Source organism: Pangasianodon hypophthalmus, chromosome 6 (assembly GCF_027358585.1).
Source record: "Pangasianodon hypophthalmus isolate fPanHyp1 chromosome 6, fPanHyp1.pri, whole genome shotgun sequence".
Classification (NCBI taxonomy): domain Eukaryota; kingdom Metazoa; phylum Chordata; class Actinopteri; order Siluriformes; family Pangasiidae; genus Pangasianodon; species Pangasianodon hypophthalmus.
The window spans coordinates 26,416,605-26,656,185 of record NC_069715.1 but is presented as its reverse complement, the minus strand read 5'-3'; the positions used below and the strand labels follow the sequence as shown (position 1 = coordinate 26,656,185).

General features: G+C 38.1%; 2 protein-coding genes across 6 annotated transcripts; both read left to right on the top strand.

The window, feature by feature from the left end:
* The first annotated feature begins 20,609 nt into the window (after nucleotides 1-20,609).
* On the top strand, nucleotides 20,610-39,425 carry ube2q1 (ubiquitin-conjugating enzyme E2Q family member 1). 2 transcript variants are annotated; one of them, XM_026913357.3, is made up of 13 exons: nucleotides 20,610-21,236; nucleotides 24,722-24,826; nucleotides 26,841-26,963; nucleotides 27,047-27,103; nucleotides 28,140-28,295; nucleotides 30,945-31,029; nucleotides 31,109-31,169; nucleotides 31,278-31,368; nucleotides 32,784-32,842; nucleotides 33,153-33,201; nucleotides 33,444-33,539; nucleotides 34,144-34,210; nucleotides 35,870-39,425. In XM_026913357.3, exons 1-13 carry the CDS (start codon nucleotides 21,078-21,080, stop codon nucleotides 35,899-35,901), a joined length of 1,140 nt encoding a protein of 379 aa, XP_026769158.1. In that variant the 5' UTR covers nucleotides 20,610-21,077; the 3' UTR covers nucleotides 35,902-39,425. The 2 variants fall into 2 exon arrangements, with proteins under 2 accessions (XP_026769158.1, XP_026769159.1); XM_026913358.3 differs by having other exon boundaries at nucleotides 20,611-21,236; nucleotides 28,140-28,280.
* A 47,949-nt stretch (nucleotides 39,426-87,374) lies between these two features.
* On the top strand, nucleotides 87,375-233,088 carry zgc:158464 (uncharacterized protein LOC791139 homolog). Of its 4 annotated transcripts, none has more exons than XM_026913597.3 (7): nucleotides 87,375-88,168; nucleotides 127,347-127,479; nucleotides 191,486-191,692; nucleotides 200,592-200,750; nucleotides 216,917-217,091; nucleotides 218,561-218,680; nucleotides 228,012-233,088. In XM_026913597.3, the coding sequence occupies exons 1-7, from the start codon at nucleotides 87,704-87,706 to the stop codon at nucleotides 228,196-228,198; spliced, it is 1,446 nt and encodes a 481-aa protein (XP_026769398.3). In that variant the 5' UTR covers nucleotides 87,375-87,703; the 3' UTR covers nucleotides 228,199-233,088. The 4 variants fall into 4 exon arrangements, with proteins under 4 accessions (XP_026769398.3, XP_026769397.3, XP_026769401.3 ...); XM_026913596.3 differs by having other exon boundaries at nucleotides 87,376-88,168; nucleotides 200,589-200,750; XM_026913600.3 differs by lacking the exon at nucleotides 200,592-200,750 and adding an exon at nucleotides 192,475-192,561 and having other exon boundaries at nucleotides 87,377-88,168.
* The last annotated feature ends 6,493 nt before the right edge of the window (nucleotides 233,089-239,581 follow it).

Genomic DNA, 239,581 nt, shown 5'->3' with positions numbered 1-239,581 from the left:
CGTGATTACATTAGAATTTTGAACAAGCAAAAGCAAACTGGCTGAATCTCAAATACTAACCCAAACCCTACCCCTAACATACCCTTAGTTATATGAACTGTTATGTCGCAAGTGTTGTTAGATTAGTAAATATTGTATCTATTTCCTGATGAGTGTAAATGTACATTCACACTAGCAAGCGGCAAATGGCTTGTGGCTCTTACAGTTTGTCTCTTGTGGGTGTACAGTATACAGCATCTTTTAGGTGGCCTATGGGAAATTAGTTAATGTTTTTTCTTCCATTTCTGTGTCAAACAGTACATGTGAACCAGTTGCGGGTAGGAACTAAAGTTATGCTTGTGGAGCTGCAGAAATATCAGACCACACGTGCCATAGGATGGGTTCGAGGAATCATTTGAGCCAGTAGTTTGGATTTGTCACTTTATCACATCATACCTAATTTATATAGAACTAAAAATTTCAGTCCAAGTGATACTCATTGCACTGTCTCTTTGTTGCTTGTTGTTGAAATCACAGATCTGTGTTGCATATGTGTTTAGAAAATAAATGCAACTTGCAAGTGTGAACGTAGAGTAAGAGATAAGGTTAGTGTAAGTTATATTATTGGGTAATTTTTAAAACAATACTGTATAGAACATGAGCGTTAATTCAATATTCTTCTCAATACATGTCAAATTCTACTCAAACAGTGATGCTTCCTGTCCGTCCCTGACAACACAGCAACCCAGCTGATACTCTCCATGCCTCTACTCACATAATCACACCTAATTATCTCTTCTCTCCATCTCCATCTCCTGTTGCACTTCTCTGCTCCCCATTAGTTTCACCGTGTCCGTGTATGAGGCTGATAATTACTGATTTACACTTGGTCACTCCCATGGTTCAGCTTATAATGGATGAGGGTGCATTAGAGCCTTAAATAGCCAATGTTCAACCACATATGCGCTACAGGAGTCTCACAGAGACAGAGTTAGAAGGTATTTGGAAGGAGGATTTGCCATAAACCAGGATATAAGCATTTGCCTGAGCATTTCTGATAGATTTGACATTGTGGGATTTCATCTTGCTGGGAATATTTAAGTTGGTTTTACAAGATTTCATAGTGTTTTATTTGAAATTAAATCTCTGTTTGTGATTTATTTAATTTCATCATGCTGGCCTTGCCGAGTCACACCTCAAGCAGCATGATCTCTAAATCTCAGAGCCACTTTCTCTCAGCAGACATCCATCAACATTTATTTATTAACCACAGTGAAGTTTTCACTGGCCAACCTGAACTAAAACCCCTGCTAGTTTCACAGAAGTTTCATTAACACTGATTTTCTTTGTACTCACATGTATAGGTCGATAAATGACAATCACCCATAATTTCCCAAGTGTGCCCATGACACAGATGATTTATGTTTAGCAATGCCCATAAAACTCCATAGAAGGCAAAATGCTTACAGAGAGCTGAATATAACAAAATTATGACTAAATGGTGAAAGAGCACCTCCTAAGCATGGCGCATCCAATAATGCAGCTTAGCCATTGCAGTGCAACAGTTACCATAGACACACATTAACTCCTTTTGTCCTCCTTTTATAGGGTGCCAGTACATTTATCCTATTTGAATGGCTAGTCTTATTTGCCTTAATGTATGGATTTGTTTTGGATTGCTTTCTTTCAAGTCATTACTATGTAACCACTGAGTTTCACATCATTTTCATTTAATTTGTTGAAGTAAATAAGCAATTTAAACTTGACAGCGTAATTCGTATATAAATTTGAAGTAAATCATTGCCAATTATACGAGATGAAGCCTATCCACTGACGTTTACATTAGTAAGTTTCCTTATATGTAAATTTACACTAACTCAGGAGCTGTCATAGTATACGAACATTTTTTAGCACTAACTGGATTTTCGTGAATTTCTTGTAAAATGATTTATGCAAATGATTTATGAATAAATTTCATATGTTCATATCCAATTTGATTAATGAGCAAGAAATTCTCTTTTTTTCTAGTGTTTTACTGCAGTCGAAACCTCCATGGCCTTTGGTATTAACTCTTCAGTGCCTACACCATGCTTTCTCTTCCCACCTTTTATTGACACACAATTTAAAAACATACCCTGGAGCAAATCAGTGTGTGTCAATGGCACAGGTTAGACCTATACTCTCGGCTCTACATCATGACTCTCCAGTCATTAGAGTCATGTGTGCTCAGACTATAGAAGATCTGCAGAATCTGCAGAATGTGCACGTCTAACTTTTAAACTAAGACTTTGTAAAGTTCGAGATGAGACGAGCTGATGTTTAATTTAATTCACTACATATAGTATACTGTATATACTTCCCCAGGTAAGCAATGCACATGCAACCAGCCATCCATATGATGTAAAAGAAAATGTGACTCATCAGACCAGGCCACCTTCTTCCATTGCTCCATGGTCCAGTTCTGATGTTCACGTGCTCATTGTAGGCATTTCAGAGGTGGACAGGGGTCAGCATGGGCACTCTGACCAGTCTACAGCTACGCAGCCCCATACTCAGCAAGCTGTGATGCACTGTGTGTTCTGATACCTTTCTATCATAGCCAGCATTAACGTTTTCAGCAATTTGTACTACAGTAGCTCTTCTATGGGATCGGACTAGATGGGCTACCTTTCGCTCCCCACGCACGTCAATATGCCTTGGGCACCCGTAACCCTGTTGCCAGTTCACCAGTTGTCCTTCTTTGGACCACTTTTGGTAGGTACTAACCACTGCATACTGGGAATACCCCACAAGACCTGTCATTTTTGGAGATGCTCGTCTAGCCATCACAATTTGGCTTTTGTCAAAGTCGCTCAGATCCTTACGCTTGCCCATTTTTCCTGCTTCCAACACATCAACTTTATATATCCCACCCTTTGACAGGTGTCATTGTAACGAGATAATCAATGTTATTCACTTCGCCTCTCAGTGGTTTTAATGTTATGGCTGATCCATGTGTGCGTGTATATCACATATCGGTGTGTGTGTGTGTGTGTATATATATATTCTGATTTTTGACGTGAACTGTAATGGAAATTGACAGTGCAATGCGCTGTTGCCACATGATTGGCTGACTGGATAATTTCATTGTAATAAATTCATTGATAATTGAATGTGCAGGTGTAAGTTGTACCTGTGGTGGGTATAGGATTGCAGACTGTGAAGAAAAAGAAATCAAAGAATTGCTACTGTAGCAGCTCTGTAATTCCATGATGCTGTTCTAGGGGAGATATATCAGCCAGGCAGTTCATTAGCTCAAGTGCTTGGCTCTTACGGCAGAGAGGCAGCAGAGGTAGTGAGGTATTGATTGTTCCCTGAGTATCTGCAGAGTGAAGTGACCAGTGAAGGAAAAAGGGATGTTCAGATGCTTAACATGTGGCAGAAGTTACTGGCAGGTAAAGCCTTCAGTGTAACACAAAGCTAAATATTTTGCACATAAATGCTGAAAAGCATATCCCGGTTAGGGAAAAAGAGACAGAGAATTTGTGGGTGACTTACATAGGTAATTTTATCTGTCTGTAATATATCAGAGTAGTAGCAGTGAAACACTGAAGAAAAATAAGATTCTGACAAGAGGAGAACAATTTGGCTTGTTTGGCCATGATTATGTGCACAGTTAGTGGTTATGTTGTAAAAGATTTGCAAAAAATAATTGTGTGAAAGATGTCACATGCAATGTATAGGTAGAAAGAATCTGGAAATTAAATTCTTACTTATGTTGATTGTTTTTAATAACTGCAGCTAGTTCAGATCTAAAAGTGACTTACTAAAGAGTCAAAATGAAACTAAAATTCAAGCATAATGCTGACTCTAGGCACAGAAAAACTGTTCAAAATACAATGAAGCTACAGTAAGAGTGTAGGCATTCGTTTGTGGTCTGTGGGCTGTCAGCACCACCAAGATGCCACTGTTGGGCCCTATCATGGCTGACCCTGCTCTCTGACCCCAACTTTCTAACAAGCTTGGATATATGAAGAATTTCACTGTGCTGTAACGTATATATGACAAATAAAGACTTCTTCTAAATGATTTAACAACTGGATTCATTTTAAGATGAGTATATGATGATTCAGACATGTTTACATGTTGCTACACTTGTTGCTCCAGTGTAAAATTCCAAAGGAGCAAACTTTAGACACCAAAAAATTTTGACTGATTGACATTTCAGGTAAGGAGAGAGTGGTTGAAACAAATAGCCACAGTTTTATTTGGTTGTAAACATTGGAAACTTTTCACACGTGTATTAATCATACAAACCTTAATCTGTGTGAAGTTCTTAGTTCTGTAGATTCTGTAGATTTTTCTTTTCTTATTTTTAATGGTTGTAAGAGTCATACAGGCTGTAAAATTTGTTAACCTACTTTAATCTTCTGCACTTTTGGTTAAATGGATATTATACCTTATGAGGTTCATGATAATAAGGCATTGCCATCTCCAAATGATAATGAAAATCGTTGAGCTGAACACAGCGACTTTATGGAGGATTTTATTGCATAGCCTACTGATAAAAAATAGTAAAGACTTTGCTAAGCTTCTATGAAGCATTAAGGACTCATCTAGCAGGCATTTTAATTAAAACATTTCATTCATATTAGCAGTTAGAATTTCTAATTCTTACCATAAAAGTTTTATTTGTCCTTTAGAGTCATAAAAGATAGTTTGGTGTAGTGGCAATAAATGTGTCAAGTACACTTTTACAAGGCTTTTGGACGCAACTACAAAATGTAAAAGTCTATTTTACATTTGGGGTGTTGTTAGAGAAAACGAGTAGCTTCCTGCATGGAATCCAAACACAATAGTTCTGTATTTAAATCATAACATACTTTATGTGTTTACAGTCTAACTGTTAAAATTAGATGGACTCTTTAGTGTTCTCTGTAATTTTCCAAGAACTGGCCACTGGGAGCATTATTTGCAAAGGGTGCTTGGACCCCTCAGATTGACACTTTCATCTGTGTTTCATCATGTTTATCAAGCTCATGTTACAAGGTTGATTTTTGCAATGCTGAATGTAAGATATTTAATCTTTACTTCATTACAGTATCCACTTTGTCCTTTAAAAATTGTAGCCAGTAAATTAAATATTTTCACTTTATATTTAAACATGATAAGCTATTAGTTATAATGCATGGCAACTATAGAGATGTGTTAGAAATAATGGACCACCAGTGTGTAATGTAGGATACTGTTTCCAGTTTCGGTGAAGTTAAAATACCCACTTGGGGCTCAGTTTACAAGGCAATGAACAAATGCAATTACACCATATCTAGCATAACAGTAGGAAGGCCAGTCGATTTTTCCTTAACGGGGGATTGGTGGGTGGGGGGTGGGTTGTGGGGGGTTCCAGTCTAACACAGAAATTACTATAAATTACTCAGTAACTACAACAAAACATACAGGAAATGCATATAGTTATAAGAGTGAGAAAGGAAGTTTCTTTAATAGCTGCTGTTTCTGGAAATGTGCATTATGTGACCATTAATGTTAAGTGTCATTACCAAACTTTCTTTCCCAGGTGCTCCTAATACTATTCCTTGATGCAAGTCTCAGTTTTATATTAAGGCACTCATTCTAATCTAATAGTTTCTATAGCAACAAGTTACACAGGGATTTGTATGGTGGATGCCTATACCATAATCCAAGCTTAATAATAATGGATTTATAAAGATGTTGCTATTTAACAAAGAAAAATGTGTGGAAGGAGTCTCCAGTGTCAGAGCTTTGTAACACTCAGTAAGTCTTCAGGACAGAGGACCTTGTACTTTCTGGTTTCTCTGTAAAATGAAACTTTTTTTTTTTTGGTTGTTGTTTTTTCGTTATTAACTTTAAGGCTGGTGGGAGAATGAATGTTTACAGCAGCTATAACACTAGTGTTAAGAGGAACTAACTTGTTTCACTGATGTTCCACAACATATAAACTTATCTATAAATGCAATAAAAGTATGACATATCATCTTTAATTCATAAAAATGTTATTGCTTGTAAATTGCTGAGGTATAAGAAGAATAAAACACTTCAGGACATGCTCTTTGGGGTAGTGAGAGTAACTCCACTTCGTACTGGGCTGCATTACACTACCCCTTTGCTGATTATTTTCCTATAACAGCACACCCCGTAATGTTTTATTCCTTACTTAATAGTTGCATAGGTTTGGATAGGTTTGGCACAGAGACAAGATTTAATTATCTGGACGTTGTCCAATCACAGAATTCCTCTTCCTGGAATTACAAAAACCATTTGCCTGTGATACTTAATGAAATGAATATGCTGAATGCCAACTGCTGTAAAAAAAAAAAAAAAAAAAAAAAAAAAAAAGATCATAAATTTAATTCACTGATAAGTAACTGTGCTACAATTTTTAATTGATAGTTTCTACATTATGTCATTTAATATAGGGTATGCTCCAACTAGCTGAACAAACATGGTCTTATAACATTAAATTCATAGCAATTCCTTAGAACCAACTTTAGCAAAGTTACTAATGGTTACAGTTATTACCTGTCACTGCTTTTTCAGAGAATGTAATGAAATTCATAGAAATTGCTTGTGCGGCTTAAAAGTCCTGCAATTTATGTGAGATCATGCTAGGTTGTCCAATGTGAATTCAACTTTTTTATTACAAAATTGCTCTTAACCTTCATCCAAAACTGCAAGACATAACTTTTTTTGACTCTGTCCTGTCAGTTCTTGGTGGAGATCTTGGATCTTGCTGTCTCAGTTTTCCGTGATTTAAATCGGATTAGTCAGTCCACCCTTGGGACTCCAGATGGCCAAACCTGTGCAGTCTCATCCTCACTTATACAGCCTCCTCTTCACTCTCTACCTAAAGCAAAGGTGGCAAATACTCATACTGTGATTCTCAGTACAAACAACATATGTTTCTACACTTGTGTCATTGCTGAGGAAGAAAAACGTCCTTTCTTTCAGTATTTTCTACATTTTTTGGGCAAAGACAGTTTGAAAGAGAAATTAATGCCTTCAAGGCTATGATGATGCAGCAGTAAAAAGATTACCAAAATAGACTCAATCAAACTATTGACATCACATGTATCTTTACATTTACATGTGCAGAGATGTATGAAATCTATAACAGAGCAAGTTATGTTAAAATCCATTAAACATACGGTGACTTACAGACCATTTCATGGAGAGCTGCATTTTGTATTGGCTTACAAGTGATTCTGACCCCTGCTAATGTGGCAGAGGCACTGACCTTTTAAGACAAATAAAAGTAAAATACCAATTGGAAAGAGCTGATTTTACAGTCGATAATCTTAAAATTGGCAGCACACTTCACTCTCATGTGAACAACAGACAGTCCTGGGCCGCAAATCACAAAACTTTTAATCATCTGCCATTTTGCATCAGCAAATCACACTGCAACTGATGTTAATATCACATCCAAACCAATTTTACATAAAGTGTGGTCACTTTATTGGATCTCACTCTCCCCTGTTTCCTTCTTCTCTTATTCTCTCTCTCTCTCTCGTTCTCTCTCTCTGATTCATCTTCACAGCCCTTTGCCAATAATGCCACCTCTATCCTGACTAAGCACTAGAGCCATCCTCTCTCATCTCCCCTCGTCTGAACTGGCTCTGTAGCTGTGCGTGATTTAGGCTGCCTCTGTCCTCTTAGCTAATTGATTTAAGCCAGGCCTGCTTCCCTCATTGTCGGCTTGTCAGGACCCTTTCAGGCCCAATAAACTGCATTAGCTTCATAACTGATGGATTGGCAGAGGTGCTGGTAGCGTCAGAGCCACACATGCACACATTCACTCATATTAAACCCATAAAAACACACAAAGAAACTCTCTCACACACACAGTATGTAAACAGACACGCATCTGATGGCTATCGTCAACTGGTGAAGTAAATAGGGTCTGGCAGAGGATTTGATTAGGCCACTGTTTACTTGGTTAGAGAGGATGGAGAGAAACAGAACTCAGTGTCTCCTGCTGATGTACTGATAACCATTATCCAATTACGCAGGCCCAGCACAGTCCATTATTCTATTACACCCCAAGAGTCATCCAAAATACATGCAGCTCAACCTACATTATGCCGTAAATGATAACCCTCTAGTATAGAATGTAGGACATGCTAGTGAGATGTAAAAAGCATCTAACAGTCTTCATGCATAGACTTATTTGCTTCGTTTCAATAAGGGCCTGTTTGGCAGTGCATGAGTAAACAAGTGTATAAAATTTTCTATCCTATCTCTGAGGATATTCCCAAATGTTTTCCATGTGTAATATAAAATCCTGAAATTAAACAACATTGCAATCTGGTGTATAATGTGTTATTAATGTGTTTTGTTGTTGTTGTTGTTTTAAACATCTTGTATCATAAAATAAGAGAAGCTAAACAGATTGGAAAAAAAAAACTTTGCATGGTCTTTTTCTAATCTCCAGCTGCCTTTGCTCACAGTAGCCTGTAGGTGTACAGGTGTTCCTATTAAAGTGGCCACTGAGCATATATAATGAACTATAATGAACACATTGAGAGCATATTATAATGCATTACTTAAGGCATTATACACCAGCTAATGTGGTTAATCCTATACTGCTATAGAAGATGATATCTCATGAATAACATATCTCTTTCTCTTGAAATATGACATGATAAAACAGGATTGCATACTTTATAAAGAACATACTAGATATAAAGTAAAAAAAAAAAAAAAACGGCTAACACAAGGTCTAATCCTTCTGTGAATGTAGTCTTCTGTGAAGAATAGGTGTTGGCTTATTGTATTTTGAATCTTTAGTTATAATCAAATGAATTTTGCACACCATTTCACCCCTAGGCTAAATATTATGCTATGTTTAAATGGGGTTCACATGAAAATCCATATTAGTGACCCACTTTTCTGGTATTTCACTGCTTTAGAAGTCTAAAATTTCTGCCAGCACCATGTTCATGAGCTGTACCATATTGTTACTGTTTCTCACTATGGCAGAACCCATGGAATTAGGTTAGCAGTCGATGCTAAGTGTAACTACAATGTAATTTTAGTAATACAAAGTCTTTTCTCAGTAATTTACTAAACACTCTGAGGTAAATGTTGATATTTCTGGTGGTTTTGTCTAATTTCCACTAACACTGAGCCCCTTCAGTGTTTTATAAAAGACTTCTCAGCAACATGTGCTAGCTAAGTAAATACTTTTAGTTAGCATCAGTCATTAGCAAGCTCATGCTTGGCACCGTATTGCTAGGTGCCTAGCAGTGTTCTAATGATACTAATGAGTTGAAAGGCGAGTGTATTATGTGTTCACCAGCATTTTTTTCTGTTAGGCAACGGTTTCCACGGCCAGTAAACCCTGACTTAGTTAGGGTTCCAAAAAGTACATGTTTATTTCTAACACTCTGAAAAATGTATCATAGTCCTAGACTACAATGGTTTTCCATTCATCATGTAATCTTCTTGTAGACTTGGTTTAATCTGTATAAATGTGTCTTGTTACTGATGAACACAAATATGAATGTTACCACAGAAATTTCAACCTAGCATGCCATCTATAAAAGATTAATTAGGGGTCATTTACAAAACACTGAGCAATGGTAAAGATTATTAATGGTGTTGAAAACATAATTTCCGTGTATTTAAAAAAATAATAAAAAAATTCAAAACCTTTTAATGCAGTTATGATGTTTTTTTGAGACTGTAAAACACAATCACTGTCATCCATTTTGATAAGTAATGTAGAGTTCATAATATTTTTAGCAGTAAATCATAACCTATACAACAGAAAGTGTAATTTAGTGCAGTCTGGCACACAGGAAGCGTGTTCTTCTGAAGAGGGTCGTTTAGATTAAGGAACAGCCACTTCTTTAGAAAGCTCATATATATTTATTACAAGCACCAGGTTTGTTTGCTCAGGAGGGAGTCAAGAAGGATATATAGGCTTGTGGCTTTAAAATGAGGAGTGCATCAAAATGTTATGTTTAAAACAGGAGGAGCACTCTATCTCTCTCTTTCTCTCTCTCGCTCTCATTTGTTCTCACTTTATCTTTCTCTTCTGTCTGAGTTCTTCACATAATCAAGAAGGACCACACTGATGGTCAGTAATTAGACTGTAGTGTACACAATCAGATTGTTTCTTTCCTTTCACATGATAAATTTTACATATACACCATTTTCTTCTAAAGTTTCAAATTTAGACTTATCCAGGTGTGATATATATATATAGCAGCAGAATATATATATATATATATATATATATATATATATATATATATATATATATATATATATATATATTCTGCTGTTGTAGCTCATCCACCTCAAGGTTTGATGTTTCATGCATGCTGAGATGCTTTTCTGCTCACAACGGTTGCAAAGAATGCTTATTTGAGTTGCTATGTCCTTCCTGGCGGCTCAAACCAATCTGGCCATTTTCCACTGACTTCTCTCAACACAGAACTGTCACTCGCTCAATGTTTTTTTGTTTTTCACACCATGCTGTGTAAACACTGGAGACTGTTGTGTGTGAAATCAGGAGATTCCAGATCCCAGGAGATCAACGGTTTCTGAAATACTCAAACCAGCCCATCTGGCACCAACAACCATGCCATGGTTAAAGTCACAGAGATCACACTTTTCCCCATTCTGATGTTTGATGTGAACATTAACTGAAGCTCTCAAGGTTACATATGATATCTACAATATATTCCAGCCTCTATTAACTCTCACATATTAAACATTGTGATTATTGGAAATTATTTATAGTAGGACTGTAGGAGTCCATTCTCGAGACATTTTCTTTATTGACCTGGACTTTCTTGGATTTATTGGAATTTGTACTTGACTTTATCTCGGTCATGGTCATTGGTCTCGCTATATATGGTTTTTGTCTGGACTGAAAATTTGTGTTGTCTTTTCTTTTCGCATGCACAGAGTTTGACAATAAGTAATTCCTTCTTCTAGAATGCATAGCCTAGTCATTGGGGCAATGCACGAATGAAGCCAACTACTTGATGTAAGGCTTAATGATTTTGGATTTTATTATTTACAGTCTCGATTTTAACTCCCTCATGCTTCATTTGGAGTCAAACATAACTTGGCTTCGACCCACTTAAGACTGGATCTTGACTCAATCTTTACTATAGCTGGTCTTGGATTTGGTTTGGACAATGGTGGTTTTGACTACAGCTCTAATTTACAGATTCAATGACGTAGCACTATGTGAACAATAGACAGCACACATTTAGAGGAAGAAGCACAGCTACATGTTTATATACCAAATACAAGCAATGTCGTTTTCTCTGATCTGAATACATTCCTTCAGCTTGGATGTTTTTTTACTCATCACTGAAAGGAGATTGGATGGGATGTGGATGTGTAGCCGTGGAAGGATCCTGTCCCTGAATATAAACTGCTTTGGTATACATCAGCAAAGTCAGCAAGTTAAGACTAAGTGTTAAGCATTTACTTAACAATAAAGCATCTGATGCAGCGGTGAATCTATAACACCCAGGGAAAAGTTCATACCGCATGATAAAAAGCTGGCATGAATACCTCTTTCATTTTGAATGATGATGCAGATCGACTTTGTGTCAGACCAACAGCTTATATATGATATTTGGGGAGTGTAGGATATAGGATTACCTCTCCATTACTTTAAGCCTGTAGAGCTAATGACATTAGACTATAGCATGAAATCCCTGAACTATGCAGATCGCTGTGCAGCCAAGTCATTAGATGGTCATAATAGCTAGGCTATTATCCACAGACAGCGTTTTAATGACAGAGGACTGGTGAAGTGGTGAGAAATCGATAAGTGGTTTTAGCTTGCAGGTGGGAAAGAAAGTCATGCTTTCCCTTGCTAGAGTTGAAACACTTCCAAGGACTCGTTTGTTGAGCTATTTTTAAAACAACTAAGTGTGTAAAACCATTACCATCCACTTTATTAGGAACAACTGTACACCTGCACAGGTATACAAAATTCCACTTTATTAGGAATGCCAGTACATTGCACATTCATGCAATTATCCAATCAGCCAATCATGCGGCAGAAGTACAATGCATAAAATCATGTAGTTACAAGTCAAGAGCTTCAGTTAAGGTTCAAATCAAACATTAAAATGGGGAAAAAAAACTGATCTTAGTGACTTTGACTGTGGTTGCTATGGCCAAGCATTTGAGTATTTCAAAAACGGGCGATGCCCTGGTGATTTTCACATACAACATTCAACCACGCAAAAAAACAACAACAAATTTAAAAAAAACATCCAGTAAGCAGTGGTTCTGCAGGCAGACATGCCTTGTTGATGGCGTCAGTGGAAAATGGCCAGACTGGTAGGCTATGACAGTAAGGCTAAGGTATAGCTCAAATAACCACACTTTACAATTGTGGTGATCAGAAAAGCATCTCAGAACACACAACACATCCAACCTTGAGGCTGATGGGCTGCAACAGCAGACAACCACATAAGGTTACATTCCAATCAGACAAAAAAGGGATCTGAGACTACAGTGGGCATAAGCTTGTGTTTTTGTTGTGTTTTCTGATTTGCTTGTATGGGTTACTGTATGTTTTCTCTTCTGCATGACAACTAGTGTCCTATAAGAGACACTAAAATAGGTTTCTTTTTTGTAAAAAGAACACTAACATGCTGACGAATGGCTAGTACCACACTGACCAACAGGATACAAAAGCCATCTTTGCTAAAGAGCAAGGCCAATTATGATCGATTTTAACACCCAATCTCCTGACAATAGTGCAAATACTAAGACCACTGTGCCATTCTAGAGCTCTGAACAAACTTTGATTATGAGATGAAAAACAAAAGCAGCTATGTAAACACGAACATAATTTTCAAGCATGGATTCCTTCTGCATCATAAACCACAAAGCAGAACAGCAGGGGCTAAATGCAGACGCTTGATTTGCTTACGTAAGTATATGCTAGAGCTTCTCGGCTTCAATTATCTTCAGCAGCAGTACATACAGAGGACAACAGCCTCGGATAAATCATCAGTGGCAACCCCAATCTGGCTCTTTATTAGAGAGGACATGAACGCTGTCTGGTGACAAACTACGAGAGGCTACCACTGTCATAAAATACGACCCAGAAGACAATTGGGTTTAAAGTTCACACATTCGTTTTGGGATTGTCACTCAATCAGACAGGTTTAGTGTAGATGTGAATGAAGCCTGCTGTGATTTGCAGGGTGGATGTTGGCTTTTTATACACAACCCAAGGTTAACAATCAAGTTGTGATGCTATTTATCAGTGTACCAGACTAACAACTAATATAGTGCATGGAATCCATGAGCAAGATTATTATAGGGTTTTTTTTCACCAATATGCACCATGTATAGCTTCTCTAGCAATTCAGAAATACACATCAATGTTTTCAACTGCTAAAAACTTGTCCCTGATTTTCTGAAGTACAGTATCTGTTGTCAAAATGTCATATTTGCTCGGACAGTGAATGAGACAGAGGTACAGCTACCTTTAAATCAACCGATACAAGCTCCAACCGATATAAACACCAAACAGTGGCGTTACACCAATGTTAAACTCTTTCTTGAAAAAATAATCAAATTAACAGCAACTCATCACATCACATCATGCTGATGTTGATCATTTAATCATCAATCAAGTACATTTTACACTTTCATTAAAATCATATTACATGATACACGAATTTAATCCAAGAACTAGTCCACATCCTCCTATGTTAAATAATACTGTTTAAAAAAGATTACATTCTTCAGTGTTCTTTAATTATCTGAATTATAATCTGTACTGAATTACATTTTCTCAGTAATCCAGCCAGCACTGTTTCTTGCATTTCTTTAGATATTTATCTATTTAGACTTTATTAAGACTAACAGCAACTTAAGACGTTTTCAAATATAGGATTGAAGAAATCAGTGCTGTGGAATTTATTAAGTTAATCCAGAGATGTGGGATCCACAGAGAGACCAACGTGTCTGACTTCCCTCTTTTCCTTTTCTATTGTTGTCAGCCATTTTCAGTTCATTCCTATCACTCATTTTCATCATTTGAAAGAGTGGGAACATCTTTTCCAATCCACTGATCAAAGACAGGTTTAGAGATGCTTATTTCATCAAGAGAAATTGCAGAGCAGTGAGAAATATTCCCAGTGTCATAAAACGCAAGAGCGTTAATGAAAGATTCCTTGAGAAAACCAGTGAATCCATATTTTTTCATTCATAAACATATACGCTGCAAGACCTATTTCTCATTCCATTACAGGAAGCTGGTACAGCAGTCTGTAGGTGGACAGGTTGCCTTGACAACACATACACATGACCTTAAGAAGGTCACTGTATGTTTTTAGAGCTGTTATTGAATGTAAGTTAGTATGTAGTACATCATTTTTAATATCTTGAATATTAAGTTAGTATGTAGTACATCATTATCATATCTTGAATAAGTCAAAAGCTATTTAATATTTCACATTGTGATATTATTATATAACAAATATAAGACCATTAAACCTATTACTTGTTATATTTACTAATTTTATGCAGCCAAATATGAAGCTGAGATACTCTTACCATCCCAAGGTTGATTATTTTCTTACAGCAGAACTTGCTGAAGTGTTTTATTCCTCTTACACCACAGCATTTTGCCACAATTTCAATTGATTAAAAAAATGACATGTACTTTTTATTGATTTATAGTTACATTTAGTGTTGCAGAATACATGTAAAAGAAGTTAGTTCCTATCATCACTTATGGTATGTTATACACAGTCTTTTTTCACTCTCTTGAAGTTAATGAGACAAAACATGACAATATTTCATGTGTCGGAAAACTTAAAGTCACAGTGCTATCTTTGCCTGTTACAAAGTGCTGACACTGGAGACTCCTTCTAAAAAATACTAAATAAACACCTCTACAGAAAACGTCACCATGTCAACAATTACATGTTTTTTTAGTCTGTTTACATGGAGTGTCACATTTACAAGTTCCTGTTCACAGTTAATCATACATCTTTATTTTCTTCTCTAATACAGAAATAATTTACACCAAAAAAAAGTACAGTTTATATTTTATTATACTGGTTAAAATGACAAAGGATGAAGAATACACAGGATGTGGACACCTAGATGAAAAAATAAAGAAATAAATGGACGAGCTAGAGGAGGGGGAAATGAGGGAAACCCGAGGTAGATATTTAAGAGTTGAATCACTACATATAATTTTTCTATAAAGTTATGCATTGTTGAGATGTTTGTTCTGTAGAATGAGTATTCAGCCAGTAGTGATGATAAATAAACAGAATGCACTTCGCACTGAACTACTGCACTACAGAAGTAGAAGATGTGCTATACTGTCAGCTCCCCAAAACTATGGTTGCCATTTTCTACCATATTAAATAGATGCCACAAATCCAATAGGCTATATTTCTCTCCGACTGACCCACTCATGTGAACCTGCTCACTCAGAATTATTACGGCGGTGACACAACCAATACCCTGACCTCTTCCTGCCATTAATCTTGTACACTCCGATGCACCCTTGGCAGTAAGGGAAGGATTAAAGGAGGAGGGGAGACAGCAATAAAGGCCATATAGTTTTCACTCCTCCCATTTGGCTGTTTTTTTTTTTTTTTTCAAATGTATGTCTTTTACCTTACTCACAGTGAAAACAAATTACAACCAGGCAATAAGATGGAACTGTGGCCTTTTCCCTTCCAAACCTTTTGCTACTTTGTCTGTGGAGAAGTCGATTTAGAATAGCAGCAGTATTCAATTTATGAATAATTAAATAAAATCCAGGGTTCAATCCTGAGCATGGTTACTGTCGATGTGGATTTTTGCATGTTCTCCCCATGTCCACATGGGTTTCCTCTGGGTTCTCCAGTTTCCTCCCACCTCTCATAAATGCTAAATTGTCCCTTGGTGTGAATGAGTGAGTGAATGTGTGTGTATTCCATCCAAAATAATTGTACTAACAAATGATCCAATTTCTGGTTGCCATATCATGAAAAAGAACACATCATGAATATATCAACCAAAGGGAAAAAAAAAAAGTCCAGATCAAACCGAGAGCCTGAAGTGGCCTTCCTTGATTGCTTGACCATTTGTCTTGTTCCCTTCTGAGTTCGTCACTCCAGAATTGATCAAGGACAACCATGTGGCACCCTGTAGTGTTAATCAGGACATTAAGGCAGCCTTTCACCATGGGACACGCTTACTCATTAGTTTAATGTACAGAATAGAATAATCATTTTAGGAAATTGCCTTTTTAATCAGCCGAACCAAACCGGAGGGAGCTGTATGTAATGCAAGGCGTGACAGAAGGCTCTGCTTGCTTTCAGGGTGAATTATTCATGGACCCTGTCACCTTCACACAGTTCCCTCTGATAACCCTGTAGCCAGTTTCCCTGCCCTTACAATCAAGTGCACTGCATTTGGCCCCAATGATTTAATGTTTGATTCGAGTCACTACAAGCAGTGAAGTACATTAGAGAGGGGACACACAGGGTCAGCAACCGAGGGGTCATTTTGTAGGATTTACCAGATCACAAGTGTAATTAACCCTTACAGAAAAGTCACACACTTCACATGGTGAATAATCATATGATTCATATGTGAAATTTTGTTTCTTTTTAAACACGAACGTGTACACATTTCACACATTTACACATGTGGACTTATCACATGTAGCTTTTTTTTTTCTATGTTACTTTTTCACGATTCTTGTATTTTCTCAAGATTTTTTTCAGGCAATTCCTTCATTTTCACATTTGATTGCTTTTACGTGATTCATTTAGTTTTACGAGTGATTTTTTTTTCAAATGATTGATTTATTTTCACATGTGATTTTTGTTCCAAGGGATTCATTTATTTTCAGTTATGATTTTATTTCACACGATTCATTTATTTTCACATGTAATTTCACGATTCATTTACTTTCACATGAAATTTCACGAATCATTTACTTGTACATGTTACTTTTTTCACACAATTCATCTATTTCCCCCAGTGATTTTCACATGTGATTTGTTACATATGATTCACTGATTTTCATGTTTAATTTTTGGTTTTATTTATCACATATTGTTCACATGATGTCACGTGTTTACTTGAGTTCAAATATGTAATTTCAGGGCATAACACTCTTACATAACACATAACACTAATTGTGATTGTAAATGTGATTTGTCCATAAGAGGACACTCAGCATGTTGTATGTCTTTATGTGCAACAGATGTGTGTACAGTATTTGTCCAGAAAGGACATATGAAGTCCTGCTTTGATAGATGCTTCAGTGAGATTTATCAGCCTGTGAATGAGGCCTCAACATGGCTGTCATATAACCACATGCTTTTTCAGTACCATCCTTCAAACAGGAAAAGACATCACACTGTTTAGTAGCAGTAAGTCAAATCAACTGGACTTGTCTGTTCTTGAAGACATTTTGTCACTGATTAGAAGAGCTCCATCATTTCACCCAATTAGCAGAGCTGGCCCTTCGTATTAGGGGATGTCCTGGATGACTGAAAGATCTCAAATGACCTGTAAAAGCCTTCACAGGCTTCTTTACTAAAAAATACAAAACTCTACTCTGCTTGCTTTTGTAAAGACAGACATTCTGGATAAGGACCAGGACGTAAATGTTCCTATAGAATGCTTGTATCTCTTTAGGATATATTCCAATGCTGATTGTCTCAAATCAGCTTTACAGACATCATCAGTGCCTTAAACATGTGTGAACTAATCAAAGTAAGGCATGGGATTTTTTTCTTTGAAATATAAATTTAAATGTTACTAATAGTAATATCAATATATTAGTCATCCCTAAAATCTCTACATACAGGTTATATATACAGGTTTGTCTGAAACTGGAAAAAGACCAGGAGGTGCTTTTTTAATCCTCAACTGTCCTGTGCCCACTGTAGCCTCAGATTCCTGTTCTTGGTTGACAGGAGTGGAAGCCGATTTAGTCTTCTGCTGTTTTAGCCAATCTGCCTCAAGGTTCGAGATGCTCTGAGATGCTTTTCTGCTCACCACGGATGTACAGAGTGGTTATTTGAGTTAATAATGCCTTTCTGTCAGCTCTAACCAGCCTGGCCATTTTCCTCTGACCTCTCTCATCAACAAGACCTTTCCGCCCGCAGATCTGCCACTCACTGGATGTTTTTTTCCCCACATGATTCTGTGTAAACATTAGAGACTGTTGTGCATGAAAATCCCAGGAGATAAGCAGTTTCAGAAATACTCAAACCAGCTCATCATGCCACGATCAAGGTCACGGAGATCACATTTTTTCCCCATTCTGATGTTTGATGTGAACAGTAACTGAAGCTCTTGAACTGTATCTGCATGATTTTATGCCACATGATTGACTGGTTGGATAATTGCATGAATGAGCAGGTGTATAGGTGTACCTAATAAAGTGGAGCACTTATTTATTTGTTTTTTTTTTTATTCATTTCTACAATATCGGCCACTCATATCATATGAGATAATATGAAATGTGAGATATGAGAGAAAAAATAAGAGAAAAAGAAATGACAGAAAAAAGGGACTGACGGACCAAAGGCTATCATAGTGGTCTCTTACGCCATCTTGTGGATCTCATAGTGGCTCTCGAGGTGTAACAATTAACTGATGCTTAGAAATTTGTCCTTAGAGATGTTCAGAAGTTATTAATATCTGATTAGCTCTTTAAATAATTTGATCACATTATGACATTACTAATTAACATTAACTAATCACTTTTTTTTTTTTTTTACATCTGCTGATTAATCAACTGTAAGTGATATTATTATTATTATTATTATTATTATTGTTATTATTATTATTATAAGAGACAGAGAGTCATATCTCAGATCAGTTGCAGTTCCTCTGTGACCTGCCAACCCATTTCCACCTCCTCACTGTGTGTGAAATGTAGCTGACTCTCTGTTGCTTCTCTGGACTGCCGTCATGGCAAAATGCGGGCTGACAGGCCTGTATTGCGAGACACTCACACATGCATATCGGTATAGGGGTTAACTCCTCAGGGAGTGCTGGGATTGTTTACATTTTAAGTTTGCCATGCTTCAGCGAGCCTCCTCGCGCCTGTCTGCTTCCATTTCATCCCTTACTCATCTCCCTTTGGCCTGCTCCTGTGGCCTTCCAGCTCTCTAAATCCCCCAGCACTGAGATCATGCGTTTGAGCTTTTTATTGCCAGTTATGTTTCTACCTCTTTTCATTTTTGTTTAGAGGGTGATTCCATGATTGGGGTGCGATTTGTCCCTGTGATGGACAGGCAATCCCATCTAGGGTGTATTCCCGCATAACGCCCAGTGCTTCCAGGATAACGGATCCACCATAACCCTGACCAGGATAAAGTGGTTACTAAAGATGAATGAATAAAAGGTCCCTACATCAGGAGTTCTCAAACTTTTTGCATGTAAATGTATTTATTTAAATGTCAAATAAAATTCACAGACCATGTCAGTGAAGATTTATCCCTGAACTTTCCACTTCCAGAGCACATTACACCTAAGTTAATATTATTTATAGGCCCAACTTGTTTTTGGGTTATTAATGTTTGGATTAAACCCATTCAATTCAACAAACCAGTCAAACAGGTAACAACTATAACAACTCAACAATAAATATAATACCTTTGATAATGTCTAGTTCCATTACTGTAACAAAATAACAAAGAAACCACACAACTCCCTAGCTGTGATTCACAGACCCCCAGGGGACTATCTAGGGTAAATATAGCTTGTTTTGATCATCACAGTTTACACCACAATGTCTTTTAGAGGCTTTTGTCGTTTTTAGAGACAATATTGTATTGGCTTGTAGTCTGCTGAATTGCATTTTCTTTGTGTGTGTGTGTGTGTGTGTGGAGTAGATGAGAATGAACAAGTCACACACAAGTCACATTACAGAGTTATACAAGGTGTCCAAAAAGTCAGGAACCAATGGGAATATGTTAAGCAAATATGTCGATCTGAATACTTCGAACAAAATCCGCAAGGACATGATACAGTGGCTGAGAAACTGCGTACAGCGTACGGGTGAACGTGTAGAGAATATGTTGTAAAAAAAAAAAAAAAAGAAAAGAAAAAACATAACAAATGAAGTATGTGTAGTTTTACTCTCACTGGTTCCTGACTTTTCAGACACCCTGTACATTGTTCAGAGGGACATTAAATGTGGCCAGAGGTGCCACTGCAAGGAAAATAGTAGAAATGACTGCACAGGGCCCCTAGGAGCCAGGGGGCCTCAAGGGCCAGGACTAAAGATTTTCCAGTTTTTGAGAGTGCACTGGAAATTTATGGAGCGCCATGTAATTTTATTCTACAAATAATAATTTTTGTAAAAAGTTCATTTATTATATTTACTATTTATTATTCTTTCCAAACACAATATCAAAGTCATAAAGAAATTGAAACAGTCGCAATTCAGGGTGAATAAACCAGAATAACTCGCTCGACGCCACAGAATAGTGCAGGGTTGAATCCGTAATGGCTCCTTCCACCCTATGTGAGTGCACTACATGTGGTCTGAAATAATGGCTCCTACACCCTACGCAGTTCATTCTGTATCAACTAGGACGCGATTTGCGATGCGGCCTCCGCCTTGCTTCGCTATGGGCGCGCACAGTATGCTGGGAATGCGCGTTCACGAGACGAACGGTCATCTTTAAACCCCAGAAAGAATCTTCTTCCGTTTAGCGCCACGACTCACAGCGATAGATACACAGTTCCCTGTATTTAAGTCTATATTTTTTAGATAGTTTAGTCAACGGGGAGGTGAAGGACAGGCAATATTGATTAAATGACACATTATGGATGCGGTATAAGCAAAATTTGGTTGCTTGTTGGTCCTCTGACAGCAACAAAACACTGACGAAAAAAAAAAAAACCCGAACGAACCAAGTAAAGGAAGGCGTTGTTATTAGCCTGCTAGCTAAGTTAGCTATCATTAGCTCCCAAGCTAAAGGTTTGTCTTAATAACGTATATTTCTTTATTTGTTGCTCTCTTGCTCGCTTATCCACCTCGGACTCGACTATACGTGACTATATCGGGTCCCGTCTTGTGCTTTTTATCCGGAGATGAGCGCAAGATGTCGGTTTCGGGACTGAAGGCCGAGCTGAAGTTTCTCGAGTCCATTTTCGACACGAACCACGAACGCTTCAGGATCATCGACTGGAAGCCCGATGAGCTGAGCTGCCAGTTTAACGTGACTGGAGAGAAGCTGCTCATTATCCACTGCAACATCACGGTAAGAAACGGACGGCTGGCCGCCGCGGCGTTCGCGTATAAAAGAAAAGTTGGGTCGCATCCCAAATTGCTTCCGACTCCCTGCCTAGGCGCCCTATAATACCGCTGGAAATAATGTCTTGTGCTGCCTATTAAGTGCACTATGTGCGGAACAGGAAGCCATTTGTAGGTCGGCCTTTCAGGTTAGCAGCCTAGAAGCTAACCTTAGCTAAGACTTTATTGATCCCCGAAGGAAAATTGAAATATTAGTTAAACAGCAGATATAAAACAGGCTGTAATAGATTAGATTAAATAATTAAATTACATCACTGTGGGAAAAGCGAATACAGTAATATTGCAAACAGTTGCTTCGGAGTTGTTTCAAATAGCAACGTCGATACATAATGTAGTAAACAAATATTGTTAGCTGGCTAGCATGTACAGCGTATTAGCATGTAAACGTCGATTATATGTGAAAGTGATTTATTTAGCTGTTTGAAAAAGTAGCTAGGTAGTCGAATTGAGATATAAAACCCAATTAGCCGCGTGGCTAAATTCGCTAGTTATCGACGTTATTTGTTGTTGCTAGCAATAGCAACTTTGCTAACCTAGCTAGATGTTAGCTTTTTTTTGTGTGTTTTTGTTTTTTTAGTTAAAACAGTGCGTACAGGTCGAGTGGACTGACACATGCTAACAATGCTAATATTATAAATTTCGATATAAAAGACCACAGCGCTGTTGAATTCTCGATTCTGATTGGTCGAAAGGTGTTGAGTAATTTTCTCCTACAGCAGCTGGAAGTAGTTCCGGCTACAAGACAAATCACAGGACTGTATCAAAGCGCTCGTTCTAATACATTACTGTTTCTATAGTAACAGCGTGCGCAGGGGCTTGTACAGCGGACGTGCTTCGTAAACTGATTAACAAAAGAGTGCAGTCACTGATATGGCGAAGTTTTCTGTGAGCAGAGGATTAGCCTTTTTTTTGGAAGGAGTCTCCAGTGTCAGTGCTTTGTAACAGTCAGACGCTGTACAGCATGAGAAAGTCTTTGGGGCAGAGGGCTCTGAGGCTTTCAGTAAAAAGACAAGCTATGTTTTTGCCTTTATTAACTTTGAGAGGTTAAAAAAGAGGGAGAAGACAGAGAGGGAATGATTGTTTAATAGGAGAGTAACGATACACTCCAGTCACGATTTGATTTGATTACTGTCTCAGAAAATTGGAACAAAATTTGAAGGAAAATTATGACTGAAAAGATGTCTTTTCCTTTTTTCTGACTCATAAACAATACAAAATAATGTAAAACTGGTTTGCTATATCTGTACTACAGGTTCACCATATCTTAAAAATAAATGAACGAATTTATAAATTTTCCAAAATTCTGATGGAATAAAACAAAGTTTCTTATCTGGGGACTTTGCAAGTGATCAACTGAAACATAACGAGCTCTGTTGCAGAAATAGAGCTCCAAAGTCGGCTAAAATGTCCTATTTCTGCAGTCTCTTTCTCAGGCGCTGTAGATCATAGAGGAGTAGGGATGGTGTAGTTTAAACGCTACTCAAGAGCTCTTTTTAACCGTGTAATGTGGTCACATAATCGTATAAAGTATAACACGTGTTGGTGATTGTACTCTGGAGCTGTTGGGCTATCAGTCACTTCACAAGTGCAGATGATTCCTATTTTGATAATGAGACAGGAATCCCGCAGGCTTTCCACGAAATAAAATGGTCATGTGACCAGCGCGCTCTCTATATACAGTATATTTTAACTCTGTGGGTTGTGCAGATTGGAACCTCTGGTGTTCAGACAGTGCAATTGCCTTACATGCATAATTAATAGAACGCTGATTTTGCACATTTCCATGATGGACATCGTCACATAACTCGATGCATCGTGCCATGATGTATCGTTACCCCCCCTACTGCGTATAGCTGTTATAAAATAAATGATAAGAAGAACTAACTTGTTTTGGATGTTCCATAACATTATTGGAAAGTAATCAACTTCTGGGTGGTAACTGTAACTTCACACCAGCATTGATTATTTTCCTACACCAGCACACCTCGGGTGTTTTATTCTTACCACATAGCAGTAACAGACCTGTCACACAGGTTTGGTAATTTTTATTTTATTTTATTTTTTTTAAATTAATGGCTACTGAATAAATAATATAATGAAGAATAACAAATCAATCAGAAGAATTGTTATTTTTCTGTTAGACTCCTGACTTTGGATTTAGTCGGTGTTATAAAAGTACCGACGATTTCTGTTTGAAACGTGCACTGAGACTGAATTTTTCACCGTATCAATATTATATCCTTGTGTCACTCTGCCTGATTTATAATGAATTGTTAGTACAGTTAAGACGCTGCTGTAGACCATCTTAATATCAACCATGGACAAACTTTGCATCTTTTTTTCTCTGGTTTGTAGGTATAGGAGATCCGATTCTCATCAGCCCTAGTCATCAAGATTTAAAAAAAAAAAAACTTTTTGAGATAATTTATGCAAAAAAAATCACACACGTACGTGTTATATTTAACAGCGACCCACAAAAAAAGTTCACCCTTCCTGTCAGAGAAATTGCAAATCTTTATTCACAGCTTATTAAGTCAATCATGTGGTATCATATTTTAATCTTTTTTTGGAGTATGGCGTGAGATTTAGAATTTATTATTTTTTTTCTGTCTTACATAGACAGGATCTCAAAGACTCCATAAAGTAAAATAATGGTTAGTTCATGATATCAGTAGAATTTTGTACACAAATGCAACAATCAAAAAATAAAGAATATCAACAGGTGACATTATTGACATTTTGATGTTGTTTCTAGCTAGCTTGTGCTGCGTTCGTCTTAACTCGGACGTGGGAATCTGAACTCGGAATTATGTTCACGTAAATGCCTCCATGAAAGAGTGTGTAAAGCTAGCAGCAGGTTAGCCAACTAACATTAGTGATCATGAGTTTATAATGTATTTACTTTCTCAGAACCACGAACTGTACGGTAAGTGTTATAGATTTAACTGGCGAATGTGTCCATGATGGTTGATCTAAATTAAATACTACTATAAATTCATTTAAAGTTGAACGATATTTTATTTACTGATGGCAGTGTGAGCGGCCATGTTGCCAGGACATCGTATGCTGGAGACCTTCCTGACTTTCCGAGTAGGAATGCCAAGTTTTTTCCTAGTCGGAGGTCAGATATTTCTGAGTTACAGGTTTAGTTGAATGTAGCACTAGCTATCAGGGTGTGATTTTTCAGTTTGCAGTTTCTGAGCAAAGCTTTAAAAAGTACACACAGCTCTATTTTTGCTGCCTTTCAGGTTTCAAACAGTGTCCATATATTTATTTTATAGTGGATATATCATATGGGAATCATTGTTCGTTCAGTTACAATGCTTTAAAATGATTGGTTGTGAAACTGCGAGCGTATTGTTCTTGTTATTTCTTGTTTACTTTTTTTCTTGATAAATTTAATACATCAACAATCTCTTGTCTGTCTCTCAGGAATCCTATCCTTCAACGCCTCCATTATGGTTTGTGGACTCCGATGACCCAAGTCTGACCCAAATATTGGAACGCCTGGAGGATGTAAGAAAAGGCAATACGCTGGTAAGAGTCCTTATTTTATTGTCACATATACAAGTACAGAACAGAGAGATGCTTTTTTTTTTTTTTTTTTCTTTTCCTTCCCCCTGCCGTCCGAGCTCAAGGTCAGGCGTGAGATGATGTCCCCGCAGCAAAGAGGGTTAAAGGTTCCTGCTCAAGGGCCTGACAGTGGCGGCTTGGCGGGGCTGGGATTATTTGGAAACTTATTTTGACTATAAAAATTCGATGGCGTTTATCAACTCACAGCTTAAGTGACAGACTGATTCTCCTTCTGACTGAGACTCTCGCTGTTTCCTTCAAACTTTTGGCTCATGGCGGCGTAATGAAGTTTTTCAGCATTTTTCTCAGCCCATTGGTGCTGTGAGAAGCCGACGGTGGTGTGATAGACAAAAATATCCCATGCAAATATTGATTTCTTTTTAGCCCACTCTCGGGCTTTAATAGCACGGCAGGAACATTTTCGAACACCCCAGACCCCGATGCTGAAAATAGTAATGTGTGCCGCATAATGTGGTTACGCTGCAGTGAAGACTGTGTAATGCAGCTTTGTGTTGTCATCCATGGGGTCTTGAAACCATTAACAAACTGGATGCAAGTTAATTTAATCATAAATCATTCACAGGAGTGTTTACACAAAAAACGTGGTTAGGGATTATGTACACATGTACACATAGATGCCTTCATGAAAGAGTGTGTAATGTTAGCAACAAGCCAAGCATCTATCATTAGTGAGTTTATAGTGTATTTACTTTCTCAAAACCGTGAACTGTACAGTCAGTGTTAGAGTTAACCATTAGTTCGGAAAAAAACATTCATATCTGACAAGAACTTCTGAATTTGTATGAATTTATGTATAACGAGCCTCGATAGCCATGACAGATAAAACTAGCCTTCAATTAGGACAAATGTAATGTGTCCTATAAAGGACGGAAGCGGTAGTGTGTCTGTTGTAGCTGACGCGCTGCAGTGGCTGAGCTGCGTTACTGGAAGATTTTGTCCATGTCGTGTTTAGGAGCCGCCATTTTCTCATTTTCAGCTCTGTGAGCTTTGCCTTTATTGAGTTTTGTAGGCACCATTAATTGTAAATCAGCTGTGCTGTGAACACACTTGGGAAGTTACAGGTCAACACGTGCACGTGAGTACAAAGAAAATCAGCATTACTGAAACTTTGGTAAATCTGGCATGAATCTGTAGTTAGGAAAACATTTACACACAACTTTGGTACAATATTGAAAAATGAGCCCACTGTGAGTAGGTTTACAAATTAGCAGAGAGAGCAATGTGTTCTGCTTTTCTTCTTGATGCTTGTGCTGTAATTTGGGACACACTGGCTTTGAAAATAGGTATTTTCTAATAGTCTGTGCTTTTCTGATTAATTTGTGAACATCAGGACGAACCACAACACGACCTGGCACTGTGACTAACCACAAATTTGCTAACTTCTTCAGTACCGAGTTTCCTGAGGCTACACTCATAACACACAGCATGAAGGCAAGCTGTGAGAAATAGCGTGTGAAATAAACAAGACTAGAAGAAGATTACAGGAGTCTAAAAACTCTGATGTTGGGGCAAACGTTGCTGCAGTCGAACTCTTGTGCCATTTTAAAACCCCACTTTACAGTATGTTTTTTTGAGGGCCAAAAGACCGTTATTTCGACTGCTCCGGTTTTATTCCTGTTTGTGTTTGCCATGGACACCATTTCATGTTCTTGTGCGAGCTGGTGTGAGGTGCTCGGTGTGTCCTGGGGAAATTCTGCTTGCTGCTGCTGCTGTGATGGCATGACACGAGCTCCATTAACCTGCTAAGAATAATTTGTCCATGAGCTCAGAAAATGAATATCATTTAGCTGTGTTAAGACTTAAAAGGATTTAATGATGAGTTTTTTGTCTCTCATTTCCCAGAGACAGCTTGTGTTTTAGTAAATAAGGCATTTCAGTAAATATGGCGACTTTTTTTTTTTTTTTAAATAATGATCAAGGCGAAATGTGTTTTTCTTTTCTTTTTTTTGTCTGTCAGCTCCTGCAGCAGCTGAAGAGGCTGATCTGTGACCTGTGTAGGCTGTATAATCTACCTCAGCATCCCGATGTAGAGATGCTGGATCAGCCTCTCCCCGCTGGCCCTGTCAACCAAGAAAGAAAGGTACGCAGGCCTGACTAAACATCTGACAGATTAAAGTAGTTCTAGTTTGTCTTTGGTAATTGTATCCTTTTTTGTTTATGCAGCATGGTACTACAGATGAAGTAACTTCAGAGGAAGAAGAGGAAGAAGACATGGGAGAGGTGCAATTCTTTTTCCTTCTTTTTTTTTTTTCCTTGAAATATAATTTAAAAAGTTGAGTTAGTTGAATTTCTTTTTTTAAATTCCTTACTTGTACAAATAACCTGAAAGATATGTAGAACATGATAAAGTGGATGAGAAAACCCGTTTGGAAAACTGACTTTCAGTCTAGAAGGCTTGTTTGTGTTTGCATAGACTTCCTGTCATTTCACAGACACTCTACGAGCCATGGTAAATCATGTGGGCGGAGCTTCATGGACACGGGCGGGGAAACGTTCAAATGTCGAACCCTCCTAAGTGTTAGAGATCTAATCTTGGAAGAAGGAAAAAAAAGACTAATCCTACCTACCTTTAAGGCATTATAATAATCTGTGTTGAATAATATTATTATTGTTTATGAATAATTCCAAGATTACCCTCATCAAAATGCCAGGATATATTAATATAATTTATAAACTTGACATCAAAATTTCTGTGCCATTCTGTCATTCCAAATAGCTTGTCAGATAGCTAACTGTGAGTAAATTATCTCACATTTGTCACAGTTAAACACAAGCATGATTTGCATTGTCATATTCATTAGGATTTATTTAACAATATCCAATTCTGTCAAAATTCTTTTTTAATAAATTGACAAAACATTGGAAAACTTGTTTATGGTTTTTCCCTTGTGGAGTATTTGTTCTGAATGATGAGATAAAATGAATTTCTTAGTGTAAAGAAATGAGGAAAAGTCAGGGGCTCTGAATAGCTTTCGTTCATAACTTATGTTATTTAACTAGCTAGCTAGCATGAATTTTCTGTGAATACTGCGTCATCATCTGTTACACCACAGCACTGTTGAATTCTCGAATCTGATTGGTCAGCACTTTGTTACAGTCAGTAAGTTTTCTACCACAGAAGAGTCTTCAGGACATGTTTTTGATTTCATCTTTGAAGGCTTTGTTATGTACTGTTGTGGTTCCGTAACTGTTCCTGATAACTGAGCACTAATTTGTTGTGTGGGTGTGTATGTTCTGGTGTGTGTGTTTTCATCAGGACATAGAGGAGCTCGATCACTATGAGATGAAAGAGGAGGAGCCAGTAGATGGGAAGAAGTCTGAGGATGATGGCATCGAGAAAGAGAACCTGGCTATCCTCGAGAAGATCCGCAAGAACCAGAGGCAGGACCACTTGAACGTAAGTGCTCATTCGGTAAGGTGACCTTTCTTACGCTTTGCGGGTTCAAAGGGGATAGCAAGTACAATGACACTGATTCTGAGCCCGTGTCTGCCATGTCATATTGGTGGGGTAACGTTAAAGGTACGGTCACAGATGATAGCAGTAGCAGACATTGCAAACGTCTAGAATGGAATTTCCTTAATCATAATGTCCATTCTAGTAGATTTCCTTAGCACTTTTAGTTTTGTAACAGTATTGAGTTGTTTCCTTATTTAACAGTGCAGTCGTTTGCAGGCAGTGCCAAATGTTCAGTGAAACTGGAACACATGCCCTTTGTCATGCCTTTAAGGCTGTAAAACTGAGCAGACCATACAGCTTAAATATATATGTTGCAGTGCTAAATCATTTCTCTGAGATTATTAGTGTCCTTGTAATATTTGCAGGTTTATTAGCATTGATTAGGCCATGTATCTTGGCTGGGCGGCCAAGATGGGTAGTCAATGAAGCAAGCTAATAAAAATCCAGGTTTTTTTTTTTTTTTTTCTTTTAAAGAGCCTCATTTAATTCAACCAGATGGATCACACCAGACTCCGCTAACAAAATGAAGGTGTGATCCATTCCTGCAGTTTAGGCTATTCTGTAGTAATTGAGGCTCACACATGCAATATGTAAGCAGCTGTGACAATTGGGTGCAGAAGTAATCGCAAAGAAGCCGTTAAAAGGACGCACTTTTTTTTTTTCTCTTCTCCTGCCAAGCAAAAATTGCTAATTAAGTCTACAAAACAGAATTATGACAAAAGGAAAGTGATTGCATATTAATAAAGCCTTCGAAGCTGTCTGGCAGGCAATAGCTAACGGAATGTATAAGGGAAAAAATTATCTAAATAAATAATCTGAATAAAATATAATACAGTCCTTTCTTGAGCAGGCTATAACCAAGGAACGGAACCACGGGAGTTCTCTGAAATTAGACCAAATTCAAATATCAATTATATCAGTTACTCCACTGAATTTACGGGTTTAGAATGAACAGCTGGTGAATGTTAAATGTAAATATTTATATCACAATGGTAAGTGCAAACCTGTTTGAATATTTTTATGAAAGGAAAAAAATGCATAAACTAATTGCATTGTATATTTTAGCAACCACCATGAAGGAAGCAGGAAAAGTAATAAACAAGGATCCTTTTGAGTGCAAATCAAACTGCCTTACTGCTGAGCCTACAACATTTACAGTTTAACCGTAACATTTATGATTTCTGACTTCTTGCTGGAGTGATACATGAGAAAAATTACACTTTTCTTCTTTCTCAGCTAAGTTAGACCAAATGAAAATAAAATTCACCATGTGCACTGAAGTGGAAAGGATGACTTTGTCTAGGTGAAATTTGCCCTGTGAAATCATGAGCCTCTGTCTTGTGAGGCAGTCAAGTAAAGGTGGGTGGGACTGTGGTCTGTTTGGTCAGTGAAAGAAAATGGAGGAGCTGCTTATTATTACTAAGCAGCCATCGCACCACATGTTTGCCTTACTGTTTTCTTACTGTTGTGTCCACCATCATGTGCTAGGGGATTTTTTTTGTGGTACAGTTCTGGTTGGCAATGTTTCCACCTTTGTTTACTCAGAAAGAAATGCGCTAGTGGAAAAGAAGTGCAGAGAAATTCAGTTTGTGCGTCAAAAACCTAAAGGGAAATGGTCAGGGATTTGTAACGTCCCAAAGTCTGAATGCTCTATGCACTGTATGCACTCTTTCATACACTTGAATTATAATTCAAGTCTAGACATGTTGATCATACAATAACCTTTATTGTGGGCTACTGTTTTGGTCTACATTTTAGCTCATTTACATCACGACCAGTGACATTTCCTGCATAGTTGATTTTATCTTATCTATATCTATGTATTAGAAAGCTAAGAGAAAATGACATCTTAATTTATTATATGCAAGCCACTAGTTTTTAAAGATGCAGTAGTCAATATTTTTTGTTTTTCACTAGTATATATAATGTGGAAATTATGTACAAATTAGTACAAATTATGTAGAAGTGATGAAAACTAATAGTTTAAATCATTGTCTCAGAACAAGTGTATTACATAACTGAAAAAAAAAACAAACAAAAAAACAGCCTTCTGGTCTGGAATGTTTGTTGGTATTTGGATTGGCCTCTTGTTAGTCATTTTATAGACACGCCCCCAACGCCCTTCACCTGCTCATAAATCATTATGAGGAGAAGTTGCATGTTTATAGAGTTGTAACTTGGCTTTCAAGCAGTTGAATGTCTCAGTGCTCTTGAAAGTGATGTCATAACAGTCCTTGCTAATGATAACTGTAAAACTCACTGTATGTTTTGGGGGCGGAGCTTTCTAATGTAATAATAGGGGTGTGAGGTTTGCAGCAATTTGTTAGGCAGAACATTGGTGAACCATGATATCATGTGGCTTGTCTAGTAGATTTGATCAAGCTAACGTTCAACATTAGCCTTACCTGGAGCAGGTTTGTCCAAAAGCACATTGCTATAGTAACTCAGCGGAGCTTATGATTAGCTTCCATTTTAAAATAAGCCTGGTTTAGCTCTGAGTTAGCTCACTTCATACAATCCTCTCCTGCTAGTTTTAAATTGTGTGCTGTGAGCTGAGCTGTGGCTCTAACTCCGCTATCTTCGTGCCTGTGTTTTGTGTCGCAGGGAGCAGTGTCAGGCTCCGTCCAAGCCTCAGATCGTCTAATGAAGGAACTTCGTGAGATTTACAGATCTCAGAGTTATAAATCAGGCAAGTCCTTTATGATGCGTGTGTGTGTGTGTACGAATGAGTGAAGAACTACAGCTCATGTTTTGCTTTCCTCTTGCAGGTATCTATTCAGTGGAGCTTGTTAATGATAGCCTATACGAGTGGCACGTCAAGCTAAGAACGTAAGGATCTTTTCTGTACATTTGGAGTTCCTTTTTTGGCATGTTTTAGTATGATCTATACATGCTGTGAGAATGAAGCACCTTATTGTTGTGTTTTTATTCGAGCAGAGTTGATCCAGACAGCCCTCTGCACAGTGACCTTCAAGTGCTGAAAGAGAAGGAGGGCATGGATTACATCCTTCTCAATTTCTCCTACAAAGTGAGTCTTTTTTTGCCTCTGTACGCATCAAGAGTCACCAGTACACTGTCGGTTCTGAATGTGTGGAGAAAAGAAAGCACTAACAAAAACAGAACAACATGAAACTGCAAGGATTCCAACCCACTCACCATCTGATCCATTTCTCTGCTCTTTCTCTATTCGCTGTGGAACCAGTTATTATTCACTAATCTGAAGTAATTGAACCCCAAAGGCCATCAACACACACACACCAAAAAAAAATCTCTTATTGGTCACTTGTTTGTGCAGCCGATACTAAAAAAGCAATATTGCAACCGAAAGCGTTCATCTGTTCATCACCAGATTGCGAGTTCGATTCCCAACAGCGCCATAGCTGTTCATGGCCAGAAATCTAAAAGAGCAAAACTGGCTGTGGGTGGGAGGGGCCTACTCTCTCCCCTCTCTCCCCTCTCTCCCCTGTCAATCACAGCGACACTAGTCAGTCATGGGCTTCTGTGAACTCATGCATGCAGAAGGAGGCGGATAGCGCTTTCCTCCAATTGTGTTACGCCGCCCAGTGATGCAGCATGAGCAGCAGTTAGAAAAGATGCGGTAGGCTTGCTTCATGTGTCTCAGAAGAAGCATGTGATAGCCTTCACTCTAAAGGGATAAATAAAATTTAGATTAATAAATAAATACATTAAAAAGGAATAGAGACAGTAATAAAATAAGAAAATATATTATGATGAATTACTTCTCGTGTTTTAAATGATTGGAGTTTTTCAATTCATTATTTTTTCTTGATTCATTTATTAATTTGTTTTACACCACAGCACTGTTGAATTATCGATTCTGATTGGTCAGAAAGTATAAATTAATTTTCTATAACAGCAGCTCTGACAGTAGTGTAATGATAAATGGATAAAATAATTTATGCGGCAAACGTATGTAAACGTATGTAAATGTATGTAACTGTTGATATGATGAAGATTTCTGTAAGGAGACATTTATGTAATATTTTTGGAAGGAGTCTCCAGTGTCAGCCAGTGTTTTGTAACAGTCAGTGAGTTTTCCACCATGGGTATGTTCACAACAGTGGAGTTTGGGTTTAGCGGGGTTGGCTTTGTTTCCACCCCAGAGTACAGCATGCCCCATTGTTTTATTCCTTTCTCATTTAATCTTTTTTTTTTTTTTTTTAACCAAATAGTTTAATCATTTGTCTGTTTCCGTGTCCATCAGTTTGCAGCTTTATTGATTATTGAATCATCAGTTTGTCAAATCCCCAGTTAATTGCCCGTCGCTCCTGTCCTTTCTGACCTTTAGTTACAAACTGTGGCTGTTAGTTGTGTTTTTTTGCTGTTTCTTCTTTTTTTTTTTATTAAAATGATATAACAGTTCATAATGGTAGAAGTGATGGGAACAAAACAAGGAAATATATTTTGCTCTTTGTTCTACAGGACAACTTTCCCTTTGATCCGCCATTTGTACGAGTAGTTTCTCCTGTGCTGTCTGGCGGGTGAGTAACTAGAATTGTCTTTCAATTGCATAATCTTTAACTTGTGCTGGCATGGGTGTTGCTTTATAGTGTGTACAGTAGAGGAAAGGTGTGGTTTTCCTGTCTGATGAAAACCTATTAGATTGAAGCTTAAATCAAAATAGATACTTCTTATAAATTGTATGAGGTCACGTGCAGTGTCTAATATGTGGTAATTGTTTAATATGCACATTTGGAAACTGATTGTTAAACCAGGCATGAGTTTTTTTTTTTTTTTTTTTTTTTTTTTTAAACTGTCAAGCCTGAATGATTGTTTTGGTGTTTGCTTTAGTTATGTCCTTGGAGGAGGGGCCCTGTGCATGGAACTACTCACCAAGCAGGTGTGTTATCCCTTCAAGTTCCGGTGTCATTTGTCGTTGTTGCAAATAAAAAACAATTCATTTCCTTTACCTGACCTGAGTACATGTACGTCATCACACTGCATTCCTCACAGGCTTGTTCATTCACCTTTTTAATGTCTAGATTTACCTAACGATACAAGCACTTTGTTTAAGTCATCTGATAGTGTCGCCATGTCAACTGTGAACTGGATGTGCACTGATTGTTTGTTGCATGTCTACAGGGCTGGAGCAGTGCCTATTCCATCGAGTCTGTCATCATGCAGATTAACGCCACTTTAGTCAAAGGAAAAGCCAGAGTGCAATTTGGAGCCAATAAGGTAGCTAACCACACATTTTATTGGATACAGATACAGCTGGCCGTAGCTTATTGTTTATATATTGTTTCTAATTCAGCTGCTAATGTGACTAAGCTAAAGTAACAGTTGGATAGTGCTAATAACTTACCTGACAGTGACTGGGTCTCCAAGGCATGGAGTTGGGGATTTCAGTATGGTATCTGTCATTCAACTACTAGAAATTCCTCTTTGAAAGAGGAAAAAGCATCTTTTAGGAGCTCAGAGGACCAAAAGTGAAACGCGTTGATTCCTTATTCACGATTTCTAAACTGTCCCCATTGCTGTCTCGAGCTTTCCAAGTCTAACATGGTAAACAATCAACTTCAGGGCGGTAACAGTAACTCTGCTTCACGTGGGGCTGCATCACATTGTGAAACCACAGTGTTTAATTCCTTAGTAAAGCCTGAGATAAAATTTTGCCAAAAATCTAAAGCTCGCTAGTCCATTACAGAAAACCTTCTAGCCACAAAGAATATTTTGCAGTGTTTCTCTAGTTTTCTTGTTTTTTTTTTTTTTTGTTTTTTCCCCCTTCACCCCATCCCCCCCCGGTGATGTCCTTTTGATCTTTGTCTGTTTTTCGTCCTAGAACCAATACAATCTTGCCAGAGCACAGCAGTCATATAAATCACTGGTGCAGATCCACGAAAAGAATGGTAACTATTGTTTTTATGTTATTTGAATAAGATTTTCACCTGTCTGTTTCAGGTTAAAGTGAGTGTGTGATGTGTATTAGAATAAAAATGAGGTAATGTTAGCTGGAGTGGGATTTTCTTTATACTGTAAATCTCTAATTCCCCCCGAGTCTGTCTTTCTCTCTAATATGTCTATTAGATTGAGAATCTCTGTATTCGGTTATGCCAACTGCTCAAGGTTGTATTAGTTTCTTGTATGATTTCTGCCTTTACATTTTTAAGCAGTTGATAATTTAGTGTCATCCAGAGAAAACTGTATTTGCTTTGAATGAAATGCTTCATTCATTGTATTTCAGTGAGGTGATCATGGAACACAAAATTACTTCCCACATTACGAAAATATTATATTCCCCACAAAACTAAGAAGAAAACGAAATGCATGTATGGTCGGTAAACGTGCACTTTTTACCCTGCACATGGTATCTTAAACAGATTTACAGAGATTTTACTGACTGAACATGTTGCATCTACTAGGATGTAGGTGCAAGTTTTAAGTTAGCGGATGCATTGATACTGATACTTGCACCGGACATAGATCTGATACCATCCTCATTAATAACATTTGTGTTTTTAAAAATAAATAAATAAATAAATAAAAGCTCTGATATGACATGATACTATATTACATAAGCCTGGCCTGTTGATGCATTAATGAACAGACAACATGAAATGACAGCGATCTGTCATTAATTTCACAATTAATGACAACAATCAAAGCAAAGCAGACTGCAAACTGTGCTCTATGAAAGTATCTGTGAAACGTTCCAAGGAACCTGCTAAAACATCTTATAGTGTTTAAACAATATCTTTAATGAAGAACATGGTCAGTTAATGAGCACAAGGTGCTGTGAATTACACGCTTTTATGAGCTTGCGGAGAAACTTTCACATGTAAGGGCAGTGCAGTAGTGCGAGCACTGAGACACGCACACTTTGCTCACAAGTCAAGGTGCAATTCGCCTTTTTTTTAATGACAGCTCTGACTGATATTGCTCTCCACTCAAGCCAGAAACTCTGTATTAAAGATTCTGTTTAAGTGCCATGCCGTGATGTCTTAAACGTTGCTATCAGCACACAGAAGCAACCAGCATGAGCAGAATAAAATAAAATGTTCCATAACGTTCCTGATTGCTTAATCCTCAGTAGGTTACGTATTTCGGTATCAGTGTCCACAAGTACAAAAAAATACTCGTGCTCAGTCTATAAATGGTATCAGTGCACCCCTAGTTAAAACTTAGTGTAGCCATTTAGTAGTAGTAGTAGTAGTAGTAGCATTTTGAATGTAGTAGCAATTAACATTCAAACTCCTCTATATTACACTTTACTTTCTACTGGTGCTGAGTTTAATGGTTTCGCAGTCTAGCTGAGAGGAAATAATAACTGTGTGTAAGTAGAAGCCACGTGCATAGCGTTGGTTCAGGGTGTAGATTGGGCCTGTACTCTTGTCATGCAGGACTTTGAGCTCTTGCCAGATTTATTTATTTATTTATTTTTTTTTTTAGAGCATTGCAGAGAGCCCTTGTTTTGATGTAGATATGTTCTGATGTTTCTCTTTGTCATGAAAGTTTTCAGACCAGTTTGTATGGTTTCTCAATGTTGTGTATGACTTTGATCCTTGCAGGCTGGTACACACCACCCAAAGAAGATGGATAAGAAAAACGTCTCTTCATTCAAACAAGGACAGAATGTATTGGAGTCAACAGCTGTTCTTCTTTTAGATTTTTTTTTTTTTTTTTTTTTTTTTTTTTTTTTTTTTAAACCTCCTTTTTCTTTCCCCTCTCAACCGCCTCTCATCGTCTTGCTAGTTGGAGATTCACCATGTCTGGATTATAGACTTCTGAACTGAGTGGGCTTGGAGAGTTAACGGGTAAAACATATTCCTCTACCATGTTCTCTGTACTATGCGTCACTGCTCATTCCCTCCCACTAGTTCTCCGTTCTTCCTGCTTTCTCTTTGGCTGTTTGGTTGGCAGAGCGGAATTTAATACGGCAGATTTCTAGAGTGATTCCCGTGACCTCTCGCTTCATGGATGGACGTCCTGTGATCGGAGTCATAAGTCCTGCATAAATGCCAAGGTTCCTACACAATAACAGGCTTTTGGATATCAGCGCTTACCCGAGCCTCCCTTATTTCTCGAAGACTTAAAACGTGAACATTATGGAGAAAAAGAAAAGGGGAGAGACTAGGTTTGGGCGGAGGAGACTTAAGTGATCAACACTTGTAATGAAGAACCCACATTGTTTTGGTTTTTTTTGTTTGTTTTTTTTTTCTTTGTTGTTTCTTAGAGATGGAGGTTAAATGCCATCACCACTCCATCCTCTTGTTCTCTTTGGAGCTTTTTCCTGGTCACACTGAAAATCTGACCAGGCACGTTGGACTAGTTCACTGTAAAGTCATCGAAATGATTTCCGCCTGTAAGTAAACTTATAAAGATGTATCGCAGAGAGAACTTTTGCATTTCAGACAGGACTGGATCGCTTAAAAACATGCCTGCATAGCGCGGAACGTCCATCTGAAGATTTATCTTGCAAATAGAATAAGGATAAATTACTTAATGGATATCCTCATGTTGACAAAAGGAATATCTTAAACATGTTTTATGTACACATTATGACTACTGCTGTTTTTTTTTTTTTTTTTTTTTCTTTTTTCTTCCCCTTGTGAGAATGGAAGTGATGTGTGGCTTACGCTGTCATTAACTGCAATTGTGACCATTCCTCTTTAACCAGTGTGATTCCTGCTGTGTTTATTACATCACCGCTGTTATGTAAAACCTTTTTTTTGTTTCCTGTCAACTCGGGCACATAGCAAGGTTGAAGTATTAAGCAGTCAGTGAGATTATACAAAATTTATTAAGGAAAGCCACAAAATGATCAAAATTGTTTTTGTAAAGCTTATTTATGATGCCCTGTTCCATTCCTGTGGGGGGGAAATCTGTAACATGACCATTATTGCCTTAAAAAAAAAAAAATCCCTTTTTAATGTCACTGTCCACACTGCAGATGTACCTATTTTACGACTTCCCTCAAATCTTCAGCTTCCTAATCTACATACAATCAATTGGTTCATAACCCAAGTCTTCGTCAGGTGATGGGGGTGGGACCTGTCCATTTCTTTTGGGCGAAATTTTGCCGTCTTGTTGCGTCAGTACTCCTTTTACACATCCTGCAAACGTGTTTTGAGGGACATTACTTAAGACTTACATCTCTCCTTACCAGAAATCACCATGTGATCCACCTGGACATTTTTACCCCCTTCTCCATTTAAATGCCTTCCTCATTATTATTATTATTATTATTATTATTATTATTATTAGATTTGGTTTTGGTTTCATTTGCACCATTAAATAGCTCATTGTTACTGTTGATCGGTGGCTTATCTAATTTAAACCAAGGCATGGCTCATTTCCTGTTGTTATTTAAGGTGGCTTAAGGAGGCTAGGTCAGGAAGGGGATGCGATATTAATGATCTCTGCGGCATGGTGAAATAGCAATGGTGTAGTGTTTATTTATACCAAACCTTAAGGCATTAGCCTGTATTTAAGGGAAAATCCACCCTGAATGACTTTATAAAGAACATATGATCTTCAAAGGTGTCCAAGATTTATTTTAAGTTTAATCATCTTTCATTGACATGTCGGACTGTATTCACCTTGGTTAACAATTTCCGACCCACAATTCCATTCGACTGCCTGCTGATAGTGGTGCCGGAGGGATTTAGCCCTCGATTCATCTCTACCTTAAGAGAGCGATGCAGCAGCGCTTTAGTCTTTTAGTCTGTCCAGCTGTCTCACCTCCGCATCAGTACACTCTGCTCAAACGGATCAGATTCCAGAGCTTCAGCTTTGAAAGCCATGATTACCGTCATTTCGCAGATCAGTAATTATTCGAGCCGAGTCTCAGCATATAGCTGCATTGCATTCTGGACCTTCGTGTCCAACATGTGCACCAACGTCTCCACTATTTCTACACTGAGTTTCTCATTAATATGACTTTGAACTTCGCTGGAAAATGGTGAGTAAGAAAATGGACTGTTTTTGTTTTAAGGAGCTAATAGCAAAACCTGACCAACATCCTGTCATATGTTTGAGATTGTTGAATTTTTTTCTCATTTGTAACTCAACTAGCAATGACATCAGCACAGCAGACAACCACTGACAGGAATAACAACAATACGAGCACCTGAATCTTTACGTCTTTTAATCTAACCATGTTTAATGTGTTTCAGGGTGGAGTTTTCTTTTATGTCTTGCATGATTTTTAATATCTGGGAGAGTGACGACTGTTTACTTGATGTAGTAGCTGAAGATCTTTCATCCCATCCTATAATAATAGGCTTTGTTTCCTATTTTAAATCTGATTCTCTCCCAGCACTCTAGTGGTTTTATTGTAAGCATGCAGAAGTTCACCTCACACACTCGTATCCACTGAGTCAGTTTGACACTCGCGTTGTGAAGGATCTTGGGAAAAGCAGATACCTAGGCTGTGTTTAGCAAGCGAACGTTTTGTAGCTGTACACAGTGTTTTTAGTTGAATGGTGGATTGGATTGTAACGTCTCGCCACAGTCTCTCAGACATGTTTGCTCCTGTTCGCTGGGTGTGTCGGTGAGATCGAGAGCAGCAGGTGATGGGAAAATAATAAAACCTCAATACAACTCAAGCTGCTGGATTTTTGGTGGAGCTGACCTGTTTTTTTTTTTTTTTTTTTTTTTTTTTTTTTTTTTTATAAAACTCCTGTAACTCTTTTGTTTGCTTCAAAAACATGTTTAACTGTGCTACCACAGCCTGAGCTACATCTGTGCAGTCCAACATTTAAAAAAAAGTTCACGAGGGAATCACACAGTAGTGTGAACAGGGCATTTTATTACAGCAACATGTTATTTAACCATAATGGCTGAGTGTAACCCTGATCTCATTATGAATATATGGAGAAAGGTATACAAACGCCCAGAGAGATTGATTTACCTTTTGTTAAGTGTAAGTCGTGTAGTGATTTGAACCTTCGCTTAAACACTCTGAGCAGTTCTGATTGGTTTATGTTGGGGAATGAGGGGGTTATGCACTGTTAGCATGCATTGGTTTTATTTTGCTTTTTGTTTTCCATCGTGTAATTTTGACCTTGTACATACAATTTGTAAACTTGCATCAAGTTTATGAATAAAGAATTTTAAGAAATATTTTTTTTTCTTTCTCTAGATTGCATTTTTATTTATCCACTAGATGGCAGTAGGGTCTCATTTAAAAGAACTCTGGTTTGAAACACATTGGGTGCTTCTCATTTTCTACCTCATTGTTTCCTTTCCTTATGTCTTAGCTCCTCCATAAGAGGAAGTGAGGATAGGATGGAAGAAGAGGAAATGAGGATGGCGGGAATTGAACAAACATGTTTGCTAAATGAGACGTTCTTGCTCACTGAAGCGTTACTTTAAAGTGACTTTATTGAATTAGCAGCTGTATAACGCATCTGCTTATACATGACAGTGATTACACAAAACAATATTTCATGTCTACATCACATGCTTAAAAGTTGATGTTTTAGCCTAAACAAGATCTTGCTTATCACCGGACGTCCATTTTTAGGCATTTTAATTGACTTTTGTTTGTACATGTTGTTTATTTAATTAAGATGATACAATAATTCCTGTTATTGTATCATTTATTTATTTAGGAAAAAGAGGAGCAATCATACCACAGGCTTATGTCATGTGTAAAAATAATTAAATAAATAAAACTTCCAAGTAGGAAGCACCTGTATATCCTTGAATCCAAAAGCTTCCTCTCTCCTCGTTTCTTGATTCCTCTGAGCACATTTTAAGATTTGGTACTTCTTTAATGATGGGGGACTTTAATTGATTTTTGGATCACAGACTGAAGGATGCAGGATCAAGGGATCAAGGAGGCAGCAGTTAGAGGTTTCGGAAGCACCCACTAACTGAAATAGATGCAGCAAAATTCTAAATTAAAAAAAAAAAAAAAAAAAATTAGGACAGACCAATTATAGGGCAATTAATCCATTAAAACCAAAGTGAAGAAGGAATTTTAATTTCATTCTGCTGTTATATGATGTATTTCCTAATGAAACAGGATATTTGGCTGGTATATGATGCCTAGCTGGAATATGGTTTAATGGCAGGATTTGATTGAATTATAAATTAAAATTATATAATAATTTTTTATAAAATTAAAATTTAGTGGTACATCTGGTAGCGTTATCTACTTACAGCTCAAGAATTCCCAGGTCAATCCTGAGCTCAGGGCTGTGGATTTTTTCATATGTTCTCCCTGTGTTCATGTGGGTTTCCTCCTGGTTCTCCGGTTTCCTCCCACCTCCCAAAAACATGTCAGTAGGTGAACTGGTTTCACGAAATTGCCCCTAGGTGTGAATGTGTGTGCACGGTGCCCAGTGATGAACTGGCATCCCACCTCACGCCCAGCCTTCCCAGGGTAGGCTCTGGATCCACCATGACCCTGACCAAGATAAAACACTGAGTGAAGATAAATGAACGAGTACTTTTTTCTGCCTGCATGTTCATGGTGATGACAAAAATGAAAAGACTAGGAATTTAGCAGTGGGTAAAAGTACTTGCATTTTGGTAGAAAGATGCAAGGGAAGAGCTGTTCTCTCTTGCCCACTTCTAATTATTCCACAATAAGACCAAGGTTGAAAAATATTTAAAACATTTTTCATGCTCTTTACTTTCATTTCTTGTGAAGGAAGAATACACCAGACACCTATACAATGCTGTAAGACAGTGTCTAGATAGCAGCCGTTTTGTAGAATGTTGACATTTTAATTAAAATGTCTTTGAGCTTCTAGTGCAGAATCTCTGCTTGGGTTTAAGGGTAATTATGTAGTGTTTGATTAATTTTCATATATATTCAGTCCTCTCTGTTTCAGGGAACCAAGAGTAATTGGACAGGTTCATCAAATTTAAATTTACTATTTTGTTGCAAATAAACACATGGTCCACTTCCACTGGCAGCTTGCATTCCCATATTACCATGCTTCACACATGCTTCGGATCAGAAGTAGTTCCACATGTCACATTTCTTCTGCATGATTTAATGAACACACAGCTGGCCGAGAAACAACTGAGTAGCCAACTGTCCAACTTGTGCTCCGCTAAAAAAAGAAGGACGCTACAACACACTGTGATATCTTGGTAAACCCAAATGAACACAAATTTAGTTATATTACCCAGGCTGATGCAAAAATGCTAGTAAGTTCCTAGGGTACGAACTTATAGTGCTTTGCATAAGTATTCCCCCCCGTGAACCTTTCTCTATTTTGTACTGGAACTGACTCATGACTCAACACAAATAGCTCATACTATTGATGTGGTGTGGGGGGAAAACAATATAAATTTCAAATTTATTTTAATTTAAAATAAAAAACATAGTTGTGATTGCATAAGTGTTCACTCCTATTGCTGTAAAAAAAAAAAAGAAATCTGGAACCCTTGTAAGAGTTCTTTGGTTGTGACTATAAGGGAAACTATAAAGGTTCTATGTAGGACCTTAGAACAGTGTAGATCTCAATCAGAAGGTGTTCCAAACCAGAGCATTTTTTAGGGAGCAAAGAACCCTATGATGAATTCTAGTAACTTCTAGTAATCCTGATCAGGGTTGTGGTGAATCCAGAGCTGATCCCAGGAACGCCCTGAATGGGATGCCAGTTTACAGAACACACACATTTACACCAAGGGGCAGTTTAATGTAGCCAATGCACCTACTGGCATGTTTTTGGGAGGTGGGAGGGAACCGGAGAACCCAAAGGAAACCCACATGGACACTGGGAGTATACGTGTAACTCCACACGGATGGTAACCTGAGCTTAGGATCAAACGGGGGACCCTGGAGCTGTGAGGCTCTACCTGCTGCATCACCATGCTTCCAGATATAGTAACATTCTCAAGAATTTAACTTTTATATACAATGTATAATAAATAAAATTCTGGAAGTGCTTGATATACATTACCCGTGCTCTGGTTCCTTCTGGTTCGTTGTAATAGATGTGCTTGCATGTACAATTCACCTTCATGTGATATTACACTATTCTCATATACAACATTCTGTATGTTTTCATCCTCTGATCATTTTTGCATTTGGTTAACTGGGCAAACCCAGGAAAGATCGTCTTTTGCAAACGGTTTCCTGCACAACCACTTCCAAATCCAAACCCTTGAGGAACCCTTTTATGTAAGAGCGTATTGTTCACTCTTCCTCTGTATAACCCGAGTACTGTTACACTCTAATTCATCAAAATCCCACTATACAGTGGAAAGAGGATGATGGCTTCCCTTTTGAGTCTGATTCCTCTCGGGGTTTCTTCCTTATGCCAAATCTAGGAAGCTTTTCCTCACTATGGTTGCCTCTGGCTTGTTCAGTAGAGGTCTAGATCTGGATTTGTGTAGTAAAATAAGTGGAGCAGCGGGTAGTATTGCTGCCTCACAGATTCGGAGTCACCAGTTTAATCATGACCTCAAGTTACTGTCTACATGGTGTTTCACATTTTCTGTCCATGTCCAAATGGGTTTCCTCTATGTTCTCCAGTTTCCTCCCACCTCCCAAAAACATTACAATAATGTTGACTCTAAGTTACCCCTAGGTGTGAAGGAGTGCGTGAATGACCCATCTACAGTCTATTCCAGCCTCACACTCATTGTTCCCAAGATAGCCCCCGGATCCACTTCGACCCTGACCTGATAAGATAAAGCATTTTCTGAAGCTGAATGACAGAATGAATGAAATGCTTGATTCCAGTGAAACTGTACCACATAATGGAAAATCCTGGCAATCCTATTACTAATCCTATTACATCTACTTTTCCTATAGAACCAATATCAGGCTTTTATTACTTCTAGCCCTTATCCAGATTTTCCAACCAAGTATCTTTCCTTTCAGAAATCCCCTGTGTGTTTTGCACACATGTCGGATTGGAAAAAAAAAGTGCAAGCGGGAAAGCATCAGTCCCTCGGCAGACGCCGGAGGCTCAGTGGAGACAATGAAAGTACATTTGAGATCATAAAACATTGATCGTGCTAATTGTATTTCTGAGCCCCAAATCTTGTAAGCAAGGCAGACAGACATGGTGTATCGCCACTGTTGGGGGAGTGCAGTGAGTTTGGAGTGGCTCTCCGCAGAGCTGCATAAAGAGGTTAATTGCTAATTATCGAGATCAGCCTGGTCTATGGCCGAGACGGTTGTGCTGATGGCGGCCATTATTGACCACTGGCAGGAAAAGTAAAGAGTCTTCATTAAATGCCTGCGACTCATCTTAATTTCTAAGCATGTCTGGGGTTTTTATAATATAATCCTATTTGTGGGGGGACAAATAGGAGACCGAAGAGCTGAGCTTCACTGATGCCAGACTATTCTAGAAACAAAAATACAGAGGTTCATAATACGGAGATACGTTGCTCCACTGAGAATACCAGCTTCTGATTCTGCTGATCCATAAGTAATGAATAAAACACTTTGGGTTTATATGTTATAGGAAAATAATCAATGGCAGGATGGTGTGATATATACTGAAATGAAATGGAAATAATCAACCCTGAAGCTGATTGTTTTCCGTTATACCACAGCACTTTTGAAATCTCAAATCTGATGATTCAGAAGGTGTTGATTCATTTTCCATAACAGCAGCTCTGACAATAGTTCCGGCTATATTCAAATGACTCATTCACGGGAATGTGTATGGCAGAGGATCCACATTATCTTAGACTAATAGAAATCAGATTAAAAATGTGTTATTTAACAAAGAAAAAACGTATAATTGTTGATATGGTGAACTTTTCTTTAAGGAAACATTTATGAAACATTTATGGAAGGAGTCTCCAGTGTTAGTGCTTTGTAATGGCCAGTAAGTATTGTGATGGAAGAAAGTCTTCTGGCTTTTCAGTATCGTGACAACCCTCATTTTTTGTCTTATTAATTTCAAGACAAAAAAAAAGAACCTGGTGATGGAATAACTGTTTATAGCTGTTATAACGTAAGTGATCACAGGAAATAACTATAACTATACATATAAATATAAATAGCTTACAAGCACAATATTGTTCATTATTAAATTTAAAAATTGTAATCAATGGCAAATCTGTGTGGAAATCCATTTCCTGCTGGTAACAATAACTCAGATTCGCATCAGCCCGCATCACATCCCACCATCTTTCTAATATCAGCATGGCTTGAAGTGTTTTATTCCTCTTAAAAACATCAGTTTCCAAATGCTAATGTTTTCTATGTATTAAGAAAAGACATATCCCACTTTTTAACCATTTATAGTTCTGTTTAATGTTGTGGAGCATCTATGAAATAAGTTCCTGATCTCACTTACATTATAGCAGCCTCTTTTTTCTCTTCCCTCTCCTAAAGACTTTCCTGTGTTCGAAAACCTTAAGTTAGAGCTTTACCTCTGAGTTTCCAGAGTGCTGACTCGGGACACTCCTTCCAAAAAGTTAAATAAACATCTCCTCACTAAAAACTTTCAATTAAATTAAAGCAATGAAACAAGTTATTAAATCTGTTCATGTGGAGTGTCTATGATACATGTTCCTGTATAGGCTGTTACTTTACAAACAATAACATACTAGAATGAATGCATTGAAATAAACTTGTCAGAACTACTATCAGAGCTGCTGTTCTAGACAATTAATCAACACTTACTGACCAATCACGATGGAGAATTCAGCAGTGTTGTTGTACAAGCTCATTTGCTCCAACAGCACTGTTTAGTATCAGTGAGGTCGGTCGCAGTGATTGCATTATCACAGCAATGAGGACTTGATGGCTCAGACTGGGATGACTCAGATCCTGTTTGCTGTTTTGCTTTTGTGTATTGAATATCATCAAATTCAATTTGGGTGTGTGACACAAACTCGAATGGGAGCCAGCAGATTGTGCATCCTGTGCCATTAGCCTTTCCGCTCGTCCTGACCAGGTATATATATTTATCCAGACCTGCACTTCATCTCCTGTGGAGCAAACAAACCTTTGCTGCTCTGAATGACTGGGTACAGATTCATTACGAGTCTTATCAGGTTCGGGAAGTCCTAGGAGAATATTCAGTGTAGTCAGTAGACCGAAGCGAGAATCTGGAACTTTCCAAGTCATTGTAATGAGTTAGCAATGGCTGACTGCTGTAGAAGTAATGGATAAGACAGAGGTGAGAATTTTAGCAAATCAGTTCCTGCTTTTTCTCTTGCACCCATTCTCAGGATTTCAGGGTTAAACTGACCTCAACTTCTGGTGAGAATTCTGGTTCTAAATTTCAAGATAAATTTTCCTGACAGACTTAAAAAAATTCCAGAAAAAAATATAAAAGGCTTATAAAAAGCTTTCCATAATACATTTTAACAGTGTTGATTTTGTTGACAAATACTAAGACTATGAAGAAATAAAAATAAGAAATAAAAATTCACTCTTGTACTCCAAATCTCTGATGAAATGTAACGTCATTTTCCTGAATGAATATAAACACTCCACATAAACCGATTACAAAAATTGTTGATATGGTGAAGTTTTCTGGGAGAAGGCATTTATTTCGCATTTAAGGAAGGAGTCTCCAGTGTCAGTGCTTTGTAACAGTCAGAGGTAAAGCCGTAACTAAGTTCTCTGACATGGTGCTGAGGGTTTTATTGTGCTTTATTAACATCACAAGAGAGATAAAATGACTGTTAATAGATGTTATGACGTAAGTAATAACAGGAACTAACTCGTTTTGCGGATGTTCCGCAACATTAAATGTAACTATAAACTGATAAAAAAAAAAGTTTGCCATTTCATTCATTAATGAACAAAAATTGTAATCAGAGGCAAATTGCGGTGGCATAACAGGAATAAAACACTTACTGGCTTGCTGTTAATGCTGTTATTGGACAATAATCATTCAGAGTGGTACCAGTATCATAACACCTCATCATCTGGCTAGCTACAACTAGCATAACTGGTGGCAAAGTATAAAATGACTTTTTATCAAGTGTACGCCAAGTAATAAATGAGAAAAAGAAAAGGCTGCTGCACAGTACAGAACAGGTGTTACCCATATGGCATTTTATCCATGGAAGAACTTTCATTAAGCAAATGTACATCATTTATCTTCAGTAAACGCTTTATCCTGATCAAAGACACGGTGGATCTGCAGCCTATACTGGTAACACTAGGCACAAAGTGGGAGATTTCACCCCAGATGGGGCACCAGGGCACCGTGCACACACATATTCATACACTTATTCACTCCACTCATTCAATTTAGCATAGCCAGTCTGCCTAACTGAATGTTTTGGACAGTGGGAGGAAACCAGAAAACCTGAAAGAAACCCATTCAAAAACAGAGAACACAAAGAATATGCGAAACTCTGCACAGACAGTAAACAGAGCTAAGGGTCAAACCCAGGACCCATGAAACCCACTGCACCACCATGCCACACAACATGAAGCAGTGATGGCAAGGCACATTTGTGAAATGATTTGTAATGCCATTTAGGAGCAAATTAAAACTTGGGAAATTAGTGCTTTTGCTTTTTGGAAATTTATTAGGGAAATTTGAGAGGGAAAAAAACCCTAAAACCTTTTCACTGACTAAAACTGTTCAGTTTAAATGGACTAGAATCTAATTGCTGCAGTTTGTATCAACTAAATCAATTAAAAATATGAATATGTACAATATTACTAAAACTAAATCCAATTTAGCTGCCAAAGTGAACTCTGTGTTTTAGAGAAACAACAAGTCCTGTCTGGCTCATTGTGGCTAATTGCTACATTGTGCTCACTCACAAATAGTTAACTGCTTATTGAGGTTTTTAATACAAGTGGCTTTCCACAAAGGAACCTCATTTCGCTGCTGTACAAATACACAAATCATTGCTTCCACAGCCATGTAATTGCAGGATGCAGAGCTTACAGAATGACCTTCACGGTCATTTTAGTGTGTTGCTTTTTCATAAATTTGTTTTAAATGTATTCACGGCTCACCACCCCGAGCTCAGCATTGTCACGAGCAGAAGATAGGATGCATATATTACTGTAAAAGGCCAGGTTGGCAATTCAATTTCTCCAGCTTCACAGTCAGTGTAAATATTAATGGGGTTTCAATCTGTATTTCAATGCGTGTTTAGAGCACTGAGAAGTTTTAAGCAGATCTCTTACTCAAGTGGCTCTTCAGACGATGCCTGCAATTCTGACTGCTGTGATGGTTGATAAATATTAAAGATGTGGCTTAAACAATATGGTAAAGGATGACAGATACTATGGAAGATGACAAAAGAAATATTTACTACCTAACAGTAATATAGCTTTTTATCTGAATTCATTCTTTGCAAATCAGCGACTGTTATTGAACAGCACAAGGACACATTGCTGCACAAGCGCATTTATATGTTTCTTGTAGGATTACTCCTGGACCCTTTTTCTGAAATGAGCTTTGCCCCGTTCCATCATAATTTTACTGGTAATTGTGTTAATGGTGCCCATTTCATCTCCCTCATCTTCTTTCTCGTCTACCCAACCCCCCATTTATATGCCCTCTGTGTGGAAATCAAATATAGTTAATGGATGGAAGTGATGCGGTACAATTGTGATCAAATATTGATACGGAGTGTGTGTGTGTATCCTGCAAATTTAAAAAAAAAAAAAAACACAACCTGCTACTATGAAGGAAGTAGGTTGGATGGCACAGTTTGTGCTGTTATCACGACTCGAGAGACTTGGAAGAGGATCATGTTTTCATTTTACGACTGCTCACTACCCACAATGCATCTCTGGTTTCAGTGCAAATGGGCAGGAATCTGAGAGGCATTGGTGAGACTGAGACCACAGGATTACAACAAAGGGTGCAAAAACAAAAAGAGAGGGGGGCGGAGAAAGCGTAGAGGGCATGTGGGACATAGGACAGAAGTGCTCTGTGGATGAAATTATTTTATACCTCAGTGCTGTTGAATTCTTCAAGGTGCAATGGTCAGTTTTTTTAATTCCTTACCTGTACAAATAACTTGGAAGGTATGTAGAACATAATCAAAAAAGAAAACAAAACAAACAAAAAAAAACAATGGATTAAGCCATGGCCTTAGCAAAAGTGTTTTGAGTTGCTGGGAAAACCCATTTGGAAAACTGACGTCCGGTCCGGAATGCTTGTTTGTGTTTGGAAGCGCCTTCTGTCAATCATTTTATAGACACTCTACTCTACAGCCCTCCATAGATCGTGGAGGCAGAGCTTCGTGAACATGGCTGGGAATCATTCAAATGTCGAGCCCACCTTAAAAAAAAAACAAAAAAAAAAGACAGCTTTTATCTAATGCACCTTTAAATCTGATCTGTTCAGAAGTTGTTGATTAATTTTCTATAACAGCAGCTCTGTCAATAGTTATAGCTACAAAGTTTATATTAATGCACTCTTTCTATTGTTTCTATAGTTCCTATCTTTTTAGTCTGTTAGGATTAAAAACAGGAACTGACTTGTTTCACTGATGTTCCAACTTCAGGGTTGGGCCACATCAAACCACCACGTTGTTGATAATGCATTATTCCTTACTTAAAAATGCATTCCATTGCACATTACGAGATTTACACAGTCTGAGGCACGCTGATTACGTTCCCTTACTTTACACATTATATTAGCTATAGTTTTCATAGCCCAGTGACTACACCTTAAAGCACTTTATGTGAGTTACACCTACCATATAGATGCACTTTGTAGATAAAATTTGAAAATAGTTCATCCCTTGCTCTGCACCATCGACCCTGTCCCTCAATGGTAAGCACCCATTATATGACCACCACTGACTAGATATTATTTGAGTGGCGGCTCATTCTCAGTAGCATAAGTGAAAGTGAATCAGTCTCAGTAATGTTGCTGAGGTTTTTAAGGAAGTACTGTGCATTCTCGTCTCTTTATTTGACACACTTTCCTTGTTGGTCTACTTTGTAGGGGTAAAATTGAGACTATAGCTCTTTTTTCATGCACACTGTGTGTTAATCATCCTCCCTGCATCAGTATCAGTTTCTCGATCACAGGGCTGGCCTTAGCTGGAGCTCCACCAGCAACACATTCTACTTGATGCACTAGTACCAGCATCATGTCAGTGTCACTGATACAACTGTGCTGAAAACGGTCCATTAACCAAAGAATATCTTCTCAACAGTCCCAGATAGCATCTTCCAGGATGACCCCATCCCATTCACAGGTCACAAAAGCTCCCTGACTGGTTTAATCATGATGAAAATGATGTAAAGCATATACAATGGCCACCATCACCAGATCTCAACTCAAATGAACAGCAGTGAGAGATTTTGAAGCAGCGTTGTAGACAGCATTCTCTACCACCATAATCAAAACCCATGACAAACCCATTTGTCACCCATCTGTAGTTCATACAGTGAGTTCAGAAAGTATTAAGACTCCTTCAGTTTATTTTTTTCACATTTTCAGGGATATATGTCATTTAAAATGGAAATAAATATATTATAAAAATATTTTTTTTTACATCTGTTTAAATACAGTAACTGTAATGACAATTTTTTAGAAATTTTTGCAATTTTTTAAAAATCAAACACTAAAATTTCTCATTTAAATAAGTATTCAGACCCTCCAAACTGAGCTCAGGTGCATCCTCTCGAACTTGACTGGAGTCCAGCTGTTGCAAATTCAATGAATTGGATATGATTTAGAAAGGCACACACCCACAATTCACAGTGCATGTCAGCCCAAAACCCAAGCCATGAAATCCAAGGAATTCTCTGTAGAATTCCACAGAATCAAGGCTGTGTCAAGACACAGATCTGGGAAAGAGTATAAATCTATTTCTAAAGCTTTGAAAGTTTCCAGGAGCACATTGGGCTCAATCATTGTGAAATGGAAGAAGTTTAGTACCGCCAGCACTCTTTCTAAAGCTCAATGGCCACTCTAACAGAGCTTCAGAGGTCCTCTACAGAGATGGGAGAACCTACTGGAAAGACACCCATCTTAGAAAAACTCTATCAATCAGGCGTTCAGGGTAGAGTGGTTAGACAGAAGCCACTCCTGAGTAAAGGCATATGGCAGGCACTTAAAGGACTCTGAGAGCATGAGGAAAAAGATTCTCTGATCTGATAAGACAAAAATTCCTTTGGCTGAACTCCAAGTGCTATGTCTGGCAAAACCAGGTACTGCTCATCAACTGAAACTGAGGAAGGGATGAATGCAGCCAAATACAGTGAAGTCCTTGATGACAACCTCCTCCAGAGTGCACACAACATTAGGGTCGACGGTTCACCTTTCAGCACCACAACATACAGCATATCTGAAGCACACAGCCAAGACAATGCTGGAGTGGCTTTGGGACATGTCTCTGAATGGCCCAGCCAGAGCCCAGGCTTGAATCCCATAGAATTATGGACAAACCTGAAGATGGCAGTTCAAAGATACTCCCCATTTAATCTGATTGAGCTTGATAGGATCTGCCAGGAAGAATGGGAGAAACTGTCCAAATCCAGGTGTGGTAAGCTTGTAGACATTTACCCAAAAGACTTGAGGCTGCAACTGCTGTCAAAGGTTTTTCTAAAAAAATACTGAATACAGGGTCTGAATACTTGCCTATCTCAATGTAATGTTTAATTTTTTTTAAAAAATTTTACAAAAAACTAATTTTGTGTTAAAATGGAGTTAAAAGTCCAACAAGTGTCTTTTGCACTGTTGCTGTAATGGCAGTTGGCCTAATTGTATTTTATCTTCTAATTGTATTGTGTTCCATTAAATCCAAACGGTGGTAACATTAGAAGAAAACCAACCATGATGTAGGAAATGATAGCCATGATTCAGTGTGCACTCCAGCAATGATCTCTCTCTCTTTCTCTCTCAAATTCTCTGTCATATAAGACTCAGCTCCATCTCGTTCCCCTCATCATGAGAGAGCATTTGCACATTAACAATAAATAATGAGCAAATCCATTACAGTCTGTGCATATAGATAGCCTACTTAATAGTCCAATGGTCATTAGCATAACCTGCAGGGAATTGTGGGTAATTACAGAACTGTAGCAAGATGAGGGGGCGGCACTCTGACTTGTCCAGTGTTCGCATGCATTTCCAAACTCACTCATTCTTTGTCTTTCATGTTCTTTTCCTTGCACTTGGAGATATAAATCAGTCAAATCAGTTTCAGAAAGCATGAGTCTTCACACATCGCAAATGTGTCTCATATTTACACCCTCCATTCAGCGAGTGTTGAAAACTCAGCCAGGAGAAGTGAGACATGCCAACAAACTTGTCCTTAATGGAAAAATGATGAGGCTTAGAAGGCACATGAGTGAAGTCAGCAGAAATGGATGAGTAATTCACATAATGGTATGCAAAGCTGAAATGGGTAAAGGCAATGCATTAGTGCATGCATATCATTGTAAATGTATATAAATGTAAAATCTCATATCAGATTCATAGTTATTTGTGCACATGCTCTTGTGCAGAATGCATTGCTGATAGGTTCCTTGCTTATTCCCATTATACTTCATAACAACAGGAAGCTGTCACCGCTTAAAAAGCTGTGGTTTTTATGGTAAGGCAGCTCACAGACAGCACCTGAAATCAGTGCATGAGGTAAGTACTGTGGCAGCAGGAGTCATGGATCAGCCTGAGCTGAGTAAACCAGCACTCAGCTAATTATCCCAATCACCATGAGCTGCTCATAAAGTGTGAGATAAATTAAACAGTATGAAATAAATTAAAACACAAGGGATGTTTATGGTCTATCCATCATGGCCAATGAATTTTTCACTGACAGCAGATTCTATTTAAACCTATCTGCTGCTGCTGTAAGATCTGAACTGTAACATTCGCACAAGTTACAGCTGGAGATGTTCACATACAGACCAGAAGAATGTTGTTGGGTGTTGGGCTACAAAAAAATGTCAAATTTGCCAACTAAGAGTACCATCTAAAGAACCTTTTTGACCTCTTTGATTCTAAAATTTGGAAAATATAATTTTTAAATGCCATTTTTCTCTCAGTTTGCTTATTTTCCAGTTTTGACCCACTAGCTAGTTCTCCCCATCACATAACAGCTTATTAAGAACAAAAATAAATTCCTCCTTTCTTTAATGTCTGAAAATACAATGCTGATGACCAGAAATATGTGTACACCTGACCATCATGCACATATGTGCTTGTTGAACATCTCATTTCAAAACCATGGGCATTAATATAGTGTTGTCCCCCATTTGCTGATAATACATCCTCCAATCTTTAGTGAGGGCGTTAGTGCGGTCGGGCACTGGTGATGAACGAGAAGGCCTGGGGTGCAGTCTGCGTTCCAGTTCATCCCAGTTCATCCCAATGTTCAGTGGGATTGAGGGCAGGGCTCTGTGCAGGCCACTCAAGTTCTTCCACATCAACCTTGACCAACCATGTATTACAGACCTTGCTTTATATACAGGGGCATTGTCATGGGCCCTTTGGGTCTAGTGAAGGGAAATTGGAATGCTACAGCATACAAAGACGTTCTAGACAATTGTGTGTTTCCAAATTTGTGGCAATAGTCTGGGGAAGACCCACACATGGGTGTGATGGTCAGGTATCCACAAACTGTTGGCCATATAGTGTATGTCGTAGAAATTTGCTATTCTATGTCCTAGGTCCTGCTGCAAGCTATAATGTTTTTAGTCATATTTATACTTTTAGTGTGTTTTAATAATAATTATAATGTTTTTAGTCATATTTATACTTTTAGTGTGGTTCAATAATAATTCTGAAAAGCTTATTGAATAAGGCTTCAATGCAGTAGGGATGAAAAAAATTCCCAGATTTCCCCTTGAAGTTCAATAAAGTACATCTATTTATTTAAAATATTAAAATCCTATAAAGGGTTTTTCCTTTATATGGATGGCAATACCTCCTGGAAAATCACTGTCAGGCCCTTTTCCCAAATATGGCTTAAGGCTGTGATTGGACAGTGATTGCATTTCAGTGTGGCATGACTGCAACACATTGACAAAAGTGAAATGCAGTGGAATTCTTAATTCGTAATTCTTAAAACATGATGAAAAGCAATACCATCTGTGCATTATATTTCATCGGGCACAGAATTTTCTCTATACAGGGCAGCTGGACACACTCGGCGGAAAATGCCTTTTATCACATATTTGAGCTCATAGAACGCCATGATTGGCTAGTTTCACTGTGATTGACAAGGGAGACAGAGTATGCCATCCCTTGCACAAACAAAAACACACAAACACTGCCAGTTTTGCGCTTTTGGTTTCCTGGCCATAAATGGCTGTAGCATCATCAGAATTCAATCTCACGATGTCCAACTGCTTTTAGTTATACCACTCAGGATCATGTTTTGACACTATTATAAACTGCTGTTTGAAACTAAGAGATTTTATCCTGAAATTCTCTCTTTTGATTTATGTCAACTCAGTCTTGTAATTATTAATCCTGAATGATGATTAATGAAGTTGGTATTTTTAGAGAAATATAAAAGAGAGCTCTCTGTGCAGTCTGTTGTAAGGAGCTGTCATATCCACAAGCATGTTTTTACATTTTTTTTCTTAAAAGTTAACATGACCTTTAGATTGTTAAAAGTTGATTGTGACCTCAGGGACATTTTGCTAGACAGCAAGGAGACAATAAACACCAGGCCATTAGATTTAAATGCAAATTTCTTAACTGTCGACTGGATGGTGAGATATATATATTTTTTAATTTTTTAAGGTATAAAATTGTCCCTTTTTAAAGCTGAGACAGAGAAAGACACCCTGGGGGGCATTTTCTCATGCCAGGCTTCACTTGCTGAAGGTCACAGATGAGGTGTTTACACTTCTGAGGAGATAAAAGAGAGAAGAAGATGACAGACCTCAAAGATTAATTTACCTACTATTTCTTGTTGTGAGATTATGATCATTTTTTCCCCTAACTTCATGTTTTAAAATTGTCACATTTTAACTGGCAGATATACAGTACACAACAAAAGCATTTAAAAAAAACATTTCAAACTTGAAATAAAAAATCTTATATTTGTTTTAGCATAATCTCATGATGAGAAACATTAGATAAATTTGTCTATGTTCAATATATGTTCACTTGCTAAGATATTTTTTTCAGTGCAGATCAGAAGGATAACATTTTTTTACCATAAATTTTGTAATTCTTTTTCCTTTTTTCTTGTTTATTTTTTCTTATTTGTTTTTTTACTATGCATGATGAAAAAAACTGTTTTGTTAGAGGACTTTTTTAAAGGTATTTGTGAACTGACTATTTCTAGTTAATCCTAAAGATTCTTTAATTAACCCAAAAGATTTTACCAAAACCCAATGAGAATGCCAGCAAAAATGTCTTTTTACAAAGTTTCTTGTGTTTTTGAAAACTGGGAAGTTCAGAAAAGCATTCAGGAATCTCACTAATGTGACTCTAGAAAGGTTTAAATTCCTTATTTCAATTGTACGCATGAGTTTAATGAAAATTTTGTGAAAATTTTGTGAAAAAAGTCATTTCATATTAATGACTTAAAAGAAAGAAATCCATAAATTAAGATAAATAAGACTAGCCATTTAATTAGGACAAAAGAAATGCCACAATACTAAAGCAGGAAGAGGTAGAGCGTGTCTGTGTTAGCTGATGCTGCTGTGGCTGAGATGCATTACTGGACAATTTGATGCTTTTTCACTGTTTAGTTGTCGTTTTCAGCTCTCTGTGAACTTTGCCTTTTATGGTGTTTTGTGGGTGTCGCTAAATGTAAATCAGCTCTTCTGTGACCACGCTGGGTAATTTATGGGTGATTGGCATTTCTTAACATATGTATATGAGTAAGAAGAAAATTAGAGTTGGCAATCTGGCTGGAATCTGGCTGGAATTTTTTTGTTCAGTTCGGCAAAACCTTTACATACAACGTTACTAAAATACTGATACATGAGGCCCAATGTCTGCAATTTCAAAAATAGGACCTGAATTGAGAAAGACGTAGAGTAAAACTGTAATATATATGATTATCTTTGGATAAGTTAAGATGGCTGGAATGGATCCCTTCATATCTTGTTTATGTAGTCCGGTGCAGAATGTGTCTGTGGTCTCTTGCCAATAATGCAACCCTGGGATAACATACAAAGTAAAGACACAGGACAGAACCCTAGAGGACTCCATACTTAACTTTTTTCCTATCCTAATGATATAGAAAGTACTGTTTGCACTATGTGGCACTACGGTTCATAAGGTACAATATTTCATTCCACACTATACACAAATTGGATAACAATAAATATTGACTTGAATGCTTGTCAAAAGTGACTAAAACTTTTTTTTTATATAAGTAAAAGACACTCTTCTCATTCTTACATACCCATACACCCACTCACTACCTTCAGATCCATAACATAAAGTTGATGCTGTGTTTGTTAATTGTGTCAGCAGTGCATTGAATCTGCTGGTGCTTCTCCATTGTCATGCCTTTGTAAAAGCACGGTACATTAAAACCTCCTGCCCTTGAGGGCTTCTCTTTGACATATGCTTGTTGATGCTTGATGTTAAAATGAATGCTAAAAAAATATGTCAGCACAGAGGGTTGTAGGTGGAAATGACACAGTGCTGATCACTTATGCCCAATCAAGTGCCACTCTTACACACATTCCTTTAATGCAACCCTACTCCCACTTACTGAATTTCAATCTGTAGCACTGATGTGCTTGCATGATAAAAGGTGTTAACTTTTTAGCAAGGTTCACACATAAATGCATGCATAGAAATTTTAACACTGGCTGCAGGCAAAAGCAGAGAAGCTTCAGGAAAAAGCTGGCCTCAGATAGCTGAGAATGGAAATCTGTACTGTGCTGCTTTGCATTATCTGGTGCCTTCTTTTCATCTCATTCATTTTCTTTAGGATGCAGTGTGGTCTAATTTATCAATTATTCATGGTCTTCTTTGCAGTCTGCCTTTTATTATTATTACAAAGGTGTGCTTTGTTCAAATCACAATATATTACAGCATGCCATTCTGCCTGCCACAAGTTTATACCCAGATTATTGTGAGCCTCTCTGCTTTATGATGTGTCAAATCTTGTAAATACAGGATTAGGTGCAGTTTGCATAACATGACTTGCTGAGAAAAGCTTAATAAAACTAGTGTCATAGTGTACAAACATATATTATATGGCCAAAGGTTTGTGGACTCCTGACTATCACACTGGTATGTGCTTTTTGAACAACGCTTTGCTGTTATAATATCCTCCACTCTTCTGAGGAGGCTTTCTACTAGATTTTGGAGTGAGGCTGTGGGGAGTTTTCCATTCAGCCCCAAGAGCATTAGTGATGTTAGGCACTGATCTCAGACAAGGAGGCCTGGGGTGCAGTTGGTTTTCCAGTTCATCCCAAAGGTGTTTGTGCACAGGGATATTGTCATCCTGGAACAGGTTTGGGCCGCTTAGTTCCAGTGAAGGGAAATTGTAATGCTATAGCATACAAAGACATTCCTTACAATAGTGGCAACAGTCTTGGGAAGAACCACATATGGGTGTGATAGTCAGGTGTCCACAAACCTTTAGCCATATAGTTTATGTATTAGAGGTGTACTGCAGTGCCACAATTTGAATTTGTATCTGCTTACTGCTCCAAATATTCATATTTGTATCTGTATTTAGATTTAAATCCAAAGTGGGCATAGTCTAAACTGGAAGTGTTTTTTTCAATGAACCTATACCCCTAGAAACAATAATAATAAAAATAAAAAAAAAACTGAGGAAAAAAACAGTTGCAGAACAATCCCCCAAGATTAGCTACATCACTCCAGTTCATAACTGGTCTCAGTTAGAGATGTGTGTAGGACTGTTTTTTACTCCCACTCATACGAAATTATTTTTGTTTGTATCTGCCTATGATATTTTCTATTTTCTATTTCTGTTTCCTAAAGATTACTAGTTTAAACAGCACTGGCCCTGACCAGGCAGTTAGTAAAAACCAACACAATTTTATGTTCAGGAACGTGGTCTTGGTTTGTCCCGTGAGCTTCATAGTCACCCCCCTGAACATAAACACCTCCCAGTCCTAGTCCCTAGGACCTGTATTGTCACATTGATGCCCTTTCTGGCAAGCTTTAAAAAATACAGAATTGCACCTACTTTAGAACACATTATCTGCTCAATCTGAATAATGTATTCATACTCACTTACATCCCTAATATATATATGCATCCTGGAGATATGTGGTCGTCCAAGAACTTGCAGAGAACATGCCGCAGTTAAACATACAGCACTCTTTGCAAATCAGTTGTCTTGAATCAGCACCAAATTAGCACCAGTTACACACTACCCATATCATCAAGTCAAAGCCACTAACATGCCCCAGCACAGCATGACTTTTCCACCTCTCTCACTCTGTCTTTCCTTGGGCAGCCACTGGAGCATACACATGCCATCGACCCTACTGAAGATATATACCCTGTAGAGAGAGAAAGAGAGAAATAGCCTGCAGTGTCCCCTCCTGTGGAGAGATAGATAGCTTCTGTACTTCTTGCTGATGAACCCTATTGTAAAGGGGGGGGTCTATACTTAATAGGATCACTTCAATAGCAGGGACGATGCTCTATCAGCCATCCTCGGCCAAGGAGAAGGTCAGAAGGACTCCATTTGCGAGGCGAATGAAATTCCTGATTGATGATCTAAAGGCATACGGATCTCATTGTTCCCTGGATGTCTCCTGACAAGTCCATTTGGAGGCATAAAATTCATATGTATGTGGAAATTAGGTGTCAGTGTAAAAATAAATGCAAAATATGACATGACACATGAGGTACAAACAAAGACAAAGGCATGAGGAAAAAGGAAATAGAGGAACAATCTTCAAACAGGCTTAACCGAGCTTTTCAAGAAGTTATTGCTTTTCAAGAAAGGTGAGCTACTTTTGATGAAAGATCAGGAGGAGTGATGCACCAAGGTAAACAACATGTAAACAAGTAACACAAAACCATCAAGGCATGCGGAATGTGGTTGGGGAACATTCATTAATACATTCAACATGTGCTCAAAATGTGTACAAACATGCACATCTTTTCTGATAAGATGCTTCTATGACGTCTGTAGCCAGACCCTTTACAGTGGGGTGGCCAGGTTAGACCAAATGACTAATTAAAAGTTAATAATGTGTATCATAAAAGGCACACACATAAACATTTGTTTGTGCTCTAGCAAGCTACCAAAAATTCATAACTAACATAACATGAGGTTACATCTTATGATGTATGATGTAGTATTACAAATTCAGTATCATTAGCTAATGGTTATTAAACTCCACTTTAATATCATTAATGTAAAAAGGTTTGACCAAGGTTTGCCCACTGTTTTTTCATTGTGCTCAGTAGGGTCAGGATGTAGTTTGCTTCTGTGTTAATTAGCTAAACTTGCTTGTTCGTGCATGATATTGCCAATTGTCTTATTGGGGTGGCCAGAAAGGTGGCCATGCTTCATGCTAGGGTGGCACTAGCCACCCCTGGCCACCCCTTAGCTACCGTTCTTCATACATCGGTTAACAAATTCAAGACAAAATGATCTTTACAAGCATTACACCCATCAACAATCATCAACAATCCGAGCCAGCTAACTCAGTAATCCACATATTGAGGACAGGCCCCTGGAGTCTTATTGCTTAGCCCTGCTGTTAGCCCTTAGCCTTCACAATGGTCCTTCACAGCAAGACAAAGTTTGCTTTATTAGTTTTGGACTTGAGCCACAAGGCTAATGCAGCTATCAAGTAATATAAGTCAATCGTAGCCGCGATGTTTTCCCTAAATATCTACTTAGATGGTGTCAAACTACATTGTTAAGCAAACTTCCAGTTTTTTTTCTTCCACTTTTATACTGTTTTCATACTGTGTATTTATTTAACTCTGCCTTTCATGGTAAGAAAAAAATTGTGATTCTGGCCATCCAAGATGGCTGCCTCCATAAGCATTCAGCTGCACTGTGAGGTTTTGTTTACATGTAATGATTACAAGAAATCACACTGTGACCTAAAGCACGCCAGAAAGTCTGCAAGACATTACTGAAATACTGGACGTGATTTGAAGCAGATATTTACACAAAAGCTTCTGGGTAAGTCAAGCTTCCTATTACTTGTTAGCTACATTAGCCTTGTAGCTCTATTGCAGGACTAAAGAAGCAAACATTGGACACAGAGTCTGTGTAAAGTACAAGATTGTGAGAAGTTGATTTTTTTTGCTGAGCTATTCCTTTAATAAGAAGACAAATAAAGACTTTGCTTCTTGTGGGGCTTCTGAATCATAGAATGACTAAACCTAAAGCTAACGGGGCTAGACAGGATAAGCATGTAGCCTCCAGCTAAAATATTCCACATGGTAAAGTCATTTTCCAGACATACACTCACACGATTGCACTATTATTGTAGAAATCAAAGCTGTGCAGGTGTTTGTGTCCACTTTCCCTGAATCTCTCTCTCTCTTTCTCTCCCTCCCTCTCACTCTCGCTTCCTTCTATTGTTTCATTTTCTCAGAACCCAGGTTCCCCTGTCAGCAAAAGTGGACTTCATTAAGACAAATTAGGGCTCGTCCTCACCTTCTCCACTCCCACCTCTCATTTTTTGTTCCCTCAGCCCTTCATTACTGGATATGAGGGCACTTTCTCTCTTCCTTTCCTAATAATGGATCCTCAAATAGCCTCAATTTCTCTTTTTTCCCCTTTCCAGGTTCTTTCACCATGTCCTCCCCAAGCACTTCACCAGTTGCTGATCTGCTCATCACGTCATGTCTGTCTGTCCATCCGTTTCGCTTTTTCTCACTTTCTCTCACACACACACTTAATCTCGCCTGGTTTTATATTGACAGAAAAAATAGGCAAACATGAGCAGGGTGGTTTTCTTTTCATAGACAGCTTGAACAGATATCTAGGAGAAGTTGTATATTAAACATGTGCTACATTAATGTAGGGTTATGTTCACTGTTCAGAATTTTCTGATGTAAGTTCACAGGTTGTGATGCAATGTTGACATTCCTCAATATGTGCAACCCATGGAATTTAGGTTAGCAGTTGTTGCAAAGCATAAAATAAGTCTCATTTTAGCCATCTGGATGCTGTTCCTCATAAATTATCAACAGATCTGAGTGAAATGTTGATATTTCCAACAGCTTAGATTAATAGTTTGATAGTTTCCAATAGTTTATATAAGACTTAACAGCGACATGCTACTCGCTAGCTTTGTGCTCAATGTTTATATTTCCCTGTTACCTAGCAACAGTGTTCTCACAACTTTAACAAACAAGACTACCAGAAATATGGCTAATAATATGTTTAGTTTTATATTTTGAACTGGCCCATATTTTTTGTTTGGTATGTCAGGATAACTCATGTCACTGTTTCCACCTCTGTTTTTTCTTTCTCTCTATTTCATCTACAATCCATCATTTGTGCACTGTGAAATGCTAGTAAACAGGTCTGTGAAAACTTCTGGGAACCGCTGTCATTTCCTTAATATGTAAGTGTTTTCCGCTTACATTAGACCTGCAGAAAAACAATATCTCGCTCAAAATCATGTGGAAGTGGAAGGCGATCGATCCACAAGCACCTTCAGCCTTGTTGGGTGGAAATATCTTGGCTCAGGTCGTATAAGCTGGAGTTAACAGCGTGCTAAGAGCAGATTTGCTGTCGGGTGGGATTAGATGGCAGACCGCCTTTCAATTAGCTATGTTTCATATGCCACTTTACATCAGGGCCAGTGAAGCCAGTGTATTCGTAGTGCTTGAGTGAATTAAATAAATAACCACACAGGATCTGACAAACATGCAGAAACTCTCATACTGACAGAAGAACTGACACCGGTTCTGTGAGGGGCCTCAAGGGCATGGCAGGGTGCAAAATATACCTCAAACATACCCCTTTCCATGGGCGAGGGAACCAGTGAAGCCACTCAAATCTGATCAGTGCTATTTTCTTCTGCTCCAAAGTTGCAACATTTATTTTGTTTTGTTTTTTTCAGTAATAACTTCTCAAATCCCTACATGCTCCTACTTATTTTTTAAGCCTGTCATGAATGTAACCCATGTTGCTAGAGTTGTTACCAGTTCTTGCTTCTAAAGCACCATCATACTGGTACTGAAATCAAACCAATTTTGCTATCCAAGTGAAACATGTAATGTAATGTAAATGTAATTGACACATTAAGCTTAAATTCACATGTGCTGATCTTTGCAGACATGTAATGCACACACATTTATCTTTTAGTCACTAGTTAGTTATTTAACACGAGCAACATTAGCAAATGTAAAGCTCCATCTATTTCTGAGGTAAACTATACTGTTAATTACTGACAAACAGATTGTTCTTGATGGTTAAAAAAATATTTATTACATATGTTAAGAAAATGAAATATAACATTTATCATTAAAAAATTAAAAAGCACTTAAATTTAAGAGGTAGCAATGATACCACCTAGTGACTTGGGAATATAGTTAATTAAACTAGTTAGCTTATAGTTTTATTATCATTTCTACTAAATGACTGTGTTCATAGGGAAGTGAGCTATATGCAATGAGATTTTGTATTCCAACAACTTTGGGCAGCAGCAACTTTAAAAACTGACAATTTTATATGTGAAATTAATCCTGTCAGAATCTTCAGTCAGCTTTTTTACAGCATCAGCTATTTTCATCATATTGGCACTTTTGCAGTGGAAAAGTACAGAATGCTTCCATATCATAGGCACCAGCATCTTATTGGTATCTTATTGTAAGGACTAATGGAGAGTATAAATTGCATAACTTGTGGGTGGGTGTTTATGGGTTTTCGTATTTGTCTGTCACTTGTTTATTCTCATAGAGTATATGCATTGGCAAAAATGTTAGCTGATTGATTCTTTTAGTTCACATTATTTCACATGATCTCACATACACCCATTTTACTTACTCTTGAAAGCTGACACTATAGTAGGTGTGTGTTGGGACTGGAATCCCATGGTACCCAAAAAGGCAAAAAAAAAAAAAGATGTGGGAATGACTGTTTTTTTTACTTTCATGTAGGTTGGATCTGTCAGTCAGATATGAAAGTCATGCGGCAAAAGAAAGATTTCCAGTAATGGTCAGTACGGCTCCATTTAAAGTCTGAAACAAACAACAATGGACTTATATCAAGTATTTCAGGTTTGCAGTTAAAGCCATTTTTACACCAAAAGTTACCGTAATCGCATAGCAGCATGTGTTTGGTGTAAAAGGCCACTCTGATTCACAAGACAACAAGATTTTTCTTTCTTTCTTTTTCACAAATTGCTTCATCATGGTCAGGGGTGCTGCTTAAATTGCTTAATTGTTGTATATTTTGGGAAACAGAACTAACAAAAATATGGAGGATGGGTAAAATAAAAATAACTGTGGGAGTGGACGGGATTGGTCAGAATTTCTGCAGGAGCAAGCAGAATTGGTTAGAAATCTTCCGGGAATGGGTGGAAGTGGGATTATAAAACACACCCCTATCTGGCACTGACAGAGATGTGCCAGGAATGCAAAAAGATTTATTCTGGGATAGAAATGCTTTATTCCAGTAAGTATTATCTGATTATTACTAGTAAAAGTAAATGAAGGCAATAATAACGTCATACTGGTATAAGGCCATTTTGTCCTCTCCAGGCTCTAATGGCATCACGCTAGCTACTGATCTCTGCTTTGAGTGGGCTTTTATGTCAGATTAAAAACCCTGATGTCATGACTGTTTGGACAGGCGTTAACGTTAATAGGGCCCATATTACAGCAGTGAGGAATGAACAGTATCAGTCAGGCATCACACCTGCCAATGAATACATTACAGCATTTCTCTCCCTCTTTCTCTCACACACCATCTGTGGTAATAAAGCTTCTCCCTGGCTGATCAATAAATGCCCTTGGCTCCGCAGCTCAGCTTTGATAATGTATCCCTATTGTCTCTCTACACACGTCGCTGTGAATACACACGTCTATTTCTGTTTTTTTTTTTTCATTTCATACTTCAACTTTGATTATTGATAAGGATTAGCTTATTAGCAATGCAATAAACATGCTCAGACGACTGTGTTAGGTGTCATTTTTAATAAAGCCAGACATTAAGATCATAAAATACTAAACCATTTACATATTTCTATCGGGTGCTACAGTGTTCCATCTTATGTTTCGTTTTTGGGAAAAACTACTTCTCTGCCATCCCTCCATTTCTCCTTCGATCCCCTGAGAAGCTCCCGCTCTCGTAACTCTCAGAGCCCATCCTCCAGCCCAGGCTTCTAAAATCGATTACTCTCCTCGCAGTCTAATCTTAAAAGTCACTTTGGGATTAACAACACGGAGAGAGCAGGCAGCCCCAAACTCTAAATTGATTCTGAAAGTGTTACAGCGTGACTTTGCCATGTCTCTGAGGAGGGAGAAACGACAGAGCCAGTATATGATGACTTACACCAGGTTGGGAAGGTTTTCTAACTCTCTCTCTCTCTCTTTCTCTCTCCCCATCTTTGTCTCTATCATTCTCTTTCTCTTGAGGAGGAAAACATAGTTAGGAGAATTTAGAGCGCTGGACCGGACTGCCCAGCCTGAGGTCCTGTCTCACCTCATTGATTGTGCTGTTGACCTACTTAATGCTCCTGCTTACCTGCGTGTGCCTCCAGCAACCAAAACAGATGCAGGAGAAAGCCAGAGAGAGAGAGCGAAGAAAGAGTGACGGAAGGCACAGCTCTGAATTATAATGGGCAGACGGTGTGTGGAGCTGGGAATACTCGTGTGGATGGGGAAATTCTACAAAATTATATACAGCGTGTAACACAAATGGAGGTGAAGGTCCTGCCCTGGTGGCTAGAAGGTTGTGAGTCGAAATCCCTGATGTGTCAAAGAGCCAGAGTTGAAAACCTTGAGCAAGGCCCTTAACCCTGAACTGCTCTGCTACATGCTGGAATTGGATTCCTCCACACTTACAGATCATTCTACATGAAAATGGCTGCTGAGTAAATAAACTGAGTTATAAAATAACTAAGGTTTTGGAGAAAGATCACGTCTGCAGCTTCAGTTTCTTCCTAATTAAGAAACTGTTCCCATCTTTTTCTCCACTACTGACAACCAAAGTCCAAAGAGATGTTTCTTTTGCCACAGAAAAATAAAATATTGTTCTTTAAAATCCACCAGCAAAGCTAAAGAAGTATGGTAAGATAACTGCAAGTATGGTAAACTAGTTAGGTTTTGTAAATTAGCTCATTAAATTAGCTAGATAGTTAGATTTATAAAAAAAAATAGCTAGCTACTGAGGTTTTGTAAATTATCTTGTTAAAGTAGCTAGCTAGTTAAGTTTTTAAATTATTTTGTTAAATTAGCTAGCTAGTTAGGTATTGTAATTATTTTGTTAAAATAGCTAGCTAGTTGTTTTGTAAATTATTTTGTTAAATTAGCTAGCTTGTTAGGTTTTTTAAATTAGCTTTTTAAATTAGTTAGCTAGTTCAGTTTTGTAAATTAGCTTGTTGAATTAGTTAGCTAGTTCAGATTTGTAAATTAGCTTGTTGAATTAGTTAGCTAAGTTTTGTACATTAGTTTATTAAATTAGTTAGCTAGTTCAGTTTTGTAAATTAGTTACATTTTGTAAATTAGTTTGTTAAATTAGTTGAGATATGTATATTAGTTTAGTAATTTGCTAGCTTGTTAGGTTTTGTATATTATCTTGCTAAAGTAGCTATCTACTCAGATTTTGTAAATAAGCTTGTTAAATTAGCTAGCTAGTTAAGTTTATTTATTCTGTGATTTTGCTTGTGTGATTGTAAAATAATTGAATTTGAGTGGTAACGGTAACTCCGCTTTGTATCAGGTCACATCACACCACCCCGTCGTTGATTATTTTGCTGCCTTACTGTATGTTGTGGAATAGAAAACTCCTGCATCTACCTACAGAGTGTTTCAGCTCACAAACCCGTGGAAACACAGTGTGTACGGAGTTTATGGGTGTGTGGGTTTACTGGTAAGTGAAAGGCTTTTCTAATGGAGACGACTCTGTCAGCTCTACTTAGCTCCACACAGAGAAATTCCTGATTACACGTGTGATTGGGGAAACAGAACGGCTGCTGGTTCTCAATTCTTTCTCTCTCTCTTACACACACACACACACACACACACACACACATGCACACACACATTTTGTGCCCTGCTGCTCTGTATGCATTGTGGCTGACATTCCATTCCGCTGTTTAATCACGGTGTTATAGCCCCTCCAGCTGCCTAGATATGACTTCATAATCCTCTCTCTCTCTCTCTCACACACACACACACACACACACACATATTCATGTATGCACATGTCCTGTTCATACACACCGACTTTCCCTTCACATTCCATGCATAGTTTTCATCTCAGTCAGACCCAGTGACACTGCTAAGTAAACCAGCAGTTCTGTCCCCTCTCACTTGTTTATGACAGGCATATCCTGCTGGCACTGTGTGTGTAAATGTGTGTGTGTGTGTGTGTATGTGTGTGTTACCATCTGACAGCAGTCCCCCCTCCAGGTCCATCAGCCAATCAAACTGACAGACACTTACATTTCAATCACTCTTTATCCATTCCCTCATCGCTCTCTCTCTCTCTCTCTCTCTCTCCCTCTGTCTGTAGTCTGCAATCTCCCAATCCTCCATCATCTTGTTCCAAGGTGTGGAAATCAGCCGCTTCTCACCAAGGCAATGTCTTTGGCTGTCCTTGGCAGCACACACACACACACACACACACACACACACACACATACACAGAACACAAACAGTGAGAGAGGGAGGGGTGCTTCGACAGCCGTCAGGGCTTTTAGTTTCAGGGACGACCATTTGTATTCCTCTCACACTGATGTCTTTGTGTGTGTGTGTGTGTGTGTGTGTGTGTGTGTGTGTGTGTTTGGACATTTTAAAGGTGCTGACCTCAAAGGCAGAGCATTCCAGTCACTTTTATCAGTGACACTGAAGGAGAAATTGTGTGCGTGCTTTTGTGTGTGCGTGTGTGTGCGCGTGTGTGTGCTGTAGATTGCAGTGTGATGGTAAGATTGTGAGATGGAGAACACAATGAGCAAGCATGTTAAAAATTTTAGATTAATTAGATCTCCTAGACCAGTAGATCTGGTAGCATAAAGGAAATTACACACACCTCTACCGGAAGTACTGTGTGTGTGTGTGTGTGTGTGTGTGTGTGTGTAAAAGGTTTGTGTCTGTCAGTCTATTCCAGTGTAAGTCCACTCATTGAAGCATAGATGTGATAAAATCCCAGCTGTTTGCTGTCACTGTGTTTGCTTCCCCTCGGTTCCGCAAGCTGTCCTGCCGTGTATCCTGTATGTTCCTAAAAAGCCAGTATGGAGTCATTAACAGCAGCTAAATTGAGCAGAAGCACACAGGAGTGGAGCTGAGCTCCGGTACTATAATTTGATGGAAATGTTAATGATTTCTAATACAATCTTCATGAAATCCATTTAACCATTTGATGTAATAAATCACACGGACAAGGCAGAGTCACACCACACAGAGCAACAAGCTACACTAATGCCTCCAGTGCTTGCCTTCTAATGTCCATGATCATTTATATTCTGTCGTTTCTAGTGTTGACAATTTGCTTCAGTCATCAAACTGTTCCATAATAATAATAATAATAATAATAATAATAATAATAATAATAATAATTGTAAATAAATAAACTTTGTTTGGCATTGAATGTTTGTAATTTCCTCAATTTACTTCAGTCATCAAACTGCTATTTAAATTCAACAATAACAACAGCAACAATACTACTACTACTACTACTACTAATAATAATAATAGAAAATTAGCAGGAAAAAACATTCAGCACAGCATGTTTGTAGTTTAGTCAATTTACTACAGTAATCACACTGTTTTGTACATTTTTAATAACAAACAAACAAATAAATAAGACTAGACAAGCTTACTTTTGCTTGAATCAGTTGTTCACATCCATTTAGCATCACGCACTGCACTGATATAACAAAAGCCAGCCAATACCAATAGTTTGGTGGTTCTAATCACACGCACAAACACACACACACACACACACACACAGATATCATTAACATTTACCATGTCCTCACATTCCTGTAACTGAAATATATTATTCCTGGATTCTAATAATCATCAGTTTAAATTTCTATATCACAACTTTCTTATAACTCTTATAACTCTTCTCTTTCACAAATTAGAGTTAGAAGAGAGAAACAGTTTTAAAACATTTGAAAAAAAACATTTAGTCTCTTTAGTTACTGTAAACTGAGCACCGGTTGCTGCATGGTCGTGATAATATAGTTGATTCTAATTTCTTCACCATCCTGACTACGAATAACAGGAAAGAGACTTGCTATGACTAAGACTTGGGAATATAATGGTGGAAAATGCTTGCCACTGTGGGTTCATGGACACTGCAGGTATTTGGCCTGCGGTGTGTAAAAGGTAAAAGCAGGACAGCAGACCTGCTGCTATATCCTCAGGAGGACATCTGGCATGAAGGAGATGGAAAGGAAAGTGAAGGTGTTTGTGTGTGTGTGTGTGTGTGTGTGTGTGTGAGAGAGAGAGAGAGAGACAGAGAGGGTGTGAGAAGGTAAGAAGGAGAGCTATGTGAAGGAAAAGAAGGTGTGAGTAAGAGGAAGTGTTAGAATTTATATAACTCTAAATGCTGAATTCTACTTTGTTTTAACAGCACAAATGTAAGATGGCTGCCACACATATCCCATAGTCGTTTGGAGCATTATTTGTGCAGATCCTCAGAAATTACCGCTACACATCTGTGTGTTGCAATACCAACATATACTAGAGGGCTGTATCATGTGACACTGTATCCACAACTGACAAAACAAACTAGTGCTGTGTCTCAACTTGCATATTTCTGTACTATTCTAGACCATTACTGAGTACTAACACTGACCAGTTTACCTACTGCAGTTAGTGTTTGAATTTTAGAAACATCTCCTGTCACCTACAAACCTACTGAAAGGCCTGTTTTACATAGCAGTTTTCTGGATTTTTTATTAGACAAGTAAATACTTTTAAATACTTTTGAAATACTTTTAGTTTTCAATTTGAGACACAGATCATGACAGCGATCACAATGACAGCAGAAAGTTTTAAGAGAGACAGAGCTTGTCAGTGTGTTTACCATTGCTGTGCATGAAATCATCACACATACAGTTCAACATGGAAACCTGACGGTGTGTATGAATTTTCACCAAGTCATAGGACTATTAATGGCTAACTTTGTCTATACAGAGATAAAAGTGTACATGTCATTCTGGGAGAAAATGATAGTATTGAAGAGGACATTTCCAAAAAATGAATAAATAAATAGTCTTGGCAATGTCTGTGTGAGGCAGCCGAGAAAAAGTTGTCAGATATCGCTGTGGCTAAAATCCGAAAAAACAGCCAAAGTTGACCAAAAAAAATCTGGTTTTGAACAAAATTGAGTTTATATGCCTTAAGAAAACATAAGTATGGTTTTAATTAGGCACCATTCTAAAATGCCTTGGTGTTTGCCTGCAAAGTTCATGTTGTGTAAGGAGCCAGTTTAACAAAACAGCAGTAAAAACAGTCAGACTGCCTGAAGGTGCCTAAAACCTTGATAGCAGCTGTCAAGATGTCTGGGATGCTGCGCCATCACATCAACATCAAAACAGAGAAGAGTGCTTACACACTCCGTAAACGACAGCAGACAGTTTGAAATGTTTACATGACCTAAAAAAGACATTAATAAGAAATTTAACCAACAGAACAGAAGTGACAAATGGAAAAGCCAATTTACTGAAGGGGAAAGGATGCAGGATGTGAAAGACGTGTAGTGGTCAGGTAATGTTTTCTTTCCATTTCTCGCTGACTTTATATGAATTTGCAAACCTTAGTCTTGACCTCCCTAACACATGATGTGAATTTGGGGGAAGATCTGAGAAAGTCCAAATTTCATGCAAAAAAAATAAAAAATGGTAAGGGGTTATACATTTATGTTTTTTGGGTGAAAAATTTGACTTTCTCTAATTTTTCCCAAATTCTTCCCATGCATTAGGGAGGTGAAGATAAAACACAGGAGTGCAGGTTTGTTATTCCTGTCACACTCCAAAGCGGAGATCTGAGCCCTTTATTTCTGACATGTTTCAGTCAATAAAATATACAGATTTTAGACACTTTCATTTGTACAATTTTCTGACAGCAGTAGTGCATGATAAAATAACATGTATGATGAATGCTTTTACTTAAAGTAGGTAACACAGTTAAAATTTTGCAAGTAAAAATAAATTGTGTGATTTTTTTTTTTTTTTCTAGAAGATGCTGTTCATACAGAATTGTGTTCATACAGAGGTGTATTTTGGGAGTATGATATGATATGATGTGATTAAAAATATATTTGGAGTGTGTGTGTGTTTGTGTGTGTGTGTGTGTGTGAGTGTCTACCTGCATGTGGGCGAATGGCAAAAATGGGCCAAAATTAGAACATTTCTAAAGGGTATAAGAATATATATGATAGAATAGTCATTTTGCTCAAAAATAATAACTGCACGAGCAGAATTTTAAAAAATATTCCCACACACATTGCTTGTTTCCACCACGCTCACTTTGGGTTTAAATCCGAATACAGACACAGATGTTGTGCCATTGCGTTACATCCGTAGTTTGCACCTCTGATCTCATCACAGAAGCAGAGCCAAAGCTGCAGCCAGTTCTCATATGTTCATATGCCAATAGTGGCCAGTTGCTATGGGACAGGGTGGCAGGTTCTGACATGCCTTGCCTCCCGCCTCTCTAAAGTGCTTTTTTTGACCTTCCAAACAATTTGGAAGCTTGTTCAGAAAAAAGAGTAAAGAAGCATAAGTCTTTAGAACAGTCTATAACCTTCCTGGGAGTTTGTTGTCTAATCTAAAACCACTTTGTATGGTTGTGTTTATGTTCGAGGTGGAAAGTGGTGAGTGAGTATGAGTATACTTGCGGATTCTTGAGAGTTCTTAAACAGTCTTGTGTAGATAGAAGAATCCTAAAGTCATGGGCATTGCAGTGGAAGTGGTTTGGGCATTAATATATACAGGTGCTGTGTGACGGGAGCTGACAGGCCACCGGTCGGCATATTATTCCACTACTGCCCTTCACCCTGAAGGTCGTGACCTTTGCTATGGTTTGTCAGAAACAAAGCTCAGCAGATTTCACAATGACAGGTGAGTCGTGATCATGAAATAATTAGCATTTTCCTTTCTTCTCTCTCCTCCTATCTGGCCTTGTGATAGCTTGACTTTTTTTAACTCCACGACTACTGTCTGATTTATTTCTCCCTATAATTCAGTTCAATTAAATATATTGCGCCAGAACAAGTCTCCAAAGGCTTGTTTTATCACGGAGCACTAATTATGTTCATGCAAAAAGGATGAGGAGGAAGACCAGACCGTGACACTGCTGTCTCTCCCTCTGGACTGTAAAATGTAAGACACACACACGCACACACACACACAGAGATAGAGAGAGAGAGATTTTAGAGCCAAATGTGAAACTTCACTATTCCACATCATCAATTTTTGTATGTTGTAGATTGAAAGCCTTTCATCTCATAACCACTGCGAAGTGATTCAAACTCCATGACATATGTGAGAAATGATACCTAACTATCTGATACACATCTAGCAGTCCTTGCATGAAATCTTCATATTACATCCACCAGATCCAGCAATTGGGCATGTAATGCCTTGAAAGAAAATGAGATGCTCACAAGGATATTTAGCTGGAGGAAAGTTGCAGTTAAATCGAGCAGGCAGAGTGAAATCACCTATCATCCACGTGTGTCGTGAGATAAATAGTCAAGCCAATGTGCCTGGGTTAATGAGGCTGCCCCTTCGAGCGGGTCGGGGTGGTCTCGTCTCAGTAGTGTGCTGCCAGTTGGTACGAGGCCCAGATGCATCTCCGGTCGCGGAGTCTTCGCCTCCATCATCCATCATCTTCAACGTCTAATCATCCTTCCGACAGCAGCTCTTCCATGAAGTTGGCAGGATACGCTCTGTGCCTTGACAAGCCAGAGAGGAAATTACTTATTTATCATCCACGGGCTGTTGATTGTTGAAGAGTTGAAGAACTCTATTTGTCTGTCTCTGAACAACATAGAAGTCCTCTATTTCTGTCATCCGTTGTCATGGTAATTTCTCCTCTCAGCAGAGCTGTTGAGGGTGATTTTATTGTGTCTTGATTGGAGATGATGTTAGAGAGGCATGTGGGGAGATTGTCCTGATATCTTCAGTGCATTCATATGAGATTTCACTACATTTACCTCGAAACTTTTGTACTCGAGTAGTAAGGCAGATAGAAAGAAATGGGTAAAAAGGTTTTTTGATGACTTTCAGTATTTACTTATTGTATGCTCTAAGGCTTAATTTTTGTTCCTGCCTAACTGAAGATGTTTAAGAACATCATTAACTGAAGGTCTACATGTTCAGTGGTCAAGCTTGCAATGTGACTGGTGTTTTTCATTTTCTCACTAAGTGTCTGAACGAAAGAATTTTCTATAAAAGTTACAGAATCATAGTGCAATTGCATATCTACAGGTGCAAATGTTGGACACCAAACATGTCTTGGCTGATTGATTTGAGAAAAGAAACCAAGATGGTTGACATGGATGACATGCTTGAATGACTTAACCATACAAGAAGTCTCAGAGATGACTCAGAGATGAGGCAAAGCTGATGAGGCAAAGCTCTTTTGGTGTATATGTATCTATGCGCTAGAAGTGGCAAGTACCATCACTGCCAACGGCACATAAATTCAGGAGGGTTGGCTCAGTCCTAGTGCTCAACATTAATACCCTGGAGATGAGGATGGAGAGAGGAATGCTGGATAAGCTCTCAGCTATCATTAGTAACTCCTGCCATTCAGTCCATTCCCAGTGGAGCCTGCTCAGCAGCAGCCTGTTCTTGTCTCAATGCATGAGAGCACTTTCACAGGCTTCTCTTTTCTATATCTATCAGACTGTTTACTGCAGCCTTGAGCCTGAGCTTGTCCATCCATTCTGCCATTTGAATTACGAATCTAATCTATAGTCACCATTGCTCTCACCATTAAGGGCATTTGCCACCCTTTTAACTGAACAAGTGCCTTGTAGTATATTTGGAATTTGATACCTTCCTGGGCAGCTTTCCAGGGGTTCAGTGGGTAGTGTTGCTGTGTCATATTTGCATGTTCTCCCTGTGTCCATGTGGGTTTCTTCCGGGTCCTCTGGTTTCCTTCCACCCCTCAAAACATGTCTGAAGGTGAACTGGCTAGTCTTGTGTGAAGAAGTGTGTGCATGGTTGCCTGTGTTGTTCCCGTGACCCTGACCAGGATGAATTGGTTATGGAAGATGAAGAAATGATACCTTGCCATGCCACTGAGAAAAGAATGGAAAAAGAACAGAAAATCTGTTTACTCCAAACTCACTCGTCAACAGACTCACACTCTTGTTAGTACTCCTGTGTAGTAAGGGTGTACCACATCTGTATCTGTTTAGTCCGCCACATATTCATATCTGAATCTGTATTTGGATTTAATTCCTAAAGTGGGCATGGTCTAAATCCAAATGTTTTTTTTTCTTTTTACTAGTATCCTAATTTAAACCTTCATGACCCCGACCAGGCAGTTACCAGACCAGGCAATGAATGAATGGTGTAAATACATTGTTGTAAATGCATCATTCTCATTAAAGAATGTGGTCATTCATTGTCCTGTGACTTATCTGACCACTTTCTCACGCCCATGAGCTTCATATCTAACTGCTTGTCTGCATCAAAGTAAAAACCTCCTGCTTGCATGACTTTTTTGTTGTACACACCTCTGTTCTCATCCCGATGCTATGTGAAACATTTTGGCAAGCTTTCTGTAAAACAAAACAATAGTGTACTTCCTATTTGTAACTGTTTAGAACACATTATCTGTTCATTCAGAATAATGTATTCATATTCGGTTACATAGGTGCTGCGTCAGTGTTACTACTGTAACACACTCAGTATACATGTACATCTGTACAGTTGTGTATATTGATAGATTTCTGTAGAATGTTAATGCACACAATTCTGAGTGATGTTGTGTATCTATGTGTATTTGTATTTCATCTTATCTTCATTGATTTCAATCCAATCAAATCACTTTCCTGTCCAGTATCTTAATATCTTGTCTTAATTTGCATGAACAATAAACACATCATGTAACAGGTAATCTTATGGTGCTATCTTTAACTATTATTGTTACTGCCACTTGCATAGAAATAAATTCAGTCACATTGAGGCACCATATTGCTAGTAAATGCATCACTAACAGTAAAGACTTTAGGTCTTTACTTATAGACTTAGACTTAGTCTTAGTTTCGCAATCAAATAAAGAGCACTGATTTTAGGTATTCTACACAGTCGCAGCACACACATGGAAAAACAAATAAATATCAGCCTTAATAAATAGGAATCAATATGTAATTAAAAGACAAACAAGGTATTGATATTGCCTAAAGACTCCTGCAAGAACCAATCAGGCAATGCATTAAAACACATGCAAGGAGTCGATACATAATTAATATTACGTGACTTTAGATGAAATGTTCTCTGCTACATAACTTGAATCTTATGCTACTTTATGCTTCATTTCCATTTCATATGCAGGGGAAATTACTGATAAACAATCTGTGAAATTGGGAAATGCTAAGACGAAAAATGTGAAAAATTAGCATTAATTATCTTACGCTATGTGCTTACAGATTGAATTTTTAGAGGTGTGTGCAGTGTGATTTAAGTTTAAAAAATATATAAATTAAATGTATTTTCATAATTTATGATTGGTGAGGATTAGTCAGAAAGTGTCATACCTATTTAAAATTCTGAAGAAATACCTGAATAATAATGACTTAGTAATTTGAAGAAATAAAATGCACATGCAGGACTGCCTCATCACAATGCTGGAACAAATTCCCGAGAGGACTTGGCACTGCCAGGCACATCGGGCAGAGCCTGTGTCTGATAGCTACTGCAACTCATCCAGACGAGAGTGACAGCCAAATGTATTATTACCCCGAGGAAGAGGCCGAATGCCTCAGACTGAAACCCTGAATCACACAGCTTATCCCCAGCATTAGCACACCATGGCGGTTAAGCTGATTTTCTTAGGAATTAAGCTTTACCAAAACACATAGATAAACAAACCAGCATGTAATGATGTTTCTAGACTTGATTCTCTACTTTAGCAAAGCCCAAACACACCATATCCACACAAAATCCAATTCAGAAAATATATAACACCAATCATATTTAAATTCACCAGTTTTCTATGGTTTTATTAATATACATAATGATTTTATAATGATACACTATTATTTTACTAATGTACTCTATAGTGTTTTACTATAATATTATATGGTTTTACCTTGATACACTAATGTTTTACTATTATATGTTATGATTTTGTTGATGATACTTTATAGTTATACTATGAGGTACTATGGTTTTATCATGATACACTATGGCTATACTATGATACACTATGGCTAGGTTATGATGCATTATGTATATACTGTTCTTCACTGTGGTTTTACTATGATACTCTATGGTTTTATTATGGTGCACTATACAGTAGTTTTATGTGACACACTCTGGCTACATTTTGATACACTATGGTTTTACTGCAATGCACTATGGCTATACTATGATACACTACAGTTTTACTATGATGCACTATGGCTATACTATGAGATCTTTAGAACAAGAACCCTTCATAAGGCAAATAGTACACAGTAGTATATATATGGCTATATTTTAATACAATGGCTATACTATGATGTACTATTGTTTTAATATTACACTCTAGGGTTTTATTATACTACACTATGGTGTATTATAATGGTGTGTTTATTAAGATAAACTAATGATACTGTATGCAACGGATATTATCTACCTTGCACAATAAATAGTACACTTATCAAACATTTCTGCAAGAAATAAGTTTATAAATAAGCTTTTATAGTACTCTTATCAAACATTTCTGCAAGATAAGTGTGCTGAAGTTTCGTGGCAGAACCATGAGCCAATAGAGGAAGCAGTTGGACTACTCACTGGAATGAAAGATCTCCATGAAGGCATCGGGTTCGTCCTGTGTTCATGATGTTGTTGGGCTGTGGGTAGACGGAAACAGTGGGAGAACTACACTATGATATACTCCTGTTTTATTACAATACTCTACACAGAATGGTGTGAAAAACAACAAAAACTTCCTGTGAGCAGAGGGTCATCTTTTTGATGAGAGAGGTCAGAGGAAAATGGCCAGGAAGGACATAGTAAGTCAAATAATCACAATTTACAACTGTGGTGAGCTGAAAAGCATCTCAAACATGCACAAAACATCAAACCTTGAGGTGGATGGGGTAGCAGAAGACTACATCAGGTTCTGATTCTGTCAGCCAAGAAGAAAAATCTGAGGCTATCATGGGCATAGGCTCACCCAAACTGTGTAAAGACTAGAGACAGTTGTGTGTGAAAATCCCAGGAGATCAGCAGTTTCTGAAATACTTAAACCAGCCCATCTGGCACCAACAAACATGCTATGGTTAAAGTCACAGAGATCACATTTTTCCTCATTCTGATGTTTGCTGTGAACATTAGCTGAAGCTCTTGGCCTCTATCTGCATGAATTTATGCATTGTGCTGCTGCCACATGATTGGCTGATTGGATAACTGCATAAATGAGCAGATATACAGATGTTCCTATTAAAGTGGACAGTTAGTGTCTGTGCTATGGTTATCATATACTGCACCTTGCACAATAAGTAGGACTTTTATCAAACATTTCTGCAACTCACATCGTGCGTGATATGGACAAGAAATGTGATTAACGTCCTGAATGTTCGCCGCAGAGCCGTGAACCAAAAGAGGAAGCAGTCAGAATGCTCACTGTTGTCAAAGATCTCTATGAAGGCTTCTGGTTCGTCCTGGGTTTGTGATGTTGTTGGGGTGTGTGTGAAGTGGTCATAGCTGGAGAACTTCTCAGTACTCAGACTCACTTTGTGGTAATAATTGTGGTAAGCTGTAGGTTTACTTGTTATTTGGAACTTGTGCCAGCTCAGAGAGGTTTTATGTGATGATGGCATTATTTATTGCAAATACTGTGTCATACATCATTAGTTGACTTTGTTTAAAGAGCTCAGCAAGCATACAGACAAGCACAATGAGGTATTCATCACATATAACTGTATGTCAAAAAAAGGATAAATTGTAATACTAAAAAAAAACCCTCTTTATTTCACCTGCACTGTGTGTTATTGTAGGATTAGATTGTCAGAGAGGAGCATTTAAGGCAAACAGATCCTTGGAAATAGAGAGTGTGTCCTTTTTCTGGTCTCTTTGGCACTTTGATCAATATTGATCTACGTGCAGTTCACCTAGATAATTACCCTTCAGTATAATGAAACGCTGTATTAGCAAGAAGGAAAAGCCTGACAATCCAACTCTGTGAGCATTGCCTAGAGAGAAAACGAAGTATTGATGCTAATCATGGCTAAATGACATGTTAGTCATTGCTATATGACAGGTTCATATTTAAGCTTTAATATACCGTAACACGGTTTGAATGTTGCATGTTTCATCTTAGAGGCAAATAAGCAAAACGATCAAAAGCATGTTGATATTATAATGTTAGTATTTGGAAGAGATATCCAGAAATACCATTAATCTAATCTGTGGTCAAGGAGGTGAGAGGATCTGAGCCATTGTCATGATGTTGGAAAATGAGTTTTCAGAATTGGAAATCGTATTATCACAGTGCCATATGTGACACCTGAACCGGACAAATGTGTGAAGCTCACATGACAACATTAGAGGGAGAAAGAGGTGGAAGATGGGCTCTAGGCCCTCATTTGTCAGTGGCTATTGAGTGTGTCAGCCTGTGTGTGGAGGCTAAGCCATGGAGCGTGCTGCAGTCATCCATCTAAATCAAAAGACACACACATATACACCAGTTACAGAGCTGGAAGAGCCTCAAACCTACACCAATGTATTATGGATAAAAATAGCAGAATACAGGACAGGAGACATTTTAAGAATACTGGGTTATTTTAAAATAAATTAGGGTATAAAAAATGGATTACGATGTAGCACATAACCTTCATTGCAATCGTTTCAGCCTCCTTTGCTATGCCAACAATACACAAGTCAGACAATGTACTGTAAGCAATGATTTATATATTCCTTTATTAAAGTTCTCTTGACCTTTTGGATAGAAGACTCAAGCCAAAGATGTGAGACACAGAAGAATAATACTCTCCATTCTGTCATGACATAGTGTCAGATGTGTAAAGATGATGTGATTGAGCGAAACCTAAACAACACCATGTCAAACAGAAGAGAGACTGAGAAATGGAGTACCACTGAGAGAGAGAGAGACTGAGACTGAGACAGATAAAGAGGAAGAAAGAGAGAGAGATTCAGACACATTGACATGATAAAGTGAATCATATTGAGTGATTGTTGTAAAACCCTCGCGTGTGTTTCTCAAGCAGCTGAAGAAGATAGAGAGTTGGATATAAATATATTTCAGGTCATATCAGAAGTACTGCATCCAGCATTTGCCTTCTCATTCCATGTAATAATGTTTAAATTCATTTGTACCACAGCGCTGTTGAATTCTCGATTCTGATTGGTCAGAAGGTGTTGATTAATTTTCTGTAACAGCAGCTTTAATCACTTTGGAACAGATGTGGTTCTGGTAAGATTTTTGTCCTATTAACTTCAAGAGAGAGAAAGAGAGAGAGAGTGATGATTGTTTATAGCTGTTATAACGTAAGTGATAAGAGGAACTTGTTTCACCGACATTCGACAGCATTAAACTTAACTATAAAGGGATAAAAAGTATGATGTGTCATTCATTAATGACTAAAAGAAATGTAATTGTTGGCAAATTGCTGAGCTATAAGAGGAATAAAACACTTTGGCATGTGCTATAGGAAACTAATTAATCAAAAACCATTCTTTTAGATATCACCAGGGCTAAATTGGGGTGGGCATGCAAGAGATTTAAAGGTTAAAAGAATTATTCCTATTTAAGAAGTTTAGCCTATTAGAATCAGGAAGTTATGGTTCCTTGCATTTCCTGGGTCCACGGGTCCAGTTCTAGCAAATAAAATTTAATAGAATTGGACCACTGGACCCAGGAAATGCAAGGAACCATAACTTCCTGATTCTAATACATTGTCACAAAGCAGCTTTACAAAAATCCAGATGTAGATTTAGATCCCTAATGAGCAATCCATAGGTGACAGTGGAAAGAAAAACCTCCCTGAGATGACATGAGGAAGAATCCTGGAGAGACCCAGGCTCAAAATGGAACCCGTCCTCTTCTGGTTGATGTTAGATGGGTGGATTACAAATCATTACAGTATACAGGCGTAGAGGAGTAATGACAATCAGTACTAAGTGTGTTGAAATGATGTTGGATGAGTCCTGGGATGAGTCCTGGGCAAAGAGCAGTCTTTATGATTTCGGCAGCAGTTCCTTTCATCACGCAAATAAAGAAACCCAACTACAAATGAGTCGTCCTCATTCCCCCTTTAACAGAAGAAGAACTTCTATTGCTTTTTCACCCTGCACATCTGGTGTTAGGTGGTATTTACCCTCAGCCCTGTAGGGAACGTGGGCCAGCCCAGCAAGAAGCCCTTCCCGTAGCTCCCACATTTGGGTTCATCACATCAAATAATAAATAACAGAATAATTTCACAGTGTACTGCATCTGGGCTGCAAGATAAATGAGACAGGAAGCCCTAGTAGATAAACAGGAAAAATGAGAGGAAAATAACTGTGTCTCCATAGGGTGGAGTTTGTGGAAATAATTTAGCTTGTGAAATTATGTCTGACAGGAATAATCTCCGAAGGGTTTAAATTTACATGTTCATGTCTATTTCCTATACTGTCACACGTAGTCATATGTAATCACGTCTATCAGATATTGTCCTCACACTCACATCTCTCGCGTTTGCGGGCAGAAAACATTTCCAAAATACATACAGCACCATTTCAGTCTTACATTATTTATAAAAGTCCATAGGCATGATTTAAAAAAAATAAAATAAAATAAAAAAAACTGTACAATAGCAGACCATTGTAGATTTTTAATGTGGACCCATATAAAATAAATACAATTTTGAGATTTGGTTATAAATTAATATTATTAATATTCAAAAGTCTAAGTGATTATGTATTGTTTCCATGCAACATGTTATAATGACATCTCGGGTCATTTTATCAGACAGCAAGCGGATAATTCATGTCAAACCATCAGATAAAAATGCAAATTTAATGGTCCGAGGTGTAGCCTAATAGTTGAATATAGAAGCAGTGATTGGAATATATAAATAAATGTCAGATTTTTGGACAAGAGGACAGATGGAGGGAGAAGAGAGGATAAGAGTGAGTCCGAAGGTCATCTCTGTTGAGGTATTAGTTAGCATTTTTCTAAGCTGATGTAAGAAAAAGACAGAGCCTCAAGGCCAGTTTATGCCGGACGTGTTTCTTTAACCAGATCCACTTCCATTCTGCAATCCACACTGACTCTGGGAGAAATATGTGAGCATACATGTCCTGTTGCATTTGTCACACACTGTGTTCAATTTTTTTAAAATTCAAACTCCATTCAAATCCCACGCATCCACTTTCTATAGTGTGCTGCAATGACATTTCTTTACAAAATCGATCTGTTTTCCTGTCTCTGTTTAACTCTATACAAAAATGTCACCTGAAATGTTCATTCCAGATGTCATAATGCCCTTATAATTGTTATGTCTGAGTAAGTCATAAGGTCACAAACTTTACTCAGGTTTGTAACTCAAGAGGGTTCAAGTATGTGGAACCTAGACACTTCAAATTCTTTCCTAATCTGTTTGGTATCCACAGTGTTTTCACATGACCTCTGGATTTTCAGATAAGTGCAGAAATTATGGTTGGGAAGCAGAAGAGTAATTTTTCATGGTTTTTCAGTTCTTCAAGGGTTCTTTGGATAGTTATGGATGCTTAGCATCCTAAAATGCTTCTAAAACCCTCTGCTGAACACTGTTTTACTTCTAACCTTTAAGTGTTCCCCAAGAGCAGAGTTCATCAGCTGTCAGACCACATATGAACCCATTATTGTATTTTAACAGACACAGACTCAGACACAGAACTTGAAGGAAAAAAAAAATACTTGAACAGAGTCGATAAATGTAAAAAGTAAAAAAAAAAATATATATATATATATATATATATATATATATATATATATATATATATATATATATATATATATAAATATATAAAAAAATATATATATATAAAATATATATATATATATATATATATATATATATATAAAATGTCAGATATATATATATATATTTTGGACTGATCTATTTTTAGTAACAACTAATTCACAGAGATTTGATTGGCGGATAAAAAAGAACCTAATAGTTGATATAGTGACGTTTTCTGTTAGGAGATGTTTATTTAACATTTATGGAAGGAGTCTCCAGTGTCAGCATTTTGTAACAGTCAGTAATCTTTCACCACAGGAGAGTCTTCAGGAGAGAGGACTCAGTGCTTTCCTATTAACCTCAATACGGAAAAAAAAAACCAGAATGATGAGTGAATGACTGTTTACAGCTGTTATAACATACAAGTCATCTAACAACAGGATATGAGTTGTCTCATGGAAGTTCCATAACATTAACTGTAACTGTAATAGGATGTTAAAAAGCATGATTCATTAATAGTTTAAAATGTGTAATCTTTGGAAAATGGCTGTGTTATAAAATTAATAAAACACTTCAGGATATGCAGTTACAGGAAAATAATCCAGTATGGGGTGGAAACAGCATCACACCACCCCGTCGTGGTTTACCTTCCTATACCAGCATGCCCCATCTTGTTTATTCCTTACTTATTCTTATAAAAATTCTTATAAAATTTTTATTTTATTATATTTTATTCACACTATCAGATATTTCAGCTGGTTGAGGGTCACGTGAGGCTACTAAGGAGCAAATCAATAGGTTGCATCAGTTATTTTTAGCCTGCATATATACAGCAGATCATTAACTGGATCAGAGTGCATTCTCACAAACAATATTATTTTTCTTCTCGAAGCAAAGCACAGCTGAGACAGCGGAGGAGGGAAACCTGAAATCAGATGAATATATATTCACATTCATAGACACTTCTAAATGTCAGATAGACCATGCTGTTTGCTGCTGATCTCCTCTCCTGGCGTGCTGTAATGAATCGGTTCAGGTGGCTGTTGAACGTAATCTGGCTTTAATCAACAGGGTATATGCTTTGATAATCTTGCTGACAGGTGAAAAGAAAAAAAGGCTTTGGAATATAAGATTAGATTTGCACAGCATATTGAGATGATCTGAGATAATGCATTGAGTACTGTACTCATGTTAAATTTAGTCCCATAGAATTAAAACATCTACTTAACACCATATCACTTCATTGAATCTGGAAATATTATTAGTGACTTGGAAGCTTACTTGTGCACTCTGACTGAAATATTACAGAAACAAGTAGAGAGTGCTTCAAACAATACATGATTACACTGAGATGACTCCTTTCTAGCCCTTTAAGTCTTTATGGGCTTTTTTATAAGCCTGTTGGATTTGATATGCTGTAAAAGGAATGCAACTCTCCATTGCATCAGTTCAGCTTGTGATCTTTTTTCTAAAACCTAAATCACCAGCATGCCTAATAATCTACATTCCAGGCTCCTGTTTAAAATTTTTATAGGTTTGTAACTGTAAAAGTGATTAATATTTTTGCATGCTCTGACCAACCAACTCCCCAAACAACCAATGAAACAGCCAACCAACCAAACACCAAACAAAAAAACAAACAATTAAACAAACAACTCCCCCAATCAATGAAACTGCCAACCAAAAAACCAAACAAATAAACAAACAAAAGTTTGCACACCCTAAGAACAAGTTGAAGAATATAAAGAAATGTAATTTGTACCAATAAAATTTAATGTGTTAGGTTTCACAGATGTTGCTTTGTTATCACAACTAGCAAAAAATATAATAGTAATTCCCCTTGGCATATCTGTTATACCTCTGCCAGATTTCTTGGTCAATCCCAGTCCACTTTTCTTGGCATGTCTGTTACAACTCTTACTTTTTAAATTTAAATCAGGTCTGGATAGAGAGGGTTATGGCAAAACTTTAACTCTTTTGTTCTGTGTTGATTTTGCCACATGATATGGATTGTAAGTTTTTCGTGCTCTCTCTCGCAGACTCTGCAGAAACTTTTGCATTCAACTGTACCTAAAAAGTCTGACTTGTATCTCATTGGTTCTCATTCTTTTTTATTTTCAGTGATAGTGTGATATTGACTAACAAGGACAATTTGAAAGTACAACCTCAAATTATAGACTGAAAGGAAATTATTAATAAAAAAAAAACCCAGCAAATCCTTAATGTCAGCATGCCATTACCCACAGTTACTCCTTTACTGTTACTTATTCAAGAGCAAAATGCATCCTGTCAAAAAAGAAACCTTGTAGAAATATATTATGGTGTGAGATGGGTTAATACATTTTGAGCATTTTTTAATCTTAGAGTCAGTGTTGAGAAATGATTAAAAAAAAATCATTTTTAAGAGTGACGAAAGCTAAATGGCATTCTAAACATATGTGGCAATCACTCATAGTATATTTAGCTAGCAGCTTTGATGCACAACACAACCTGGATACACAATCAGAAAAGTTAATAGGGCTTCAACAATATTTTGTCATTTGTAAGCTGTTTTGCATTAAAACTGTACAGTAGTGAAGTTATGAAGTCTGGGAAAAAACAACCCTCAAAGGCTCATCAGGGTTAATCCACTCACTGTGTTCTGTGATCTTTGCTTAGAGGACATCGACCCATTAAAAAGAAATACAGCTTCATAAAAAGCCATAGTCCCTGCTTGACTATTGCCGTGTGTGTGTGTGTGTGTGTGTGTGTGGCATTTCTGTAAAGGGAAATGTCAGGCTCTGGATTATTAAGAGAGTGTGTACAGTATGCCACATGTCGTGGAGGCTGACAGCTCTTTGGATGACAGCTCTCTCCAGGGACAAGTTTTTCACTTGTTTAATTTCAGCATTTCTGAAAAGTTTCAGACGAGCTGTCAGATCACGCTGTAATGAGTTAAGGTGCGTTGGGGCTTTGCTGCAAGGATCCATAAATGAAGTACAGGTTTTCCTTCAAACCATAAAAACCCAATGTTGATTTAACAGCTGTGGTGTTTATATATGTCCGGTTGGACACAAATGGACACTGTAGGTGTTAATGCATCCCTAGAGGTTTCCTGGGTTAATCAAATGCTGCTTGCTGAAATTAAATGGTTGTACTGGTATTTTTTTATTCTTCTCAAAGGGAAAGACAAATCTTATTGCTTATAAAGGTGACACTCTAGCTTACTGCTCACACATGGGCCTACATTTTTAGCATGAAGCGTATACCATCTGATTGGTCCACACTTCACCTGTTCCTTTAGAGAGGCGGGTGCAAAAAATGTAAAAAAGGGACCCATGGATCAAGATGTCAGAACACCAACTGTAGTGTAACCTGTCGAACTATAGGTGAGGAAAACCACACTCCAGACTGTTCTCTTATACAAAGACAATGCATGCTGGGGTTGGTAGTGGGGGGTTGTAAGAGATATGGCATGATGCACAACCGCAACATGAGTGTCGCTACCCCTGAAGTGCACTATTTTCGTATAACAGCACAGTCTGGAGTGTGTTATTCTGCTTTATACCACAGTGATTTGCCAACTATTACAATGTTTAAGATATTAATGAATGACATGACGCACATTTTAACGGTTTATAGTTAGAATTTAATGTTGTGGAACGTCCAAGAGACAAGTTAGTTCCTGTTCTCCCCTACATTATAGCTGTGATAAACAGTCATTCCCTCACCAGCCACTCTCTCTCTCTCTCTCTTTCTCTCTCTCTCTCTTTTACTGAGAAACCAGAAAGTCTAATCTCCTCTGTCCTGAAGACTTTCCGGTGCTGATAAACTTTGCAAAACACCATTACTTTTACAGTACAAAGTGCTTACAACAGAGACTTCTTCCATGAATGTTAAATAAATGTCTCCGGAAAAAAAAAAAAGTCACCACATCAATGATTATAGGTCTCATTTTGTTAAACAACATGATTTTAAATCATTATTGTTAGTCTTAGGTTATGTGGAGTGTCGGCCATACAATACCCACAATAACATATTAGAATGAGCACAATAATATTAATCTATCGTTCATGTTAGAGCCGGAACTACTTTCCAAGCCATGCTGTTATACGAAAATAATGCACACCTTCTGACCAATCAGATTGTACCATTCATCCATGCTGTGGTATAAAAACCAATATTCAAAGAGAGTGTAAAATGAAATTTTATAACAAACTGCATCATACTTTATGGTTACAACTGGCATTTATGAAAATGTCATCAACTTACTCATTTGTGTTAAGTTTCTTGAAATGTTATTTTTCCCAAATGCAAAAATATGTGGATTAAAAAAACCTGACACATATTGCAACAACAATTTTATGGGAAGCACTTTTATCACTAAACACTAGCTGTCCAAGTGATCAGAGAACTAGCCTAAAACCTGACCTTCGCTACAATGCTGGCTGGCAAATATACTACTGGACGAGTTCCTGAGGAAGTGTAATATTATAGGTCTATATATAACGTGACAACAAGCAAACAGGTGAGAGGCAACCCAACTGTTCTGAAAAACACAAATTAATCTCGCCATCTCATCAGGTTCCGGACTAGCAGTCTCTGTATGAAGTGTGCAGATAGCTCACTTGTTGTGCCACATCGGATATTATAACGGTTCAGATTATATACAGTATACAGGGTTTTATGGTAACCACCAGGGAAAAAAATCTGCCACTGCTGTTTTAGTTCAAATGTAGACACTAGGAAATGTACTGGGATGTACACTTATTAATTACTGTATATAACAGCTTTTTCCTAGAATAGATTGTTCATTTTACATAAGTTTGTTTAACGACAACAATCTTTAAAAATACCATAAAAATACTAAAAATATGCAAGGAAATATATAGGAAATGCTCTGTAAGTAATAGAGATATGTTTTCAATTTTAAGGCTGTTAAAATGCTCAGTTTCAGTACAGAGACAAGATAAATGGTATATTCTTGCAAAGGACCTCTTATACTATGTGCTCCTTTAAGATTTACGCATTAAGATTTAAGATTAAGTCAAGTCATTTTTAAGGAATATGAAAGCAGACTTTAGGAAAATCTGTAAGAATTTGTGAACTTTCCTGAAATCATCAACTTAGGCTGATTATAAACTAAAATATGTAACTCAGTAAACCCAATAGAAACTGGAATTGGAGCATTTTATGGAGGAATTAAAAGTAAGCAATTAATGTAGTACACATTCAGCACTGTTATATATTAACATTTTTACATTTTTACAATGTAGACCTCCCTAGAATTGTGATCCTGGTTATGGTGCTGCTCGTAATTGTGAATCTAAATAGAGATATTTGAATATAGATATTTGGTACAGTTGGCACAACTGAGTGTCACTGGGTGGATTTCCATTTCATTACACTTCTATAGTTTTTTTTATTTTTAATTTTTTAACTCAGCCTTAGTCAGTCATGCCTAAAAGAAAGCCAAGGCAGTTTTTCGGTATCTGAAGTTTGCTTCTTCAGTTTTATACTGAAGTGATGGCAGGTTGTCATATTGGATAGGAGGCTAAAATCTAATATCTATCGGTAGCTTGACAATGAAATGATTAGTGCTCAGCAATGCATTATATCATGATCTCTCATCAATGGCATAATAAGAATAACGTGGAGCATGCACACACACACACACACACACACACACACACATAAAGACAGATAGGCAGCTGCATTCATGATTTCTAATTTTTTTTAAAGTGTTTCTAGTCTGTAATGCTGCACTGTAATGCTCATGCTATATTTCCTCCAAATACCAAACATGGTAAACAGAAAAGTTGTAACCCTTTTGGTAAAAAAAACAAAAAAAAAAAACAAAAAACAATTCTTTCTGTCATTTGTCCTTTTTGCCTTTTGTGTAATTTGCCATTTAATTGGATACTGTGTGCTCAGCCTATCTACTTTTCTACTTTTAGTTTCTCCTCTAAAGGCAAAAAAAAAAAAAAAAGGATGACAGAGTACATGACCTCGCTCAAGTTCATTACATGACTGTATTTCCCATGCCCCCTCTCAGTCACTGCTGGTGATGTGTCACAGATGTACTGAAAACTATCAGCCCAAACAGAGAGCAAATCTATGAGGTGCGTCACTCTGCGTAATCACCTGACACGACTGTCACTGATTGGCTGCATGAATCTATAGTCTGGGCTAGAAAGAAATCAGCCCTAGCCTCACTTCTTCATACCATTCTGTGTATCTTTTCATACGAACGTTAGCAGTGCTGTTGCACTTGGTTTCACAAAAGACAAAAATATTCCATGTTAAGACATTTGTTAACATCAAATAATCTGATGGGGATGATAAAAATGAAACCTTATATTGATGCCTTTTTATTTTTGAAAGACAGGGAGGCTGAGGCATGACAGCTCATTTATACCAACCGCCCCTGCTAACAAGTCAGAGAAGCTTGTAGCTGCCAGGTTAGCATCATGCAAGTTTTAAATAATCTGTTATTATTAGTCTTAGATTATGTAGAGCACGTGGCTTACAATTCCTTGTGGATGGGCAGTTACTATAGAAACGATAACATATTAGATCCTATACTTATATACCTGTGATTTGCCTTGTAGCCAGCATTACTGTCAGTGCTGCTGTTATAGACAATTAATCAACACCTTGTGTCCAATCTGATTTGAGAATTCAACAGCATTGTGTTATAATGAGTTATAAAACACAGATGCATTATTTTTATTTATATTTCAGGGGGTAAAATTCTTTTAAATATGCACTTGTTTTGTGTTAGTTTAGCTTGCTGGTGTAACAACTCTCAGGGTCGGAGTAGTCCCTCCTGCTATAGCGCATTACACAGACAGGCGGAGATGTAGAGCTCCATTCACAAAGCAAGGCAGGGTTGCCAGATTGTAAGAATTACACCTTTTCTTTAAATACGGTTTAAATCCTTATGATGGCAGATAGGATTGGAACAGGTTACTGGTCAAGCTCGTTAAAGTTTGATTAGAGGGTTTGGAGGGTTAAGATGTTACAGAATTACAGTTTCAATCTGGCAACTCTGTTGGGAAAACTCACAGCAACCTGGCAACCTGGCGCGCAGAGAAACGTGGGCTGAGCGCTCGGCGACGCGCTCACACAGCCGGAGTTTCCACACACCAGAAAGTGATCGCGGGTCAGAAACGGGCGCGCGAGCTTGGACCGAGAAGTGTTGCGGATTAACCGAGTTTAACGCATACAGGGAGGCTCACGCGGAGCCACGGAAACCCGGAACGGAAACCTCGGCGTGTCGGAGCGGTGAGCGATGCGCTGGCACCATGGCCAAATGGTTCAAGGAGCACCTGGGATTCAAGAGCGCCAAAGCCTCGCCGCCGGCGCCTCCGAGACCGGACTACCGGCACTGCCACGCGGCCGCCGCAGCAGCTTACCAACACGCGGGCACTGGCACCGGAGGCGCGAGCTACCCGAGCCCCGCGCAGCCGGATATCCTCGCCGCGTACAAACTCCAGAAAGAGCTGGACTTCGAGGACCCGTACGCGGCCGGCGCCAACACTCCTTTCTCGGGCGCAGCGCTCTCGGAGGTGAAGTACGTGTCCCCGAAACACCGGCTCATCAAAGTGGAGACGCTGGAGAGGAGCTGCGCGAGCCCGAGTGCTGGCGGAGGCGGAGGCGGCGGCGGAGGTGGTGGTGGTGGCGGCGGTGGCAGCGCGAGCCAGGCAGCTGCAGGGAGCGCGAGATCTCCCACATCCCCACCCGCCGAGCACGAGACTAAGCAGGACAAGGTGAGCGCGTGGTCTACCTTTACCTGTCCACAGCAGGTAGACTGCAGAGATCAGAATCAGAAAAATGCTGGTTATCACAGGAAAACGTTTATTTTAGGACTTAGATCAGCAGCAAACATAAAATCACAGAAACACAGAGCAACAGCAGTAACTTGGGACTGACATAAAACTCCAGGGTGAAACTTTTAACAACAAAAATGAAGTTAGAACAGGGGCTCTCAAAAAAAAAATAAATAAATAAATAAATAATAATAATCATGCTTTTAACTGTAAAATAAATCCCACAGACTTTCTCAGAACAGATTTCCTGGAGTCTCAGAGTTTTTATTCCTATAAACTTCCCACTTTCACACATTAGATCTAAGCTGACTTTTAAGTTGACTTTTTTTTGGTTATTGAATCTTTGGTTTAAATCCATTCAATTCAAAGGACAAGCCAAACAAGTGAGTAAATATAATAACTCAATAATAAATCCAACATTAATAATGGTGGGTTGTGATTTCCATCACTGTAACTAACTAAACAAAATTAAATAAATCATGTACAGCCTCATGTGGCTCTGCTTCAGGCTCTGCTTCCCACTTTAAGGAACCATGCGTTAAAGTACACTTCAGCATTTCATCTGTCATCCACAAGCCGGTGGCTCTCGGAGCAGGTCATATATCACGTCTGCAATATATAATTGTATGATTATTAAAAAAAAAAAAAAGATAACAGTGATAACGATGGACATCATTATCAGTTACTGTTAACACAGCCTTGACAACTTGAAGTGAATGGGTTTAAAAATATTCAAGGTTTCACTCTAATGTGTAGGAAGCTGTTCATTTTTATTTTTAATGTGAAGCTCAACAGAGTCTAAACAAGCATACGCAATAAAATACCTGTTAATAAGATTTAAAATGTAGATTATAAACATGTCATATTGTAAGTGGTCTGGGTTCTGTGTGTATAGAGGGAATATAAAGGTGTAGTGGCTCTTAATAATAATAAATAATAAATATGATTGCACACTTTTCCTTAAAGCATGTAATTTTTGAATATTTGGAGTAAATTTATATTATTTAAAAGGAGATCCAGGATGTATTTAGCTAGACTAACCCACGGAGAAAAAAAAAAGGAAAATAGGCAAGTAAAAAAAAAAAAAAAAAAAAAGTTCAATAATAATAATAATAATAATAATAATAATAATAATAATAAATCAGTGACATTACATATACAATTGCTATACAGATAACAGTTTTTTTTAAAGTTGTGTTTAATAGTCTGTGACAAATGCTATTGTAAAGTTCATGGAAGCCGAAAACACACATCAGAAATCATCAGTCATCTAAAACGTAATTAAATGTTATCTTTATTAACTCTTAACAGTGTTAGCTCTTAATCGTGTTAGGTTAGAGCAGTGCAGGCTGAAGTGTGCGCGATCCTGCTGTGCTGCACGTGGTTGCGTTGTCAAAACCCGCAAAACAAGTTGCGTTATCTGTTTCTCAGCATGGGTTAGTGTCAAGCTTTGGCAGGATGTTCGTAGCATGACATCCATATTCAGGTGTCCTCGGTCATGTGACAGCATGGATTTATTCATAATTAGCCTCACTGTGGCTTTTATCAGGGCTGGAGTGTACATTTCATAGAACTGGTCTAATGTGATGTTAAATGAATTAATATTTACTGAAGCTCCATTCTCATGCTGTTGTCGTGCCTCAGACCCTGACTCAGTCACATTATTGCTTAACACTTGTTATTCCACTTAATCCAGCACCAGAACTAGGAACATGTCCCGTACACACACTCATATGTTTGTTTAATTACGTCACATTGTAGGTGTTTGATTGTGTTCGGAAAACAGCCAGGAGTGTTTGAGTTGTGCAAACTGTGTCACTGATCCCAGACTTCCTTTTCCTCTCTATCATACCTGCCGCACCTCTCTGCAAGGTGTGGCGCTCACACACACACACACACACACACACACACACACACACAGTGAGACTCTGAGGTGAAGTGAGTGCAGTGTTTCTCAATCCTGCCTTTCTACTACACATGCTCTTGTATGGTGTAGTGTGTTTTTTTTGTTCTAACACACCCAAAAGATGAATTAACTCATCTAGTCCAGGAGCAAGAAAAAAACAATAAAAGAATAAAGCATAATAATTTATAGAAATTTGAACATAGCATATACTGTGGTGTTGTTGAATGCTGGATTTTGATTGGTTAGAGTATGTTCTTGCTATGATGTTTATATTAATGCACTAGTTCTAATATGTTATCATTTCTATAGTAACAGTTTACACAGTCACTTCTCCAGTATAGCGGAACAAAACAAAAAGTTTGTAATTGTTGATATAGTGCAGTTTTCTGTGAGGAGACGTTTATTTAGCATTTTTGGAAGGAGTCTCCATTGTCAGCGCTTTGTAGCCGTTAGAGGTAAAGCTATTCCTTTAAGATTTCTGCCATGTGAAACTCGTCAGAATGGAGAGCTTTGTACACTTTGCGGTTTCTCCATAACACGACAAGCTGCATTTTTTGTCTTATTAAATTCAAGAGAGCGAAAAAAGAGAGGTTGGTGAGGGACCAACTGCCATAATGAAAGTGATACCAGGAACTAACTTGTTCCACAACATAAAGTGTAATTATAAACGGATAAAAAGTATGATTTGTCTCAATAAAGAATAAAAATTGATAGCATTGGCAAATAGCTGTGGTATAAGAGGAATAAAACACGATGCAGGTGTGCGCTGTTAGAGGAAAATAATCAACAGCAGGGTGGTGTGATGATGGCGCCCAACGTGAAGCAGCTCATTAGTTACTTTTGGTTATCTGATGATGTTGATGTAACACAAGTTAGAACAGATTATTATGTTAGCTTCTGTTCATTTACTGACTGCGTCACAAAGTTTTTTAAACGCAGCATCCGGGTTTGAGAGTCAAGCGTTGCCCTTTTGAGTGCCACAGTTCTGAAATGAAGCATGGCCAGAAAGTCAGACAGGAGAATAAAGACTTTTGACTTTTATACATGATTTCTATACATTTATATACATTAAAGTTTAAGCTTTATTTGTGCTTTGTCTGAAGGGGTTAAAGCAAGGAGGCTTAATTTTTAAATTTTAGGCTAGGTTGCTGGGGGGAAAAGATTAAGCAGTAGAGATGTTCTTGTTGTAACTCTGAAGAGCCGGAATTCAATTTAGGCATTGAGCTATACAGGTGACAGTTGAAGGCCTTGTTTAAGAGACAGATTGTGGCTCTGGCAGATCTGGGGGTTGAACTCAACACATACTGGTCCTTATCACAGAACCATAACCATATAAGTACCACTGAGGTCCTAGTTAGTGGTGTTAAGCTTTCACGGTTTATCACGGAGTATGACTGGACAGTTACCTCACCTTTGACTTTTTCAAAATACTGATAAAAATGCATTTTCGTCTATTCCAGTCTACCCGCTCATTATTTTACTTCATCAGGTTCCTAATTCTGCATTACTCGGAATTATGTAATTTTCAACCTCTGTGTTTGAGCTGCAAAGTGGGAAAAATGTCTCCATGTTTGTCTTTTAATAAGCAACAAGCTAGCCAGCTAACTGTGATGAGTGATGTATATTTACCTTCACAAAACAGCAAACTGTAGAGTGAGTGGTATAGATTTAACAAATTAATAGGTCTGTATGGTGATTGATCTAAAGCACATACTTGTATGTACAGTATAACTCATTTAAAGGCAAGAAGTGCTACTTTGTTTACTGAACATGCTGTGAGCAGCCATGTTGATTTCACTTGCTGAACTCAGAGCTGAGGACACCGTCCAGAGTTCCTGAGAAGGTATTCCGAGTTGAATGGGCATTTATTTGGGTTTTCCTAGTCAGAGACTTCAAAATGAATATTTCCTTTAATTTTCACCACCAGCTTGTGTGTTTTTAAATGGTCAATTAATACCATAATATTTTAGACTAGACTATCATACCATGAAAATTTATTACCATAACCCCCCCCCCCCCCCACACACACACACTTCATCTAATTTATTTTTGCTAGCAAGTCAGTAGAAGCTTTTTCACACATGGAATTACAGTACAGCAGATTGCCTGTGCAGCTTTTTTGCTCTAATGTTGCTTGTTATGGCTGAGGTTGGAAGTGATTAAATGATATTCACAGCAAACTCTCCAGTGTGTTGTAACGTGTAGCCATTGTGCAGCATTTGTGTTTGACTCCCTGAGGCACACACAGTCTGCTGTTATGTGTGTCTGTTCAGTGTGATGATGGATGTGAAGGATTTTAATCATTCCCTATCAGCATTTTCCAGAACTTTATATATTACTGATTTATTTTTCCCTTTAGAATTGCACATATAAAGAATAAAGTGTGGTATATACCACTATAAAGATACTCCACAATAAGGAAATCTGAACTAGTTATATTGTTATGTTATACTGTTGAGCATGGCTCTAGAAATATGCTGTGAAAGCATGGTAATCTGCTTGGATCAGAGTTGAGGCCCTGTGATGAAAATCTGAAACTTGACCCTACTCCAACAGTCCCTGCCTTAAGACACATGCTCTAGGGCTCTTGTTTATCTCTGGGCCCCTGAATCATTCAGGACTTCCCCTCCTTTTGGTGCCTGACATCTAGTCTGGTGAGCCAGATCTCTAGCTTTTGTTAAAGAGTCTGGTATGTTTTGTGAATAAACATGACTATGAACCACCTACTTTTACAGGAAGAAGCCTTTTGATGGACCGTTTAACCACCAATATGTGTACTCACCATGAACTATTAAATAACCCTCTTGAAACTCTTGAAAAAAATTCTGATAGGTTGCTGTGGACATTTTCAACCCAGTGACTATATTTTCCTCCTAAATGCTCCTTGTGTCTTGGTGTTCCACAGGAAGGAAAGAAAAAAAAACATACGGACATCCAGAGAGCATGTAGCCATCAAGATTCTGAAGCTGGTGGCCAGAAAAGTGTCCAGAAGAAATTGAATGCTCTGTGAGCCATTGGGGGAGGGTCTGAGGTTGAGACTTGTCATTAGCCGTGTACTAGGTGAGGGTACAGCTTAAGCAAACTTTATTTAAAATAAGCCCTGCCCACTTTACATCAGAAGATGAGAAGTTTTGACAAAATGCACGTAGACAGTGGAAAATTACCAATTCTTCAGACTTTCCACATGCACATTATGTTCATTAACCTCATTAGAAGGCAATCCAAGGTTTTGGCTCCCTGGGGCTTGTAAGGGGAAACGTACTAGACAAAAAGACTAACACAAAGCAGCACATCTACGTGAATCTTATCCCCATGTTCTGGCTTGTACTGCAGTTCTATCTGTAAACTGTGATTTTGGCTAGTTTAGCTGAGAATTTTTGTGTACTGTTCCAACCCCACATTAGGAAATGATGGTGTGTGTAATTAAAATCAGGCTCTTGTCTTCAGATAAGTGGAGTCCGGCTGTCTTTGGATGACAGCAATGCCTGAACCCTGAAACGAGTGGGGGAATGTTGTTGTATGTTGGTGAACATTGTTATTAATGCTTACGTTGAACCGGAGAGGCCAGTTTACCCAGATCAGTGAATTACATGGGGCTGAACATTCGACACGCATGCAAAAACAGTGTAAACTTTGTAGAAAGGAATTGCTGTAGTTTTATAATAGCAATAATAATAATAATAATAATAATGATGATGATAGTAATAACAAAAATAAATAAAATCTGCATCTTTATTTATATAGTTCTTTACAGAGCGGAATAAAAGGTCAAATTATAGTATTTATGATAAGGCACATTAATGAAGCAATCTATAATCATTAGTAACTAAAATGTAAATTCAGCATAAAATGTGTTTGTCTAGACATTTGTAGACATTTGTACAAATTTAAAACTTGAAAATGTCATACTGCATTTATTTTGAAATTATCATTAGAATTAGACATTTTCAATTTTGAAAAATGTTTAGAAATATTCTTAATAATCTTAATTTTATTAAACATTCAAGATATTTTCACGTGCTAAGATAAAATATTTTTTTGCAGTGACTGGAAGCCACTGCAATCATGCTTCCTGTCAGTTGTAGCCTGGGGGCGTGGCTTTGGGGGGGTGCTCTGAGGGAGGGGCTGCAGCTAGTTTTAGCCAAATACTACCGGAAACGCTGACTTTACCTTTAAGGTTTTCTTGGAAAATAGGAATGTCAAAAATAAATCACTGATACATTAACTAGTATGAACAAGGAAAGGAACATTATGTCATACCTGCTGTAATTAATGAGTCATATTTGGCTGGCTATCACATGCTGGTCCCGAGAGACTGACACAAACTCATCCTCTGGACACTGTAGAAAGGCCAAGTGATAATTACATTACTTCAGTAGTGGTGGCTAATTATATAACCATTTGCCTAATGCTCAGAATGCCAATAGTCGTGTGCATTTTGTATAATAGTGAGCTTGAAAACAACAGCAATAGAGTCTTCATTGAGTTCTTTCAGAGCTCTTCAGTCAGGTTACTTTAAAAGGCCGAATGACTAACAGAAGCTTGTCGGACTGTAATGTGATGGCAGGATTTGAGGTGGAAATGAAGCGATATAGGATTGTTATTGCCGTCATTAGCATTTGAAATGCATGGCGTAGCATGCAGACTTAACCGTTCAACATGGTTTAGGTCTTAGCTCTTGGCATTATTACTCTTAATGTGTTTTGGTTTATAACAATCAGGCCTTCATGAGTGACTGAGTTTAGTAGATTATCAATTAGCATCTTGCTGTAGTGCTAATTAACACCACCGCACCAACACTGCACACACTCTACTTTCTTCAAGCTCAGCACAAAGTGCTCAAGGACTTCTCAAAGTGAATTAGTCAAACATAAACAGCAGATAATGGGAGCAAACAAACTCCACAAATGCAAACAAGCACACACACGTGCACATATTCACACACTGCCTGACCTTGCACATGCCCAGCACTTTGTTTACATTTTTATCTCTCAGGTGTGGCCATGTGTTTATCTCATTTGGCAGTGCAATCGTGCTAACGCCAATTTCAGGCTACTTTATCATTCAAATAGAGCAGTGGAATTAAACATGCGACAAGCAGTAGTAGAAGTCAGTTTTAGTGAATTACTAATATAAAGACATGTACATAAATACAAACACACACACACACAGACACATGTATGTGTGTGTATATATATGTATGTATATATATATATATATATATATATATATATATATATATATATATATATATATATATATATATATATATATATGTATATATATATATATGTATGTGTGTGTATATATATATATACAGTCAGGTCCATAAATATTGGGACAGTGACACAGTTTTGGGAATTTTGCCTCTGTACACCACCACAGTGGATTTGAAATGAAGCAGTCAAGATGTGACTGAAGCGTAGACTTTCAGCTTTAATTCAAGGGGTTTAACAAAAATATTGCATTAACCGTTTAGGAATTACAGCCATTTTTTACAGAGTTCCTCCATTGTCACAGGCTCAAAAGTAATGGGACAAACTAATATAATCATAAATATTAGGATTATTTTTATTACTTGGAGGTAAATCCTTTGCAGTCAATGACTACCTGAAGTCTGGACCCCATGGACATCACCAAATGCTGAGTTTCCTCCCTTGAGATGATTTGCCAGGTCTTTACTGCAGCCATCTTCAGTTGCTGCTTGTTTGTGGGTCATTCTGCCTTCAGATTTGTCTTCAGTAAGTGAAAAGCAGCTCAGTTGGGTTGAGGTCAGGTGACTGACTCGGCCATTTAAGAACATTTAATTTCCAAGCTCTTGGGCTGCTTTCACAGTATGTTTTGGGTTGTTATCCATCTGTACTGTGAAGCGCTGTCCTATCAGTTTTGCAGCATTTGACTGAATCTGAGCAGAAAGTATAGCTCTGTACACTTCAGAATTCATCCTGCTACTTCTATCAACAGTCACATCATCAATAAACCCCAGTGACCCAGTTCCATTGGCAGCCAAACATGCCCGTGCCATAACACTGCCTCCACATGTTTGACGGATGATGTGGTATGCTTTGGATCATGAGCCCTTCCTTTCCTTCTCCATACTTTTCTCTTCCCATCATTCTGGTACAAGTTAATCTTGCATCAGAACTGGTCAGGCTTTTTTTAGAGGTTTTTTAGCAAAGTCTAATCTGGCCTTTGTGTTCTTGAGTGTTACCAGTGAGGTAAACCGTCTGTATTTACATTCATGAAGGTGGCTCTTGATTGTAGACTTTGACAATGATAGGCCTACCTCCTCCAGAGTGTTCTTGACTTGGCTAGATGTTGTGAAGGGGTTGTTCTTCAATAAGAAAAGAATTCTGCAATCATCCACTTTAGTTGTTTTCTGTGGTCTCCCAGGCCTTTTGGTGTTGCTGAGCTCGCCAGTGCATTCCTTCTTTTTAAGAATGTACCAATTTGTTGATTTGGCCCTCCTAAAGTTTCTGCTATCTCTCTGATAGGTCTGTTTTGGTTTTTCAGCCTAATGATGGCCTCCTTCACTTGCATCAACACCTCTTTGGACGGCATATTGAGAGTTCCCATGAACAGCTACCAAATGCAAATTCAACACTTGGAATAAGCTCCAGACCTTTTATCTCCTTAATTTATCATGATATAAGGAGGAAACAGGCCACCGCTGGCCATGAAACTGCTTATCAGTCAATTGTCCCATTACTTTTGAGCCTGTGCAAATGGAGGAACTCTGTAAAAAATGGCTGTAATTCCTAAACGGTTAATGCAATATTTTTGTTAAACCCCTTGAATTAAAGCTGAAAGTCTACGCTTCAGTCACATCTTGACTGCTTCATTTCAAATCCACTGTGGTGGTCATTTCAAATCCACTGAGGCAAAATTCTCAAAACTGTGTTACTGTCCCAATATTTATGGACCTGACTGTACATATATATATATATATATATATATATATATATATATATATATATATATATATATATATACATACATACAGTCAGGACATTACAGGAACAGGCTAAAGTAAAAAAAATTTAGATAACTTGTTAGCTGAGTATGTTCATTTAGGTCATTTTGACAGCTCTCGACACATAAAATTTGGACTTTAATTTTTCTGGGATTTTCTGGAAAAGTGCACGAGTTTGATGTCTCAACAGTACTATAACTTATGTTTGTAGCCACTTTTCAGCAAGTGTTTGGCTAATATTCTGGCTATTAGTCACATTCTGCTAGCATGTCATGAGGTAAAAATATTACTCTGGTCTTAGTGACCTTTAAAATGTCTGGAAAAGTGAGCAAGTTTGATCTCTAAGCAGCTTTATATAACCTATCATGTTTGTACCCAGGAGAACACCTAATGTCAGCATGTCTTTGGCTAATATTTTGATTTGTAGACTCTCTGCTAGCATCACATGTAAACCTGAGGTAAAAAATTTTCTCTGGTCTGATTAGTGACTTTTAAGATTTCTGGAAGAGATGGCAAGTTTGATCTGTTAACTGCTCTGTATAACCATTTATGTTTGCATCCACAAAAAATTTAACAAAAGCAAGTCTTTAGCTAATATTTTGGCTTTTTAGTCGCACTCTGCCAGCATAGCTCATAAATCTACCTGTGGTAAAAACATGACTCTAGGCTGATGAGAGTTTGATCTCTCAACAACTATATATAACCAATTATGGTTGTAGTCACAAAAGGCTTAATGTTAGCTACCATTTTGGCTATTAGACACACTCTCCTAGCATATCATGCAACAAACTGAGTTAAACACTTCACATTCAAAGTGTGGTAAAAGATTTACTCAGGCCCGATTAGTGGCATGTACGATTTCTGGAAAAGTGGAGTTTGGTCTCTCAACAGCTCTGTATTACCACAACAAGACATTATGTCAGCAAGTCTTTGGCTAATATTTGGCTTAGCATTGACATAACTGAGGGAAAATCTTAATTGACTTTGCTCAAACTGAGGTAAAAATTTACTCAGGTCTGATTAGCAACCTGTAAAAGAGTAATATGACCAGTTTGCACTGTATAATCTGTACTCACTGTACTTTCTTGGTTTTGTCAATGCTTCCGTATGCTGTTGCCTGGTATTGAAGAAAGAGTTAGCTAGCTAACAGCTTGGTTTAAGCTTGGTTTAAAATATCTTCCGGTCCTGATTGCTACTGTAATTAATCACAACATTTTCAGTAAAGGTTATAGCTTCCTTCTTGGAATGACTGTTTTTTTAATTTTCTTTTTTTGTTACTGGATGTTGACATAAGTAATGTAAAAAAATGTTAGAGTAAAAAAAAAAAAACCCAAAATCTCTGTAACCCCCCAAACATTCATTCATTTATGCATTGTGTTATAATAATCGATCACTGTCATTTTTTTGAAGACTTGTGCCTCTCCCTAGTTGAGACTACAGTAATGCTAACTATGCGGTGTGGATTCACATTAGCATGAAAGGTTTAGATCAATATTTATAAAATCAATATTTATATGGAGTGAACACCACAGAGCACCACGGCTGATTAGCAAAGATGTGTTTGTTTTACTAATAGTGTGTTAAGTCTTCTAGAAAGCCGAGTGAAGCTGTGACATAAAAGGTGGATCAAGTGTCTAACAGTGGCTTAATAGATGTTAATGCATCTTATGGCCTTCTGGGAGCTGCACCAGTAATCAGGTATTTCATTTACATCTCTGGCAGGTTTAACAATAAGGCTGATGTAAGCTTTTTTTTTTGGAATGGATTGATTCTTATTAAAAGAGAATGGAAAAACAGAAAGGTGAAAATATATCATGGAATTGCAAGTATTTGGCACACGTCCCAAAACCCTGCAATAGTGCTAGGGATGCTATTCTGTTGTTAAACTAATTACTTTTAATGAGCCACCGTGTGACTAATAAATGAAGACATGCCATAACTTTGTTAGCTTTGGGGTAACGTAAGTTGATTGCATAGTCAGCTATAGCTCTATTTTTTTAATATCTTGGCTCGAAGGTGTATTTATGTCAGAACATGAGCAAAGTGTTGTAGTCCCTCAGGTATGTTGCAGGATTCTTCCTTGAATATCCGCTTGAATATCCATTTATAGAAGAGCTTTTAGGCCTGTAGTGTTGAGCTGACTCTCTTAATCTTTCTGACATGTTAGTGAGACATTCTCAGTGGCTTTTTTGTAGATTATTCTCCTTTCATGCTCTCTTAAATGGCCCAGAGTAATGCACCCTCAAACAGAGCTGCTACCTAAGAGGGGTAGATTTTGTTTTTGGTTTTACAAAAGAGAGACAATGGAAATAATCAGTGACCCTATTTATAACCTGGTTGTTTCAGGCAGATGTTATACAGGTGTAAATACACCTGATTATTCAAGCCACATTTGATAACGAAACCCCATGAAATGTTTTCTCACACCTGGGAAAACCCTTCACATTGTGAAAGTTACATTTTCTACTATATAGTTCTGAAAGCTTTTTCTCTTTTGCGTGTATCTCAACCACAAGTAAAGTTGTACATATATTTCATATTCTGGTCACCCCCAAAAGTGAAAAGTGCAAAAATTGCATTTAAAGATTCCAGGAAACTTTGACTTTTTTTTTTTAAATTTTATTGGTTTCTTTTACAGTACATGGCTCTCCAAACAACCTGATCAAATGGATGACATGTGTGAGGTTTTTGATAGCTTTAGGCAGACTGACTGTTTTTACCTCTGTGTTTATTAAACTGGCTCCTTACTCTGCGTGATCTTTGCACTAAGATAGCTGGAAGATTCTGGATCCTTGCGAGAATTAAGCCATAGCAACATCCGATGGGTTTTTCCAGTCCGTCACTCATATTTAGGTATATACACAGCCTCCATGTACGTAATTTTTCTTTTTTTCATTTTGGTTATTAATCCATTCTGAGAAAATAATATGCCTTGTTTCCAATTAGGCCATAACATGAACAAAGTTCACTTCGAATGGTATATAAAAAAACATACTAAATTTCACGCACAAGCTAACACCCTCCAGTCACCTCTACTCATCCCTGCATCACCCAAACCTCAGACTCCACCGTCACCCAGGATTATTTTGTGAGAAACACCGTAATGCATTGTGCCATGATTAATGTGACCTTCATGATCACCATACAGTAATCATGAAAGACGAGCATAGTTGCATAAGGTGAGTGCAGTATTAAACGGTTAAACAGCCTGTGACTGTGAAGTTGCTGACTTCCTCTGAGTTTAAAGACACCAATAACAGCATGCAAAATGACAACTTTTGTTGTGGCAATCATCTTTTGCATAAAACAACAGGAAACAAGGAACAATGTAGGAAGTTGGTTAAGGGTTATCAGTGGATTTACATATTACCTGATGCAGCAATCAGACTTCAATCGAGCTACCTGAGGACCTGTTTGAATGCCAGGTGTAAATGCATGTTGTTAAACTCTTATCCAGATACAGAATGGCTGGATTCCCAACGGTCATAACACAGAGATCATAGTAAAGCTGGTAAAATAGTATGACTTTGAACATTTATAGTTAAAATGAGTATTAAGCTAGAATACACTCCCAGTATTACAGCATTTATTACACAAGTCTTACTCAAATTATACCACTGTTGGTAGGTTTCAGAATCCAGGTTTTGCTGAAAGTTCACACCAAAATATACCACGTTTCATGTTTCCTGAATCTAGTGGCTTCAGATGACATTATGCTTTGAGCACAGGCCTCAAAGTGCAACTGCATTACCCATAATGCAGTTAGATTAGGTGGCTCGGCCACGATGGCAGACGGTCCACATAAACAGATTTCACCTGCTCATCTGCTAAAGTTTCTATGAGGAGGTGTTTATTTAACATTTTATTTGACACTGCAAAGACTTCAGGACAGAGGACGTTGTTCTTTCCAGTTCCAGTATTTCCTCGGAAATATTACAAGCTGCAATTTTTCATCTAATTAACTTCAAGTTACAGAAAAAAGAAAGCTGGTGAGGGAATGACTGTTTCATAACGGGAACTTGCTTTGTGGACATTCTATAACAATAAATGTAACTATAAATGGATAAAAAGTATAACTATATTTATATAATTGCTGTGATGTAAGAGAATAAAACACTTCTGAAAGTGCTCTTATAGGGAAATAATCAACTTTAGGGTTGTCATAGTAACTCGTGCTGCATTATAGCGCTCATCTGTGATTATTTTTCTATAACAGTACGCCCAGTTGTATTTTATTCCTTATCTAATTAACATTTCAATTTGATGTCCTATTCATTTCATAAGCTAAATTGCTGAGCCTCAGTGAATTGGGATGTTCTTGGGGATTATGAGATCTAACTTACTTGAGGGAATCTTTAAAGCTTTGGCATCTCTATTTTATAATTATTTGTATAGTGAAAGCTGGTCGGATATAATTTCCAACTCTTGGTGATATGATGCCAGAGAATATGTGGTGTTTTTTCTCATAAAATTAGCTTGTTTGTGCCACAAAACGTGCGTCCGGTTTTCTCAGTGACTATGGCAACAGTGAGCACACATTTGCTGTTATGAGGGAGTTTTTTGTTGCCGTTGTGAGAACTTGTGAAATGTAATTGAATGTGTGTCAAGGGAAGACACGAGACTGTTGGCCTTCTCTGGAAGCGATTACATGTATTTGCTCAAATATCCCAGGAATCTGTAGCTGTTTTGTTAGACAAGATGGATGACATTTGCTCCACTGCGAAGAAAACAAAACTCTGAGTACTCCTACGTGAATTTTTGGACAAGACCTTTCTTCATAATTCACGCTCATCCTTCCTGGAAGTGTCAGTGCGGTTAACTGAGGGAGAAAACTCCTCCCTTGCATGACCACGAGTCAGGAGTAACCGTGGTTTGGTTTCACAGGAACGCTCGAAATTCTGAGCTAAAATAGCTTCATTCATAAGCTTTCTGAGGTTGTGGATGACGCCACCCAGCTTAAATACTACCAGGCTGTTGCCATCACTGTGGTTAGGAATGTGTTGTGGATAAGGTCATGAGAGTTTGTGATGTTTTACCAGGCCTGAGCGTGATACCTAAATTTACAAGATTTATGCAGTTGTCCCTCAAGCACCTGTGTCTAAACATGATCCAGGTTAAATGGAGCTAAACTGTGGTCATTCCTCTTTCCGTCCCAGATTAAAGGCTCCACTAGGACTCCCGTTCAGTCAATGAGATCTGCTCAGGGTCATACGAGCTCTCTCGAACAGTGCGTATGAGGTGAACACATAGGAAAGCACAAATAATCTGAGCACCGGGACTTAGTTCAAGCTTGAAGGTGCATCTCTGTCCAGAGGATAGAAGAGAAAAACTGGCGGAAAATGGAAAAGACAGAAAAAAAGGCCAGTGGTGCGGGTGGAGTATGAGGAACTGGAGGTATTTTTAACCACTACTCTGGAAACATGGAGCCTGGCCTCATGTGAGAGCACATGGACGCCTCTGGTTATGTAATTGGCTTGTGAATCTCATAGGAGGAGCTCTCCTTAGTCAGGGTTTTTGGTCAAAAAATAGCTTTGACCTCTACTTTTAGCCTGGATAGATGCCTCGTTGTGCAGTTATGTCTATATTTAGGCTAAACATCAGAACTAATTCTAGTGCTTAATGCCTACACATTGTTTCAACATATTTACGATTCCAAACTTTTACCTAGACATGGATGCTGGTTGTGTTTTTTTATGATCAAGGCCACATAGCAAGCCATAAAATAGCACTACGGAACATATTCCAGTTTTTTTTTTAAAGCATGTTTCTGGCTGATGCGGAGGTGGATGAAGTAAACTAGGCGTCGTTTTGCTTTCAGTTGCTGGAAATAAAGGCCAAGAGGGTTTTGCTCCAGGATTAAGGAAGTGCTCTCTTCCTGACAGGAAGTGTTTACGGCTCTCTGACATTCCCTTTTGGCTGGGCAAGTCCGCTCCTTCCAAACGAATTAGGTGGGGAGTGGCGATCTCCCCTTCCCCTGTCAGCATCTTTGCTTTGACATCTGGTACTTCAGCTAAATCAGAGTCCAATCTCAAGTGCTTCAGGCGGCACTTTACTTTACTGAAGTAGTGTGTGCCACTGGCTCAGACGCTGAAAGTCCACTTGATCTGATGGAAGCTTTGCTGTACCTGTGGGGTTATGGTGCTGGGCTGGATAGACTTGGGCCTGCTTGCGTAAAGCCATGTTTAAACATCGTATTCTGATAGAATTACATATTTTCAGAAATTTCAAAAAAGGAAACTGTAGTTCAGGTTTTTAAAAAAGACATCGCAATGCAGGATAATCTCAGAATCATACTGACACTTATAATTGTTTAAAACATTAACAGCATTCAACTGATTTGACCTATAATTCAAAGTAATATTTAATTCAGTTTGTTGTAAAAGCATCACAGCACAGAAATCATCTTTAAATGGTAGAGCAAGCATCACTTTGAACATTGTACCATGTAAGGTGGATCTTAACTTTATAGTGTTTCTGGGAAACTGCACCCAGAACCCTTAGGGGATGTTGCTCTCACTTCATTTCAAAGTTAAATTTACATGTTTAAGCTGAGAAGTGTTAGGATTTAAGGCTCTGGCCTGCCCGTGTAGAGACAAGTTATCCAGTGAGATGCAGCTGTGGCTGAGACAGCTTTAAAGTTTTAATGGCTTGTCTGCAAAAACTAACATATTATGCGAATAAGTATACAAGAAAAAACACCCCATTTTAGGGATTATCAAAGGGCAATATATTTCACAGACTGAGCCAAGTACTACAGAAACGCTAAACGTATGAAAAAGCAACTCCGGTTTTCTAAACATGAACCATCGCTGGTTCTTTAGCAGATCTTCTGCTGCAGCCAATCACATGTGTTTATGTATTATTTAGCTGAAGGCAGCTCATCAGACCAGAGCCTAGCTCCAGGGCTAAAGATATTATCCCTGGTATATTGGATGTGACACATTTTGAAGATGGTACCTGTGAAAAGTGTATTATGATTTTAATATCATACCATCTACCACACTGCACAAGTTTAAAGTCAACGTGTGTCTGTTAGTGAGTAGTGAAAAGCCCCATGGTGGTGTTTTTAACCTCAGTAGATAGATTGATAGATTCCTTTACCTTGCCTGCCTCTTCTATTTTTGACCCATGAGCACGTGCCTCTTTGCACTCTTTTTTTTCTCTGGGGCTAACTGAGGTCACACCATTTCCTCCTGTAATCAAGAGATCCGCACAGTAACCTCAAGCCATCCTCTTATGCCTCATACGCTCGCTACGGTTGTTGTTCACTTTCCCGAAACATAATGAGGAAGCCTGTTGAAAATAAATCAAATTAAGGGATGTAGAGTGTAAGAGCTATTCAACTGAGTTACTGCACTAGCATGGAGACACAGGAAGGAAATGGAAGTCAGCCATGCATGCCTCACAGTGTGAATAATGTTTAACAGCTCTGTTTAATCTGGATGTCCAGTATTTACCCACATATACGTGTATTGGTGGTATTTTATTGCTTTGGCACCTCTCGTACCCTCCAGTCCCATCTACATTTCTCAGAAATTCCAACTTTCAAATCTGTCCAAGAGAGAAGGACAGAATGGTGAGAGGAAATTGGATTTTGTCAAGCGTGTCCCTTAGTGCTTAATCTTGAATGTCTGTGGTGTATTAAAAGTACTATAATCTGCACTCCAGTCAATAGAAAGTGGTGAGTTGTGTTGGCGAGGGTGAAGAGGTGCTCGAATGCCCCAGAGAATAAAAGCATGGGGGGAATTGGACGCTGTCGTGCAATAATCGAGTGGAGCCGTGAATGAAAGTAAATTTGACCTTAAGTGTCACTGTAGGGGGATTTGGCTAGATAAGACAAGGAGAAGAAGATTCAGCTTCCAGTGGTATTGCGACAGACTCTACGACTTGATGTTCTAACTCAAGGGCAGCACATTTTCTAGCCTGGACCGTAAATAAAACAGTGGAATTTTCCTTAAAGTACCTCCTGAAAAAATGCTGGTAGGTGGAATTAGTCCCTAGGTGTGAATTAGTGTGTGGATGTGTGCGTGTATGGTGCCCTGAGATGGACTGGCATCCAATCCAGCGTGTATTCCCACTCCACACCCATTGTTCCTGCGATAACCTCTGGATCCACCATAACTCTGACCAGGATAAAGCGCTTCCTGAAGATGACTGAATGATGAGATTGTAATAGACTGAACAGTTGTTCGTGTTTAGCTTCAGCAGATCTCAGATATTTCAGAACCCAGTTGCTAAAATAAATATAAGGAAGCAACCATTTCCAATTCATCTGCACAGGATAAATGATTTGTTCTTTCACTTTCCAATTCCTTCACACCAGATAAATAAGTCATTCCCCCATTTTCTTTAATTTATGAGGAAGAGATGAATAATTTTTTTCCATGATTTATAATTCATTCCTTTGTGTTCTTTCATTTATGTCCACATGATAAATTTCTTTCCCTGATTTCTTTAATTACTGCAGAATAATACAAATATCGTTTGTTCCGAGCATGGATTTAATAAAGATTTATGCACCACAGAATGAAGTTTTATCCAAAGCTTTGAAACATACATTGCTGTTCTGAATCAAGACCCAGAAACTACTCAATCTTCTTCTGTTATATCGCATATCAATAAAGCTTGTTTACCCTGAGGATCCTCTTCAAGTGCCACCTAATAATGATGCAGTGTAGTGCAAAAGTGGCTACTGTGCCCTCAAAACTAATACTCCGTTTAAAACGTACTCTAATCAATGCATCTCTAGGCTTTAAATTATTATATCATTATCCAAAACATACAGTGTAGTGATATCGTTTGCATAGATGTTGGACAAAAGGAAGACAAAGTAATTTAATATATAGCAACAAGACAGTTATTGTGTTGGGTTTCACCAGTGTTCCTTCATTATCACACCTAACAAAGAATTAAATTGTGTTTAAATATTATATAGTTAAAAATGTAAAAAAAAAATTTTTTAGTACATCAAAGTTAGTATTTCATCAGTATTAACTAACTGCATTTTTTTAATTGACAGAGAGAGAAAAAAGAGAGGTTGATGTAGGAATGGCTGTTTATAGCTGCTATAACAGGAAGTGATAACTTGCTTCATGGACAGTCCACAACATTAAATGTAACTGTAAACGGATAAAAATGGATAAAATTGCTAAAAAAAATTATGACGCGCCCTTGTTTAATAAATAAAAAATTGTAATTGTTGGCAAATTGCTGTGGTATATGAGGAATAAAACAGTTCAGGAGAGGCGGTTATAATAATCATCTTTATGATGGTAATGACATCATACCTCCATCGTTAATTGTTCTCCTGTAACAGCAAGTGCCATCATGTTCCATTCCTGACATATTTGTCTCTTCTTTACTGAGAGATCTGTTATAACTCTGCCAGATGTCATACGCTGCCTTCTTTAAGGCAGTTCTGCCTTCTTCTTCAAAATATTTTTTCTGTTGATTTTCCTTGAACATGTCTACATTTTTTAAAAATATTTTTGTGAGGTATAATCGAAGTACAACTTCCTTTCAGCGTCACCAATTTTTAAAAATAAGATGGTTATCATAGGTAACAAAGAGTCAGATGTTGGACTTTGTGGTGAAGCCATTAAAGCAAACTAGAAACTTGAATATTGTGCCCAGAAATGACCAAAAGTGAAGAAACATTGGGACAAATTCTCACAAATTGTAGTGAATATGAGTTAAATTAATAAAAAGGGTAGATGTGTAAATATGCAATGAAAGAAATCAAGTCTTGGAAACAACATGTTGTCTTGCGCAAACAACATTGTTTTGAGATCTACTGCTAAAGTGATCCCTCGATAAAGTTTTATTTATATTCTCAACCCCCTACAGGCTGCTTAAACTATGACAAACATGAAAGAGAACAACACTGTTACTATTTTTTTTTAATATGTTTTTGGCCAGTTTAAGTGTTAAATGTCAGAATGCCTTGAAAATGCTCCACTTCAAACGAACACTTTTGCTCAAAATGTTGTGTGCTTAAATTGAAAACAGAGGTCTGTGGGCAGAAGTGAAAAGATTTTGGGCCGAACTGTTGACTTATTGAATCTGATGGAAATAAGAGGTTACTGCTGCTGTTTTGCAGTGTACGAGTGTGTGTGTGTGTTGTGTGTTTAATGCTGTCCCCATATGAAATGAAGAGGCGCTCAGAGACTCGCTGTGAGAAAGCCACTCCACATGCGTACAGACTCGTAAACCTGTAGTTTATGTTGCCTGAGTCCTGACGCAGCAGATAGTAAATAAGTCAACATGAGATGAGCCGGAGCTTTCAGATGACACAGATGGTGAGGACACGGCGAGGGAGATTAATGGCTCAACACATCAGTTGTGTATCAGCGTGTCTGCCGCAGGCTTCTGGTGAAACATCTTGCAAACATTTGCACACTTTTTGTTACGGTTTCTCTTTTAAAACCAGATTGTTCTTTTGTACGTTTTTTTTCATTGGACACTTTTAGCGGCGTACGAGTAAGGCAGAGTTCAATTAAAAAATATCCTAGAGCTAATCAGTTGCAGATTAAAGGCCTTGAGTATTTTGTGAATCATCAGGTATTGGTGTTTTTATAACTGCATTGTTATTCATAGTAATGAGCAACTGATTGGAATTTAGCCCTTAGAAACCTGGAGCTTGTTTTTGGCCATTTTTGTATGCTTTTGCTTTCACCTATATACAGTTGGGTCCATAAGTATTTGGACAGTGACACAACTGGATTGAGGTCAAGTGACTGACTCGTCCAGTTAAGAACATGTCCTTATATGTAATTTATTGTAAATATTCCACTTATGCACTTCTGATTAGATGCTAACTGCATTTCATTGGCTTTGTATATGTACTTTGAACAATGACAATAAAGTTGAATCTAATCTAATCTAATCTATCTAATCTAATTTCATTTCTTCGCCTAAAGAAGCTCTTAGGTTGCTTTCGTGGTATGTTTTGGGTCATTATCCATCTGTCCTATCAGTTTTGCAGCATTTGACTGAATCTTAGCAGAAAGTATAGCTCTATACACTTCAGAATTCATCCACTTACTGCTATCAGCAGTCACATCATCAATAAACACCAGTGATGCAGTTCCATTGGCAGCCATACATGCCCACGCCATAACACTGCCTCCACTTGTTTAACAGATGATATAGATCATGAGCCTTTCCTTTCCTTCTCCTTACTCTTTCCTCATTCTTCATTCACTTTCACTCTTTCTTCATTCTGGTACAAGTTAATCTTGGTGTCATCTGACCAGATAATCTTGTTCCAGAACTGGGAAGCCTTTTTTTAAGATGTCTTCAAGCAAAGTATAATCTGGCCTTTCTGTTATTGAGTGTTACCAGTGGTGTGCATGTTGAGGTAAAACCTCTATATTTACATTCATGAAGGCGACAACATATCCAATATGACCTGATAATAACTTTTTAAAATTTCGACATACTATATTAAAGCTACAGTGTGCAGGGAAAAGGGTACTGTATAATACCATGACAGAACTGTAATAGTAATTCAGTCAGCGCTGTATCAGGGGTATCAGGTTGGAATCACTAGGAAATTTCTGTGCATATGTCATATAGCTGCTCAGATATGTTAATCTTTATGAGTCCAACTACCCTGTGATTGGCAGGAGCCATAGCTAGAGGTGTTACTGTTTTAAAATTTTCATGCTATGGTAACCTAGTCTAAAAACACCATGGCTTCAGGGTCCTAATTGAGCAATGGACGTGAAGTTGCGATTAGTAGGTTACATGACCATAACACATATGTAGGCTTAACCTTTGCTAGGAACTCAGTATCTTACCTAAAACTCCTAGAAGTGACACTTCTCTGACAAGTCCTTTTAAAAGTTGTCAAAACTTGACCAGTGTTTGGTTTCTTTTGGGTTTGGTGGGAAAGAGTAAAAAGGAATGAGTGACTTTATATTGAAGAAAAAGCCTGACACCTCTTTTCCCACAGGATACAATGGAATCTTTACCAACATGTCAGTTCAGACAGGATATATATTACACAGGTTTATTTCTACTGGGCATTTTGTAGAAGGTAAAATAAAATTACCGATATGATGGATTTGGATGGGACTAAAATCCCAGAGATACTCTGCTAATAATTACATTATCCAACCTCCCCGTGTAAAACTAATTCAATCCAAAAAAAGGACTTTAGAAAGATAGTTTTGAGAATGGCATTTCCATAAAATCTCTTACATTTGTCAGTTTTTATCACTGTGTCATTATAGGATAAAATAGAGAATGGCTGAGAGGAAAAGTGGCATGTTGAGGGGAAAAAAAAGGACATACTTTTTAATCAGTGTTTTGAAAAATCAGAGGTGCGGTAACTGTCTGATCATTCACCATAACTAACCATGAAAACATCACGCCCTAGCCACAGCCAATCAGAAGAAAGAGAGAGCGAGAGAGAGGGAGAGAGAGAGAGAGAGAGAGAGAGAGAGAGAGAGAGAGAGAGAGAGAATGTAAACAAAGCAAACAGTAGTGAGAGAGTGAAAGAGTGCAATGCTACTACTATAAGGCTCAGCCATAATGGTTTCATAATAGCAGTGCTGACTTACTTACAGGAAGTAGAATTTGTTTGATCCCTTCCATTCAATACTTTGACCAGCCATCACTGTTTATAAGGTCTAATACTTAACATGATGTCTCTAAAGAAAACTCATCCTCCACAATTTTTTAACCTTCAGCTCTAGCGTTCACTGATGATCACGTGCCCCTGTGGGGGAAATGCACTTCGCCGAGCTGACAGTGAACATTTTAAACACAATGTCATTGCTTTAACTTTGTGTATCACTTACACTTAAACCTATCAGCTGAGTGTGCCTTTATTGCTAAATTGCCTCCTCTAAACTGCTGCAGTTTAAACTGCTAGCGCTTTTTTTCACCTCTGCTTCTCTTTTTTTTCAGCTTTTAATGCTGCAATGTCCAGCTGAAGCATCTTTAGCAAAAATGCATCTACAAAGCAGCTTTATTTATCCATTCCAGTCCATTAAAGCATAAGTTCTTTCTGTCTGGCTCATCCTTTCTTTATGTTTTTCATCATGCCAAGCTGTTTTGTTGTTCATTAATGACAATTCAATAAAAATAAAATAAAATAAAATAAATAAAAAAACGCAAATGGAAGCTAATTGGATTAGCCACCTTGCTGGATTTCTTGAGTGGCCACTTTGGCAGTGGATTTAATCCTTGTGCCAGCTGCTGCTTTCTTTCCTGCCTCGATTAGCGATGCTAATTCTTAAGATACATTGCATAAAAATGTGCCTTCCAGATGACCCTCATGAAAATGCCACTGAGGGAAATCAAAGACATTTCCTGTGATTATGATGACTGAGGAATGTCTCAACATTTGTCTTTTTTTCCTCTGATGTTGAGGATAATATGTTCAAGTCCACACATCAGCCTTGTATTCGTAGGAGTTTTAAAAGATGAGTGATTTCATTGAATTTCATATGAATTATATTGCAAGAAAACCAACTAACTAGCCTCTTGCCATAACCATAACAAGGAAAAAAGTATTCTATAAATGGGTTTATGTCATACCTACTTAAATGGGCTTTTACTGAGAACCTTTTCTGAAAATAAAGTGTATTTTTTTTTATTGGTTTCATCAAAAATCGCCTTTTCTAAAATACTACATTTAGGGTATAGGGAATTGGGACAAATTCTCACGATTGTTTACCAAATTATCACTTGCATTTGCATTTCTTTGTTAAATTCAGTCCAGTTTTAGATAATTTTCACCATGAATTACAATTCTTACATTATTTTTAAATAAATATTGTAGTTACAGTTGTTTTATACATCCTACACTCTTAGAAAAAAAATGACCTCTGAAGGGTTGTTTGAGAATTTCTTTGAATAGTTAAGAGTTCTTAGCTTTATTAAACAGCTCTACGTGGAATTATGGAGAAACCTACAACTTCTTAAAATGTTCCAAGTTGAACTCCTTTAGGAAGCTAGGGTTAGGGTTAGAACCCCTCATCCAAGAACCCCGGAGAAACCCCTCTGAGTGTAGGTGCTGTACTACAAATCTCGATCCTTTCGCATTAATGGATTTTCAGTTGTTCTTCTGGTTGAACCTTTAAAAGATCTATGGAGAAAACGCAACTCTCAGAAAAGGTTCCAAATTGAACCCATTTAGGATGCTAGAACTATTCAAAGAACCCTCAAGAAACCTTTTTATTGAGTCTGGGTGCTATACTACACAAACTAATTAAAAAAAAAACTTTAAATATAGATCCGTTAAGGGTTTTCAGTTGTTCTTCTGTTGGAAGGCTTAAAGGTTCTATGAAGCACCATACTGTAGAATATTTTCCTATCAGAAAAGGTTTCGGGCAGAACCTGCTTATGAAGCTAAGAACACTTAACTATCCAAAGGACCTCCTGAAGAACCATGAAAGGCTTATTTTTTTTCCCCTAAGAATGTAGTACAGCACCTACACTCAATAAAAAAAAAGGTTTCTCGGGGGTTCTTTGAATTGTAAATGTTTCTAGCCCCCTCAAAGCTTTCAGTGGTTCTTCAAGAATTTATTTGGATACTTAAGGGTTCTTGGCTTTGCTCTTCTGGAACCCTTTCTGGTAGGGAAAAACTCTGCTGTATGGTGCTCCATAAACCCTTTAAAGGTTCCACCAGATGTACATCTGAAAATTTCATAATGGTTCTAGATTTAACATTTTATTTTCACCTACACTCAGTTGAGAAAAAGTTTGTCATGGGTTCTTTGGATGGTTGATGGTTCTAGCTTCCTAAAAGCTTTCAATGGTTCTTCAAGAATTTCTTTGCAAGGGATCTACTTGGAACCCTTTCTGATAGGGAAATAGAGAAATGTATGGTATGGTAGACCTCTTAAAGGTTTCGCGAGATGAACAACTGAAAAAAAAAATCTTAAACGGTTCTTGATTTAACAATTTTTTTTTTTTCAAAAAATGTAGAAAAGATTTTACATTCAGTTAAAAAAAGGTTTCTTAGGTTTTGGATGGTTAATGATTCTAGCTTCCTAAAAGGGTTCAACTTGGAACCTTTTCTGAGAAGTTGTTCCTTTTTCCTGTAGTTCCACATAGAACCTTTTTATGAACCTAAGAACTCTATATAAGAACTCTATACTCTATATAAAAAAACTATCTAAAGATTTTGTTTAACTGAGTGTAGGTGATTCCAAAAATGGTTGAACTTGTTGAAGTTTTTCCACAGAAGCTTTAGAGGTAATTTTTTTGAGAGTGTACTAACTCGTTTGAATTCTTATGAGCAGTCATGAGGTCAGCAGGTTTGAAGAACAGGTTTAGACAAGACTTTAAATCCTGTGTGCCTTTATCTTCTGCAAAGACAGCAGACCTGCATAACAGTCTAATACTGACCCGTCTTGCATAAGCAATGTGAAACGCTGTTGTGGTTTCTGTTTTATGCGAACATCAAAAACAATTTTTTTTTTCCCTGGAGAGCAGCTTCGCACACGGAGGTGGTTTCGAGTCACGAGTCTCAAACGCTCCTCTATCCTTCAGTGTGTATTTTTGGAGTATGAGGTGACATCAGGTCGTTTCTGCTTTTGCTCTGTGCTTCCTCCCTTTTTCAGCAAAAGTGTCTTCTCCTGTTTATTTTATATCTTTCTCTCACTTCTGTAGGCAGACCCAAGCCTCCTTGTAGTCTCTCTCTCTGTATTTTGAAGGCTGGTAGACAGGAAATAGCATATACAGGGACGAGGAATTGATACAGGGGATTATTTTTTTTCATTGTAGCACTTATGCTGCAGGCTACATATTATTGATCTCCTAATAAAATGTCTATTGTGATATATTACATTCAATGTTAGATTCATTTCACAAACAATATTATGGGTGTGATCTATTTTAAATAGATGGCTGGGTGGAGCGTCAGATTTGTTTTATGTCCATTTCATGTATTATTCTCAAAATAAAAAATAGCTTTGAATTTTTTTCCCTCGCCAGTTTTTAGCTTTAGGAAACCACAGTGGGATTCAGATATCAGGTGTTGTGAAAGACGAGGTTATTCAGCTGGGAGCATCTTAGGGGGAAAAAAGTTACATTTATCACACTAAAGAGTTCCTTGGCTTGCTTTTTCTTTGTAGAACAATTCTGTGTAGAACCTTTCAGAGTGGGTAGCAAGTAGGACCCATTACAAAAGGACACATTTCCTAGCAACATTTCCTAGCAAAATATCCTGGAACATTGACACAACTTGAAGAACTTGCTGATTTTTTTTGTTGTGGGCACAAGCACCATGTGCTGCATTAAAAACTTTGTTAGAAATTTTATTCGTCTGTATTAATGCAACTAGCTAACTAGCTGGCCATGCATTATTGCATAATTTTAAACTATGACTTTTTAGAGAAGTCAGTTAGACATGTTTGGACTCAGGAAGGGAAATTATGTATGCTACAGCATACAAAGACATCCTATACAACTGTGTGCTCCCAACTTTGTTATAGCAGTTTGGGAAAGGAACACATGTGATGGCTGTGATGATCAGGTGTCCACAAACTTTTGGTCATAGAGTGTATTTAAATGTAACGTCTACAGAATTTCTATAAAATAGAAATTACTCTTATGTAGACTCATAATCGGAATGCTACATGCTTTAATATTTTCAATGGTGTTGTTCTTTAATCCTTGATTTTGGATTAATACTACCACTACTAAATATTTTGACACATTAAAATATGAAGGAATTAGGGATGCAATTGAATATGAATATAAATATTATTCAAGATGAACAGATAATACACTCTAAACAGATACAGATACAAATAGGAGGTGCACCATTGTTTTTTTTTTTCCCCAAAAAGTTTTACAGGGAGTTGAGACTATGAGTGTGCATCAAGATCCTGTGAGATGCACCAGAAAAGTTGTGCGAGCTGGATTTTTTTCTTTCATACAGGTGCGAGCGAGTAGTCAGATAGAACGCTTGCTGGAAAAACACTTGTCACCAAGTCTTGTGCTGCATTGGCAGTGTTCATTCAATCATCCTTAGTAACTGCCTGGTCTAGTCACAGTGGTTTAAATTAGGATGCTAGTTTGTTTATATTTTGGGAAATACAATCAACCAAATTCATTCTGTGCAGGTACAAACAAACATAATTGCAGATTTGCTCAATTTGAGGATAATTATTCGAACTCGAGTGATGTAGCTGAGGTTGAGGAACGTCACAGATCATGCAGACACTGCTGGCATTTCTATCTCTGGGTTTTTCCTGTGTTTCCAGGGGCATAGTGGTAGGGTTTCGTGTTTAATAAAATAAAAAGAAATAAACTGTTCTGGTTTACTCCACACTCATTTTGGGTTTAATTCTGAATACAAATCTCGATAGAATTATGGATATTTGGAGAACTAAAAAGATACAGATAGTGGCATTGTGTTACAGCCTTATAAGGAATTTCTAGTAAATATAATTTGACAGAATGGCAGTAAATTTTAAATGAAAGATAAAATAAAGCATTTCTTTAGACTCGGATGTTCAGATCCCACTGTATAATGCATCTCAAAGCCCTGCCTATTGTGATCATATTCAGGGGAGTGTTAAGCTATTACTGAGAGGGTGTATAAGGATTTTGTTATGGCTGACCCTTGGGTTGTGTCTCGTATGACTCCCGGCTCTCTCATTAGCCATGATGGCGATTTTTAGGAGCGAAAGCGCAGCAGCTGCAGAAAGCTCCACTCTTTGAAATGGGCCCTAATCCAATCGAGCCACTAAGCCTTCAGTCGTATTAGGTTATCAGCAGCAGAAATCCCTCTTTGCTCAAGACATAAATCACAAGCGTCAGCTCACCTACCCCCTACTCTTTTCTTCTCTCAGTTTTCTACAGTTTCCTGCCTCCTTTTTTGGCACACGGCTTCAATATTAGTCTCAGTGGGAGGAATGTCAGCCCACGACATCTCCCAGAGCAAGGCTCTCCAGGAAACACAACGAGTTTGTAGTTATTTGAAACTTTGGGAAAGCTTTTACATTTGAGGCCATGAGGAAATGGTTGAGAGGATATTCATCATGACTCTCAGGCTGACTCCACGGATTTCAATAGAGCGTAATGACAGAACATCAGCTGTGAAATAGTGTTTCATTTACGTAGGCCTGAAAACCAGACAGAAGTCACATGATGCCTCCATGACTTCATTTTTGATGCTTGTCTCCTTTTTTCACTGCCCTAGATTCCCAAGATGTTAATTTCTTTCCAAATTCATTTTCTCTCAACTGAGATTGTCGTGTTTTTTCTCTCCATCAATAATTGAGGAATGTAGATTGACTGAATATTTAATATTATATATCTTTGTACCATAGAATAACCTGGCAGGAGTGAATGTTGTGTTTTTCTTTACTTGTGATTCCTTTTCACGCTCTCAGTGAATCCATGTTTACCATTTAGCTTGAAGTTAGCACCATGTGGTGTGGTGTAATTACTGTGACGCTTGTGTTTTTTTATGTGTTTACAGTTGAATTTTTAGCTCTCAGAGCTGTAGGTCACAGGGCTACAACTGTCTAGAGGATTTACAGGTGGAGTTAAGTTGAATTTTATGTGGGAGGACAGAAATGGAGTTTTGACTTTCTCTCATGGTGCTAGCATTATCCTCTATGTTGTTACCATTGTGCTTAGACTGATGATACAGTTGTGAAGACTTGGCTAAATGATGATGATTATGTTTATCGTGGCAATGGGCAATTCACATTGGAATTGCATTGTTCGAAAGCCAGCGGCCCCAATCTGCACAACCCATAGATTTAAAATACACAGAGAACATGCTGGCTACATGATCGCATTCCTTCTTGGAGAGCCTGCACCATTACTGCAAAACATCTGCACTTGTGACGTGATCGGTAGCTCCAGATCACAGTAACTGACATGCATTATAGGTTATATGGTTACACACCCACATTATAACAGATCAAAAGAGCTCTTCAGTAGCTTTCAAATGACACCAGCCAAATCCACAGTGCCCAAGAAAGAGCTCGTGGAAGTCAGTCATTTTAGCCCACTTTGGAGCTCTGTTTCCGTTTAAAATGATGCCTCAGGCACTGCTACAGAGCTCTGATTTGAGAAATCCTAAAAATGATGTTAATTTGATGTTAATTTATTAGAACATCCTCCAAGCCTTTAGGAGTCCCGTTAACATCTGAGATAAAGCAGTTAATAAGATTTAGCTTTCTTTATTTAATTGTTATTCTCTGTCATTTTGTTTGGTCTGTGGCAATAATAGTGATTAAACTGTAATAAAACAGTTCAAAAACTGGCAGTGTATATACTCTCACTGACCATTTCATTGGAAAAAAGACTTGGCATGTTTGTTGGTGCAAGATCGGCTGGTTTGAGTAGTTCAGAAACTGCTGATCTCTTGGGATTTTCATACACAACAGTATCTAGTTTACACAGAGTTTACACAGAATGGTGCGAAAAACAAAAAACATCCAGAGAACAGCAGTTCTGAGGGTGGAAATGCTATGTTGATGAGAAAGGTCAGAGGAGAATGGCCAGACTGACAGGAAGTCTATGGTAACTCAAATAATTACTCTTTACAACCATGGTTAGCAGAAACGCATCTCAAAATTTACAACCCACCAAACCTTGAGGTGGATGAGCTACAACAGCAGAAGACCACATCGGTTTCCACTCTTGTCAGCCAATAACAGGAACCTGAGGCTACAGTGGACACAGACTCACTCATGGTGACGGCAGCACTTTTTAAAAACAGCTCTGTTCTGCTTGCCTTGCGGTCACTTCCCATAGGATTGCATGTTAAACGCACGCTGGCGGCTGAAAAGAAAGATATTACATTTTTACTTTTAACTTTTAAAAGTGAAACTAATTAATATGTAATTGTAGAGCCTTCAGTGTTCTCACATAGCTGAGAAATTTGAGCAAGACTGGGTTGTTTTCATTATGTAAAGGATTAAGTTAAAAAAAAAAAACAGCTAATCCTTCACCAGGGTTTTCATTCCAGTTCAGCCCAGTGTCCTTCAACGCATTGTAGCACAGAACTGCGGTCCAATTTGACTTTCATGACTTTCACGTGTGGCTTGGCTTGGTTTCTGATGTGGCCTGAACATGCCAGCCAGCAGATGGTGGGTCCCCTGGCAGCACTCGACTCTGTGAGGACCTCACTAACCTCGCTAGTTAGTTCATGTTCTGTGGAGGCTGGGGTGTGTGGTAAAGCTAATACGACTGACTTTCGGTAATTAATTACTCATGCCATTAGTTGTGAATGAAATGGCAAATTGGGGAAAATGACTGTAAACAACTTTTGTTGTGGCTCTTTAAGTTGTTGTGTTAGCTAATTCATTTCGGCTTCCTTTCCATTTCAGACTTGGCTGATTACTCTGACCTTGGGAGATGTTTTGATGCATGATAGCGGCAGAGAAAAAGCTTGTTTATCCCTGAGTAATTTGGCGATGCTCAATTTAGGAGAAAGCAGTGTAGCGTGCCCGAAATTATTGGGCCTCATGGTTCTGCTGCAGTAAACATCAGCATTTATGAATAGGAAATAAGGCCACCCTTCCCTCTCATCTAGCTAAAAGAAAACGTCTTTAGAGCTTTTTTGGGGCCAATTTCAGGAATGCACGGTTAAGGATAGTCTGTGTACGTTGACGTCATTTGTTTTAATTGAAAAAAATATATATATATATATATATATATATATATATATATATATATATATATTTATATATACACTATATTACCAAAAGTATTCGGTCACCTGCCTTGACTCACATATGAACTTAAGTGCTATCCCATTCCTAACCCATAGGGTTCAATATGATGTCGGTCCACCTTTTGCAGCTATTACAGCTTCAACTCTTCTGGGAAGGCTGTCCACAAGGTTGAGGAGTGTGTTTATAGGAATTTTTGACCATTCTTCCAAAAGCGCATTGGTGAGGTCACACACTGATGTTGGTCGAGAAGGCCTGGCTCTCAGTCTCCTCTCTAATTCATCCCAAAGGTGTTCTATCGGGTTCAGGTCAGGACTCTGTGCAGGCCAGTCAAGTTCCTCCACACCAGACTCTGTCATCCATGTCTTTATGGACCTTGCTTTGTGCACTGGTGCACAGTCATGTTGGAAGAGGAAGGGGCCCGCTCCAAACTGTTCCCACAAGATTGGGAGCATGGAATTGTCCAAAATGTTTTGGTATCCTGAAGCATTCAAAGTTCCTTTCACTGGAACTAAGGGGCCAAGCCCAACTCCTGAAAAACAACCCCACACCATAATTCCTCCTCCACCAAATTTCACACTCGGCACAATGCAGTCCGAAATGTACCGTTCTCCTAGCAACCTCCAAACCCAGACTCGTCCATCAGATTGCCAGATGGAAAAGCGTGATTCATCACTCCAGAGAACGCGTCTCCACTGCTCTAGAGTCCAGTGGCGGCGTGCTTTACACCACTGCATCCGACGCTTTGCATTGCACTTGGTGATGTGTGGCTTGGATGCAGCTGCTCGGCCATGGAAACCCATTCCATGAAGCTCTCTGCGTACTGTACTTGGGCTAATCTGAAGGTCACATGAAGTTTGGAGCTCTGTAGCAATTGACTGTGAAGAAAGTCGACGACCTCTTTGCACTATGCGCTTCAGCATCCGCTGACCCCTCTCCGTCAGTTTACGTGGCCTACCACTTGGTGGCTGAGTTGCTGTTGTTCCCAAACTCTTCCATTTTGTTATGATAAAGCTGACAGTTGACTGTGGAATATTTAGGAGCGAGGAAATTTCACGACTGGATTTATTGCACAGGTGGCATCCTATGACAGTTCCACGCTGGAATTCACTGAGCTCCTGAGAGCGGCCCATTCTTTCACAAATGTTTGTAAAAACAGTCTGCATGCCTAAGTGCTTGATTTTATACACCTGTGGCCAGGCCAAGTGATTAGGACACCTGATTCTGATCATTTGGATGGGTGACCGAATACTTTTGGTAATATAGTGTATATTGTGTGTGTGTGTGTGCACAAATTAGTTGTTTTTGGCTTTAAACCAATAAATATGGAAAAAAAGCTCTTGTATTTTTCCTTTGCTTTTTCATCATTTCAGATTTACATTTCGGGTTAAAATTGATGGGTAGCCGGATCAAAACTACATGCTTGTTAAAAATAGCAGGAGGGTGATGGTTAAAGAGGATGACAAGGCGGGAAAAACATTTTTCCATGTGTTGCAATTTAACAATATTTTTATCACACAGAATTTATTTGTGGATATGTTCATGTCATTTTAATCATATAAAAACAGAATAAGGTTCCACATCTTAAGCAGACAGAATAGCCTGCATAGCACAGTGCACTTGCAAGTTGACTTGTTCATGCTACAATGTACATGCAGTGGTGTTTTTTCATATTTAGGTTCATGAATGTTTGATTTCTAGTTTTTCGTGGTGGAAAATATAGAAACTGACTACCTAGCAAACTAAAAAAAGGTTAATATTTAATTTTTAAAAAGTTTTTCTTGAAAAAAATGGCAGTATTTCTCAAGAAAACTACTACAAAAACTAAATTAAAAACCTGTTTCCTTGTTCTTTCCCTTTTTTATCTTGTAACAAAAAAACAACAACAAATTGCGATATACACGGAGCAATGATGCACCTTTTAGCACATAGTTAAATCAAAACCTCTGTGTTTTTCTTTGTGATGGTATTAATCAGGAATCCTGTTTATGTGGTACGGGAGATTGATAGGTTTTTGACAAGTATTTATTTTCGTTTCTGTCACAATCCATCAATCAGGCAGCAGCCAAAACTCAAACAAGAACATGATGAAGTGCTAAAAAGTGCTTTCATCAGCAGAAATCACCAGTGACTAAATATACCTGCTCTGTGTCTATCACACGTTTGGATTCATACTTGCCTTCAGTTTCTTGCCCTCTTCCACTTGTGGTTTGTGGGCTGTGTAGATTTATAAAGTGAAAGTTTTTTGCTGGTGAGTTGTTTAAATGTTGGAGTTTATGTGAACTTGGGCCAAGTTGTTAAGATCTGGAGCTGTGATGAATGCAGCTTATGTTAGTTTAAGCCAAAGTAAACCCCCCTCAGGGTCTGTGTTGATCTCTTGCTTGTTCTCGGCAAGATAATTTGTTCATACTCTGTGCTGCGTGGGTGTCGTCTATCGTGATGAAGGAAGTTGCTCAGTGGAGTCAGGTAACAGTAAATCAAATCTTTGAATTCATTTTTCATTAAAAGGTTTTTTCCCATTTCCTCAATGTTACTCAGTTTTGCAGAACTAATGTGAACACTGTAATCAAACTGTTTCCCTTTATTAAAAGTTTATATTCAACTGGTTGCTCATATCCTGGAGAGCCACACACATTATTCTGTTGGTCCATGCGGCTCTGCAAGCTTCAAACCACTTGCTTTCTTTCCTAAACACATTTCTAGTTGTAGCTATACTTTTATTCCATATTTGCCTTGGGAGCACAAAGGAAGATAAATAACCAAAACATCCCAATGCAAAAACTTTCAGTAACCTGCAATACCGAAGCCAGCTGCACGTGTCTTCCGTTCTTTCCTTCAATGTCAGTTTCCAGGGAATTACAGATGTGCAAGAAACCCATGTGCGTCACTCATGACAGGGTTACGTTGTATGATTACTGCTTTGTCCAGAAATGGAAGGGGAAAATGATGGTACCGGCCTCCAAATGTGCTGCGTACCTAGGCACCTTCCATCCGATTTGCATGATACAAGTCACGAGAATGTGGCCTCGTGGATCAGCATGGTTTGAAATTTTGTTATATTACCCAAGGATAAATGCAAGAAGCATATAACCTGAACAGCAGTTTAAAGTGGCATTCCAGTATAAATTGTCCTCGCCTGAGAGTGAAGGCCTTGATTTTTAATTTTTAATTTTTTTTACTTTACCTTTTATTTTTTATTTTCACATTTACACACATATCAATAATAATAATAATAATAATAATAATAATAGTAGCAAATTGCCATTAAATGTACAGTGTAGAACTTATCGAGTGAGTGGAAATGAGGCATGTATGTCTCAGTGCTCAGTGCTCGCAGAACTGAACTGCTCTCACTTGCAGGTGTATTCCTTCCTCGCACCCAGTATTCCTGGGATAAGCTTCGGCTCCACTGTGACCCTGACCTAAATGGTTCTTTAATGATAGTTAATTGCAAAAATCAGTGTCTAACTGCATAATGATTGGCAATAACATCTCACTAGAAATGTGAACAATCCAACTGCGTAGCAGTGACCAGCCGAACGATTCATCAGTCAGAAACACGTGGATTATTTGAATGCATTTTTTACCTATGGTATTTGCTGCAAGCTATAAAATATGGTAATGCTATCAAACTTTATCACTGGTTAATCACTGTTGCTCTATCCATGCTAGTTTAAAAGGCCTATGTTGATTAGCGAAGGATTAGATTGCTAGCACCGTCACAGTCACAGCATTTTTCTGGTTTAAATTAGTTTTCCTTACTATCACACTATTCACAAAATGACAGCTACAAGATAAATAACCAGTGGTCTATCTTTTACAGCATTACAATATTAAGAGTAGATATCTAGGTAGATATTGTTAAAGATTAGCCACTCCACTAATGTACGTTCATTTTACGGCTTTTAAACAAACAAAAAAAAACAAGGCAAAGTGCAAGCGATATCATGACTAGCTGTAAACTATGGTGCTGAAAGGGTTTATTTAAAATGCTAAGAAATGCTAGCTATATGCAGTTTTAGCGCAGTCATAGAGACGTAAAGAAGGTGAAAGTGAGCAGGAATTATGTCGTCACTACAGTTTCTGAGGTAAAGCAGGTAGCTGATGTAAGCATATTGCAAATTCGGGTTCATGTAAGGTTCTTTACCTGACCATGTTCCTCCAGGATTGTGTGATGCAAACCGGATAGGGGGAGATTGTAAGAAAAATAAAGCATAAAATAACTCCAGACAGACCAAAAATGTCTTGTTGAAAAGACTAATGTAATACTTTTGCAGGTGATTAGTAAGTAAGATTACTACAGAAAATGTACATAATAATAAGCATCTAATTATGAAAATACTTTTACTACCTTATAAAATATTTCTTTACCCAACTGTATTTACAGTACTATAGTGCTACAAGCTATTGTAGTCAGATTTTATTAGCATTTATGCAATTTTATTACCGTACACTGCGATCATGATAAGCTTTAAAAAAACAAAACAAAAACAACAACAACAAAGCTATGATATGGCTTAAAACTTGTCTGTATTAATTTGACCAGAATTAATTGTTGAGTTATTTAACTGTCACACCAGTGACCTGATTTGTCAACACACATACAGAAAACATATCTGCAGGGAAAAAAACCTGGTTTATAAGCATGTTGGCATATTACAATCATTTTATTAATTGCAAGAATAAGTAACAAATGATGTATCGTGCAGCTCTAGAGAAGTTAGAAACCTTTTGATCAAAGTTTGGAGTTTGGCATATGGCTACATGGCTATGGCTGCATTGTCATATATGTATATTTATAGTATATTTATGCCATGAATTCAGCCTGATTCCTGTGTGTGTGCCGTGGAGGAGGGTTAGGAGGGAGTGTTGGAGCCCGACTGGCTGGAATGCCTGTCTCTGCCCACGCTGCAGATGCCCAGGACGAAACATGATAGATTAGCAGACTCGCAATCAAAAGCGATCCTTTTGACTGACTCACTATTTGTTCAGTACAGAATAAAACATGGCGAGGTATGCTGTTACAGGAAGAGAACAGGAAAATAATCAATGGGCTGGTGTTAAGCAGGGGCTATTTTCCAATAACAACAACAACTTGCTACAATTTGCAACAACATCGCTAACATCTTTTTATTTATTACAGATGAATAACACATCATATACTTGTGTTAAATGTTTACTCCTGTTGTCACTCATGTCAGAAGTGTTCAAATGTTTTCCTCATGAGGCCTACTTTGCAGTTTTTTGAGGACTTTTATTCCCTATTACTTACTGACTAAGAAATTTTCCACCTTGGTCAAAAAGTGGCTTTTTTTTTCTTAAAACATTGTCCGTGTATCTTGGCAGAAAGTGAGAGTGCCACATGAGTGTGTCTTTCGAGCACAGAAATCACAGACCAAAACATTACCGGTGTGAACTGGGGAAAGGGGGCGGGGCTTCTACAGCATGTGAGTTAATATCAGAGAGTTCAAACGTCTGTTTGGATCATCTTCTGCTTTTATTATGAAAAAAGACAGCTGTTTTGGTGTATTTTGGAGTACATTACAGCATACTCCGTTCTTACTATGCGGAACTCCTACACCAAATACATACAGAATGTCAGGTCTAATATTTTTGGTATTTATTTATTTATTTATTTATTTTGGTATTTTCCATCTCACTCCTAACCCACACCCCACTGCAATTTCTCACAGTTTGAATACCTCTGACTTACATTATAGCAGCTATAAACAGTTGTTTCCTCAACAGACTCTCTTTTTCGCCCTCTTGAAGTTAATAACCTAGTTATAGCTCTACCCACCATATCAGTGATTTATTTATTACTTTAAAAAATCAGTTCATATGGAGTGTAAGTTGTTACTATAGAAATTATCATGTATTAGAACGAGAGCGTTAATATTATGATTTGCCTTGCAGCTGGAACGATTGTCAGAGCTGCTGTTACAGAAAATGAATCAACACGGTCTGGAATGGCGAATCAGATTTGAGAATTCAGCAGCGCTGTGATATAAAGTGTTTAGCAGGAAATTTTCATTTGGCTCCTAACAAATTCAAGCTGCTGTTCATTTAAACAGTTCTGGATCATAAGCTCCGATTTGAATATGCACCTTTGTTATTCATGCCTCAGTGACCTGTAAAAGGATGTGAGAGCTGTTGCATCGATACTGTCAATAAAGTGAAAAAAATGAAACGATGAAGTCGAGCGATAAGCTGGCAGATGATCTGATTAAGAAAAATGAACAGCACTTATTTGATTTACTCCTCATTAATCATTCAGTCTTCCCACATGTTGTTTAACACGAACCTGCCCATCAAATATGCCTCCCACGGAAGAACATGTCATGATGAATACACTCTTCGCTCTTTCCTGACATTTGAGAAACAGAAAAAAATGTAGGCAAATTTTATACTTTTTTTTAATAGAGCTTTTTAGCAGAGAGCGAGAATTAAGCATGCGATTGAAGCAAGCCACGGACGTTATCGAAGAGGTTGACATTTTTTCGGGCTTCCCTTGCATTTTCCTTTTGAATTCTTTCTATACCTGACATTCCTGCTCCACTTGCTTTACCCTGGACTCTGCATGAACTCTCTTGGAGAATGCAGAAACATGGCACACTCTCGGTCACTTTCCAACCTCTGAATCCGTGTCCAGCTCAGCAGATGGCACGAGCTGACTTTGTGTTCACCAAAGGCCAATTTACTGACATCTCGCATTTTCCAACCATAATTAGCGTCGCCACTGTGGTGGTTTAAATTACTCATTTGTTTCCTGAGGTTCTATCAAATGTGTTATTATATTCATAAATCAATACATTATGCCACTCTGGGGGGGAAAATGCATAATTTTGTTGCTTTGTAATTGCTAGCAAATGTGAGTGCATGAAAACCGCACATGTTATGTAAGTCTTTTAGATACTTCATACATTCCAAACCAGAGCATGGTTATTTGTTTGCTAGCTGACAGTTATCTAAGGCTCGGATGAATAAACGTGGGGTGGAAAATATTCCAAATTGCTGCTTTAGTGTGGAGCTGATTACAGCTGTCTGGTGTCAAAGGGATCCAGTTCTTGCGTGAGATACAGGCTGAGGTAATGAATGAAATTCAGGACCTTTTGTTTGTGTCCACGGCCCAGGATGTCCACCTAATTACCATCCTCGCTACGAAATGCCCTTAAAAAAATCAAGGCCTGCAATTAGGTCTGAATCACTGCCAAAGCCCGGTTTTGTTGCACTGTTTGAATGCAGAGAGGGAAGTTACTTTCTGTTGTATCATGACATGGTCTGTGTATCTCTACATTTCTCTCTCTCTCTTTCTCTGTCATGCTAACATTTACATTTATTCATTTGGCAGATGCTTTTAGCAGAAGTGAGTTAGAAACAATCCAGAATCAAGTTACAGGACGAACAGAAAGTTACAATCATGTGAAGACAAAGATTAATTGCCCTAATGACACTAAAACATGGGTTATTAATCACCTCAGAAGATAATAGTCTGGAAAAAGGCACTATATATCCACATTAGTTCCTTTATACAATTGCACTTAACTTATTTATTTAATTATATTGCTGATGTAATATTCGAATGAACATGAATATTGATGCGCCTATAATTTTATTCCACATTAGCAGTACATAATGCACTCATATTACACATAGCACTGAAAATTAAACATTAAAATTAAAACGACAAGGAGGCAATAACATTGATTCAAATGTTTTTAATTATTGTACTTGTGTACCCATAGTCATTTTTTTTACAGTCCATGTAAAAATATTCCAACTTTTCATGTAGGAGGGTTTTATATATTTTTTGTATTTATTATTATTTTTAAAATTCCAGTTTATTTTTTTCCCAAATTGTTTAAAGCCATTTTAACAGTTAGACACAAGCCTAAATGTCATCCTAGGGTACAACACAAATGATGTGGTGCTGTGCGTAGTGTGGTTTTGGATTTTGGGAGCTGAAGCTATTTAAATTATATACACATCACATTAAATAAACTTTTTTTTTATTTTCTTGTGGTGTATTTAATACATTTACATTTTTGCCAGTGGTTTTTCTTTGATTTGAACTTGGTAGTGGTAAGATTTGTCTTTAAAAACATATGCCTATAATTACGAGTTATGGTTACAAGCACAATAAAACACCATGTGATAAAAAAAAAAATAAATGCCTGCATGTAAGATGGCTTTTAGGTCAAAGTGGCGTAGTTTGTGTCCGGAACAGGAATCTGAGGCTACAGTGGGCTCAGGCTCACCGAAACTGAACAGCTGAAGATTTGAAAAAGACCAGGTGACATTTTTCTGTCCAGTTTCAGTGATCCTGTGCCCACTGTAGCATAAGTTTCCAGTTCTTTGCTGACAGGAGTGCAACCCAATGTGCTCTTCTGCTGTTTGTAGCCCATCCACCTCAAAGTCTGATATGTTGTGTGTTCTGAGATGCTTTTCTGCTCACCATGGTTGTAAAGAGTGGTTATTTGAGTGACTGTAGCTTGAACCAGTCTGGCCATTCTCCTCAGAACTGCTGCTCTCTGGATGTTTTTTGTTTTTTGCACCATTCTGTATAAATTCTAGAGACTGTTGTGTGTGAAAATGCCAGGAGATTAGCAGTTTCTGAAAGACTCAAACCAGCCAATCTGGCACCAATAACCATGCCATGGTTCAAAGTCACTGAGATCACATTTTTCCTCATTCTGATGTTTGCTATGAATGTTAACCAAAGCTCTTGGCCTCTATCTGCATGATTTTATGCATTGCTTTGCTGCCACTTGATTGGCTGGTTGGATAACTGCATATATGCATGAATGAATAAACAGGTGTACAGGTATGCCTAATAAAGTGTCTCTAAGAGTGTATACTGAAAAATGTATACCCAGATCCTTTTTCCTAGTTTAGCCAAAAATACCTTGGAACGAAGGCGACTAAAAGTAGAACATGGGATCTTGAATATTTAAATGTGGGTTTTCTTTTATAAATGCTGCCTTTGAATACACAAATATTATGAAAATTGGAATAGCAATGGGAGAAATTCATTCTGACAGCCTCAATAGTGTGCCCACACACACAAACACACACACAAACACACACACACACTTCTTGAGGCTGTTTGTGCGTCCTTTAGTAATGAAGTTCTCTACTTTGGAAATGAAATGTTTTTGAAATGCAGAGACGATTAGTGTTCAGTTTCATTATTGCAGATGGCTTGGTAGTGAGGCAAAAAAAGTAAAAAGAAAATGAAATGTAAAAGAAACCCCTTAAACACCCAGCACCAATCAACAGCTCCATATTTTAATTTTAACACTCATAATTGCGTATCTTTTCGTATTAGTTTCACTGTAGTTATTGAATAATATGCTTTAAGATAAATAACTGAATAATAAGCGGAGACAGGTTTTAAGGGGTTAAAAGCAGTTGCCTATACTCTGCTCTCCTCATGCCCTGACCTTAATCCTCATCTCTTGGCTCTGTTTTCTACACTGATGTCTCTTCCTTCTGTCCTCAGTTTGAGAGATGACCTCACAGCAGGCCTTTCTGAAAGATCACACACAGTCCTCACACACACACGTATGCTTTTCTCTGCAGGTGATCATCCTGGAGGACTACGCGGACCCTTTCGATGCTGCGGATCAAGCAGGTGGCACCCAGAGCAGTGTGGAGAAGCCGGTGGAGAACGATGGCTACATGGAGCCGTACGAGGCTCAGAAGATGATGGCTGGTAAGATTTTGGTTTTGCACTGTTGTTTAATCGGTTTTCTTTCTCTGTGGCCAAAATCGCATGGTTTCGTCGCTCAGCCGGATGTGTCAGTGATGGTTTTCCTGTTTATTCGTCTAGTGATGGTTTCATCCTCAGATTCTGGTTTAACAGAAGATGCCTGTGCTGTTTTTGTTTTGTTGTTTTTTTTTTTTTTTAATTTTTAGACTTCTACTAATATGTACTGTAGTTGAAGACTAACACATTTTATAATATGGTGCCTTTAATACCTTGCAGCTCAAAGTACTTAAAATAAACAAATACAATAAACAACACTACAATAAACATTACATTTTCCCTTCACTGGAACTCAGAGGCCCAAACCTGTTCCAGCATGACAATGCCCCTGTGTACAAAGCGAGCTCCATGAATACGTGGTCCGCCAAAGTTGGAGTGGAAGAACTCAAATGTTCTGCACAGAGCCCTGACCTCAACCCCACTGGGCACCTTTGGGATGAACTGGAACACGGACTGCAACCCAGACCTCATCACCCAATATCAGTGCCTGACCTCACTAATGCTCCTGTAGCCGAATGATCACAAATCCCCACAGCCTCGCTCCAAAATCTAGTGGAAAGCCTTCCCAGAAGAGTGGAGCTTATCATAACAGCAAAGGGGGATTAAATCTGGAATAGGACATATGATTGTGGTGGTTATGTGTCCTCAAACTACATATAGTTGCTTGTTAGCTGTCATCCTGCTACATGCAGCTGCTCACTGTGCCTTTGTTCTGATGGTAGTTTAATTATCTTCACTAAAGCTCGGAGAATCTGTTCACCTGTCTGAACGGGCACGCTCGGCCATATGTGAGCCGTCTAGCGCTGAATAAACGCAATACGTTTTTTGGGAAAATGCAACAGACTGCGAATGTCAAAAGGTGTAAACACACACACACTCGTACACTCACAAACGTACACACAGTGTTAAAAGGGCTGGCACAGTTAATGAGAATTATGATGTCGTCTGGAGAAGAGACAGTCTTTACTATCGGCTTCTTTTTCATCTGCCTTCTGGCTGGAACAATAGGCAGCTTTGTGGTGAACTGTACTGCTCGTCTCGGCTGAAACAATGGCCTGGCGCTGTGCTATTGTCCTCTCTGCTCCAATATCACTCACAGAGGAACGGCACACGGATTTGTGCAAAAGAGACAATAAATAGGAAAAGAAATGAGTGGATTTCTGCATCAATGAATGCATTTAAGTGGAGGATCTGTCAAACAAAAGCAGTCAGGAGAGAAAAAGACTAAAAAGATGGTTTGTATTAAAAGGGTGTGTTTAAATTTTGCTTACTTATGGTTCCTTTATTTTTGCTAAAAAAAGAATTCAATGATTTTTCTGTAGCATTTTTCACACCACCAAACAATTAATTAATCAATTAATTAATTAATTAATGATGTTTATGAACTTATTTATTTATCTATTTTTTATAGCTGAATAATATATAAAATATTATATAATTCAGTAAAATAATCTATTTTACTCTATTTTACTATACTATACTCTACTCTTTTACTCTACTTTATTATACTCTATTTTACTATTTTATTTTTTTATTAATGTAAGATTTTTTTTTTGTTTTTTTGCATGATTTAGAGCAGACTATTGGATTCATTCCTTGGGTCCCCAACCTGCTGCTTTGTCCTCTCCTGCCAGTCTTTTTTAATTCTTATTTTTGTTTAAACTAAACATAAAGTACTGTAACGTGTGAAGATAATATTGTGGCTAAGGAAAATCCGTATGGGCTTTTATGTATATGTATATTTTTAATCAGCTTTTTCTGGTATATAAAATAAGATTTGATTTTCATGGCTTTTTCCATGATTTCCAGGACTTTGAGAAGCTGCTGATCTATTAGACTTGTGGTAGCTTCCACACCCTGTTGAGACCGAGACTGAATTACTGGATTATTTTGATCAAAAGGATTATTTTGATCTCACTCACCTGCCAGTTATTTGGTTTTGACATAAGCTACAGTGTAATAATGTTCACCTGGGTATTGTCATCTGTTTGTAAGATTAAAAATCCACTCCACTGTTGTTGTTCTCGCTCGACCTCTGACCCCTCATCAAATCTCTACTGGATTAGAGACAATAACGCAGCATCTGTGACCTTTCTTGACCCCCATGTGCTGTTCGCTCTTGAGCACTGCGTGCCCCATAGTGTCTTTAGGCTATTAGTCGAAATACAATTTATTTAAAAAATAATAATAATAATAATAACAAAAAACAATTCCATCTCTTCATGTATTAACAAAATAAACGATATTTATGGAAATAGATGTAAATGTATGCAGAAGCCCGTGCCATGCTCGGGGTTGCTCCTGATAGCAGGTGTGTGTGTGTATGTGTGTGTGTGTGTGTGCACAGGTGCGAATGTAAATAAGAAATTCAGGGAATGTGACAGGCACTAAATTCACCTTTTTTGTTGTTTCGTATTCCCAAAGAGCAGACACTTCTCAGTGTAGCTCTCAGCTCAGAATGATGCGAATGTAATGTCTGTGATATAAACATATTTATTAATATTATTTCAGTTATTTGACTTTCGTTCCCAAATTTCCCAGTGGAGGTCAAAATGCTATCAATATTTGTCTGTCTATCCATGTATTTATCTCTCTATCTTTCTGTCTGTCTCTCTTTATCTCTCTGCCCTCCTGCCTGATGCCTGTCTTTCTGTCTTTCTATCTGTCCATCTCACTATCTCAGCTGCATTTACACTTTCATTACTGGCTGTCCACATTCTGTCTGTCCATGTGTCTGTCAGTCAGTCTGTATGTAGAATGTGTCTGTCTTTATCTGTCTATTTGTCTGTCAGTCTGCTTGTCTGTCTGTCAGCTACAGTACCACTACACATTTATTACTGTGTGTTACACAATCTGAGGCAAAGCGACATCACTTCCTGTGTCATTATGTCTGCATGTGGTTTTGCTGAAAGCCAAAGGGTGTCTCTCTGTCTGTCTCTCTGTCCATCTGTATACTATCTGTCTGTTCGTCCACTCAGTTGTCTGACTGTCTTGTCTGTCCACCTCTGCACTTTTATTACCAGCTGTTTACAGTCTGTCTGTCTGTCTGTCTGTCTGTGTGTCAGTCTATCTTTATCTGTATGTGTATCAACTACCTCTTTCATTACTGGCTGTCCACATTTTGTCTGCCTGTCTGCCTGTCTGCCTGTCTGCCTGTCTGCCTGTCTGTCTGTCTGTCTGCCTGTCTGTCAGCAACCTATACACTTTCATTACTGACTGTCCACACCCTGTCTGCCTGTCTGTCTGTCTGTCTTTCTGACTCTTCCTGCTTGCCTGTCTGTCTGTCTACCTGCCTATCTGTCTGCCTGTCTGTCTGTCTGTCTGTCTGTCTGCCTGTCTGCCTGTCTGCCTGTCTGTCAGCAACCTATACACTTTCATTACTGACTGTCCACACCCTTTCTGCCTGTCTGCCTGTCTGCCTGTCTGTCTGTCTGTCTATCTGTCTGTCTATCTGTCTGTCTGTCTGTCTGTCTGTCTACAACATCAACACCGGCCTTCTACAATCTGAAGCTACGTGACATCACTTCCTGTGTCATCTGCATGTGGTTGTGTTGAAAGCTGAAGGGAGTTGCTCATGACGGATGCAGGATAAAACTCGGTAATCAGGAAATATCTGAAAATGACTGTGAAGCAGCAACTTCTGAGTGTAATCTGCTGTAACTGGTCTTTAAGGAGCCGCCGTGCTGACGTCTCGTTTACATCTCTGAGGAAGATGGATGCCAGCGCATATCCTCCTAATATAATAAATGCTGTTGATGGTGCAGTTTTCAAATTTCTATCTTTTCCTCATTTATAGAGGATCAGTCCGATTGCACACAGTCAGGGTGCTGGCAGATTATGCTGGCTATGCAGATGTGTCTGCGATGTTTATGCAATTAGGGGACAGCAATATCATAAAGGTAGTATCGCTGTGGTTAATGCTAATATGAGCATATTAAATTCCTGTACTGAGTCTGGACGTAGACTGTAGTGCATAAGAGCAATTTCAGCAAATCTTTTAAAAATTGGATGTGAATGATGAGATGGGTCGTGCAGATCACAGTTTAGGATTAGCGCATCGTCCTTATGCTTCTGGTGTCCGGAACGGTCCTTAATACAAATCTGTGCATTACAGACGCTAAGACTCGGCTGAAAGCTGATTAATTTTTAATTCTCTGCTCATTAATTATTTACTAAATTACTGCTTAAGCTAAAGTGACATTATAGATTTTAAGCAGAAAAGATCAGTTATGTTAAGCAAGAAAATTACTTAACAGCAGTCATCTTTATTCTCCAGTAATCTAGTCATTTAAAGCATCATTGTGCTGAGTTTCTGACTCCATACTGGTTTATAAGACCATTTTGTTAATGTCTGTGGCTTGTACATTTATTTTATGGACTGTTATAGAAATAACAAAAAAAGTCATGAGGACAATCAAAAAAAAAGTTATTCAGGTTGAACATATTTTATACATAATTGCTGTTACTGTTACAGAAGCAGTTAGTGTTCAGTGTATTCTGTGTTTTGTTTTATCTGCATTGCTAGATAGTTAAAGTGTTAAATCAGAATAAAATATAAATATAAATAAGTAAATAAATCAGTAGAATAAGTGAATAAATAAACCAACAAACCAACCAAATAAATAAATAAATAAATAAATAAATAAATACAATTTTAGAATAAAATAGTGATTAAACAAACAAACCACTTGAATGCTAGCTTAAATTTCCAGCAAGACTTGAACTAAAAATAACATAAAAATGAAAACTAATTTAAAAAATAAAAACAAATAATAATAATAATAATTATTATTATTATTATTATTATTATTATTATTATTATTATATCTTTTTTTTTTTTTTTTAACCAGGTTAAAAAAAAGTTAACCAGGACAAATCGAAAGCAGATAAAATTCATCTTGGCTGAATAATTACCTTTAATACAGTGCTGTATGGCGTGACATCCCAGCTGGACTCTGACAAATACTCGCTGAACAGAAGGTACAATAAAGACATTTTATAAGCTTATCTGCACCTTCATGAATTTTTAATTGCCTTGCTTTTATAATGAAGGTTTTAATTGTTGCAGCTTTATAGGATGAAGCTAGGTATGTCCTTCTAAATATTACTCATCTGTCCAATGAAGCGTGACACAATTGTTTTTTTGCTAAATATTTAATGCCAGAAATTGAGTTTTGCTTTTTTTAGAAAGTCTCCAGAGAAAAATGTCTGTGTGTGTGTGTGTCTGTGTGTGCTGTTACATTGCACTAGCAGGTGCCATTTTAGTCAAACACTCACTCAGTCACTTGAATACATCAACACACACACACACACACACACACACACACACACACACACACACACACACACACACACACACACTGCCCTTCCCCCCTCTTAGTACTGGTTGGAGGAAGTGTACTGCCTATCCGGCCTTTTCCTTTCCCTTTCCCTTTCTCACTTTCACCCACTTACCGTCCTCTCACAAATCACACACTCCTTCCCACACACACACACACACACACACACACCCCTACGCATACTCTTTCCACTTGTGTTGAGACTTGTCTGAAGCGTGTGTGTAGCGCGCAGTAACGGCTCTGTGCTGTCCTGACTCTGCGTGTGTGAAAGTGAAAGACTGAGAATGAGAATTTTCCCACAATCCCCAGAATTTTCCCTGTTGCGCAAACACTCGAGAGATGAGTAAAGTGTCTCTGTTGCTTCTACACACCTCCAGTTTTTCCATGTTTCATTTCCCCTTGTGTCTGGATGCAAAACCATGTGGACAGAGAGTCATAAAAAAGACAGAAAAATTGAACAGATAGATGTTGAGGGAATGATGACGCTGAAAAAAGGGTGAAAAGAGAATTCTGTAGAGATGGTATGTGTGAGAGAGCGATTGTGTTTGTGTGTGTGTGTGTGTGTGTGTGTGCGCATATGTGTGTGCGCTTGTGTTATTTGTCTAAAGTCAGACGATAATGCACAGTAAGCCGTTCTTAATGACACGATGACATGTCTGCTTTCCACAGTCGCTTTTATTAAGTCACTTACTTATACTGTTCTCTTGTGTGTAAACACACTGCAGTATAGGTGTCATTCTAATGTCCACACACACACACACACACACACACACACACACACTCACACTCACACTCGCTCTCTTTCTATTTGCTCCAGATCCCACCTATACTGTTGTTATTCAGCAGTTGCAAAGCAATGTCTCATATCCTACACAGCATCCTCTCTCTCTCTCTCTGTCTCTCTCTCTCTTTCTCACTCTCTCTCTCTGTCTCTCTCTCTCTCTCTCTCACTTTGACGAGCCAAAGCATGTCCTTGTATGTTTTTTTTCACCTTCTAAGCTGATTTGCTAAGAGCAACACACCTGACAATGATCAGACATGTGGAGACACTAGAGCCAGAGAAAGAACTCTGGACTTTTCTTTCTGGAGAAACTGTTGGGAAACTCTATTATTCCCTTCTTTTTTCCATCATGTCCTTCTTGTGTGTACATTTTTGGGTTTTTCTGCTGCACACAGTACTGGAAGCTTTGGCAGAAACTAAAAACTATTCTTCTTCCATCATCCGACTCTTCAGTACTAAAGTTTCCAGCAGTATGGACTGTAGAGACGATCCAGCCGAAGTGTTTTATTCCTCTTACACCACAGCAACCTGCCAACAATTACAACTTTTATGTGTTAATGAACGACACATCATATATTTTATATATAAATTATATATTTCTTTTTCAGGTATGTTTAATGTTGTGGAACGTCCATGAAACAAGTTAGTTTCTGTTATCGTTGCAGCTATCATCAGTCGTATCATCAGTCGCCTCAACAGAATTTCCTTTTTTTGGTTCTCTTGCAATCAATATGTCCCAAAAAAACCACAGCTTGTCTTATTATCTTACTGAGAAACGACAAAAAGTAAAACCCGCTGTCCTGAACACTGAGTTACAGCTTTACCTCCAACTGCTACGAAGCGCTGACACTGGAGACTCCTTCCATAAATATTCAGTTTCTTTCTTTCTTTCTTTCTTTCTCCAGTGTTTTCTTTCTTTCTTTTTCTTCCTTCCTTACTTCCTTCCTTACACTCTGTTCTGAAAACTTAATTTCAGCTCTACCTCAGGCTGTTATCAAGTCCTGACACTGGAGACTCCTTCCATAAATGTTAAGTTTTCATTCCACTCATTTTTTAAGTAGTCTGTTAATGTGAAGCGTTCAGCGTATTCACTGTTACTATAGAAACAATAACGTTGGAATGAACACACTGATTTAAGCCAGAACTACTGTCAGAGCTGCTGTTGTAGTAAATGAATCAACACCTTCCGACCAATCAGATTTGAGAATTTAACTGCGATGTATTATAATTCGTCATATTATACACCCTGTAGTGAGTCCAAACATCCAAAAGTGTTTTTGGATACACATATACACACAAATATTTTTTTAACTAAAGGATTGCAAAAATAATTGTGTTTCTCAACCAAGACAACATTGTTCCTTACAAATGAGTTACAAAATGTGTGTGAGCACAGTGTGTGTGGAGTATACGAGTAATGAAACCTATCCATTTTAGTTGTGAATGGTGTGTGAACAGGATATTCAGATAGATTTCATTTTCATATAAGACTGAAAAATGGACTTGTCGGAGTTTTCACTGATGTGTTGTGGAATAATAAGTGCCAGCTGAGTAAATGTTTCTATTAATGCTTGATAAATGATGAAATAAAAGCACTTCTTGGTAGGGCTGTGTGTGTGTGTGTGTGTGTGTGTGTGTGTGTGTGTGTGTGTGTGTATAGGAGAGTGCTGCATACTGAAGGAGGAAGTGAGTGCTTATTGATGAGGCTTACAGTCTGTCACTCACACAAACGCCAATATGTTCCATCCCACACACTCCGAGACACAACCACCGGGTCTCACCCAGCACTCTGTTCAGCTCCGGATTTTACATATGGACACTCGTTTTACACACACACACACACACACACACACACACACACACCAGGTTAACATCAACACTCTGGTAAAGTTACACTGATCCGAAGAACATCCATGGAGTTCTTTCTTTCTTTCTTTCTTTCTTTTGTTCTTGTTTATTTCATGCTATTTTCCTGTCTTTCTTGCTCTTTCTGTCTTACTTGCTTTCCTGTATTCTGGCTTAGGTTCATGCCTTTATTCTTTTCCTTTTTTGCTTTCCTCTTTTCTTTTCTCTTCTTTCGTGTTTTCTTGCTTTCTTTTTGTTTATGTTCTTTCTTTCTTGCTTTCTTGCTTGCTTGCTTTTTTCTTGCTTGCTTGCTTTCATGCCTTCTTTTCTTTTTTCTACTGTTCTACTGTTCTCTTTCTTCTGGTTGCTCCCCTCTGTATCTACACAGTGTCTTAGTTCCACAGTTATTTACCAGTTGTACGTTATCTGTGAGTCTGTGTGTGTGTGTGTGTCTGCGTGTCTGTGTGTGTGAGTCTGTGTGTGTGTGCATGTGTGTGTGTGTTATTGGCACAAACTCAAGATTTCCTGGCTCGATGTCCATTTTTAATGCCTGGGATTTCAGAAACATGGTGCGTAGCTGTGTGTCTTGTTAAAGTCAGTCATTTTTGCTGAAGATTAATGTCTCTATTAATCTCTGTCATGCTGAAGGCTGTGACTCTGAAACAGCCTGGACTCATATTCTTCCTGATAATCACTTTTCCTTCCTTTTTTCCACCCACTTCCTCCGTTTCGGCTGAAATGGTGACGGGTGAACGCTAACAGCACTGACAGTCTGACCTTGGCCTACTGACCTACTTGGCTAATTAGACGGCTGAGACTGTGCTTCTAGGGTGTGTCATTTTTGTGCTTTCTGAATTAAATTGTGTAGCTGTGTGGAGTCCCAATTGTGTCTGCAGTTTTCTAATTTTAGTTCCTTAATGTTAGCATTAAATCTCCAAGTTAAATGGTAATGCTGTCTGCTGCTTCTGCTAATGTAACAAAGTTGAGTTGCATGGCATTTAAGAGTTGTTAACTAACACACACACACACACACACTTGCTACTTTAACCGTCCAATTCAGCAGTGTTTGAATGTTTCATTTCAGCAGAGATTTTTGGATCAGTGCATCTACCTTTGTTTAAATCTTCTGTGAAACAAGTTAGTTCCTGTTATTACCTTGTTAGTATCAAGTTAGTAACTGTCGTTCCCTTAACTTCCCACTTTTGAAGTTAATATGACAAAAAATGCAGCTTCTCATGTTGCTGATAGACCACAACATCCTCTGCCTTGAAGACTTTTCTGTGGTGGAAAACATAAAGTTACAGTTTTACCTCTGACTGTTACAAAGACTCCTTCCAAAAATGCAAAATAAATTTCTCCTTACAGAACCATATCAACATCTGAAAATGTTTCAGTCCATTGAAAATGGAGCGTCTGTTATATGAAAGACTGTACAGCTATAAGAACATAATCCACGCGGGGGTGATGTGATGCCCCATTACCACCCTAAAGTGTATTACTTTTGTATAACTGCGCAGTCTGGAGTGTGTTATTCCGCTTATACCACATTAATTTGCCAATGATTACAATATTTAATTTATTACTGAACAACATATCGCACATTTTAATGGTTTATATTTAGATTGAATGTTCTGGAACATCCAAGAGACAAGTTAGTTCCTGTTATCACTTACATTGTAGCAACAGTAATTCCCTTGCCAGCATTTCCTTCCCTCTCTCTCTCTCTCTCTCTCTCTCTCTCCTCTTTCAAAAAACACAGCATGTCACTTTACTAAGAAACCAGAAAGCATAAACTCCTCTGTCGTGGAGAGTTTTTGTTCTGGGAAACTTTACAAAGCCTCGTAACTCGTACAAAGCATTGACTCCTTCCATAAATGTTAAATAAATGTCTCCCAACAAAAAACTTACCACATCAACAATTATGTGGTTTTTTGTTAAACAACACTTTTTTTTTAGACTTTTTTTCTTAGATTTTTTGGAACATCCGCTATACAAGTCCCTCGTTACTATAGAAACAACGAGCGCATTAATATTAACCTATAGTTCATGCTACAGTGCTGTTATAAAAAAAAATAATGCACACCTTCTGACCAATCAGAAGAATTGAGAATTCAGCAATGCTAGTATAATATTACGATATAAAATGCAGCCTTTTTTGGGGGGAAAAAACATAAACAGAGTACAATTGTATAGTAGCAATACAGCAATAATCATATATGATGTCATCATAATTAAAGTCAGGACCATGTATTAGTTGATCAATAAAGAGTACACTGTTTTTTTTTCTCCTCATTAGCATTCTTTGCACTAGCAATCCATGTTCCATTAGGAAGGTAAGATAGATGAGAGGCATTGAAATGAATGAAAGGACGCACATACACAGCTCCACACACAAATACATATCCACTCCCTTTACTATGGAATGATTTCTCTTAAACATTGTTGTCTAGTGAATAGAGTCTGTGCTCTTTTTCCCTCACCCACAACCAATTTCTCGGTGACATTTGCTGAGCAGTGACCTTCGCCATGCTGCACTTTGAGACTCTCGCTCAGAACTTTGCTGTCTGAAAAACACAATTATTCCAATAAGCTTTAAAAAGTTTGTCCTTCCGATTCTCATTGGATGCCATTATAGAGCGCTGTCTCGAGAACGGGCACATTAGTTCTGGTTTTGGATTGACTCACGACGTGACATTTTCTGTAGTTGGTTTGAAAGCTTGTAATTAGTAGCACTTGGACATTTTTAGAGGCCCTGTCTCCGAAAGTTTGAAGGTGGAAATGAGCTGGAAAGTGGATTTTAGGTCGCAGTTAAAGATGGAAATCTTTTACAAGCTTTCATATATAAAGAAAGTGGGGACCAAAAGTCTGAGCCTACATTGAAAATCTGGAATATTTCAGAGTTTTTAAATATTTCAAACAAGATTCTGCACTATTTCTAGGTCCCTATTTAAATGTAAGCAAATGTGTGATAGTGATCATATTAACTGCTTTGTACAAAAGGTCACATTTTCCTCATGTCTGATCTCTTCTTTTGAAGCACGTGTTCAGACGACACTCGGGTGGATTTGATCTAAAATGGATCATAAGGTTTTGCACAAACTTGTCATGGAGTCCATGTCAGCTCAAGTGCACACTGTCATTAAAGCAAAAAAGGGGACATAGCAAATACGAAGAAACTCTGAAATTCATGTGAAACTCATGTGAAATTCATGTAAATATTTCAAAGATTTTCACTCAAGTTGTTGTTAGTATTATAATTTGTAATGAAAATTGTATTATATTAGAAAAGAATGAGAAATGGAAGCATTTTCTATAGTGGTCTCAGACTTTTGGACCCCACTGTATATGAAAATAAATGTAAATGAAGATATAGGTACATCAACAAATGTCTAAATCAAGCATGTTTTGACAGGTCGACTACATTTTGTGTACGTTGTGTAAACGTTTTTTTTTTTTCCTCCAGAATCATCGTTTTAAGAGAAGGTCCATGCTGAGACTTTCTATGCATTGATTGGTGACACTTGCACTCATTAGTATAAAGTCAATTCATTTCATCCCTGCGGGTTTAATCAGAAATGTAATTAGCAGATTAATTGATTACTAAATGAATCATTTTGTTGTGGATGTAAGAAAAAAGTGGACACGCATACATACACACCCATCACACAGCCAATAAAGCTCCTGTCATGCCACAGTCATAACATGATTACATGCCTCTTTGGATTAATGGCAGCGTGTTCAGTGAGAGAGAGAAAGTGCTTTCTCAGAGTGCCACACGTTTTCACAAACTACTGTACATCAGTGTTTATGTGAAGGAGCTTGGTGTAACTTTTGGTCCACCAAATACCTCACACGTGGACACAGCACCAGCATACATCATCACTCCATCACAGTGTCCCAGCGTTCCATGCTGCTGCACGCTGTACGGTAGTCCTGCAGTGTTTTCTCACCACTGTTTCCATCAATAACTGTCAAGTGGATATTAGTGCCCAATGGATAAAATGGTTGGCTGATGAAATCCATCAGTATTAAGGTTTCATGGATGCATTAGTAGAAATCACACTGAGAAAACATTTATAAGGTCTAACTATTAGATAGTAAGATTACGTTTTAAACAATGACAACGGTTTTAATGACTAAACATACTCTCGGGTGTTCTGTGAATCATTAAATGTTTTGTCATTGGGATCGTTGGGATTTGAATTCGCCATCTTTTTGATTGCCTCAGCTGCGTAATAAATGCGTAATCTGCGAGCCACACGTGAAGATATAACCACCTTCATGAGCTTACAAGCTTGCATACTCTGTGCGGTTCTGCTTTCATTTTGTCGCGTACGAGTGCTCCAGAACTGCAGGTGGCACTGTTACAATTCCACACTAGTTTCCTCGACTTCAGGAAGGTTGCTGCTTTTCAATGTCATCTATCTTCGCATTAATCACTTCTTTTGTAACGACCAATATCAGGCTTGGTCAGGTAGCATGTTTGTTCGAGGAGCTCGCACAGCTGCCATGTGCACGACACGCTGAGCAAAGCCTCTGCATAACATCCGTTTGCTCTGCGATTACATCATAATCTAACTCTATGTCTTAATATTTGTAACAGATGTATATATGTATGTAGACTTATCTTTAACTCTTTTGTTGGTTAAATGGAATTACCTCACAGCAGATGCCAAACCACTTTTTCCTTTTCAGGGATCCACTGCTATAACTATAACCATTATGGCTGTAAATATTTGATATATTGACCTGTTTCCATTTTTAGAGATCCATAAAGTAGAATCATATCCATAATGGCTCTCATTGACCCCTGGAAACAGGATCTTTTGGGTTTCCATGGTAACTCATTAGTGTTAGCCTCACTTAACAGTATTTTTTTTTTCTGTGCCCGTGTGCCTACTAATCACATTCGCTGTGATTAGACTGCCCACGTGTTTCTAGAGAATTATGCACCTGTCTAGAACCACAGCGGCGATTCAAGCAGGATATGTGCTGCAGCCCCAGAAAACCATTCGTTTGTTCATCAAGCTGTATCTGATGCTTATGTTGTCTTAGAGGCGGCCATGATTTTGAGGGTCATAGTGAGAGCAGACTGTAGGTGATATAGAGTGTGTAAAGATATCCAAAATGGTTTACGTTGGTTATTTTGGTTACAGTAATGGCAAGACGTGTGAAAAGTCACTGCACTGAGTCACTGCACTGAAAAAATTCATAGAAATATTCATATCATACATTGATTTGCAAGAGAAGAAGTCTTTTTTTACAGTTTGTATCATCATCTGCATTTTTTCAGCTCGGTTTTCCCATACGACCAGAATAAAGAACTAGCGGAGGCTGGAGACAGTCTTGATTAAGTATTCATGGCACTATTAATGTACAGCTGCACCCTGTAGCGCTAATCCAATAACTACTGCATGATTTGACCATCAGAGAGATCGTTTCTCTCGCACATAGTCACCACGTGCCTGGCTCTCCCTGTGTAATTGACTGCGTGTATCGATTTTCTGATTTATGCGATTGAGGGGGACGTGTGGGTGGGACGTGAGACCATGTGTGGGACAGATAGAGCACCTGTATCACAATGAAATGTCTCCATCAGCCTTCCAGGGCTGGCCATCAAGCCTGGAAATGTCACTGGATTTATAAACTGAAATTGGATTGGGAGCATGAAGGACTCATCTGTTCTTTTGTATTTGTATACACTACACCTGCACACATTCACTGTGTATGTTGGTTTATATGTTTCTTTGCCATGTAGAGGCTAACAAGAGCCTATTCTCATCCTAAGGGCTACAATTGGTGTAACTACTCCACTCTTCAGTGCTTGACTACTTATTGTGACAAACCAGTGTCCTTCAGTGTAGTCATTCCTTTTACCTTCAGTGTAGTCATTCCAGTGATGATTGCTGCATTCAAGTTGGGGTCACCTTCATTGTGTTTACAAGATAAACGAAGATTTCATACAAAATGCCCAATTTTGTGGTATTAAGTTCTTAGGAAGAGAGTTATGTGTTGCGACGCCATGTTCATGTTTCTTACTGTGGTGGAACCCGTGCTTATTCAGTTTGCAGTTGATGCTAAGTGTAATTTGAGTCTTTTCTTAGTAGTTTACCAACACATCTGCGGAAAATGCTGATTTTCCTGACAATTTCACGCTATTCCCATTAGCACTAGATTAGAATAAAGACCATAATATGGTCTATATTCATGCCATAAAAGCTATTCGCTAACTAGCTACATTTTCTCAGTCACTGGCTAATTTATGTTTAGGGTCTTTATTTCCCAGTTGCTAGAAAATAAAACAGTGTGCTGATGACTTTAATCACCTGAAGTCTCATGTGTTCACCCTAAATTTTTCATTAGCACAAATAAATAATAAAAGTCTGAGACTATTTGCTCTAAAAGAAACCCACAGTTTTACCACGTGGTGTCAGGGGGCAGTACAGCAGGGGGGACATATGGCTTCCATACCAGAGACAGATTTGATTCTGTTCAGTTTGATTTCTTTCTATTCTATTTATTGTAAATTTAGAGGATTACTGTATTCTCATGCCCTGTTATCATACATGGCAACACTCACTGGGAGCTCACGTGCATGGTTATGCATGTTTATACTGTGTGTGTGTGCGTGCGTGCGTGCGTGCGTGCGTGCGTGCGTGTGTGTGTGTGTGTGTGTGTGTGTAGGCATGTTTTTATATCTTGCTGGGGACCAAATGTCCCTACAAGGATCGTAAAATATGACAGAATTGATCTTCTGTGGATGTTTGGTGACATTTGGCTGGTCCCCGTGAGGAAAACTGCTGGCTAGTTAAAAAACTAGAAGAGCCAAAATCCTTTCTTTTGGTTACTGACGTTATGATTAGGGTTTGGTTTAGGCGTAGGCATAGCATTAACTAAGTACATTCATTATTGTCAGTGGAAGGTCCTCACAAAGATAGTAAGACAAACATAGGTCTTCCGGCTGGCTGCATTTATAAATCCCTCTTCTTCCCCATCTTCTCTCTCACTCTTTATGTTGTCTTTCATGTCTTGTAAGTACTCTAAGCATCCATCAAAACAGGAACAAAATGTTTGGGAACTTTGTCGTGCCTCATTTAGCCAGTTCATTTTCCCAGCGGAAAATAACATGCAAATAATATACAAAACTATTTTACTCCCACATTTTCCTGAGCTTTTGTAGTATCCGTTTATGTGTTCTTGATTTGTGGACCATTAATTAAATAAAGTGCATGTAGTACTGAAAAACATCCTGTTTGGATGAGTAATTAACCGACCTAGTAAAACAATTAGATGACTGCAGAGTTAATCAGCAGGTCGCTCCTGGCGGTTCATGTCTGACTGGCTCCGTTTATAAAGAGTCTGTGTTCTGACTTTGTCATTCACGTTAACTTGCCATGTTCAGTGTGTGTCAGTCTGTGTTTGGGTTGACTGTTGACTGTTAGCAGATTAAACCCGAGTGTCAGTAGAGTGACAGACAGTGGCCAGTTTGCCAAACGCCAAATGTGTAAAGAAGTGCTGAAGTGTTGGATGCGCTCACAGCATCGGCATCTGGAGTGCACTGAAGGGATGATGGTGAGGGAGGGAGGGGAAGTGTTTGGCCTGTTGAAAAGATGTTAGACATATTTTTTTTTTTATTTTTAGCCATCTTTTACATGCAACACATGGACAGAACACCACAGCTCATAGTTAGTGACTTACTGTCTTTTCATCGAGGCGCGCAAACACAATCTGCTACATTAGAAACAAGGATAATGAGCAGGTATTGTTAGTTTCCCTTAGTCTGTATTAATGCTAGCTTGCCATGTTATTATCTTAAATTATCTACTACTTTTTCGCCTTGTCAGTTTACAGGAATGGGCAGCATATTGGTGCTTTTACTTGCTTGGTCTGCTAGCTAATAAAAATTTATGACTTGTCCACCCCTGTTGTCAATTGACCACCCAAATGTCTCACATCTTTGCTTGGTCTGAAGGACAGAGATGTTACGTCATGCACGAGACATTTAATTACTGAATATTACACAGAGATGTATTAGTTCAGCTCACCTGAAGGTTTCATTTATCACCGGGATTACTAATAGCACCATGATCAATCAGCTTTGACTCACCCTGCTATGCACAAAGTGAAGTGAGCACAAAATCAATGACTTCATTTTTTCTGATTAAGCAAAGTCATTTCTGTCTGATTTAGTCAGGTCTACGTGAAAGTCAAACTTTCCAGCAGGCTTGGCTATAGCACAGCAGGCAAAAGAAATAGACTTAAGAATTTTTTATTCTTTTCTTTTAATTAAACATGATCTTTTTCCAATGTGAGTCTTGCATACTGTGACAGAGCAATTAAGGATGTGCTTTACAGATCAAGGTGAGAAAAATAAAAGGTAGGGAAGGGATTAATGGCAAATCTGGAGCTCACGGAAATCACGGAAAAGATTAAACATTTCACGTCAAATATATATTGCAATATACAGTATACTTTCTTTTCACCATTACAAGAGTGCTCAGTATTTTCATCAGACATGTGGGACTGTCAGGTTATTCCTGCACTTGTTTGATGGTTCATGTATCTAAAGAAGCATCCCAAGGTTATATACGATAAGAAATGTTATTGAAATCTTTTTTATAAGAAAACATTTTTTTTTTGCATTTGATTAGATGTCACATAGCAGAAACATGTATTTCTCGTCAGTGCCATACCACATCAGATAACTGAGATCTCCAAGTGGGAAAGAATGCAGGAGTGGATCATGACTACATAAGGTGAACACTGGTACGCTGGTATCACACATAAATCTCGTTTTATATGCTCACTCATAATCTAATATTAATGTGATCACGAACACTCTTTTGGCTTTTGTTCTAATTATGTAAAAGGCCTTTCTCAGCTCATTATAGCTAAAAAAAAAGGCCATAAGATAAGAATATTAAAATTCATGCCTATGCCACTGATTTGTTATATAAGCTGCTGGAAATTAAGTCTTAATCTTTTTTCCTACAGTAATGGTCTTTACAGCTTTTAGAAGAACAGCATGGTTTTAGACTAGATGAGCCCAAATTGCACATATTACACAGTCTAGACAGATCAGAGTGCCAATAATCTTAAAGTATCTGCTGGTACCTAGTGTTTGATGTTAATTCGAAGACCGACCTAGACTGCACAACTAATGGATATTATGGCTCTGGATTTCTGAAATTTGGCAGTGGACTTGAATTCCAATATGAAGTACTCATTCTACTATCAGCTAAATTTCATGGTAATTGTAGTAGAACCCACCTCCATTTTTGCGGAAAGTGTTATGAGCACCGGCAATACATCAGCATACTCTTACTTGGCATTTAATTATGATATAATTAACATTTCATTCAAATACCAAGTACAAGTAATTACCATGCAATATTGGCCTGACAAGATAATCATCAAATAGCATTGGTATAAATAGCATGTTTATATAAGTACAAATGTACATTCAAAAGAGCAGCAACATGCTATCTAGCTTGATTAGCTTTGGGCTGAAATAATCTGTTTGTCTGTTATTATTATTTGTCTCTATGCTTACTGATATTTAAGGTGATTCATTCTTCAGGCAGATTCTTTTATCCTCAGACAGGATATATTCCAAGCATGTAGCTGGATATTTGAGGGTTAGGGAACTCTCAATCTTTCAGTCACTAGCTCAGAATCTTACCAAAGTGACCTTTGACTTTAGTGGAAGGGCAGGTGTTAACTCTGTGACTTGATTATTACCAATAATCTAAATGTTTAATGCTGGTTTTGAAGGTCTGCATTTTTTTGCCCTTCTCTTTTTTTTATTATCTGATGCCTACTACTACAGGGAAACAAAAACACCTGCAGCTTGGAAATGAAACTTCATCAACACCTTCCCAGGAAGCACTTGTGCTCGCCAACCATAATAATGGGTTGCCACTCGGTCTGAGCAATTCCCTGCTGATTTGCATTATGATAGCTTCAGTTACAGGTTGCTTATTCACAGTGATTACAGTCCTTGACCATATGGTTACTAAAGTGTTGTAGATGTTTTCATCAGTGGACTTTGAGTGAGGGCATGAGCAGTTGTTGGCAGTTGATGGCTGAAATAGAACTTTTGCAGCACCTCTCAGTGGTTGCTCTTTAGCAAACAGAGAGGTTGGTGAAACCTTATGGCGTAGCCAACAATCAACCCTCTCTGCCAGCTTGGCTCTCTCTTTGGGCCAGGGAACTGGGTTGCGGTCTGTTGTGGAAAAGGTGGTCCACTGTGAACAGATTGGTGCCCCGTGTGAGGACCCTTCTGTGGTCGACCTCCTTTGAGTCTACATAAGGGGGTGGCCAGTGCTCCAGATATTGAGTGGATGATGGGCAAATATGTGAATCACGATACAGATATGGGGTGATGTGTCGTAATAGATATGGAGCTTAAATTTATAGTATTGTTGTTATTGGATGTGGACCAAGCAAAGTAATTCAGTGCATTGAACTGAGCACTTGAAAAATACTGCAGTGACCCTATTTATAAAATAGTTTTATAGTCATAAGCTAATCATAAATGGTTACATGTTAAAAGGTAATTGTAATGCTAGCTGCTTATCTGGGCCTTTCTAAGCAAGGAATTTTATGTAGCTGAACCATCACAAATTTGACTTGAGTACCCCAACACTAAAATTTTAGTGTGGATTGTTTTTTGGACGGAATTAAAGAAAGAAATAGTGAGCTTGTAAATGAGGAGCGTAAATGAACTGTATCTAAGTGCCTCTGTCTCTGTGTGACAGCGTTTTGCATTTCCAGTCCCTGTGGAATACTGGAGTACAAATTTAGTGCTCTAATACACCTGATTCAACTTATCAGCTAATTATCAAGCTCGACATGGGCTGAATCCAATGTGCTGAAGCAAGAGAAACGCTAAACCTTGTGGCGTAGTTAGAAAGAACACTGATGTAAGAGTAAAAAGGGTGAAATAAAAAAAGACCCTTTGGGGCTGTCTGTGTGATATAGACTTGGACGTAGTGCTGAAAAAAAGAGACAAAGAGACAAAGAGCAGAACACATTGATGTCTGGTTTATTGCATCGAGCAGGTGGTGGTAAAAGCACTTCTACTAAAAGAACAAGGGGGTAGAGCTCTAATGTGATTAGATGGGGAGAGAGAGAGAGAGAGAGAGGAGAAAGAAAGAGAAAAAGAATATGGATGGATGAGGATCCTCCCTTTTTTTTGTATTCGCTTTTGGAAATTCAATTACCTCTTCCGTCCTGGTAGGCTTTGACTTGGAGCCAAGTTTGCCTCAATAAAGCCCAGGAACAGACAGCATGAACTGATGGCCTCTCCTTGCTTCAGCCCTCATTTGCCTTTGAGTGCCTTTCAAATGAATCTGTACACACTCAAAGGCTCGCAGCCGCACGACGTTGAAGCACAGCCAAAATCTGTTTTTCTGTGAAAGGCTTTTGTACATGAGGGGTTTAGACACAAAATATTGTGTAGCTTAATTAGTTGTTGTTTTCTCTTTCCCCATTTTACCATGTAATCCCATTATCAGAACACGAGCCATGACCTGACTTAGACGCAATGATTTCTTCAAATCTGCCATGTTTCCTGTAAACTAGTAATATAGCTATACGTTTTGACATGTTTTAATATTCTGTTAAAATAAAGCTTTCTCAAACTTTTTTGCAGCCTACCAAATAAATTTCACAGACCCTTTCAGCACAGATTTCTGAACATATTTTATAAAAATATTCAAATATATGGCTTATTGTTTAAATGTGTTGAATATTATGGTTATCATGTGTACAGTAGTATTTTTGGCCATTTATTGGAGCCATAGACCTTTTTATTCCTTACACTGTTACCACTGTTATGTTGACATTATTTATAGCCCTACTTGTTTGAGTTATTGAGGTTTGGATTAAACCCATTCAATTCAAGTAAAAATCATGAATAAATTGTTAGAACTCAATAATAAATCCCTGTAACAAAATTTTAAAAAATATTAATAAATAACAAAACCCAGTTATGCTTCATTGCTCCCTGTTTGAGAATCACTGACCTAAAATTTAGGATTCTATCTGCTACACGATTGAATATGCTTTTTCATTTCGTAGCAAGCTAAGCCCTTAGACAGAGACAGTGCTCATCCCGAGAGACTTCATAAATAATTAAAACTGCATCATCAATCTAAAAGACAGAACGTAAACAATATGATTAGATTAGGTGAGCTCACTTGGAGAGGTTCTGTGGTTTATTTTGTCATGTTACTTTATTTAGTTAGAGGTCAGATGCAGGATTGTAAGTCTAAAGATACAGAGGACATATCATTTTGTCTCTGTAATATGCTTATATGTCCTATATACCATCTGTATACTCTTAGAAGAAGGGGTTCTTCGAGGGGTTCTACTCTGCTCCTTCTAAGATAGAGAAAACCACTGTTGTAGATTTGACATAAAACTATTAAGATGGATAAGATGAAGTAACACTTAGTATTCTAGATTAAACTTTTTTCCCCAGGAGTGTAGGTGCTTAAAATCCAGAATTAGTTATTATATATCCAATCCTCAAAATGGAATTATTCTTCTTTGTGTCATATAGTATGTTGGTTACACTGAGGGAAAAAAAAATGTTTTCAATAGGTCTTCGGATAGGTAACTGAAGCCCTTAAGGAGCCCTTATCGATATTTATTTATTTATGTATTTATTTATTTATTGCATGTTTTATGAAAAGACCAATAACAGATGACGTTACAGCTCAGCAAAGCTTGAAAGCAACTACACTGCAGGCGAATGGACTTTGTGTTTGAACCAGCCTCCCTAACCTGCTCTGAATATTTAGGAGATACAGCTAATCCCACAAGGGCTATAAAAAACTACTGCAATGCTGTGGAACGAATATTTCATTTATCAGAGTGAGGCAGAATGTGATTGGTTTGCATCAGTCAGGGTGTGTTGCATACAGAGTGAAGGCTTTTCATCTTTCATCTCTGCGGCCCTGCTTTAACTTGATGTTTTAACCATAATGCCACCAGTAGCTGGAAGGGAACTTTTCAACCAGCGCATGGTACACCTAATTAAGTATGGATTAGGCTTGGGACGATTGATGATAGTATGGGGAATTGCAGATAGATTTCATCTATCGCAATGGCTATCAAGTCAGACAGTGTAAATGTCTGTTGGAAAACGTGGTGTCTGCAGCTTTGAGACTGACGAAAATAAATTGCGTTGCATCTCATAATTTGTGTTTCCTTTTCACCTATTTTGTAGTCCTGTACAAACCTTAATAACCTGCTGTCTGACTTCAGAGCAAAGCAACAAACGTCTTTCTCAGATGCATCTTATCTTCCCTTATTGATGCTGCCAAACAGATAAATCTGTGAATATCTTCACTTAAAAAACATGAACGGAGACTTACACAAACGTGCTGTTTCCGTTTCTTAATTTATCAGGGCTACATCATGATACAATATTTCAGTAATTATCTCTGCTGCTGTTCACCACATACCAAATGCATGTATAGTTTATTTCAGTTTTACAATGAGCTTAGCTACAGCTAATCACTGGTTACGGTTATTTACAGTCCCGACTGCAGTTTTGCAGCATTCCTGACTTTAATGCTGCAAATTGGGTAAATAAGCAGAAAAAAAAGAACAAAAACGCCAGTGCTAGAGATTGCAGCTACAGCCAACTCATAACCAGCTTCTGATATTTGTCTGCTGTAATGACGGAAAAAGTTACATATGTATGGCCACGCCCCCTCCTTTTCTCACCTCAGAGCGCATGGCGATACCATCATCAACTGGTGATAGTTAGGGGGCACAATAGGATGAAGGTATGTCTCACAAGCCTAATATACAGGGTGTCCGAAAAGTCTCCATACCTAGGGGACTACGTTTGCCAGCACCACATCGGTTGTGCCTTTGTCAGTGGATGTTTGTGGATGTTCACGTCTTGGTTGGTCTGCAACACTTACAGTCATTTTGAATTGGTTAATAAGTTTGGAAGCAGTGTGGTGTGCAACTTCCTCATCCAGCCATGAGAATGATTCCAATACGTTTTTTTTGTCAAAGGCATTCTTAAAGACTATCTGAAAAAATATATAATATAAAATACACTAAGTATGAAACATTTCAGAAGACATTTTGCTAAATAGTGTTAATTTCCCCTATGTATGCAGACTTTGGGGATTAGATTATGACTTTTGAACAGTTTTTTGGTCATTTCTTTCCCCATACGGTGTAAAAGATATTTGAGTACCGTAGTGTAATATGGATTTTAAGGTACTATATGTAAGAAATAAAACACAACAAGGCGTGCTGTTATAAGAAAATAATCAATGATGAGATGGTGTGATGCGGCCTGGTGCAAAGAAGAGTTACTGTTCTCACCTTTAAGTTGATTTTTTTCCTATAACAGCATGTATTATATTTCTTTTTATACCACAGCATGAATGACACATGCTTTCTAACTGTTTATAGTTACATTTAATGTTGTTAAATTTGAACATCTGTGAAACAAGTTAGTTGTCATTATCACTTAAATTACAGCAGCTATAAACACTATTTTTCTCTCTCTTAAGGTTAATAAGACCAACAAAAAAAAGAAAAAAAAGAAAAGACAGCTTGTCATTTTACCGAGAAATCAGAAAGCGCAAACCCTTCTTACATTTTTAATCCGTTCATTAGTTTTATTATGCGACGTGTCCGCCATACAAGTCCCTGTGAATGAGTTGTTACTATAGAAACGATAACATATTAGAACGACCAAATTAATATAAACCTGATATTGGAATTACAGCCAGCATTGTTGTCAGTGCTGCTGTTATAGAAACTTAATCAACACCTTCTGACCAATCAGATTTGAGACTTCAACAGCACTGAGTTATAAATCAAACATTTGAACGCATAGTGTTTGAAGGCATAGCTATGCCCTAAAGTATTTTTTAATCTCGTCAGGTGCATCTAGTAGCTTTTTCTTAAATCTGATATTATCTCAGCAAGAGTTACAAATTGATGCTCTCAGGATGCCACCGTTTGGAGAGTCCTGAAGTCATTTTCTGAAAGACACAACCATAAGTGAGAAATCTGACTCTGTGGGATGTTCCACTGTGACTATAAGAAAATAAGTCCTCGTTCATGTCATTAACCCACTATTTGAATATGCTCTGATGCTTATTTGGAGTAGATTTGCTCTCGGCCCAACTCTTCTGGTTGACAAGCACTTTAAGGATGTCCCATATTTCTATCTGCGTCTTTCGAGAGCTTCTGTACCATAAATGCAGATAGCAATCAAGATACCAATCCAAAAAAGCTATAAAGACATCCTGATAGTTATAAAGTCGTCCTGTTATCTCATTGTCTGTCTGTTAGTCTCAATGTTATTGATCCTTTGCGCTCGCTTTTCATGCTGGAAGTGGCTGCACATCTCGCCATACTTCCCCTGGATAGTCAACATCAAATTCAGGAATGAAGACACGCTGTATCTATTTTTTCTTTCACCTGAGAATCCCATGAAGAATCAATTTCCGTAGCTGCTGGAGGGTTTTGACTTCGGCATGCCAGACTTTCCCCTTACCACCTCAATTGCTACGCTGCCAAACACCCCAAAGAGCATTATGTCTGAGCTTTGGCATCAGGACCATAGTGTGTGTGTGCATGTGTGTGTGTGCGTGTGTGTGTGTGGTAGCACACAGTAATCCTGAAGGAGGCACACAGCCCGTGGCACTCGTAGCATATACACATTTTTGAGCCAACCTCCACTCTGCTCTCCATGCTCTTCTATTACTTTTTCTTCATTTGCCCACTTACCCTCTTCAGTCTGGTGATTACATAAGTGCTGGAGCTCTTTCTCCTGGCTAGTGGGAGGATAATTGAAAAGGAGAGTTGGGATGAAAGCGACTTTTTTTTCATCCAGCTCTCTCAGTTCAGTGCAATAGCAGAGGAAGACACCCAGAAAAGGGAAATGAGCCACAGTGAGTGGGTTGGGAGAGGATGAAATGGCCCAGGCTTTTTAAAACAGGGCTGTGGAGGAAAGTAGGTATGTGCTGATATTAAATGCTCACATAATCACAATAAGTACCTAACCACTTTTATTGCTGTATGATGAAATGAACCTTGGCAGGCAGCATCATTGGCAATCAGAACTTGTAGCTGCCTTTGTTGATGGGCTTAAACATGATGCTTCCATCAATTTGGCGAAGGTACCATAGAAGAAAATGAGCCTTTCGCTGCCTTTTAAATAGGACAGTCTAGGGTAGTGATAGTTTTATTTTGTTTAATATTGTCATCTAACTGAGACTCTTATCATGCTCAGGCTGCTACTGTAAAACAGCAGTAGCATTTTATGATTATATTGCAACCCATTACAATTGTAATATGCCCTGCACTATATTAAAACTGCAACTGGTGAACTTGTTGTGTCCTGGGGAAATATTTTGTGTCAAAACAGAAATGTGGTTGCGTTATTGTTGGGAGATTGCGGGTTCAAATCCCACAGCTACCCAAGGTCAAGCTTCCTAGAGCGCAAAACTGGACACGCTTTCTGAATGGGAGGGATGGCATCACTCTCTCACCTGTCAGTCAGAGTGACACTAGCCAATCACAGGCACTGTGAGCTCATGTATGTGGAAGAGGGCAGACAGCACTTTTCTCCAAGTGTATTATTTAGGCGGAATCCGTAAAAGTTCTGTGTAGGTTTCAGAAGAATTTTGATGTGGATCTTTTTTAGAAAGCTAGAATGGTACACCATCAAGAATCTTTGAAGAACCATTTTTTCTAAGTCTGTCTTAAAGATCCCACTTTTTAAGATTGTACTAAAAAAAAAAAATGTATTGTGCAGCTGTAGTGCATGCCTATAGCAGAGTTTGTCATGCAGCTCATCTCCTGTTGTGCTATTGTTGAGCCGCTGCTGAAATAAGGTGCGATTACATTTCTTCTTAGAGAATCCAATGTGCTCGCTCAAGCTTCACCAGATACAGTATTTCTGCCTGCACACAGTGGAGCGCATGCACGCATGTAATTTGTATATAAGCATTTTTCTGTCAGTCTGTGGCACTTTCATAAAACATTATGCATATCTGCACATAAGCTTCAGCTTCATAGTCTCGCTCTGAGATTAAGGTCAAGCCAAACACACATGCTGCTTTGTACACTGTCTCTTTTTCCTGATAAGAGTGGAAAGCAGCGGCGTGCAGGAGCGATAAGGCAAACGCACATCTGGACGGCGTGTATAACACTAAATGTTTCTCTTTGCTGTCTTTTTAAAGGCAAATCCATTACAAAATCCATTATATTTGCCTTTTCACTTTCTTTTTCAGCTGTTGCTTCAAAGCATCTGAATGCTTTCAGGCAAATAGGGTCACAAGGACACTGATAGAAGACTGAGTGATGCTGTCTAATGGATCGGCTGATGTGTGTCTGTTTTTTTTTTCTTACTGGTTGTGTTTATATGCAAAGATTTTTCACCAGTCCAAATAAATTCATGCATCCTAAACTGGACACGTCTTCATTTATATGCACATTACGTGTAATCCGATCCAAAGTTCTGCATATGCGTGGAGGGAGGTTTAGTACAACATTACCATAACAGCAAGAAGTGCATGAGTCAGCTGTTTAATCATGCTGCTTGTGATGTTAATGAATTTAAATTATTTACAGCAAAACTTCATCCAAGTGTGATTATTAAATGGACAGAGAAAAGACGAGCAATAATTTTACTTAACATTTCGTATTGACCTGATATTCAACAGCAAGGATGTTCTGGTTGTTGAAAATAACAGAAAATGCATCCACTGGTGTGATGCCTTTACTCATTTTCTAATGTTACTACTATTAATAAAGGTCATTTGTTTTTTTGTTTTTTACTCTGTATATTAAATTAAAGTTCAGCATTTAATATCAGAATATTAAATGCTGAACTATACTGAGGTCGGTCGTTCTGCATCTGCCTCTAAATGTTTGTTTGACACCAATCTGACCTCCATAATTATTTTTCAGTAGATAAAAATCTGTATTATTGCACAAGGAGTGCATCATGACGCAAACGCACGTATGGAAAGTACGCACAGATTCCGGTAGTTAAAATAATCAATCAAAGGTTTACATGGCTATAATTCTTTTATTTTTAATGGATTATTGAATGGCTTTCCCACTTTGTTCAATTGGACAGGAATTTCATTCAGATGGTTTTCTCTATTCCGACTGAAGTGTGTACGTGAAGGTTTTTTTTTTTTTTTTTTTTTTATATAAAGCTTTTAGTCTGAAAACAATAATAAGTTCATTATTATTACCTCATCATAATCGGTACAGCTTAGCAGAGCAATTTGTGAGCTCCGGGAACATGCCAACTCAAGACTAAGTAGTGTGATTATTTATTCAGGACAAACTAGAGCCATAAAGGCTAAGAGCTAGGGTTGAGTCACACTGCAAGCCACTGAGTAAATGCTTTTTTACAAGCAGTTAATGCTAATTGAAACCTTTCCCTAGCAACTGCTCCTACTTTCCAAACATGATTACCATGCAAAAGTCTAACATACATGTTTCACTTACGGGACAGCAGGACGGAATAATGGTGTTGGCAGGATAAATCCAGGGCAGTTATGCAGGTATGGAGTCTCCCTTCCCTGTTTTTTTTTTTTTTTTTTGCTGAGGTGCAGTAACTGCCATATTAGCAAGTCAGTTTATAGATTTCCTGCCTGATCCATTTCCTGAACAACTCACTGTGTCTGCACCAAGAAAGAAAGCCTGGTTCAACAGTCAAATTATAGTCTAAGATTTTAGTTAATGTCTTTTCTCAGCTCTGTTCAGCAAAACATCTGTAATAACTACAGAAACCGAAATGTTGATGATGCCTCTCTTATTGAACGATTTACTTTTTGGTTATAAGATTCTGTGTTCTCTACCGTACAAGCTCATGGCTACTCATGACTGCTAGGTTTTTGCTTTTTGCACCTGAAAATTGGTCAGACAATGTCAAAACACACTGATCCACTGAACTTCTTCACTTTAAATCCTGCCTTAGGATAGATCTCTCAATCACCACTGACACCATGAGTCCATCCCGCACACAGCTGTGATTCTAGGTTACGAGCTTTTCTGATCACATCACATCAACCACCAGATCCTGCAGATTTCTTCTTTACAATGTCAGAGGAAGACGCCTCCTGACTACAGAACCGTCTATTATTCATACAAGCTGCACACTCTTAGGGGAAAAAATTTTCCAATTAGGACCCTTATTGATGCTTTGATTTGTTGCTCTGAGTAGGGATGGGCAATATAGACTTAAACCTATATCACAATGTTTCGTGGTATTTTTTTGCGGTACCAGTATAAATGACAATATGAAAATAGTAACATTCAGCACTGTCTTTGGGCACAAGTCACATCAGCATACAGTCTTGAGAGCCGTCTGATCTTCTGTATCTGAACCACTTCGCAAAGGGTTGGAACTCCGCCTTCCGCCATATTTATTCTCGTTCTATGTGTGAGATGTCCACACTGCTGTGCGTAAACGCGTCATCAACTATATCGTCAATATCGCGGGATGCCAAATTCTTATCATGGGGAGGAATTGTACCAGTATATAATGGACGATACGATATGGCACACCCTACCTCTGAGGAGAGTTTCTATTGCAGAAAAGGAACCCTCAAGGGTTATCCAGGTTGCCCCTCTGGTGGAATCCTTAAAATTTCAATGTCGAATCCAAAAGCAGAGGATTTCACTTAAAGGCAGTTTTCATATGGAACAGTCAACCATTAATAACCTTTGAAGAAGTGTAGTCATTTCCAGACTTGACTGCAGTGCTACTATTGCACCACACAGCACTCTGCGCAAAAGTGTTCATTTGAATATTTGAATATTAAAATATTTGTTTTTTGTAACCCTATCTGTTTTTCTCTGCACATACTTTTTGTATTAAATGGTTTTTGCATTACATTTTCCCCTATATTGCTTACACACATACTTTGGTTCCCATTTAGGATTGAAATTGTTCTTTTTTTTTTTTTTTAAAAAAAGAATATTTTATTATTAACTGGGCCACTGATGCACTTAAAGAACCTGCGGGTTATAAAGCCTTACAGGTTGTGTATTGTTGCTTTCTCATTTTTTAAGTTGTGAAAGCCTTGGAAGTCTGGGCATAGTTTTATTTTTTTTCTTTTATAACACATTTGTCAGCACCTTGGGATAAGCATGAGACCCTGTTAATGAAACTTGGCGGCAAGAATGGTAATCCTTTATATTATAAGAAGAGGAGAACAGGATAATTATAGGAAGAGGAGTGCAGAAATGTTAAAGACTAGGGGTTAACAATGTATCTTCTACACGGCAATATTACACAAAGCTATAGATGTGTGGTAATGAATACACTCTCTGCCATTTCTCACAGACAATTAGAGTGGAATATGAAATTGGATGGCATTTTCACAGTATTGAAGGTCAATATCACTGCCACTGATTGGTCCTCCTCAATAACAGGTTGATGAAACCAGCAGTTAGGCCATATTATGAACGTGAGAGCAGCAAGTGCAGATTTTAGGCTTATTGAGAAAACATGGAAGCACTTGTCCTCGAAAGTGACATTTCATTAGAAATGCAAGTGCATAAATTATTCTGACAAATCTCAGCTCTGAGTCTATTAATCACCAAGAATCAGTAAAGAGTAAACTCAACTTGATCAAGTGTAATCAGAGCACGTCCGTACTCCATTGCATGACTGTGTATATGTGTGTGTATGGTTGCATTTGTATGCGTGTGGTGCCTTTGCTTTCATGTTGACACAACAGGATTAGAATTTTTGACGGTGGCAGGCAGGGATGCGTTTAATTGAAGAGCATCGAGAAGGATTTGGACATCATCTGAAGTCAGGCAGCATGAAAGGCTAAGATATAAGTGAGAGAAAATGAGAGCAGGAGTGTGATAGCGCAGGAGAGTGAGATTGAGAGAGGACTCATTTGGAAGATAATAGACGGCACCGGAGCCAGCCATGCAAAATGATTGCGCTCATCCTGCTGCTCCACAGTGTACCAGAGCTAATTGGGCTAAAAACGCTTTTTAATTTTTTGTTTATGCTCACGCAGAGCCGTTGGACAACCACAGGGATGCTAATGTTTATGGCTCCATTTATTGAAAAAATACAACTGAGGACTGAGTAAACCAGGGATTTACCCTTTTCACAAAGTGGGTCTCTATATTTTCTGGCAGTTACACAACTGTAAAGGGAGCAACGGAAAAAGATACACGTGTCAAGCAATCAACTTTATGTGTCCCTATGGTTCTACAAGCAAAATAAATATAAAAGTTTTGTGAGGGTTTTTTTTTTCCAGGAATATACTTACAAATGCAACGTAACTGCCTGTATCCTATTTAACATTTTGTCTATTGTATTGATAATAGTCACTTTTGAGTTTGCTGATAGCTGGAAAATGGTGTCATGGTTTTACAGTTAGTCACAGTGTACAATGACAATGTGATAAATACTGACAATATAAGAGATTTTTTGGAAATGAAGATTGCTGACTTTTGCATCCAAAAAAAAAAGAAGAAGACGCAAGTGTCTGCAGAAGAGCTACGTAATATTCAGTAAAGCTTAAAAGCTAATGTTCTTATAAAACTGTACAAATTGTACCTGAGACTACTGATGTTTTCTTTTAAAGGAAAATGTTGTCATTCCAAATATTGATTTTGTTTAGGTCATTACTGTTTACTGTACTTTATAGTATTTTTTTTAATGTAGAAATGTTTAATTTCATTATTTTTGAAGACATTTTTGCTTTACAACTTTTTTTGCACAATACTGTTTTCCTATACAAGTTTGTGTGTTTCTAAATGGTCGAGTGATACCGTGATACCGTAACATGATGATAACTGTGATATTTTTTTGACTAGGTTATCACAGAGTGAAAATTTCAACCCATAACACCCCTAGCTGAAAGTTTTTGTTTAGATTTAGCATGGAGAGTTCACACATGGCTCCTCCACATTCAGCATCAGCTCAGAGTTAGAAATCTCAACCCAACAGATGGGCATTTAACCTTCTAGAAAGTCACCTGTGCTGCACCCATTCGTCCATGGAGAAAGGAAACAGACCCAACAACCCATTTACTCATCAGAAGTGTCTAATCCACTAGAGATCCAGATGTTTGTAGGTTATTACAGAAGGCGAGTTATTTTTATGGTTTTCGATTCATTTATTTCAGATTGTGTTCATATTAGCTACTGCGTAAACCCAACTATTGAACAGTAACAAAACTTAGTGGGCCAAACCTCCATTATGCAAATGGAACAGCTGTTGCTGGAGGTGCCGGGAGGCCCATCGCAAGGCACAAAGCGAGGCTTCAGCCATCGCCTATCATCCCAACACTCGAGTACTAATAGAAGCTTTTGACATTTTTCCATTCCTTACCTGTCTTGTTTATGCCCCCCACCCATCAACCTCTCCAAATGGTCATTTGGCTGCCTATCAGAACTCCATTGCTTTGATTGGAGTGTCAGATCCAATCAAAGCAGCAGTCCAATCTCATTATAGAAATCAGTAATGCACTTTCCACTCACACACACACACACTTCTGGTTCTTTTTTTTCCCCCTCTCATAATTAACCATATGCTGTGTGCTAACAGGAGGACAAGCTTGCCATTAAAGGAGACTAATTAAACTCAAAGACAGGAAGGAAATAGGTGTGTAACTTAATGAAGATGACGAGACGGGTGGTTGTGACACATCTGGAGAGCCTGATCACGTTAGATGTGTGAAGTGATAGCTCTCCACACATTGATCACTCCTGGGTGTGCATGAACACAGGACTAATGCCTAACCGTGCAAAATTCTGTCCTGCAGACCATCGTTTGTACAAAGTATTAAGACATCAATCAGCTCATTGATCTGTGTGTCCTGGAAATGTCAGCAAATGATCTGCGTCGATTGCCATGACATATAGTGACTTGGGTTATTGGCTTTTTTGGGGCTGCTTTTTTCACTTTTGGTGCTGTGATCAGTCTCATGGAAAACAGACACTGCCGATGGCTACTGGTGCTGAACGGAAGTGCTTTCAGTCAAGCAACAAAGCCTCACTTCTGATGTTCTATTTCTGACTGAATGCCTGCCGCATTCCTTTTGAAAAATCTGTCTCATTCTTCACTACTTTAGCACAATTCCCTGAAGAATAATCCTTGCATGTTTCACAAGAAAATCTCTGCTGGCCAAGGAAAAATGAAACAAGTCCCTGAGTTGAGATGTCAGTTTTTTCTTCCTCTAATTCCCTTTTTCTTTGCTCTGTCCCTTTTCTCTCTCACACAATGCTTTGATTCAATAAGTGAACCTTTCTGTGTGACTTCCTCATACCTTACAAATTCACAGTGGGGCACTTACTTACGCACACCCAAGCAGACAAAGCTCCATCTTTTAAGGCAATTCTCCTTTCTAGTTCTAATTAATTTTCCATCAACTTTGGAGATAGCTGACATAGTTGTTCTGTGTAACCCCCAGGTACCGTTATGACCAAGTACCAAAAGCCATCCAACTGGAGCCTTTTTTTTGCTCTACTGTTGGCTAATGGAAAAAGCAGTTCCATTTTTCTGGCTCCAAAATCTCTGGCACTTTTTTCACATTTAACAATAGACACTGCATCACAAAGCAGCTTTACAGAAATCCGGATGTAGATCTAGGTCAGGGGTATTCGACTAAAATTTAGCTGTCACACTTTGTGGACACTCCGTCTAGTCATGGGCCTTAATGCTCTCCTCAGTCTCACTTATCCTGTGCTGTGCACAATTTGAACTCTGTGTAGTAATTGAACTGTTGAGCAAGTCTAGCAGCAGCCTGTGAACCACAGTCACTGATTATTGTCTTCATATTTTACTTACCTCATGCTGTGATGTATATTATAAATTATTTATAGTTGTACGTTTTGTCCACTTGTGCCTGATGTCCTTTCTGTCCACTTACGTCCAAGTATGCCCAAGTTTTGTTTACAAGCTGCAACAGAGGATCTGCTACAGAAGCAGAACTGGTTTGTGTGTAGAAAACTAAGGATGTTTTTTCCCCCCGTACATTTATTAGCTCTGCTACAATATTTGAAGTATCTGAAATACTTTGTTCGGTGTGTATCCTGACCATGGTCCATTATTTGATTTTAATCTAGATCCCTAATGAGCAAGCCAAAAACTCTTGAGATGACATGAAGAAGAAACCTTGAGAAGAACCAGACTCACAATGGAACCCATCCTCTTCTGGGAGACCCTGGATAGTGGAATTATTAATCATTAATCTTCTGTAGCTGTATACTATAAAGTCAAACTAAGTGTGTAGAAAAGAAGTACAGCTTTTTTAAGGTGTCCATGTGGGGCCATCTACAGCAGCAGAAAATGAGTCACAAGTGCATGAAACTCTTTTATTTGCTCCTCAAGCTTCATCCAGCTCATTTTGTTATCAATTGTACATTGCACAAATGTTGTTTAATGGTATTTAGGAACATCTGCAGCTCGATGTGAACCTTCGGCTTCACTCTACATGTCACTTTCCTCCTATCCTACCTGTTTCCACACAGGAACTGGGACAATGCTGAAACTGATCAGCTTTTGCATCAGGGCTATGGTGGCTGACAGATTCTGTTGTACTCTGCAGGTAAAGTGTGTATGCTTATGTCCTTGTTCAGCAGCAGCAGCTACCCGGCTTCACTTGTAAACAGTATGTCGGGTTTCTCTAAAGCCCCCCTGGTGCAGATGGTTCATGATGTCCTGCTCTGTCGCTCTCTGCTCATTCAGCAAAGCTCATCTCCATAAACCAGATGCCTTCATTAGGCTCCCTAGCGCTGTATAGCATCAGCCTGATAGAAAAGTGTACATAGTTGGCAATATTGACCATGTTTGAGTTTGCATATTAAAACCATTTGTAAGTGTGCTGTCTCCATAGCTGTCAGTGTATTCTTTGAACTATTGCAGCCATATTTGTGCCAAAAATATGACTTGATTTCATCGCCTTTAAATAGTAACGAGTGAATAAATGGCAAAAAACCCGGTAGTAAACTCAGTAGTATGAGTGTATACATGGATGGACGCATGATGGACAAATTCTTTAACTAGCCTGCTGGGAAAGTGGAAGCTCCCGTGTGTTTTCCCAGAGCCATGATTTGGTTGGCTGGAAACATGGTATTAAAGTGGTAGCTAATGTAATGTAACAACATACAGCCAAAAAGTTAGTTAGTTAGCTGTTTTTGCGGCCTCGATTAAAAAGTCAGCAAATCATCGGCTAATGTCGTGGATATGGGCTGTAGTGTTCTGTCCTGACATTGCGTGTAAAAGATATTGTTCGACTCTGACTAGCGTCTTTATTTTCTGTCACGTTAACTGCGAGGTGAGGTGTTATGATACACTTTATTTTGCTCGGTTTCTCTAGTTCACGGTTGCTGTTGCATTTGCAGGTCAGTTGGTTTTGTCCTGATTTGCATTACAGTCTCATAGCAATTTATTTTTAATTTTTCATGAGTTTATTTAGTTTTCTTATCATTTTTCATCTTCAAGCTGTGTTCTGCTGTCGTTGCATTGCGTGCATTGTGTCTAATTGGATGCATTGTGCTCCAGCATAAAAAACAAGTGACAGGTTTAGACATGTTGCTTTTAAATCCCCAAATCCTCAATCCAAAAAGTCACATGCCAACAAAGAGTCAGAGGTCACAGCCGAACACGCATAGTAGTGCCTGCACAAAGGAATAGCAGATACCTTGCAACGGCCATAGTCTTTTGTCTGTGCTAATTATTTTAAGAAATGACAATTAGTTTACAATTAAGCTTGGAGTGTAATTGGATATGCTAAACAAACAGTTGCTATGATTAATGCAGTGTTTGAACGGTAGTGCTGCACACTTGTGTACTATACACAAATTAGTGGAGTGAAGAGTTAAAGGGTTGGATTTCCAGTCACACTTTAAGCCTGGCCTTAGTAAATTATAGCATGTGAGGGAATCTGTCACTGACAAAGCTGTTTTTTTGTCTAAACACAGGCTTAATGTGTGTCTGGAAGGCAGACTTGCGTTCCGTAAATGCTTCATGTGCATCAGTGTACATGTGACTTCAGTGAGGCAATCTTATTATATATGTTAATTAGTAAATGCTGATATGATATTGGATAACACAACGTGTGTGTGTGTGTGTGTGTGTATGTGTGTTGGAGACAGCTCTTTGCTGACTGCTGGACACTACAGAATACCTTACAGTTATTTCCTGTCCAGTTGCTCAGTAATCAAACTCAGTCTTCTGTGTACTGAAATCAGCATCCTTGCAGGATTTAACTCGTGTCTTCTTCATCACTTTTTTCTCTAAATATAAGCCTTTTTTAATTTGTAATGTGTGTGTGTGTGTGTGTGTGTGTGTGTGTGTTTATGTGAATTGTCAGGACCTAAATTTCCTCATTAAGTAAAACCAGTAAAAACAGGGGAAAGTACATAGTCAGGACCTGCAAGATAGTCCTATTTTAAAAAAAAAAAAATAAATAATAATAATAAAAAAATAAAATTTTATATATAAACACACACACACACACACACACACACACACACACACATATATATATATATATATATATATATATATATATATATATATATATATATATATATATGTAATGTTAGATTTAGGATTACTTTTAAGATTAGGAGTAGAAACTTCTAAGTAGTTACGTATGTGTGTTCTTATGTCCTGAAATGTCACAGAAATATGTGTGTGTGTGTGTGTGTGTGTTTGTTTAACCTGAAATCTCCTCTCCTTTTCTTTTATCTTCATTGTTCGCTCTCATCTCGCACTGGTTCACTTTACCCACTGGAATCGAAGCTGACAGATAGAAGAGATAGCGGCATAGGAAGCATCAGCTAATGAGTTTTTTCCTGCCACACTGCACAAACAAAAGTGATGTGGTACCAGAGCCTCTGCCTAATTGTTAAGAGGAATTGTGTTGAGTTTTTTCCCCCTCCCCACATTACGTAACACTTCATGCCGTATGGTCTGATTACAGAGTCGACCTCTTTCTATACTGAGAAATAAATGTGCATTTATACACACATCCACATATATACACTCTTTATATTAAATGTTTCAAATAAAAAAAATCTTTGTGATACTAAAGATCTGTAACTTGATAAACAGTCATAGTACCAGTAGTACACTGAAAAAATTTATATCCCTAGCTACAATTTAATTAGAACTGAAAGCTACTAGTCCTAATTTCTGCCTGATAAGAATTCTTTGGACGTGTCAGATTGAATAATGAGGGATCTCCCTGACAATCTACACAACGTATAACAATTATAATGCTGGAAAAGTGTGTAGAAATGACAAAGTAGAGCTTTTATGATGCATTTTTTTTTTTACGCAAGTCTAGAATTGCGTGGTGTGTTGGTGTATTTTGTATGTATCCGTAACTGCTACTTCCACTCTTCCAGCTAGCTGAAAAAGCTACACTGATCAGCACAGAGCGCACTTATTGTGCTTTAAAATTGAATTAAAAATTGAATAAAACAAGCTTTAAAATTGAATAAAACAAGTGTTACCATTTAGGTTAGTTAGTTTGAGCGGATTTACTTGGCAAGATCAGATTAGCATTTATTATTATTATTATTATTATTATTGTTTTCGTTGTTATTATTCATAACATTGTGTGATTTTATCATCCAAACATTGTCAGAAAATCTAGTCTTGGCTTTTCAGTATGCCCGTGTGTTAATAATGTGTATTATATTTGTAAAAGTGTGTTAATTTGACAAAAAATACAGCATTTTACAGTCCTAGGTGTAGATTATGATCCTCCCAAAGTGAGGCCACTCTGCTTATTCTCAGCAAATCTGATTATTCGCATTTAATATACACTCCTTTTACTGTATAAAGTTTACCACACATAAGCTACTACACTGAAATAGGGTATATAAATAATGCTAGATGAACTGTTGTTCAGACACAGCGAGGCTGAATGAGCAGGAAAGAAGTCACTTTCGTGTCTGTGCTGCAGGCCATTTCTAAATGCTCCGACTTTAGTTGTATTTTTTACCCCCTCATCTTGATAGATAGCTACACTAGTGACATTTTATAAAAACAGACAAATTATTCCTGTTGCATTATATAACTTACACCATGGCTACTGAACATGTTTTTAAGAACTTGCCTTTGTGTATATTTTGCTTTCTTAGAACTGAATGATTTGAAAATGAGAAACTTATTGTCATTCTATTTCACCATATTTCTAGTCCTGCCTTTGCACATTAATAGACTATTATATGATTATAATATGAATATCGTCAATTTGTTCTTTTCCTTGTTCTGAATGTTAAAACTTGTTCTTTTTTGCATTTCAGATTTTCTATTATTTAGTGAGGCAATAGCATAAATATAGGACAAGCATTAAACTGTTAATCAGTTATTCAGGCTAGTTGTCATGGTGACATTCCAACCTGGTTACATAATACCTTCATTTACATAATTTAGGTGTCACAACCTTAGAAAATAACAGGCTTATGCCAATCAGGAAAGTGTGTGTGTGTATGTGTGTGTGTGTATATATATACACATATATATGAAAATAATGTGTGTGTGTGTGTGTGTGTTTCGACAGTGACATGATTTTGCCTCCATACACCACCACGATGGATTTTAAATGAAGCAATCAAGAGGTGATTGAAGTGTAGACTTTAGTCTTTAGTCTTTAATTCAAGGGGCTTAACAAAAAATATTGCATTAACCGTTTAGGAATTACAGCTATTTTCTTACAGAGTCCCTCCATTTTCCCAGGCTCGAAAAGTAAACAGACAACCTAACATAATCATATATATTCGGATTATTTTTAATACTTGGATCCAAATCCTTTGCAGTCAATGACTGCCTGAAGTATGGAATCCATAGACATCACCAAATGCTGAGTTTCCTCCCTTGAGATGCTTTCCCAGGTTTTTCTTGCAGTTTCAGTTGCTACTTTTTTATGGGTCTTTCTGCCTTCAGTTTTGTCTTCAGTAAGTGAAAAGCATACTCATTTGGGTTGAGGTCATTGGATATTTAAGAACATTTCATTTCTTTGCCTTAAGAAGCTCTTGGTTTGCTTTTGTGGTATGTTTTGGGTCATTATCCATCTGTACTGTGAAGCACATCATCAATTAACGCCAGTGACCCAGTTCCATTGGCAGCCATACATGCCCATGCCATAACATTTCCTCCACATGTTTGACAGATGATATGGTATGCTTTGGATCATGAGCCCTTCCTTTCCTTCTCCATACTCTTCTGTTCCCATCATTTTGGTACTAGTTAATCTTGCATCATTTTTTTAGACTTTTTAGCAAAGTATTTTATTTATTTATATACATAAGGCCCTTGAATTAAAGATGAAAGTTTACACTTCAATCACATTGTGATTTCTTCATTTCAAATCCAGTGTTGTCTTGTACAGAGGCAAAGTTATGAAAATTGTGTCACTGTCCAAGTACTTATGGACCTGACTGTGTGTGTGTGTGTGTGTGTGTGTGTGTGTGTGTGTGTGTGTGTGTGTATATATATATATATATATATATATATATATATATATATATATATATATATATATATATATATATATATTACACACTAGTATATTGTAAAACAAATCTCTTTTCTAGCAAATATCGAATAGTAGCAGTGAACGATCCGTCATACTTTTATTCTGCTGTCTCTATTATTCTCTCGCGATTCACACCTCACCTGTGGCTGCGAGGTTGTATAGCCTTTCCACCACATTTTAAATCCTAACCCAGGTTCCCTACCAGGATCTGAGTCCTATCTTGTGGAGTGATTTGGGATTTGTCGATCTGCTCTATCGCCGTGACGGGGCAGGAGGGTGAAACTCATTACTCTGCTGCCTTGTTTTTTTCCTCCGTTTACTTTCTTTTCCTCCTGCTGCAGACAGTCAGTGTTATGACCTCCCGCTATAGTTCTGTGATGGAGCGAAAATTTCTCATTCTGTCTCTCCTTTTTTTTTTTTTTTTTTTTTGCTTTGTCTCTCTGTTTCCGTGTAAAGGGTGGTAACAATATGACTGGATTGCTCTCTCCTCATGGCACACAGCCACGTTCTTCCTGTTAGGGGAAGCGAATGTGGTAATTGTCATTTTTTTATCAGATCACTGAGCAGCTCGACATCACCCTGCTAAAATTAGCAGCTGACTATAGGCACTCAAACCTCAACTGAGTGTGAAACAGCCATCACAGATTTAACTTATCCCCAAGCTGGTATTACACTGCTGTCTTTTAAAGATTATTACTTGTCACACTCTAAGAGACGATCCCAATAAAAACGTAGCTGAATTCTATAAAAGACTATGTGATAATGTGTGTTTTTCATGTCAGATTATATGATGAAGTTCCTCTAACAATAGACAGTTTTTATGTTCTGGTCATGTTACCAGTTAGTGAGATCAGGGCTTGTGCAGAAAACAGGCCCACATAAACAGAAACATCCTTCAGAGTGAGCTTCTTGTAATAAGGACATAGTAAGGATTCATTTATGTTTTGCCAGTGCTATTTGTAGCTGTCCCATGAGTTTCACAAAATCATATGCTGTTCCACTTTTGGTGGTTTTCACACAAGCGTTGTTGCAAAGCTCACACTCTGAGATATTAATCAGAAATTTCTGACAATGCCAGAACTTTAACTTTGACCACAGTGTCACTAAATCAGCTGCTGGTAAGCATGTCATATTGAGATCAAAGACTTCATTTAAGATGTGCACTTTTTGACTGTGACAGGAAAAACCTATGTTTTTTGCTTTTTCTCAAATTTCTTTGCCCTGATTCAGGAGGTTATAAATTCTCCATATAAGGGATTATGGAAAAATAAAAGCTGTCTAAACAGGACTGTTGGTTAGACTTGGTTGATGTCAAAGAAGCCACGTCTTGAATCATGGAATTCTTGGCATTTTTCTTCTACATTCTATCAATTGAGCTATACAATGCTCTATAATACACTACAATACAATACAAACCATCACACAGTTCCATTGTTGTCCATGGTTTCCAAGGTAAGGCCAGGACTCACTGCAGCAGATGGCAGATTATCCAAACAAGTGGACAAATTACCCACATTCCCCCTGCGTGCCGGACTATAGTGAAGACGGCCAAAGGCCCAGGCACCAGAATGTGAGCCAGTGGGAAACTCACAGCCACATTTTTCCCCCCTTTTCTTGTTCTCAAATCAGTTCCAGAAGCTTCAATTATGTGGCCACAATTAGTTCTGCTATTGCCAAAACAAAATGCGTTACATTATAAATACAGTTCATGTACTGAGTAAGGACTAAAAGACTTGGGAGTGTGTTGTTATAGGAAAATAATCAACAACAGTGTAGTGTGATGTAGCTCGAGTTACTGTTACTACGTCGAAACGGATTCTTTTCCTATACCTGCACATTCCGAAGTGTTTTACTCCTTTTATACAACGTCAATTTTCCAAAGATTACAATTTTTACATTTAGTAAAGAACGACAGTTAGCTTATAGCTACAATTAATGTAGTGGAACATCCGTGAAACAAGATAGTTCCTGTTATCGCTTACTTGTAACACCTATAAACAGTCGTTCCCTCACCAATCTCTCTTTTTTTTGTCTTTATCTTGTTTCTTCTTTATCTTCTTCTTACCGAGAAACAACAACTAGACGAGCTATCTAGAAAGCTAGCTCAGTGTTACATTTAGGAGCTATAACTCTATTAGGTAAGTACCACTTGTTGGCAAGTTACATATCCTGCCTGTCAGATTGCATTACATCATGGATATCCAATCTTATCTGCAAAGGGACAGTGTGGCTGCAGGCTTTTTTCCATTCACACAGGATTCTACTTGTTTAATCAATTGGACTCAGTCTTCAGACGCCTGATGGTGTATCAGGTGTGTTTCAGCTTGGAATGAAACCATGCAGCTACACCAGCTGATAACCAGACGGGTTTGGGTTGGACAGGCCTGCAGAGATTTAGTCATTTCCGGATCTTCCTGCAGTAGATTATATGTAGCTAAATAAGCACTGGAAAGAGATTTGGGAATTTATGAATCTGTGTGCTTAACCCGTTTAATCACACAGTGTCCCAGCTGTAGGACTACATGAGTTTTACTCCTTGAACAATCATATGACATAAACGTTGTCTTCTCTTATCCTCTCTGGCTATAAATGTAACCCTTCATAAATCTTATTCGAATTTGAATAATAGACACTTTAAAGTTTATACCTACAGACCGGTGACAGATTAAAAGAAAGTGCAGTGGCGCTGTTATGCAAGTGCATTTATTTATTTTGCTGCCATGGTTTAGCTCCACTTTTCCCCTTAAAGGGAAGAGCCACTGCAACTCAATACAATATCCTTCTGACGGATCAGCTTTATCCTACGATGAAACATCTCTATCCTGATGGGAGTGGTCTCATGCAGGATGACTCCACCCTCATCTACAGGGCACAAGGGCTCACTGAATGTTTGATGAGGATGAAAATAGTGTAAATCATATGATATGACCTTCATACTCCCCAGATCACAACCCAGTTGAACATTTATGGAGGGTTTTGGAGCGAAGTGCTAGATAGCACTCTCCAACATCATCATCAGAACACTAACTGAGGGAATATATTTTGGAAGACTTGTAGAATCAATGCCAAGATTCATTGAATTGGTTCTGGTGATTTGTATTGGCCCAACACCTTACAAACACACTTTATGTTGTTTTTTTTTCCCTTAAATGTGTTGTCTGTACCAAATATGGTAGTTTTATCTGTAGTACTACTACAACAACAAAAGCTCCAATTTCTCAAGTACACGCATGAAGTCAAGGTGCTGTGACCATGTAACCAATTACAAAACAACATCCATAAAAATGTGCACATAAAACTAAGACAACCTATAATTTAATTTATAAACTTCAACTGTTTGGGCTTTACATAGTCAAAACTGGTCAAAGTCACTGCCAATGTGATAAAATGCGTTACTTTTGTGCTTTAAGAGCTCATAGCTCATTGAGACAGGGTGGGTTTCCCTTTCCTTACCCCTGGTCAATTTTTTTTAATGTTTTCTGCCCGCACCATAATTTCTTGGAAGTGCCTTGCTGTGCTCGTGCATCTCCTCTGAGGAGCAGAGGCAGAATCATTCAGTCTTGCTCGTTTTCCATCATGGCTGACAGCAAAACCGACCTGATGGTGATGAATGGGCTCTTTAGGCGACTCGGCAGCGCCACACCAATCAAAAGCTTTTCTTTCTAATTGAATTGCACTTTTTGCATTACACTGACTGATGCTGTATCATTGTGTTGGTGCTGTAGAGGGAGAGATTTGAGTGTGTTGCTCGAATACACCGTGAATGCTTAATGAAGGTTATTAATGGGGAAGGTGTATTCAGAAAGACAACAGTCTCAATGCTGCTGCTTTGGAAATGAAAACCTTCCCAAAGCAGATTAGAGACAGGTTCTGTTTTCTGTTTTCTTTTCTCTGATCTTGAATTTTTCAAAATTATTACCATTCCCATCTCTGGGTATTTTTTTTTTCTTTTAAAGGTCAACCATCTCTCAAAGGCAAGTACTTTTGTTTTGCAAGCGTCTTCGTGTCTGTAGGAATTTGGAGAATGATGAGAGAAAATGTCACAGCTTGAAGGCCATCATAACAAAACAGAAGACGCTGGAAAGCACATCGTATCACCAAATGTTTGTGTGTTTACACCACAGAATCCTTGTTCTACATTTCTCCCTCCTGGGCATTTACACGCTGAAAAAAGGCTGCCGAGGACTAAACAAACCCCAGGACTGTGTGATGAATCCCTCCTCATGCGTTTCTCTTTTGAAAAATGCTTAAACAATGTGCTGGTTATTGATTTGTAGAACAGTAAGTGAGGAGGCATGAGTGTGTCCTGGAGGGAGTAGAATATCACACAGACAGGGAGTTCTGGACCAGTGAGCGTCCGCTTCCTGACAGGAATCCTGCTACTTCCTGTGTCTCAACAGGAAGTACACAAAGGGAGGCCGCAGCAAATGTAAAAAATTTTAATATTCAGGGCTGTCAAATATTTATCCTGTATTATTCCCTTGCCAAACAGAACAAACATTCCCAAGAGCACTATAGTTCAGAAACCTCCGAAACTAAAAATTGTTGCTTTGTTGTGCGAAGAAAATCGGGATGCAATATCTACATGTTAAATTATTTATTTATTATTTATTTATTAATGTTCCTATAGTAACAACTTATTCACAGGGACTCGTATGGTGATTGGATACCGATTTTAAAAATGGATGACCTTTCTGATGTAACCCTCTCATTTTATCCAGGCTTGGGTCTGGTACTGAGAGTACATTCCTAGTGGCTGGGTTGGTTCCCTGCCCAGGAATAGAACCTGGGCTGTGGCAGTGAGAGCACAGGATCCTTAGCTGCTAGGCCACCAACAGTCATTGATATGGTAAAGTTTTGATGTTTATTTAACATTTATGGACTCTGTGCCTTTAAGCTTTCCACCACAGAAGAGTCTTCAGGATGGAAGTCTTTCTCGGTAACAAAAGTTCATTTTGCTTATTAACTTAAGGAGAGAGAAAAAAGAGGGTGATGAGAGAATGACTGTTTATAGTGATAACAGGAAGGAACCTGTTTTTTAGATATTCCACCACATTAAACATAGCAATGAACAGACAAAAAGTATGATGTAAGTGGTGTTCTTCAGTAAATAAGAAAATGTAATCTTTGGCAAATTGCTGTGATATAAGACTACTCGAGATGTGACCACTTCGAGGCCTCGTTATAAAATAGCTGGGAGTGTACTGTCTGTGACTTTTTTTCAGCAGTTTTTGTTAAATTGTACGATTAATCAGAGTGGGAAACCTCTGAGCTTACATTATCCATTATCTTATAAAATATTCACCTCAGCTCTGTGTTACTGGAAATGTTGGTTAATGAAACCGGAGGTAATTGGATGGGCTTTTGAGGAATGTGTGTCATAACTTCAGGTAGGTGCTATGGGCATGTATGTGGTGCACATGTGTGCATTAAGTATTGCATATCTGTCTGTGTGATGAATGAACAGTTATTCATTACGTCACTTTTAAACCTTGGCGATATGACTTCCTCAGCTTTTATTTATAGAGCCGGTTCGAGCATCCACCTCACTTAAGGCCGTATAAAACAGTGCAAGAATTTCCTCTTCATTATGTGCCGACCCATCCATAAAAATGCAAATGGACATTTGCAAATAGCAGCAGCTCTTAAAACCCCATGACGTGGGTGCATTATTACGTTAATGTAATTGGTAAGCCTTGCATTAATGCTTTTAACATTGTTCTGTTTTTCTTCTTGATCTCCTGGGCTGTAATTCTTAATAAAGACAGTTTAAAATTCGAGCTGCATCCCATGCTTAGGTTAGTCCATTACTCCTTGCCTGATCTGACTGCAGAAAGTAAGAAAAGTTGCCTCCTGCCATTATTGTACCCTCTCCATTATGTTTTTGTTCGCTCCAGCTCCCACATTCAATTCATTCCTGATCAGCTCCAACTAGGCACTTCACCCGGCGCTGTTAGTGTTCAATCACCGTGATAGATCTGCGCTGGAACGAGCTGATCGATCCTGATGCAGTTTGTCAGCTTAGACCTCTTGAGTCAGCACTTTCAGACCACTGCTTACATTTCTTTTTCCATGACAGCATGCTAGCAAGGACGGGGAATGGAGGAAGAGTGGAAAAACGAGGTGAGAGTTTGATAGCATGTCTGTCCGGACAGAAAGAGGAGTGGTGATCTGAAATGATGCATTCACTCTAGACAGCCCTTTGTCTATGAAGGCTTTCAGACATTCAGGTCATTTTGAAATAATAAATTGGATGAAATGAAAGCATTAATGGACTGATGTATCTAGTAGCACTACATCAAGGCAATCTGAAGACATCAAATGAAGGTTTTCAACATTATACTGCATGTTTCAGTTCTAGCATTATTATTGACGTAATGGTAAATACCTAATAGCCACATGAATCTAAATCAGACTACAGCAGAGCATCACGTGTTTCAAATGACCTCTGTTTATAGTATAGTTCAAGAAGGTTGTTCTGATGATGTTTACTTTATAACGTGTTGACGCTCATCCATCCATCCCGGAATGGATGAATACCAGTTTGCTCACTCTGCATCATCCGCTAATGAAAGTGTTTATTGGATGGTTCCAAGGAAGCAGTCATAATGCCTTAGTCATTGTCTTCACTCCAGAGATTTACGGCTAATGAGTCTTGGAAGTGGCTTTGCCGTTTCCCAAAAACGAAATTGCCTGTAAAAGGCTTAGAAAAACAAACTGACCTGGAACCAGTTCAATCCCAAGTTTAACCATTAGACATGACCTTGAAAATCCTTCTCAAATCAGGTGTCAGAGACCAGTATGGCTTGTGGCTTCATCAACACATATTTGGAGAAGTTAGCAGTAAAACTGAATGGTTTGCTAACTGATGTTTGGCACATCTTCACTGGCTTCCTGCAGCGCGGGAAGGAACACATGGCAGAAAGTTGAGGCAGCCGAGGGATCCATGCCAGCTCTGAGCTGTGAAAGTTCTGGCAGGGAAAAAGGATTGAGAAACAGGGAAGACGCTAATGCATGTTTTGCCACTGCTAGCAGGCTAATCTATTGTAATGAACCATTAGCCTTTTCCTTGATGGACTGCATTGCCTCTGGCTCGAGCATGGCCATGTTATCAGTGCACTTAAAGAATGATATAGGAGGTTGTTAATTAGGGTTATTACATGGTTTAGAGGGTCCTCATAGACAGATGTCCATGTCTGTTCATACAGGGTGTAGGGTTGAGATTCGGCATGCTGTTTTCATGACTGCAGCCCATGTGCGGGTTGGAAACTATTTTCAAGACTACAAATAATGGCATAAATACAAACAAGAACAGACAGGCACTTTCCCTCATGGTCCCTTATGAAAGTTCAATGTTGTGCTTCAGGTTCTGGTAAATAAAAGTCATTTTTTTGCTATGGTGGTTGACCATCATGCCAGTATTTTGTGGTGAGCATGCAACATTGGCAGAACTCAGCCCTTGTCAGCGCCAATTGAGCATGTTGAATAGTGTCCAAGGTCGCTAGTTTACATTTATTAATTTGGCAGACAATTTTATTCAAAGCAACATACAATCGAGCTGAGTAGATCAGGGTTAAGGGCCTTGCTCAAGGACCCAACAGTAGCAGCTTAGTGTTTCCAGGATTCAAACTCGTAACCTTCCGATTGTTATTCCAGAGTAATAACCGCTGAGCCACCACTGATTGGCTATTCGACATGGCAAATTAGCATTGGAAAAAGAAACTGAAGCTAGCAAATGACATGCTGTAGCTAATTTTTATTATTATTATTATTACTTTTTTTTTTTTTTTTTTTTTTTTACAACATAGGGGCCAAGCAGTAGTTAGATCTCAAGCTGTGTGTTTAACCAGATCCAGAGTGAAAATGGTAATGAAAATCAGATATATTTCAGAATATGTGAGTAGGCCATATTATTATTTGTATAATAACATAATTCTATGTCACATTACTTTAAAAAAGGAGTTCTATCATGTTGTAATCTCTAACTGATTCAACTTCCTGGTATTTTAATGCGTATATGGAAGGGTCAGTGACAAAGTAGCACTTGCATGTATACAGAGATATTCATCACTTTTAGTCACTGAGCCAAAATCATTAGCTTTAATCTCTGCAAGAGCAACATATAGAATTCCATTAGCGTCACATCAGTCATTGAGTTTTATGCATATGTTCACTAATGTAATGTCTTAAGAACTTGTACTGGTCTAATGCATGTGAAATTTGTACTGAATTTTTCTTTTGGATTGCATCAGGCTTTGCTTTTGTCATTGTGTGTTAGCTCTTTATTTTGTGCTGTCTTTAATGTGCAGAACCAATCAAAGACCCCAGTGGCCAAATTGCTGTTATTTATGTCTGTGTGCTTCCACTGTGAAGTCACAAGGCAAAATGGGTCTCTTTTTTCCCTTAGGAATCCTGTAGTGATGTTTATTTGAACACCTTGCTTCTTTTATTTTTTATAAAAAGGAAATATTGTGAGAGATTATTGATTTACTGATGGCAGTTAGTGTAATACAAAGACCAAAAATATTAGAACTTTAAACACTGAATGTGTTTTATTACTAAATTCTACATACAGTAGATTTAGTGGAATGTAAGATTTCCAGCACTCAGGTTTGTGTATCATCCACATTTTCTCTCTTCTTGTGCCGTGTTCATGCAGTGTGCTGCTGTTTGGCTCATTCATGACACATTTCCAGGCTGGACGACTCATCTGATGAAGAATGGACAATAGCTCGTTCATCTCTGAATTCCAGACATGTCTCTTGTTCATCTTTTCCATTGACTTCAGGCTTTTCCTCCTCTTATTTTTAGCCATGCTACTTGAAAGGTAGCAGCATATCACAGGTATTCATACTCTTTTGTTACTAATATATTGGTTTGTGTTCACTCCTCAAAGTTTCTCCAGAATTGTAGTAGGCCTCCTCTTTGTCGGTTGTCTTGTCAGCTTTCCCTGGATTTCTTTGGCTTGTGTTCAGACTTACTCTAACTCCTTCCTGATTAGTTACTATGTAATTTAAAGTCAAATAGTCTTTATAAGATGGTCAGAGATTCATTTTCTCCTCTATGCTGGTACAAGTTGCAGTTAGTTGCAAATAAATTTAGAAATATAATGAAAGGGGCATCTATAGCCCTATTTGAACTGGATTAGTTTTAAATAAGGAGGTGGGGAAATGCAGATATTACCAGTAGTGATGTGTCATAAGTAATGTACAAACAATTCTTTAAAACAATTCTTTAAAAAAGCTACTTATAGCTAAAAACACAACTAACACAAAACTGCAACTTTACCACAAAAATCACTTACATTCCAAATCTAATAAATACAATAAATAGTATAAAAGGACCTACAGAAATAAATCCAGGTCATATATCTGAATTGATATGTTGGTTAAATAAATTCTATTATATCTTGTGGAAAAAGGTTTTGCACTTTTTCTAAAGACACTCCAGGAAGCACTGTTTTCTATTGTCTCAAACCAAAATCAAGTATTGCCTGAGTGACTCTTCAGGGTGTTTTGGCTAAGTCAGTCACTGTATCAAGCCTACATATGCTATGGTCATGTGATCTACTAATCATCAAGAGCAACATGTAGTAACAAGCTATCCAGCTAATATGAGCGATAACTCTAATGTTGATGATTAAGTTCGCAAAACAGCAGTAATTATGGTCAGTGTTATATATTTAACCAATAGTGTGTCTGTATATGAACTGATCAAAAGCCAATTCTGTTATAAACTAATTTAAAAGTAGAGAAGGGGGACTTTACACTCTTCACAATGTGAGGAACCGGTACTGGAACTGGTAATTGAGAAGACTACCCCAAGTTTACAAGTTGAAATTTAAAGTTGAGGAGGCGTTTTCAGTGGTTTTTACCGGCGGGGAATTACAAGTTGTAACCTCGCCTCAAATGCGGCCCTAATGCGCATAGCTCTTTGGGTATAATGAACATGGATTTGTTGTGAAGACACTCCCATCTGCAATTTATACAGAGATTGCTTATATCATGCTAATCAGTTATAATTACTACAGACATCCTTTGACAAAGTACTTATCCTGTCTGGATAGTACTTGTGACACGGGGAAAATTAGTTCTGTCCAAGGTTGACTGAAAAATCTCACTGTTAAAAGTTTATTTTTTGCTTTTTTAATGCCTTCGCCACCTTGTTTCTGCACAGATTCTAACAGCACTGCAGGACATCTGTGATTTTAAAGCAGTTGCATTAGTCATGCATGCGGATCCACCACAGCATAACCAACCTCGCCTCATTAGCTTCTCCCTAGAGGACAGCATTAGCACTATACATCATATACCACTCCGTTTTCTAATGAATATACATAATCAATACCAGATCGCTGTGTGTTTTTAACCAGTGATCTATATTCTGCCTTCTTTTTCAGCGGTTATTCCTGTTTATTCTGTGTGATTATCTTGTAATCTCTCCAGATCTTTGTATTTTTTTAACTACACACATTCTTAAGCATTAACTAAATTCTGTAGTTGATTTTTTTTTGGAGATTTGTTTACCCGTACGTTTTATGTTAGAAATGCAGACTGTGCCAAAATAGCTACACCGCAGTAATGGTGTGTTTAAGTGAGCCTTTTGGGGTTTGCTTAGGCCATTAAATCCAGAAGCCTGTCATTAGAAACCAGAGCACACTGGGGCTTATGGGAGAACAGCAAGCAATAGCGTCGAAACAGAAAAAGATCTGTGACGAGCTTGTAGGGAGGCTCTGACTTTAATGATTGTAACCGTGCCTTGGTGTCGTTGTTTTTCCCTTTTCTGGAGCTTAGTTTCTCATGCACATTTTCACCACTTTTCCTCCTTTTAGGCAGTGGAGGATGATCAGAAGGAGGATTATCAGATTATTGCTCAATAAGGAAACCATTTCATTTAGAGATGCAAATAAAACGGCTTTAGCAGTACACACTAAGTAGTGTGCATGAAATGAGCGTGATTTATACTCAGGCTAATCCGATCTGTGCTAACGAAGAAGTCATGCTACTTACAGACGACCTCTGTTTCACCCGGCTTTTTTTCTCTTTCGGTGATTTTGTCACTTGTGTCTTCCCATTTGGAGAACAGAGATGGATATGGAACGTTTGTTTCCCTCAGGGAGCTCATAGCTGAAGGGGAGGGAAGGGTTCAGTTTGTGTGTGTGTGTGTGTGTGTGTGTGTGTGTGTGTATACGAGCCTGTCACTGCAGGCCTGTCAGCACTAATGGGCTGTTGACCCCCTAGCAGGAATGAGGGTCGAGTGCTCATTCATCAGCAGCACATCCACGTGTCATCATGGCCACCTCCTCCTGCAGGGTCTGATCAGGTGGCTAGATTAGATACAATCCTACTTACAGCTCTGTCCTCTCTCTTCTTTCTTTCCTCCTCTTCTCCACTCCTCTTCTTATCCTCGTGTCATGATGTACATAAATTCTATCTTTATATCCTAAGCAGTATGATGAGAGTAGAGAGTTGTTAAAATTATCACTGTTCAGAATTTCAGTTGCTCCACAGACACTTGTGCTGCGTCACGTGATCATAGAGCAAAACATCATCGTCACGTCATGGTGACGTTTTTCGCAACCGGCAGATCTGGTATCAACAGGAAATGCAGCATCCATGACATTAACATGCAGTAAGGTAGCTAGAGTTCCTCGTATATTTATTGTTATAGATTAATTTAAATTTAAACTTTTGACTTTGAATTGAATTAGGGTTCAGAAGCAGTCAAATGTACAAATCCAGAAAGATGAAAAAAGGACTTTTTTTTAATGGAAATGGCACACAGTAAAATAGGAATTGAATACATTTTTCATAAAACTATTTAAATAATAATAAAATAAAATCCTGGCTCCTGAATGGTGCAGTAGATAAGTGCCTGGCCAATCATCGGGAGCTCTTGTATGCGGAAGAGGGCAGATAGCCCTGGTTTGATGCAAAAATTCTATTGTTGACACCCTAAAGAGGACTGCTCCTGGGTAGTGTTCATGGGTAGAGTAATGAAATGTGGATCAGATACAGGTACTAACCCCAGTACACGTTATTCTAAATTCACTGTACTCTACATTTTGGAAAAGTTCTAACTTCATGGCAATGTTTACAGAGTATTACCAAGCGCACGTTAAAATTTTTAGTAGCAGCAACTAGGCTACAAGTGAACTGAAACTGAACTGGTGGGACTAGCCACGGTCCTCCAGCTTCTCTGAGGCCTGAACTCTGCATGCACCCAGGCTTAGCTCTGTGCCAGCCTTATCTTCACTTTGGACAGAAAGCTGCTTCTGCTGGAGGGAGAGTGTGGTGAATCAAAATGCTCTATGAGCTGCACTATGCCTTTGGGAAAACCACTATTTCAATAGTTTGACTCTCGCAGACTCTGAAGACTCACGAGTGCAACTTACAGAGAGTCATTCTGCTCCACTTGTTCAGGAAACAAGCTGCGCTCAACTCTTCTTGTGACAGTAGCAGCCAGAACTGAATGTGTATACGTATAATTTGCCTAGCAAAAAAAAAACAAAAAAAAAAAAAAAAAAACAAACAAAAAAAAAAAAACATGGAGTCATTCATAGTTTTTCATATCATTCATAGATCTAACCTATGAATTAGTAAACCATGGTTATATGAGTAGAGGAGCATTGTGTTAATTAATAACTAGTGTCTACACCAGAAGTTTCTTTTTATTGCACTTTTTCAGACAACTTGAAATAAAAACATAATTTGTCACTTAAGATAAAATAATAGTTTTTTTTTTTCTGTAAATCGGTCTTTTAAAATTCAGTGGCTTTTGTCCACTTTTATTCCTCAATATGTCACCTTGCACATGTGGTTAGGGATAAATTATATTAACTAATATTAATAATATGTAAAAATACAGCTTATTACCAAATAACCACAGGGTACAAAATCTCCTGAAGACTTTCCTGTGATTTAAAACGTAGTTACAGCTTTACCTGTTACTCTAATAAAGCATCGACACTGGAGACTCCTCCCAAAAATTATAAATGAAACATCACCTCACAGAAAACTTCACCATATGAACACTTACACATTATTTAATCCATTTATGTGCAGTGTCCACCATACAAGTCCCTGTGAATAAGTTGTTACTATAGAAACAATAATGAGTGCAGCATTAAGCAAGTGCATTAATATAAATCTTGCATATCCATATCCAATCAGAATCGAGCACTGAACAGTGCTGTGGTATAAATAATATTAAGTAATAATGTCCCTTTTATATATTATTCCATACCCAAATATCCTGCCACTTTTATTGTGATATGATTTCCATTATTTTTTTTTCTTCTTGTTGCTCACAGTTTCAAAAACAACTAGTTAGCTAGCTTTTGTTTGCTGTTCACCCAACCATTATGTTTGTTTTAAAATAATATCACACCAATATTGTCTAATTTTTTGCTCAACCCAAAGAAGAAAATAGCCGAAGACATATTTAGCTAACTCTGTTTAGCATCTCGTCGTATTTTGATGCACCGCTCTTCCATCTTCCCTCTCTTCCATTGCCTGTCATGAGAGAGGTGATGCATATGGTTGTGACGGCTGGCCTGCCATGTAGGGCTTCTCATTATTCATCCCTTAACGAGCCTTCACTCGGGTTCTAACGAGCTGTAATTGCCTCGGTGCCGCCACTGGAATCGATGCATCAGTTGAAGCTGCGCCCATTGAGTGGCCAGCCATTTACATGGACACGTTTACAGTCCCAAAGAGCCACTCGTTCTCACTTTCTGATCCTGCTCTCTCTCTCTCTCTCTCTCTCTCTCTCTTTCCCTCTCTCTCTCTGTCTCTCTCTCTCACTCTCACTCACTCACCCACCCACACACACACACCCACACACATACACAAACTCAAATGCTTTTTAGAATCCCTCTTAGGGTTTTTTTGGTTTAATTTTTGGAGTGTTTACAGTCAGAGGTGTTCACAGTTTGTTTTAGCACCTGTTAGTGCTGTGGGTTTCCTCACAGGAACAAGCTTGTTTACTGTAAGTAGCTCGCTACTATAAGAATATGTCTGTGTAAGACACTCTGGAGGGAAATGTCACGCTATGAATGACATTTGTTTGCAGTGCTTGCTCGTTTGCACTTATGGCAAACATACGCTTGAGAGAATCCGGATGTTTGCTTCGGGATACCAGACGATACCATGTGAGAGGAATATCTTCATCGATTCTTTACATTCTCTTGATGCCATTTCTCTTTCTCTTCCTTGTAAGTTTTCTGGTAGGGATGATTGGAAATGTTTTTTTTATTAAAATCACAATCTTGATTCATTTCTTAATACAACTGGATCAAAGAACAGTATTAACACACTTACGAACAGAATTTGCACTTAGACAGCCTTTGCATGAAACAGAGCATCATATTAATCCTTATTTGCTGTGATCAGTTACCAAAGACGTTCTACCATGTGACCTCACACATGCCACTTAAAGCTCATTGTGAATCTACAGAAGGAATAGGTGAGAAACAATGTCAGAAACCTAAGCCATGAATGAATTTTAAAAACGAATCATATGCTCACGTGTAGTAAAATGGTATAAACAAATATGTCCAATCTGAAACAAATATTTAATAGTATGTAGTGATAAGTTTCCTGCTACTAAACAATTCATAACTAAATAAATAAAATGGATGAATGAATGAATGAATGTCACTCATGAACCATTAGCCCTGTCTGGAAGGGATTAAATGTACATGGGGTCTTGGGGTAATTTCCTATTTTACAGGTGCTTTTCTGTCATTTTATTTCCATCTGGATCAGCCACGTTGATGTTTCTCTAAGGCCTGCTCTGCGAAAATTACAGGCCGAATTACCTACTGTTTTTCACCAAACTCAGCAGTCACCTGATCATTTAATCCTGTCCAGATACACGTCTGTGATTTTCTTCGCAGCTGTCACCACACGTTGGAAAAAAAGATGTGTGACTGCTGCTACTTGTGGTATTTAATCACATAGCATGCGTATCAGTGACCCTCTCCCTGATATTAAACACTTCCTGAGTCACGAAAGAAAAATGGATGCTTCTCGTATACCTTGTGATTATTGTTTTATTGTGTTCTCAAATTGTTGCTGGAACCTTGGTTCTTCCAGACCTGAAATAAGAGCCAGCGTTTCTTCTCTGCTCCTGCGCCTCTTATACCGCTTGGACACCATGTTGTGAATGGAACATAATCACATGACCATGTGACGCAAATATTCGGGTTCATAGAAAATACAACCTGCTAGAAACTCATTCCTCTTGTGGTCACTTTATTTTTGTCCAGATGTGAGAGTTTTATCACTGAGAAGACGTGTAAAACGTATTACACGAGTGGTTTATGAGGTGCTACAGGCAGAAAAACAGAAAGACTGCCATGAAAAATTTTGTTAGTTACAAATTTGCTGTGGGAAAATCGTGAGTGAGAATCTTGATCTCAAGACAAAAAATCGTGAATAACATTTCATCAAGGATTGTGCAGCGTAATTTTTCGGTGTCTCTCATTCTTTCTGTGAATCAATACACAACAATTTTTTAAAAAAAGCAGAGACATCTCACTTCTAGTTCGTTCCAAACACACACGCAAACACACACGCCGTTGCTCATACAAAGTTGGAAAACTTGACAGCATGGGTTGCCAGTTTTTTTATGTGTCTGTTGGAGAATGCTTGAGGTAGTGTGTGTGTGTGTGTGTGTGTGTGTGTGTGTGTGTGTGTGTGTGTGTGAGTGGGAGGCACATTGGCACCACAGAAGTTGGCACCAGCTCTGGCTGGCCGCTGGGAGAACCGGACAATGTATCTGTCTCAGCTGGAGGATCGAGATAAAGCAGCAAACAGGCACACACTCTCTCTCTTTCTCTCTCTCTCTCTCTCTCTCTCTCTCTCTCTCTCTCTCTCTCACACACACACACATTGTTTCTTTACATATTCTGGGAAGATTTGTTCTATCTGCATCTAGATTACACTACACTAAATTACACTTATCCACTCACACACACAGCTTGTGAATTCCTCTTGCAGCTGTTGGGTTTTTACTCACACTTTCATAAATGCCTGTGTGTGTGTGTGTGTGTGTGTGTGTGTGTGTGTCCACAGCCTTACCAGTTCCAAAGCAAGTTTCCCACACACACCCATGCTTACACACAGTCTGGTGGTTAGCATCAGAGAGTTTACCTCGTTTCTCTCTGCCTTGCTGAGTACAGATCCATGTTTTCTGAGAAGCACACACACACACACACACACACACACCACAGTGAGTTCAGTGAATCTAAAAATAGTGTAGAGAGAGACAGCATTCGCATAAGTAAGGCGAGGAAGACCGTGTACAGTGTTGAGGAAGTTGCAACTGTAGCTTGTAGTATAGCTAGCTACTTTGTCAAAAAGGTAGCTTGTCTATAGCTTATCTATTTTAAGTTATGGGTAGCTTGTAGCTTGACTAGTTACAATTGCAAAGTAGCTTCAAGCTAAACATGTCTTAAAATAGCTGAGCTACAGCCAAAATACCATTTTGAGACAGTAGATGGCTACACTACAAGCTGCTAAGAACAAATCTCGAAGCTGGAGCAGCTCTGGTCAGCCACAGGAGAACTGGACACTGCATCTTTCGGCTGGAGGAAAGAGATAAAGCAGACAAGTCTAAGCCAGAAAGACACACACACACACACACACACACACACACACACACACACACACACACATGCACAGACGCTCATGTTGGCAAACTGACAGAGGCACACACGAGACAGAACGATACACAAACACACACTACCATCCGGATGCCAGTTAATTCACATGAGATTTGGTCTGGGTTGGAAAGATTTTTTGCCAAACTAAAGTTTAATATTTAGTAAATTAGCAGCCTTTTACACACACACACACACACACACACACACACACACACACACTGGTCCTGACTACATGCAGATTTCAGTTATTTGGGTGGCTGATTTTCAGCAGAGATGTGAGAGATGTGTGTGTACAGTATGTTAGTGCTCTGTTTCTGTTTCCAGAATGATCTGATGAAATCATCAACCCACACACACACACAATCAAAGCATACAGTTCAATTAAATTTTATTTGTGTAGCACTTTTAACTTTTGCTATTGTCAGAAAGTATCTTTAAGTAAATCCAGATGCAGATTTAGGTCCCTAAAGGGCAAGCAAGAGGCGACAGTGGCGAGGAAAAAACTCCCTGAGAAGACATGAGGTAGGACCTTTGAGAAGAACCAGACTCAGTAGTCCTCTTCTGAGTGACACCAGACAGTTGTATTATAAACCATTACAGTATACAGGTGTAGAAGAATAAAAGCAAACAGTGTGTTGAAAGGATAAGAATAAGAGTTCTAGGATGAGCACAGGATATTCTTAATGATTACAGCAGCAGTTCTTAGGTACAAATCTACAGAGTCAATATGAGGTCCTGAATCCACCGAAACAAGTGTGAGACTTGGGTGTAAACCTCTCGGAAGTGCAAATCTTATCGGTATCCAGAATTTGAGTCCCAAATGCAGAAATTGTAAGCAAAAGCAGAGCATCAGGATGAATCAGTCAGGTCCGGAGAGTGAAAGAAGGCAACAGGAGTACACAGCTCAACAGAGAGAAAACAGATTTATTAGGAATGCTCTTATCACACAGTGGTTTAAAATCACCTTGTGATCCAAGGAGTCCAAGGACAACTGGCATTGTCAACTAATAGCCATTTATTCAGCTCCCTCCTGAGTGTAATGCTATTTAATGGAATAATGCAACCGAAAATGAAATCTACATAATTGTGTCTTTGCCTCAAAAATAGCCTCTTAGCAAAGAGAGAGATAGATAGAGAGAGACAGAGAGAGAAAGAGAGGGAGAGAGGGAGAGAAGGCCAGGTTAGCAAGCGTTTGTCCATTCCCATCAATTGCCGCATCTGTCCATTAATACCGATGTCACTTTGACGGACTTGCCTCATTCTGCTGCCAGACACTATCCTGAGGGACAGGAGAGAGGAAAAAGCAAGCACACACAGTACACACATCGGCTTTTCTCCACACACACACACATACACACACACACACACGCACACTTGTGTTCTGTGAAGCGAATCGGCGCTGTGTGAAGCTATGGGTCAGAGAGCTGACACACAGAGAGGGAAGCACAATAGTGGATCAGCTCTGCCTCTTACAGATAACACACACACACATACACACACACACAGAAGCCTGGGCAAGCTTTGATGCTCACAAATGACCACTGGCAGCGGGTCTGGTAATGAAGAGGATTTTAGTACAGAGTGGAATAGATGCCATTTATAGTGCAGTCCATAAGTAATTGGACAGTGACATATTGTTGTTGATTTGACTCTACTCTCATACATTGCTTTTGACAAAAAAAAGTTAAAACGTCAACATTCTGCCTTAATTTGACAGTGTGTACGTCCATATTGGATGCGGCATGTTGGAATGAGAATACTGTTCATCCATAGTTCTGGAGTTGGGCAACTGGCTGCTGCTGTTTCTTGTAACTGTGTAGTTTTGCTTCATTAGTTTTGAGAGGTGAAGTTTTCTGAAGGTCTGGTTAGTTCTTATTATTACTTCTCTTCATATGAGGCCTATTGGAGGCCTATTTCAGTAACCATTGTATCCTGGGCAGCGGCATGGTGGAGCCAGCATTTCAGTGATGCTGTTGTACTTGATACACTTGTACCAGCACCACACACACTGTCACAGGCAGTGTCACTCAAAAATCAACAGATCCACAGAATGATGGGTAACTTTCTTTTTTTAAAAATTAAAAATCGATCTTAACAAATTTGAATAAAAACACGAAACACATAAAACCTAAAAAAAAAAACATATCGCAGATCACATTTAATTGCTGTACAATTGTTGTAGAAAGAAAGATGGCATGTGGGTTCTTTATTTTTATACATCATCAATGCTTTTAGGAATCACTGTGTGGAAGAGCTCACAACTGCAGGCACTCTGCACTCACTGCGTCGATCAAAGTCAGGAGGTAGTCAAAAGTGCGCATCTCAGCTGTTACATCCAACCAGCAACACTACTTTGATTTGATGCACACAAGCGCACTGAACACTGTGTGATAATTTCATGAGCATAAACACCCATTTCTTGCAGTGGTTTAATACATATAATGCGCATGCATTTTAAAATATTATAAACATACATGTTAGGATTGCATAAAGTTTGTTAATAAACACTTACACTTCTGCACTCTGTGGCAGTCAGAACTTTCACAAAGTTAAAAAAGGATTTTAACCAGCAAAATAACTGAGAAAATAAAGCATGAGTATTGTATTTTGTGTTTCCAGATCATAACTGTGCCATGCAAAAATATGCTTTTATCTATTTATTTTTATTTTAATTAGCCGCTCTGTGCACTGCCAGTGTCTGACATAAAGGCCGGTTCAATTAGCATGACAGCATGGTGGATGTGGTGCTCCTGTGGTCTGGTGTAAAATGGGCTTAAAAGGAGCTCCTAAATGAATGAATCTACAATTTTACAATAATTAGCGGTTGGTAAAAGTCTCCTGCGACCCCATCCATGTCAACCCCAAGGTTAAGAACCTCTTCCCTGTATGTTGGGCTAAATATAGGAATAAGAAATTCAGACAGGAAGCAGGCAGGTACATCATCTTATTCATGTCAAACCTTTAGCATCATTTTGCTGTCAGCAGGTATCACAAAATCTTTTGGTCACGCTTGAGCACGACAATGAGATAATAATTGTATAAATCCTCAGCACAGCTATGGTTGACGTATAAAGCTCCAGAAATAGCTTTGACTGATTTAAAAAGCCTTTTTTAGACTTTTTTTGGGGGGGAAAAACAGGGGATTGTCTTCTTTATTATTTTCCAGCGGTGTAAACGTAATCATGTTTAATCCGGTCTTGGCCGTGTGCAGATCCCTCTATAAAGGAGGAATGGAGTGAACCCGGCCAAGCGCTTAATATCAGCAAATCCTCTCCAGGCCGTCAGGGGCAGGTGGTGAGCGCTCGACTGCAAGAGATGATACGTTTGAGTTCCTTCACTCTGAAGAAAGAGATTTGAAGAGAGAAAGGATTTGGTGGAGGATTTAGAGGTGGAAAAGGTGAAAAGGGGTGGAGTCAAGCACTTTCCAGACCATGTAGTGAGCTTGGGTAATTGGTTTAACTCCCTAATGTCTTTTTAATACCTAAGGCCATGCTTTTTTCTATTTTTTTTTTTCCAGATATCATTTGGCATCTCATTGGAGCCAGTATATAGTGATTTAGGTGTGTATTTACAGAAGATTTTGGGTGACATAGACTTCCATTACTTGTTAGTTTGAGTATTTAACACCTACTTTCTTTTTATTACAGAAAGGAATTATTGTTTCTATATGTTAAAAGTATGTTTAAAAATAGGATTCTACATCTTAATGATGCCATTTGAATTAAGTATATAAAGATCTGGGCAGTAAGGAATTTACAGTAAGGAAATTGGGTGAAATAGACTTCCATTGCTTGTAGTTACATTAGAATCGTAGCTCCAGTGCAAGACTAAAAAAGCAAACATCCAACACCAGACATGGCAGATTGTCTGCATTTAGAGTTAATGGATAATATGGTACATGCTTTTCCACTGAACTATTCCTTTAAACACTTTTATTACACCTTCTGTATTACTTTTATGTAAAATTTAAATAAGAACATAAACTGTAATTCAGTTGTGTACACACACAAACATACATGTGTTATGTTTTGAGGTTCAGAGTTAAGGTCAGGGTTAGAATTAAATACAGGCTGGGATCCAAGCTGAACGGTAGACCACCCATTCATCGCTATTCTCCTCACGTCTAGAGAGGAAAGGGTGGATCTGGTGTTTGTGTATTTGTGTGTGTGTGTGTGTGAAAGACATGTGATATGTGACCCCTGCTCAGCTCCAGACGTGAGAGGTTAAAGGCCACATGCTCTTGGTGGAGGGGTGACAGGTTGCAGTTCTGCTGTACCCCCGTAATTTCAGGAACGTGCCATGCCAGACATGCACGCCTGCTTCTCCAGAAACGCCAGAGCGAGTCTGAACTTGTGTATGCAGAGAAAGACAGATTGTGAAAATGGAAGGGAATTTGGTTGTGCGTGACAGGATGCAGGGCTGCGTGTTTGAGTTATGTTCTCAGTGACACACACCGTTCCGGTATTATGTTTCTGATGTGAAGTCGCTTAGTGGGGGTTCAATCCTACTTTATTAAAGTTTCCCTGAACATGTCATTCTGAACCATTAAACTAAGTTATGCAGCATAATGTTTGTTTTTGTGAATCCCAAGAAACTACTAAAATGGCCTAAAACATTTTTCTTGTCTTTTAAAGAGTCAAAATTCATGAATATACATGAATATGTAACTTGAAAACATCCTGCCATCCCATCCCTGCTAGCTAACTAACAAGTAAACCACTAGTAAACTAGCTCGCATTTGTTAGGGGTAGATGAGAGGAATTATAGTATCTTAATTTGTCAGATTTTTAGTAATTTATTTAACAATACTTTAACAAACTGTCTGAATATAACATAACATTTTTGGTCATCGCTAACCTTAGCTAATGTAGCTAGCCATTTGCGTAACTGCTAGCAACATAGCTCGCTCTTGCTACAGGTAGAAATGAGGAGGGTTTTATTATTTCAAACTCAATTTACATTATCATTTTTTTTAGAAGTAGCCAACTCTGACAAAATATCACATAACACCTAAGATTTTGTTCAGCACTTAAGCTGAACAGGGCTGGGATGGCAGGTGTTATGTAACTTTGTTCAGCTTAGCTTAGCTAGCCAGCAAATTAATCACTTGTAAACTAGCTTACATTTATCACAGGTAGACATGATTGAGATTTTAATGTATGTGTTACAGTTTGGTTCATCATATCTCTCGCAAATTTAATTAACTATAAGCCACAAAAATAACAAATATATAATATACACTTTATATACTTTATAAATATAAATATATACTTTAGTAAACTAGAAAACTAGCTCATATCTGTCACACATAGATTTTGCTATTGGAGACTCAATTTGTCATATTTTCATCATTTTATTTAACAGTAGTCAAAGTATTTAGCTAAGTCGGCTAGCTGACTGGTTAACTGCTAACAGACTAATTTGCATTTGCCACAAGAATACATGATTAGCGATTTATTAACAGTAGCCAATCCTGTCAAAATATGGCATTAAAAACATTCATTTGTTCATGCCTAACATAAGCTAAGTTAGCTAGCTAGGTTATCAAACTAATTGTATGGTAAAAAGTTTATTTATCGCATATGATGGTCTCTGTAACAGTGAAATGGGAAATTGTTAACAGATTTGATTGGAATATTAATTTCTTTTAACACAGTCAGCCTTCCAAGAGGAATTAGCCATTTACACGCCATAGCTCCTAGCTCCTGTTAAAGCTAGTGCACTTATTACACTAGCCTTCTTAGAGAGTCAGCTCCTGTTGTGATTTATTCTTCTCTTTCTTGTTCTTTCATCTCTCCATCTATCTCACTTTCTGGATTAGAGTGTAGGGGGTTTCAGTGTTGTAGCTTCATGTGTATATTGGCATTATACAGATGTTTTAAATCTCTTCTCTTTCTCACACACACACACACACACACACACACACACACACACACTCAACGTTAGCAGCTCAAACAAGATGCTTATCCCACCATGATCTTATATCGTGTGAACTGTTAAAGGGAAGCTCTAAAGGCGAGAGGCACTGCCAGACGTTAGCTTATTTAAAGATCTCTCATCTCCTCCTCCCTCACCTCCTTCGCCTGCTAGCTCCATTACTCTCTGCACTTTTCTCATTTTTCCGCAAGAGCTCCCCTGGGCTGAGAGGCAATTATGCAGTTGTATGGTGTTATATTTCATTTCTGAAGCGCTTCGCTGCATTACGGCATGCTGCGAGGGCCGGCCCGCTAACAGCTCCATGTTCCGGCAGAGGAACACTGAAAGCATGCTAACAGCTTCATAGTTAGAGAGGGAGGACAAGTTTGGGTGCATCAAAGTGACACTACAGAGATTCACTAATCCATCTGTTATTGCCTACACAGCACTCTGAACTGGTTTTGGAGGACCGCTCTTCACTAGCTTCTCGTAAACTGTGTAATCCCTTGTTTTCCATTCTGTTGTATTTGTATTCTCCTTTGGCTTAGAGAGAATGCATTGAGAACTCTTCTGATATGGAAATAGATCATTTCTGGCATACATTAAAAAGTGTGCTTCATTAATGATCACTTCCATACAGACATCAACCTCATGATGGAAAAAAATTGTAAAATCTTGTCAACCCAGGAATCGTAATTCATTCATAGTTGTTTTTAACTTTTTGTGCTTTTCCATCAAAAATCATAATGCTAGATTTACAGACAAGTATTTAACTTTCTGCATTCAGTTAAGCCCCATTCTCTCTCTCTCTCTTTCTCTCTCTCTGAATATATATATATATATATATATATATATATATGTGTGTGTGTGTGTGTGTGTGTGTGTGTGTGTGTGTGTGTGTGTGTGTGTGTATGTATGTATGTATGTATGTATAGAGAGAGAGAGAGAGAGAGAGAGAGGTTAATTATATTTTCTGTGAAAATTCCAAAAGACTCCATCTGTGTAATGTCTTGTCAATAAAAGAGATAAACAATATGATATGTACATGAATATTGGTCTGAGTCCTTCCTCAAAGGTCACGTGATCAGATATGCACATTCTCTCACTGACACCAAGGTTGTGTGGGCAATAAGACACTTAGCAAGCCAATACAATATAATGGCACTAGCATTAATAATTAAATAATACCTTCTTGTTAATTTGAATTGTTATGTTGTTACACACTAAAACAAGACAGCAGATTTAAAATGGCTTAGTAAATACCAAAAATTAATTGTTTTCAGGAAAGCACAGGGTCGAAGCAAAGTCGACCCTTGTGCTTTCACATGATGAACACATGATATCATTACTGCTGACCATCACACCCATATGATTTTTGAACATCCCGTCCCAGATTTAGTCTCCCTTTGCTGTCAACCTCCACTCTTCAGGAAAGGCTTTCCACTAGATTTTGGATTTGTCCATTCTGCCACAGGACCATTAGCGAGGTCAGGCACTGATGTCAGGCGAGGATCCCTTGGGGTGCAGTCTGTGTTCAGCTTCATCCCAAAGGTCTTCAGTGGGGTTGAGGTCTGGGCTTTGTGCAAGCCACTCAAGTTCTTCCATTCCAACTTGGGCAAACCATGTCTTCATGGTCCTTGCTTTGTGAACAGGGGCATTGTCAATGTTGAACAGGTTTGGGCCCCTTAGTTCTAGTGAAGAGAAATTTGTAACGCTGCAGCATACAAAGACATCTTATAAAATTGTGTGCCTCCACCTTTATTGGAAACAGTTTGGGGAAGAACCACAAATGGTCGTGATGGTCAGACGTCCACAAACTTTTGGCCATATAGTGTGCTGTATATGACGTTATATTTTTCTTCTTTGTTTGTGCTTTTTCCTTTTCCTGAGACGTCTCTAAGGATAGTGGACAATGGTACATTGAGGATATTGTCTTGCTACATGAACTTCATTACTCATAGCTGAATGCAAGCAGTGACTGCCCACTGGGGCACATGAAGGCGACAGTACCAGGATATAAGATTTATTTCCACTATAATGTTACACAACTTTTTGCACATGTTTAAAATGTCAGCAAAAGCACTTTATTATTTATGGAAGATCTTTCCTTTCCCACTTCACTTTATCTTCTTGTCCATATCCCAGTGTTGCTGTGTTAGCATCGCATGAGTAACTTTTTGGTGGCATTTTGGATTTCTGGCATTCAGGTCGTCATATGTGCAAATTGAAAGTGCAGATTCTAAAGGTGGATGGAAATCACACTACAGATGGCTGCAGGACTGAAGCACCCTATGGTGCATTTCACACAGATATTGTGGACGTGTATCTCAGTGTAAGGGTCCGTAGGAGGTGTAGCATAGCAATGGATTATGTTAAATAGCCATTTTAATTAGATAACATTTCATCTGATAAACACACTGAGCGGCATTGTTTTAGATCTATCACCCACATTTTGAGCACTGATGGTGATGAAGTTAGTACATATAATTGGTCTGTCTTCAGATATTGCGGTGTTTTTGTTGTCAGTGAGTCTGCACAAGACAGCTGGAGGATCCAGCTGGAACGCCATGTCTCCCAACACAGCAGGCTTCACTATTAAACACAATTAACTCACTAAGAGCTTGTTTTAGGTTAAATTTACTGATGTATATAAAGTAGATCAGCCCTAGAGTTGATAAAAAAGCAGATACTTTTTTGCAGCTGGTGTCTACGTACAGCAAACATTTGAGAAGATGCATCAATCTAGGATGGAATCAGGTTTCTTTCCCAACATAATGGCTTTTTTCAGCTGAAAGTTTTCATGAGCTCCCCCTTGCATTAAAATTCAACCTTGTTTATTAATACTCAAGATGGTAATATTACATTCATGTTACATGGATTAGATCCTTTTATACAGAATATCTGACATTTGAGGCTTCCTAGCAATTAAGGATTTTAGCACAAGGCACAACAGTTGCTAAGATTTAAGCTCACACCCCTTCAGTCACAAGGGCAAAACTTTAATCATCAAGTTACCACTTAACCGATATTATAGTGCAGTCTATTACTCTCAGCCTCAGATGCTCTACCCACGGACCATCTGATGTATATTGTACACTTGGCTGGCCACAACTGCTGGAGTCTTGGCTATCCTCACTTGCTTGGACATGTATTTATCAGTTTAATGGGGAAGCAAACTTTTGAACATACTGACAACAGTGAGGCTTTTGGAGCAAAAAAAAAAGTTTGCAAGGTTCACAGCATGCCATCTTTGGCATTACCAGTTGTCTTGCAAGCCAGTCCTCTAGCTATCACTAGACAGAATTGTATTTTGTCACTAAACATGGCCAATAAGTAGGCCAAAAACTGACTACTTTTGTAGAAAGTAGGCATTTGACCAGAAAAAACAAGCAAGGGTACATCATTTATTTGTAACTAAGTGCTTCAAATCTCTGGAATAACTTTTAAAGACAATATGCTAAGAGCATCTGTCAATCTTTTGATTGTATCTTGGTCCAAAAAGCTTATTAATATTTATAAATATGGTTTTCTCATAAGAAGGCTGTGCACAAGTATGTGTAAGGATATGTAAGTTTATCAGAAGCGAAGAGTGTGGGGGATCTGAGGATGAGACTACCACCACCATGTTTCAGCCCAGCCATAGTAAACTGTTCAACTTCCAAGTTGCTGCCTGGAAGTCTGTTTGGTCATACCACCATTTAGGCAAAAACAGCAGTTTGGTCATTCACAATTTCAGTCACAATGGTCTGTCTTGTAAAAGTAGGTGGTGCTTGTCCACACTGAGTAAAATTGTAATTGTAAAAGTCTGGCCTTCCAAAAGAGTAGCAATAATCAACAGTACTCTGTCTTTCTCTTTACACAGAGATCCGAGGGAGTCGTGGTGTAAAGGACGGCCCAGCTCGGCAGCTTCCCTTGTACGACACCCCATACGAGCCTGCGGAGAATGGTGGGGATTCGGACCCTCTATGTTCACGCGAGAGCAGACTGCCTCAGGATGATGAGAGGCCGCCGGAGGAGTACGATCAGCCCTGGGAGTGGAAGAAAGAACGCATCTCGAAGGCCTTCGCAGGTATGACCCAAAGCCTATGTTTTAAGCAGCGGGTCCTGTGTTGTTTCTGCAGCCAGTGCTTGGTGTTTGGTGCTTGGTTCTGCTCTCAGGCATTCTGTGCTGGTGTGTGTGTGCTCTAGTTAGCGCTAAATGTATTGCCAGATGGTGTTTTACTGATAGTGATGGTATACTCATGCTTAAGGAGTGGGGAACCTCTTTCCTTGAGGGCTGATGATCCTAAAGCCATTGATGTATTTTAACATTTAATGGAATGGTTTTAATAGAGAGTGAACGGTTTTCGGTTGAGGTAGCAGACAATTTAAAGGTAATTCCATGACAAATCTTAGAGTGAAGCCCTCTGGCAATGGGATTCTCCATCTCTGCTCTGTGGCGATGGCAAGTGGCTTAGTAGGTTTTCTTAAAAGCAAATCTTTGGTTTTTATCTCAATCTTTAACTCTGAACACTTCTTTTCCAGTGCTTATTCTTCTGGGTGGCTTTCCCACTGGATACTCTGTTCATGTTAGTGTGTTTTGTCTTCCTTTGGGAGGTGTCAAGCAAAGGAAGCACGTTTCCATCTTTCACTCTTACAGGTACTCCTGGTGGAATGTATGTGTTTCTGTTTCAATGAATGACAGAAATTTATGGCTAACTCAGCCATAACTAAACAGGGCTGTTCAAGGACAAGAGGAATTTACGTTAACCATTTAACAAGAGAATTATAATTACATAAACATAACCCATTTATAGTTTTTGAAAGGTATTTTCCTTTCTTTTTTCTTTCCCTTCTTGTTTTCTGGAACAGCTCTGCTTTGTTATGACTGCATTAGCAGCAAAGGAGAAGGCAGAGGATCGGCTCGGAGAAGAGTCAACACCTCCAAATCCCTCACAGGTACCCATGGAGAAGGGTTGCTATTTTTCTTACACTAATGTCTCTCTTTCTTTTTTTTCCATAGTTTTTTAATTTAAGTGTGTGTCTGCTTGGGCGACCACAATGGTCTCAGAGGTAACACTAGCTCAGCAATTAAGGTTTTGTGCTAGTGACCGGTGAATTCAAATCCCAGCACTACCAGAGAACCATTTTTGTGTACTTAAGCAGCACAATTAACGGAATTGGATTCACTTTGGATTTAAAAAAAAAAAATGTTTGCCGAAAGTAAAAAGCTTCTTTTCATAAAGTACCTAGCAAATGTCTTACATTCACACAATGTCAACAGGAAAAAAAACACCCAGATGTCTTCATTTCTCCCATAATTGTCACTTCCTTTTCACATTTCAGACAGAGTTAGTGCTATTTGCAGATTAGCATGCAAATTAGCCCAGCTCCTCGGCACACTTTGATAATTAATTTCCTTTCATCAGGATTACGAATTAATTCTTTCTTTTGAAGAGGAGACAAGAATTTGCCATCCCTCTGGAGCATGATATTTTCCACTTGCCTTTGTCCTCTTTTCTTTTTATGTTCCATTTCCGTCGCTCTAACATAGCTGGGTTTGACAGAGGAGAAGCCTGTCAGGAAGCAGAGATATTGTGTCTCTCTCAGAAGCGTAAAACCTCCCTTTGAACCTGTTTGCTCTCAGACGGCATCTTCAAAGGGGTTCAAGCCAAATTCTCAGGAACGACAGCAATATACTGAAATCTAAAGACGTGCCATTCTGTAATCAGGCGCCAGCGTCAAGACACGATCCTTCGCCCAGAAAGGGTCAAGAGGTCAGCCAAAGATCAAGTCACGACACCATTTAGAGCCCATGAAACTCTGATTTCCATAGCTTGGGTTATGCTTAAATTAAAGGATTTGTTATCAGCAGACTGTCAGGAATGAAAGCCTTTCCGTTTCTATTTTCATGTAAAAATATGCAGCTGATTCCCCATGTTTCTGTATTCTTTATATTACAATGTGCCTTATTTCCATCCCTTCAATCCATTTTGGATTGAAATGTCAAGTCACAAAATATGTGAAAATAATATAGATGGATGCACGTGCACTTGAAATAAAGATGGTTGGAAAGGAGCCAAAGAACTTTAAGATGGAAAAAAAAAAAAGTTGTGTATGCTTATCAGAGCCAAGTGTTAAAGTAATTACTGAGCAGTGCGTTATTAAAAACGTGTCCCGTTTAACTTCATTAATCTTCATTGAGACCAATGGTGGAGAACTAATTGGTAACTCTTGGTTTTCTGCCCGAGTATTGTTGTGTTGTACTGTGTTGAGTGTCGATGCACAAAATTCAGGTCTCATATTTCATACTCAATGCTTTCTCTACCTGCTGAATCCTCAGTGGGATGCATATTTGTGCTCGTGTTGAGTCTCTGTGGGATTGTGTACACTTAATAACTTATCCTGGATACCTCTTAGTGCACTACTACACACAGCCTTCCCCCCACACACACACTTACCCTTCAATCATGTACACACAGCAGGTGATTTATAAGATTAGTGCTGGTGGGAAGATTTATAAGACTATTCATGTGTCTGTGTGTGCATATGTGCACAGGCTCGATATTAGCATGCGCACTTCACCTGATAAACTTTGCTTGGAAAATTAAGGGACTGCTTAACTTAATCTTTTACTCCAGAAATGCCGAATGCATTAGCTGGTGTGATGGTCTAGCATTTGGCTAAAGGCTTTAATCCCCAGTGTAAAAAGGTGCATCAGTGCCTGAGTGCAAAAAAAAAAAAAAAAAAAAAAAGCCAAGTTTCCTCTTAAGTATAAAACTTTAAGATATTATTTTTGCCTAAGCCAAAAGAGTGACTAAAGGATGTTGCATAGAATCCATCAACCATTTCTTCTTGGGAAATGTTAAGGGATTAACTATAGTATAGATATTTGTTGGTATTACAATTCCATGGTAACCATGGCATCCTTCTTCCATTCGCAGAAACCATTTCTAGCTAATATACTACTGAAATTAGCAGCAAATTAATATTAATCAGGTCTGTAATTCTGTAACTCATTAAAAATCTATCCAGAGGTGCCAATGTTTATGGTGTAGCTGTAGCATTTACCAAACAACTGATCACAAGCGATTAAATTGTGTAGTGTGAAAGGGCCAGCATGGCAGTTTTTGTAAGTCTTTACTTAACACCCATCAGAACTAATCGATTATGTGAAAGATACACTTCAATAGTATGTTAAAGCGTTGTGTGCTTTGACAGTATCGTGATCAGTTAATCTTTGTGCTCGCAGATATCAATGGGAGAAATTGAAATTGGTTTACTGTATAGTTTTTCTATTTCCCTTTTTCTCTATACATTCTATGATTTTCTTGTTAGCACCTCTGTGCCTGTGCTGGAAGGCTGGAGGGGATAAGATTATAGAATTTCTTCTCAAAATGGTGGCCCAAACCTGGCACTCAGGGAGTTTCTCCTTCTCTTGGCCTTGCTGTTATTTGGTGATAACCTTGCTAATAGCCTTCTGTCATCTCTCACAGGATGGTGTTGATCCCTCTAGCCTTAGACTACAGTGACTAGTGACACCTTATCTTCCCATACACACTTTGACTGCTCTAATGCTGCCCCCTCCCTCCATGTGAACATCACCAAAACCAAGAAATGCACAAACATACACACAAATGTATAGATATAGCCAACATGGTTGTCTTTATTGATGTCCTTTTCTGAGAGAATGCAGCATAAAAATATCAGAATGTCAAATGTTGAAAGATTTATCTATGATAATGAAGCATTATAACACACTCCACATCCAGGTGGTTTAACCAAGCATGGATTAGTTTTACATGTGGAGGTCTGATAATGTAATTTGGTGTTCATAAGGCAATATGATGACTACTTAAGCCTTTCATGAACTGATACAACAGACATAAGCTGCCATAAAGATGTCAGGTTGACATAACAACTGTTATGTTGTTGACATAAGGTTGTGTTATGACACTTTATAATGAATTACATTCCAATGTCATCAACTTTGTATCTCACTGGACATAATAGTGGCATGACTTGACCAACATCAATCCTTACTTTATTTTAGAGTAAAAAAAAATGTATAATATATACATACTGTAACTCTGTCATAATGGTGATATGAAAATGTTTTCATTTAAAAAAATTCTTATAAGTAGAATTATGAGTGGCGCTTAAGCTCAACTGCTGAGCAATGTCACATCACTATGTGACTGATATACCAGAAATTCAACAAGCTACAAGTCAGTTGACATAAGGTTGTGTTATAACATCTTTGACTGCTAGTGCCTACACAAATACAGCGATATAAATGTTTATGTAGGTTTATGTAGTTGTCATGTAGAGCCTATGTAGGTGCCCTACAAACAGTTCCCATAGTTAAAGTGTTAGTGTAATTTGTAAGCAATATGACTGTTTGATTTACGAATGATAAAGTATGTGTAATATTCCCAATTGATCACACATGGCCATGGTTCTAACAAAATGCAAGAAGTAATCTGATATAAAATAACTTTTTAGACTTGTAAAAATTACAGACATTCCCAGTTTGTACTGGATTCTTATCACTGGTCTTGACTGTATAGTGCAGGAGTATTCAGCTACAATTTCTATATAAATTCCATAAAATTTTACCATAGTCCAGATTATCAACTAACATGACAGAATTTTAATAACAGTTACATTAGTTTATAGCAAAATATAAGACAATTCAAAATCATTTTGTTTTGTAGTGGTGTTTCACCTTACCACTTTTAACAAGCGCCATGGACTCAAGGAATAAGATATGTTGTGAATTTGATGTGCGGGAATAAATACACACTTCTTTTTCCATTGATTTCATCATAGGCTTTAATAAAAAAAAAAAAAATCAGACAAGAGAGGGTAAATGAAATGAAAAATCTATGAAAGTATGTGAAATCTTTCATCTTTCTGAGGTAATGTCTCTAGCCCTGTAGCTAGTCTTTGGTACGATGATCTTCCTTCAGCTAAATAATTTGCATAAATGTATGTGATTGGCTGAAATAAGCTACAACCAAGTTTTGAGAACTAGACTTTTAGGCAATTTTTTTAAAAACGTTTTTTTCGTCTGCTGAAATACTTTGTCCAGTCTGCCAGTTTACAATCACTGGTATAGTATCTTGGCATGTACAACTAATCCAGCTCAAATTGGCTTAATTCCTCCACATTAGCACCTCTATCAAAGTTGGAACTGTCATAAAGTCTTTTCTATCTCTAACATGTCTGTCTATTGCTTTTACATTTTTTCTCATCCTACACAGCGTAACATCAGAGTATATTATTCACAGTTGCTGATAACACCCACATCAGGCTGAACAAACTCAGCCAACCTTAAGTCTGTTGACATCAAGCTGTTCTCCCCCCCCCCCCCCCCCCCTTTTTTTCTGTAGTGTTGTCAGTGTGTCTTAATTAAGGCTCTGTCAGGCATGGATGAAGGTGTGAAATGGAGTGTGTTCCTCTGCCAACTGTGTCCTACTTCTGCAGTTCAAAAAAAAAATCAGGCTGAAATCAGGACACCGTGACTTGAATAGCATCCTCCAGTGAATTTGGCCACTTGAGACTTTTGGGAACATGATGCAAGGTATATGCATGAAGTGTGTCCCAACTGGAAGCAAGCTAGAGATTGGTTCAAAGTAAGGACAGTGTGTTAGAGTGGCCGGGTAAAGCTAACTGATCCGCAAGGTTTCGGTGCCTCGGTGGTGAGCTCAGCCAAAGTTCAGCAGAAATGTTCACAATGTGTGTAGCTACAGTTACACAGTGTCTCCATTATTATATGCTGGCTTGTGTATTTCCAACTGGATGCATTTCTTAGTTTACGGCTACAATTGGATGCAAACTTGTGCTATGGGGTAGGATTATGATTCCCAAAGCTCTTTTTATATACTGCACTGGGTATTTTGTACTTTCCCTGTACTAACACTCTTTACTTTGCTCCTGAGTTGTTTTCTAAATAGTTTTTGCCTCAAATACATTAAAAAGGAAACAAAAAGGTAAAGAATGTGCTGAGTCTCTTCAGGATTGAGATTCTGAACCACTCAAGTTTGAGTTCCATTCAGCTGTTTTTATGTTAATTCTGAATTTTGGTTATAAGAAATGCTTCAGCCCTAATTGAAAGGCTTTCAGACTTCAAATAATAACTGAAGCTGATGTGTGGATGGAGAGAATATGTGAGAAAAAACGTGATGGAAACAGATCTCTGGAATAAATGATCACTAGCAAGTTTGTGCTTCAGTCCCAGCATGAATGTGTGTTGTATGTCTCCTGATCATGTAGTTGCTTTCTCTTTAGAATATTTCCATTAGAGTAGTTGATGGAGTAACACGACATGGTTTGTGAAGGACTACATACACATTTTGGTCAGGAACTGCTGGCCAATTGGTCACCCCTAGAAGTGTGGGTGGGTCTAAAGAGCAACGTTGCCAACTTAGTGATTTTTGGCTCTTGATTTGGTGACCTTTAATGACTTTATTTCAAGAAATGCTATTGACAAATCTAGTGATTTTTTGAGCAGATGTCAGCGACTCTCCTGAGATACGGCTCTCCAGCTCACATCATAGCTGCTGGTTATATGAGTTTAGGAAGCAGGTTTAGTTGATTCACAGCACGTGTGTAAACTTTGACCGAGTTGTTCCCAATGACCTGTTTCTGATCACCATTCTTTCCCAACAACCAATCACTGATCACCATTGTTTCCCAATAACCAAATTTAATTCAGATGATTTCATCATTATGCAAATTAGTTTATGACATCATCTGGTCAGATCTTAAGGCTTGAGTGTGCATTAGCTACTTTCCCTTGAAAAGATTTAGCAGCACTGATTCAGACACTGTGTGATGCTAGCAGAGTTAAGAAAACATTATGGATAATAAAGAAATGTTATCCAAAGACTAGCTGCTATTGATTTTTTTTCAAAGGTGCTGAAATTTTCACATTGTGAGAGCAATCCTGTCCTTTACGAGAGGAATTTTAGTACTTAAGTACTACTTGAACTCTCAAAAAGACCAATGTGGACCTTCCTTAAATGGCCCCTTATTGTACGTGTTTGGTGCCTGACTTGTGCTGCAGTGCTTGTATCTATACTCGAGAAACTCTAAAATTCTGTTTCATGTCCTTTATGTACCCCACCTGCACTATAGACTTTACACCATTTAGCCTTAGTGCCAAGAGGCACAATGATGGCTCTAACAAGTTCCTGGAAAGCAGAAACTCACATTAGTAGGGTGTGAAACACCGCCACTTGATTCACTTCACCTTCCATAGAGAAAAGTTAGGGATGTGACAGTTCATCTTATTACTGTGTCAGCTAGGCTGTGTTACCTGCGTGAATTGACTTCTCAGCCTTCCTAAAGGGAGAAACAGCCGAGCTCTCCTTTCCCAAAACAATTACTCTCTAATCTGCTGCACCGGATGAGAATTAGCACTTTAATCAGGCCTGTGGCAGCCCTCAGCTTCACCCTGCTTATATTATATTAGCTGTCAAAGCCAATGACCTCTCTGTGACTTAGTGACTCGGTCCCGATCCGCCAGCAGGGATGAGATAATGCTGATCCTCCTCTGGCTGTCATCGCGAACTAGCTGCTCTTTAATGGTGGCCTTCATGGTCGTCGCTGAGAGGATGTGATTGGAGAATGCTGACAGTAGAGCAAATGCCTTCACGTCATTTTGCTGTAGCTGTAACTTCATTTATTAGCCAAGACTGCAGTGCAGCTAGAGTGAGTCACCTCTGTGGCTAAGCACAAGGACGAGTTCATAATTTGGTGTTTGGAGGAGTTCTTTTATTAGCTTGTAAAACGCAACATGGGTCAATGCTGCAGTCAACAAACTAGTGGCTGTGTTTCGCTTAAATTCTCCTTGTCATTGTCCCATGGTGAACACCAACAATGCCAAGTGATCATAATACGTGTATTTCTTTACTTATTCATTCATTCTTTCATCCAATGGAAGGTTCACATGGCATCCGGTTGAATATATCAGGACTGGGATGCTGCGGGACCCAGCAAAAAACGTTTTTACATTCATTCCTTCATCATTAGTTTACATTAGGCTACTAGTTTGTATATATTTTCTCAAATAGAAACTACTGAATTTCTTAGAAAATACCATGGGCAGGTTTCATTAATTGAGGCCTGGGCCTGGTTGTCTAGCATGTTTTCTCTGTTGGTGTTATTTTGTATCTTTATTAGCTAGAGCAGTGAACACACTGTGGGGTCCTTATTGGCACAAAGAGAAAGAAAAAGCCTTCATTTGCACGTTTGATCCAGGTGTGTTTTCTGTGTGCTCGTGTCCACTCCACTGAGGAATGCTTCTTTCTCTCTCTGCTTTGTTATTAGGAAATGTCTCTGTTGTTACTTCTAAAGTCCTAGAGTAATGAGAGTTTAAAGCTCAATACTGGTTAATCCTACAGCAATCATCCCAAAGACTTGTGTGCTAATTTACCTTTTCTTCCAGTGCAGTTTTCCTGGAGCACTTTCTTCCTGTTTCCTTCATTTTCTTTTCCTGTCACTTCCTGTTTTCTAACATCGTACTGTTGTGCCCTTCACCTAACCTTGTTGTAACTGATCTACAGCATTTTCCTTCACTCATTCACAATCTTCCTCTTTTCCTTCTCTTCCTTCCCTTATCTTCTTCCTTTCCCCATGTTCTTTCTTTCTTTCTTTCTTTCTTTCTTTGTCTTCTGAAATTTATTTCTATCTTTTCTTTTTTATAATTTTTGCTCTCTCCATTGCTTTCTTTGCTTTTCTGTCCATTCTTCGTTCCATATTCTTTTGTGCATCTTTCTTTCTTTCTTTCTTTCTTTCTTTCACTTTTTGCTCTCTTTACTCTCTCTCTCTTTCTTTCTTTCATTCACGTTTTGCTCTCTTTATTCGCTCTCTTTTTGTTAAAACTTTTTTATTTTGCTATATCTTTCTTTTGCATTTTGCTCTCTGTCTCTCTCTCTCTCTCTCTCTCTCTCTCTCTCTGTTCTTCTGCCTCCCTGCAGTAGAGATTAAAGTGATAAAGGACCTCCCGTGGCCTCCTCCTGTTGGCCAGCTCAGCACTACGTCCCCCCTGGTGGAGGTGGTTGAGGCTCCTCCTGCTCCTCAGCAGGCGTCCCAGCTCTCACCTGGACAGAGCGCCTCAGGCTGTGAGCAGCACCACCAGGGTGGGTCTGACCCTCAACTTCATTCCTCCATCCCTCCATCTCCAATAACATAGTGAACGGCTGCTTCATTCTCTGACCATCACCAATAAACTGGGGAAAAACAGCTGAAAGGATAAGAGTTGGACCTGCTCAAGTCTATGTGGCCTGTTCTTATGACATTGTGATATGATATTTCATTTTGATGTAAGATTGATTGTAGGTGTTTCTCATCTCATACTTCAGATTGTATCTTTTATAGTGACTCCAAACGCTTATAAAAAGTTTCCTTAGGGACTCTTTGGCTGGTTAAAAGTCAGTTAGCTTTTTACAGAGGTTCTACTTTTTCTGAAGGTGAAGCACGGTTCAGGATACTACACAGAACCTTTAAATGTTCCCCCAGTGGGGCAAACCAAACAGCCCTTACGGGTGCAAGATGGTGTATATAGTGACTTATACCACAGTGCTGTTGAATTCTTGATTCTGATTAGTCAGAAGGTGTTTACTACACAGCAGCTCTCACAGTAGTAGCAGGTACAAGACAAAATGTAGGTTTATATTAATCACTTGTTCTAAAACGTTATCATCTCTATAGTAACAGCTGTTTCACAGAGACTTGTATGGTGGATGTGCCATAGCATTTGCATATAAGACTAATAATACACAATTTTTAAAAATGTGTTGTTATTTAACAAAGATGAATGTGTAGTCATTGGTATGGTGAAGTATTCTGTAAGGACATGTTTATTTAACATTTATGGAAGGAATCTCCAACATCAGAGCCTTGTACCAGTTTTCAACCATGGGAAAATCTTCAGGACAGAGGACTTTGTGGTTTCTTTGTAACATGACAAGCTAAAGTTTTTGTCTTTTTAACTTCAAAAGAGGAAAAAAGAGGCTACAGCTGCTATGACGCAAGTAATAACAGGAACTAACATTAAACGTAGCTCTAAACGGTTAAAAAACACATTCATTACTAAATGAAAAATTGCAGTTTGAGGCAAATCCCCATGGTATAAGAGGAGTAAAACACTTCTGGCTATGCTGTTATAAGAAAATAATCTACTTCAGAGTGATATCACACAGGATGTGTGTTTTATTCCATACATAGCCAGAATCCTTAAAAAATGTATGTATTGTAGGGGCTAGCAACTTGTACAATAATGTTGAACCTTATAAAATTTTGCTTATTTGTTTGAAAAAAAAAGCATCACTGCAGTGTTTTTGTCATATTCTTTTGTGAGGTAAATCTCCATTAATATTGAACAGATGACAGTTAAATGCTATTACATTATAAAATACTAGAGCCAATCAGGTTCCAATATGCAAATTCCCCCCCATGCAGAATCTGCATTTTCCAATGCCACCTATTTGTGTAATGACAATTTGAACAATTTTTTATTTAATGAATTTGGAGAAGAAAAAAAAACATTGTATTCAAAACAAGTTTTTCTGTGACTGGATGAAGTAGCTGTGAACATATGTCCCTCCTATGTTCAGATAAAGTTAATGGGCTGCTGTGTGATTAATGTTCTTCTCTGATAGTAAACACCTGCTTCCTCTGAGGCAGAAAATCACCAGGCATCAGTGTTACTGATATCAGCTCGTTTACTTTAATGGCATTTGGCTAACCTGTACAGTGTAATTGCCGATAAGGGTGACCCAAGCCTTTTGGTAACATTGTCCCTTATCTGTTTTTTTTTTTTTTTTTGAAAGAACATTTGGTGTTATTGGCGGAAACTCAGCCACCTCCACTGTAATATGATATTAAACTTCCAGACGGCCCCGCTGTTGTGCTTTCAGCATGCAGGGAAAATACACTTCCAGCGATTTCCCTCAGGAGATTCCAGCCTTTTCCACTGCCCCAAGACATATGATCTGAAACAGTTGTGTACCAGATGTCTTGTCCTCACGTGAAACCGAGCTTCTGTGTGTAACCTCTTGTTATAAATATGTTTTTAGAGTTGTATTCTGTGTAAAAAAATGTTTCTTTTATTAATCGTGGCCTTCATTTGATCTTACTGTCAGAACCTGACGAGAGAAAAATCCCTCTGAATGCGCCGTGTCGTGTCGACCTTGGAGACTACACTAAATCAAGATTTATGTGGCAGAAGGCAATGGAATAGTATCCGTTTCTTTGAGTGATGCGTGGGGATTTAAGCATGTCGGCTGGCTGTAAGTTAACCTTGATTGATCTGGGCCAAAGGCCAGTTTGAGAGATTAGGAGTAAGTTGATCTATGTCTCTCTACCTCCTCAGAGGAAATACAGGAGTAGTAGGTTCAGCTCAGGAAGATGCGTGACAGTTCAGTGAATATTGCATTCATTCTATGATCAGTTTTTATTCTGTAAAAAATGCAGAATGGTGACAAAAACATTGCCATCCCTTGATATTTTCCCTTCTCTTTTTTGCTTACCCTTGGATAGGGATGCATCTATAGCATTTCTTTCAGAGAGAATACGAATATATGTGTGGGTTTTTTGGTATCTCGTTGATATTGATACAGATACTAATACTGATACCGAAATGAGTAACCTACTTAGTATTATGTTGTATTCATCTAGAGGATTTAACTTGTAATTCCCGACCTCCGACCAAGAAAAACCAAAGAAACTCGGAATTCCTCCTCAGAGTTCAGCACATGATGTCAATTCAACATGGCTGCTCACATCAGCATCAGCAGTAAACAAAGTAGCACCTCTTGACTTTAAATGAGTTGTACTGTATATACAATTATTTGCTTTAGCTCAATCAACATACAGACATAATCGCTTGTTAAACCTATAACACTGACTATACTCAGTATATTCACTGATTTGAGGAGTAAAATATACATCATTTATCCCAGTTACCTGGCTAGCTTGTTGCTAACAAAAGATGAGCATGGAGGCGTTGATGTTTTTCCCCCACTTTGTACCTCAAATGCATGGAGGTTGAAAGTGACGTCCGAGCTCCAATTTCCCACTTCCTTGGTACATCGAATGCACTGTTTGTTTCACCAGTTTAAATATGAAAACTGCACGTTTTCATATGCTTCGGCTCTTGTTCATTTTATAATGTTAGCTAGTTGATATTAGTTGATGAAGTGCATTCTCTAGCTACATTAGTTACCTTGGATCGTGTAGGGTTGCAGTGGAGAAGAGTGGTGTTTTATTTCACTCCAGAAAAGCTCTTCTGTACAGCTGTACGTAAAGTATGTTCTATTGTCATCATCGTGTTGGAATCCCTCTTTGTCAAGAGCAGCTAAATGTCGGGAATTATGTACATTTACTGTAGACAGTGTTATTTTCTGCTGCAGTGTTGTTGATACTGAGCAAGGTATCAATCTGACATCACTATCGGTATCAGTGCATCCCTATTCTTGGTACGATGCATAGGAGTAGGATGATGTACTGTAATCCTTATACTTTATCAATATCGATAATGATGTCACAAAAAAACAGCCGTCTTAAGTTATATGTAAAAATGGTAGCAGTTTATTTAACCACATCAGCTACTGCAGTTGTATATAAGACTTAACCTTGTTTTTCTTTGAAAATGTGAATTAAGCAGAGTTAGATCCTAGCAGTTTGATAGAAAATATAGTTTATTTTCAGATACAACAGGCCAAAGTAGGCTTGCAGTGCTACAGCGGCACATCTCCTCTAACCCTCATTTGGCTTGAGCTTTTTTTATAGCACTGATCATTCTGTTCTGGTCAGGTGTGAAATAAACATGCTTGATGAGTCAGTGCTAGACATTAATTTCTGTCAGATGAGGGGCTGTGAAATGCTTTTCCTCTGAAAGGGAAATTGTAGCCATCAGTTGTAGTAGAATTATAATTGTGGATAAAATAATGGAATCAACCTACAGGTCACATTTTGGTGGTATATCTATGATTGGATGGTATTACTTTCTCACTTATGCCATCTGTTGTGAAATATTTGTGTATCTTCTTTGTGATAAAGCTCTTGCATTCAAGCAGTAAAGATTTAACACAGGTTGAGGAAGATTCTAGCAGAATTCTTTGCCCAAGAATCTGAATGTTTGCATCACCGATGAATATATGAGCATGATTATTGGATCCTGAATTTGTTCATGTGCCTATATGTATATAAGATGAGGCTTTGTACTAGCTTTAGCTTCCATTTTTTTCATTGACTTCTCTCTTATAGTCTCCCAGTGAAGCCTGTATAGAGACAAAATTATAGAATGTATAAGAATGAAATATGTGTGCAAAGGTGACAAAACATAGGTTGTAGAAGTGGTCATTTTCCAACACGAGGTATAATCTCTGCCATCCGAGCTGCACTGAAGTTTTCATGGCCACCTTTGAGTCAAAAAAATATATATTTTTTTTGGACTGGAATTCTCTCAGTGCTGGAGAGAAAAACCCTGACCTTTTTGATTTGGATGTTATTAAAATCACATATTAGCACTTCCAACGGATCAAATACCTAGTGCTAATGCTGCTTGAATAGGACTTAACATACCATAACATACTGCAAATGTAAAATGTGTGACTCTGCAGTTTGTTAAGGCTGAATGAAATGCCCACCCTTTAAATTTAGACCAAAATAAAACCTAGAAATCTACTTTGCCCAACAATTTCAGGACACAGCTATTGAGAGACCGCTTTCATCTTTTCTACAGTAGATGCAGCCACCCCTCCTCATTAGTATAACATGATTTTAATTTTTGAACATTAGTTGACAGGACAGAAATTACATCTGCATATGAATGGCAGACAATCCCTTTGTTTGGCTGAAATGAAAAGCCAGAGTCCTTTGTTTCCTAACACGAATTAATTGTCCAGAATTTCATCTTTTTCTCTCACCGTCATCTCTCAGGCGCGTCTCTATAGAATACAAGGCGCTATCATTAAAGGCGATCCAGATTTCATTTTGAGAACTCAACTGCCAGGCCTCAGTCTGTGGAGGGTTGCTTTGTTTTTTTTTTTTTTCTGAGTCAGATTCATTAGACTGCATGTTGGTGCTGGGAGCAGAAAAATGGCTGCCTAATTCAGCAGAGATTTCATCCTCTTTGTCTGAGTACTGTGTATTATTTTAGAAGTCGTTCAACATGGCTCTTTCGAATATGTCACTGAAATGTGAACTGAATTCATGAGGTAAAGCGGTTTGGTAAGATGTGACCAGCATAGCAACGAGATGGTGACTTGTTAATCATGTTAGCAGTCAAACGGGGAATACTTAATTGCAGCCCAGTAATACTGAGATGAATTACAGATGCCCTTCCCTACTGAGTAGTGCTCTGGTGTGATGGAAGTGCCATTAGTAAATGAGAATTAATTAGCAGGCTTAATAAGGAAATGTGCTCATGGAAGCCTAGTTCATCTCTTTCTGTGTCTTAATGTATTGTATGTTGGAGATATCAAATCATGAGACGTGTGGATATTTGTGCATGTTTGTTAACTACTAACAACTGTTATACTTTTTTAATTTCAACTAATTTTTTTAAATAGCCAACTAGTTGTCTTTTTTTACCACTATGTTCAACTCCAGCCTCAGCAGCATCCAAAATCGAGTCTGAATCAGCCTCATGGAGCTGCCATGCTGCGATATTGCCTTTTATTGGCTGTGGAAAGACCGTGTTTACCTTCTGATTTGCTCATCATAAATTTTGAGGAAGTTCAGAACTCCTGCTCTTGAAAATGCCTTTAGCTCTGAATTTAATATGGAATTTTAAAACATTTTTTATTACTTACTGTACAAGATTTTTATATTAGGATCCAATGGTTACGTAAATGTCACTCAAACTGTCTTGCAAAGTGTCTCATTTCCTGCATATGCTTAGTGTCAGTACATAGCTAATCATGTGACCTTTCATAGAGAATGTAAACCACTGTAGAAGAAACATTACCGATATACTGTTTAATGGTTTATGGGAAATATGGATGTGGAGGTTTTTGGAACATTTCCAACAAATGAACTGGCTTTTTTCACATAAAAGGTTTAAATACTTATATTTTATTAAATATAATAATAGCAAAACTAGATATTAGATATTAATAGCAAAACAACAAAAATATCAGGCCAAAGGTTTGCATACCTTCTTCCTGAATGTAATATAAATATTGTATAGTAATATTCTTTATACAGCAGTGCTTTTGAGTTCTCTGATTGATCATAATGTGACAGTGAGAAGGACATTTTTGGAAGGAGTCTCCAGTGTCAGTGCTTTTTAACAGTCAAAGGTAAAGCTGTAACTTTGTTTTCGGACGAAGGAAAGTCTTCAGGAAGGAGGACATTCCTTCCTACAATTAACTTAGAGAAAAAAAGAGAGGCTGGTGAGGGAACGATTGTTTATAGCTATTATAATGCAAAGCGATAACACTAACAAACTTGTTTCGCAGGCATTCCACAGCATAAAATGTAACTATAAATGGATAAAAGTACCTTGTGTCATTTATTAATAAATAAAGAAATTCTTAACATTTAACTATTGGCAAATGCAATATAAGTGGAATAAAACACTTTGGGGCAAGCTTTTATTAGAAAATAATCATCCTGTCATTGATTATCTTCCTCTAACAGCACAGACCATTGTGTTCTGTTCCTTACAGGAAATATAGTTTGGGAAAAACATTCTGAGGGAAAATTTCTGAGGGATTTTGTACATTTGGGATGTGACATGAAACTTGTTGTGTGTTATAAATCAGCCCTCATAATTGATGGATAAATTATGCTACTTCATTATAAATTTATTAAAAATTCATTCAGAGCAATTATAGACCCAAGTTAGCATAATATTTTTTTTCCCTGTGCTTAGAATTTTTTTCCTATGCTAAGCTTGACACTTGCATTGCCCATGAGGAAAACAGGAAATAAGCAGTTCAGAAAGTCAAATGATGATCCTTATCCTCCTTATTTGGCCACATAATTGATTTGACATTTGAGCTGAATCCATTAAGTCTCGGCATTAGTTTCTGTCCCTGGCTTGTGGAGATACTGCAGACAGCCAAGTGATTGCGATACCTGACCTCTGTGTTATCGTTTCCCACCACTGTGAAGCCTGAAAGATGGCTCTGGTGGGTGGGGCTTATAGCCATCCTTCATTCTTTGACGGACAGCTTGATCTGATAAAGGGATTCCATTTCCTCTCAGTCACATACACTTGACACCTTAAATAAACAGACTCCTATATGACAACAAATGTTCACTAATCTTACTTACCAGTATACTTCTGTCTATATTCTACCATGTCCTTCAGTTTGTATCTGTGACTCACATACACTGTCGATCTTCCACTTCTATCCCAAAACTCATTCCAGTCTTCAGTCATTCCCTCTGTCTATTCTGTAGGGATCAGGAGAAAATAAGTCTCTCTGTGAAATACCGCATAAGTTTAATACTAACATTGCTTTAGCTGTTGTCACAGAAATGATGCCAATCTCACGAGCGGTTGTCTCGCCAACAGAAGCTCTGATTTGGTGGAAAAAAGGATGAAAAAAGAAGACTCTGGAGAGAAAATAGAATGAAGACTCCAGATTTAAGTGTTGTCAGGGACGGCTGACACTGGGAGAGAGAACGAGAATGAGAACACTGAAGTGTCAGGGAAGGTTGAAATTGAGAGCGAGGCAAAGAATGAAAACAGTGAACTGTCTCCCCTGTGTCTAAAGGGTTGTCACAGATCGAGTGCTTCACTGCGTTTTAAGCCGCTTTCTTATAAGCCTGATATAAAGATGGTCATTCACTCTTGTGTTTTCATTACATTCCAGATTTATGAGGTCATCCTGCTGGCAAGCTGTAAATCTAAAGCAAATAAGTTTGTACTCTGCAAACTGGGTGCTGAAATGCCACCTCACAGCATGCAGACGTATCCTTGATAAAAATATCTGGGTTCTCTGCGGTCTGCCGGATAAGCTTTCGACCATGAAATACCTAAACATCAAATATATGTGCCGGCCTGGGAAAACCCTTCATATGGTCAAATGACATTTTCTACTGTATATACTTCCGCAAAATACAGATTTCCCTGAAATGAAATGTGTCTGCCTTTGTAATGTATCTCAATCACAAGTAAGGTTATAGGTACGTTTTAAAGAATTCTTACAGCATCGTCCACATCAGTCTCATCACCTGAGGTAAAAGTCACTTGTGGCATTTAAACAGAAACTTTGTTGTCTCTTCACTCATGGGAACATAATCGTTGATTAGTCTGTTTTGATGATGAGCTGAAGGTGCAGGAGCATTGCAGACATTTTGATAGCACTTTGAGATTATCAGACAGCCAAGGCAAGATTAAAGTAAGTAAATATAAAACAATAAATCAATATATAAAAACATTTCTATTTTACTTTTGTAAAATATATTTTACGTTTTAAAGTAATAAAAAACAAGTATTTTTTGTTTGTATTTTTGGCTGTTTTCCAGAATTCAGCCACACCTCATTGGTTTTCCCAGACTGGCACACATTTTTTAATTTTTTTCAATATTTCCAGAAAAAGCAAGTAGAGACTCTCGGAACTGCTCTACCCCACCGTAATCTCACAGGAAGTCAATTCTGTTGCATTACTAGCAGGAACCATCAGGTCCTGCAGCCATTAAAAGGTCCGGGGATGTTTGCGTGCTGATATATGAACAAAAGATGCTTGATTTCAGACATCTAAGAAAGGTCTGGTCTCAGCCTCAGATCCTCCACGCATGGGCTAGAAAGTGCCTAATTTATTTTTTTTTTTTTTTACACTTTTCTAGTCCCAAGCTTCAGTATCTTTACATATGTTTACGTACTTCTGTGCACTGCAAGAGCTTTTCAAAGCAAAATATAATCAATGGACTGAAAAGAAATCCACAGAATGCCAGTTAACTCGCTCTTTCTGAAAAAGTAGGCGGCCTTTGGCCATGTTTATTGATGAAATACACCAGACTCCATAGCAAATACTAGAAGTCTGGCTTATAAGACTAGGGAAGGTCAGGAGGAGAGTGTGCTCAGTGCTGGTTAGGGATCTCAAAGCATGACCTGCTCAATCGGAAACCAAATGCTCTTCTTAATTATCTGCTTCGCTCTTTCACTCTTCTCTAGGGTTCTTCATAAGGTCCAGTTTACTGTTAGTTAAATGTCATGAGTAAATTCACAACGATCACAGACTTTTGGGTGGGAAATATTATGGCAAATTCAACTTTGGCGACATGCAAATTTGCATAATTGATCAACAGCACAACTGCTTTGTTGATGTCTGAAGAAACTCTTGTGTTGCAGTGCAGAAGATGCTTAATTGAGAAATATTGAGTGTATATATTATTACTTTAAGCTCAGACTATACATTATTCCATAAAAGAGGCACATTCGATGCAGTCATTTGGGAGGCTTGTTTAGATGGTATGATGTTTTATATCTTTAACGTTTGTGTGTTTTTACTGTTTATGGTTGGCAAGTTAGTTTGCTTGCTGGCAATCAACTCGGACAGGTTCCCAAGCAAGGTAATTACCTACAAGCTCCTAATGTTCAAAACTTTCAACATACTATGTAGGACTTGGACTTCTGCTTCTTTTCTCCAAAGATTCTTCATCTCACCTCAATATTGCTAGCCACAGCTAAGATGTTAAGCTATTAATTTCATTTGAGATCTTGGCCTCATTTGCGTTGTGCATGGTGGTTGCAGTGCAGCAAAATCGGCCTCATGTGTGATCTCAGCTTTCTCAACAGTTTAACAGTTTTAATTAATCATAATCAAATCTATTGCATCACTATTGTTAGATGCAAGAAATGATGGTGCTCAGAGAAATCTCCACAAAAACGTGATGGTGCACAGAGAAATCTCCACAAAAAGGTATTATTTATAGACCTGTACCATCCTTTCGTAAAATTTTAGACAATGAAATTGAGGTTTTGGTAGCCATGGAGAAGTTGTCCAAGTTCTGTTAGGGTGGATAACCAGGGGATCCAATGATGTGAGGAATAGGCCAGTTTGATCAAAATATGTAGGTGGAAAACATACATTTTGTCCTGGGCCCAGACATTCATGGTGGGCCTGTTGGTAGTGAATATAATTGTGTTTACAAAGTGATTGTAGCTTGTGAGGAAAAATGCTATGCAGTCTGTAGTCAGTATCCAATGTTAGCCAGCTTATTAGTGACATGAAATGAATGCTAACTATGTTATTAACTTAGTCAATAAACTGTTTTCTATCCATTGTTTGTCTGCATCATTTGTTATTAAGGAACATGCTTTATGGTGGTGTAAATATTCAGATATAAGAATCCAACTAATGTAATATTGAGGAGCAGAAATATGCAAATATGTGTATGTAAATATCCTCATTTAAAAAAATTGTCGCAAATAGTGACACGGTTTGGGGAAAAGCAGTCTTCATTCTAAAGATGACAAGTTTAACTGTCATCTTACATATTGCAATTAAAGCATGTTAATAGTATTCAGTGGGTTCTTCTCCAAGTATTGGACCATAATTATTTGAGAGTATGTCTGTAAAATCAGATAATATGTACATTATTGCAACTTTTATCTCTATCTGTTGTTATAAAATTATTCACTGTAAATTGTCTGTAAAAAAAAAAAAAAAGTTTCCTTCTAAAACTCTCACTTTCTGAAACACGTACTGTTGTAGTACAGTAGGGAACTAGCTGATTCTCTCTAATAATCTCTAAAGTCCTGTATAATACCAGGATAAATATAATTTTATTTTAATTTTAAAATATAATTTTTAGTAAGTCAAGTGTATTTAGTAATCTCAATTTATGGCATAGCTGGCTGCTACTATCTTACTAGCTTAAACATCACATGCTCTTTTGCTAGCAAAGCAAATTAGCTGTATCTTCCATGCTAGTTAGCTAACACATCGAGCCCAGTGTGAGGGGAAAAAATGACAGGTAAATTTTACCAGACGGTATATCTTTTTTTAATACAACGTAAGAGAACATTTCTGCAACCGGACAAATGTTAAAACCACTGTTAAAAGTTAAAAACCAGTGAGAAACAGACAGCAGCCTTAATTCCCCTAGTTATTTTCCTCATTCTTCTCCTGTCCCATTCTCACACATACACATGAGTTCTGTTATGCCTATTGTGATCCTGTTGTGGCTTGACATTTATGACAGCACTGAGATGCTGAAAACAGTTTTGCCAGTAAGTTTCCATAGCAACTGACCATTTACTATAAAAAAAAAAAAAAAACGTACTTCACTCACTAAACGAAAACTGGGAGTGTCTGTCAGTCTCACAGCTTCAGGCGTTTATACAGCTGTCACATACACATTAGAGACCATTAAAAATATACACGTGTCATTTCCCTTTGTGAATAATCTGACCATGTAATGCTTTAATGCTTTTTGTTAACTGCCTTAGGTTAAAGTGGGAATATTGTAAATGGAGGTGCCTTGATGACAAGATTTAGACTGTCGCATAGTGACTGAATTGTAAGGAATAAAACACTTGGTGTGTGCTGTTGCAGAAAAATGATTCCTGAGGTTTTTTTTTTCATCAGCATTCCCTGAAGTGTTTTATTTCTCTTATACCGCAATTTGCCATTTGATTAATGAATGGCACATCATGCTTTTTAACCATCTATAGTTCCTGTTATCACTTATGTTATAAGTTAATAAGTTGTTGTTTTTCCTCTTTTGGCTGCTCCAGTTAGGGGTCGCTACAGCAGATCATTGGTATTTGATTTGGCACAGTTTTTACACTTCATACCCTTCCTAATGCAACCGTCCCCAATTTTATCCGTGCTTGGGACCGTGGCTGGAACTGCACTGTGTTGTGCAACCCCGGTGGCTGGGGTTGCTTCCCTGGACAGGATTCGAACCCAGGCCACGATGTTTAGAGCGCCATGGCCTAACGACTAAACTTCCAGGGACCCTTATAAGCTAATAAGTTTATAAGGCAAAAAAAATCAAGAATGCGCAAAGTCCTCTGTCCTGAAGACAGCGATGGTGGAAAAAAGCGCTGACACTGGAGACTCCTTCCATAAATGTTAAATAAACACTTCTTTACAGAAAGCTTCACCATAGAAATAATTACTAATTTTTCTTTGTTAAATAACAACACTGTTTGATCCCCTAATAATTAGTCTTTGCTGTTACAATAGAACTGATAACATACTCGAACGAGCGCATTAATATAAACCTTACACAAAATTAATCAACACCTTCTGACCAATCCGATTCAATAATTCAACAGGGCTGTGGTATTAAAGTAAGTACATATTCTCTTGCAGTGGATAAACTGCTCATTTGAAATGATTGATATGAAATGATTAATATACTTTGTTGTATTCACACAAGACCAGGATTAAAATATTTGCTCTGAAAACTTCTTTTCCCAGAACCTTTTGCATGATAATGCCAGATCAATATGGAGAGCTCAGTGCAAGATGCTCAGACAAACAGATCCTCGTTTGACATTGTGCGAGGATGTGATGTAATACGCTATTTGCCACAAGGCTAAACATTGATTAAGTGCTGTATGGATCTTGAGAGCCTTTTAGAGTAATTACAGTGATGAAGTTTTTAAAGAGAAAAGGAGAGAATCAAATTGCTAATACAAGTTCTGGTGAACAAGGTACATCAGGCTCTTAATACACATTAAAAGTCTGGCATAATAGACAGACACATGCTCATGCACACATTCACAGAAACACACCCTGCAAAGTCTAAGGGAAAGGAAGTGAAGGGGACGTGGAGCATCGTGTGAATAAAACTACTCTTTGAAGGCTGCAGATGGCACACATTATAGCGACAAGAGACTGACAGCCATGTGACTGCAGGCGCTTCCTGTGACCTGTGACCCCTGACCTGTGAGGCAGCACAAATGACTTGTTGCCTTGAGTGTGACTGCAAGAAGTGTAGGCTTTCTCCTGTGATCTTTTTTGCTTTTGCATGAACCACTATTTCAGTATTTCTCACAGAATATAAAAATGTATTAAGGACACTTAATACAGCTAAAAATTATTTGTCAAAGCAGCTCATGTAGTTAATATGATATTCTTCTGCTGTATTGTGTGATGATTCAATGATGATGAAAGCTGTAACTGGTGTCTTTAATAAACATATATGTGAGCAACAATAATACTGTCCAGTATTAAACAGATTAAAAGACATGTTGGTATTTAAGAAAGAAAATGTATAATTATTGATACAGTGAAGTTCCATAAGGAGATGTTTACTTAACATTTATGTAAGGAGTCTCCAGTGTCAGTGTTTTGGAACACTTTGCAGTTTCTTTGTAACATTACAGGCTGCGTTTTTTTTTTTTTTTGTTGTTGTTGTTGTCTTATTAAGTTCAAGAGAGAAATAAGAGAGGCTGGTGAGGGAACAGTTCTTTATAGCTGCTATAACATAAGTGATAACAGGAAGTAACATGTTTCACCTGATGATCCACAACATAGAATATAAGTGATAAAATGATATACATCAAGATTTTTAGGTTTGTTAAACAAAATGGCAGCAAAACAGTAGTGGTACACAAAAAATTACAAATGTACATAGTTAATATGAAAAAATATATTTAAAAAATATTTTTGTAAAGTCCAACCAACTGCTGTTTCTATAAGATAAAATAAGATACAGAAATACGTAATCATGATATTAATATTGTATATATTGCTCTTTTTTAAACTGAAATTAAACTTTAAACATTAAACTTTTTTCTTTAGCTTGTGTGTGTGTGCGTGTGTTTCTGTGTGTGTGTTAGGTGTCGTCAAGTATTGGACAGCTGGTATTAGTTCTCATGCTGGTTGGGAGATAAGAGTGCATTTACAAGCAGAAGTGTGTTTACTGGTTATTCTGCCACACTACGTTCCCACGTCTATCTCAGGTAGCGCCAGGCCGGATCTACGGCCTGCACTATCACACACCTGCCCACTGTACACACACCCGTGGGGCCTGTGGGACGCTTTTAACCTTGACGACTGGCGACAGCATACTCAATGATTAAACACAGACAGTTTTTCTGCCTTTGCTTTGTCTCTCTCTCTCTCTCTCTCTCTCTCTCTCTCTCTCTCTGTGGTATGTGTACACAGTGGTGTCCGATTGATTCCTCTTCTTTTCTTTTGTGTTGAGCAGCTGCTCTTCAAAGCACTGTGGAACAGAAAGGCATCGGGTGTGTTTGTGTGTGGGTGTGTGAGAGGGATAGAGAGAGAGAGAGAGAGAGAGAGAGAGAGAATATATGGCAGAGCTGTGTGTGTCATTTTTATAGCTCAGTGAGAGGGAGTGGAAACAGATCTGTGTCCCACTTTCCTGTGTGATGCCCCCTGCTGGAGTGGCATCACGTCAAGTGCATCTCCTAGTATATGTTGTAGAAGGATATGGCATGCTGCTCTAATGTAGCTACAGCAAAACATTTTTCAAAATAGATTTGAAGAATGATGTTATTACACTACAGAGAATGCTGAAACTACATTAACCACTAGCAAGGTGGTACAGTAGCATTGTTAAATTTTGAATCAAGTAGTTAAACTATTTTAGTGATAGAATACTACATTGTTTCATTTTTATCATTTTTAAAGCTGCATATTGTAGTTTCTGGTTCTGTAATAATAATACAGTTTTAAAGATACCTAACAAAAACCTGTGATTTGTAATATTGACATTAAATGAGCTGCTCTAATTTCTTTATTTTAGATTCTTTTTTATATTTTTGAAGCCCAGAAATAAGCTCCACCCCCACAGTACAGAGCTGCTCAGTTGTGCTCCTTTTCCTTAAAAGGCAACGCATGAGTTGTAGTTTTATTATAGAGGATGGGGTTGGTCAGGTGGAAAGCCACTAAAAATTACAAACTGCTCCTTTAATGTAATATATATATATATATATATATATATATATGCACTGATGCCCTTTTTGCATGTATATATCCCTATGTTATATATTTCTTGCCAGTTTGCTGAAAGCACATTTGACTCAATGTTACTGGCTGCTAACGAGTTCTGACAATGACCTGAGGAAAGTATCATTTTCTCTGCCCTTCTGTGTATTCCTATTTTGACATTATCCCAGATTCTGTGAAATAAATATAAATGAATGAGCACCAGAACCAGACTCATCTCCCAGTTTACATCTGCAAACTTTGCTATTTCTAGTAGTGTCATCATATCAGAGGGCCCTGAGCAGATGCCATGGCAGTACTGATCAAATGTGATGAAACTGGTAAAGACAAGAGAAACAGAGCTGGTGTCAGCTTTACAGCTGCATAGTCTAAAGCTCCGTAGTAGTGATGCAGAGTCAGTCTTTAAGTACAACGCGTCAAATGTTTAGCTAGCTTTGTAAAAAAAAAAAAAAAAAAAAACAGAATCTGATCTTGTATTAAGCTGCTGGTGACATGCTGCATGCTTGCAGTGGTGTAGTGAGGAATTAATAAAATCATGATGTGAGTAGATGTGATCTGTACAATTAAAGTGATAAGAGTGATAAGGTTGGATTTGGTTTAATTATTTATGGCAGTCTACCACATGTGCAATATTAATAATGTTAATAAGCATAGGAAATAAAATACCTTTATGACATTTCCACTGAAAATTATTAAAATAACATGTTAGTAATAGGGAAATAACATCTTGCTAGAATTACACTTATTTTTCTTCTCTTACAGTAGACGTCCAGTACTTCATCAGCTGTCACCTCAATATCCCTGAGCTCACAGAGTAGCTGGCTGGCTAGTAGCTTCTGAAAAAGAAACAGGACATGCATGATCCTGATCAGTTCATCCTGTTTCTCACCATAGTAGCAATAAAATGTGATTAAAGAAACTAATGGAGATGTTTGTTTGATATCTAGGGAGGTTAAATATGACTTCTTTTACCTTTTATGAACATCGGTATTCTGTATTCAGTAACAAAATATTATTTAACGTATATAATCATTTACACTGTATGTCATGAAATATTTTCCCATATTTCCCCAACATCTACCGATCTCTACATCTCTGGATACATGGGTTTACCCCCCAAAGTGTTTGTGTGAAGGTATCACATGCTGCTCAGCAACAAAACATATATTACACATTAGTGCTGAAAGAACTCTGAAAAATGGCTGGGAAAATATTGGAGGAAACACAAAACTTCTCTTTCAGAACTGTGGCTCAACTCATGTATTATGAGGAATATAACCAGGTTATTGGCAAAAAATTAAACAAAGCCGAATTTGAACCGTCTCCTGTGAATGCAGTTCCAACTGAGGGGGACAGTTGTTTGGATCTATGCTGTCATGATGACCTTCCATGTATTTGTGTTTGCTCTGCAGTCCAGTTCGAGGGGGTGGAGAAAGGCAGGATGTCTCCGACGAAAGACGGGAAGTCGAGGCCACCCCAGCGCCACTCCAGCGGCTGCCTGGTCAACATGAAGATGAGTTCGGTGGAGCAGTGTATGCCGACACTGGGCGAGCGCATCGACCCCACCATGCCACTGGAGAGCCAGTTGTGAGTGTGTGAGAGATAAAGGCAAAATTTATGCACTGTTCTGAGAAAGTTCTCACAACAATAAACTGCCAGAAGAAAGTGCATTTCCAATGAGAATCTGAAATATTAAGGACTAAAGGTGAATGAGAACTACAGCAGAAGTGATGCAAAATATATAGGTCTATTTTTGATTTGATGGGCAAATCAACTTTCTAACCTGTTTACACATCAGATTAAAAAATATAATTATAATATTACATTTAGAATTAATTATAAAATGATAAAATGATATATTTTAACATTGCCTTTTAAATGAGTGCATCCAAATCCAAATTGTCCGATCATTACAGCTGTATATTCGACGCACACTTCTGTTAACTCACATAATCGTTATGGTCCCTGCAATGCAGTGGAAGTGCAAACCAGGACCTTGCCCAGAAATTGTCTAGTGCTCATTCCGGATAGTTCCAGGAACCATTTAGTTCTTCAAAACTAGAACTCCTAATGGAAATATGTTTATTGATATTAAGCAAGCTATGGTGATTGCTTGTTAGCTAAAGATAGATTTTTAAAAATTCCATTTCAGTAGTAAAAGTAAAAGGCATGAAAACATTTTTGGAGTTGCTGTAAAGGTTCCTGAAATGTCCATAGAGATTTGTAGCCAGGTAATTTCGACATGGTCTTGTGTTGTAATCGGGAAGACGATCTGATACTCATCTGATGTGCTTCATTATGAAGCATGAAACTCACCATGAAGCAGATCAGATTAATGATTGAAGGTCTCCAAGATTATTTACCTTTACATGTATTACTTTGTCACACCACTATCCACAGAAAATCTTTTTCAGAACCATTTTTGACCACCATTCCTTTCACCAGTGTTTGTTGTTTTTTTATGAATCTTTACACTGCTTGCTGCCTTATTCCCCAGTAAAGGGCACGAAAAGGATAGGTGGTGGCGTGGTTACTCTGTTTAAGAAAGTCCCCTGTTAATGTCACAGTATAGTTCATACAGTCCACAAGAGGATGTGTTCCTCTTAGGGTTTCTGCCTAACATTGTTCCTGCCACCATTGCCTCAAGCCTGCTCCTTCAGGTCTAAATCTGAATTTCTACAAAGCTGCCTTGTGCTGTATGAATAAATTAAACTTGAACAATTCTGATTGAAAAAAAAAACCTTCACAGACATAGTTGCTTGTTTTAGAGAAAATAGCTTACGAATGGTGAAGGAACAAGCAATGACAATGTAATGCACTCAACAAACTGAGGCTGAACTTCTTTGGTTTTGGTGTTATATGTTGCAGACACTATTTATAATGCATTCTGTTAACAAATATATAATGCAGTGTACCCATTGATACAAAGTGCAATACATTTTCATAAGTAACTGTAACAATGTGTAAAATACAAATAAGTTATAACATGTTATAAATATATTCATAGGTACACTTTCTCATTCTGGTTCTCTCTCTCTCTTCTCCTCATCTCTCAGCTGGTATCACGGAGCAATCAGTCGAACGGACGCTGAGTCATTGCTGAGGTTGTGTAAAGAGGCCAGTTACCTAGTGAGAAACAGCGAGACCAGCAAGAACGACTTCTCCCTCTCTCTCAAGTAAAAGCACAATCCTGAAATACTGCACTTTATTCTCTCCTTCCACACTCAGCAGTGTCTGTCTCTGAAATCCAGCACATTTTGTTCCAGAAGTCAGGTTTATGTGGACTTAGGGTGCTTTAAATTGCTATTTTACCATAGTGTAGTGTATGATTTATCACATAGTAGTCTAGGCACTTTTAGGCATTTTTATTTTAAAAATGAACAGTTTATAACATATAATACTCTAATGTGTTTCTGAAGTATGATATTTATTCTATTATTAGAAATATATATTCCCATTTGGATTGAGTACTCATGAGAAGGCTTGCACACACATTCTGTTGTCCATTTTTATAGCTAACAATGGCTACATTTACATGCACACCAATATTCCGAGATTAATTGGAATTTGGCAATATTCAAAGTAGCATTGAGTCATGTAAATTGCTCGATTCAGATTAAGACAATATTCTGATTCCCTAAATTCTGATTCCCGTCCCTGGAATATGTCTGTTTTAATGGGAATTTTGTTACATGTAAACACCTTATTCAGAAAATCCACTGAAAGGCGATATATGCGCATGCTCAGTCCACAAGGAATTATGGGTGCTAACAGATGCTTAGCTGTAGGCTAGGAATTTAGGAGTGGCAACTCGGACATATTTACAACAATGATGTAAGTATGCCTGTATGCATGTAAACATCATATTCGGAATATGGCTGCAACCTGAATATAGACCTTAAACAGAATTTGATGTGCATGTAAACATAGCAAGTCTGAACACAGTTTGAGGAGAGTGTATGATTATTTAGACCTTCTGTTTGCACAATGCTAAACTGGAGGCTATAAACTCCCTTTACTTGTTGGCAACATTAGCTTCATAACTTGAGAGCAAAGCTGAACATGTCTTGGCTGATTTACTATATTTGGGGTAAAGGACTTTGGACTTCATTTTTGGCTGAACTTTTCTTTTTAAACAATTCAGCTGTAATTATTTGAGGTTCTACCTCACTCCATAGTTTTCTGCACCCTCAGCATTTTTTTTGTGGAAATGGCTCACCACCTTTTACAAAGGTTTTAATGAATGTCCTCATTATCTCTTGTTCCTATGCCAATTTTATTATTTTTGCTGACATGTCCTGTTGTTATAAATTGGGGCTTTTTTACTTGCTTGCAGTCTCTGCTCTCTCTGACTGACTGCCCCCGATTGCACCAGGCCCTCTCTCTTGTAAAGGAAACTGACGGCCCCCTGGTTAGTTTAGGCCACCTCCATGACCATAAGCAGAGATGGTCACCTTTAACAGAGTCAACTTTAATTCACTCACCGGGCAGAGATGGAGGGGGTTGAGGCAGAGAGATGGAGAGAGAGATAGAAGGAAGCGGCGAGAGCTGTCATACTAACGCACAGCCTACCGTAACAGTGAGAATGCAGGTCAAAGTACTTACTGAGTTACATGTTGAGTAGTCCTCTTATTCCTAAATTCTGCAAAGGTTCCATATTGGTGTTGGCAGAACTAGTGATCATAAAACATCAGTAATTAAAAAAGGAACAGATAAAAACAAGAAAAGAGTGAATAGATAGATAGATAGATAGATAAATGTTTTTTAATTCTGTTTTGAGTGTGAAAATTGAACAATGATATCAGTGAAGTACAGGTTAAAGGAATACTCCAGCCTCATCTTGACCCACCGCATCTGTAGCATATGTGCAATTACCATGGATAATAATTTTGATAATATTTTTGCTGTACTGAGAAAAGAAGAAAAACTGTTTACTTGTCACATATAAAGGACGTATTAAGGGCAGTTGTTGAATATATAAATAATTATACAAAATGTGTTTTACATAAAACTTTATTGACAGTACTCAGCAATGTCCCATAGACTTCTACAAATATAGTTAATCCAAATGTTTTATATATAAGCCTGTATTAACAGTGTTCAACAACTGCCCTTATATTACTATATTAGAAAATATTTTTAAATAAACCTTGACAGTATTTAACAAACGCATTAAGATTTCTACAAAAATATGTTTCATATAAACATTCTTGACAGTACTCAACAGTTCGAAACAAATTTCACATGATGTAATCACACATACACTACAGATGTGGAAAATCAAGATGAAGCCGAACAACACTGACGTATTCCTATAACCATTAGTGTCTGCTTACATTTCGACCACAAAAATATGTCAGCTACTATAATTGGTTATTAGCTCCTCAAAATCTTCAGCAGAATCAGTATTTTACAGTGGTCTTGTGCCAGAAAATACAGCTATACACTGGTATCACACGTCATATAGGATTTAACAAGTGATCCCGCACAGTCTAGGGCCACATATAACACACAATACATGAGCTAAGACTAAAGACTTGAGATCAGATCTGCTATTTCTGTTGGACTTAAATTAAAGACCAGGATGAACATTAAGGAGTGTGTCACAGTGAGGGCAACATGATGCTGTCCTGAGTTTGACCCTGCGTTTATGTCTCATTTACCCTTACTATGGATATAAAGACACAACATAATGATGAAAATAAGCAGGAAGAGAGAGTTTGAAAAATAAACGTAGACAGAACAGAGCAAAGTTTATTTTTAAAACTCTCTACTCCTGTCTTATCATGTTATGGTCTTAGTAACCTTTATTATGGCTGTACAGACACAACAGAGAGATGAAAAGAACGAGGCAGAGAGAGTATGAAAAAGAAACTTTGGCTCTAAGGCTCATGGAAGCTCGTAGTTGCTGAAATGTGCTCTCATCTCCTCTAATGATGATGAAAGCTCAGATTAATGATGGCCAGCTAATGAAGCAAGTCAATAGAGAGATGAGGATTAATGGATGCAGGTGATGGAGAAGTTTGTTTATTTCATAATTTGTCTGCAGATCATCTGTACTCTCACGTTGGAGGAAATGCCCTACATGAATAGACATTACATGTACAAGAGACCTTCAGGTGTAAATGCTTTATATCTGAGCCTGCTGAAATATTAATGTCACTTCGAAGATATCAACATGTGCTGTGCATTAAGATGAGGGCTTTCAGTGTCACACACGGATTCTCATTTTATCCCCTACTAAAGAAGGGGATGTTTTAATCACACAGGACAGAGTCACTTAATCACATCATCTCTTTGCGTGTATGGATATAAGATCAGATGAAGTATGTTAGATGTAAAGGTGAAGGTCCTGACTGTAGTAATGGTGTAAAAATGAAGCGAGGGAATATAAGTGGAGTTTAATATGTGTATTATATAAGGAAGGAATATAAAAGCAGTTCTACAGTCGCCTTTAGAGCATCACTGCTTCACGATTCTGAGTGCATTTTCCTGCGAAACTACAGATATTGGGTCAACTCGTAAGTGACGCTTTGTCAGTGTGCACCATTTTCCTTTGTCATAAATGTAGTGAGTAATGCAATAGAGGAAAACAGCATGTCCTGCTACCTGGTGCTCTTTTATTTTATATGGATTGGTTTTCATCTAGCTGATATTATATACTTCTTATACCACAGCAATTTGTTAATGATTCCCATTTTTTATTTATTAAAGAACATCGCATTGTACCTTTTAACTATTTTTAATATAATAACACTGTGTTGTGGGAATGTCAAAGTTAGTTCCTGTGATAACTAACATTATATCAGCTGTAAACAGTCATTCAATCACCTCTTAAAGTTAATAAGACAAAAAAAAAAAAAAAAAACACAGCTTGTCATGTTACCAAGAAAATGGAAAATGTAAATTTCTGAAGATTTTCCTGTGTTGGAAAACGTGACACTGGAGACTCCTTACGGAAAACTTTACCATGTCAATGAGTACATGTTTTTCTTTGTTAAGTTACAACACATTTTTAAGCTGTTTATAATTAGTCTTATATTCAAGTCCCTGTGAATAAGCTGTTACTATAGAAACAGTAACGTGTTAATATCCTAACCTATTTAGAACGTGATAATATCCTAACCTATTTTACTGTTTTTGTCATTTGTGTAATGAAGGAACATCTGTGAACCTAACACACGAAATGTCTTTTTGCTATACGTTAAAATTCTTCGTCATCTTTATATGCAAACCTTTGCACTTGACTGTACTGTATATAGTTGTGTTTAATAGGTGGGTTTATGCTGAATCTGGGAATATGTAATATAGTAATATAATGTAAAAGTGACATCATCGTGCAAAACACAAAAGTATGTAAAAGTTTAAAGATATTATAATGATAGGTCAAAAAAAAAATTTACATGATTTTCCCTCTTACCACAAATGTAGTGGATCTGCTAAGACGTATTCCCAAAGTTTGTCTTCTTTAGTTTGGTACTGAAGCTATGAGGCCAGTGTTGCTGGCCAAAAAAAAAAAAAAAGTTATAGCCTCCGGTTTAGCATTGTGCACACCTCATGCCACAATCGTCCCACATTCGCTTCAAGCCATGTCAAGTTATTCAGTATCTCAGACTTGTTTATGTGGTTTCTGACACTGTGACACTGTTATCTATAAAAATGGACAAAAATAACCTACACTGTATAATGAAGCAGTCATAAAATTAAATCAAGGTTTCTTCCCCTCGGTTTGGTATTGCGCCACACCAGCATCATTCTCAAGTATGTGCTGGGGCGAATAGAGTTTAAAGGTGAAATTATACAATAGACAATTATTTAGATGAAAATGTAGTTGTAATTTAATCTGTATGTTTATTTTTTTTTATATAGACTTATTCTGTTGTTTTATGAAACTGCTGAGCCGCAGTGTATTTTGCTGTTAGTGTGTGATGATTTAGGCGTGTGATTAAACACGCAACATATTCTGGCTGACTGACGACATTATTTTTTTTAGCAAACTGTTGTATTCATGTAGGTCTGAAAGGAAGATCTCCTTAAAATTTTCTAATTCATTGCCAACAGGTGGTAGATTTACTAAAGTGGATGCTAAGATAAATTTGGAAATGCGTTTAAAACCTCAGCGTACACAAACATCAGTTTATTCATCATCTATTAATAGCCCTCAAATGTGTGCAGAAGCAATTTTCCACATTATTAAATATAAAATAAATAGCCCTGGATTAACATTCATCTATTCATGACTGTGTGCTGTAACTAAATATAGACAAGATCTTTTGTTTGCTTTGCTTTCTCTAGTCCATTGCGCTTGATTTACTGCCATTGGAACAATAGTCATGGTGTTAACAGACATTAAACCACAGTACTGTTAAATTCTTCATTCTGATTAGTCAGATTAATTTTCTATAACATCAAATCACAGGTTTATGTTAATGCAATCGAATGTGTTATTGTTTATATAGTAACTACTTATACATTAACTTGTATGCTGGAGACTCCATATAAACAGATTTAAAATGTGTGTAATTGTTGATATGGTGAGGTTTTTGTGAGGAGATGTTTATTTAGGTTGTTTATTTTATTTATTTAGGAAGGAGTATCCAGTGTCAGCTCTTTGTAACCACGCGGTAACCAGAATTGTTGTCAAACTGCTGTGGTGTAAGAAGATTAAAACACTTTGTGACATGTTGATATGGGAACATAACCAGCTCTAAGGTGGTAACAGTAACTGATTATTGATTATTTTGCTATAAGAGCATGCCCTATCATGTTTTATTCCTTACTTATATTCAGTGGCAATTGTGAGTCGTCTGTTTTGCGAGATACAAGTCATCACCATGTACTGCCGAGACCCTTTATCTAAATCTCGCATGTGAAATGAATCCTGGGTCAGAAATTACCGAACCCAATTAAAGTGACACAATGATAATGCCACCAGTTTCAGCGAGAACAATTGCTGGCATATCTCCCATCTCAGTCATCCTGATAAATTGCGTTTTCGCTTTGTTTGTGCTTCTCCGATGAGATAAGTTGGCACATGGCCACTCGCAGCCTTCAGGGGATTAGATATAATCAGATACAAGTCTGCACCTAAGAAAAATCTCCATAATGACGTATTGTGAGGTTTTCTAGTTCTCTCCTTAAGTCCATGTTCCTCTTCCTGCCATGATGGTGAGATTAATCAGCGCAAGTGCATTTAGTCGTATAGTGGTTTTCCCTACACTGGACAAGTTTAAGAGCCTCTATGGAGAGCTGGGGGTTGTCGAAATGGACTCTCGTTTCCTTTAACGATGATGAAGCCTTGGTTAATGATGGCCAGCTAATGAAGCGAACCAAAGGGAGGGATCAGAATAAATGGATGGAGGTGATGGAGGAGTTTATTTATATTTCATGGTAGGTCTGACTTCACAGTATTGTAATATCAGATCATTTATATACTCTCAGCAGACTCAAGCAGGAACAGGACCCTACACAAAGAGGCATTACAGGTACAGGGACCTTTAGGTATAAATGCTTCATATCTGAGCCTGCTGAAATATTAATGTCACCTCGAAGCCATCAACATGTGCTGAGCATTACGATGAGGCCTTGTGCTGAGGTTCACATTTTATTTCATGTTAGAGCAGTAGGTGTTTTGTTTACACAGAATAAAATTGATTGGTAAAAATTGTCTGAATCCACTGCGAATTGAATGGTTGAATGAATATAAATTTTTTACTACATACTTATTATTTTGAAAAAATAATTATTATAATATTATTATAGTAATTATTTTAAAAAAAAAGACAAGCCAGGTTTTTCACAAACCTTAATAAAGAATGCTGATATAGGAAAATAATCAACGACGGGGTGGCAGTTTTTGAATTCAAGACAAGGGCATGTGGAACACAATTTTTGTGTAAATCTTTCAAGATTTCATGAGCTGTTTAGTCAAAAGTATCTGTACATTAAAATGGACCAGTTGTTCTGAGAATTTTTTTTTAAACACAGAAGTGCCACAGTTTCCACAAATGTATGTAACCTGATTGTTTTTTTTTTATCTGTAGGGTTGAAAAGTCAGAAAAGACATAAGAACAGCTTTGTTAAGACTTTTTCATGTCTGTCTTATTACTTTATTAGTTGTAATTTTGAAGCTGCATTATATAGTTACACATTTTACACATTCATAGACGGAATTCAACAGCTGCCCTTCATTTTGATTTTTTGTTGTTTTCTTAGTATAGGTAAACATGTAGACATCCTTGTCCATGGTATTCTTACATACACAAATATGAGGTGGACAGACATTAGATTTAAAAACTCTAGAGTATTCCGTTATTCTCATTGTGTAACATCATTTAGATCAAAAGAAGTTGCAGTGTTTGCAGCTAGTATGATTTCTTTTCTCAGTACACAGAAATGCCTTGAAATTCTGGTCCATGGTATTCATCCATTCACAATTAGGATAGAGATTAGGTTGAAATTATTGCCTTAATTTATAACATAACTGAGCAAATTTGTAGTAACTGAAGGAATAAAAACACTCCTTGCTAGCGGACCTTTGGATTTTAAAAGACATCTGAACCTTGCTGTAGAATGTGGACAAAATTCAGGGTTTCAAAGGCAATATTTATAGGAATGGCATTTCTGTGAAGCACCTTATTCTTAGGAGCATGCACGTAATTAAGGCCTGCTATATTTAACATAGCACATACTGCATGCAGCCTTTCTCTCCAACCAGCACCGTCTCGCTGCCATGCTTCTTCTCCAGCCTTTTTGTAGTTGTCACCCAGCATACTTCTGAGACTCTGCAGCCCTCTGCAGCATTCTTTGCAAATGCAATTAGGAAATACGTGAGGGATGCACTGACCTCTAATTCAACATTGATAGTGCATGAGGGGATTGGAGTAGTGTTGCTGTCTTTGTCTCAGATGCACATACATGCATAAATAAATGCTGTTTATTATTTAGCCGTGTCTGGTGGGTAAAGGTTAAAATCCCTTCATCCATCTGCGCTTTCTCACAATAGCTATGTTCATGTGTATATGCTGTTACTTTCTTCTTCCTTTTTTAAAGCGACACACTGATAAATAGACTGCTCAGGACCTTTTCTTACTGCAGGTGTTTTTCTGCTATCTCAGTGATCAAATGCTGGTGTCATGAACGCCGTGCTCACAGCGTTAGCCCCCGCCAGCAAATGGCTTTCCCTCCGTGACATTTTTCATTCACTTAAACCTTCTGAGCAGTCCCTGGGACCTCACAACACTATAATCACATCTGCCTCATAGATGGAGAGCTACAGTGCAGGACAAAATCAATACATTCTGCAGCCAAAGTTCCTGTGTCCTATTATTCTCAGATGTTTTTGTGTTAGTTCTGAGCCTGATTTCAGCCCGTTTTTTACTGAGACCTCCCACTCAGGGTTTGAGTTATAGGGGGGTTTGAGAGGGGTCTGATTCCCTCATCTTCAACTAAAAAAAAAAAAAATTAAATTAAATTAAAAAAAAAAAAAAACTCAAAAAGTCCACTAGCAAAAAATGTTTTTTATTCCAACAGTTAGTAGAAATTTACTAAATTATTTTTAAAAGGTCGTTCCTTTTTATTAAAGGAATACTCCAGAGTTTTTCAACCTAATCCCTGTGTACCTTATCTGTGTGTATGGATGAGAAGAGAAAAGTGTGATTATAAATGTGATTATAATGGAGGTCTAAGGGCAGTCGTTGAATTCTGTCAATAAACATTTAAAATATGTGACTATATAATGCAAATTCCAGACTGCATCCATTTAACCCTTTTTTGATGAGACAGACATGATATAAAGCTGTTCTTGTGTCATTTCCAACTTAACACAGCACTTATTAAAATAAAGAAATCAGATTTTTTACATTTGTGGAAACTGGGGTGTTTGTTGTGTGTTTATTTAGAAATTTTCCCTCTGAAAAATTGTTCCTTTTTAATGTACAATACTTTTGACTGAAGAATTAATACATTCATGAAAGTGTTTTAGAAAAATGTCTTGAATTCAACAACTGCCCTTAGACTTCCATTAAAGTGAGTGTTCAGTAAACAGGTTTTCTGGCCTTTTCTCAGGACATTGTATTTTCCAACTAGTCAACACTACAGAAAAAGTAAAGGTTGGGTAGTGAATAATATTTACTCTGGTTCTGTGGTATTCTGTATTGTATTCCATATTTTCCTCTCTGAACAATTAGATCATTTTAATTTACAAACAGCCAAAGAATTAATGCAGTATGCAGCTCTTTCTTCCTTATGAGTATGCATTGGGTGAGCTTGTAATTAGCATTTTACCTTTAACAGCTAAGTGACGTCTTTTTGCCTTAACTTGATAAACCAAAGCTACTTTTATCTTTCACTATATGCAACCCGTTTGCAAATAAACTGCAATTCCTCAAGCACCTCTATCTGCCAAGATCTAATCACTGACTATTTTTTATTGCCTCTTAACCTTTTCCCTGTACCTTCTCTTCCCTCCTCCTTTGTCTCACTATGCATTTTTTATTATCCCCCCAGGAGCAGCCAGGGTTTCATGCATATGAAGCTGTCGCGAACCAAAGACAACAAGTACATCCTGGGCCAGAACAGCTGTCTGTTCGACAGCGTGCCGGAGATCATCCACTTCTACTCCAGCCGCAAGCTGCCAATCAAAGGAGCCGAGCACATGTCCCTCCTGTACCCCGTGGCCATCCGGACACTTTAGCCTCCAGTCTAGAAGTTGATCGGTGAACAAACGGCGTGTAGATGCCTGTTACAGATGGATTGAATATCCATCATCTGCATTTACAGCAGCATCTTATAATGTTTGATGACTGATATGGTGTGTGTTAAGCCTTTGTGAATGGCTGCTTGTACACAGTGCTACTGGAACACTCTCCAGCAGAGACTGGAAGACTTCAGAGGCTTTAAAAAAGCCCTCACCTTCCCACTGATGGTGTCAAATCTCAAGTCTTTTTTAATTTACGCCGAGTCATACCTTCAGCTCAGTGGATTATGGAGACCACACTGACCACACAAAGCAGACTAATCTGTAAATAATATGTTTTCCAGCAGCTCTATTGCGCACCCTCATCCCTTTCCGCTGACATTTCCTGTTCATGTGGACTTAAAACCCTGAGCTTTGGCCTGCACCCACACTTTGATTGTTTGGTCTCATGCATACTGTAATAAAATCTCACGCAAACCATTTGTGGACATTTCTGAACTCCAGGATGTCGTATAAACTGCTGTTTTGTTAACACTAGTGAATCGATTGTGATACCACAACTCATTTGAACTTCCTGAAAGGATTCTAGCATGTGTTTTTGTCTTCAGTGTGATAAGTTCCAAGATGACAAATTGGAGGAAATTTTGTTTGTATTTCTATCAAAATTATGCTCTCTGAAAGAGAGTCAGCCTGAATTAGCAGGAAAGATTAGCGAGAGACTAATGCCGTGTCCTATAAAGTTGCTGTTCCCTACAAAGAGTAACATACATTATGTATATTCTTCACCCTTTAGGATACATTGTTTAAACATTAAAGTTGACAAACACCTACATGACACCTACATAAATCTTTCAAGACAACAGACACAAACCCACATAAGCATTTATGAAGACTTAGTGCATCAGTTACTGTTTACAGGAACTGCTTTCTTCAGCATAATGTCAAGTTGACATTACCTCCTTATGTCAAGTGACAAATTTTCATTGACATACATTTGTGTTATGACACTTTCTAGGCTGACGCACATTAGAATGTCAGGACAACTGACTTTGTAGCTCTTTTTGTATGTCAGGTTCACATGATGGTGTTGCATGTCAAACATCAAAATCAAACTCATTTTAAATTGTGACGAAATATACATAACTCCAACATAACATTGTAATGGCATCATCATGAGTATTCATCATAATAAATTAGAAGTTCATTGAGCTATAAAGTCAGTTGTCATGATGTTCTGTGTGAATTTTAATAACACAACCCTGTCATTTGTCTTAGAGGTTATGAAGAAAGCTTCTTTTTTTCAAAAGCCATTATAAATGTTGTTTACATGTTTGGGGGGGGGGGGCGCTGTATGCCACCGTCCCCTCTTCGGAGGACTTTGTTAACACTTTATAAAGTTCCTTTTTTGGACTGTTAAAGCTACCCCTATTAGAGAGAGAGGAGAAAAAAAAATTAAATGGTTCCCCGAGTGGTGCAAGAGAAAAGCATTCGCCCTCTTGTTCGGAGATTATGAGGTCGAATCCCATGATGCCACAGCCATCAGTGGCCAGGAGTCCGAGACAGCAAAAGTGGACATGCTCTGTGAGTGGAAGGGATGGCATTCTCTGTCTCCCCGTCATTCACAGCAGCACATGTTATTCATGGGTGTCTGTAGGCTTACATATATGGAAGAGGGCAGATAACGTTTTCCGCCGAGTGTGTTACGCTGCCCTGTAAGGTTCGAAAAGATTCAGCTCACATGTCTCGGAGGAAGCATGTTAGCCTTCCTCTCCCTGGTTTGTAGCTGTCGTAGGCAGCTAATACATGGGAGAAAAATAAATATATACATATTTCTACATATATGTAAAAATGTTTATGCAGGTTTGTGTCATGAAGGATTTATGTACTTGTATAATTACCACCCTTAAGTAAAGTGTTCACAGATTACCGGAGTGTCTTTGTTAGCTCTAAAACTATCTTTCCATTCCAATCTGATCTTTGTACCAGTTGCACACAACATACAAGTTGCATTAAAAAAATACAAGTGCAGATTTAGTGCATTTGAACAGAGCCAAAAATTCAGATAGTTCAGATAATAGGCAACGTATTTGACTTGAGACTGAATGCCCTAGTGTGGCTAAGTGAAGCGTGAAAAAGGATGTTTCAGGCGTTTCATAAAAATGAGCCACTTTACATTCAATCCCCCCTCAGCTTAAGACTCTCGTGACTAGGGAGAATGAAATATGTCTGCATTGTCTACCTCAGAAAATCAATTTAATTCCACCCATCAGCCAATCAATAAGGTACAATAAGATTGCAGATATCGATCCAGCTCCCTTTTCCTCTCGTCCATTTCCACCAAATTGTACCTTGGCTTTACAAAGAGGTTGTCTTGGTTAAGCTCAATCAGAAGTTGGTTTCCTGTGCTCTTGTGCTCACCCACTTGTTTTTACGATCATTTGTATGTAAATGTTACTCTGTACTAGTACGTGATGCCAGTGACATCCTTTGGGTTCATGCCTTATACTGTAGATGCATGGTGAGGAAAAATAATCAGTCCACATGTTAAACTGATTTTTCTTTTTTTTTTTTTCCAAAAAACTTCTGCTTTAAATGAATGTTCTGTGACTGTAATTTATTATAGAGTGATTATTATATAGCTGTGTTTTACTCGCAGACAAGGTGACTGAGACCCTTTTATGTTCTCTCTGTTCAGTTCTTTGTGTGTGTGTGTGTGTGCGTGTGTGTGTGTGTGTGTGAGAGAGAGAGAGAGAGAGAGAGAGAGACTATGAGTTTGTGTATACAAAGCAAAGGGATTAGCATACTCAAAAAAATTCTATGGTGCTTGTGCGTATGCTATTGATCTGTTTGTTTTCCACATGATGCCCTGTTACAGATTTCTGTGTGTTGCGTAAACATGATGCACAGCCTGATTGTGGTACAGACCAAAACCCGGAATATGCAATGGTTTCTCCCGTCTTTGTGCTTTTGTTGCCTGATTGTGAGCCTCTCAGCAGGCAAGTCTGCTTATGAAAAGGCCTTATTTAATCATCTTTATTGCTGGGGAAGCGAAGCCTTGCAGGTCTTGGAAATAACGAGGAGCCGAGATGAAAGTCGCTAATTAAACTCGTAAACCTTTAAACCCATAATGCGAACCATTTTGAGTCGCATACAGTGTCGAATGCATTTAGATTTAGATTTAGAACTGCTTGCATCATGAAGCTTGGAAATAATTTTTTTAATGATTACAAAAAAAAAAAAAACAGATGCAGTGGTACAGCAAGACCTGTCAAAGGTTTGTGTCTCAAGTTCCCATAATTCTTATGGGCTTGATGAAGAGGGGAGGAAAATACATGCGCCTATGTGTCTTGGATTTTCTAGATGTGTTTTTGTGTTGTTTTTAGATTGAGTTCTCTGACTGTCTAATCCAAACTTTAAAAAGGGACTGGAAGACTGTTGTTACATTTACATCGGAAGAATTACTGCTTGATTTTTGTTACAGCAAGACACTACAGGTGAATAAAATATTAGATATCACAGTTAATATTTGCCACTTGGTTGCTGATATTCTTAAAAGTATTTTTGTGTTGGAACTTAAAAAATACATTTATTTAAATGAGGTTTCATCTAATCAAATATGTCTATCAAACAATCTAGTTTTTGGATTATGTTCGAATTAAAATGTTTATTTCACTATGTAGATTTTCTCTCAAGAGAAAGGCTTTTACAGAACAGTTTGTTGGAATATCATTTCATTATTGTTTATCCAAGAAAACACAGTGAGCTGTGATGCAAAAGAAGCCACTTTTTCAGTATAAATGTAATATCTAATGTAAATCCAACAATTATCATCATCAACATTTTGAGGAGTTCTTCAGTTTATAAATAGGGAAAAAATGAAGATATAAAATTTCATTAATGCAGTTCATCCAGAAACTGAGATTTTGGATCCTGAATATAAGGGGAAAAATTATTTTCAGAAAATCACTAAAAATGTGTTTTAAAAATACACTGGTTTAATGTGTTTCCCCTCTATTTAGTGTGATTTATAAGGTTTAAAAATGACTTGTATATCACGTGACTTGGCAAAAACATTCATTAATTTTTTTTGTTGAGTTTTAATATTTCTATTATTACAGTAGAAGGGAAAACCTTAATGGAACTGATCCAAAAATCTGAAAAATCGAACGACTGACTTGGCCAAAAGTGTCATTTTTCACCTGTAGTGTCTTGCCTTATTTTGAGGATGTACAACGTTTGTATCCAAGTGGCCTATGTCGTAGTCGGGTTCCGAATGTATACTAACAGGAGGTTATTTTTACATAAAGTCTAATCTGTTTTAAAAAAATAAAATAAAAAACAGAGTGTATGACCGGCATGTTCAGGTATCAGATGACACACAGGATTGTAAAATAATTATCAGATGCTGGCAGATGGGAGACAGGAAAAAAAAAGGTTTGTTGTGTGATGGCAGGTCTGAGGATGAATAGCAGGAAGACAGGATAATGGGGGATGGAGGAGGAGAGGATGATAAAGCCCTTCATTCTGCTTCGTTGTGTCTGTTAGAGCATCTCACTTTGTGTAGACAAGTGTTTTCTAGTAAGATGTGTGTGTGTGTAGTTGTGTGCGTGATGCTGACGCTTCCCTCAGCTCTATTCAGATGGATGCGCTATTCACCCATGTGTGTTGTGTGTGTGTGTGTGTGTGCGCGCATGTGCGTGTGTGTGTCCTCAACCATACACTGTCGCCTCACCGGAATCTAATATTTGTGTGTAAGTTAGTTTCCTCCTGTGTATGCACTAATAGAACATATCTGTACACTTTCATGGCCAAATGTATATACTGAATGTAATAAACGGGGATGTGGAGGCCTTGAGGTTCAAGAAATAAAGAGTTTATGGGTCTGAATGGTCTGTGTTCTGTCACTATGGCTGTTTTTCCACTGCATTGACAAAAAATGAGAACAAACTGTCCTATATAGCACAACAAAAGCATTTTCGAAATAGTCAGTAGTAAAGCCACTGCTCGATTCTATTAGGCTGCACACTTTTTATGTGCAGTCTGTCACCTAGGCAGCATGAATAGAAACGTCCACTCGTACCTGACTGAACTGATGAATGTGCTCCATGTTTTATTGGTTTCTATGCTGAAATGTTTTGAGGATGCTCTCTCACCTTTCTTTTCGGTTCACTCAATGGCAGCATGCATCGTGTGCATGTGCGTGTTCAGCTTCCTGAGCCCCAGGGCAATAGCTCTACTGTGACATTTCATTAGTTTGTGCTGTGCTAGATGCTTCTCTACATTAATTCAATCAGCGCCATGTTGAAGGCAGAACATCCTCACGCCTACATGCATGTTTTTTATATATATATTTATATATATATATATATATATATATATATATATATATATATATATATAAATATATATATATATATATATATATATATATATATATATATATATATATATACATAATACATTTCTTTTCTCCTACTGGCTGAATGGAGCTTGACATGTTATAGCAAATCATTGTTTATATTCATACAGTTGTGCTGCTTCTGGCTGTAATTTGCATTTTAGTTTAAAAAAAAAATCTGAGCATGGATTGACAGGCTTCATTTATCATGCTTTATGATTAAAAGGGAGTGTGTTTGTCATAGGCTATGGTTATTTGTTCATGACAACTTTCTGATCAAGGTTACTTCTGTTTCTCATATGCATATTTTTTCTTTATTATTGAACAGACATTATACCATTATACAAGTGCTTTTTGACTGAAAAGAAAATCACATAATTCACATTATACTGATAATTATTTTATAAAACCTGATACAAATAAAATACAAAAGGGAACATCCAGCGACAGTCACACTTCACGTCTTAATCAATTACACAATGTTAATATGCTCAAACGCAGTGAAATGTCATTACTAAAAAATGCTATAAATGCTACTGCTATAATGCTATCAATAATGATGCAATCCTAAATGGCTTATATACTATTTAACAAAAAAACAAAAGTCTGTCCCATGTTACAGTAATGAAGGGTCAGGTATAACAGAAGAATGTGACAAGAGTGTAACAACGAGGGGGAATTGTATTTACTTACTGTATGTACTATATGTGCAATATTTTCTTTCAGCACAACACACAGCTGAATTAAAAGGTCAGACTCTGCATGGGTGCTTAAACCAGCAAAAAAGTATTTAAGACCTTTTTCTCCCCAAATATGCTGCAATGCGGCAATGAAGCATGTATCAGTTAAGCAATAAAACACTTAGGGGGAGTCTTTTATTGGGAAATAATCAGCAATAGAGTGGTGTGATTTGGTCCTACATGAAGCAAAGCTGATATATTCAACTATAACAGTACATCCCAAAGTATTTTATTGCTGTTATGATACACTGACTCCTTGTATTTTTTATTTGTTTATAATTATGCTTAATGCTCTTATCACTTATGCTACAGCAGCTAACAGTCATTCACTTACCAGCGTCTCTTTTTTCTAACTCTTGAAGTTAATAAGCCAGAAAAATGCAGCTTGTCATGTTACCCAAAAGCTGCAAATTCCCCTGTCTTAAAGACAGAGATCTTTTTTAAGACTTCAACATATCAATTAAACACATATTTTCATCGTGCAGTGAATTGCACGTGAATGTACTGGTGAACAACTGTACTGTTACTATAGAAACAATTACATATTAGAACAAGTGCATTAATAAAAACCTGTGATTTTCCTTGGAGCTGGCACTATTGTCAGGCCAGCTGTTATATAAGGTGTTGAATTAACATACTGCACATAAGATAACTGACACTTGGATAAATGCTTTAAACTGAAACTTTTTAACTATGATTCAAAAAAAGATAAAAAAAAAAAAATACTACATTAAAGTTAAATCTGGAACTATTTTGTGTAGTGTGCTATGTTCACTCATTCATTCCTTCATCCATTCATTTTTTCTTTATCCTAGTCAGACTCGCGTTAAAATCTGAGCCTATCCCGGGAACACTGGGCATGAGGTGGGAATATACCCTGGATGGGACACCAATCTATCACAGGGCACCATGCACACACACATATTCACACACTCATTCACACCTAGAGGGAATTTAGTGTGGCCAATGCACCTACTGGCATGTCTTTGGGAGGTGGGAGGAAGCCGGAGAACCCAAAGGAAACCCATGACACAGGAAGAAGCTATAAAAATGTAGATATAAAAAAATTCTTGGCTTGCTAGAGAGAAAATGGTATGTTTGCTGAAAGAGCAGGGAGGCTGAGACAGAGCTGTTTATTCTCCTTTAGTGTCAAATAGGGGTTGGGTAATTTGACAATGTGATATTGATATTGCAATAAATACTGCCACTGATACTGTGTGTGTGTGTGTGTCATTAGTACGTCTATAACAGAGTAACTCCAGAGGGAACTCCAGTTTCCTCCCACCTACCAAAAACACAGAGACAGGTGGATTAGCCACACTATATGGCCAAAAGTTAGTGGACACCGGACCATTACACTTCCCCAAACTGTTGCCAGAAAGTTGGAAGCACACAATTGTATGTAAGCATTACAAATTTCCTTCACTGGAACTAAAGGGCCCCAAATGTGTTCCAGCATGACAATGCCCCTCTACACAAAGATAGGTCCATGAAGAGTGCCTTTACTAATGCTGTAGTGGCTGAATGAGCAGATCCCTACAGCCACACTCCAAAATCTAGAGGAAAGCCTTCCAGAAGAGTGGAGGTTATTATAACAGCAAAGGGGGAGACTAAACCTGGAATGGGATGCTCAAAAAACACATATGAGTGTGATGGTCAGGTGTCTACAAACTCTTGGCCATATAGTGTACATTATATTGCTAAATTGAAATAGAGTGTAAATGTACGTGTGTGTCATGTCCTGCAATGTCCTGGCATCTTATACAGGGTGTATTCCCACTCGCTCCCAGGGTTCCGGGGATATAAAACACGCCATTGCAGGGTACCTCACACACTCATTCACACACTTGTGGTAAGCTAGTCCACCTACTGGTATGTTTTTGGGAGTTGGGAGGAAATCCACACAGACACAGGGAGGGCACGTGAAACATGAAATGTGAGGTGGATTTTTTCAAAAAGTACTTTGCTAGCAAACCCAGGCAAAACAAAATATTGTGATATACTGTATATTGTGTATCATGACAAGTATCGTGATCCGATACTCTTTTTCTTCCCGCATTGCTACCACTACTGTTTAGCTTTTTCTTAATAAACTCGTTGAATCAATTTGTTAATTTTCCCCAGCTACAAAAAGATTTAAGTTCCAAAGGCAAAGAATTCTTATCCTTAAAGAACCCTTGAAGAATCGTTGAAGGGTTCGTTTTAAGAGTGTGTCTGCATTTTATCCAGTGTTCTGCAAAAAAGGCCATATTTATGAAAGTGAATCGTGTTTTACATGTTAAAGTGACACATCTGTCCTGTTTTGTGTATGTTCTGTATTTTATTTCTTCACCTAAAGAAACCAAAGAAAACATTCTTGCAGAAAGCAGAACTAGAATTCCCAACTAGATTTCCCAAATTTGCCCTCATTTACCCTATTGAATCTTGGCATTTCCCAGCCTGATCTTGTGAATAATAAATGGTGTTTGATTTGCTGTGATCTGCGCCTGGAGGTTCTAACGGTTCTTAGCATTCGTCCTGGGTTTTCCATACAAGCCCTGGCTGTTCAAAGTGTTCTTTGAGGACTAAAATAAGCCCCGAAAAAGCCAGGCATGAAAGAGGCAAATATATCCACCTGAGGATGAAACGGTCTCTTTTCGGTCCCTTTCTCTCTCTCTTCCTCCTTCCCTTGCACGCCTTTCTTTCTCTGCAGCCCAGTCACGTCCGAGTGAAAGCAATTTCAGGGGGCCGACCTGATGCTAATAGCGCGCCAGCTGCTTTATGGCAGTAGACAAAAGTATAGAGCTCTTTCTCCTACTCCATCTTGTCTATGCCCAACTTTGTAGTGCTGTGCAGCTGATTGGGGTGTCGTTAAAGGATGGAGACACGTTCTAGCCTTCTGTCTATAATCAGGCACATTGCTGTTAAATCTGGATCATAAATTTATATGATCACATATGAAAAACATTTAAAGGTGCATTTCACGTTATTTCATGTTATACCCTGATATTGCACAAGTGAATTCAAGTAAACGTCACTAATATGTGATCACCTGTGAAAAATTCAACATTCCCTACATGTGAAAACTGAAAAAGTAAAAACTAAATTAATGTCAGAAAATCACATGTGAAAATGAATTACTCTTGTGAAATAAATCACATGTGAAAAATGAACCACACGCCCTACAAAAAATGTGTGTGAGAATAATGAATTGGGAATCGTGGAAAATCCCATGTGAAAATGTGTGAATCATTTGGAAAAAATCACAAGCGAAAATAAAAATGTATGCATAACATCTGGAAAATTAACATGTGAAAAGAAATGAATCGTGAAAAAAAATCACATGAAAAATGGATCATGCGGGAAAATCACGTGAATAATTAACATGTGAAAATAATGTGAGAAAATCACGTAAAAAAATTAATTGTGAAAACTCACATGTAAAAATAAAAACACATGCCCTACATGTGAAAGTACATTACATGCAAAATGTAACCTAGCACGTGAAGTGTATAAAAACTACATTTTCTCCTACGACTCGTGGGACGTTCATGAGACATTCCTGTAAGAGAGATTCCCTCTTTCAGTCTAATCACAGCGAGATCAAGACACGGCAGCGAAATGAAAACCAGGGAGTGAAATTTTCTCCACAAGATGCCACGTTTTACCTCCCATCCATCTCTCAGTTGCTTTGTAAAACAAAGCAGCACGTGCAAAGCTTTTAAATCTGCATGACTTGAGCATAGCACGTGCATCGTGTTGAAACGAAAGACAAGGACAGAGTCTTCTGCTCTATTGCAATCAAACACAGAAGAGGTCACGTTATCCTGAATCCCATCTTCCACTTTCATCACTTCGTTTTCAATGTCACTAAAGAGTCAGTGGAGGCGCGCTGGCACACTCCAGTGACACACTGCTGATTATAAAGTGGTGACACTAGATTAAGGTAGAAGATTAAATGTGCACAGGTGTGACATGAAGGTTCAAAGGAGAGCTGAAGAGAATTAGTGACTTTCTAAAGATCGTCTGCTTTACATTCATGTTTCCTATTTCCACAAGCTGGTGTCATAAGATTGACATGATCATGTTATGACAGATATCATAAGACTGCTCTGAATTGTTATGAGTAATGAAATGAGTGTCATGTTACCTTTATCAGTAAATGTCATGATAGCTTACATAATGTTCTCTAAGGTTTATATTAATGGACTCATTCTATTATGTTATAGTTTCTATAGTAACAACTTTACATGGGAACTTGTATGACAGACAGACTTGTATAAATGGATTAAAAAAAGGTGTTTAATCATAGATATGAAGACGTTTTCTGTGACGGAATGTTTATTTAGTGTTTTTGGAAGGAGTCTCCAGTGTCAGTGCTTTGTAAAAGTTGGGGTAAAGCTGTAACTTAAAAATTTCAAACACAGGAAACTCTTTAAGATGGAGGGCTTTGCAGTTTCTCTATAATATGTATATGTATATGTATATGTAAGCTGCAATTTTTTTGTCCTGGATGTTCCATAATATTTAATGTAACTTGAAATATAAACTATGACGTGTCACTCTTCAATAAAGAAAATTTTGTGGGTTTTTCCCTCCCTCTCTCGAAGCCAAAAATTAAAATAAACAAATTACAGCATGTCATGTTACCGAGAAACCGCAAAGCTCTCTGTCCTGAAGACTTTTCCATGTCACAAAATGCAACATTACAGCTTCACCTCTGAAGTGCTGACACTGGAGACTCCTTCCAATAATAAGATAAACGTCCCCCCACAGAAAACATCACAATATCAGTGATTACACACATTTTTAAAATCTGTTTGTATGAAGTGTCGGGCAAACGAGCGCATTAATATAAACCTGTTATAGAAAATGTATCAACACATTTAACAGCACTGTGGTATAAGCATGATTAAAATGTTCTCGTATTGAAGGGAAAAAAACTACAAGTCTCCACTGACAAAGCAAATATGATTCTTAATGTGTATGATTCATAATTTGTGTATGAAAAAAAAGGAATAAAAAAAAAACTTGTGGTTTTCGGAACTGTACTGAAATAATGTGTTCTGACATGCAGCCTGTTAACAACACAAAGTGAGTTTACTCGGTTTCTCTGGCCGGTTAATGCCTCAGGTAATTTGGCTCTGGTGCTGAGGGATGCAGACAGGACAGTGTAAACCCCCCCCCCACTGCAGGAGGCAGTGCTACTGGAAGCAGGAAATTGCTTGCAGGTGTGTGAGTGTGCCTCAACCGAAGGCAGGCA

Coding starts and splice junctions, on each gene's coding strand:
- ube2q1 (XM_026913357.3), top strand. CDS start 21,078: ATGTCGGTTTCGGGACTGAAGGCCGAGCTGAAGTTTCTCGAGTCCATT. Junction 24,827..26,840: donor TAAGAAAAGGCAATACGCTG/GTAAGAGTCCTT, acceptor TTTGTCTGTCAG/CTCCTGCAGCAGCTGAAGAG. Junction 34,211..35,869: donor GCAGATCCACGAAAAGAATG/GTAACTATTGTT, acceptor TGATCCTTGCAG/GCTGGTACACACCACCCAAA.
- zgc:158464 (XM_026913596.3), top strand. CDS start 87,704: ATGGCCAAATGGTTCAAGGAGCACCTGGGATTCAAGAGCGCCAAAGCC. Junction 191,693..200,588: donor CATCTCGAAGGCCTTCGCAG/GTATGACCCAAA, acceptor GCCTCCCTGCAG/TAGAGATTAAAGTGATAAAG. Junction 218,681..228,011: donor GACTTCTCCCTCTCTCTCAA/GTAAAAGCACAA, acceptor TTATCCCCCCAG/GAGCAGCCAGGGTTTCATGC.